This window comes from Aphelocoma coerulescens, chromosome 20 (genome assembly GCF_041296385.1).
Source record: "Aphelocoma coerulescens isolate FSJ_1873_10779 chromosome 20, UR_Acoe_1.0, whole genome shotgun sequence".
NCBI classification, from domain to species: Eukaryota; Metazoa; Chordata; class Aves; order Passeriformes; family Corvidae; genus Aphelocoma; species Aphelocoma coerulescens.
The window spans coordinates 15392254-15676191 of NC_091033.1; the positions used below are offsets into that span (position 1 = coordinate 15392254).

Below are 283938 nucleotides of genomic sequence, written 5' to 3' on the forward strand. Positions count from 1 at the left end.
ATGATTTTTCACATAGACGGAGTGTGCATGACCAGGCCAGTCCAGCCATGCCAGTGTCCTCCCAGGTGCCAGACATGGACATGGGATGTAGGTTTGGGTTTAGGTTTGATTCTTCTTGTGAACACAGGAATCAGGGCTGGGATGCAGAATGCAAGGGTGTCCTTGTTATGTACCTGTGGCAGCAGCTGCTTGGAAAACTTCATCTCATTTTGAAGTCTGATTAAATTGAGGGGAAAGGAGCTTTCACAGTCTGTCTCTTCTCAGAACAGCGTCTGAGCAATGGAGCTTAAATCAAATTCAGCAGCTCTGTGTGCCCAGAGAGTACGTGGCCGAGCAGTCTGATGTTGAAGGGCTGCGCTGTGCTGGCTGTACCCCTGAGGACAGTCTGGGCTGAATCCCTCCCAGAGGAGTCACAGATTTAGTCTTGATTGAGCACAGTCATGTGTTTGGAATGTTTCTGAGCTGGAAGAAACTCTTGTCGCTGTTTCTGTCAGAAATGATTGTGGATGTGTTTGGTACCTGCACTAATATTTCTGCAGTCTGTGACTCTCCACTAAGAGTGACAGCAAAGAGGAGGCCTGTGCAGGCGTCCCCCATCCCACGCTCACCTAAGGGAGCACCTTGATGGGAGTGTACAGGATCCAATTTGTGACTTACTTTTGGACACCGAAGGGATAGCTCTCCACATTTCTATAAAACTGATTTATTGTCTGTGTGTCAGTGACATCAGCACACTGATAAGTGCAAGAGATGCATTTTTATCAGTTCTGTATTAGAATGAGAGATGTGTACTTTACAGGCAGCTCAAGCACAATCATACAAATGGGATTTATCCTAAGCAATATGTGAGAAATAGAAATTCCTCTCCTGTGATTATTGTTCCTTTTTGCCAGCTTGATCTCACAGGACACTTGCAGCTCACCTGATGTATTCCAGGATGGAGATCTGCCAGGGATCTGAAGAAAATCAAATCCTACAAGCTTTACCAGTTCTCTCCTTTGCTGCATGTGTGCTGAGGAGCAGGAGCAATTCCTTCCAGGCTGTTTATGCTGGGCCGTGCCCCATCTCATCACCAGTGCAGCTGTGTGGCCACAGTCTCTCATTTTTCCCTGGCTCTGTGTTCTTAATACACAGATGCTTTGCTGAAGTCTCTTGGAGAGGTGATGTGCACGTGCTGTGTTCAGCTTGGCTGCTTCCAAGGGCTCTTGAGGAAGATCAAATATGGCCTAGGGGTGAACTGTGCATTATGAGAATTTCAGGAGTGACTTCAGCTCTAAATGAAGGTTGTTTCCAATTAGGTTAATGAAGAATGTCATTCTCATGTCCAGAGTCACTTGGTCTGTACAGGGAGATATAAATCACCCATCCCTGTACACAGACACTCTGAAAACACAGGAGAACAAAGAAGATAATTTCCACTGGGCTGTGAAGCATTGAGCATCCAGGGTGTCTGTGGAGGAAGTGAACCCAGAGCCCCCTTCCACCACTGGCACTATGTCCTCCTGCCACCCATCACCCCCGGGGGCTGCCAGCTGAGGGGGTGTCCTGGGCTGCTCCGAGCAGCCAGTCCCCGTGTCCGAACACACAGCGCCTGCTGCCATCGCACACGGCCAGGACTTGCCAAGAGAATCAAGGTGCGAAAGCTGCTGCTCATCAGTGAAATCCGTGGTTGAAGGAATGGTAATCAAGTGGGATTACCAGCCTGATCCCATCCCAGGCCAGTCAGTGCCGCAGACAGTGCTGGCCAGAGGCTCCTGCTGGCCAGGAATGTGTCCCCCTGTCCCCCCAGGAACTGAAGGAGCTGGGCACTCCTCGTTAGCCAGAATTCACTCTCACTCTCATGTATCTTGCTTTGCAGATGGGGAATGTGTCCGACACCTCAGTGTTCACCTCCACCTTATCGGAGAGAGAAGACCTGATTTTTGGCACAGTCTATTTAGTCTTTGGTAAGGAAAGATGACCTGTTGATCCCCACGTCCCTGCCCAGCTGCCTGCCAGAGACAGTCAGGCCTCTTCAGTCACTGATGCTTCCAGAAGCGTCCAGTCATTAGCAGAATAATTAAACTGTCCCTTCCCATGTTACTCAAAAGTATGATCTGGGGACTGCATTCCCCTCTCAGGGGAATTGCAATGCCTGTTATGGTTTAAATATTTGAAACATTGAATAACTTTGAGAAATATGCTGTAACTCCTACCACAGCCACCCGAGGTGAGACGGGCAAGGGCTCTGTTGGCACTACCAGCTTCAGATCTGTTGAAGGGGATTTGGAGCTCAAGCTGGCTCTTGATTTCAGCAGGAGTTGGTAAAGCTAATAAAGTGTACTTAGCACAGATGTGAGACTCACTGTGTGGGAAAAATGCCTTGTGAGGCTGGGAAGAAGGATAAATATCTCAGTACTCTGCTCTCCAGTGACTCCAAAGCCTCCAAAGCTCTGGATTTGGCCAGGTCCCACGTGGGAGTCCTGTTCCTGAGGGGAACTTTAGTGTTGGCCATTCAGTGGCTTTGGAAGCTGGTTCGTACCGTGGGATTTAATTTGCAGCCTAATCCATTCGGGAGGAACTCTTATGCTGCCCAACCTGCTCCAAGAGCAGCAAAGATTCCCCTTCCGAGGACACTGAAACATTTTTTCCATGAAATCACAATTATGTAATGAAAAAGAGAAAGCACTCGTTATAAAACTTTAATCACCACTGTTGATTTAAATACACTAATAGCAAACAAAGAGCCTTCTTTTGTTTAGTCTGGATTTTCCTTGATCTTCATAATGCCTTTCTTCTTGTTTATTTTGTTACCATGATATGGGACAGTGCAGACTCACAGGAGTGACACTGCCAGGAAGAAATTACAAAGGCCAAGGGGCCCAGCTCTCTGGCCTCACATCAGAGGAGCAGTTGCACAAAGCTCCCGTTATTTTTCTAGCTGGAAGGAAGTGCCCCCTTGCTCCTTCCAGCTGGAACAAGTGACTTCGGCCAGATCCTGCACCCGGAGCCCATTGCAGTCTTATCCCATCACTGCCCTCCTACCAAGCCTCTGTAGGATCTCAGGAAGGGGAAGGCATCTGATCCAATGTAAAGTAGCTCCAGTTGTGCTCACAGAGCTCTGTGGGTCCTGTGGGCTCCCCTGCTCAGCCCACCCCAGAGAGGGAAGCCTGGAGCCCTCTCTACCCTCTGTAGACTTCTGCAGTGTTTCCTTCTGAACATCTCAAGATGCTCGTGGTTCCTCTCCTGGCTCTATTACACACAGCACCATTCTCTGCCTCCTCCACAGGCATCATGTCCCTGTCTGGGAACTCGCTGCTGCTGCTGGTGGCCCATCAGAAGAGGTCCCTGCTGAAACCTGCTGAGTTCTTCATCGTCAACCTGGCCATCAGTGACCTGAGCATGACAGTGACGCTCTTCCCCTTGGCCACCTCCTCCTTCTTTGCACACAGGTACCTCATGGAAGTGGCTCTGCACTGGCCAGTGGCCCAGCTTGCAAACTGTCTGGGAACCAGGAGATCTCTGTCAGGTGCAGAGGGACTCGGGAGTGAGCCTGGTGGCACAGGGCACATGTGAGCTCCCAGACCGCCATCCCACAGCGGGTGCTTTGCTGCTCCCTGTCCCTCCAGTTCCTCACACAGACCCGCTGCAAAAGGGGTTTGGTGGGAGCTGCTGTGGTCAGAGAATCTCCTGCACCCCTGGCTCCATCGCTGGGATGCTCAAGGAACAAATCTGGGGCAAGGTCATGCCCATATTTACTTGGTCAGGTGCTGGTACTGTGCAGCCTGTTGGAACCACCCCACCTGTGCCCAGCTTTGCTGCTGGAGTGGGACCAGCTGCTGGGAAATTCCCGACCTTCCTTCCCGCAAAGGAGAAGCCTCCTGTCCAGCCGAGTGCAGGGCTGTCAGCCCCCGCCCCGGGGGGAAGGACGGGCTCACCTGCAGGCTCTCCTTGCAGGTGGCTCTTCGACCAGGCCGTGTGCACCCTCTACGCCTTCTGCGGGGTCCTGTTCGGGCTGTGCAGCCTGGCCAGCCTGACGGTGCTCAGCACGGTTTGCTGCCTGAAGGTCTGTTACCCGGCATACGGTAGGTGCTGGGATGGGTTATCTGTTCCTCACTTACACCCCTCTCTGTTAACAGAGCCCTCTTTGTTCTAATGAGCCGGATCCACCTCTTCAGGGAAAGCTTTGCCCCAGGGCAACCTATTCCCAGTAAATATTTAGTCATAGAATCACAGAAGTAAGTTTACGTTGGAAAATATCTTCAGGATCATTGAGTCCAGCTGTTACTACAGCACTTCCAAGTCCAGCACAAAACCATGTCCCCAAGTGCCACATCTGTGTGGCTGTATCACAACAGGTTGCAGGTTTTTGAATGTCCATACACACACTTGAGCTTAGACCAGAGCAGACTGCAGCTGGGAAGCCACAAGCTCTGGCAGAGCAAGAAGAGCTGCTTTCCCTGGTCCCTGGTGGGAGAGCCATAGGCTAAATGTATTTAATTCACTGAAATAATTAATACAGGAGAACTGGGTGTGCAGTATTACAGCTCATGTCTGTAGCCCCGTTTTCACCTGGATGTCCTCCACAGAGCTAAGGTGAATGTTTGCACTGCAGGGAGCACCTGAGGAAGTGAGGGAGCCCAGGGATGTTCCCTACACAGCTCCTTCTCCAATTCTTAATTTCCTCAGCTCAGCTGCCAATCCTCCCTCTAGCATTTATCTTCAGAACAGACTTTGCATTAAAGACCAAAAATAGAAATAAAACGGGAAATCAGAGATAGCAGTTTAATTTGCAGACCAGCGCCCCAGGGCTCCTCCTGTCGCCCTCTCCCGTGACTAGCTGCCTGTGTGCCCTGAGCTGGTGGCTGCTGCCAGCCACCAGTGTGTCCCCAGCAGCTCTCAAGGACAATGCTGGAGCACAGTCACCTTGGTTATGTGCCAGCACAACAGCTCAGGAGGTGGCTAAAAAGGTGGGAGGAAAGATAAAGATGAAAGTTGGCTGCGGAAAGGCAGCCCAGGTGACAGTGGCTTTTCCCTGCACAGCCTCTGCTCTTGATCAGCCAGTGCTTGGCAGCCTGGCACTTGGGGCTTATCTACAGCCCAGCCCATCTTCTGGGAGGAAATGCAGAATCAAATTGTGCTTTTAGTTGCTTAGTTTCAAAGCAAAATGTTACTTGTATGTATGTCTGAAGATTTAGCACTTTATAGTGAGTCTTAGAACATCAGAGAGTTTGAGATTTGATGGGGGTTGGGACAAAAATGAAAACAAAACGTCTCCCCCAAAGCTTTGCTCAGCAGGGAGGGAAAGGTCCTTCAAGTGTCAGGATCTGGGGTGGTGGCCTTGAGCAGCCCTGCCCCGTGCCCAGGCACTGCAGCCGGTGCCGTGTCCACACGACCTCCCAGCAATTCCCGGGAGGCCGAAGGGGCTGTGCGGCCGATCCTGCGGCCGGGCCGGACCCCGGCGTTTCTCCTGGCTCCTGGTGCCGGGGCCTGGAGCTGTGGGTGGCTCGGGGTGCAGTCCCCTCTCTCCCCTGCCCTGGCCCACGGGGAGCCCTCCTGAGCCCCGTCCCCACGCCGCAGGGAACAGGTTCTCGCGGAGCCACGCCGCGGTGCTGCTGCTGGCCGTGTGGGCCTATGCCCTGGCCTTCGCCGCGGCACCCCTGGCCCAGTGGGGCGGCTACGGCCCCGAGCCCTACGGGACAGCCTGCTGCATCACCTGGGAGGCCTCCAGCAGGGAGGCCACGCTCTACATCCTCGCCCTCCTCATCTTCTGCTACGTCCTCCCGTGCCTCCTCATCCTCGTGTCCTACGCGCTGATCCTGTGGACGGTGCGGGTGTCGCGGAGAGCCGTGCGGCAGCACACGTCCCCCCGGCGCAGAGCCCGCGGCGTGCACAGCCTGCTCCTCAAGGTACTGGGGGTCGGGGGCCTGTGGGGGGGTCTCGGGGTGCCCTGCCCAGCCCACTGCCCACGGGCGGGCAGAGGCAGCAGGGTCCCTCCCGCTGGGCATCTGCTGCTCCTGATGAATTCTCCAGGTCTTTGTGTCAGTGTGGGTAACAACACATTGCTCCTCGTTTGAAGCCATCAGGTGGAGGAGTTTTCATTTTAAATTATATTGGAAAATATCATAAAGGAGCTTGCATGAGTCATTGTTCCCCAGACTACAAGCTAATACTATAATTTACCAAGTATATGTAAAACCCCCTGAATACCCTTTAAAAAACCACAGCACGAAAGAAAACAGCTTGCAAGCCTGGCTTTGAAGGAAACATCCACATCCAGTCAGGGGAGGGGGACTGAGCATAGCCCATTTCCAGGCCTCCCAAGCCACACAGGTTGCTGGAGGAATTTCCAGTGCTGCCAAAAACTGTTGGGGTCCGATGCTGAGCTGGTCTCAGCCAGGTCACTTGGTCCTTTGTACCCATCTGCCACAGCAGGCTGAGGCCGTGCCTGACTTTCCCAGGTGGGACAGGGTGTGAGTGGCCTGAAGCAAGATCAGGTCTATGCATGAGATGTGTTGAATTGCTGCCCTGCTCTCTGACGTTCCAGTACGGGTCCAGAAGGCTGAGCACCTTTTCCTGGGGATGTGAGGAGTGTTCAGGGTCCTGCTGCACATGGCTGAGGTTGGGGGGTGTGTCAGCATCCTCCAAGTGCTGCAGGAGTCTCATGGCACCACCATCTCCATCTCCTCCTTTTCCAGCTGAGCATTGCCGTGTGCCTGGGGTTCCTGGCTGCCTGGACTCCCTACGCCGTGGTTGCGCTGTGGGCACTGCTCGGGGACGCCAGCCAGGTGCCAGCGCTGGCCTTTGTGCTCTCGGCCGTCTTTGCCAAGTCCTCGACACTCTACAACCCGCTGGTGTACCTGCTCTTCAAGCCCAGCTTCCACAAGTCCCTGTCCAAGGACAGGGTGCTCCTGCAGGCCCTGCGTGCCCTCCTCTGCTGCGGCTGCTGGGGCGCTGCGCTCCAGCCCTTCCCGTCCCCGGCCTTTGGCGGCCGCCCCGGCACTTGCAGAAGCTGCAGTGATGCTTTGGAGTGTTCCAGTAACTACCCCAGGTGCTACACACCCCACCGGGCGCCCGGCAGCTCGGCCCAGAGTGGCCCCCTGGCCGTGCTGGCCGGTGGAGCTGCCGGGCAGCCGGGGCTGAGGAGGACGGTGCAGGCGATGGTGCTGCTCACGCGGAGGCGGTCGGGCCTGGGCACTGCCCACGTGGCAGGGGAGCCCTTGCCCTCGGCCATCACCAAGGACCTGCTCTGAGCCCAGCCCTGCCCAGCTCTGTCCTACCAGAGCACTGGAACACAAACCCAAACACAGCATTCTCTTACCCCTGTACCCAGCGGGTCCCAGATGTTCCACAGATGAAGTGACATGAAGATGTAAGACCAGCCCCTCTGGTTTTGCTCTTGCAGCTCTGAGCCTGGTGTTTGCACTTGCAAAAAACAAGAACAAAAATAGATCCCAGTCCCTGAGATGTGCCCAGGGTGCAGCCCGGGGTACAGTCTCTCCTGCAGTTTGCTCTCTGGGCCCTTGGCCTTTGTTTTTCCAACCTGGTGCTCTGATGACCAAGTAGGAACTTGGTTGTCTTAAAAATTGTGCCTGGCAGGGCAGGCTGGGGGCCAGGAGGCCCTGAGGGGCATCTACCTCCAGTGCCAGCTCCTACAGCCCCCACAGACACTGCCTCTCCCACAGGGGAATGGGACTGTCCACACTGCTACCTCCCCTGGGATTACGAAGCACCTCCCTACAGGTCTCAGGGACTGCTCTCTGTGGCGGCTGTGCTACTCCACTCCCTCCACTTGAGTGAAAGCCACCACTGCCTACAGACAGGAATGGGAGCTTGTCTTTAGAGCAAGGATTTGGGGTTACAATAATCCTGGAGTGAGTAATGGCAGTCCCAGGGAATGATCTGCAGGCAGGGAATGGCAAATCTGTGGGTGAGCACCACCCTGGAGATGGGGCTGTGGCCACAGGGTACCCCCGGTGCTGGGACAATGGGGCAGCTGGTGTCACCTGCACTGCTGCACAGGGCAGCAGCTGCCTGGGCTGCAGCATCCCACAGGATTGCAGTTGGCCTTTGGAGGTCAGTGAGGGCAGTGCACCCATGGGTAGAGCCTGGGACAAAAAGGAACAAGAAGCTGTGCCAGGGCCTGATGCAAAGCCATCCACAGGAAAACCCCACCTGGCAAGTTCCCTGTGCCCTGTCCCCGGCCCTCCGGCACGTGAGGGGATCACGCAGTGTCTCTGCTGACCATTCATTGTGTTCCAGAAGTTGTCATTTCTAAAGTAAATTCACTCATGCAAAACCGGCGTCAGCTCGGTTCAGATCCGTGTTGGTGTCTGCACTGCAGGATAACAGGAACACGGATGGGGATAGTGCGGAGCGCGGCCGGGACCAGAGCGTGGCCAGGCTGGGTGCCACGGGCGAGCCACACAGAGAGGGGCACAGCCCATCTGCTGGGCATGGGCACGTGGCTGCAGCAAACCTCCTCTGCCCCAGCAGCCAGGCCTCCCTCGTGCCGAGCGCCACAGCCACGGTGTGTCCGGCAGCAACGGGACCCTGCTGCACCCTGCGTGTCCCCCTGGCCATCCTGGGCCATCCTGCTGCTGCCCATCGAGAAAAGCCTCCAGAAAGGGCCCAGGGGCTGACTTCCCTTTGGAGGACGCAAACATGAAGGGCTGCTGCCATCTCCTGGGGCCTCTCAGGGCATGGCCACCCCAGGGTGGACAGGGACCAAGGACTGACCAGCCAGGCTGGGGACTGGGCTGTGCCGGGCTCAGGGACATTGACACGGCGCTGGGTTCCTGCTCCACCTGCCAGCCCCCGGCCGACTGCTTTGGCCCCTGCTGGCTAAAAATACGGAGCTCCAGAGATCACCTAAAGACAGGGAGAAAGATACTGATCTGCCAGTCCCTCAGGTCCTTTATTACACCAGGAAACCTCCAGATGACCGTTTTCATCTTCAGGTCGGTGTGAGAATGCCCAACACTGAGAGCCCTAATGGTGGGAGTGTTTAATCTCCACTCCCACACACTCCTGCTGCCGATGGCAGAGGAGCTGCAGCAACCCAGCAAACCCCAACCAGTTCAATGAACTCCACGTGCTGTGGCAGGACCAAACAACAAGTCCAGGGTCCAGCATCACCCGGGGACTCCTCCCTGCCAGGCTGGCTCCAGGTAGCCGTGTCCCCAGCTGGAATGGTGCCAACAGCTGCCACCAGTTACCTGAGGATTAGAGACAACCCCCTCCCTCCAGGGCAGCTTCCCTGGTGCTGCTGATGGGCTGAGCCTGCGAGGAGGCGGGTGGCTTCACCCTCGGCGCTCAGGTAGGGTCTCTGCGGGACCCAGCAGGGTTTGGGAGGGGGATTCCTGATTGTGAGAACCAATTTCTTTGAATTTGGTGATGCTGCAGTGGGTGGGGAGGGAGTTGGGGTCTGCAGTGCTGCTCAGTGAGAGCCTGGGCCTGGTGCAAGAAAGGAGCCAGGGCTCCCTTGGGGTGGGTTTAGTGCCCAGGGGCTGCACTCCAGGGACTGCATTCCCACTCTGTGCTGGCTCACTCAGGAGTCTGAGGGCACAGCTACACACTCCAAGGTGGCAGGGACACAGTCTGTCCCAGGAAAGGAAAAATGGGGAATAAGGTGACTGTCAAGGAAAGTTAGCAAATGTGAAAACCAAACATAGCAGAAATTTCTTCCAGTGATTCTGAGCCATGGAGGTTAATGTGTAGTTTGAGGGAAAGTGAAGTTTTAACTCTGAGTTGTGCCAAGTGTGGTGATATTTTGGTGCAGTTGCTTTTTAAATAGCTCCCCCACCCCCCCATTCCTCCAGCTTCATTGCTTCAAATGATTTAATTCCTTCTGCCTGTGGTGGTTAATTGAAGGTATAAAATACTTCCAGCTGGGGCTCTCGTCCCTGAGAGGGCTGGGAGCAGGACCAGCCTCCCCAGCAGCTCTGTGCTCCAGCAGGGCCCACAAAGCTCATCCATCTCCTGTTCAAATCTGAAGTGTGAATCCCTTATGAAGATCCCATCAGCTCAAACCAGAGCTGCCCTCAGTAATGCCCAGGGAGGCTTTGCAACCAGGCCCTTTTGTACCTCCAAAATCACCATGGCACAAAGCAGATGGCGCAGGTGCCCCGTTCCTGTGCCGTGCCACCTCCTGTGGCTCTGCTGTTCTCGCGGGCTGGGCAGCCTCGGCCTGTGCCACTGACCCTTAACTGCAGCCCCACAGGTGGAAACCTCCCCTCAGGTGGGTGAGCTCACCTGGGGGGGCGCAGGCGTGGGGAAAAGGCCAAAGGTGTTTCGTCAGCACAGGTCGGAGCTCTGCTCTGGCTTCCCAAAGGCTGAGCTCCTGAAGGGCAGGGAAGGACTCTTGGTTGTGGCAGCTTTGGAATTAGGCTGTGGAAACAGCCCGCCGGTGCTTTCGTGTTTAAAGTAAAGCAGCATCTCCTCAGCCTGGAGGATCAGCCAGAGCCCACTGAGCAGCAGCTCCTGGGGCTCTGCAGGCAGCAACCTCTGCTTCAGCTTCTGGGGCATTGAGTGCATTAGGAATCTGGGGCACTCTTCATTGAGTGCATTAGGAAATCAAGTTCACTCGTGCACAGATTTGCAGATGACACCAAGTTAGGATGGGGAGCTAGTGCTTGTGGAAAGAGGGTTAGGGTTTAATAGTGGCCCGACAAAATAGGAAATTACCTAAAGTAACTGCCAGGCAAGTCAATAAATTTTTCTTTTCTAAGCATATTAAGTGAAGAACTCCAAACTGTGAAGTGACTAACAGGAAAGCCATTGTATTGATAAATGAATATGAGAATTGGGCACTATGGTAAAGACTTCTTTTGGCCCAAAACATGGGAGTTAGCTTTACTCTCTCAGAATACACACTTCATTCCAAGTTTTGACAAATGTAATATTATGTTAAGTTTTAGAATAGTTGGGTTTAAACCCAACCATCCCACGTGTCTTCACCGGAATCGCTCCAGAGCGATTCCCTCCGCTCCAGCCGTCACTTGCCGCTTTCCCGGGAAGCCGCCGTGTCCCGGCGCGGCGCCGCCGCCAGAGGGCGGGAGCGAGCAGCGCACCTGACGGCAGGTGCGGCCCGGGAGGCACCGGGAGGCACCGGGAACCGCGGGGAACCGCGGGGAACCGCGGGGAACCGCGTACGGCAGCGGGACTGAGGCATCGTGCTACCCCCGGTGTAACAGCAGCTCCATCACTGAACACCTGAGGAGAAGCTCTCAGGGACCTTCCAGCAGCTCCTGGGCTTAAAGGCTCAAGGTGAGAAACGCAGCAGGAGCGATGGGTAACTGAAGTTTAATTGAGCCTGCTGGGGTCTACAAGGGTGACAAAAAGCCCGATTTTCACACAGATCTTCTGACGGATCAAGCAAGCACCGATGGCTTCCACGGCCCGCTCAGCCCCAGCTGTGCAGGTCTCAGCTCTGGGACGAGCAGTGAGTCCCTTTCCACAGGCAGGGAAGGGGCAGCAGGGGACCAAGATGCGGTATTCCGAAAAATTGCTCAGACAACAGGTTCAGGATGTCTAAATACATTCTTGAACTTTTATTCTCCCGCTAGGTAAGCAGTGGATTAAAAATCTCAGTAGCAAAACCAGACCCAAACTAAGTCTCACACCTTCAGAAACAAACATGCATTTGCATGTCAGATTTGGGTGCTGAACTGTAATTCACATCCTGACAGTGGATATGCAAATGACCAAGGAGGAATTTGAAGTGGGAGCAAAGTGCTGCATGTGTCACCATGGCAAATGTGCAACAAACACAAGTTCAGGTGTTGGCAACGCTGAGCGAACACTGGGCCATGGAGAACAAATGCAGCGATACCACGGATTCTGAAACGGTGTAAGCAGAAGAGAAAAATGGGACAGCTTAATGGAAGCTGTTTGGCACTTCCCAGCAGAGGCTGCTTCAGCCACGTGCAATATTAATCTTTCTGTACCTGGATTAGATTTTGTAGGCTCTTTTTCCTCATGTACACGTCGTTTTTGCTTCCACTGAAGCTTAAAACTTCCACTGGTGAATTCTGGAGTGTTAGGGACACTTCATAAATTAGCCAAAACAGAAGCTGCTCTTTTCTAAGATTTGAAGCCAGCAAAGAGCAACTGCCAATTATAGAAACCCAAATGCAACTGGCTTTAGCCAAAGAAAAGAAATTACAATTTCAAATGCAGTTCTGTGCTGTCACAGGCCCCCACTCCCCCAAAACCATGCTATAATCAGTACTATGGATTAGATCCCTTAGTATAAAAACCAAAAAATCCCATAAAACAGAAATCAATCAAGAATTTCTTAAGTGACAAAATTTATGTTTTCAGAGGTGATTTTCAGATGTGCAACATCTGCTCTTGTCAAGGTATGGATCTTTTCTGGGTTCAAAATGTGCAAATCCCATAAATTATAGGTTTCTTCCAGTCAGATTCCCTCACTAGTGCTGAAACAAATTCACAGTATAAACTGTCAAGACTCTTCATGCTGTGAAGGAATATACTTTTATATACATATATAAAAGGTAAAGTGCAATTTGTTCTGTTTTGCAGAGCCACACAAAGGCCCTGCACTGCAGCGTGTGGTCACAGCAGGTTTTGGGATGAGAAGAAGCCCCCCCCATTAACAATGTCATCAGTTCATGGCAGATGGTTCTGCTTTTTAACAGACTGCATGGAATTGCTATGCAGTGAAGTCCGAACAGAAGGTTCTTCCTTCAGGCCATCCAGCGTCTGACCCTTGTGGGTTTCCCTTCCTGGACAGTAACAGCAGAGCTGTGGGTTTTACCTACACAAGGAGCACATGACACGTCTGAAATGTGAACCCTTGGTTTGCAGCTCCCGTGCAGTCGGGCCCTGGGCCCCCGGTGAGGCCCCGGTGGGAGCTCAGCGCGCTCCTGCCCCGCTCTGCTGCAGCAGCTCCTGCTCGTCGTCCTCGGAGCCTGAGGGGCCCTGGCGCACCTCCTCGTACCACTTGTTGGTCAGGGTCTTCATCTGGATGCGCCCGTCGTGCAAGTCCTGGGGCAAAGGCAAACCAGGGCACTCTGTCACTTGCTGCAACACCCCTTCAGTGTCAGGGCAAAGCAGGACCAAAGCTGGGCATATTCCTTAGGAAATAATCTGCTCCTGGTCTCTGAGCACACAAAGCCATTCTGTTTCCCACCAGAAAATATTTATCAAGTGCTCAGTCAGTAATTATTGCTACAGATGCCAGTTTTGATGATGGGTATTTTTACCTGTGTTCTCTAGACAGTCCTGCTCTGTGTGTTTCAACAATCCTAATGCTGTCTGGAGGCCCTGGCTTTGATTCTCCTCCTCATGTTCCCAGGGACACTGGGAAGCTTGTGGCCTGCTGCGGTGATTCACATGCTTATTCTTCCAGCCTTTGGCTGCAATCTGGATAGCAGCCTGTGCTTTTGGCTACCAACTACAAATCAAATGCTTACTTTGGTTTCTTGATTCCTTTCTGGTTTTGCAATAAATTACTTTAGTTTTTGTAGGAAAGTGCTGAAAGGGTACTTTTGAAAAGTACAAAACAAGAGGAAAACCAGTACTTTTGAGCAGGCTAGGAGGATGGAATGTGCACTTACACAAAATTATCAGCTCCACAGCCAAAATGCTTCCATGGGAAATTGGAAAAACAGTGAATTCTGTGACTAAGGAGCCTCACATTTCTGAAGCATGAGAGTGAAAAAAGGCACAGTATTTATACGTCGGAGCCACTCGTTGGTACATGTTCAGTCAGGTGTTGTTTTGCATTTACAGCCTCAGAGCTTTGGTACCCAGCCTGCAAAGGGAAGGGTGCAATGCTGGTGCCTATTTCCAAGATACAAACTGCACTCTGCAGCAACATCACAGCTCCAGAAGTCACAGGACCACTGACAGTAAGAGGCAGGAACTATATGTGACAGCACTTTAAAACCTCTGCCCGAGTGGCAGCAGCTTTTTCTAGCAGCAGCAGCAGCCAGTGACTCCTGATGCCATTCACAGTTCTCCGCACGATTAAAGGCGAGTTCAGCAAATCCATACACCAAGTTTATCTGGGGTAGCTCAGAGATGCTCACTTAGTTCAACCTGCACTTTTACAGAGCAGCTGTTCATTACAGCTGCTCTCTCTATGCATGAGCAATACACAGATGTCCCACTGTCCCCACACAAGTTGTGTGGCTGCACGAGGAGCCCTGTGTGGTACTGAGGGCAACAACCAATTCGACCAGTTTCTCTTCTTCAAGAAAATGAGAAAGACTTACTTCTTGTGTGAGCCTTCTGGTGAAGAAAGGATTCAAATACTCGACATCCAGCCGCATAAACCCTTTGAGGTTCTGGCGTTTTATGTACTGGGCTTCATATTCCTCCTCTGTGAGCTCTGATAAATGCTCAGATTCTATAGTGTTTCCCTAGAAAAATCACAAATATTGGAATAACCCAAGAGAAGTGGCAGTCATCCCACCACCCTGCTTCAGCCCCTGCTCTGTGGTCCCCCTTATCACAACCAGTTGCCATGCTGGAACAATATGGAAATGATCCCCACCCCAGCCTTGCAGGGCTGGGGGCTGTATGAGTCTGTTCAGCCATCGAATCCCAGAGCCACCTCAAATGTTCCATGTTTTGTATTGTCACTACTGCTGAGAGAAGGTTTCTACTGTGCAGGTTTTCTCTTGTGAGCTAGACAATGCTTTCATCCAGCAAGCACCATTGCTGTCATTGTGCCACTGAAAACGAGCTGTGTGGAACATGCCCTGTCCCTGCACTCTTCCTGCATTTCCTTGTACGGACAGTTCAAGGTAATTCTAAAGACTACAGTCAACCTCATGCAAAGAGAAGATGATCTTAAGATCCTACAGAACAATACTCTGTATATACTCTTCATGGCTTAGGCAAAAACAGGCAAAAAGTATCCTGTGATACTTCATATTCTCCAGTCTTTTGCACAAGAGGTTCCAGAGTGGCTGTTGGCTTTGTCAGATCTCTTGCTTTGCCAGAAATTGCTTCAAAATAAAGTCCAGTCAGAGGGGGCTGTTGTTACCACCTTCTCATAGCCTTTGACTTTTTCAAAATTATTTCCATCTGCCTTTTATGATTAACTTCTGTCTCACACTATACCAACTACTTTCTCTCTGTATATGACTCCATCCTCTATCATCTTTATGCTTTTGCAGGGGTTACTTTAATTCACATAGATCAATTTATAATTGGATCGAATGAAGAGACTATTTCTCCTCCCCTTGTCCAAACACATATTTTGAGTAAACACTACCAAACTCTTGTCTTTGGGATATTTTAAAATTATATTGCTTGGCTTTTTCCTACTACATTGTTTTTTTCTACTGCCTTCATCTAACCTTTTAGTAAAAAATTATGTACTAGTCCTGAAAAATGTTTAACCTGAAAAAAACTCCCCACCAAACCCCAGTGATCCTACGAATGAAAACCCCAAACAAACCATCTTCTCTGTCTTGCTAAGATTAACGTCCTTCTTGTTCCTCTTGCGTGGTTTGGAGTCCTCGATGTCCACGAGCCTGATGAGGGGCATGGTTCCCCCTCCCAGCAGCAGGATGGTGAACAGCACAATGATGATGGTCGTGGTGCCGATGAGCTGCCGCTTCTCGATGGGCTCCAGGCCCAGGTGGAGGCTGAGGGCATAGGGAATGGCACCACGTAATCCTCAGGGAGAGAACAGGGCAGCAAGGGAGAGTCAATCAACAGCGACACCGGTCCTGAGCACCCGGAGAACTCTACAGCAATTCACCACCTTCAAAAGGTTTTTTACAGACCTATGGCATACCCATTATCTATCACTTGGCTACCACCCTAAAACAAGTCTGAGCACTTCAGACACTGTTGTTCAAGCCGTGAAGCTGTTAGGCCTAGAGAGACAAGCAGCCTCTATGTAGAAAAGCTTTCATGGGGCTCACCAGAGCAAAGTCCTCCAGTGCAAAGGGGAAAGATAACAGTTCTGTTGCACTTGGGTTTCAGAATAGTGCAAATGTTCAGTTGAGTTTGCTCAACCAATGAAAAACCAGTTCCTCCTAGAGTGGGCCATACAATGAAAAAGATAAAACATTTTTTCTGGTTCTCAGTATTTTGAGCTTTAACTTACCACTAAACCACATGATAAACATCATTTTGGGAGTGATTTTATGATCACGGAAAAAGTTGAGTAAGTAAGAAAGCGGAAAAATATTCACGGCTCTACCAAACAGAACCAGCACCTGAAAAACAGAAATAAAAGCAAAAGACCATGTGATGTGTTACATCCATGAGGCCCCAGTTGCAGCTGGTTTTACATGGGAAGGTGAATATGCTCTTTTTGCTCACAGGAAGGTGTGCTGCTCCATAAACAGAGAGAAACCCCTCAGCACAGGGCATTGTGGAATTTTACTCTTGAAACATTTTGTCTGCTTAACTGGAACTAAATCAGACTTTTCACTGATGGAGACCAGGCTGCTTTATTTATAATAAATAAATGGAACCCAGGAGGCATTCCAGGGAGACGAAGAATTACTTTAGGTAAAAGTACTCCTCAGTTCAGCCAGTTCAGCTCCTTTAATCATTCCCTTGGCACAGCAGCCAAGAGGCAGTAAGGTATTTCTATTGTCTCCCTACGGCCCAGTTGCTCAGGCCAGAAGCCAAACAAACAGCACATCAGGCTGTTTCTCAACATTTCCCTGGGTATGGCAATAAAACATACCCCAAACTGAAGCAACACTTTGAGGGAGGAAAATAAAAAAAAAGGACTATTGATTTAATGGTAAACAATTAACAAACACAGTGAAAACTTTAACTCAGAAAAAGACAAGGTTTTCCCAGAGCATTCTTTTTAAGCTCCACTACAAACAGACCTTGATAAGGTAAATATCCTACAATTAGTCAGCAGGATCCTTGAAGGGCTGTGCTGTTTTCCTTTATGAATCACTCCAAAATTACACAATTTGCATTACACTTGAGAGGGCATTGCTACACAGATGGAAGTGTCACACCTTAGATACATATTAGATAGGGAAGTTGGGTGTAATGCAGGCAGAGCAGTTCCCTCTCCTGATATCCCTATCAGGAAGTTGTAGATAACAACTCTTCCCTCTAACCATGCATTAAATGGGTCAGTGTACATTGCTGTACACAACTGGAAATGGATCCACATTGCCCTCACTGGACTCTGCAAAAGGGAACATACTTTTCATGCTGATATTAAGCCATTACAATGGCAACAGATGGAGGCAAGGTCCACGCGAAACGTAACTCACAGTGTCACTGCACTAAGCCACGCTGAAATGGGTTTAAAGACAAAGAATTAGGAAAGGAGTCAGAGAATGAACACATGTTGAAGAAGGCCTGAGTAAGGACTTCCTCTGAAGAACTCAGAGAGAAGAAGTCATGCATGGACTAAATTGGTTAATATAAACAAACTGCAACAATACATGAGAAAGAAAGACTCAAAAGCTGCAGTGCTGGGAGATGAAGGAGCAGAGTTTGATACTGGTTTGCACTGGAGTTGCTATGAACTACCCATTCAAACAGATCATTTGTGGGAACCCAAAGACAGGTTTAAAAACTCATGATTGTTTTCTGGTAAAATAACCAGAATGGTTATGGATAATAATCTCAACATCTTTTGAGATTTCTAATAGTGTCAAAACAAGCAAGATTCTTTTCATTGTTTTTACTTATCTTATACAGAAGGCCTTCAAAATACCAGCTGATGGGAATTTCAAAAGACTGATGTATTTGTACACCAAAGTGCTGAGACCAAGAAGAATAATTTCATGCTATTAGGGAGCATTAAATTTGTGCAATATACAAAAATACGGAAGTATTTTTATAAAAACCTATAAATTGTAACAATTATTCTAAAATCTTTTAACTGTAAGGTGTTTCCCCCTTCCCCAATACTAAAAATGTATCTAAAAAGGCATGGAAGAAAGTAAATACCTACTATGCACCAGATGACAAAGGACATTTCAAACTTGTGAGGAAAACTAAAAATTGACAGGCCAAGAAATGCAAAAACACACGTTTCTGAAAAAGAGAAATCACATCGTAAATAAAGAATTCTAGAAAACCTTTTCTACTCCTATTATTAATTACTACGTACAGTACATGAAAAGGCATTTCCTGACCAAACCCTGCAGAGCTGCTGGTGCTCAGGTAAGGAGTGGTTCAGTTTGCAGCAAAGCCACTCCCTGATCACGCTGCACCCTCCTGCAAACAATGCAGAATTCATTCATGGCAGCCCCCGGAAATCTGGGACATATTTGTAATACAGGAACATGTCATTTCTTCAAAGGTTTGGTTTGGAAAAGGAACTGGAAAGGCTCTAGGACTCTGAGCTGCTTGTACCACTACTTCCAAAAACTTCTCCATATGTGAAGTTACTGTTTTTGCAAGTAGATTTTAATATTAAAAAAAAAAAAAAAAAAAAAAGAAAAAGAAAAAACCGAAACACTCAACCCCCATCTACTAGAACTAAAAACAGACCAGAGGAATACACAAGTCACAGATTGTGTCTATTTGGTCATCAATCTTATGGCAAATCTTAGCAGGAGCCTGCAGGATGGGAGAGAGATTTACTGTATGTTTTATCCAGTGTGGCAGGAAAGGTGACTTTTGAGTGCCTTCCAGCCTCCACTCTCTTCTCTTAAAGACAAGCACCATTGACACACAAATGCCTGGATGCAAATTCACATCTCTGCTGCTCTCAACAGAATGACCGTTCCATGCAAACTAAATTTTAAACTATTAACACCAGATTTAATAGCAGGCAGCACCTACCACACATGAAAGCAACAGTTCTGAGTGTCTGCTGCATCAGGATCTGTGTCACCGGGGACAGGTTGTGGTGTGTGTAGTGAGACATCACGATGCCAGAGAACAGGATTGCCATGATACCTGTGGGCAAGAATGTGGCAGTCAGCAGAAGACTCTGCAAGGATTTACTGCTGAGACCCTCCAGAGTCATCTTCTCACAAGGCAAAACTTGTTTCTACAGCAATACATAAATATTTTAACATATCAAACAGTGTGGTCAGAACTCATTTTGCTACTCACCCGAGAGTGAGATACCTTCTGCAAGTCCATAAGGAAGGTAAGCAAAGATAATCATCATCCCAAATTCTAGGGAAGGTGTCTTCCTTAAATCAATGTGCTTTAGTACGTACACATGGAAACGTTATGGAAAAAGTAAATTAAAAAATAAATCAAAGAAATATTTTGATGTGTTCATTCCATTACAAAACAATGATTATACTTAATGTACTTCTCCTCTGAATAGCCAATAAAATCTACACATTGGCCTTGAGTTCAACTCAAGTATGGAAAGATTAGTAACCTCTTGTATGAGGAATGTTTCTTATAGAAGCTACTGCTGGTAGAAGTCTGTCAGAAGACAGAGCTAGAGACAAAAAATGATCTGTTACTGATGTGCCTCTACAGTACTGATAACAACAGATAAATCAAATACTTCTGAGGCACAAATAACTGTACAGGGCAATTAAGCTGCTTTTCTCTTTGACTTAGTATCATTTAGATACGAGTCAAAGAAGTGTTGAACATCTATCTCCCTCTTTGGTTGTGATATATGGAATAATTTAAAAGTTTCTTGAATTAGGCTGATGAACCAAGAGGGGAAATACGTCTGTATTTAATCAAACATTCTATTCTTGTTGTTTACAAACAAAGTGTTTGGCAGCTGACATAAGCAACTGTTGAACAGCTCAGACCTCATACACTGAAGTCAGAGCTAGCATTAAACAAGCCCAAAAAGTAACAAAGGTGTCTGGGCTACAGCAAACAGCCTTCCTGATCTCAGCAGAGGAGCTCCTGGGTTGTTTCACAACCAACTCAAGGAAGAGGCAAAATATAACCCAGGGTAAATCCAAACAGAACAGTGTCTGCATTCAGCTGCCTGCACATGATCCATAGGGACAAATGAGCTGGGCTGACTCAAAGGCCCTCAGGGAAAGCAGCTTTTTTTTCTTTTTAATTAACTGTTTTATGTATGTAAAAAAGCAGCCATATGCTTGCTAAAATGGATTGGTATTGAAATGGAATTAATATATTTTGAATTTACAAAACAATTACCATATCTTCTAACACTCCAATGCACATAAGCTATTATACAACATGTCAGACCTTAATTATGTTCATAAAAATTTGATGCCACTTTTAATACACATCCATGCACACTAACATAAAAACAAAATAATGTCTAACAAGAAATACCCTCTAAGAAATGCTGGAGAAGACGAGAAAAAGAAATACTATTAGAATGTTGCAGTTGTATACCAATGTATACATATATATCACCAAGATTAAAAAAGGATATTAATGCAGAAATAAGACCAGTAAGCGTGCCAAGTGCTGCAGAGCCAAAGAACATCTTGAGAAAGTATCCCAGTGCCTGTAGAAAGGTTTGCCATCCACTTACATCTGACATATTTTCTCTTGTCAAACCTTCTGCTGTGCTAGATACAATTAAAAGAGAAATAAGAAGAAATGCTTATACATTCCAAGCCTGGATCCAAAAATATCAAACATCTTTTGAGCATAACAACAAAAAAGACTCCCATTTCTTTGTTGCTACCACTCTTAAAAGGCTTTTACTGTGATATATATAACAAGAGGAATGTCAAAAGATGTTAAATCAAGCCTTAGTGTAATCCCCAAAGGGAAACCTAATTCTGCTAAAAATCCAGTATTGCTCCTCTGAAGAATCCCAGAATGGCGTAAATAGGCTATGGTGATGCCCAGTATTTCAAAACAATGTTCAAACTTCGAAAAGGAAAAGGAAACACATTTTACAGTGGTAAAAACTCATGTGATACTCTGAGAAGAACAAATGAACAGGAAGAACTCTCATCAAATATTTAGGTGTGGATGAGAGACAAGAAGGTCACTGAAAGAAAACACAGCAGCTCTTAGGAGGAAACAGGAGAAACCTCTTTGAATTTCAGGAATGTATTTCATGGCAATTCTGCGCAAAGAAAACCAGTGTTCCTTTTGGCTGCTTTTAGCCTTCAGGGTCTTCCCTAAAAGCACCACAACTGTAGTAAAAGCAATTAGTTCATTAGAAAATTACTCTGACTCCGCTGCCTGCTTGGTACAGCTGCTCCTTCTATACATTCAGTCACATCTATCAGCTTCAGCAATAACATGAAGATACATATATCAATTTTTTACTCTTTCAGCCCCAAAGAACTATCATGGGCAAAAGATAAGGATATTGGATGTTCCTCTTTCCCGTGGTAGCCCCAACATAAACATAACCCTATTGCATGGATGCTGGTGTATCCCCCCAGCCACAGTGGGACATTGGCATAAGCCAATGGCACAGAGACTGAGCTGCTCTCTACAAGGTGAATGTTTCTGTGCCAAGCCTGACAGGTGACATGTGGGGCTCCTGTCGTCAGGACCCTCAGCTGGAAGGAGAGCTGATAATGAATGGAATTAGAAAGCAATCAATTATCTGGGGCCAATGAGATAAGACACTGAGGTAGCGGTAATGAGGCAAGCATTTACTGTCTTCTGCCTATGCAGTTCATGTTATGGACTGCTTTTTACACAGAAGCACCATACAAGACTCAGCTTTACACCAGAAATACATGATTTGTTCCAAATGGAGATGGAAGAATTACTGTATATCCAAAAAACTAACAGAAAACAAGGTAGTTACTGCTTCCATAAACATGTCTGGCTCCAATGCACTTACTTAGTCAGGACAATTGAGACTGCATCGTTGAGAATACTTTCTCCAAAAACCAACATGTTAAGCACAGGATCCACATTAAGGGCATTGAAAATGGCAATAGTAGCCACAGGGTCAACTGCAGATATTAAAGAGCCGAATGCAAAACTGGGAGAACACAAAAGAGGAAAGTAGATGAAAGAAAAATACCTACCTAGTAACTTACATGAACAACAGTAACAAAGCCCCATTTAGGTTACAGTTTCCACACAGTGATAAGCTGTGCTCCCTTTCCAGTCATAAGAACGTGGCCATTTGCCAATTTCTTGAAAAAATCTACATTACTGACACTGAAAAATTTATTCTGTCTTTTAAGAGAAGATTTGGACAGGGAAGTTATACCCTTATTACCTATAATAATAATACCAACTAATCCAAGTTTACAAATCTTAACGTTTGGTTAAAAATACCCAGTATCTGTCTAGAGAAATCACTGAGCACAGAACAGAATAGACTAGAACACAATAGAATGGAGTATAATCCAACACTATTTGGAAATAAGGGCGTAAAAAATAGGATACAGAAGTGTTCCATCTATTTCTTAGTTTCATACACAATGTTGAATCTCAGCAATCTAAACACTAACCAAAAGAGGTGGCCAACTGCAGTGCATTTTCCACCTACAGCTATCCTGAAAGCAAGCTTCATTTAATATACTATACCATTTCCCCAAGAGCTTACCTGTCTGTCATGTTGAGTTTATAAATTACATCAGCCTGAAAGAATAGGTAGAACATAATCACAATCAACTGTGGTGTTCCGCTGTTCTTAAAAACCAAACTATTCATCAAATCCTGAGTTCATTATTAAGAAAAATCCACAGTAGCGATGTTATCCAGTTTAACACTGCCCACCAACTGATCTGCTGCTACAATTCTGGTCACCCAAGATCAGGGAACTAGGGCAGAGTCAGGTGAGTAGAGTAACTAAGACATTCAGAGGAAAAGAAATCTGAGTGGCAAAGAGGAAAGTATAGAATGTTTAGCCTACCAGAATGAAGTCTGAGAGAAAAGACAAATACTGTGTCTATATGTAAAAAATGGGAAACACCAAATCACAGAAGCAAAAAAAATATTGAGAGAAGAACAAATAAATTTAATATTGTAGAGTATAAGATGGCTCTAGAGAACAAAGGTTTTGGAACAGCCTTCCAACAGGAAGATTGTGGAAGTTACAAAAAAGTAAAACTCAATTCTTAATTGCTTTTCCCATGAAGCATGCTGTGTCACAGAGTCACAGAGTGGCTCAGGTTGGAGGGGACCACTGAGGTCACCTGCTCCACCCTCCCTGCTCTGCAGGGTCCCTGGAACACAGTACCCAGGACCATGTCCAGAGAGCTTCTGAGCATTTCCAGGGAAGGAGACCCCATGGCCTCTCCAGCAGTATCATGGAAGGGGTTGTGTAACACTGCCCTTGTGAGAGCAGAGAACTGGACTTTGTGACCCAGGAATTCACTTTCACTATACCTGTCAGCTCTTGAAAAATGGACTTTCAAATAACAAGCCAGATAAACTTAAGTGCTTCAAAGCAGTAGGTCTTACCCGGCCCAGGAAATAGATTCCTCCACCTACAATGAAAGCTGATATTGCAGTGCCAAATACTGAGAACAGAATGATGGAACCAATGTTCTGAAAAAAATTACCCTGGAACACAGTAATAAAATAAGTAAATTAGTAAAAATGACCTGAGGGAAAGCTCATGTTTGGGTTTGCATTTAATTAGATTCTAATTCACAACTGGGTTTCCGATTATAAAGGCTCATTAGTTTGGTTCCAGGTACCCCAGGACAGACATCCACACCATCTGCCTAAAGAGACTGCTGCTCTCTCGAGGACAATGGCCATTCCCTCTGATTCCCAGGACTGATTCCCAGTCTGGGACCATAAAAACAACCCAATCCTCAGGCAAACAGCTGGATATTTACCAGCACTTTGACATATTCCCCACCTAGCAAAACTGTAAGTTAGTCCCTCTGTTGGAGATAGGGCATGTGAAAAAGGCTTGTACACTTCCCAGTTGCTGGTCCATTCCTTGTGATTTTGTATGAAAAGATCTCCAGTGTTGGTGCCAGCTCCTGGTATCACCATGGCCCCTGCTCCCTCCCTCTCCTGCAGCACAGCTGGAGCACAAAGGCTGCACACAGGAGCACCAAACCCCCTCGGCCAGGATGAGTGCAGTGAGAAATGCCCATGGAAACATGGGCCCCCAGGCAAGGGGTCAGAACCCCTGCACACATTTTCTCCTTCGTTAGCTGTGGAGTGATCCCACCTTTCCCATTTCTGATCCTACTCCTTCCCACTTCTCCTCCTTCACACCAGCACTTGTACAGCTCTGGTGAGGTAAGAAACCTCTCCAGCCAAGGAAAACCTTGACTGTGCTGTACCCGACACCTTGCCAGCACTGTTATCAGCAACAAGCTACACTCCCTGCACTCTGGGTTGAAGAGGCTTAAATTTTGCACTCTCAATTCCCTAATGATTAATATAATGGAATTTAATGCAATTATCCTAAGCTTCATGAACACAACTAAAAGCAGAATCTGTTCCAAACAAAACCTCAACATCCAAAATGAGTGTCTGGCAGGGACTGACCTTATGCAGTGAATATCCAGATTCAAATATAATAGGTGGAAGCAAAAGCAGAAAAAACATATTTGGACGAAACATTTCTTCTTCCTGAAAGAAAAAAAATCAATTTTAATTTCAGGGATATCATCATTATTGAAATAACACCAAGTCTTCCAAAAGAAAAGCTATTAAAAAAAATAGTGTTGGAAAATGAAAAATCTTTCTCCTTTCTTATCACGAAATAGAAGACTGAAGAGCAGTAAACTATTCCAGGGTTGCTACTTCTATCGTTCTTTTGCAACCCAGTGATAGAAATCTAGGAGTTACTTATTTTAAATTACCGTCTCCAAAAAAGCTGCATAGAAAACAAGTTATTTATGGTAAAGAAAAATCTTCCTGTTTCCACAAAGAGTACTGCCACTTTATCTGAGTGTCTGGAAATCTGTAAGGACTGCCAAGAAACGGTGACCTCTTGGCCACTGTTTGAACAGAACAGGTTAGCTGGGACCAGGCAGGTTCACTGGAAAACTCATCACCTGACAAGAGGAAATCACATCATTAGCCCCGTGCCCCTGCAGGTGACCAGGCTCAGGTGACACACCACCTGAGGGGTCTGAGGCTGAATTCTTCTTAGCAAATGTAATTTCTGCCTGAATTGAATGGTACTATTCTGATGGTTCCTTTTTGCCATCACAGTGATATAAATGGAACCCACCATGAGGTAAGAGGCTATTTTTTTGTGTCCTCAGTCCTTGACACTTATCCCCTGGCTAACACTGCTCATGCTGTACCCCCAGCCTGGCACCCTGGCTTTTCTGCTGGCAGACTAAACACAGAAGGCAAATGAATCCCAGCTGAGGGGGCCAGTCTCTTTACCCACCTGTTTACTCCCTCCTGGTCCCCCCAGCACTGAACACGGTAGAGCTTGTCACCTCCGCGAGCACCGATTAACTTGTTTAAATCCAGGTTAAACAGCTGATGGACTGTTCTGTTCAAACACCAGCTTTCAAAACAGAGGTACTCATCTCTTTAAAGTCTCATTCCTGCCTGTACCAGTGATAATCATCTTAAAGGATTTGGGGGGCTTAGAAAACAAAACTCATCCTTTAGACTGAAATGCTCCAGTCCATGATTGTGCACGCACAATCCTGTGAATCGATGGCTGACACTGCCTGCTTCTGTCAGCACAGTAACTGCACCAGAACAAAACCCACAGATCTGAGTCACTACACTTGTTAAAAGCCCCTGAAACCAGAGCTGGACAAGGAAGTGAGAACAATGGACAGGAAGGACTGTGTTTGTGCTGCATGGAAGCAGAGGAAAATAAAACACGAGGACTATGATTATCAGCTGTGCTAGCTAAGAACCACCAGCAAGCACAAGGTCTTAGTGGTGAACTTGAATGAACACTCAGCAAGGCGTGATCCCTAGAAATTACATTACAAAATTTTTAGGGCACAGATATGATCCAAGATTTGCTTTGTACAGGAATATAGTCTGCAGTTAAATATTTTATTTTTTATCTTATCAGGTAAAGAAAAAGTATCTAGTATATTTAGAACCATTTATAACCATGTAATAAAATCCATAATTATTACTGATTAGAAAATCTCATATCTAAAATTACAACAGCCTATGTTAAAACCTAAGCTTTATTACAGTGAAAGTAACTCAAATAAGCAAATAACTATGTGGTATCTGTAGCCTTTCACCTTGGCTGACAACACAAGCAAGCACAGCTCCCGAGTGCCTCCCAAGATGTGACCAACTCTTCCCAAAAAACCCCCACGTAATTCACCAGCTGTGATCAGTATTTCCTGTGTTTGGAGAACGAGTGCTCAAATCAGAGCACAAAGCTTTCTTTTTCCTTCTTTCATACATGATCTTACTCAGATTATTTTATTTAATCAATAAGAAACTATTTTAATGCTGATGTTGTGACCATTTAACTGACTTTCAGTTTTAAGTCAAATCCTGTTGACACAAATCAGGAATGAAAAAGCACTAACTACTGCAGCCCCCACTGTTTCTAATGACTTCATATGTAAAAATGAAATATTATAACATGACTGTTGAGCTATGTGTTTAAACAAGTGTACACAGAACCAGTGTAGTTAGTTGACAAAAAAAGGAGTATAATATGTAGTTCAAAAGCTACATCAGGTTGAAAATCTATGCATTTTAATGTATTTCAACTAAGGAGAAAAAAATCTTCCTTTAGGGCAATAACTGCCAAGAAATATAAAGCTCCAAGCTAGGATTAAAATTCACTACTCAGACCAAGATTTTCAGCTGGCTGATATAAATCCTGTTTAGAACTGGCAATTCAAATCACTCTGATTTCAATCAGTTCAGTGATCTCATAAACTGTTCGGTGCTATGAAACAAAATCACAGTTTAAATGCAGCAAAATCTCAAATTAAAGCAGGAATAGTGAAGAGTTCATTGCTTTGATAATGTGGATAAACGGTAGGAGACAAAATCCTTGCTTCACTGTAGACTTCAGCTCTTGCAGAAACTTATGCCAGGACTTGCCCTCTAAAACATCGAGTATTACAAAGCCTTTTTTATAAGATTTAGGGATTTTTCTACAATTAAAAATTAATTGTTACAACTATACCTTCCAGTTGGCCAGCTTTTGAGCCTCTATGATTTTTATAAAGGCTCCCATAAGGATACCTAGGAGAGAATAAGAAAACATTCTGAAATAGCCACAAAACACATCACTGTTTATCAGCTCTCCAAGTTTTAAAAGTGAAAACAAGGCAAAACATAGTGCAGCAAGTCTTTAATTCCTAAACCATGAAAACACGGAGTAGTTTTGGGTTTAATACCCAAATATCCAGTTTCCAACATGTTACATAATTCCAGAGTTTCCCTGCACAACAGATTGTCTCTTGGGATATCCCAATTCCAAACAGACCTACTGAGAGTGTGATGCTCACTGGTTCAGAAAGATAACAGGCTTAACTACTCAAACCGCTTCTCATCTAAGCTGCACTCAAATAAAATTCCACCTTTCTTGCTGAAGAATCAGGAAGTTATAGTTAGGCATCTGTGCTTCATGTCATTTCAGTATTATTTGCAGTTGAAGCAGCTTAAATGAATCAGTCTTCTCCACAGAAGTGAATTTTGTTTGAATGAAATCATAGCACTTTCTGGCAATGAAGAAGGCAACAAACTCTGATCAGGGTGGAGACCCTGTCAGAACTATTTTCCAAATGAATTACACATTGTTTAAGTCATGTAGAAATAATCTGAATATAAAAGAATTTTATCAAGGCTACTGCAAACTCAATGGTTAAAGGCTATCGTACTCTTTCCTCATATACATCTTCAAACATAAAGACATAAAACTGTAACAGTATTTCTTCTGGAAATCATGAAGATAACTCATGAACTGTCATTAATTGTTTTCAAGTAGTTATAAGGAACTTGTCTTTAGTCAGATTTCAGATCTGTCTCTGCATAGTTGTGTTTTATTATTTACAGAATGGAGACTTCACAGTCAAACACTGGGACACAGAAGTCAAATACTCCAAATGAAAGGTACAAAGTGTCTCAGAAGCTTTAAGTATGCTTTCCTGTAACTCATGTTAAGCATGCTTTCCTTTAACTCATGAGACCTCCTCTCATGCTGTAGCTAACAAAAGCGTCTCACAAACAGAATCACATGGATTACTCCTGATGGATGTGTCACACACACAAAGCCATGAGGCCTAAGCTTTCTTTTATACAAAAATCTGTGAAGGCATCAGTCCCAGAGGGTAGAAATAATTGTTCCATGAAATAGTTTCTATGGAAAGGAAGGGGAAAACATTAATGAAGGAACATCAAAGGTCTGCTGTTCCTTGAAGGACAGAATGCAGATACAGCCACTCACATGCCACATACATTTACAAACTACTCTTCCTTTATTACTAAATGAACGAACGCAGTTTTTGATCAGCTGGTTCTATTAAATCAGGCAGGTCCATTCTGTCAAGGGGCTAATTAGAAGGGTAAGTCTGTAAGACTTACTAATCTATATCTCATTTTTTGGAAAATTTTATAGGCATTTTCTTATTGCAACCAACCTTCATTTTTCCTGAGAACATGTTAAAACTCAGTAACAAATCAAAGAGAAAAAACATTTCTGGCAATTATTGTTACCAACGAAATTCCAGCAACTTATAAGGATGAGGATCAAAATCCAGCCTCAGAGAACGCACTCGCCCAGTCCAGCAGCAGAGACACACCCCCTAGAAACCATAAATCTGAAGCTTCCGAGCAGCTTAGACAATGGGAGGAAAAACATTTGTGAAAATCATACCCCTCTTCTCTGCTGCCACTTTTATTAGCCTTCAATGACTTCCTGAGAACATTTGCTTAATTTACAAGTCAAAACAGGACACACCTCACTTCTGGCACTGCTGGCAAAACTGGATACTTGAAACTCAAGCTGTGCTCTTGCAGCTGTGCAGAGCATTACCAGGACCAGAGGGTCACTGAGCAGCACTGAGCTGGCAACTCCAGTGATTATACAGGTGCTGAGTCCTGTCACCAGGGCTGAGAGTACTTTAAGTATGACTGAGTCTATAAACTAAATAAATAAGGCTGAAATGACACAGGACATCTGTTACCTGGGCTGCTCCTGGGTACAACACCCTGTTGACTCACAGGAATTGTATCTGCTGGTATCATGTCACCTCACTGGGGGGACAGACTGCTGTGGTTCACCCCAAAACCCAACTGAGCAAGTTCCTGCATGGCCTCTAAACAGAACACAAGGGACACAGCCCTGCTTCTTCTGACCCACCCTGAGTAGCAGCGACAGCCCTGGCAAGAAGCTGTTTCTTGAACAGGATTTTGTTGGGGCTTACAGGAACACAGCACACACCAATACTAAATCCAACAGCTACAACCCTTCTCCTGCAGCTGAGATGCCAATAACAAGAAACAGAAAGAGGAGAATGACTGTGCCTCTGCTGCTCTCCACAGCTCAGCAGGAAGAGGGACACAAGCTGGCTCAACACCTCTACTCCACACTGCCCAGGATACACAGAATGATAGCAAAGAAAATCCAAAGCTATGCCAGCAAGAGCAATCACTATACTGCTGTATTTTATATTGGGGATTATGCTTAAATTTAGCAGCCATTTAACAGCCATGGTAACTAACCTGATTTGAAGCCAAATAAACACCCTGTACTTGGGCTTTTGTGCACAAAGGGGAAGGATACTGAAGGGATAGCAATGTCCTTTTGGCACCTTTCGGGACATTGGGAAATACGGTCACTAGACATCTCACCAGTCCATGGCAATAATGCAAGGAGGGATGGAAAGAGAAGTGTGTCAACAGTGAATCAAGCACTGTGTGGTTCCTGTGAGGATGACAAAGTGAGTCTGGATGAGCTGCAGCACCTCTGACCCGTGTCATGTACAGAACCATAAAGGCACAAAAAAAAAGCCTGAAGGATGTTGCTGCTATAAAGATGAAGGGTGTGTGCAACACCCAGCACTAGGACAGGATCCTTACCCACCTGTTTGTTTCTCAGTTAAACAGAAACACTGAAACTCACATAGGGCTTTGCAAGTGAATGCTGCTTGAAGCTCCAAAACCTACTGTGTGAGAAACATGATGTGGTCTCCACCACACCCAGTTATCTACAAATCCAGGGAGTCACACTGTTGGAAAATATGCTTCTCTTTCTGCCAAGTAACAGCTCTAAGATTTTCTCAATCTAGCACCCAGGATGCAAGAAGATCCCTGTTTTCCAGAAAGCTTAAGTTACTGACAAGCACCAGAAAGGTCACTTGCTCCCACTGAGAAACTGTGTAAAAATACAGTTAAGAAATATGAGAGAAGGTACCAGCCTAGCCCAGGAGAGTCAAAAATCTACCTGCTCAACCAGTAATACAGTCCTTTGAGCTGCATTAGGATTATAACTGAGCATCTTTGTCTTCTTGTAATTTTAGAACAACCGCCAGTGAAAGCATCACTAGCAAGACAAGCAAAAATATCACAGAATCTTGCAGACAAGTCACAACTGAAAAAATGTGCTGGGAACACTCAGACCAGGTTCTTTAAACATTAGACAGCATGTAGAGAAAATAATGAATGTATTTGGCCTGATTTGCTCCTCATTTACACATTTATTAATCAGGAGCAACAGCATACAAATAAATTAAATTACCCTTACATAAAACTACAGGCTCAGGAATACTCCAGATTTAATCCAAATTAAGTAAGCACTTGATCTCCATGAAGGCTGACACTTTTATGGCTCAAGCCATAGGAAGAGCTCTTGTCTTGGTACTACTGGGATAGTTAAGGCGAGTTTTCAGGACAGTTGCAGTCCCCAGCTACATTAAAATCCCACACACAGACACAATTCTACCAACACCAATATAAACACAAGTACCACTTCAAAGGGAAGGCTGGAGCCTCATGACCAGGGACTGCTGCACATCTTGTCCCACCCTGAGGATGCAAACTAGAGGAAGATGCCAAACTACTCAGGTAGTGACATCCCTACAGGTGTCATTTTCCTGGGCCAGTCTCTGCATGTATGCTCATTTCTTTATTCCTTCAATCAATTTAACTCTGTTAATTAGTTGTTTTCTTCACTGCATCTGGTTTGCTGCATCTTTCTAGTGATGGCTAACACACAACAGAGCATTATCTCCAGTGCATACTACCGACAGTCCCTGGATTAACACAAATCCAACAAAAATGTCATGGCTACTCACCTAAAGAAACAACAGCCACGCTCTCTGGTAAAAAATGAAGGCGGTATTCTATCAGTAAATGCACCAATATGATGCAAATAGCTGTGAAGGGAAAAAAATGGAGATTCAAAAGTGTTAAAAAATAACAAAATATACTTTTAAGTAATATTTTTAGAATACACAAGCAAACTTCTCCTAATGATTTAGTAGACTTTGCTTTGGCAATAAACCAAGAAGCACTAGTCAAAGCAGTAGCTCCCACCACCATAAATGTTCTAAATCCCTGTGCAAAATCCCACTTCACAGAGAGAACCAGAGGAGAAATAAACTGCTATGATTTTGAGCTGGCCTATGTCCTCAGACACAGAGTACAATTAACAAAGATTAACAGACTTTCAGTTCATCATTCACCTATAACAAGAAGACTAAAAAAAATCGTCATGCCACTAGACTGTTCCTCTTGCTGTGCCAGGACTCCAGTCTGAACTGGAAGGATGGGTTTGGGAGGTGTAGGTGCCACCAACTTGGTAGTAGCAGCCAGCATAGTGTGGAGGGTGGCATTGATGACTTCATGGGTGGCATTTGCAGACCTGTCAGGATAATATAATATGTGATTATACTGGATGGGAGCAGCATGATAAAACCTACTACAGATATGCACACATCAACCAACCACCAGATCATCCTGAACTCGTACTGGTGACCAACTCGTTACGGTCGTTTTTTAAAAGCAGTCTCTGATTAGACAAATACTGGAAGTTCACGTTCATGGAGCGGATTACTGCTGAGTGGCTTCACGCACTGCAGACACCCAACACGCTGCAGCGCAGCCTGGGACGCACCGAAAGTCTGGCGCCGAGGGCACGACCGGCCCCGCAGCGTGTGCGCAGCAACAAACCCGCCGTCAGCCCCCCGCCGCGCCTCAGCGCCCGGAGCCCGCAGCGCCCGGAGCCCGCAGCGCCCGGAGCCCGCAGCGCCCGGAGCCTCGGCGCCGCGCGGGGCCGCTCGGGGCCGGCCGCACCGCGAGCCGCACCGCCGCGAGCCGCTGCTGCGGGGAGAGGCACCCCTGGCAGGCACGGCACGGCACAGCACGGCACGGCCGTGCCCCGCAGCAGGACCGATACCGGCACGGCACGGCCCGGCCCGGCACGGCCGTGCCCCGCAGCCCCGGGCCGCCCCCTCCGCCGCGCACTCACTCCGCCATCTTGCCGGGCTCAGCGTCCCGCGGCGCCCCGCGCGCCGCCGCTTCCGGCGCTCCGGCGGGCACGTCCGGCCGCGCGCGACCGGGGCGTCACGGGACAGAGGGGCGGCGGCGCGCGCGGGGCACGTCACGGTTCCCGCTCTGCGCGCGGGGGCGGTGGCGCGTGGGGCGCCCCCTGTCGGCAGGGGCGGCGACTGCACCGCCGCCATCGCTCCCTGTGCCCAGAGCCGCCATCGCTCCCTGTCCTTAGAGCCGCCATCGCTCCCTGTGCCCAGAGCCGCCATCGCTCCCTGTGCCCAGAGCCGCCATCGCTCCCTGTCCTTAGAGCCGCCCTCGCTCCCTGTGCCCAGAGCCGCCATCGCTCCCTGTCCTTAGAGCCGCCATCGCTCCCTGTGCCCAGAGCCGCCATCGCTCCCCGTGCCCAGAGCCGCCATCGCTCCCTGTGCCCAGAGCCGCCATCGCTCCCTGTGCCCAGAGCCGCCATCGCTCCCTGTCCTTAGAGCCGCCATCGCTCCCTGTCCTTAGAGCCGCCATCGCTCCCTGTGCCCAGAGCCGCCATCGCTCCCTGTCCTTAGAGCCGGCATCGCTCCCCGTGCCCAGAGCCGCCATCGCTCCCTGTCCTTAGAGCCGCCATCGCTCCCTGTCCTTAGAGCCGCCCTCGCTCCCTGTCCTTAGAGCCGGCATCGCTCCCCGTGCCCAGAGCCGCCCTCGCTCCCTGTCCTTAGAGCCGCCATCGCTCCCCGTGCCCAGAGCCGCCCTCGCTCCCTGTCCTTAGAGCCGCCATCGCTCCCTGTCCTTAGAGCCGGCATCGCTCCCCGTGCCCAGAGCCGCCATCGCTCCCTGTCCTTAGAGCCGCCATCGCTCCCTGTGCCCAGAGCCGCCATCGCTCCCCGTGCCCAGAGCCGCCATCGCTCCCTGTCCTTAGAGCCGCCCTCGCTCCCTGTCCTTAGAGCCGCCATCGCTCCCCGTGCCCAGAGCCACCATCGCTCCCCGTGCCCAGAGCCGCCATCGCTCCCCGTGCCCAGAGCCGCCCTCGCTCCCTGTCCTTAGAGCCGCCCTCGCTCCCTGTCCTTAGAGCCGGCATCGCTCCCCGTGCCCAGAGCCGCCATCGCTCCCCGTGCCCAGAGCCGCCATCGCTCCCTGTCCTTAGAGCCACCATCGCTCCCTGTGCCCAGAGCCGCCATCGCTCCCCGTGCCCAGAGCCGCCATCGCTCCCTGTGCCCAGAGCCGCCCTCGCTCCCTGTCCTTAGAGCCGCCCTCGCTCCCTGTCCTTAGAGCCGGCATCGCTCCCTGTGCCCAGAGCCGCCATCGCTCCCTGTCCTTAGAGCCGCCATCGCTCCCCGTGCCCAGAGCCGCCATCGCTCCCTGTCCTTAGAGCCACCATCGCTCCCTGTCCTTAGAGCCGCCATCGCTCCCTGTGCCCAGAGCCACCATCGCTCCCCGTGCCCAGAGCCGCCATCGCTCCCTGTGCCCAGAGCCGCCATCGCTCCCTGTCCTTAGAGCCGCCATCGCTCCCCGTGCCCAGAGCCGCCATCGCTCCCTGTCCTTAGAGCCACCATCGCTCCCTGTCCTTAGAGCCGCCATCGCTCCCTGTGCCCAGAGCCGCCATCGCTCCCCGTGCCCAGAGCCGCCATCGCTCCCTGTCCTTAGAGCCGCCCTCGCTCCCTGTCCTTAGAGCCGCCATCGCTCCCCGTGCCCAGAGCCGCCATCGCTCCCTGTCCTTAGAGCCGCCCTCGCTCCCTGTCCTTAGAGCCACCATCGCTCCCTGTCCTTAGAGCCGCCATCGCTCCCTGTCCTTAGAGCCACCATCGCTCCCTGTCCTTAGAGCCGCCATCGCTCCTTGTCTCTCAGAGCTGCCATTGAGGTCATGGTGGCACAGGGCTGTTTCCAAGGCTGCTCTGGACACCTGGGTATAAAGCCTGCAAAAGTGTGCTGAAGCATCACATCAGGCCTACTCTGTGGTGCCTCAACACAGGAAGTGGATCCTGGCTTTCCAAATTAGACATGTTCACCTGCAGCTCCTGTATCCCTACTCACTGGCTGAGCAGACCTGTGCAAGGGCACAGCTGGTCCATGGCTCTCACCGCCCAGCCACAGCCTGGCCTTACAGCAAGAACAAAGCATCAGATGAGTCCCATTGAGCTGAATCAGAAGGCCACTGCCTCAAAACCAGTGTAAAAAATGCACTTGAATTAAAATATAAGTAAGTAATTAGCAATTTTAATCAGCAAATTAAAATAAAGTTTAGATCAGCTTTATCTGGTCTAAGTTCAAATGCCCTCCTGGCCCAGGCAGCTGCTGGGGTTGGGTCTCTGAAGCCTCCTGTGCATCCTGGAAAATGAGGCTAATTAGCACCTTTCAGTTTACAAAGCCAGTTGAGGACATCCATCCATCCAGTCTGTGCAAGTTTGAGATGCTGAGATGACAGGGACATAGGACAGTGTATAACAGCATCACATGCATTTCTGTTCATTTCTGGTTTAACTAATTCCGGAAATAAAAGGGGAGTTGTACAAACACACATATTGATTTGAATGCCTCAGATTGTTTTAAAGGTCCTCTGAAATATCGGCTGTGAACTTAATCAAATGAAATGTCAGATTTATGACAGAGACACTGACATTCATTTACATAAAAGTGAAAGCCACTTGAATAGGTATGAACATGCCTGAATTTTAAAACCAGTGACCTGGGCAGCAGCTGTTTTTCTCCGTGTTCTGGCAGGGCAGAGCTGAAGAACGTCTGGTTTCATGTTGACAGACTGAAGCTACACCTCCTTTGCTCATCTGATGTGGTTTTGTGGTGACCTACTTAGATAGTCTTGCCACAGTTATGACCAAGGTTTTTTTCCACACTGGCTAATTTCAGACAATCTGCAGTTGGCTAATCCCCATCTGCTTTAACTCATTCTCTGCATCCCAGTAGCATTTGGGACAGAGTGCATGGCTTCAGCCGAGGCACAGCTCATGGAGTGACTCAGAGCTCACAGGTGCCAGTGAAAAATGAGACTTGCACTTTGCAAAGTGGTGCAAGCTGATTTCCAGAGTGATGTGCACATCTTCCTCCACTTGGAAACGGCAGGACTGCAGGCCTCCAACACATGAGAAACTCAGGCACTTCTGCTTTTTGATCTCAGTTTTCCTGATGTACTGGAGTAGAGATTTTGAACATCACTTCATCCATAAATACTGAAGCTTGGTCCAGAATGAGATGTACTTAAGCTGATGAAACACAGGAAATTTCCTTGTGAATACTGTCTTCCTTTTTTCTGTGAAAACTAAAGTTCAGAGTTTTCCAAGGATGACTGGAAGTAGCTGGTCACTAAAAGGTGAATCATTAGTGTTTCCCTTGAGAATGCCTCTAAGAAGAAATTAATCTTCTGCAAATTAGCATGTTTTTAGTTCATAATAACTTTTGGAGTTTTTCTTTGCTTTTCTGGGAAGCACAGTGAAAAAGCAAGAAGTTATATTGAAAGGGATTGAGGGAGAGCCGGTGGGATTATGGCAGAGAAGGACAGTGGGGGCCATGTGCCTCTCTCCTCCGTGCAGGATGGCTCGTGCTCTGGGTCACAGGACAGGAAGAAGCTCCCCAGCTGTGCAGCCCAGTCCTCTTTGGCAGGTCCTTATTCTGTCCTCCTAGAAATCAGAGAAAAATATCATTGAAAGCACCTCTGCAGAGCTCCAGTCCATCCTTTGCTTGCAGCAGGTCCAGCTTCAAGGTCAGAGGAGGCTGCTCAGGGTCTTGTCCAGAGAAATTTTGAGAATCTCTAAGGACGGAATGTCCCCACTCCATGGATGGAGCACGGATGGAGCTGCTCTGGGAGACCTATCCTCGTGCTGCACTGCTCTCAGGGTGAAGAACTCTTTCTGTTGTGCAGCTGAAAGTCCCCTTGTTGCACTTCATAGCTGGTGCCTCTTCTGTTGCACAGCCATGGCAGACGTCTGCTCCTCCTCCCTTATAGCTGTGCCCACACTGATCTGAGGTAGGAGTAGCTGCATCCACTCTTGGTGTTTTAAAATCCAATCAGCCAATGGTGGAAGAGCCGTGGCAGCTGTGTTGGTCAGGGAAAAGGGCATGGCTGGAGTCCTGTGTGATCTTCCCCAATGGTGACGGGCTCGTCACCAGAGCAATGTTCAGTTCTGTACCAGGCTGGTGCAGAAGAAGGAAAATCTTAAAACTCTCTTTCCTAGTCACTCGAGTTGTGTTTGGCATAATGAGTAGGTCATTTGGCCTAAGAAAGAAGGCCGGAAATTGTATTGGTTTGCTTTTTCTTTGCTATTTCTCTGCTTTTGTTTTGTTTGGGGTTTTTTTTGGTTTTGGCCTCAGCCTCAGCCTCAGCCTCATTTTTTGGGTTGCTTTTGTCCCTTAAATCTTTCAACTGGTGTGATCAGAAAGCTCCAGACTTGTTTTGTTTTACTGGATTTTTAGCTGTCATGTGCTTTTAATCATGAGGGACTGGTGCAGAAAAGGGATGAGTACAGATGTAACTCTTCAGGATGTGACTGACCTTCTCCTCACGGTGCCTGCTGGCCCTGGCCAAAGGGAAACCACAGATGGGGTTTGGGAGCCATGGGAAGGATTCAGGAAGGGATGTGGAAGGGAGGAAAATTTAGCCAGGAAAGTAGAGGCTTGGCAACATAAACACAAACCCAGGACTGAACCTCACAAAGGCCAGGATCTGAAAGGGGAAAAAAAAAATAGGAAAAGGGAAAAAGGTAGATTGAGAACAAGGGTCCAAGGGAGCCCTGTTGGAGGGGGGAGCATCAGAGCAGCTGGAGGCATCAAGGGCTGCTGCATCTCCTGTGTGAGAACAGGAAACTGCAGCAACCAGCACATAGCAGTTGGTCAGCTACCCTGAACTGTCACTTTCCCACTGAGTTGTAGTGCTGCACACACATGCTCAGCACAGCACACTCTGGGTGAAGTAACCACAGGTGATACCAAATTATAATGTTTCAAATGTTCTGTGTGAAGAGATGGTGATTTTCATGTCTCGTCTCTGACTCATCAGCAGGAAATACCTGTTGTTGCCATTGAGAAGGGGCCAGTCCATCTTACTGTCACTGAGGTAACCAAGCCAAACACCGCTCCAGCATCGCGGTGCACTTGGTGTTTTAAGGACTTGGTCACAAGGAAAGTAATAATTTTGGCAGGAGGCTGTTCAGGCTGCTTCTCACTTGTGGTTTTCTGATGCACAGCTACTGAGCATCTGTTGATTAATGCATGTACTGAATGTTGCTTTTAATAGATCACAGGAATTTCACAGTTGTTTTAGCTCATCTAAGATGATGTGGCTGTAGGTAACATAGTGTTTAGTTTTAATTCTTAAATTATGCAGAGCAGCCTAAATAGATAGCTATGTAGAACATCGAGGGCAGGCACAGATGAGTTAGTGACTGTAACCTTGCGCTGGAAACGTAGGGGAAGGTGCTAATTTACAGCCCAGGACTTTGTTCTCTCTTAGGAGTGGAGTCTGTCCACTCTAAAGACCAAGGGCATGTCAGATTTACTCTGGGGAATTGGTTTAGCTCTTATGACACTCTTTGGCCTTGAAGACATCTGGGTTTGCCTTTTAGATTATCTACAAAAATGGTGATCTCAGGCATGTTGAAGTCACCCTTGAGTCAGTTCTCTCTGAAACAGAGTGCTGAACTTCCTTCTGCAGTGGGGTGCAGCGACAGTGGGAGGAGATTGCTAGTAGGGAAGGTGGAAGTGCTTCAACTAGATTTACTGTAGAACTATCCTACAAGTGTTTAAAAACATCAGTTCCCTTCCAAGCTTGGATTCATAGTAAAGATAAAATATTTCCTGGGTTATGGAGAGGGATTCAACTCTAAACTCACCTGAAGCCAGATCCTGGTTCTGGCATGGAATATGATATAGGCCAAAACCCCAAATGAGCCAGTGTTTTCAAGGACAAAATCAGCAATATTAAGAACACCAAGATCAGCTGTGGCCTTAAAATGGCTGTATCTGTGGGCTGCATGTGAGGAGGGAATGCCTATGGCCATGGCACCACAGTGCCTACAGGGCAGTTATTGCTTGCAAAAGACCTGCCTTTTGGGGGCTTCAGCATCACCCAGGATTGGCCCCATTACAGCTGCTGAAGATCTTGGCAGGCTGGGATGTGAGTGCTGGAGAGCTGCCTTGGCCTGAGAACAACCTCTGTGCAAATGGATCTCTTCCCACTCCCCTCTCTCAGTCTGAGACTGAAAAAGAGACAACTGGTGGTACTTTAATGGGACAGATGAATGATCTTTGTTATTAAACTTAGGACATTTCTTTATTACACAGGTGAAGGTTCAGCTGCCACAAAGGAGGCAGGAAAAGCGTCAGCATGTAATTTGCTTTATTGCTTTGGGATAGATGGGAAAGAGTCTCTTAGGCTGACTGATGAAATGCTGAAAATTCTTTTAGACCCTTCACCATATAGAGTTGTTTTTCCATTTCTTAATGTGCCTTAGCATATATAGCATTTTTTCCTCTTGTTCTCTAGCTATGTGCAGTAGGCATATGCTTGGATGCATATATATACACAGACTTGCATGTATAAACATAAATAAATACATAGGCAAATGCGAGGCACTAGTTCTCAACAGATAATGTCTCTCCTGTTGCTTTGTTATCTATTGTTTGAAACTATTGGATGCTTGGTTTGTTTGCTTTTCATTCCATGTTTAGTCTGGTTTTGACATGCTCAATCTGGAGGTTATCCAGGAGGAAGCAGTGACAGCGGGAATCACATTGCATGCCTGTAGCCAGTGCCCAGCAAGATGTGCTGCTGTAGCCAGGCACCAAAGGTTGTGATTCACCTGTAATGCAAAGGGGATCAGCCCTTGGAAACAGGGACCCAAAGGGCATTCGAGGGAGTGTCCCCAAGGACACTGTCACGTCACCTGCTGGCACTGCTGAGTGGCTGAACACAAAGGCTGGGGAGACAACTTCTCCCTTGCCTGGGATGGGGTAGGGGTGAAGAGCACCTTGCTGAGAAGCGATCCCAATTTCTCCAGCCTTGTTTGGTTTTCAGGGAAATGCAGCTCTCCTGACCCCAACCTCATGTCTTCATTTTTGGCAGGAGATGTTTGTTCATGCTGCCTTGTGCGCTGCCACACATCAACAGGTGCTCTGCCAGGTAGGCAGACAGGTAGACACAGGACTGTCCCCATGCACAGAGCTCGCTGGTTTACCTACAGACAGGCTCTGCTGGGTGCGTGGTTCAGACACTGACAGCTACGGCCAGGAGGTGCTACCCCAGAGATAGGACACAGAGGAATTTTCCTCTCTTGTTTTTTGTTTTAAACGTTGAATTTTTTTGACTGTGAACTCAGGCATTTCATGAATTTCAGAGCTGGTGCTGTGCCGTGACTCATCGAGTCCCCTCTCTCAGCAGTGTGTGATGGGCCTTCTGTCTCACGACGTGACTCTCCCAGCACAAATGGGCTATGTTTAGTGACAGGCTTCGGCAGGAGGCAGTTGCTGTTTTACAAATGCCTAAACTGAGGCACAGAGAGGCTGGAGAAACGGGCCCAGAACAGACAGCAAGTCCACGGGTGAGCTGGGAAGCATCTCACAGAGTCCTCTCCACCTGCTTTCTGACCAACGCTTTATCTTGAGACCCAAACAGACTGGGGAAACCTCTCCCACTTTTTTACCCCAGTCCCCAGTGAAGAGGTTTTGGTTTGTTTACAGGCTCTCACTAACACCACTTACTTATCTGCCCATTCTGCACCCTGCAGGCAACCAGCCAGATGGGCTGGAACCCAGCATGGTGCAGCTCCATGCTCGCATCTCCTGCCAGTCCGCGGGACACAGCCACGCTGCACCAGGCCAGGGGGTCCTGCAGGCCCCACGTCTTCTTCCCAGCAGTGGCCAAGGACTTCTGCATGCTCATGAAATGAGGTGTGAGAAGGCAGTGATGACTAAGTAACATCCTCTTCCTTTTCTTACTGAATGGCTTCCTCAAGTCAATCTACTTTCTTTTTTAAAGGGCTGTTCAATGCTTCATTTCAAACCAGCATTGCAAATTTGAGCCTCCCACACCCTGACCAGGTGTGGTTTCTGGAGTGTATTTATGTATTTGGTGCATGTGTATCCATCCCTGAATTTGATGGCACATTGCATGTGTGTGTGTGTAGGGGAACGACAGGGAAAGAAGACAACAGCAGTAGAAAGCATCATTTGTAAATTAAGAAAAAAAAAAAAAAAGAGGAATGGAAAAATCAATTATGCCAACTGCCCCCCTTTCCAATACCCAAAGCCAGTAGAGACTGAAAGGAGGCATCTCGGGAGACAAAGAACAGGGTAAGCAGATGCAGCCTGGCTCCCGAAAGCCTCTCCAGCTACTCCTCAGTATATAAAAATCATGGAAACTTCTAATATCTGCAGCTTCCTCTGGCAACCAGTCCCCACTGGACTGTGAGCAGAGCCACCTCCTTTTCTCTTCTGGACCTGGTTGCCACTAGATTCCTTGGACACAGGCCCATGTGCTGCAGGGAACTGTGAGTGTTGTGTCCATGTTTGCCCTCGGTGGGCAGGCGGCAGCTGCTCCCCAGGCAGGAGCCATTCGTCACCCGGGAGGTGAAACTGCAATAACAGCTGCAGAAAGCTTGGCCTTGCCTGAGCCCTGCCTTCCTCCCTGCACAGCTCACCACCTCACTGCCTGCCCTCTGCCCAGGGTTCGTTTAAATGCTGAATACCTGTTTGTTAAGGGCAGGGTTCAGTATTCTCTGGGTTACATTCTTGTTGGTCTATAAATTAAAAGTTCTTCCTCTTTCCTTATTACAGACTGTCCTGAAAGCCCTTCTGTCAATGGGAATTAACAAATCTTTGTGACAACTCTGATAAACAGAGTGTTTGGTTAGCTGGATTACATTTACTGGTGCCAGCTGCCAATGAGTCCAAGTATCTGTTGCACTAGTGAGGTGCATCTGCTGTGACATGTCTACAAACAAATGGCAATGGGAAAAGAGAGCAACTGTACAAACAACTGCATTTCTAGATCACAGCAGTAGCCTGGAGCTGCTGGGCACTCCCAGGACTTGTCACCTCATGCTCACATGAGCATCTTGCTCTCAAGCTGCCTCCAGAACTGCCAGCCGTTGCAGGAGGAAATGCAGGACCTTTCCAAGAAGGATGCCTGTCTTCTCTGCCCTTTGCCAGTAAAGGGATGGCCTGGCAAAGGCAGCTGGGACACAGGGAGGCACATGGGGTGGCACTCCAAAGTGTGTGCCAGTGTGCACACATATTTCCCAGCTGGTCTGCCAGGCCTCCAGCCTGCTCTGCTCAGGAGCCCTGCTGCAGCCAGCCAGACACCTCTGCCCAGTGCTGTTTAGCAGATTGTTGGGAATACAAGCAGTAGGACCTCGATTTTTTTGGGAGGCTCCGTTACCTTGTCCATGGTGTGTCTGCTGGGAAGCTTCACAGCTGAAATAAGTATTCTGTTCAGTACCCAGCAAAGTCAGAGCAGAGAGAAAAATAATCACCTGAATGTTCTGCTCTGTCTGGTACACCACACTCTCTCATGTCTCCTTCCTGTCAGAGGCTGCTGCTGGTGGTTTTTATGGGCATTCTCTGAAGTGTAAGAAGTAAAAGAATGTTCTCCTGCTTCTGTTATCTCTGCAATCCCTCATCAGGACAGCAATTACTTTGTTGATAAAACACAGCTCCTGTTCACACCTACTTCACAAATCACTTTTGACACACAACATGCAGGACCTGTAGGACACAGAGTGACATCCCTTCCCAGGGCTCTGTGGCCTGTCTTGCCCTGGATAGAGAACATGGCTCCTGCGTCCTGAGGCGTAGACAAGGGGACAAATGCAGATTTTAGAGAGGTAAAGTGGAAAAGCAACAAAAACAAAGATTTAATGCCGCATGAGCAATAACTAACTGATAGGAAAGAGGGGATATGTTAAGAAAGAAAGAGAAAAGACAGTGGAAGGAAAGCTATCAAGCTGTGGTGGGCTGATAAACACCCAGCCAGGTGCTCGCTCCCCTCCAGTCAGATGGGGGAGAAGATCAGAAGGACAAAAGTGAGAAAAAAAGGAGTGGGTTGTGACAAAGGCAGTTTAGTAAGTGAAGCAAAGCTGTACAAGCAAGGAAAGTGAGATAAGGAATTCAGTCATGACTTTGTATCAGCAGGCATGTGTTGGGCCATTCCTAGGGATGCTCATAGAGATTACTTGGGAAGACAAATACCATAACCTTGAACATCTCTTTCCTCATCCTGTCCCTGAGATTTTATTGCTGAGCACGATGTTCTGTGGTGTGGAATAACCTTTTGGTCACTCTGGGTCAGCTGTGCATTCCCCCCAGTCTCTCACCTCCCCAGCCTCCTTGCTGTGGGGGCGGAATGTGGAAAAGAAAAGGCCTTGGATGCTGTGCCAGCCCTGCTGGACAGTGGGTGAAGCACTGGGGTGTTACCAGTGTTGATTTAGTCAGACCTACAAACCACAGCACCTGACCAGAGCCACTGAAGAAACTCCTCTCTGCCCCAGCCAGACTCAGTCTGGCAGTGCTGGACGAGGAGAGCCTGGTGAGAAAAGAGCAAAAGCCAAGGGCAAGGGAATGATTTCTTTCCTTGGCAAGGCCATTTTCCTTGGATACTCCTCTCTTTCCAAGAAGAGATCAGCTCTACCAGCCTCCTTTCACCCCTGCAATAATTCTTTTGATAGACCCAGCTGCTCCTTCTCTCTGCCACATCCATCCAGCCATGGCATGCAGACTGAAGTGGGTGTGTTGCCCATTGCTGTAGTGCTGCTGCCCATGGCTGTCCCTGGCTGTGGGGTAAGAAGAAGCTGTAACCAGCAGCTCCCCCCGCTCTCCAAGGGCCAGCTCTTTGGCTGATCCTCCAATTAACTTCAGCTCTGAAAAAGGGTTAAGGCGTAGTCTCAGAGTTTCGACTGGGACGTATAACAACACATCCCTCTGTCCCAGCAAAGCAGTGATGGCTCAAAATGATCCATGCTATTTTAAACCCAGAAATCTGGAGCACCACGAAAAAAACATTAACAAAATGCTGTTTGCTTATTTTAAAATACCCTTACAAACTAAACTGCTTAAATCCAGGTTGTGTACAATGAATTGCACGCTGTAAAAAGATATTTTTCTTGGTTTATCTGAGAAAAATATGCTGATGGCAAGGCCAAGCCTGGTTTTTTGTTGTAACTAGGCACCATTCTTAGCAAACTCACCTGCAAGTCTCGTTCGGCCATTGTGAATAAATAATAGAAGTTGCATAAGATGAGAAACTCTGCGAACCTGGCTGAAACCAGCTGGTCACGGAGGGAGCACCTCTCACCCTGGTGAATCATGGGGTGGTGATCATCTGGGGACACAGCAGTTAGGGCCAGCAGACCCATTAGGTGACCTTTGCTGGCCACCTCTGTATCACAGGCCAGTAGTATCATCTGTGGAACCCTGTAATGAGCCCCATAGGTTGTATTTCAGGATGTGTGGCTGACATTTAAATTCCATGGAATTACACTGCTTTAACTGGGTGACAGCAGGACATAAAAAACCTATCACTTCCACTTTTGTTCTTACAAAGTTCAGCCTGACTTTCAACTGGAATGTTTCTGGCTGCAGTTACGTTATGTGGTCACTCAGGTTGTTCATAAGAAACAAGTATGAGCCCCGGTGCCCTGGTCAAATTCCAGTTTAGATGATCATATTCTGCTCTGCCACAGCTTCTGCCATTCCTGTACTTTCCTGTACTAGCTGGGGATGCTCTGCCTTTTCTGCCCTGCCCCACATCTCAGAGTTATTCTGCACTGTCAGCTGCAGACCCTGGTGTGGGCTTGGGTGGAGATTCTGAGGTTCCCAGAGGAAATACCAGAGCAAGGTCAGCCTGATTGTGGATTGCAGCCCCTGTTCCTGTTCTGATGGCACAAACAGCCCTGTCACACTGGGTCCATGGTGTCCCTTGGGAAATGTTTTGCCTCTTTCAGAGCCCACCTTGACACTGTGGGGGAACGGAACTGCTGCTGTCCTGTGTGGGGACCAGCGCTGGTGCCTTTCTTTATGGCTTTCCTGGGTAGATGGTTTGTACAAGCTCAGCAAATCCACCATGCTCGAAAGGTGCTGACCCATCACACGCACGCAGCTGCACAGCACCTCCACAATAAACCTGATGCTTCCAGAAGGTGTTGATCTTGCAGCACATGGACTGTGTGAAGACAGAAAAACACTGTTCTTCCTGATTTTGCTGTGTGGCAACACAGCTGGGGCTGCTGTACAGCATTGCTGGCCAGGCAGCACCTCCCTGGCTGCTGTAAATCCCTCTTCTCTCCAAGTACAACATCTTGGCTGAAAAAGAGCAAGTATCTGGGGAAAGGCAGGCAGGCAGCAAACTCGTCTTCAGGGATAGCTGCAGTTGTGAAATAAGTTGTTTCCAGATGCCTTATGATCCCTTGCAATGAGGGCATTTAATCAATATCTATTTCACTCCTATAGGCAGGGTCCTGCTTATGTCAACAGCTGATACTTGACAGCATTAAGTAATTACAAAAATGAACTGCCCTGCAGAGTGAGATATTCCATTGAGTAAAGATGTTTAAACCAGATTGTTGTGACTGAAGCTGGATAACCTTCGAGGCCACTCAAGAGACACTTTGCCCTTGAATTCTGGAGAAAGGAGGACAAGAGGTTTGTGCATGGCCCTGCATGAAGATCACTGGAGCGATTTTTCTGGTGAGCATTTTCCGGAATCCGGGATGAGAAGACAGGGTGTGAGCGGTGCTGTGGGTGCAGTGTGGCGCAGGTGCGTGCCCTGCCCTTGGTGGCATCTCACTGGCCTTGTATTGTTGAAATCACAAATTTACTTTCTTTTGGTTAGCAAGTCAAGCCAATGACTGGGAGCAGGCAGTGCCCAGCGTTGTCAGCATCGAGCCCCGAGGGCTGAGGGCAGTCTGTGTGTAGGTTTTGCAGCCCTGGATTCAGAGTCCTGCTGGTTTGGCTGTTACAGATAATCCCACATTCAAACCCTGAGTTTCCTGTTCTGCTCCATGCTGGGGAATTTCTGGTTGTTAATTTTGCAGTGGCACACAGCAACGCTGAGTAATGCAGGGAAGCAGCCTCAGAATGCCTGAGCGTGGAGGAAGTTACACATTTGGCATTTGAGAAAATGTATGCAAATAGCTTTTCCAAGGCGGTCTCATCACCATCCATGTTTAAAGCAATTAAACCTCCCTCAGAGCAACACTTCCATGCAATAAATATTATACAGCACCTCACCAAACTCCAGCACAGCCAAATAAATAATTGAAGACAACTATTCTGAGCTCTGAACTGTTGTTCTCCAGATGAGGAATAAATCAGCTGCAGCAGCAAGAGCAGCAGCTGTTTTTAGAGCTGGTGAAGGTCTCTTTAGCTTGACTTCACCTTCCCTGCTCAGAATCACGCTCGCTTCTGCAAAGATTTGAGAGTCAGATATTTATAGAGGGCAGCAGGAGTCCCACAGCAAACAGGATCAGAATCAAGCACCACAGGAAATCATTAGGATTTTCTCAGAATAAAATAAATCTAGTAAAGGTGCAAATGCTCCTTCGGGGAAAAGTAAGAGCACATGGCACAAACGGTGCTAGTGCCAAAAGCAGGCAGTAATTAAGCCCAGAGGAGAGGGAATCCGAAAGGGCGGCGGTGCTGCTTCCAGCAGATCTCTCTCATAGGCTGAGCGGCTTCCCGAGCCTTGATTCAGCACACGCCTAACCCCTGCAGAGGTCGGTGACTTTTAAGCAGGTATCTGGGTGCTCTGTCAGATTGCAGGGGAGGGGAGGGCAAAGCGATGCTTGGCTGCAGCCCAGCACGCCGTGTGTCGATGCTACCCCACTCGTGTCAGCTCCACATCATTGCTCCAACGGGAGGAAAACGTCCAGAGCCGTGCCCAGGAGCCCCTCAGGGGCTGCACCGCAGCTCCTCACGGCAGCCTGCCCAGGGAGGGCTGCAGGAGCCGGCAGCTCTAAGGCAAGCAGGGACAGCACGGAGAGCTTTTCAGCCCCGTGCTTTTCGTGGGGACACGTGTGACATGGGGACCTGGGAAACAAATGCCCAAGCTCCTTTTGGCTGCGGGGGGCAAGGCAAGCCTCCCCTCCCTCATCTGACCAAGATGAGCAGAAGTCACTCTGTGCCATGTTCACTGCACGGCTTCTGCGTGACAAATCCAAGAACAGGGCCCGACCTTGCTACGATTTTAAGAAAAATGAAAGGCTGCACATGTTTTAAGAAAGTCCTACAAGCCCTTTCCTTGTACATCAAAAGGCAATGACTACAGAGGCAGCGCCTGTGTGGTCAAGAGGTTCATCTCTGGGCCTTTCCAATTAAATATTTATTCCAGTTAATCAAAATCCAAGTTGGGAAGAAGATTAAGGTGGCTAGAAGGCTTCATACTTTATTCCAGCAACATATCCAAATATATTCACAGGATTAATTATGATTTTGTGTGTGGCTGAAAGTGCAAGGAGGGATCCAGAAGGGAGCCATTTCGTATGGTCACCTGAGCAACTTGCCGCTGGTTAGAGATTGAGTGGAAATGGTTAAAACTCCCTCTGTAGTAGCTGTTGAAGGAAATGGGCTTTTTTTTTTTCTTCACAGCAGAAGAATTTATATTCTGCATTTGAACCATCATACTTAATGTGACCATGGAAGGTTCTTATTCACCATACAACTGTCTTCCCCTCTTGAGAATCCAATTAAGGTATTGGCCTTTGTGAGTTAATATTGCAGTATGTAATTATGAGTTAATAGAAAGCAATTTCCTCTGAAATGTTCTTTTGTTCCGGTTGTCCTTGTCACTGGATTTCTGGAAGGCAGTTGCATTTCTACACAGTGCGAAGTCGTGAAGTCAGGTGGCTTCAAGAGAGGCAGAATTTCATCCCACTTTCTTGCCTCCACTGCTAGTTTTGAAATCCAGCTGTGTGCTTGAATAGTGCAGATGTTTTTCCATCCCTGTCACCTGGCAGGAGTTAGGCAGGGTTTCACCTCTGCCTGCTTTGCCTTTTCATCTGGTTTTGCCTGATATCCTTGCAATCCTTCACAGACCAGGGAAGAGCAGCATTCTTCTATTCCATCCACAAACAAGGCTGGCCCCACTGGAGAGCTTTCTGGCATTCTCCTCTTGACCTCGGGGTATACTGGAAATAGCCTGTTTATTTTCTGACTCTTAGATAGTTTGGGCTGTTTGGAAGTAGTTTACCCCAGCCATTGTCATAGCTTTTTGAGAGAGACTATGTTAAATGGTATTTTAAAACCTGGATAAATTATTTGCACTGAATTACTCAATAATTGTATCTCTTGTCAGCTGAAATTTCCTTCCTTGGGAAGTTTTGGAAAGTACAGCCTGCTGTATTCCCTTGACTGAATATTTAGATCTCAAAAGCATTTTATGAATCCTTGCACAAGTCCACTTTGACTGGGTCAGATGATCAGCCTTCAGAGGTGGGCTGATGCAACAAAATCATTTGAATCTTTGCAATGTGCCATGAGAAGATAAACATTTTAGCCTATTTCTCTGATGAGAGTTACCTTCCAAGTGAATGTGGAGCTTTGCAAAATCATTTCTGTGGGTATTGACTCCTTTTGGGAGCTATGACACATCTGTTGACTGTGGTAGAATGAGTCATCCCTATGGTTAGGCACGTGTACAGGTGCTATTAGGATCAGAGCCCTAATAGCCTTGTTAGAAAGTGTAGTGGGTGGCATAATCTGAGAACTGGTCTACAGCAGTCCTGTGTGCAAGGAGCACCTTGCAGCGCTCAGTAGAGTTTTTCTATCTTAACAAATACCTGCTTTTGGTTTCCTGTTACTTCCAACACATCAATGTGAGATTAAATAGCTTCATCTGTGGGTGGCAGTGGTCTGATACCCAGCCGAAAATGCCAGGGCCACTTAGGTGTGCTCTCATTGCCAAATTAAGCACACACCCTGTTGTGTCTTTCTGAAAACCTGCTGCATCAATAATTATGTCTCTGATCTGGCACATAGCATATGCTGAGTATGCTGGGGCTATGCTGGGGCTATGCTGGGACTGTGGGTGTACATGTAAAAAATATTTACATTCCTACTGTGCATGCATACTCTGCATCCTGCTCCTGCTCAGAGCCCAGGATGACACTGTGTTGTCTTTATATGGAGCTGGAGCAAGCCCCATGCTCCAAAGAGACATTTAGTAAAACACAGAGGAAGCACACTGCTTCTGCAAGGCCGAGAGCTGGTCAGCATCCAGTCCACCCCAAGTTTCTGTCTGTCTCTGAGAGACACAGCTCAGGTTCCCACTTCCCTCACAAGCCATCTGGCAGCAGAAACTCCAGGGAAGAGCTAAAGCAAGCAGCATTGCTGAGCAGCTGGAGGGCTGACACGGTGCAGTGCTGACTGTCCTCGCCTTTATAAATGGAGGCATTTTCCTAATCCTAGCATGAAGTCTATTCTGGAAAGTCTCTGCCATTGGGGCTGAAGGTGGCAGAAGCCCCAGGGTCCATGAAAAAGACTGCAAAAGGCTGGCCAGGGCGGTGATATCCTTGCTATGACCTGTCCATCCCTGAAGTGGCAGAACAAAGATTATCCTCCCAGATTAACTAGTCCACGTCGAGTATCTGTGGAAAGCGACAGTAAGAAAAGTGCAGCTAAAGTGGAGCATTCCTTTAATGACCGTTTCAAACTCCAAGCCTGAGTGTTACGTGCCCCACAGTCCTTTTACCACCCCTGGGGTCAGCTCCAGTAAGGCTTTGCTGCTGACCCTTGCAGACAGTGCTCCCCAGCTCAGTCTCCCTGAGGCCCTTGGCATAATTTGGCACTGCCCACCTGAGGGTCAAGCCCTCGGGGCACTTCCTGGGCGGGTGGGTTTGCTCCGTGCAGGGTGCCAGGCAGCCCCCGGTCTCCCTGCCCCGCGGCTGTTCCGTGGCTGAGTGCAGGATCTGACCTGCCGGACCTCTGCCCAGCCCGGCCGTGGCCAGCGTTCACTGGAGTGAGCGGTGAGAGCTGCCACGCTGGGCTCCCGCACGCAGCGCTGCAGCCGCTGCATTGGTGCCGCTGTGAATGTGCAGCTCCAGCCGCCCCAGACCGCGTGTGGTGCAAATAGGGTCCGTACCCTCCCGCTGAGCACCGCTCGCACTGGGGCACCCCCGAGCCATCCCAACTGCTCTCCCTCCAGTGATACAAAATGTCTCTTGTGTGGAGACGTGCTCTAAGGGTGCAGCTACATCTTCTCGGGAGTGTAGGTGCACCGGCAGGACCTGTCCCTCCATTCTTGCTCATGGCCGTGCACTAACAGACCTTGCCTTCCCCTCGAGGCTCTCGGCAAAGCTGCTCACACAAACCCTTCTTAAAGTGTCTCAGGCACCATCGGTTCGTTTAACTCTGCAGAAAGTGGGACCTTGCTGCTCCCCCAGCTGGGAGAGCTGGAGCGGCTGGTGCAGGCTGGAGGTGGGGCAGAGCCAGGGCTCCCCGGGCACCAGCCACCCGCGCACTCCCTGCGACAGCCCCACTTGGCAGTGCTCCCGCCCCCAGCGCTAACCCGGCCTGTGGAATGATCCAAGACTTTGAAACCTCCCGTCCTGTTTAATGTCATTTTATTTTATTGGAAAAGGGTGATGAGTGGGAGGATGGCTTTGACTGATGTTCCTAATCCCTTAGCTGGGATGCAGTGGAGAGGCAGGGAGGGACAAGAGGGGAAGAGACTAAGCAAAATAAAAGGGTCAAAGTGAAGTGGGTTGAATGGAGCCCTGGGGAGAGAGGGAGATGGGAGGTGACTCAGAGCGGGGCAGGCATGTCCCAGCGTGGCTCCAAGGCTTCCGACTTCACTTGTCTGTGACAGTCCCCATTGCGGCAGCCCGGGCCTGGGAGCAAGTTTCTGGGTGGCTCCTCGAGCAATGTCATTGCTAATTAAATATGTTCTAAAGGTTAGATTATTGGTTGCGACGATGTCTCACCTTTGACCATGTCAGCATCAAACAAATCATAAACCAAGCAGGAAATCTTCTTGCATTTCCTTGCCCAAGGTATCCTTTTAGGAGTTGGCTAAATGCTATTTTGTGAACAGCAAATCCAGTCGCCACTTGGCCATGCAGTTCTGCTGCAGTACTGTGGACTATCAGAAGTTAATAGGGCTCAGGATTTAATTTATTTCAATGGAGGTGGTGATGGAGTGGCAATCCTGGAAAACAAGAACAAGTACCAGTTTCCTCGTTCTTGAAGTTAATGCAGCTCATGCAGCCTCTCCAGGGAAATCCCTGTTTTCCTCCTCAGCATCCTTCCATGCCTTGGCACATGAAGAAAATGAATGCCTTACCTTTTAATGAGAGATTTCTACTTTTCTGCTAAACTCCTCTCTTTTTAAATGTTATCTTCATTTTTATCTCTTCGCTCCACTGAGAATCTGTGTATCTAATAGAAGCTTGCTTGCGTCCCATTTGTTGAACGTGGGAACTGTTTTCTTTATTTGCCCTTACTGCATCCAGGCTAGAAGGGGGGCTAGTCCTTTCAGGGCTTACTGTGACACGCAGCCATACCTGGAGAATCCTTTATCCCAGTGTCTGGCGCTGTGCTGACATGGGGCTAGTGCAGGGCACCCCCCAGTCCTGCAGTCACCGTGCTGTGGGGTCAGAAGTTTGGGTTGAGCAATGCCTCGCTCCCCAGCTGGGAGAGACTCATCCCCGGGACACATGTCTGGAGGCACATACTGGGCACATCCTGGCAGATGGCCTGTCCCCATCTCCTACCCCACAGCCCATCATTCCTGGGAGTGCTGCTGCCTTTGCTGCCCACCCTGGGCGGTGGCAGCTGGCCATGTCTGGCCCACAGCCTTGCTTCCTGCCTGGAGCCTGGGCTTGGTTTTCTCAGCACTATCTGTTGGTGAAATAAGAATTATCTCTCCTTCTAGCCTCCCCCGAGCAAAGTCTGCAGTCATAAATGAGGCAAAAACCAGTCCTCTCTGGGCTGGGCTGGGCTGGGCTCCATCTGCTCTGCAGCTACTTCTGGCTCCCTCAGTAAGGATGGTGTTTCTGGTCTCTCATATTTTCATTTTCAGGCATCTCCGTATCTCCTTCCAACTCCTCCTACACACATCAGGGGAACTGCCCACAAATGTGTGCAAAACTACTTAATTACTCTGTAAGTGACTAGGCCGCTGGTTGCTGGTCGTGCTGATTATTGCACTGACTGTGATGACTTCGCCCCCTCTTGCCTTCCACCCATCTGCGTCCATCACCTCCCCTCTGGCTGCGTCTTCCCCCACACAATGTCCGGGGGCACCCAGCACTCGCTCGCTGATGGGTGGCCTGGGGCAGGGGGGTCAGCCCTTGCTCTCCTGGCGCTATGTGTCCCCGGACCACGGCTGGGTGCCCTGAGCCATTGATGAATGTCCCAGGGCCATGGCTGGGTGTCCTGGGGTCATGGACGGCTTCCCTGAGGCCATGGCCGGCTGCGCTCAGCCACTTCTGAGTGTCTTGGGGCCGTTGTTGGGTATCCCTTGACCGGTGCTGGGTGCCCTGGGCCACTGCAGTCTGTCTCAGGGCCATTGTCGGGAGCCCAGAGTAATTGCTGAACGTCCTGGGGCTAATGCTGGATATCCCAGGAGCATCAGTGGCACAGCAGGACCACGGCCGGGTGTCCTGAGGTCACTGACCGGTACGCCGGGACCACCGGCGGTGCGCGGGGCGGCGTCTGCCGAGCAGCCGTCGGTGCGGCGGGGGCTCGCAGCCGGGCCCGCCCCGCTCGCCCGCCCCGCCCCGGCCCGCCCCGCCGCGGCACATTCATGCGGCGGCGCTGGGCGCGGGCGGCGGCTCGGAGCGGCCCCGGCGCGGCGCCTCCCGCCGGGCCTCGGCGCATGTGAGCGGCGGCGGAGCGGCAGCGGCAGCAGGGCGGCGGCGGCGCCGCATCGGCCATGCGGTGGCCCCGCGGCCCCCGCGGCGCCTGGCGGCTGCTGCCCCGGCGCTCGCTGCTGGCCGCGCTCTTCCTCTTCTCGCTCTCCTCCTCCTTCCTCTACTTCGTGTATGTGGCGCCGGGCATCGGTAAGCGCCGGGCCGGGGCCCGGGGTGGGGGGGGGGGGGCAGGGGCACGGGCACGGACGCGCCGTCTGCCTCTGGAAACGCTGAGTAATCCGCGCCCGGCCGGCCCAGGGGCCGCGGCATCCCCGGCGGCCGCGGCATCCCCGGCGAGGGGCGGCCCGGGCCCGGCGCCCCCGGCTGCGGCTCCGCGGTGCCCGGGGCTGGGCAGCGCGTCCTCGTCTCCCGCCGCGGCCGGAGGAGGAGGCGCTTCCCCGGGGTGCCCGGCGCCCCTCGGGGCGGGCGCGCGGGGTGCGGGTCCCCGGGGCGGCGGGAGGTGCCGGCCGCGCTCCCCGCGGCTTCCCCGCGCCGGCGGGGCCGAGCGGCGCCTGTGCCAGCGCCGAACGGGGGGCAGCGAGCCCCCTCCTGCCTGCTGCCCGCCCCGGAGTTTGTTTTGAAGTAGTGGAGTGTTGTCCAAGTGCTTGTGATCCGAACGTGCTCCCTGGCAGAAGTCCTACTCTGATTGTCAAGTGGGAAGATGAGAAGTGTGTGTTTTAAAAGGAGAGTGTACTCGTTCCTATGTTCCTTGTCATAGCTTCATGGAGAACTGGAGAAGCCGTGTGTCAATATGGCCAGCACCCGGTGCTGTTGGGGCTGTCTGTCCATCTCCCTTGGGATATGGGAAGACTTGGTGTCTGGAAAGCATCTGTTCTCTTCATACCGTGTATCTCGTTTCTGCAGGGAGCCCAGGCTCATGGTTTGGCCTTCAACCAAACTTTGGCAACAATTTATTTCTGTAGAAACTGCCCTTTCCAAAGAAATAGGGAGTTTCTCCTTGAACTGTCATTGGTATTGCTCATGCCATTCCTATCTTGGACATCCCAAGGAGATCTCTGTGTGCTTTCAAGGTGACTTCTGTGGGTTTTTATTTACAAATGATGTCCCGTGGCTGCCTCTGGGCTTTGGGAGCCTTTCCCAGGGCTGAGTAGGTGTTGGCTGGTGTATGAAGCTCTACTCGCATCCTGAGCACATCCCAAGTGAGGTTGTCCATGCTGAGCCTGGCCATGGTGGCCCAGGGCTCTGCTGTCCCAATGGGCAGGTCCCCAAGCTCCTGGCCACTGTCCCACAGGCTGGCCAGGGCTGCCGAACACCATCTTGTCTCTGTTGGAGGACGGTTTCACACGAGTGGTAACAGGAGGCGCAGCTGCCGCCTGATCCCTCTGTAAGCATAGCCTGGCTCATCCCGTTTGCATGCTGCTGTGGGGTCAGTGGCTCTTTTATCCAGTGTCTCCTGCAGCCCTATGTGGGGCAGGTGCAGGGAATGGCGTGGCTGTGGATGAGCTTCCCGGGGCCCAGGTGGAAGTGCAATTTAATAAGCAAATTTCTCCTGTAAGGATGGCTTTGTTCCTTTTTTTAGAGTATTCTGATTAATTTCATGTTAGTTCTGTATGGTCACTAGTCTTAGAGATGCTGTAGGGTATAAGTATGTTTAAGACTAGTTCTGTGCCAAGAGGCCTTTCCCTGTATGGACCTCAGATAACATGGTCACTTCTCACCCAATGTTCTTGCTATCGGTGATGCCCAAAGAGGAGGCCAGGAAGTGTTAGCGGTCCCTGTCCCCACCCGCCCATGGATGTCGGTGATGTTCTGAGTCATCTTCTCATCAGATGCTAGAAGATCTGCTTCTTTTTTATTTTTTTTTTCCCCCCTTCCTCTTTCAGCCAAAAATGTTTCATCATGAAAATCCAGCCCATCATGAAAACCCAGGACAGCTAGGCTAATCCTCTTGGCACTTGGAGGGAGTTTGTTTTCAGGCTGGAGTGGTGAGCAGAAGCTTGGGAGAAGAGTGAGTGAGATAGGACATGAGCAGAGCTGGGGATTTGAATGAATCGATCATGTGCGAGTGATGGAGAGATGCTGTCAGCAGAGAGTTCTGGGGCATTTGTCCTGCCTGCTGCTGCCTCAGTGTGTGCAGTGAGGCTGAGCTGCTCACCTGTGGCCACCAAAGGGCCTGGGGAAGCCTTTGCCCTGAGACCATCCCTTGTAGGGTGTGCTGGGGAAGTGGCTGAAGAAGGACTTGCAGTTCATTGGCTAAACCATAGGCAGGGCAGTGATTAATCCATTCCTTGATTGTACCTCAATTGAAAAGAAAAAAACTCCAAATAAATGGGACCCAAAGCTGCAAGTGAGCTTGAACCAGCTGGAGCCTGGAAGGGCTTTTGTCTGCCTGGTGCCACAGGCTGCTGGGAAGGGTCTGCTACAGCCAGCTCTGCTCGTGAGGGTCAGCAGCTGGTGGCAGCAGGGTTGGAGCCAGCCTGCCCTGCCTGGGCAGCATCAGCCCCTCTGGGCTGGGAATGGCCCTGTGGCAGGATGGCATCCCTATGGCAGGGTGTGCTATCACCATGGGTGGGAGCCTGTCCCCAGGCCCCATGTTTGTGGGGGAAAATTTCATCGGCATCGCTGAGGCGTGTTGTGTTTGAGCAGTTGTGCGCCAGTGCCAGGAGAAAACTGGGACAGTTGCACTTCTGGGTGCTGTCTCAGCGCATTGGTGTGGAGCTGGCATGCTTGTCAGCTGGAAAAGCAGGATAACTGCTCCTGGTACCCTTTGGAGATGGGGAACGGGACCCCAACCTGGGTTCTGAGTTGCCTGCCAAGTGCTGGCCTGCCACCTAATTGACCATGGTGTTTAGCTCCTCACAGCCCAGGTAACCCAGCAGTCTGCTCCAGACGGAAATGCAGGAAGAAATTCATGCTTACTGTCAACAAATAGCCATGCTTGGCTCCTGCAGGGAGTCTAGGGCTTTTGGGCCTTAAATTTGTGTCATGCCTGGACTTGTGTGATGCCCAAGGTAGCTTCTCATTTCTGTCCTTCACCAAGGTTTCCTCATATGGAACTGAAATGTTCTTGTGGCCTCGCGTTTGTGCAGAGCGATCCAACATAAACAGCCAGTGCCGCCTCCTTCCCAGTGCTCGCATCCAATACCTGTCTGTCTCCCCACATACCACCCTGACAATTACATCCCTGGGCTCCCACAGCCACCTTGGAAGGTGAACTGCCAGGGACCCAGCCGATGGCTCAGACACAGCAGGCTCTCCTTGTATTCCACGCTGCTGCCGGCGCTCGCTGGCTCCCGGCGCTGCCGTGGCCGGGTGATTATGTGGGTCTGTCTCATCGTGGCCATTGTGTGCGGGATGAGGCGGCCGATTGTTCTGCGAGCTGGGGCCGAGGCACGGCAGGGCTGCCGGGGACACGGTGGCTGGAGGCTCCAGGAGCTGGCCTGACGTCCAAACGGGCCCCACTGCCAGGGAGGCCCTGCAGGCAGCAGGTACAGGGGGATGCTCGTGCAGGTGGGGAGGCCGCTTGTGCTCGCTGCTGTGCTTGGAGGTCGTGGGACCAGCAGGGCACAGGGCTGCAGGGCAGGCTGGGCTTTCACTGCAGGAAGTCACACTGGCCTTATCTTGGAAAAAGCAGAGCTTGGCACTGGGCAAACAGTTTCGTCCTGTTATGGAGGTCAGGGGCCACCTCGACAGGTTTTTTTTTGCAGGGCTTGGTCTTGGCACTGAGGCTCTTGCCCTCCTGGGACAGCTGCCCTTTGTGCCTCTTGCCTCCTCCAGATAGGATGTGCAGAAATGGGCTTGCCAGAGTCACTCTGTCCATGCCCAGACCCCAGTGTTGGAGCAAGGATGATGCGGGCACAGAGTGTGCTGGCTTGGAGGTGGAGCAGCTCAAGAAGCTGTTTCTGTTTCATCCTATCCTCTGCTTCTTGGTTCATCCATGGGGCTGTGTGGTCGTCCCTGCAACCCTGTTTTCACGTGGTGGCAGCTCATACAGCCTTCCTACAAGTGTCTGGTTTTATTCTCTTTGAACAGGGCCTAGGAAATTAAGGGAATTTCCTCCTGCAGCTGAAAGTAGTAATGCTTTTTCAATTTGCTTGCACTGCAAGTTGTTTCATCTTGATACCTCTAACTGCAACAGTGGGAATTTCTCAGACCTTGGACTTGGTCCTGGTGTAGAGGGTGGCTGCTGCATGGCTGGGAGGGTTGGCAGGGGCCTTCCCTGGTGCTCAGGTAGCAGCTCTTGGCTTTTCCTTTGTCACAATGGATGTTAGAGCATCTTTATTTAATTTTATTTTTTTAAATTTAGATTTCCATAGGAGTCATACTTGGTTGGATCTGATGCAGGAAAATAATGTAGAGAATTTAAATTATTGGGTGAAAGATTGTTACCTTTGAGAAAGAGCTGTAATTCAGTCTGGCTTTACTTCCTCCAAGCTTATCAGGAGTTGCTCCCAACAGGTCATATGGGGCATGAGGTAGCACCACTAGCCCTGAATTATATTTATGGCGCAAGAACTTGATTTTGATAGGCAGGAGTGCTTTGAAACACTGTCCTGTCAGGCTGCATGTTGATGACCAGCCTAGCAGTGCTGTGGGTACCAACAGCTGCCTCAGTACAGCTCATTTGTCGCTTTTGGAACAATATTATATCGCCAAAGGTGGCTGATCCAGTTTGGTCATTTAATGCATCAGCCTGGCAGATCTTAGCACAGAGGAATTCTTGGGGGAGGGGGGGGAATGGCAGAAGATTTTGCTACTGCCAGCTTGTCCCAGCTGGAGGGACTATGGGAAGTGGTTGAGTTGCCTGTGATGGTGAGGAACAGATGAAGAGTGTTGGCCATGGCCCTGGGCAGGGGGATGGCGCTGTGGGGACATGGAGCGGGGCTGGTGAGGCTGGCTGAGGGCAGTGGAGCAGTTGTGTGAGGAAGTGAGTTGCTGCTGCTTTGCCTTCTGAGAACTGCTGGGGGAATGTGGGCAGAAGGAGCCTGGGTAGAGTCAGCTGGTGAGAGGAAGGCAGAAGGAGGATGGCAGGGCAGAGTCCTGAGCAAGGGGCAGCACACGCTGGCCATGGTGGGGTGCTGGTGCCCAGCCTGTCCAAGCAGGACACTGGTGAGCCAAGGTGGCCTTGGCTTGGCTGGGCAGGGGCTGGGTGCAGGTGTCTTTTCGAGTTTGCTGGGTGCCTGGATGCTGTCTGAGTAGGGACAGAAGGTGAAGATGCAGCTTGGAATAATGAAATGAGATTTGTGCTGTCATAGCCCTGGCTTTTATCTCCAGGTCTTCCCTGGGCAGCATGAGGGAGTGTGGTATCTTACTGTGGAACATGGCAGCACTGCCCTCCTTCACTCTCCTCTGCCCAAAAGATCTGCCAACCAGCATTTCACAATCTAAGGCAGGAACAGCCCAGTCCCACAGTGTATCCCACAGACCATATAGGAGTCATTGGATCTGACAGTGATTGGGGGTAGTAAGAAATCCTCAAGTCCCCCTTGATACAAGAACTTGAGCTCAGGATCACCCGCACTACAAGCGGAAGGAGACTGGTGGCAGCTGTGGGAAATTGTTCCTTTGGCAGCACCATGCTCTTCCAGCAAAGAGGCTCCTACAAGGCAGGTCTGGGCTGGGGAACAGCCCTATTCCACCCAGCTGCTCCTGTGCCAGTGCATCCAAGATGCTGGTGGTGCAGAGCATTGGTTGGAGACCACCTCTTGCTCAAGGCTAACAAATTACAAGGTTTCTTTGAGGGCAGATGAATTACTGGGTTTTCTTTGCCTGTAAGCACCTGTGCTGTTTGTCAGGCACGTCTGGTTTGCTTTATTTTGCTGGTGGCTCACTGGGTGTTGCAACTGCAGAGTACGTGAAGAGTTCACGTTTCATCCATGTGTCTCTGGAAGCCTGGCTTGTGGAAGCTGACTGGCAGACACAATAACTTCCAGGTACTGGTTCATTCCTGCAAATCGAGTGCTTCAAAACTTCAATAATCTGTGGCAGAGTAGACCTTAAAGCACCCATGCTGTCAGCCCAGGAGACATGGTCTTCGTGGGTTTGGGAGGCCATGGAAGGCCAGGGCTTCAGCAGGCGCTTGGCTGCTTCAGGTGGCTGCTGACTCTGTTGGAGATAAGGGCTCTGACACTGCTGCTTTATTTCCTGAGCTGATCCTCTGCCTCCCTTCCAGGTGGACGCATTAATTGCATTAGCTCAGGCAGCATCTGCTCTGCAGGGTACGATGAACCCCCCTGGGGACCACTGCAGGGAATGGAGATGAGCAGTGTGGGGAGCTGTATGTTTGCACTTGATCCCATTTGAATGCTGTTACAATTGGTGAATTTTAATATCCAAGCACATGGAGTCTTTAAATACTTAACTGAAATTCCTGGGGAAGCTCACAAGGGTGGCAGCAGGGGTGGTGGCATGGCTGATGTGCCGTTGGCTCTGTGGAGCCCTCTGCTCTCCCTGTGGCAGCACTGAGGGGTGAGGGGTCTGGGAGAGAAGCCGATATGCAGCTGTACAGAGCAAGAAAAGCCTTCCCTGAACAGCTTTATTTTTAAATCATTGTCACAATACAAAGTGTGTATTTACTTTGACAAAACCTTTGCTGGGTTATTTTAGTAAAGTTTATTTCCATACAGGGTTTTTCTTCTCCATTGCATTCAGGCTGTTCTGGCTGTGGTTTTGGCTGGCAGCATTTTGAACACGGATGCTTTAGGGTGGTTAATGTGTGTTTGAAGCTTTTCTAGCACTAGTCTAAATACCATGGGGATTAGTCCTGTTTGGAGAGATGGAGGAGAAAATGTATAGTGGACTGTGCTGTTGAAATGCAAGATAACCCCAAATCAGAAATTTTTGAGAGATATTGGTGGGTGTGGTTTTTGGGGGAATGCGAAATAGATAACACTAAAACCACCCAGGCTTTCAGCATTACCCTGGAGCTGCTCTTATTTTGAAAGGAAAGGTGGATTGGAAAGCTGAGGGTGATGTCAGTGCCCAGCAGGAGAAAAGCCCTCGGCCGTCCTTATCTGCTGCTTGGAAGGGTCCCGGGGGGACAGCGGACTGCAGGGCTCATCCCAGTAGGAAGTGTCCTCGATGGTGCAGCTGTGGTGTGGCATATGATGGGCAGGGCCATGGGGTCCTTTTTTCATTATAAAAGGAATTTTCTGGGTCTTGCTGGTCTTGCTAAAGTGAAGGAAGGATCTGGGGGGAGGTGGATTTGGGGGATCCACTGCGCTCTGTAGTGACTGTGGGTGTTTTTGATAAAGCCACAAGCTTCACTGCACCTTATTTGATACTTTGCTTTCTCAAAGCGTGTAAATGTTACCGCAGGGGTGCGAGAAGCTCAGTTTGAGCTCCTGCCTCCTTCCTGGCTATGCTGGGGAGGTGACGGGTCAGCGCTTGCTTGCTGGGCCTTTGGCATGTGGTGACATGGTGTGTGACTTCCTAAAGGTCATTTTCCTAGGTTTTTGTTTAAGGTGCAAAACCAAGGGGTTCTGCCCTTTGTAAGCCTGCAGTTGTATGTGGCATCCCTGGGCTGGCACAAACCTCTCCAGTGCCCTTGCCCTGAGTGGGGCTTTTATCCTGGGGCCCCTCTGAAGATGCTGTTAGGGTGCTGGCCAGCCCCCCTTGCAGCACAGAGGACCCAAGCTGGGGTGTCCATATCTGTCCCTCAGCTCTTGTGGCAGGGAAGAGGCTGCTTCCAGAGGATGTGGGTTCAAATAGGACCATGTTCTTTTTCCTGTGGGTTGTGCCTCAGTCTCCCTGCTCGGTGGGAGCTTGTGCTGTTTCCTGCTCTGATGAGCAGGTGTGTGCCCATGTGATGGTTGGGCTGCGTGTGAGACAGCTCCTGTGAAGCTGTTCCCTCCCTGTGCCTTTCTAATCTGAAAGGTAAAGGTTGAGAACTATTTCTGTATGGAGGATGCCACTGCACACGTGATGGAAGAAAGCAAATACAGGCAAAACACCCACTGCACTGCTGTGGGTTGGGCTGTGGTATAAGCAGTTCAACCAGTGTTTGTGTGTGTCTAGAGAATTTTATGGCAAAATAATTGATTGTTTTTGTTGAATGCTATTGCCATACAAATAATCAAAGGAGCCTCTTGAAACCTGGTGCTGTGTTAGCCGCCTCCCTTGCTTTGGAGAGACTGGGGACCAAGGTGTGCTGAGACTTTACCTGTGCTCATACGCTGCCTAGAGGCTCCTGAGTGGGGCTCGGGGGGTTCCTGCACTGACAGAACGGGCTGGTGAGGGCCATGGGATGCCTGTGACACAAGAGTGTGCACTCTTGATTGATGGTGTCTCCCCACAGCAGCAGGTTGGGAGCAAGGATTTTGGGTGGAAAGTGGAGAAGATGGCTACGTGAATGCTAATGTTTATAAATTGCCTCTAAAAAAACCTGTACAAAGCAGTTGGAGTAGAAGAGGAAAGCAAACACTGCAGTGCACCAGGTAGTCAAGTGCAAACAGATATTTTTTCCCTCGCTACCTGGCAGGAAAAGGAAGGCATTTCAGTGCCTGCCTCTGTGCCCTCTGCGTCAGCGGGGCTGGCAGAGGCTGCGGGCTGTGGCTCGGAGCCGTGGGCGCCTTCTGACACGGCTGCTCCGGCTGAACCGCCCGGCAGCGGGGCCGGGCAGGGCTGGGATGCACGGGGGGAGCTGCAGGGAGCCAGCAGGTGATGCACAGAGCACAGGTAAATAAAAATAAAAATAATCCTGCTGGAACGGCCACGGCAGGAAAGCCCAGAGCTGCTGTAGCTGGAAACGAGTGCGGGCCGAGCCCAGGGCTCGTGGTGGTTTCTGCACAGGGCTGCAGCAGCCTGAGCTGAGGGAGAACACCGTGGATATTGTGCTCCTGTCAGCAAATGCAGGGTTCCCTTGGAGCTGGGGACCCTGGAGGGGCACAGGGTGGCCCCCACTCCCGCAGGAGTGTGAAATGCTTCCACACATGCAGCTCGCTTTTATTCTGCAGTCATTTTTTTTCCCCCCCTCAGTGTTTTTCCAACTCATGTCTTGCTGCCAGAGTCCATATTAATAATGCATGACTTTTTTTTATGGTGCTTCCTTCCCGGCGTCCCTTTCAGCTGCTGAGTCAGAGAAGATTGTTATAGCAGCAACCTCTGAAGCGGTGAAATGCCCCTGCAGTGCTCAACTGCTGTCATTTATCATCCCAGCTCCTCTGCGGGCAGCCTGTTCCTTGCCCGTCTTGGGGGGAGGATCCCCATGCCAAAAACCTGATTCCTGTTACACCAGCTGGTGACTGGCGAGCTGAGCTCTGCTCAGCCTTCCTGGCTAGTGTTTGGTGAAAGCAGATATTGCCTCTGTTGGCTGGTTTCTTTTGTTTTTTTTTTTTTTTGTTTGAAATCCTGTGAAGGTTTTTCTGATCTGCCTGTATTTTAGGATTGTGCCCAAGACTTCCCCCCCCCTTACTAATTTTTAAATAATTTTTTTCCCTCCTCCCTGCACTCCCCTCGAGTTCTTTACCTCGGCTTTTTAGGGTGATTGGGATGATAGAAGCCATATAATGTGTTAATGGGGTTAAATTAACTTCAGATCCTTCCAGTAGCTGTTGAAATGTGCCTGGCTGCTGCAGGAAGTGTTGGAGTTGCTAATGCAGCATGGAACAGAGATCTGCAGGGCTCCTGCCTGCAGGTTGGGATCAGTCCCCAGTGGGTCACCTCCATGCAGAGCCAGTCCCCACCTGCTGGGTCAAAAACCTGGAGGGAAATAGGGAGCAGTAGCACTTTTCAGGGAATTTGTCTTCTCATGACTTAAATAATACCTCCACTGTAATCTCAGGAGCAGATCCTCTCCTGTCTTCTATCCCAGCTGACTTTAGGTGGGAGTGGCTGCTGGGGCACTCTCTGGTGGGGTGTGGGGACACACAGCCTCAGTGCTGGGAAACAGCATCCTCATAGTCTTCCCCTGCTCGATGCCTTGCCTCGGTGGGCTTTGAAAGACTCACCTGTAATTATCCCAGAGCCAAGCAGGAGAGGAACGGGGCTCACCTGGGGAATGAGAGTTTCCTTTTTCAGACTTCCCAAGCTGCCTTGTTCCCCGTGTTCCGCTGTTGGGGATGGCACAAGCATGTGTGCCCCCACACTGGTGTTTGCTCTGGGGAGTGCAGAGGAGCGGAGAGGGGCCTGAGAGCAGGAGGGAGGTGGTACTGCTCTTCCCTGCTTCCTCAGCTGCAGGAGCTGGCCAGAGCAGCCAGATGTGTGTGTGTGGGGCTGATGTCCTGGCTGCATCTCACCCTGGCTGCACACCTGCATCTCAGCCGGGCCAGGCTCCTGTCTGGCAGGGGAATAGTTGCCCTTGTGGCATGCTTCCCCCTCAGCACCATCCTGTTCTGCTGAGGCTCTACAGTGCTGGGCTACCAATTCATTCCTCCCGAGGAAGGGAAAACTGCTGTGGTGTGAAATTCCCCCAAAGCTGCAGCGCATCCTCCTTCCATGCTGCAGCCTGGCTCCCTTGCTCAGAGTCAGTGATTTCTCTTTTCTTGGATTTTTTTTTTAAGGGTTTTGCTGGCTGTTGGGAGCCCAGTGCCCTGCGGGCACCCTCCCTGTACCTGCCAGGTAGGAGGGGGAAAGCACCTTCTGTGGGTGCTTTTTGCATCCTACAGGGGAAGCTTTGCAGAAGGATCCCGTGAACTTCTGCATCTTGAGTCCACAGGGCCTTGCTGGAGTGGCCTTGCTGTGGTCACCGGCTGCCCCAGTGCTGCTGCCTGTCCAGGACATGCCCCAAGGGACACCTTCACACTGCCACAGCCCTGCTTGCCCCGCGGTGACACACAATGCCACCCACAACTGGTGAGACGAGCAACTTGCTTCTCGGCTAACAAGATTTAGGTGGATTATGCTATGTATTTAATCAAGGGCTAAGCTGATTGCCTTATTTGGAATGGATCAAAGCCCTTGGAAATGCCAGCCTGGAGACCAGCTATTGAGTGGGAATATTCCTCAGCTGTGTGCCTGTGTGGCAAGCCTTGCTTTCGAAGAAGCCGGAGGTTCAGCAGACAGGTTTGACAGCAGCAGTGACCAAATGGGAAACCAGACTGGAGAAGTCTGAGGCAATGGGGAGGTAGGAGTGTGAGAATGTTGCTAGTCATTGACCATTGTGGAGGATTTTGGGGAAAAGGCTTCCTCTTCTAGCTTTCAGCTTGAAACCATGTCTCCAGATACATAAAGCTTCATGCTGACAGCTAAATGAGATGCTCTGGGATTTGGCAGTCAGGCTTCCACCTTCTAGAAAAGGAGCTATGACTCTTGTGAGCTTGTGTGGCTCTGCAGCAGAGACCAGACTCTCTATTGCTCACACAGGGAGCCCCACGTCTCTGCAGTGGCTGTCAGCAGCGTCAGAGCTCACAAGGGTCTCTTCTGCCCTTGTCCTGGTCCCCACTGCAGCGTTGCTCTGGGGCCTGCGGGACTTTGGCAGCAGAGGAGGTGGTGCTGGTTGCAGAGGAGCAAAGCATAGGGTGCTCCTTGCTGCTGCCAGCCCAGAGGCGCTCGCTCCTTGCTGTGGCTGTGGCTGTGCAGAGGGAGCCAACAGTTCAGAACTGTCTCTATAGGCAGGTATTGAGGCAAGTTTAAAATTAGTTTCCAGTTAAGAGCTGTTGTGCTTGTCAGGGTCTGCCTAGAGTGGCAGGGCAAGCGCATTGTCCAAGGTGTGTGGTGTCTCTCTCTTGTAGGGTTGGGGTTTTTGCCACAAGAGGTGTGTTGGTGCTCTGGGGTGCCTTGTCTCCATGTCTGTGAGCCTGCTCTGCACCTCTTCACCTGTGTGCGGTGACATGGTCCAGTTGAGCAAGCTGTTGAAAATACACTGGTTATTCAAATCACCTTTTCTTTTTCTTAAAGGGAGAAGTTTATTTCAGGAACCAATTTCTGTCTTGCTGCCGTTTGATGCAAGGAGGGTAAACATAGGCCACAGCTCTCCCGCTCTGTGCATGTGACTGTGGGCACTGCCTGTAGAACTGAAAATACCCCAACCAGAAGGCTTGGCTGGAGATGGGTATGGGCAGCTTCTGCTTTGAGGTGAATCAGACTGTTCTCAGGCAGCAGCAGGTGCTCCCCACAGCCTCACTGCTGCTTCCCTTTGCATAAAGCAGACCTGGGACTTTGCAAACATCTCTTCCCTCTGCCTCTCAGACCTCCTTGTTGTTGCCTCATTGCCTGCTGCAGCAGGAATAACCCTGGAGCAAACGCAGGGCCATGCTCTGTCACATCCTGCCTGTGCTGTGGGCCCCTTCTGGCTGCCCCATCTGTCCTGGATGTGGCCTGAGTCCAGTGTGGGGCTGGCAGAGCATCTTGTGTGACAGCCAGGTGTAAAATGTTCCATGTTTAATTTATTGCTAATCAAACCTGCAAATAAGGTGCTGCCTCAGTTCTCCTCCTGCCCAGACCCATTATGCATCTTCCTGCTCTACCTCGTATGTGGAGTTATAGGCAAGGATTGGTCAAGTGTCCCTTTGTGTTTTGGAGGCCTGGGCAGGTTTGTCAGTGTGCAATCACCCCATCAGCCTGACTTTCTGGTGTCTTGGGCTGTACCAAATGGTCTGACAGTTTTTAGGCTGCAGCAGCAGGGTGTCTGCTGGTACCTGGCCCTGTGAGGCAGCTCCAGGGTTGGTTGTTCTGTGCATCAGGTTGGGAAGGGCCGTAGGGCAAGAGCAGATGGAGGGAGCTGTGGCAGGAAGGGGGGCGGGGGCTGCCCAGCTTCAGGGTGTTCTAGGTTAACCCTGCTTTCACCTAATCAAAAAAGAAAAAACTGTCAACAGGGTAATTGTCTGGTTTGCTGCTGCGCTGCAGAGCCAGCGGCAGAGTAGGGCTCACACCGGTGCTGACACTGACCCTTTTCCCCACACTGCCCTCCCCCAGCTGCCTCCCCTTTGCACGTGGGGTGTCCACCCCTGGCAGGGGAGGGGTCACAAATCTCCAAACATCACGGGATGCTGCCAGAGAGGGACACGGCATTTATGGGGCTGCCAAGGGCTCGGCCACATGGGGGAAGGGGGGAGTGAGGGAGGATGGCCTTTGGCTGTAATACCTTGGGGAAGCAAACACAACCTGCACAAATTGGGTAACTTGAGTACATAAATTGGTGTAATCTAAAATCTCGTTTATCTGGTGTGGAGGGAATGGCTGGTGCCTTGGCAGGGAGGAGGAGGAGGGTGGAGTCATGCCATGCCCAGTGAGTTGGAGGTGCTGATGTGGGCAGGATCTGTGGGACACCAGCCCCAAGCAGCTCCTTCCTGAGGTCTGTCGGGGCTGCCCTGGCCCAGAGGAGTCCTGCCCTCACTGCCTGCTCAGCTCTTCTGGCTGTTCCACCTGGGAGCATGGGCCTCCCGTTCCCAATGAGTTTAGCTTTTCCAAGGTAGCCGTATGTCTGACTCATGTTTGCAGAGCTCGACATCTGGCTGCAGACAGGCTGGAATTGATTAGTTAATTATTTTTTTCCCCCTCTGTCCTGTTGCACATACCGATGAGCAAGTGGTCAGATCCCTCGGCAGACACTCGACTCTCTTAAGGAAACTTCAGGTGCTGCTGTGTGTCAGGAACTTAAAGGTGTTGCAGTGGGGGAGAGGGAAGGAGGAGAAGGGTGTTTGCTGTTCCCTGGTGTGCCCCTGTGTGTGCTCATCCCTCCCCAAGCAATTGCAGAGCCCGATGAGTGCTGGTGGCCCGGGGCAGGAGGAGGCAGCGATGGCTGCTCCTGCCCACAGAGGGACAGGCAGGATACTTTGTGCCCAGAATCCCATCTCCACAGCCTGATCACAGACAGCGTCTGCTGAACTTGCCTCAGGTTCTTCCCTGTTTGTATAAACCCAACAGAGCCTGGTGGGGTGGGAGTCAGGGGCCATGAGCTTCCCGTCCCTCTCAGGCGGTGATGTCCTGTGAACCCTGGTCGCAGCTTGGGGCTGTGGAAGTGCTGATCCCTTGCTGAGCTCGCTGGCTCAATAGCCTTGTGGCTGCTTATCTGGGATTAATGTGTAACTTAATGGCAGTGCTTAGGCACAGCTCTGAGTGTGGTGCTGTGGTACAGGGTGGTGCGAATCTGCTCTCTGAAGCCAGGGCATTTTGTTCCCCCTTCCCATGATAAGATTTAGGGTTTTCCTGTGCCTGGCGCCAGCGTGGTGACACTGTTGGTAAATGTTGGCCATGTCTGGGAAGGAGGGCCAAGTCAACAGAGGCAGGACAGAAGGGCAGTGCTGGGGGCAAGCCACGAGCACAGCCCTGTCTCTGCACAGAGTCTGCATGTGCTAAGCTCCGGGGTCTGGTCCTGAAGGGCACGGACTGCACAGGTCTGTGGGGTGATGGAAGGAAGGGTTTTTCTTTTTCCCTGTTCATGGCATCCCAAACAGATTCATGCCATTGCTTTTCTGCTGGTACGTAGGTAGGCGTCACACAGGCTGGGATTTGATGGACAGTCTCTTAGGTGTTAAACAAGTTCATAGATAGGGATGATTTTTTTTCTAGTGAAGTCATTCCTTATACTGATAACACTGATAATCAGTTAATTTATTTACAGCAGCTGTATTACCAGTTTGCTTGTCAGGCAGAAGAAAATAATAAAAATATTATGTGTTCCAAGGTTGCATAGCTCACAACAAAGCTAATAAATGTCTTAGGATGTCATAGTTCTTACAAAATCCCTTAGGTAATGGTCTGGGTGTTGGAAGTTCAAAGTTGCACCCTCTCTCTGATAGCTTTTTTGCTTCTAATAAAACACAGCAGCTGGAGAGGCCATTCAGAGTGTTGCCTTTAATTATTGCGGACAAGAACAACTCTGTAATCTGACTGTGGAGGCCAAGCTGCTGTGGGTCTTAAATGCCACTGCATGGTGAGAGTACCCTTGGCAGGGAGCTCTGAGCTGCTGCCTTTGAAAATCTCGGACAACAATCATCCCACGTGATCGAGAATTCCAGCTTCGAGAATTTTTTAGGAGTTGACAGGGCTGGCAAGCCAGGCAGATGCGTAGTGTGGAGGTGGGGCTGGGGCTGTGCTCCTTCTCTGGCTGCTGGGATGGCCGCTTTCCCAGGACCTGGCAATGTACAGAAAAGAAACCACAACAGGGATGGTCTTGGGGCATTGCTGCAGAGGGCTCTCTCCTTGGTCTCCATGGTGCAAATCGTGCTTGCAGCAAAGTAGCCTTTGTACTGTCAGGGCTGAGGCAGCTCAGGATGCTTTATTCCCACTAGCAGGTACTGGTCATGATATTGCAGTGAGGCCTCTTTTAGCCCCAGCGAGAGTGGAAGCAGCAGGTTCAGGTCAGGCGAGAGGCTGCGGCTCGGGGAGGTGGCCGTGTCCTGCCGAGCAGGGCAGTCCTGGCAGTGCCTGGGTGTGCCCAGGGCGAGCCCGGGCGGAGCATTGCACTCTGCCCCTGCCGTGCCCCTCCCTGGTGGCTGCTGGGGTGTCCCCACCGCTGGTTCCTGCCCTGCTGAGGTCGGAGGCAGGGACAGACACGGCACAGGCCAGCCCTCCCCGGGGGTGAGAATCCCTGCCTCGGGTTCTGCCGTTCATCCTGTGGCAAGGAGCGGGTCCCGTGGGACACGTGCATCGTGGGCGAGCTAGGCTGGGAGCAGGGCATTCCCTGTGCTATTTTTTTGTTGGAGACAAGATGTAAATAGGACATGCTGGACCATGCTTTAGCCATAAATGGCAGTGGAAGATGTGCTGCGGGTCTCGCTGGATGGAGCGAGGAGCGGTGCTGTCCTGGATGCTGCAAGCACAGCTCCTGCCCTGCGTGCCAGCTGGCCGGGGGGGCTCCTCACGCCTCAGCACCGGGATGGTCCAGCCTGGTGTGAGAGGCAAACCACTGACCTGGAACAGCCTCTCGGACCCCCCCTTGGAGCAGCTCCCTTGCAGCAGACATGAGGCTGTACATGTGATAACCCTTTTTGTTCAGCCATGCTGAACTTGTAAAACATGCTTGAAAAATCAGGTCTTGGGTTTTTTTGGGGGGAATAGCCTAAACAACAGAACTTTTTCTCTTTTTCGCCGTCAAAGTCAGGGTGTTACAGACAGTGCAGTTTGCAATGTGTGAACTGAGCCAATAAATCCATTACTCTTAAGTTGTTTTTTGACAATTTCATACTCTCCAATGGGTATAATCTCCTAATTTGGAAGACTAACAAATCAATGATTTCAATATCTCTTTAACTGGTGTGTCATGTATATGGAAATTTTAAAATCAAATCCCACCTGTCTCCTGTTCTCTGCTGTGGTCTGACTGTATTCTAGATTGCTTCACCTGGTGAAGGACAGCACTGCTGAAACTCCCTATTGACTGCATTTCCTAGGCAGCGCCACTCCATGTGTCCCCATTTTCCTGCATGTCCTATGACTGCCTGTTGGAGCAGGAGGCCCAGGTTGGTGGCAGGGCCTGCCTGCAATGGAGGATTTCCGTTGTCTCCTGCAGCTGTGCCAGTTCCCATTGCCCGGGGGATGAGGAGTTGTCCCAAGCAGCCCGTGTCCTAACCTGCCCTCCCGCTTCAAGGACAGCGCTGGGGACGATCTGCCTGTTTTTCATCTCCCTTGCTTTCCCAAGCGTTCACTTAATTCTTATTTATTATTTTTCTTAACAAAAGCTCTACCTCTGTTTGTTCATCCTGGTCCTACATGAGCATTGGACTCGGGCACTGGGATTCCTGACGCTTTAAGAGGGTGTCTAGGATGCAGGAATTCCCACCCCTTTGTCTCCTAATGAACCGGAGGAACAAACGCCGCCGAGCTGTAAGTGTTTGGAAGTGTAAATGTTTGCTGTGGTAGCAGCAGCCGGTGCTGCCAGCCCGGAGGTCGGGTCAGTGTCCATGTCAGCGCCTGCTGAAGAGCCTTTGATTGCTCGTTTCGTGTGCGGGTGAAAGCTGTGTGTTTGTGCTCTGCCTGCATGGGAATCTGCTGCCAGCGGATGCTCTGCTCCTCCTGGGGAGCGTTTGCACTGACCCTGCTGAAGGGAGCAGGATGGAGAGAGCAGACTGGCTGGAGATGGGGATGGAGGGATGGAAGATAAACAGGACATGCAGTCACGTGCAATCGCATCTCCTGAATGGCAATTAAAGTAGAAGAGTCTGAATCTCTCGAGGAAGGGTAATATTTAACTTGGGCAAGTGCTTGTTATGCTCTGTGCTCCAGCCTGCATGTCACCGTGCCCTTCCTCACAGAGAGGAACTGCAGCAGAGCCCTGGATTGCTTCTGGGATTTCCAAAGCCCAGTGTGATTTTTACAGCCATCCTTGGCATTACTGCCCCAGTGCACAGGTAAACTGTGTCCTCCTGGTTTTCCCACCTGCGTGGAGCTGGGTGCTGCACGTACTGGTGCTGCGCCTGGGTGACTGACCTGGGGCTCAATCCCACCACCAGCCTTGCCTGCTGTTGGGGTGCAGAGCTCCTTCCATGGGTGCTTTGGTGCTGAAGGTGTTTCATGAGTTCCCTTGGCCTTCTGAGCTTTCCCATGCGTGCAGAGCACGTTGTGCTCCTCTTGCTGGGTATCCTAAAACCAGTGCAGTTTTCAGAGCGAGTGACACAAACACCTTAGTGCAGGCAGCTGTGGGATTGCAAATGGAAGTTGCCACCTTAAATATGTACATGAAAAATTTAGGGTCTCTTAGAATAATATGGATTTTCCTCCCCTTGCTGAGGCTTCCCCAGGGTCATTTTTCTGTAAGACAGTTCAGATACAAATTTCCCATATTCAGGCTTTGACTGAGTGTCACTTTAGCCTCCCATCTTCCTGCTTGCTGTATGCACGTGCAAGCTGCCAACTTGCCAATTTTGGGGACAAGTGGTTTGTAATTACCAGCTCAGTGCTGCTGCTGCACTGTTAATTCTTAGACCATTTAATGTATCAAATTATTCCTTCCTGTGCTATTTAGAGGCAAAGGGCTAAGTAACAGTGATGGCATTAATATTAAATTCTCTAAAACTAATAGGAACCTCTTATTTAATTGTTCTGGCACTTAGCATGTCTGGGGAATACAGTGCCACTGGAAAGCTAATAGAGACAGAGGTTTCATGGTGTATGAACGCTGGGATGCTGCTACTTTTCCTAGTTGGGTTATTTATGAGTTAAGACTATCGTAACTGTCTATCAGTGCCTTAGAGGCTTAGTTTGATTAAACCCCTTTGTATTGCTAATGCTAATGGAGCTGGATTGATGCTGGGGATCTGCTGGGAGAGCTTAGCAAAAGGCTTAACGTAGACATGACTCTGCTGGTTCCGCTGTCTCTGGGCCCCACGGGAGGTGTCTGCAGCAGGCAGGACCTCCCAGCCCTGGCAGAGTGACCTGAGCACCCACCCTGCTGCCTGCAGGACACTCACCCCTTCCAAGTTGCTGCTGCATCTCCCACGTGAGGTGTCCCACAAGCTCTGCTGGGCACCTTGTGCCCACTCCAAGCATCTGGTGGAGTGTTCAGCAGCAGTTTCTCTGGTGGTGCATTGGTTTGTGACTGTGCTGGTTGAAACGGGAGCTCCGAGGGCTGACAGGGATTGCCCTTGCTGGTATGGGACTCCAGGTGCTGGCAGGAGAAGGCTGCACACAGCAGTGAGACCGTGATGATCTCAAACAGCCCCTCTGTGCTTCTGCAGCACGTGTGGACTAATGAATGGGAAAAATGCTGAATGTGACAGAAAGCCCTAAATCTCAAAGCAGAGGAAGACCGGCTCCTTCCTCAGGAAAGCCTGGCTGCTGTGCTGGGCGCTGATACTGCTGCAGGTGTGCAGGGCTGCTGTGAGCCACTTGGCCCCTCTTCCTGACCCCAGTTCAAGTGACTGTCTCTCCCAGCTCGGGGTACCCCGCTGTCCCCCGTGCAGCGGGATGCTGCAGGAAGGTCCTTTCCTCAGGCGGTGGAAATGTGTCAGGGTCAGGAGCGAGACATGTCAGGTCTGTTCCCTCTCCTGTGTCGGTGGATGGCATAGATCACAGTCAGTCTTCTTCCAAATCAGCTCCCAAGCTGCAAATTACCCTGTTGCCTCTTCTAGTATGTATCATCACGATGAAACTAATTTTCCATGAGAGAGTCAGCTGTTTCTTGATTAGAAGTGCTCCGAAAATACTAACAGAGAAATGATTACAGGAAGACTTCAGTGCTCATTTATTTAATTAGACTTTACTTCCCTGGCTGCAGTTGTTGCATCCACTCCTGGCTTGAGTGAGCACTTGCTCTCCCAGTTTGCTTGTGAGCAGAGAGGTTAGGGTGCAATATCCCAAGGGGTGCCATGCCCTGGGGTGCAGCCTTGTGGCTCTGTTCCAGCTGGTGACAAGCTGTTATGTTTTCTGTGTGTTTAAATCACGGCAGGGTTGATTTGTCCTTTAATGAACCAACAAGAATAATCTTCAGGCAGTTATTTGGGCAAACGGATTCTTAAATTTTGCTTCTTTTCAGGGCGGGGAGTGAGGGTTTGCTGGAAATAAAAGGAAGAAGGGCCAACTCCCCCCTCCCATCACTGTCCTGTCCTTGTCCAGCTGCGCAGTGGCAGTAGCTGGGCTGTTACCGCTCCATGCGTGTGCTCTGAAGTGCTGCATGCTCAAAGGGAAGAAAGGCAGAAGGCCAATGTAATTTTCGAGATCATCCTGTGTGATGAGATTAGCAATATATCACAACAGGGAGAATTGCTTTCTGGCTGAACCACGGTTCAGGCCAAGCCCACCACGAGCCTGTGTCTGCAGCAGTAAATGCTCAGGGGTGATCGGCATCTCCAGCACCCTGGCTCTGGGAAAGGCCTCTTGGGTAGAGGGGCCCTGGGCTCTGTAGGATCAGCCAGGTCAGGCTTAACAAATTTAAAACATGGCTAATTTGCTCATCAAAAGGGCAGTAAATGGAGGAGGAGTGAGGTTTGAGCTCGGTACAGCGATTCCCAAATGTTGGTGCAGCCCCAGCCACAGCAGCCCCTGGAGCTGATCTAAGCAACGTGCACACACAGGGAGTGAAATGTTTGCAATAATGTGTTTTAAATCTGATTTTCTGACCTGAACGAATTGTGTGTTCTGGATGAACACGGTGTTTGTGAAGCTTATCTCATGCAGGCTGTTTGTTTTGGGGATAGGAGAAGGGGCTCTGGTCCCTGGTCATGGGAGGCTCTTGATCTTGGGTGTTTGGCATGTTGATGGAACAGCTCATCCGTGGCCAGGTATCTCCTTAATCATCTGCTTAAAGGGGTTAATACGTGAAAAGGCAGCTGCTGCCTGACACAAAGCTGGTGTTGTTCCTGCCCGCGCTCCCCTGGGATGGTGGCTGCTGTGACAGTCTGCTCAGGATTCCTGCTGCAGCTCCGAGCAGCCTGGCCCAGCGAGCCGTGTCATGTGGCTGTGGCGAGGCCCTGCTCCGTCTGCCGCCGTGGAGGGGAACAAACAGCGCTTTCACTGTGCCCAACAAACCTCCCTCTTCCTCAAATTAACCAGGGATTGGATGCTGATTTGTCTCTCCTGTTCTTTCATGCTTCACCAAACCTGGATCTGCTTTACCCAGCAAGTCAAAGCATAATGAAGTAGAAAGTGAAATTACTTGATCAGCATCAGCGAGTTGTTTTTCACCGCTGACCCAGCTCCATGTGGGCTGGAAGGTGCAGGCTCGCTGCCCCTTCCTTAGCAGCAGCCTGGGCCCGATAACCAGCTCAGCTGAGGGGCTTCAGCCCCCATTGCTCTGTGCAGGAGAGAAGCTGTGCCTGGCTCTTGAGTAGCCTTCGTGTTTTTGGGCAGGGCACTGGGCAGCCCCACAGCTAGTGGCTGTGGTGTGGCTGTGGTGTGGCTGTGGTGCTGCTCTCCTGCACAATCCATGCCCTGCCGTGCTGGCTTGGCTCTGGAGGATGCTGTTCCCCTGGCTGGATGTGCTGCTTGGTGCTGCCTCCTGGTAGAGCCCTGTGCCAGCAGCAGGGTGGATGCTGTCACTGGGGCAGAACATGGCCTTGGGAGCCGCATGCCCCAAGCACCAACCCGTAATGTGTCACCTTTGCACCCAAGGCAAGGCTGGCACTGGGCTGGAAAGCTGAAGGAAAAGCTTGGGGAAGACCTGCACGGGCAGGTGGGGCTGGGGCTGCCCTGTGCATCCTGCCCTACACCCCAAGGCTCTGCCAGCCCGCTTGCATCGCTCACTGTGCACTGCTAACCCCGAATCGCCCATTTCTAACAACTCCTGCAGGAGCTCCCATTTTCATAAATCCTGGTGGGCAGCTGCCTGGCAAAGCCGGTGCTGTGCTGGGGAGGGATGCTGGGGCTGGACTGCTGGTGCTGGGAGGTGATGCCATTTCATGCTGAACTCTGAGCTGACGATTGTGAACTTGTGAAGGTTTTGGGGCTTGGGGGTAAGGCTTTGCATGGGGAATTTTGCATGCTACTTTTGTTTCTGGCCTTTGGTGCTGTATCAAAATGCCAGCTTTTCCTTGAGCCCTATCCCTGGGCATATGTTAGAGCAAATTCCCTGTCTTTCTGAGGAGGAGCAGCACTTGATACCTCTCATGGTCATTGCAACAGGGGTGCCTTGCCGAGAAGCTGCACCAAAGCTCATGTTTAGGCTGTAGCTGTCACCAGCTGATCTGGCAGTCACTCTGGTTCTAGAGCTGGCCCCGGAACAGGCGGGTGATCCAAGAGGGTTTGGGTGCAGCTTTGGCTGAGCCAGCTCCTGCTCATTGCTGCTGTAACCACTGGCTTAAGGTGCCATCACTGGCCCCACCGCAAAGGGTATGAGTATGGGAAGGGAGAGGCTGGAAATGGACATTTAAAATTGCGTTTCAAGACATTTAGTTGCCAAGCACTTAATGCAGTTGACTCCCTTCTTGCTGAAAATCCAGTGATTCCCCATGGCTCAGAGACAGGCTGGGCATGGGCAGCAGCCGGGCATGGCGTTGGGCTCCGGGCATGACATGGGGCTCCATCCCCCTTTCAAACATTTACTGTGTGAAGACAAAATACAGTTGGGATTGGGAAATGTATCTGGGCAGCCTTTCTGGAGCTGCCTCAGTGTGTGGGTGCAGAAGGGGGCAGGCGGGCAGCCCAGGGAGGTGCAGGGTGTGTGTACCCCGGGCCGGGGACCCCCGCTCTCTGGTACCGCTGCCGTACCCAGCCTGTGCTCCCAGTGACTCCAGCTGTGTCTGCCTTCCTGGCACTGGTAGCTGCTGGTTTCAGGCTGCAATATGCCTGCTGTAGAAATGGCCTGTCTGGTATAGATGTTTCCTGGTGACATTGCATCAGCTACTGCCCTCCTCTGTTGTTTCCTTGGCCTGGTGCCTTCTTCATCCCTCCTGGAGTGTCTTTTGACCTGTTTTTTTTAATTACTAGTGCAAAATAGGCCTTCTAGGTTGCCCCTTCTTGGTATCTTTGAGTTAAGATTTTATTTTCCACTTCATTCTTAAGCCTAAAACTATACTGAGAGGGCGGTGGCTGGCACAGCGATGCTGGTGAGGGGTGCAGTGCTGTGCCCAGTGGCTGTCCTGCTGCCCCTGTGCATGGCTGTCCTGCTGTCCCATGGGAGCTGCTGGTGACACAGGGCTGTGCTTGCTGCTGTTTACTTTGGGGCCTGGTCCTGCCAGCTGGGTGTCAGCTTAAACTGAAATCTAATCAGGCTCAGCCTGAGCTGTGCCAGGGCATGGGGTCAGCAGGAGAGGAGAGGGGTAAGAAACATGGCTGGGGGGCTGCCCCAGGGACCCAGGGCTTGTGCTGCTGCCCGCCCTGGGGTGTGACATGCTGGGGGCTCAGAGTCTGGTGTGGGGATGCTTTTTGTGGTGCCTGTTGGGGTGCCTCTGCCAGGCAAGTGTCAGCCCTCGGTGCTGCAGTCTGGAACGACTACCCTTCTCCAGGCACACAGTTTGGTTTCCTGTTATAATGATATTTCCTAATTAAACCTCCCTAATTAAGCAGCAAGAGGTGCTGTTGTTTAAGCTGCAGTGCTGTCTTACAGCCTGATAGTCAGGTTTGGCTGGGTACATGCCCCTTGTCAACCAGTGGGGTTTCCAAACGTGCCTTACGCCTCCACTGCCCAACTCCCTGCCCTTCCCAGCTCTGCCGGGCAGCCACGGCTTGTGCAACCCGGGGATCCGCCTGGCGGGAGGGAGCTGAAATCAAGCAGGAGGCTGGGAATGCTTCCAAAAGACCCTGATTTCTTTTTCCCTGCAAAAGCTGATGCTCATGAAAATATTCCTCTTTCTTCCTCCCTTGCAGTGAACACCTACCTCTTCATGATGCAAGCCCAAGGCATCATGATCCGTGAGAACATGCGAACGATAGGAGCTCAGGTGTACGAGCAGGTGGTCCGCAGTGCCTATGCCAAGAGGAACAGCAGTGTGAATGACTCAGGTATTTCTTGAATAATTGCAATTTTGATTAAAGATTCCATTTCCATTCAAAAGTAAGTTGAAGGAATTAATTTATACTAGTAAATGCAGGGTGGAAGCTTTGATTAATTGTCTGCCTCTTTTATTTTTATATATAAAAATACATGTGTAACATAAAAATACCCTATATATATAAATACTGTCAATATATAAAAACTATATTTATTTATATATGTAAAAAGTTCAAATGCTTCTAACTTGTATAAGGGGTGAAAATCTTGAAAGGTCTGAAATGATGGGATTTGAGCTGAAAACCTCTTTGCTTTCCAGGAATTCAACTTGTAGCTTCAACCAGTCTGAGGGTAAACACTTTCAAATTCAGTGCAAGGATCAGGTTTCATATTTAAAAAAATACCTTCCCAGGCACGCACCTGCGCAGAGCCCTGGCTCTGTGCACGTGGAGGAGCCTGTGCTCATAAGCTTCACTCTTCAAGTGTGAAGTATGAACCGAGATGACTTGGCTGGAGATTTGCCACAAATAATATATTGAACTTTGGGCAGCATGCAGGGAGTGGAGCGCAGGCTTCCCCCGTCCCAGCCTCTTCACCATCCACATGTCCACGAACATGTGGGGTTACGAGTCGTGGTGTAAATATGGTACAGTGAAGCTGAGCTGCCCATGGCTGTGTGTGAGCTGGGCTGAGGCGTTGCTGCTGGGCTGGTGACACCCAGCCTGACCCTTCCCTGCTGGCACCTCCCCTCAGCCTCACGCTGGTGCTGGTGGCATCAGGCTGGCGTGGGGTGTGAGGAGCTCAGCGCGGCTCCTCGCCCGCCAAAGTTCAGCAGCAGGGGCTGACAGAGTTTTACAAGGCAAGATTATTTCGTCATTAGCAGAAGTATGAGCCGTGTCCTTGCTGCCCAGCCTGCTGAGGTGCAGCCACCAATTCAGCTGTGCCCTGATTGGGGACGGGCACAGGAGGGGAATTATCAACTTATGCAGGAGAGCACCAAGTCAGCCAGGGCAGCCACCTGGGCTATTTTTAAGACTGGAAACATCAAGTAAAGCAGAGGCAGGGTGAGGAAGTGGCTGATCCCCTGAGGGGAGGAGGGTTAGACATTCCATTGCTGCTGCTTGCAGTGGTGAGAGCCTTCATCCCCGCTGAGGCTCTGCCCTGGGGGGCTTCAAGTGATCCAAGAACGTGTGTACTCCTGCAGCAGGCAGGGAACTGGTGACCACACTAGCGCCAGCGATACCAATGCTGCTGCTGCAATCTTGGGCTTTGTTTGAACCTCCTACCAATCCCAGCTGGTACAGGCATGTGAGAACATCCATCCCTCCCCAAGAGCTCCAGCCATGAGGACAGTTTTAGCACACACAAGCACTGGGCACCATCCTTGGGCGACCTTCCCTGGCAGGCAGGTCAGAGCAGATTGCAGGATGGATGGTGGTGACATCTGGAAGGCACTTGGTGCTGTGGCCACAAGGACTGCATTAACACTGGGATCAGAACCTTCCCTCCCTGACTGACTTTGGGTGCCTGGGTGGGTGTCACTGCCTCGTGAGTGCATTGTCCCCACACCGCTGTGGCAGTGAGGCTGTGTGACAGCTGGGAGAGGAAGCCTGCCTGGTACAGCTGCAAGGTGGGACCCAGCAAAAAAGGCAGTCCTTGGTGCAAAACAGGGCAGCTGAGCTTCACTGTGGGCTATCACCTGGGCTGAGTACTGCGGTGTGCTCTGGTAATGGGAGTTTACAGGGAAAACTGCTTATGAAAATTTGGAACAGTATCAAGCATCCAAAATAACATCTAACTGACTTGAAAAGCCCTTAGGTTCTGTTTGCAGCCCATCTTGATTTTTGAGATAGTTTGGATACTGTTTACTTGAGTGAATAAACAATGTTACTGACGTGATGTTACCTACTAGCATGACACAGCAAATGGCTTTCCCCAGTGGAAAACCTCAAAACATCTCCAGGTGTAACAGGCTGGAGGGTGCTGCCTGGGAGGTTAAAGGATGCGGGGAACGGGGAGGCTGGAGGGAGGTGCTGGGCACTGCTGGGACTGCTGGGGCATGGGAGCTCCTCTGCTCCTGTACGATGCGAGGCACGGGGAAGTCTGCGTGTAATGTGATAGTTTTTATTGATCCTTTGAGGAGGTTTCCAGGCAGGATTGCCCTGTGTAGCATACTGCACTAACACTCCTAGCTGGCATTGAGACCGGCCTGGGGACTTCCCTCTCCCCTGTTGGGAAAGGACCTGCTGGAGGAGCACATCCCCTCTTGCTGTGCCAGGGTCTTTCAGGGACAAGGCAGTGGTAGCTTTTCCTTTCAAGAGCCATGTGCTCCTTTGTGATATCTAAAGGTGATGCTCAAAATTCCTCCTTTGGCCAGAAAATGCAAAGGTTTCTTTGATGTGGTGTTAAGGCAGCTGGGGCTTCTGCAGCCACCTGTCCCAGGATGGGGATGAGCACCCAGCTGCGTTGCAAGGCTAGAGCACATTCCAGCTGTGCTGTTGGGGACATCCTCAGCTGTGGTTGACTTTGGAGTCTGCTCACAGTGGCATGGGGAGGTGGCTGGAAATAACAGACCTACAGCTCAGAGGAAAACTCCTTGTCTTTTTTTTTTTTTGACCCCAGATTATCCTCTTGATCTGAGCCACAATGACACCTTTCTGCAAGCCACAACGTTTCTTCCTGAAGACTTTACCTACTTCCCCAACAATACCTGTCCTGAGAGGCTCCCTTCTATGAGTGAGTAGCATCCAGACAGCCCTGTGCCCCTCTCCTGCTCGCCATGGCTTTGGAAGGCACACAGTGGCATTCCCAGTCTCACCACCATTGCACCTTTCCCTGCCAGGCACCTAGGGATGAATGGGAGCGCTGTTTAGAGCCCAGCTCCCTCCTGAGAAATCATTGTTTACCCACCTCAGGAATTAATCCCTGCTGTGTCGGAGGCATGTCTCCGTACTGGGGCAGGAGCCCATCGCTTGGCAAACACAAACAAAAGAGGGATTGTGCGCTGGGAGCCGGTGAAAAGACTCTGCCAACCCTTTTCCAGGGGCAGTGGTGGCGGAGTGGCTCCCTTGTGCCTCGGCAGTGCTGCCAGTCCCAGCTCCGAGCTGTGCCGGTTACAGCTGTGTTGGGGCTGCTGTGGGAGATGGGCTGGACCCCACCAGGGGAGCTGCAGCTGGGAGAAATGCTTCTACCAAAGCTATCCTGAGGTGGAAAATCAGGTTTTTGAGGGCACATGTTTCCAGAGTGTGGGGGGGTGCTCTCTGCTGAGCTTAGGGGTTTCGTCTGCTGGAAACATGCAGGGAGGAGTAGAGAGGTACCCCAGCTGCATCCGGGCTCTCATGTACATGGGGCTCTCACGGAGAGCTGCATCCAGTAGCAGCCACAAAGGCTGAGGAGATGGAGGTGTTACATCAGCAGCATTTCCTAATTGTTTTTGCTGGTGCTGGGGATAGAGGACAGGGATGCAGCAAAGTGCTGCCCCAGGACCACAGCAGTTCCTCACCCCCCACTGCTTCTCCCACTCTGCAGAGGGCCCCATTGATGTAAATATGAGTGAGATCACCATGGAGGATATCCACCAGTTCTTCTCTAAAGACCCTTCCATCAAGCTGGGAGGGCACTGGAAGCCGAGTGACTGCCTGCCTCGCTGGAAGGTAACTGGGAGCTGGGCAGCCCCATGTCCTGCTCCATGCAGGGGGACAGGGAGTCCTGGGTGGGCAGTGGGAAGATGTTAATGGAGCATCTCTGGTGTACTGCATTTTCAGAGCAATGATGGGAGGAGCTCTGAAATGTGGCAATGCAGCACCCAGGGAAGAAATAGTGAGCTCAAGGGCTGCTTTAGTGTCCCCAGTGCTGGGCAGAGGTGAGGAGGGGGCACTGCAAGTCTCCCTTCTGCTCAAGGTGACATTGCATTTTTCCAAAGCAACAATTCCTCAAAAAGTGAATAGGAAATCTGTGTTTTGGGAGTTGGAAGGGTTTCAGGCTGCTCAGCCCTACATGGAAGAGCTAAGACACCTTTTTTAGTGCTGCTCCTGTAACCCCACACCAGCCAGTCCTGCTCCCCAGCCTGGGGTCGGCAGCAGGCGCGGTGCAGTAAGAGCCGTGTCCTCTCTTCATCAGGTGGCGATCCTGATCCCATTCCGCAATCGATATGAGCATCTCCCCGTCCTCTTCAGACACCTCATTCCCATGCTGCAGCGGCAACGTTTACAGTTCGCCTTCTACGTTGTGGAGCAGGTGAGTGAGCACGGGGCGGGCGGCGCTGCCCTAAAAACGTGTCTGCCAGTGCTGCAAGTACAGCTCTGCCCTGTCCCAAGGGGTGTCCCTGCCAGATCACATCTCGTTGGTGTGGGAGGTGTAGGGGTCATGTTGCAATGTGTAAATTGTCCTGTTCTGTCTAAAAGTGGCGCAGCTAAGAGATGTGCCAGAAATGACTGGCTTCATCTGAAAAATGGAGATTCAGGGATTTGTGTTGTTGTTTTCTTTTTTTTTTAGTTCTGTTTTGTAGGACTTAGCTTTTTAAAAAAAGCTTTGGACCAGATATTTGCAGTTTAGACAATGCTGCAGTTTTTTTGTATATCCCTGCAGTAGTTCCAGGCAGCATCCCCTAGGCACAGGAATGGCCTGACCAGAGTTAGGCATTTCATGTAGAACATGACTGTCATTTGATGTGTGCATGGACCTCTCACTTAGACTGTTTTGTCTTCATCCACCCAGTAAATGTGCCTCCATATTTAGCTCTAGCTTAAAAAGATTGATCAAAATTGGGATTTTTTTCAAGTATCTGAGTAATAAGGCTTCAGCATCTTTATTTTTGCTCCTGTACTGTAAATTGAATATTTCAGTGTTGGTTGATTTCACTAGTCTGCTCCAATACATTGCTTCTTTCATGGTGCCATATGGGACCTGGTTGCCCTCTGCAGTGTTCTAGACAGGGCTGAGAACCCACACAGAGCATGAACTGTAGGGACTCCTCTTGAGAAGGAACTTTCTCCCTGCTAGGCTGGAAACCAACCCTTCAACCGTGCCATGCTCTTCAACGTTGGCTTTCGGGAAGCAATGAAGGACTTGGACTGGGACTGCCTCATCTTCCACGACGTGGACCACATACCAGAGAATGACCGTAACTATTATGGGTGTGGACAGATGCCAAGGCACTTTGCAGCCAAGCTGGATAAGTACATGTACCTGTAAGCACTGTTCTTCCTCCCTGCTACCGTAACTGCTAAGGAGCCACTGTTAGATTTAATTTATTTATTTTTAAGGCAGAAAATGAATCTGAGTTTTTTCTCAGGCTTTGTGCTAAGGCAGCATGAGAGGGACTAGCAGAGAGCATCCTCAGGGCTTGGGCTTTCCCATGGCAGGGGGGAGAGCTGGTGGGCTCTGTGCTGACCCTTCTCTCCCGCTCAGGCTCCCATACAACGAGTTCTTCGGGGGGGTGAGTGGCCTGACTGTTGAGCAGTTCCAGAAGATCAACGGATTCCCTAATGCCTTCTGGGGCTGGGGTGGCGAGGACGACGACCTCTGGAACAGGTACAGGCTCCCTGGGCCCTGGTGGTGGCTCTGCAAGCTGAGCCTGGCACATGCTCTGAGGGGACAATTGTCACCTTCGACGCCAGCGCTGGGCTCGCTGTGCCCGCCTGCCCTGAGCTGGGGACAAGCCAGCCCGGCTGTGGGGGCTTGGTGGGAACAGGGGCTGCTCCAGCCTGCACAGGCAGTGGATGAGAAGCAGAGAAGTGCTGGCTGGGAAATCATTGGCTCTCTGCACAGTATCCCACACGGCTGAGCGGGGCTCCAAGGTGCTGAGCCCTGTGTGACGTGCCCCGAGCCCAGGCTGCAGTGGGAGGTTTGTGTGGCTTCTCTGTGGGTGGGAAGGCCAAGCCATGGCCAGAGCCCCGGGAGCTCTGACTGCAGCCCTGGAAGCACTGCCAGCACAGCAAACACAACGGGTGATTACTTTTTGTTTATTTTACTTTATTTCTCCCCTTTCTAATGCAGAGTACAGTATGCAGGCTACTCGGTGACTCGACCAGAAGGAGACACAGGGAAGTACAAATCAATTCCCCACCATCATCGGGGAGAAGTGCAGTTCCTAGGAAGGCAAGTAAATTTTTTTAAGAATCCTAAAGCCTTTCACAAAGAGTCCGTACCATGTAAGAGGTTCCCTGCGGCTATTTGAAGGCAGTTAACAGCCTGAACTCTCAAAGGAAACTAACTGCAGGGAGATGGGAGGCAGAGCATTACCAGGATTCCTCCATCCCTGCATTTTGTACCCCACATCCCTGCAATGAGGGGTCCTTGCTTTGTGGTTGCTTGGATGCCATCCAAAAGAGGGGATTGCCAGCATGGCAGGCTGAGGGCCTCACCTTTGTCTCCAGAGGAATGTACAGGGGTGGCTATTGCCGGGTGTCAGAGAAGCTTCAGTGTTTCTAGAAGAGCCTGACCTAAGTGCTGAAGGAGGCATTGCTCAGCTTGCAGAAAGCACAGAGCAGGGGCTGTCCTGCAGTGTGGCTGCTGTAGCATCAGGTGACCCTGGCAACACTCACAAAGTCCAACAGCAACACCCTCTCCATTCTTCTGTTTCTGCTTCTTGGCCCCAAGCCTGGGGCTTGGGTGGGTGTACAGAGCTCCTGAACTTAGTGTTTGCTGTCTTGTGAGGCTTCAGACACCCATCAGGAGTGGTAAGTGTCTGCTGGACCAAAGGGGGACAAGTACTGTGCAAACATTTTTCTCAGGGAGATAAATTCTCCCTGGAGCTCTCCAGGAGGGTTCCAACCCCTTTGTCCCAGAGCCAGGGTTGTTTCAGAGAGTACAAGGGTTGACTGATTGCTTTTGCCTGAAGACCACAGTGGAATTTGAGTCTTCTGAAAACTGTGCAACAGAAAACCAGAGAAACACATCTTTCACAGACAACTTCAGGAGCTAACACTTGTAGCTGAGAAGCTGCTGGATGAGCAGTGCAAGCTCTGTTCTGCAGAGGGGCTCTAGACTGCTGCTGCAGAGATTTGAGCTATCTGCTGGTCTTTTTTTGCAGAAGACTCATTTTTGGGGGTGTTTCCATTTGAGTTTCTATTTTTATCCCTACTTTTCATTTCTCTGTTGGACAGAATGCAGCCAGTCAGAGATGGTTCTTTTACTTCACTCTTGAAAAAGAGAAGCTGCTTTTGGTTTAGAAAACCATATTTAGTCAAACCCTTGAAGCATGGCAGGCTGATAGTGCCATGGGACTGAGCTCTGGTTCCTGACACTTCCCTGGCCTCCTGGCCCCAGCCAGGAGCCTGAGCTCCATGTCAGCAGGAGCTGTGGGTCTGTGCAGCGGGATGGGGAGATGGGTAGGGCAGATCTGGCCCCAGTGAGCTGCTGCCTCTGGAGCCTGGTGCCCAGCCTAGCCTGGGGTTAGTAGGAGGTGTCCTCTGTCCCGCCTCTGAAAGCCACTCTGTGTGTACCCACAGCAAGTCCTGACACAGCACACTGACACTAACACTACCCACAGCAAGTCCTAACTGCTGCCATCCAAAGCCCTGCTGCTCCTCCCAGCCGAGCAGGGAGCAGGGGCACCTGACTCTTCTCTCCGTGGCAAGGACACAGTCCTTCCTCAAGACACTTAAGTGTCCTGCCCATGTCTTGATGGCTGTGGGATCTTTGAAAACGGCTTTGGTGCTTCCCTCTTTGTTCTCACCCAGCACCTTCCCCTGCCTTGTGGCATGACCCTTCTCTGGTGCCTTCTCTGTCCCCAGGTCTTAGCCCAGCTCCCACTTGCCCTGGTGCCTCCAGGCCCCCCAGCACTGTGCCGAAGGGAGTCACTGTCCTGCTGAGATGTCTCTGCCTATTTTCCCCTCCCGATCCTCCTCCTTCTATCTTACCATGCTACCTCTAAATGTGCTTGAGGCTGTTTTTGTGCACCAGCTGCAGTTTCATTCCCCATGCCACCATTCTGCTAGTTTTACTTCCTCACCCCCATCCCTCAGACTAAAGCCATTTAGTTCTGTTCTTATTCATGCCTGGCTTCATAGAAGTAGCAAGGAGCACATAACCCCTCAGTTGCATTTCTCCAGGATGGTGTGGATGATGGGCTTGGCAGGACCCCCAAGCTCATCCCTGTCCTGGGAATGGGACCCACAGGCCTCGGGCAGGTGTGACAGGTTGTTTTGGCAGCTGAATGCTTGCTGGTGGCAAGCAAGCATTTTGCCTGTTATCAGGTGATGGACTTTTCTGAAGTTTTCTGATATTTACTAACACAGAGTATTTAAATGTGAATGGGTGCCTTTATTAAGGGCTCTGAGGTTCATCGTTTTGTAGCTGCTCGTGGGTCTGGCTCTTTGAAAGGTGTTCTAGTAGTATTGGGAGGAGTTTGCATGTGCTGTGAGATACATGGCAGTGACTCTGGCCTCTGGTTCTCATTGCACAGGTACGCCTTGCTGAGGAAGTCAAAAGAAAGGCAAGCCCTGGACGGCCTCAATAACTTGAACTACTTTCCAAACGTCACATATGACGCCTTGTATAAGAACATCACTGTTAACCTGACACCGGAGCTGGCTCTGGTGACCGAATATTAAGAGGAGAAAATAACTTTGCTCTGCCCTTCACCAAGAAAGCACCACGCTAGACTTTCTTTTCCAAGGGTTATCGAGGACAAGCAACACTTTATCTAATGAAGGATCACAGTATTTTGGAGAATGAGGCTGAAAGTGCACGCACAAATTGCCCTAGCTGTACCAATCCAGCCCGATACCCGGGCAGCGAGCTCAGCAGTCTCTTTATTTTTTCTGCCACTTGCTTTCTGGGTTTCAGGACAACAGTTCAACCTGCTGCTCTCGTCTCCACATTCTTCCTCCAGCAATCTCTGGCACTGGGACTCTCCTCAGAAGCACTTTCTCCTCCGGGAAGCGGCTCAGCTGAGGGACTCTGGCTTCTTGATGGCAAACGTTGGGAGCCATTTGGTTGGCAACTGCTCTGGTGGGAGATCAAACAACTTCTGATGCCGTTCTTCTATGTTTGTGCGGTTTTTTAAATGACCTGCTTGAAGTATATACAACAGAATCGCTTCTTAAAGAAGTGTAAGTGTAAATATGCTGTGTAAATTGCCCCTTTTTATTTTTTTCCTGTGGCTCAAGTCCAAGTGAGAGGTTTACATACGGTCACTCATTTTAGTCCTGAGTTCTGTAAACACTTGTGTGAGCATCACTGTACTTGTGCAAGGTGTTCCCTTTTAAGCCAGTGAGACTGCTCGCATGATTGCAGCTGGGCATATGCAGAAATGTTTGTGGGCCAGGGCCCAGAACCTTCCAGTGTGGTGGGTGAGAAATACAGCCAGGTTATCACTCATTCCAGAAACTGCAGGGGTGGCTTGTTCCAGGGAGGGTGAGAAAATGGAAATATTTATTAAAAACCCTCCCTTTTCTGTCACTTTTGCAACATGATGTGCAAATGAATCCAAAAGCCATATGGAATACAGTCCCATGGCTGTTGCTCTGTATCCCATTGACAGCAGGGGTGAGCCTGGCAGGCTATCGGCGGGGCTGGGGGAGCGCAGCGCCCGGGCTGTTCCCACATGAGCCCTCCCCAGACAGCAGCGCTTGCCCTCACTCTGGAACTTGCTGGAACAGTTTGGGAGGTTGGTTTAGTTTGTATTTATCGTGTAAATCCAGCAGCACACTGAGGTGCTGTCAGAGCCAGGCAGCGCCCTGCACTGTCCCCTTGGTGCCTGGCAGCACTGGCATGGGCACAGCTGGTGGGACAGGGGGTCACAGCTCAGTGAGAGACATGAAGGACACATGAAAATATGAGGACCGGGAGCCAGAGCTAGGTCAGACAGCCCATCCAGCCATCCAATGCCATCCCTCTTTTCTTCACAGCCTCTGTGGGCAGGCTGGACTTCGGGCCCTGTCCCCACGGACACAGTCCAGCCCTTACACAGCACTGACACCACCACTTTCACTGGACCTCTCTGACTTAAAAGTAAATACATTGGGTGTTGGTTTTAGTTTGTATTTCCACACAACAAGGGCGGGTACTTGACCTCAGAAGGACTTTAACTCTTTTCATTGCATTGTTTGCCTTCAGTTTCCTTAACTTCTCATGGTTTACATTGTTTTCTCAGTTCCGTGGACGTATGATCCCCATACGCATCTGTGGTGGGTGTGACTGCCCAGGGCATTCCTAACCTGTATCCAGAAAACGTTAGTTTAGAAAACACAAGTTTTGTGTAGATCTTATCGGCCAGCATGAGAGGACAGCGAGCCTGCCCTTGAAAAGCGCTGATGAGTTTGTAACTTAGGTTTTAAAGTCTCTGAACTTACATGTGCTTTAAACTTGCTTCCCGAGGGGATTCAGCCTGGTTATTTATAGGCAGAGGTGAAGATTTGCTTTTTCTGGCGCATACAGCAATAAAGACTTTTGCTTCAGAATCTTGATCTGTAATTCACGTGGACCCTTTCTGGGTGCTGAACCCGCATTGCCCTGCCCCTCTTTTCTTTCATCTTGAGACCTTGCTAGAAACCTGTCTTTGTTTAATGGTGCTTCAAACAAGGAATGTATTTCAACTAGTCCAAGTTCACTACTGCAGAATCATGCATGTGTGTGTGAGTAGGTGTCGAACTGCCTTAGTTGGGATCCTCAGCCTTCCATGTCCCCGACACCCGTCGCACCTGGTGTGGAACAAAAGCCGTTACTCTGCTCAGAACTGCACTCTGAGGTTGGCACAGAAGGGTCCATCCCCAGCAGCATCCCATCCTTCATTCTAACCATGCTGAATTTATTTTCCCTTTTTAAAATGTGGATTATCTGAAACTGTGCACTGTTAATCTTATCAGCTATGTCAAATACTGCATAGTAAATGTAACTGTTAAAAACATACTGTCAAGCGCATGTGCTGTTATGGTGTAAAAATTCTTGTATTAAGGAGAACTTGTACATATTCTGGCAGCTGAAGTTCGACAAGGCCACTCGTTTGCCCCTTCCATGTCAGCGCCGTCAGTCAGCCCTGCTGGAGGGCAGGTCCTGTGCGATGCTGATTTTTTTTTTTTTTTAATGAGCCATGTGGGTTTTATTTGCAAACTATTTATTGACAGTTAATTCTCCGTAAAGCTCTGCTTCTCTAGGGGAGGTACTGTCTGAGCAACGGCTGCACACTTCAGGCCCCTCACCATCAGAAGTGGCTTTAAACTCTCAAGTAGCTTTCCATCATCATGGCTTTTGAGCTTACTGTTATGTTTTTAAGAGGTGCCAGGGGGACGTTTTTGCACTGAAGATTAGTGTTTTACAACACACACACTTCTCAGCAAAGCAATCCTTTGTGTCATTACATTTATTTACCCATGTGTTTGTACATTTTTGTATTTGTTAATTTATGAATGATTTTTTCAGTAAAAAATGCATATCCAAGAACAGAGACTGCAGTGATTGCTTTTTTTTTTTTTTTTTTCCAGGAGGCTGGGGTGTACTTTTTTAGTAGGAGGGTTGGCTGCCTTGGTGTGTTAGGAAGACACTTGGCTGAAGGTGGTGCAGGGCTCAGGACTGGTGATGGGGACTGTTGGCAATTGGATTTTTGAACAACAAACTCCGGCAGACAGACAAGCTTCCTTGCAGCAGCTTTGAAATATCTTTTTCCTGCTCTGCAGCATACAGGCATGCTAGAATAAATAGCTGGCAGCCCTGGGTTGCTCCAAGCCTTGCCTTTTTTTAGCTCTCTGTCTTCTGGGAAGCTTCCTCCCACCCGCGGCGCTGGGCTGCAGCCTGCGGGGTGACAGGCTCCCTCCAGCCCCTGCTGCCGCCTGCCAAGGCGGCCTCACTCCCCCAGCGCTCGCCGGAGTGAGGGTGGAAGCCCGTGGGACTCCTGGTCCTGCAGTGCTGGGAGTTCCTGACCTGTTTGGGGAATCCTTGTGGTCCTCCACGGGTACCGTGCTGCGGGGGCTTCATTGCCTGTGTGACCCCCACAGCGGCTGGGCAGGGGCTGGAGGAGATGGATGCTCATGGAGAAGGCTGGGATTGCTCCTCTACAGGAAGAACGAGAAGGCAGGGAAGCCCCAGCCTGTGACCCAGGTTGGGGCATGAGACCCCCTTGCTGGGGCCAGCAACAAATGCAAGAGCTGGGAGCTAACTCCCATTTGGGCAGGTTGTGCCAAGGAGAGGAGCCCTGCGAGGGCCCGGCTTGGCAGCACGGCCACGGCACGGCCACCGCTGCCACTCAGCAGCGCCGAGCCACGGCTTCCCTCGGGAGCAGCCCCCGCTGCGGGGGAGAGCATTCCCTGTGTGGGCTGTGAACGGCTCAGCCTTCTGTGCTGCAACATCCCCCAGCTCTGCAGTGTGTAAACAAACCCCCAACCTAACAAAAAAACAACCACCAAAGCGGGGGGTTTCTCCCTCTTCCCTGCTGTTCTCCCATGATCAGTACCGACAGCAGCAAAAAGGGGGAAACCGGTAACTCATCTGGTATCACCTGGGTGAAGCAAGAGCCAACACTCTGTGGGCAGCAGGGACTCAGCTGGTCCCTTAGCCCTCTGACAGGGATGCCACCCCCTGGTGCTGGCAGGGATGCGGACGAATGGCTGAGCCAAACTGGCCGAGCTGGTCAGCCGGGGAGAGCCACAGGATGCCTGGACACACGGTTGAGAATCTCCATCAGCGCAGCCTTGAGCCACAGGGACAGTCTGAAGGCCACGGATGCGGTGGCACGTTTGGGACTATTGCACAACCACCCACATGGCTGGGGCCACCTCCTCACCTGCACAGCAGGTTCCTGGCAACCATAGACCCAGGAGTCACCTTGTGACAGGTGCCTTGCTCCGGGGCCAGCCTGAACTGCGGCAGTGCCACGCTTCCCGGAGACCAGGCAAATCCTCCCTCCCCTGCTCTGCCTTGGCAGGTGTCGGGATGGGCAGTGCCTCCCCAGCAGCGTCAGTAGAGCCGATGGCCTCAGTGCAGTCCATGCAGCTGCACCTCGGCCTTGCTGCAGTTTGCATTTTCCACAGGACAGGCCAGAGATCCGGGATGGGCGTGATGCGGACAGCCTCGTGTTGCCCAGGGAATCCCTCCCAGGCATCCAGGCTTCCGCCTCCCCACCCTCATCCCAGCACTGCTTCCCTCCGATTGCATTAGAGCAGCTAATCGCATTATTGGGGTGATGGCCCCGGATCCATCCAGGGTATATGTGTGGCAGGGGCTTAGTTATCAATAGCTGCCTCCAGCACAGGGCTGAGAGCTGATCCCTGAGCCTGAGCGCAGCCCCGCGCTTGACAAAGCACATTCATTCATAATTCAGAGCCCCTGCTGCAGCTGGAAACGTTTCACAGGTGACTGAGCTGAAAAGCCTGGAGATGCCCGGGCCCAGCAGCCCGTCCTAGGGCACAGAGCGGCGATAAGGATGCCGTGCTTAACAGAGCGCATTCCTGTTGGGATTTAGACCCTGTGAGCCACGGTCGGGGGTTATGGCAGCACAACCGCCAGGGATTGTCCGGCACTGGGCATGGAGAGAGCTCGGGGCTGTGCCCGGGGAGAGCGGGGCAGTACGTGAGCGCAGGCCAGGCCTTCGCTGAGGGAGCCCCTGCCAAGCTCTGTGCCGGAGGCGTTCGGTGCCGCGCTCTGCAGGAGGGGCTGCACCGCGGCCTGCCCGGCCACACCTGGTGAGCCATCGGGGACCCTGGGGCGAGGCATAAAGAGCTCAGCCCCGAACCGGCCGAGGGGAGCTGGAGGAGGGTGATTCCCGGGCCCCTCACAGCCGCAGCCCCCTTATCTCAACAAGCTGCAGAGGTTCGGTGCCACCCGAACCGGGCACTCAGCAGCGCGGCCGGGCAGAGCAATTTGTGCTTCCACTGTGGTGAGGAGCGGTGCCCACGGCTCCCGTCTCGCCCAGAGGGCAGATGGGCGATGGGGCAGGGCCCCACACGAGCCTGATTTGCCCCCCGGCCCCGGGCCGGCCGCTCGGAGCAGGGCGAGGGTGGGGCCGGGCTGAGGGCGCCGAGCGCGCTCCCGCAGCGCCCTCTGGCGGCGCCGGGAGGAGCGGCCCCGGCCCTCAGCCCGCCCGCGGGGCTGCCACGCGTGTCCCGTGTCCCGTGTCCCGTGTCCCCACCCGCGGGGCTGCCACGCGTGTCCCGTGTCCCCGTGTCCCCGTGTCCCCACCCGCGGGGCTGCCACGCGTGTCCCGTGTCCCCGTGTCCCCGTGTCCCCACCCGCGGGGCTGCCACGCGTGTCCCGTGTCCCGTGTCCCCGTGTCCCCGCCCGCGGGGCTGCCACGCGTGTCCCGTGTCCCCGTGTTCCCGTGTCCCCGTGTTCCCGTGTCCCCACCCGCAGGGCTGCCACGCGTGTCCCCGTGTTCCCCCCCCGCGGGGCTGCCACGCTGTGTCCCCACCGACACTCGGCACCACCGGCCCTTTCCTGGAGAACACGGGATTTCTCCTTGCTTGGAGAACAACGGGGTCCAGTTCTAGCCAGAGGTGGACAATTCCCAGTTTTTCAGACATATCAAGTGCAGGGGGAAAGAGAAGTCCCCACGCGCCCAGGGCGTGGGGCAGCCGGTGGGGAAGCAGCTGGTGGCTTTTCCTTCTTGGCGTGAGATGAAGCCTGGCCTTGAAGGTGCTCGCAGACATCCTTGTGGCACGCTCCCGGTGTCCCTGGGTGAGTTATCCCTGCTCTTGCAGCTGTCACCTTCTACCAAGAACAAACCATGGTAACTGGTTTTCAGCTGTTTAATTCGCCTGCCCAGTAAAGATCCCCCTTCTCACTGCCCCTTCACAAAGCAGGTCTCAGTCTGCTGGGGATTTTCTTGTCCCCTGACCAAAACCAGGGAAAGTTCTGAGCTGAAGAGAAATACCTGTCCTGAAACTCAAAAATTATGTTTCATGTTGGTGCTATTTTACCTTTCTGTTTAGTAATTTTCTCTATTAATTTTATCAACATAGCTTTTTTTCTTTAAATAATGCCAAAGCTTTATTTTAAAGAAGAAAAACGGTAGATTTCTTTTTTTTAAGTTTGAACATTTTTGAGCTTCCCCTATTTTCCTTCCCTGCCTGTTTTGGCCCAAAAGCCAGGTATTGGACTGCACAGGAGGAGGTTGGGATGTAAGCTGGGACAATCTGGGAAGGCATTTGGAAAAGGAGACAGGTGTTTCTGCACATCCCACGAGTCTATCTTTAGAGGTTTTTTTCCCCAGTGGGAAGTTTGCAGGGAACAATGTGTCTCTTGGAAAATCAAGGTGTCTTGAAGGCTTAACTCACTCATCCCTGCTCTCAAATCCTGTGCAAGCCAGTGGCAGCAGCTGATCCCCTGGAAGCATCTCCTGTGTCCCACCAGGTGAAATTTAGGATGTGGTGAATTTTTAAACTTGATCCTGCAGTCCTTTCAAGTTCTCTGTCCTCTTGAGACATTGCAGTCCGTGTTTTTCTTCCATATCCGTGAGCATTGCAATGTCTGCCTGTGGTTTATGTTGTTGGATTCCCGCTGCCCTCGTGTATCTGCCGTGTGTGAGTCGGATGATGTGAATCAGTTCTTTGGGTTTTTCATGTTCTTACTTGGTAAACTTGGGTTCGTGTTCTGGGAAACTCATCCCAGTGCTCCGCATTGTCTGTGGGTATAACTCTACTCCGAACTGATGCTTATTGGCAACATTTTTCAAAGCAGATATTAAACAAGAGAGGGTTTCAGTTAATAAAAACCAGAGTCAATTTATGATGACAAAGTATTGCAAGATGTGTGAGGGAAGAGACAAGCTGCTGCAATGTTTGGCTAAAGTGAAATAAAGAAGTGTAATGTTGTTCTTTGTTCGGTGGGGTGCCCCAGCCCCGCTCGGGCTGGGTGTGGAGGCTGCACAACCCTAGCTGCCTCTGCCAGCTCCTGGTGGTGCTTTGGGAGGAGGATGGAGACTGACACTTCCCAACAGCCTTTGGCAGTGAGTGCTGGGTAGGGCTTCTGAAACTCAACTGCTGTTTTGTTGCTGGGTTTTGGGGGTTTTGTGTTCTTTTTCTTTAAGATATCTGGAGAATGGATGTTTCGCTTGAGGCGTATCTAAAACTGCAGAGCCCTCAGTGTGAGGCTGCACCAGCCCTTCCCACCCTTTCACGATGCAAAGGCTGACGGCCACAGCTCGGATAGGCTGTGAAGATTCACTAAACCCTGTTTTCCTGGTTGCTTTCCACTGGCTCAAGCACAGTGGTTTCTCCTCCTGGGACTTGAGGGAGCTGGACTTGGAGATGATCCTTATGGATTCCAGGCTCTGATGGGGAACTCGGCTCTCAGGCATCACAGGGTTTGAGATTAGTGCGGTCTAACACACACAGGTATTTTAAACATTCTCAGCTTTTCTAAGGCGGAGCAATGTGGCGGTGAACTGGGAAGTTCCCCTTATTCCCGGCGGGGATTACCCTTTTCCCTCTACTCCTTTCCTGCCCCGAGCTGGCTCCCTTCGGTAGAGCCGAGAGTGGCAATAGATGGCACTGCTGGGACGGGCAGGAGCCGCTGCCTCGGTGCCACGGCCCGGGGGCATCGCTCTGCCCGCATCCGTCTGGGCTTCATGTCCGAGCTGTGGATCTATAGCTTGGGCAACCCTGGTGCAAAGTGGCTGCAGCAAGGCGTTATGTCAGCACCTGAGTTTCGCCTTCTGTTTCCATGCAGGGAAGAAGGAAGCATCTCTGGAAAGTTCCATCTGAAAAGCCAGAGCAGCAAAGAAGCTGGGAGACACCTGGGATATCTACTGCTCTGGGCTGAGGTTCCCGGTGCACTGCCCTTGCCTGGGCGAGGTCCAGACCCCTCAAACCAGCTGGGACTCTCCCACTGAGCCAGAGATCTGGGGAAAGAGGGAGAGGGCAGCTGCCGGCAGTGTTATTAGCAAGAAAGCAACTAGACCCTTTGAAATCATCTGCACTCTGGCTGTCCACCTTCATAACATCCCTAATTGCTGGGGACAACCTGCTTTGTGTGCTGGGGCAGGTTGATTCTGCATCACATTGGCTCTCCAGCACTTCACTCTTTTCTCAGTTTGACCTCAGCAAATGCATCTTCCCAGACGACTTTGTGCTGCACAGGAGATGAAATCCAGCCCTGCAGCCCCTCCAAGCTCTCATCACAAGGCAGACTTCTCTGCTTCTTCGCAGCCCTGAGGTTTGCTGGGTGTAATCTAGAGAGAGATAACAGCTGCTTTATTCTTTCTGATGCATGACCAAGTCAGCTTGCTTCCAACATGAATGATTAAAGACCCACGTGCATTTGTAATGACTATATTCTAATTAAAAAGCAACTCCCTCTTTGAAAATTTAGGCAACTATAGTGGTATTGTGCTTACAAAAAATAATTAATTATTTATATAAAATGCTCTGGTCTTTAAATTACTTGGGTTTAATGTACTGCAAAGGCACTTGTATCGATAACAGTGCTATTTTGCTTCCACTTAATCATCACAATTTTATTTATTTATTTATTACCAAGAACAAAAATACCCAAGCTGGTCCATCTGATACTTCACTGCACCACTGATGGGCTGCTTTTCCTCGCAGTCTTACATTGCAATAGTTGTGGGTTTGCTGTTAAGAGGCTGTTTCACAGCCCACTGAAGGACTTGGTGCCATGTGTGAACCAGGATGCGGCTTCTATCACCACCATGCATTTGTCACCATGGTGGTGTTGTCACTGACCCATGTGCTCCTTTATGGGGACTCTGCTCACTCCAGCTACTCACCTTTGAATAGCTCTGAGTCCTCTTGGGTGTTTATTTTTAGGGTAATGTAGGGCCTGTGTTTTTCTGGCTTCTCCTATTTCTCCTAAAGTTTCCTTCAGCCATCGCAGCAGTTCAAGGTGAATTAGAAGAAGTGACTGGAAGCAGAGGACACGCTGCAAAGCTGATGTGTGGGTGTAGCTGGATGATGCAGTGGTTCTGGGCGGGTGCTCCTCTTCTGCCTGTTTCGGTTACCAGAAACTTTTCATTTTCTCTTTTTTTCAACATAATTTTTTAAAAAATATTTCCCATTCAAATCAGTTGGGATTCAAGCTGCCCTGTTGCTCAGCAGCCACCCCATTGGGATTGACATGTTGGTGTTAATATGCTGTTAATTCCAGACAGGCAAGATTGTCTCGCAAAAGCAGCTTTGGAAACTAGGAACTGACGGGCTGCAGGAAGGTGTTGTTGCATTACAGCCATTTCTACGAGGGGGCTCGATAGATCCACAACAGGATTTGCTGGTTTAAGGTAAAGGAGAACCACTAAGAGGAAGTGGAGCAGACACCCCTTGAGTGCTGTTGCTGGGACACAGAGCTCCCAGGCTGGTGTGGCCATGGAAAGGCAGGCTGAGAACTGCTGAGTGTGCAACATGAGGTGAGTCCAGGGGACACTGAAAACCTTGGGTGCCTTCTGAAATACCAGCCCTAATTCTGGTCACTTCAACCAAAATGACTCCTACTGCTCTAGGTGGCTGCTGGGGTGTGTAATTGTAATGCACGCGTGAGGTTCTCACAGAACAATCACAGTGTGGCAGAATCACCCTAATCCATCCTCCTGTACCAAGCCAAGATCAATGTCTAGACCATCCTGACAGGTGCTTAAGGATCTTTTTCTTGAAAGCCTTAATGATGTCTCCACTCCCTATTCTCCTTGGGGTAACTACCCCAGGGCTTTACACTTTTTCCCCCAACAGTCATCCTAATTCTCCCATCCTACTCTATTTTGTCCAATTCCCAGCAGACAAGGAACACAAACCATTGCTATCTTCTACAGAAACCTTTTATGAATGGAAAACTGTTACCCCATCTCTGCTCTGCTTTCTGTTTCTATGAGTTTACCCATTTTCCTCCACCTCTCCTCAGAGGCTGTTTTCTATGTCTCTTTCTTCTGGTCACTTCTTTTGCTGCCCTCTGGGCTCTTGCCAGTTGGGGCCTGACCTTCTTGATGAGCAGTGCCCAAACTTGGATGCAGGACTCCAGCCGAGGCTGTAGTAGCAGGGCATGTGTCTCACATACAGCTTTTCTGTTTATGAATTCCAGCATGATAGCTGCAAAAAAAAAGCAAACAATGTCCTGGTAACCCTTGAGATTTGAACATGGTAGAGATGAGGACCATATAAGTACATAGATGGATGTGTGGATGAAATGCAGACTTTCACCAGTCAGACAAAAGAAACCGAGCTTGGGAAAGTGGCGGCGTGGTGGCTGCTGGTGTTTGTGAGCCCCGTCTCTGTCCTGCTGAGGTGTGGGAGCAGGGCCATTCCCATCCCACCGGGACACACCCCAGGACACATCAGGAGCCCTGTGGTTGCCCTCCTGGGGACACACCAGCTGGGTTTGCCCTGCTGGGGCCTCCCAGTCCCTGTGGGCCCCACGAGCTGAGAGGGTCTGAACCTTTCTACTGCTGGAGTTGGTTTCTGGTGCCTGTATCCACAGGCAGTTATTAAAGCCGTTCTCATTTGCTTTCCACTCCTGAAGGAAAAAGCTCTCTGTGGGAAGATGAGTTGCACATTTTTTCCCCTCCCCTTCAGCCCAAGCGTTAGGCAGGAGGCTGCTGCATGATGCAAAGTTGGGCTCTGCAGAGGATGGCAGGGAGGCGTCGGAGGAGCCCGTGGTGGTGGCTGGAATTCCTGTTGCCATAACAACCCAATGCAGCCCTTAAATATAGAACCGGTTTTACCCCATAGCCCTGCTCTGTCCTTCCTTCTGTAACACAGAGCAAGCGGGCCTTGCTCCCTCCTTGCTGCCACCTGTAGAATCCCAAAGGTCAGAAATGGGGACGCCTCTACAGCAGTGTGTGGTGTGTGGGGTCAGGAGACCCACTGATCATGACTTTGGGGGTTCTGTTCCATTCACAGCTCTGGTGTGTGGGCCCCAAATTCTGGTTTGGCCCAGTGAAAATCCTCGGGGGGGCTGGACTGAAAGAAGAGATCCCCTGGAGGAGTGGAAAACATTTAACTGCTGGAGCAGCTGTGGCTGCGGGGTGGGAGGGTACCGAACCCAGCCAGGCACAGTGCAGCTCTCCTGGCAGGGAGGGTACCGAATCCAGCTGAAGTTCCTTAGCCTGAGAGAGAGGTCATCACATGGAAAATTTACTGTGTGCCTTTGGTATCTCCAGTGCATGATTACACTGCAAAACCATCTGTTACATTTATGTTTATTCCTCAGCAAATTGTGTAGATGCTTTTAGAAGTTCTTGTTTATCTATTTAGTTAAATATTGGGTTTTATACCATAGATCAGGAAGAGCCCTAAACAGCAGGAATTATTTACTGGTGCAATACAGTGGGAGATCTCACAGAATCCTGGCTCTGCAGCGTTGGTTTCATTGTGGTGGTGTAGCTGAAGTAATTTCATTCTGTTAGTTTGTTAGAAGGATACTTGGGTTGCAAAATAAAGCTGCTGATTGGTATGAAATGATAAAATTAAGGTTTTCTCATAAAATCCTAATTCCTCTCCCTTGTTAATCTACAGGGGAGTGCAACCTGCAAACGTCAGATGAATCCCTTATTCTTTACCATCTCCAGTAACAGTCTTATCCCTCTTAATATTGTGTGATTTTCCCCTGATTGAGTCATTGACAGTAGCTAACTTTCCTGAAATGGCCTTTCATTCCAACTAGAGACAAACAAATGGTGGAAAATTCCAACCTGAGCGTTTTTAACTTTGGCAAAGTTACAAGTAACTGAATACAGAACAACTTGGGCAGGTCAGGCAGGTACCTCCCAAACGCAGCAATAGGAGGCAGTTCTTCCGCACTGACTCCTTTATCCTTTCAGATGCATTTTCCTTCTGTTGACCTCTTCTGAACTAGTCTTGAAAGACATTAGGTCATAAATCTTGGGGTTTAACAAGGAAAAATACTGCTTTGGGATATCACAGCCAGAGAAAGGACACCAGGGCTCAATATCAATTGAACATTGAGTAGAACAGCAAGGACTTGCTTTCCATCACCTGGCTGTCATCTTCCACGCCTCTGTTTCTTGAGAATTCTTACTTTTTAACCCAACCAATGAAGTGACCAGTGCTTTGGGATGACGAATTGGTAGAAAAAATTTCACTCAAGCGTAGCCTTGTTTATATCAGTTTTGTACCTGGGGGACTGCAGCTTTGAGGTGTGTCTGAGGGTGCTTAGGGGCTGTGTGTGCTCTGCAGTCATTCCCAGCAGCTAAACACTGGAGAGCTCATCCTGGAGATGTGTTTCAAGGGAAAACAATTGTCAGAATCTATAGGTTGCAACTTGCAATTAACTTTGCACATTCATCCATTTCAGTGCCACAGAGACACTGAAGGACTAAGGCTTGCTTGGGCTGTGATTATGGATGTTTACAGGTGTCCTCCTGCAAGGCACTGCTGGAAGGTCCATCTCCTCTTAGGCAGCAGCTTTCCAGCTGCTCAGTGCTGAGACAGCCTCTTGCTCTCTTTGAGGGGTGCTCCTTCAGGATCGGAGAACACCGAATTTAAACCTGGAAACTGTGAGTAGGCTAAAGAATTTGTTGTATCTACAAAGTCACCCCCCTAAAAGGTGCTTTAGTCCATATTAGGGCTGGAGCATCACATTTCTCCTGATTAAGCAAACGATTGGAAGGTTTGGTTTCAAATTGCACTGCAAAGACTTGTAAAGCAAACCGCTGAAGTTCCTGGGTGGTTCCCCAGACAATGCTGCTTGTTTGTGCTTTTTCCTATTCTAATTAAACTTTTTCCACAGGAAAAGTCTTGTTTTAGTCTTTTTTTTTTTTTTTTTTTTTTTTTCAAAATTGAACTGTCCTTTCTTAGTTTACTATATTGAAATCCACAAATACAGATGCTTTAAGAACTCTGAGACCTGTTGTTCACATTGTTGATTCTGACTTTTTACAATGCATCTTCATTGAATTCCCTTGTCTGCAGGGATTCTGGGGGCTATTAGCTGCTTTAAATGGAAAAGCAGCTGCCGGGACCATGGGCATTCATTCCCAGAGGTGACACATTCCCTAAAGCTGCATCCCGTGAGATTCACTCAGCCCACATCAGCCTCCAGACTGCTGCATCCATCTCCCTTCCTCCTTTCCTTCGGAAGCAGGAAGGGTTTGTGCAGCCACTGTAGCACCCCAAAAGTCAATTCACATTTTATCAGGACTTTTACTGCAGAAAGTTGAAAAACACCCCTGCAGGACCAATAGCTTTAGGCTAGGAATAAACTGCAGCTGCTTTATGGAGCCTAACATCTCCTGGAATTAAACTTGTGTTGTCCCTGCTAATCAGAGGAGCGGGATTGCTGCTTGGCTTCCTCAGCCCCCCTGCACAGCCCTTCCCGAATCAAAGGGATTGGTCTGGGCAAGGCAGGCAAAGACCACCCGCACACACGCTGGGGCCGAAGAGGAGGTTTTGATATGTTGCTGGGTAGAGATATTTAATTAACCTCTCTATTGATTTTGATGAAGAACCACCTTCATTCTTTATGTGCAAGGGAAAAAGAGACTGAAGAGCAGCCATGTGGAGGATGGCCAAGTGAGTGCTGGGATGGGCTTGGTTCTTCACCTCTGGTTTTTTTGGTGCAAGACTGTGGTTGACCTTTGTGAATGTGCCAAAAAATAGAGGTGGGGGAGGGAGTTGAAGAAAACTGGAGAGAACATCTCCATATGTGCCTCCCACAGGTGGGGTGAGGATGTGTGAGGGTGGGCAAACACCTCCCTCCTTCCAGCCGGTGAGCTGTGGCCTCTGGGCAGAGACAGCACATGCAGGGGGGGATCAGAGGGAAGAGGGAGCTGATACCCCCAGCACCAGCTGCCAGGGCAGAGGACGTCGGTGCTTCGGGCTGCGGTGATGCCCGGGGCAGAGCTGGGATCGGGGCACCCCTCAGCAGCGTTACACAGCCCCCAGGGCCAGGGGCTGCCCGGGCCGTGGCTGGGGCCCTGCCTAGTTCTGCAGGCCAACAGGAGCAGGGAGGTCGGTTAAAAATGCAGGCTACGATTGAACTTGAAAGGCCATCAAAGTATTTTGAAGAACAACTGTGAAATACTGAAATGGCTGCTTGCTTTTCAAACACGATGGTTATTGACAAGTTTGGGAGTTTGCTGGGATTTCCTGATTTAATGGGGCTTAACATCTTGAATTGAGGGCCTTTTAAATTCTGCATTATGTTGGCTGTTGTTAATTATATTGTTAATATTTAATGAATGGAAAAAGACAAAGGTAGGTAGCTGATAACTCTTTTAAAATAAAAATCTCCATTATGACAATCCTGAGGAATCTTTGTATTGGTGTTACTTTGGTTACTGGAATGACAGAACATAAAGGCTGGGAGAGGAGAGAGAAACCTCGCTGTGCCAGGCACCATGGGGATGGGGGATGGTCAGAAGCTTGCAGTCTGAAAGACAGGGAGGACATGGGGACAGGAGGTCCCCAGTTAGTGAAGGCTGTGCCCATGTCTCACCCCTGCACTTGAACCATCCACTGTGCTGTAGCCTGCTGGGCTGAGGATTCAGAGCCCTGGCTGTGCTGGGTGCCCCTGTCCTGTGGGTGCCACATCCCTGTGACCACTGCATGGGCCAGGGAGGCTTCCTGAGCTTGGGCTCACAGTGCTGCTGCTTAACCTGGGCTCTTTTCTCCCCTTCCCTTGGGACCCTTCTCCTCCCCAGCCAGCAGAGATTTGAAGAGCAGGTGGGTGGGAGCTGCTCCCCGAGGCCCTCACCCCTGCAGAGCCATGGGAGCTTGGCCAGACCCCATCTTTTCATCTGCTTAAGGCTAGGCAACAGGAATTTCTGTCCTCCACAGTGGATCTGGGTTCTGCTGAACCCCTCCAGAGCTGGCAGGAGCACAGGCCAGGATTTCAAGGGCTGCCCTGCCACATCCTTTCCCCTCTGTACAGAAGGAGCCTCATGTGCTTTACTGAACAGCTGCATTGCAACTGCTTTTTGCAGAAAACAACATGTTCACCATAATTCTGTGTCGTAATGAGGAGCTTGGACAGAAAAATGCTTTTTAGAGGACTCCAGTGCTGGAATTCAGAGAGGATGGAGGTTTCTTAGCTTTTTAGATGTTTAGTCATGCTAGAAAATGAGTCCCAGCAGGGCAGGTGATGACTGGGTCAGATGTTGGGGTAAAAGTTTTGCTGCAAGGCTGTTGAGAATTTTGGTGCCTAAATCTAAAGCAGCTGAGGATGGGGGGAGGGCATTGAGCTGAAGGACTTAAGCAGGGGTCTCTGCTCTCTGGACAAGTGCTCTAAACACCAAAAAAATCTGCTGTGTTCCCACCTTGGATGTTGCGGTGAACCATTTTTCCAGTTGTACCTTTGAAAAACAAAGTGATGACTAAGAAATGCCATGGAAGAAGCAGCACACAGAACTGCCTTTAGGAGGGGTCTCAGGCTGCAAATCCCAAGGGGAAAGAAAAATGTCACTGGCACCCTAAAGAAGGGCCAGACAAGCATCCAAAACATGTGGTCTTCAGATGTCTCCATTCCCCAGCTTTCCTCCTGGTCAGCTTCAGGCAGCTCTTTGCTCTGTTGCTGGTCCTTCCCCCGTCCGAGCTGGGGCTGCGGCTCCGCCCTCAGCATCCCCCACTCCTGCCCGGACCAAGGAAGCGGAGCTGTGTTTTCGGTAGGTTGTTGCAAGGTTCTCAGTTTGTGTCACTATATCTCATTTGTCCTTTCTGGTTTGCTGGTGCTGGATCCTGTTCCCCTGCAGAACTCAGTGTACAGCGAAAAGGGCATTTCGGAACAGCTCATTAAAATTCATGGCGAGTTGTGCTGTCCCATGTGAAGAAGTTTAATCCGAGACAGCCTTCAAGAAAGGCTTATTGCAGCCTTCTGCATCACCCACAAGCACTTTGGGGAAAAACAGGGAAGGAGAACAGAGTGTTAGATAAGCTGCTTTGAAATGATCTCCATAATCCTCCAAATTAAAATGTAGTTTATTAAAGACAAGTTACAGATGCAAAACAACCAAAAAAAGGCTGGAAGTGACCCTTCCCAGAGACAATTTATGCTATTCCTGCGCTGTGACTGGATGTCACTGAGATCAAAGCTGTCCCCCGCAAGGAGCCAGCCCCACTGGTGGCACGAGATGCCCAGCCTTTCCCTCGTGCCTCGTCCCCAGGGAAGCTGGCCTTCCTCAGCACTGGAAGTAACATTAAGAAGTCACTTGAAATTCAATTTGACCCTCTCCTCGCCATGTCCTTTCACAGTCATTGGTATGAGGCTTCCTGACCCCAAAGCAGCTCCAGCTTTTACTGTTGGAATGGCACAAAGGAGAGAAAGAGAGTGTTTATTCAAGGCTTAGGGCAATTGAGATCAGGAAGTGGCCAAGAAGGGCTGCTCTTGTGGAACTTTTTCAATGCCTGCCTATTTTCTGCTAGTTTCTCAAAAAAGGTGAGCCATAAAAAGCTTAACCTGTTGGATACTCCCATCAGCTTGATTCTCACCTCGATGTGCAGTTCTCATGAAAGCTTCTGCCACTGATGGCAACAGCCTCTGTCAGTGGTAAGAGGGACAAGGCAAACAATCTTGGTAGGAATTACTAATGGACATCTCTTCAGATTTAAAGTACATTTAGCTGCTCATTCATCCCCCATCCCATGGAGCCTTTGGCAGCTTGCTTCAATCCTTCTCAGTCTCAGTTTCCCTCAGTCTGAAAGGCAGTATTATGGTACTTTTTTCCCAGGAACCATGTGAGATTGCTCTCTGACTGCATATCCACTTTTAGGATCCACATATGCAAGAGCAGAGGAATTCTTGTTCTCATTATCCTCAGGAAACTCTCTGCGCTTCGGGACATTCAATTGATGGCATTTTTCCAGCATTAAACCATGAAGCAGATTTTGTCTGTGGCTGAGTTCAGTGTTTGCTTTGCCTCTAAGGATGAGCCCTCAGCCTGTGTTTGTTAAAAGGAGCTGGGCAGAAGATAGGCCAGGGGTGGAAATCAGGGGTGTGTGGGGCAGGAATCAATCCCAGCAGGAACATGTTCAGGTCACAGCTACCTTATTGCCACCTCCCACCTCAGGGAGCTCTGTTCCCAAGCTCAGGTGGAAACTGTTTAGCGAGGGGACCTGACTTCTCTTGCCCTGCTGTGAAGACTGAGCAACCGCATCCTGGAGCTCCTGTTGCAAAGGAGTGATGACACATCACATCACTCCTTTGCAACATCACTCGTGTTTGCTTCAACTGCACAAGGAAGATGCTGCCTGGGAGCTCTTTAGGAGACCTGGCTGCTAAGCTCTACTGCTTGGAGTCTTCTTGCCAAAGCCTTACCTGGAGCAGCGTATTCTCTGATAGGGGAAGGTGAAGTTGTTGTTCCCTTGCTGCTCTTTCTCAGCACTCCTGCCCTCTTGAGCAGGCCTCACCACCTGTGGAGATGGGCTCTAAGCAGGCTGGTTCTCCAAATGCTGCTTAAAGCAGTCAGGCTTCCTCCAACCAGGGAGAGAAACAGCACCCACGGTCTCTGAATCTGGCTTGTGTGCAACACACAGGGCTGCCGGCAAGCAGGGCAGGCTCACGAGGCTTACCCAGTTCCCTCTCTGCATTCTGTTCAGAGCTTCACTTCACTGCCACACCTGGCTGGGCAAGGGATTTTCCCTACATGCAACTGCCCCCACGGCTGCATCCCTCTGGCAGCTGGGGGAGGGGCTGCAGAGGGATGCTGACCATGTGGGGAGCTTAGTGAGAGCAGGCAGGGCCCCTTCCTGTGGACTCCTGGGAATGCTACTGCCCCTAGGTCCTGGACCCTGGCTCTCTCCAAAGACTGCTCAGTCTGCCTGCAGCCAAGTGGGGATGATGGGCCACAGCCCTAAAGGGTTTGGACGACTGCAGGGCCATTTGCAATCCCCAGCAGCTGGAAAGGGGCTGGAGGGATGAGGCCACACGTCCATAGCTGCAAAGACTGGCTGACCCCTCTAGCTCTGCTGGCCTCCCTCCTGAGTGATGATGAATGCAGGCCCTCAGCCTTTCAGGGGCTAATAAATCCGCAGTTGCTCAATAACATGGCAAGCTCAATTGCTTCCCAGGGCTCGGTGCTTACAGCTAAATGTTAGATAACAGATCATAGGCCCTGCTTCTCCCTCGGAGCCAGCCCTGCCCAAACACTGAAAGCCGAGAGGAGGAAACATCCCCCAGCCCTTCCATGGGTACAGGGGCTGGGGGAGTCCTGCTGCCATTGGTCCGTCCAGGGACCTGGGGCCCCAAGTATTTGGTCTACAGTGTTGATAGGTAGGAGAATATTTCTCAGATCCTTTTGCAAGTTCCCGAGCAGATGGGCGGCAGGGACAAATCGGGCCACCAGGGGCTTTTCACTCCTCAACCAGCAGAAAGGTCTGTGTATTTTCCCTTCCTGAAGCAACTGTATTTGGTCTCAAACCTGATGTGAACAAGACAGACACAGCTAGGAGGTGATGTTTTACACACCTTAGGGAATAGGCTGGTGCTTCCATAGCTTCCAGCACCCCCCAGAATCATCCTCATCAAGAAAAGAGGAAAGGTGGGTCTGATGGAGCCATCCTTGGCAAGAGGAGCCATGGGGCCAGTGCTTGTGGTCAGTGAGCACAGACAGAGACTGAATAGATGCATGGGAGGAAATGCACATGCTGAGAAAGGCAGAGAGCTGAAGCCATGGGGGATGGCTCTGAATGTTCTTTGTGGGAACCTAAACCAGAAGCTTCTCTGGTAACCAATATGCAGTGGCATGTTTCCTGCCCTCTTCCCCAAGGCCAGAGGAACCCAAGAGTGAGGAGGCAGCAGGAGCTGTTGGCAGGGTGGTGCCAGGCGAGCAGGGGTGCAGCTCTGCCAGCCCCACCTCGAGGCAGCAGCAGGGAGGGAAGCCAGCCTGGAATGAGGGCGTTTTGGGCACTCCTGGGACCTCAAAATGCATCCAAAAAGTTTAGGCAAGCTGAAAACTTCAACCCTTTATTTTTCTTTAAGGTTCATTTTTGGATCGTATTTTGCTGTCTGCTTCCAGTATTTCCCCCTGGTATTCCAGTATTTCCATGCTCCTGGGCTCTCAGTAGCAGAAGCACTACCTCAGTTCTTTTTGTACTTTTCAACACTTGTTATGGATCTCTGCCAAGAAACCTGATAATTTTTTTCCCCATTTAAGGGAAAGAATTTTGGTCTATAAAAGAAAATCTCCATTGTACCTAAAGTGTTTCCAGTCTGGAAAGAAAACCTCTGGAAATTGAGGGAAGTCTTAAAGGGACATAATAGGAAACACTCGGCAACAGAGGCAGCTTATTGTGCATGATTGCCTTTCCCACTCCCAAGGACAAGTACAAGGCCCTTGGGCTGCAAGAACAATACGGGTTATTGTTACATCTTAGAGCTCATTTCGGAATGTGAAATTCAGCAATGAGGAATCAGCCAAAACTCAGGGGCCACCAAAGCTGCTGCTCCCCTCTCTGTGGGAGACCCTCTGTTCCACATGCCATCACTGTGACAGGGCTGAGCGCTGGTTTGCAGGCGGGCCGGGAGCCTTCCTTTTCTCACAGCCCTTTGTTTTCCTGTGAGCAGTAAAATGGTGTAAACCAGCCTCCCCTCTTGCTTCACAGGATGGACAGGAAGATGCCAGACTGTCATACAGGGCAGGTGTTTGGGAAGATGTGATACTTTTCCTTATGCAGGCAGAGGAGTCACTGCAGATCAGCAGAGGGATATTTATTTCCACATTTAGGCTCAGCCTATTTCCCTCTCGTGTCGTAGCTCAACAAACACTGCCTTACAGACCTGTTCTGCCTGGCAGTGAAATCCAGATATGTCTATGCCACTGAATGCAAGCCCGGCAGAACATATCTTTGCTGTGCTCTGCATATTTCCTCTGATGTACTTGAGGTTTAAGGTGTTTCCTTGTCAATAATTGCTGTAATACCTGGAGAGAAACAGGGTTTGCACAAACTGCATCCAAACATTTGACTGGCTCCATAGGCTGGGGAAATAACAAACCATAAATTAAATTTGCAAAGCTCAGAGTACAAAAATATCAACTGAAATGTGTATCCAAACCAAGAGTGGGTGAAATAACCTTGGAGAAGAGTGAGCAGGATGCACATTTCTGCATCTTCAGGCCTGCACTGCCCCTTGCTGACAAACTCTTCGTGTGGGACAGAAATGCTGCAGGGAACAGATGTCCTGGGGGTGGAAACATCCTTTCCTCTCCCCAGACTCATGGATCACCCCAGGCAGAGCCAGCTGGAGGGACTGCCCTGGGCAGGCCTCCCTCTCCCAGCTTCTTCAGTAGCATTTTCAGCACTGGCCAGAAGAGCCGTGGGGAAGGGGGAGCTCGCAGCACTGGAGGAGCCCGTGCTGCCCTGCTGCCCCTCCTCGTGCCCCCCTCCAGGGCTGCTTCTCCAGCCTCTTGGCAGAACACGTGGCAGTGGCAGGGGAGCCTGAGTGATGCAGGAAGATACAAATGCCCTGCTAATAAAGCCAAGGTGCCTCTCTCACAGTGATTTAACTGGTGAATCTGATGCATCTCCCTGCATTAGGCTGCTTGTCATTTTCCCTCCCTGCATCACGAGGGGAGATAATGAGCCTGGGAGGTCAGTGCTGACAAACCCTTGCTCTCCTACGGCACCTGCCAGCTGGAAATTTCAAAGCATTTTGTAATCATTAACAGATTTAGCTTCCTAGCCCTGATCAGGGGTTTTGTCTCTGTTATAAGAGGAGTAAAGTACAGTCTGGAGGTGAAATGATGAGAAAGCAACAGGAGAATTGAAGTGCTCTGAACATTGCCCTAATGTCTATCCTGAATTAGAAGTATTCATGGGGTAGGAGGAGCACTGGGCTGGGAGTAGGTTGGTCAACAGGTTTCATCCCCAGTTCTTCCTTCCACCCCTTTCTGGGCGATCTTGCTTTTCTGTATCTTCATTTCCTCATCTCCAAAAGGAAGGTAGTGACCAGCTTCTTGTAAGAAGTTCCTAAATGTACAGCTGACACACAGTTGTGTCAAGTACTGGACAAAAACTGCTGTTTGGGATTTCAGAAGGTGACCGCTAAGGAAGATGTCAACATTCAAACACCAAATATAATAGTCTAGCACTGACATTGAGAATGCTGGGCATCAGGAGCCAGGCATGGGCAAGAGAAGCATAGAAAATGGGGAAAAGCAGCACGGAGAGTCTTTTTTCCTAGTTAATCACAAAAAATCAGACACCAGGTTCCTGTTTCAGAAACGTTGTAGTAGGAACTGACACTAGAGTCCAAGAGCCATGAGCAATCAAGGCAAGAGAAGGGCACAGCTGTGTACCCCTGATACATCAGCCTGAACAGGTGAACTGCATTAAGTGATACTAATTGGTGCTAATGGAGCTCCAGGCTTCTGGGGAGGGCCATTTCCCCTGGTGGAAGTAAGGGAAAGAGACCAGAGGGACAGTTTGGCAGAGCAATACTTTGATTGCTGTGCTCTTGCCTGGAAAGTCACAGTTTTCTCCATTTCTGGTGTGTTTTCAGGTTAGTAAATGCTAGTTTACATTATATTCATAGTCCTAATCGGTAGCAGAGATCCACTACTGTTCCTCCTATCTGTTTCTGCAAATATCTGCAATCGTCGCTGCGGGCTCGTTCCTTCGAAGAGGGGCAGTCGGGGTGGGGGCGAGGGCCTGGATCGCCCTCACACGCGGGGTGATGAGCAACCTCCCTGAGCTCCGCTGCTCCCGGCTGGGCGAGGAATCGCCTGGGCGGCGGCGGGGGCCCTGCCGAGCTGCCTGGCGCTCTCCGCTCCTCGCTTTTCGGTGGCACACACCGCCGCTCCTGTTGTCACGGCTGATGGCCCCGGGAGCTGCCAGAGCAGCCCCGCCGCCTTAGGGAGGGGGCTGGCGGGCCGGGGCGGCGGGCGCGGCGCGGGGCGGCCCCGGGCGCTGCAATGCTGCGCTCCCGCTCACGGTGGAGCTGCCCGGCCCCAGCCCCGACCCTTCCGCCCCCCCGCCCCGCGCCGGGACAGCCGCGCACGGCCGCGCCGGAGCCACGGGCTGCACTTGTTGATCCCCGTGCCGAGGCAGCGGGAGGAAGCCCCGGAGCTTCCCTTTGTGTCTGCCCGGAGAGAGGGCTGGGGGGCGGGCGCAGACGCGGCTCCGGCGCTGGCTGTAGGTAGGAGTGAGGAGCCGCAGCCGAGGGAAGGCCTTGGAAAGCTTCCTGCCGAAGGATCCGATTTACCTCGTTTCCCTTCCCCTCCCCCTGGGCTCCGTGGACAGCCGGGAGCGCCGCCGCCATCCCTCCGCCTTGAGGCTGCCCGCGGGGGGATGCGAGCGGGGCCGCCCCTGCCGCCCGCCCCGCCGCAGGATGTAGCCGCCCTCGGCCCCGCACGCCCCGCGCCGCCTCGCCGGGAGCCCGCAGGAGGAGGTAGGTGAGGGCTGGGCTCGGGCCGAGCCACGGGAGCCTCTCCCCGTGTGCGGCGGCGGCTGCCGGGAGGCAGCGGCGGGGTCCGATTTTTGGGTCTGGGGGGAACCCGGGTCGGTGGGGACGGGGCCGAACCCCGAGCTGTGCCAGCTGTGCACGGGGAAGCCGCTCCTGCCTGCGCCGCGGTTTCTCTTCGTGCCATTTTGTGTAAGCAACAGTGCTCGGGGCTGTCAGGAGCCACCCGGCGCCCTAAGGCGGGCTCGGTGTTTTTTCTTATTCCTGTTTTCGTTGCTTTCCCGGTTATGCAGAGGCCGGCTTGGGGGGCGTCCCTGGGCAGCCCAGAGAGGCAGAGCGCGTCCTTAGAGTGGCTTTAAATCCTCCCTTTTCCCTGCCCCAGCTCTTTCCTCGGGAAATCTCTACGGCTGGAGTTACTAAAAGCCTCGGGATCTCCCCGCAGCCTACACGGCCGGGCAGGGCGGGGGGCACCGCCGGGGGCCACTCCGGCTGGGTCGTGGGGACACGCGGGGTCCGGCGGGGCCGTGCGCTCCGGGATGGGAGCCCGGTGCCAGCGCAACCCCGGCCGGCGGCCCAGCGCCTCTCGGGGCGCAGCCCCGAGCGCTTCCCGGGGCAGCCCCGCGCCCGACCCCGCGCCCGACCCGGCCTCCGCAGCCCTCCCGGACGGGGCGTGCGGGGACCCTCCCGGGCGGAGGCGGGGGCCCGCCGGGGCGGAGGAGACCCCCGGCCGCCGCCCGGGGGAGCTCGGCGGCAGCGCCCGCCGCACGTGGAGCGGGGCTGGACGCGGGGCTGGGCCGGGCTCGGGCCGGCGGCGCCGGGCGCGGTTCAGCACCGGCGGGCGGACAGCGCCGCCGCCCCCCCGCACATCGGCGGGGGCGGCGGGCGGGGACCCACGCGCGGCCTCTCTTGCAGCTCTGGGGCATGGAGGGGAAGGAGAGGTGAGGAGAGCCGGCCCCCGCGCCCTGCCCCGCGCCGCACCTTGCAGCGTCCAGCCTGAGGGGGACCAGCGATGCCTCTGGGGATGAATAAGCATGGATCTCGCTCTACTACCTCTTTGCCTCCAGACCCCACCGAGATCGTCCGGAGCAAGGCCTGCTCCCGAAGGGTCAAGCTCAACGTGGGGGGGCTGGCCCACGAGGTTCTCTGGCGGACCTTGGACAGGTTGCCACGGACCAGGCTGGGTAAGCTCAGAGACTGCAACACGCACGACTCCCTCATGGAGATCTGTGATGACTACAACCTGGAGGAGAACGAGTACTTCTTTGACAGGCATCCCGGGGCATTCACCTCTATCTTGAACTTCTATCGTACTGGTAAGCTGCACATGATGGAGGAGATGTGCGCCTTGTCCTTCAGCCAGGAGCTGGACTACTGGGGGGTGGATGAGATCTACCTGGAGTCTTGCTGCCAGGCCCGCTACCACCAGAAGAAAGAGCAGATGAATGAGGAGCTGAAGAGAGAAGCAGAGACCCTGAGGGAAAGGGAAGGGGAGGAATTCGATAACACTTGCTGTGCTGAGAAAAGGAAAAAACTCTGGGACCTCCTGGAGAAGCCCAACTCCTCCGTAGCAGCCAAGGTAAGTGTTCCATGTCTCTGTTGTCTACTGGCTCCTGACTGGTGATGCTTACCTGAGGTGTTGTCCTGCTGTCCTTGCTTAAGTGTCTGGGCACTTGTGGCTGGATGGATGGATGCTGTGAGTGAAGAAGAGAAAGGCCTCTCATATGCAAATGAACTTTAATGTTTTCTGGGGGTTTTTGGTAGTTTGGACGGGATCTGGTTTGAGCGTCCCTGGGGCAGCCCAGGCTGCTCAGTGTGGAAGAAGCTTGTCTGAGCAGTGGGTCAGCGCACAAAGACTGCTGTGGCTGGACATTTTAGACTTGTTACCCAGTGGCCTGTGTTGGTGCAGTTTGTAATAGAGATTTCTTTGGGCCTAAAACATGCGTGTCTTCTGCTGTTTAACCAAACTGGCTTTCAAGCAGCCAGTTCTGCTTGAACTCTTAGACCCAGGTGCAGTGAGGAAATAATGCCTTCAATTCCAGGGCTTAATTTAATTTTGTTTTTTGTAGTGAAATGCATCTCCTACTTATTTGTATCATGCACTCCTAGGCTGCATGTCTGCTAAAGCTGGTGTTTGAATTCCATCATTTTTCAAGTCTTCCCTGGGCAAGTGATGCAGCTCTGTCAATAGCTGAAGTGCTGCTTACTCTGAAGTTGGTTCCAGTGAACAGGTCTCCTTGAAGGTGTTTGGAAGATAAAATCCATGTTGGGAGAAACCAATGTCAGAGTTGGCTCTGATAATTTAGCTGCCTCATGTTAGTCACATTTTTTTTAGTGAGGAAAATCTCTGCGAACACAGTGATTCAGTAACCATGGGGACAAAAGTGAAGGGGGAGAGGTTGAAAACTGTGGGATGAATAACTGAAAAGCATGAGAGACTGAGCAGTAGGGACCAAAACTTGAATTTTCTATATACCCACATCCTCACTGTATGGCAGAGAAGCTGCAAGAAGCCCTGGCTTTCCTCTGTAATGCACCTCTCTCCGTACAAACATCTGCAAACGCAGACCTTGGCTCCATCCATCCCTTAGGGAGTCTGGCTTGGGTGGGCTACTTGGGAAAACAGACTTCTTTTTTTTCTCTTCCCAAAATGCTGCACATCATGAACCGAGAGCATGTATGAAACTTGAGGAAGAGATTTTATGAGGTGTGGGGACTGGCTTATCCCGGCAGGGGAAGGGGAGGCATGGTCTGCCTGCTGAACCCATTATCACTTTTTTAATAACAAACAGAGCCCCATAGTGTCTCTATCTCTCCAGTGGCACAGATGACACTGTGATGAACGCATTAATAATTTATAAGGCTCCTTTGGCACAGTCTTGGAATCCTGAAACACAGGCCCCAGGCTTTGCTGTCTGTGGCACTGACTCAAAATCCATTAGAGACTGTTGATGTTCATGATTTATTGTATATGAGCAAGGGTCATTCTTGCCAAATAAGTGTCTTTTGTGATTTATAAATTAAATCCTCTAGCTTCATTTTCTGAGAAAATTCTCAGAGTAAGTGCACTCGGCATTGCAGGCTCTGGATTAATTGAGAGGGGATGGTAATGCATCATTACCCTTAGCATTTAAAGCTGCCATTCTGTGCCTTCATTACTGCAATGAAAGTGATGCTGTGTGTTCCCAAACCTCAAATATTCCAGTAGCTCCCAAACACCAATTCCCACTCCTTTCACGTGTAGCAGGGCAAACAGGCCTGATGAACAATTAGCTTAGCAGGTGGGGACAGAAGTGCTGCTAGGCCTATTCTTTATCCAATTTGCTCCCTGCTGGTGGATAGCTTTTCCCTCGTGCCAGAGTGTGCCCTTTGCTTTGATCACCTTCCTGAGAATTCAATCCACATATTGGATAGGTTGAACTCACTCTTCAACTTCAGATGGAAGGACACGGGGAGAGGGACTTGGCAGCCTGACCCGTTATCTGACCTATCCAGCTGTGCCCAGGCTTCCTTTTAGGCTGTGTGTGCTGAATCTGAGCCTCTGCCTGACGGTTCCTGGCCAGCTTTCCTCAGCTGGCTGCTCAGTGGAGCACTTCTGCGGAGGCCATGGGCCTCCGGGAACTTCTGTCACCTCTCCTAAAGCCAGACTCCCTCTGCTTTGCCAGGTCTGGGAGCTCAAACTGTTCCTATGGAAAGGGAACAAAGTGAACTGTTGTGAGGTTTAACGTCACGCAAGGTCCTAAAACCACTGCTGGGGAAATCTGAATTGCTCTTGTTTATTTTTTCTCTTCAGACTTGTGCCACTCAGTGCAAAGGGTTTTCCATGCAACAAATACAAGATACCTTTATGTTCTCTTTAAGAAGTCAGGAAAATGGCTACAAGTGCCAGTTCTCCCCCCAAGCCAACCCAGGGACTGTGGCTGCCAGCATTGGCTGTATTTTAGCATTTTCTGCACAGCACCTCACCTGATCCCTCCATACCAGCTTACTCCTGGTTATACTGGGACCAGTTAAACAGAGTTGGTTTTTATTTGTTTGGTTTTCAGGGGTTTGGGTTTGCCTTTTTTTTTTTTTATTCTTAGGTGGGTTTTGTTGGTTTTGTTTTCTATGGATTTTATTTTTATTATTTATTTAAAGGGGACAATATGTGGTGTACCCCAGGGTGGAAAATAGCATTCATGTAAGAGAAGAAGAATCCCCCAGACCTTAGTTTTTGTTTCTTTCTTATCCACTGGAGATTTACCCATATCTTCTGATTACTCTGTCTGGCTTTTAAACCAACTGCCTCATGGCAAGCAGGCTGTTACTTATTTGTGAGGCTTCACCCTGTATGTGACTGGAGAGAACACTCTTGGATTTTATAATTCCCCCTCCTTGAGAGGCTCCAGGTTTGCAGAGGAGGAGCTGGGCGGGTGCTGGGGTGAGTGCTGCTCTCCCTCGGGCTGTGCCCACAGCACTGTCCCTCTGGGAGGTGTCAGACCCACGGCACCACTCCAGCTCGGCCCCAGGGGCAGCCAGGACATCCAGTGCCCGAACTGGTTTCAGTTCACCCCCCAGTTTGTCGGGCTGCCCTGCACTCCCCTCACCCAGAGGGAAAACCCCCGTGTGCAGAATGAAGCACTTGAGGGACCTGCCCTCTATCAAATGAAAAAATATTTATCAGGCAGTTATTAAATAAAACTGTTCATCTCCCTCTAACCTTAGAATATATTTTAAAGGATCCGATTCTCCCATTTCCTGGGGTTATTTGCCTGCATATCCCTGAGAAATACTCACTGCAGGCTTTGTGGATGCTTTCTCCTCTTCCTGCAATCACTGTTTTTGCATGTTCATGCTTATTTTTATCATTCTCCCAGTCTGTCTTAATAGTTTGGTGGTTTTTTCTTGGTTTTGGTTTTTTTTTTTTTTAAATAGTATTCTTCGTGTACTTTGGTGTACTCACAACATCCATTTTTAACCACAGAGGACTCTGGTGCTCGCTTCTGTCATGGTTTACTCTGGAAACTGACGAGGTGCAGATATTCTCTGGAGAAGCTCTTACATTTTGTTGCATGGTAGTTTTCCTTTTGTCAGGAAAGAAGAGCAGCTCTCCAGAAGCCAAGCAGAACTGCTGCTTGTCCTCGGGGCTTAGTGTCCATGCCAGGGCAGTAGTGGTTAGCACTGCTCCAGCATTCTGGTTTGGGCTTTTAATCCTAATTGCTCCTTCCCTTGCCAAGGCTAAGCCTGGGCAGCTGGTTCCTGTCACCCTCAGCCCAGCTACCAGTCCTGGCTTGCCAAAGTCCCTTTGGAAGCTGTTGCTTTCCACTAACCAAGGCTAGTTAGGATCCATGGGTCTCTCACCTGCCTGGCCCTTGGGAGAACCAGCCTAGCTGTAATTCCAACAGTTCGTGTGGTGTCCTGAAAAATAAAAAACTGCGGTTGTTCATGCTCTCCAGTATAAACAAATAACAAATCAGACCAACTCAACATCTGAGATTAACTTCCATGCTTCTGGAAATTCTCTGATCACCAGGACCCTTCCAGCAACCCTGCAAGAACATTGCCCTTTTTGCTTCTTGAGAGGAAAGTGTTTCTTTTCTTCCTTTAGTCCTTACAAATTATTTCCCCGATCAATATTTGAGCAATTAGTGTTGCATGGGGTGGGGAGGGGGAAGTCTGCTCGTCTTACAGACTCCTCTTCATGTGCTGGTTTCATCTATTTTTCTCTTACTGTCCTGAAGGCTGAGAAAAACACGATGACATCACCCACTTTGCAAAAAGCTTCTCTGCATGTCAAGTAGGATGTGCACTTCCTTTCCTCCTCGCTGCCTCCACTTCCCACTTGTCCCTGTCCTGTTGGGAGCTCAGCTGCAGTGATCCCTCCCTTCTGACAGGCTATTTCTCATCTTTTCCCCTGCTCCTGCTATGCTTTTGCCAGTGCAATAATATCACATTTATCCTTGAAAACATGCAACTCCAGTTCGGTAATCTCATTATGCATGCCTCTACATTCCTTGAACAGCTTTTCTCTGCTGCCCACTGCTCTCTGCTGCTAATCTCTAGATGCATTGCTTAGGGACTGGGGAGGATGCTCTGTAAGCTCTTTTCATATTATTGTTGATAGTAGTGACAAAATAAGAATGATAAAAGCCTCTTGGAGATGCATTTGCTACATCTAGAGCGTTCTTCCCCCACATGGGCTTTCTATTCCTGGTCCTCCCTTATGGTGTGCAGTTTTCATTCATCTCTAAACCTGCCTGAATTTAGCATTTGGCAGAGGAAACCCCTCTCCCGAATTGCAGGGGTCACATCTTAGCCATGCCTTGTCTGTCTCCAAGGGTCCCATCACAGGGCAGATGTTGACTTTGACTATTAAAGCCAGATTGCCCATATTTTGCCTCCATCTGTAACTTTTTTTCAGTGTGATGCAGCTACTGCCTTAGCTTTCTTGCTATATATAGGAGACTTTTTCCCTTCATCCAAAGTGAACTCCTATCTTCAGAGATCCTCAAAAGCAGAGCCTCATTCCAAAGCCTCTCCCCTGGGTTCAGGGTTTTGCCAGTTTGGTCTGTAGCTTATCCCTGGGCTTCTAGCACAGCACTGTCCTGTGGACACACAAATAACTGCTGTTCTGGATCTATCTCTTTTCATTCTGCAGCTGCTTTCTGGGTCTTGTTCTTCCAATGGACTTAAATATTTTGTCTGGGGAGCCCTAATTCCTGTGTTTAGTTCCCTGCAATGTCCTCTGTGTCTGTCTCACCAGTGGACCTGCCCACAATGTATTGCTGTGCGGCCAGTTCCCAGAACTCCTCTCCATTATAGCCTCCACAGATTCCCAGCTGGGGGAGAAAACCTGCACCCTAGTGAAACTGCCAGCTTGGTAGTTGTGTCCTGTGATTCTTTCCTGGCTCTAAAGGAGTCCTTGTAACATGGCCTGGCCGATGGCATCACAGCCTGCATGGGATGCATTTGCCAACAATGAGCTTGTTCTAAGCTCTCCAGGTGGGATCCTCCTTCAAAGGTGAGCCTTTCCCCAGAGCTGCTATTTCAGCCCTTGGATCCAGCAGGCAGTTGCCTGGTGCTCCTGCCTGAAGATGGTTTGGGTTCAGCTGTTTCCAATCCAAGCCTGCAGCTCTGCAGTCTATAGAGAATGTAGAAAAGGAAAGTTAATTGTTAGGCCTTGTATTTCTTTTGATGTGCTTGCCATCCAGTCCATGAAACACCAGTATGCACGAACACGTGTGTGTTGGCACGCTCCTGGATTTTTAACTTCTCCGTAACTTCCCGCTTGGAGAGCCTGAGCATCCACATCCATGAGAGCCTGCCTGCCTCTGGAGGGAAGTGACAAGCTTACATGCTTGTGCTGAATTCCTTGGAGGACGTGTGCTATAGAAGTACAGTCAATGCTATTTTTAAAGCACCAGCTCTCATTTGTACCTTTGAAAAAAATCTCTGAGAAATTAATTCCCTTCACTGCTCGGTGTCCTCCCATCCTGTTCAGCCTGAGAGCAGACAGGGTTTGAGGTGCCAACATCACCAGTCAAAAAGTAGAAAATCTGCAACCATGGAAAATTCCTGTTTTGTTCAGCTGTAACTGCAGAGGTTTAGTAATAATGGGATTCAGAAGAAAAGTTCTGGGCCCAATGCCCCCAGGATATGCTGGTGTGGTGTAATGTGCACAATGTGCAGGTGTAGCTTTGGCAGGTACCTGTGTGAAGCACCTGCACGTATGGCCAGGCTCTGCCCTGTGCTGACCATGACAGTGTCCAGAGCTGGCTCTGCATAGACACTCCAGAGCTCTGTGGAAAAATCCATTCTTCTCTTAACTCTTCTTACACAGTGGGATAAATATCCTTGCCATCACATTCTTCTTTTACCCATTTTTCCAATCACAATGTCCTTCTGATTTCTCCTGATGTGAATGCCCTCATGGAGAGGAATAATCCAATGTTACTTTTACAACATGAGCATTGCTATTTGTCATTGCTAATGGCAAAATATTTATGTCAAAGAAAGTTCACAGCTGATCACTTAGTTCTTACAATAAACACAGTCACTGTGATTTACTCTATGGAGAGACCCAGCAGAAGCAGGATGGGGCCGCTGCACTCGAGCAAGGCATTAATATGAGCCTTCTCTCAAGAAGCTCTACACCTATGTTGTCATGTTAAGGCAGACAAGGATCAGACCCTGACTGTGATGAGAAGAGTTGGGTCAATTCCTAGATCATGGGGAGGCTCAGCTCCCTCCTGGGCTGGGTTGGTTTCCCAGGGGCTGCCCCAGGGCTGGGTGGTCGCTGCCCTAACGGGGCAGAGCTCTGGAGCTGGGGGTGAATGGGCTGCACGCTGCTCTGTGCCAAGCACTGAGGACCTGCTGACAGCACAGGGCTCCCTGCCCCACACCCCACTACCTAACTGGCCTGCCCAAGCTGCTTTAGCCTCAGTGCTCTTTATCCTTAGGCTGACCTTGCCCTAAATTCAGTCGTTGGGGCAACAGCCTCGAGTTCACCTCCCGGTGTTCCTGGTTACTCAGTACAGCAACACTAAACCTTCTGGTAAGCTTCCCCCAAGCTGGCCTGGTCTCTGCTTTCTCCCCCCTGTCCTAGCTTCTCTTCTGGCCTCTCCTGTCCCCTATACAGCCTGGCACCAGCTGAATGTGTACACCAGCAGGCCTTGGTGAGGTCTCGTTCTGATTTCTAATGAGAAATTCTACCCTTTATTGTAGGGATAGCCTGGAAGAGGGCTGAGGTAAGCACTGTGCCTTTGTGCCTGGCTATGGCTCTTCCCAAGCAGATTTATTTTCTAGGACCCCAGTAATGCCAGCAGCCCCAGTCCTGCTTCTGTGGAGGGTAAAACTCCCATTGAACGTATTTGGAACAGATGAGTATTATAATGTCTGCGCTCATCAAGCAAAGCTCTCAAAGTGCTTTGAAAAGATGGATTAGTTGAGGCCAGGACAAACCTGTGATATATGTATTATCCCCATCTTAAAGTGAGGAGGTGACCATTGCCCAAGGTCAGTGAGGAAGACTGGGGGGAGGACGACCCTGGCTTCCCACCCTCCCATGTCACCAGGGCATTTTCATGGGATGGATGAGCTTCCCGTGATCCCTGGGCACTGCCCATGGTGAGATGTTACAGAGGGAAAGGTGCTGGCAGCCCTCTGGCAGTTTATCCAAGGGGATGGAGAGAGAAAACAACCACTCCTTGTTTAGGCACAGGTGTTCCTACTGAAATGAGCCCAGCCTGCATGGGAAAGTGCTGGCAACCTTTGTCAGGTTTGAGGGATGAGTGGTTACAGAAAAATAGCAGGTTTTCCTCTGGTAGATATAAAAGCAGAAGGTCTGTACTGGGGTGTTTTCAGCATGCTTTGATGCAGCTCTGGCTCCAGGGAGGGGATGCTGCTAACGTGTTTTGAGCAAGAGAGTGCAGATGTCAGAGTAACATATAGAAAAACCTGTGTTGTGAAATGATTCAATAACTCACAATATATATCTGCTAGTATATATTGATATGTATGAACACATATTAAACCTGTCTGACCATGTGGGGATTCCTTTTTACCAAAGTTAACCTGTGTAAGGAAGGTATTTATTTTCAATTAAGAGCTAATCTGTGCAACCAGCTCCACTTTGAGCACAACAAATGTAATGAATGACTCCAGTGTTACTCAACAGGAGCAGTGTCTCCTCAGACACCCCAACTGCCACCTTTGGTAGAAACAGTACTGGGGTGAAGGAGAGGGTCAGAGCATGGGCTGTGGGTAGCTTGGGAGCTCCCTTCAGCCTGGCCTCAAAGATGGATCCACGTTTTTTGGCGCGTTCCCCCTTTCTCTGTTCACAAGTCTCTCCCAGTTCCCCCTGTGATTCCTGTGAGGTTTTGCTGAGGTTTATTATTTAATAACTGACCAGTTATTCTGGTCCAGTGTTTTGGACCATTGGTCCAAGGGCTGTGGATGATTTGTGACCCTTCTCTGAGCTGCTGGCACTGCAGTGGGGGGAAGGTGGCCTTAGCTCAGCACTGGGCTCTTGGTTGTGTGTTTGGGCAAGAAAAATGAAAAGCAAAGCCAAAACCAAAGCACTTGTTGGTACTCAACTAGTATTGATAACATCCATCAGGTATCTGTCTAATCTGATAAAAAACCTACATCACTAACAAAAGCTGGTGAACAGTCAAAGCAAATTGAAGGAACAACTTATTTGAAAGTTCTTTTTTTTCTGCTGTACATAATCAGTTCCTGTTATTATGAGCTGAACTTACTCAATGCTGTTTGGACTAGGATTTGTGCAGAGTCTCTAGCCAAAAGCACAGATTAGTTTTGTTTTATTTTATTTAAGTCCATTTGCTCTTGCTCATTTTTGAACAAAATGGAGCTGTAAATCTCATTTGCAGTACATAAACAGCATAAACACCAGAAATGCTCTCTCATTGGTACTGACAGGCAAAATGTTTCCAAAGCATGATTATGCTTACTAAATGTTCAGAGTCAAGATTCCTTGTGTGTATCTCTTAAAAAAACCCCTCATTTTGCTAAAAGAATAAATTGAAGGTGTGAGCAAAGAGGTCTGTTGCAGTGTCACCACTTAAAATCTTTTGTAGGGGCAGGAACTGTAGTCAGCACCCTTCCCATGGCAAGGAATCTCCTGTGTGTCAGCTGTGCTTTGCTTGGGTGGTTCAGTACTACCCAGTGGCAATGTAAACAGGGAATGGAAACGCATAATGGCACGAGGAACCACGGGCAGCAGCTGAGGTCTATCACTGGTAGATTTGTATCACTGTGTCCACTCTTTTCCTGTCCTTCTCTGCAGTGCTTTGGTGTCTGTCTGTCCCTGGCTTTCTCTGTCCTGCCATCTGAGTGCATCATGTTTGTCCTCCCAGTTGCCTTGTCAAGTAGAGCAGTGTGATTGTCCTGGTTTATTTGGAGAGGGTGCAGAGGCATCTCAGGGTCTGTGATGGAGAAGGAGGCAGAGTTGTAATTCACCCCTAACCTCTGGGCCCCTTTTTCTCTGGTGCAGCTGGATCTCAGCTGTAGGTGTTCAAGTGGCAGCTGCAGTACATGAGAGCTGGCCACTTCTGTGGAACTGCCTAGGAATCCATGAGATTGGGTTTCTTCTTATTTCTGGGAATCGGGTTTGTGTCTGGCACGTTCTCAGCTCTAAAAAACTTGGTTCACACAGCTGTGATTTTTCTGTTTGTTTGAAAATGTCCATCTCTTGCTCTGCACACTTCATTGCTTCTGCAGTGCATGCTTTTGTCAACCATAGTGACCATGCATTAAACAAACTCTCTACTCCCTGTAATTGGTGCATTTGACCACTTCCACTATTAGCAATGTCTGTAACATCCCTGTTCTTCTCCATATCTGGCCACTCTCAAAAACTATGGATTGCTCAAGTGTCTGGATAGACAAGGAGTGGAACTCACTTCCTCAGGCAGTGCTTGCTGTCTGCCTTCCTGGTGGAATGAGGAGCTTTCACTCCTTGTTTACTTACTCAGGAATTTTTGGTAAGTCTGTCCTTCATAGCATAAAAGTTTAATCTTTTTAGAAAATAAAAAGATAAAAAAAAAAGCGTTGTCTTCCCTCCTGTCAATGTGCCAGAAGTTTATTAATAATACATAATAATTATACGTTGTGTTTCTTAGCTGCTTTCATGTGAAGATCTAAAAGCGCTTCACAAACATTAATTAAGTAATCCTCACGCCTGCCTGGTGCAGTAACTATTGCTATCAATCTGCACTGAAACATGACAGTGCAGAAGAAACAGTAAATAAGAAAATCTCCCAGATACAGGCAAGAGCAAAGCTGGTCTAGAAAGGCAGAGCAGGCTGGAGCAGCTGCCATCGTTCCGTGGCTGGACTTTGTGTGAATCCAGCGGTTTCCCTGCCAGTGCATCGGCGCCGTTCCCTCTGGGGCTCAGGGGTGTTGGACACAGGCTGGACACAGCAGATAGGAGATTTTCTTGACCAGTGCAGTATTTTCTCTGCTGGCAAGAAAAAAGTTGTGATTGGCAGCAGACCCTGCGTCCTGGGTGAGCGCAGCAGAGCTGGTGGCAGCAGCTCTCTCTGAAGCAGCCTCAGCAATGGGATTTAGTGATCCTTGCTCCAAGAGAGCCTCTGTTTGTTACCCTGGGCAGGAGGGGTCCTCAAGGGGCATCCCAGCAAGTCCCTTGCATGCAGTGTCCCACAAAGAGTCTCTTTAACCCTCAGCTGAACACCCAGGGGACCTTCACAGTTTTTGTGGTGTCCCCACAAAATGTTGCTCCCTCTCTTCTGCTCACAAAGCTTTAGGGAGTCCTGCACAGGTGGGTTGCAAAGCTCACCTTAGTTCTTTCCTCTCAGTCCTTGGACTGAACTTCTTGAGCATCTATGTCTCATCACCTTGGCTGGCATTCCTTAGGGCTAGCTTTAGTTAGGGTAGAATGGAGATGAAAAGTAAAGAAACACCAATGTTCTATCAGCAAATGCCCCCTCAGTTTGCAGCTGTAGCTCACACCTATTGCCAGGGTGCTGAATTAAACTCAGGGCAGTCACCACACAGTTATTTTTCACCTCTAATCGTCCCCAGGTAAGAGCCTGATTGATCTCAGCAGGTTTTGCAGTGCTCAGCTGAGAGAAGCCGTGTCTTTGGGAGGTGTTGCCTGTTACTGTGAGGCAGGCGGGCTCACACAGCAGCAGGGCTCACACAGCAGCAGGCTGGGATTGCACTGGGAAGGACCTGCCAGGTTTTGTGGTGCTCTTGGAGAGCTGATGTCAGTGTTGGGAGGGACTCCCAGGCAGTGGCTGGGCCCAGTTTCCCAGGAGTGCTGAAGACTCTGTGGTACCACGAGAGCTCTCAAACATCTCAGCCTCTAATTTCTGTTTGTGAAGGAGATGTCAAATGATGTGACTGGCATTTACTTTTGGTTTATTTTGATAAAGTGGTGGGTTTGGTAACTCCAGGTACATTGGATCCTACTTACTGTTATTTTGATCCTTTAAAGTAAATTTGAAGCAGATGAAGTGTAGTCTATGAATTATGATTAATTCCTACTGGTCAGGGCCCTACTAGCCCTGCCTTGGCCAAAGCAGATGTCATCAAAGGGAGTTTTTCAGGAGCAAGAACCCCATGCATTCTTCATGCCACCCAAGGTGCTGACAGACCCAACACTCCTTGTATATATCTGACAGTTCCTGCATGTGGCTCAGCAGGACAGGACCCTTCTGGGCTGTCCTGATTAAGAGATATTTCCACCAAACATAAGATGTGCTGCATTCTAGAGCACATCGGGTATCAGAGTGCATTTTGCTAATTGACATGTTTGTGCTCTCTCTGTCTGTGCTTACACACAATGTTATTCTATAGGTGTAACTTTAGACTTCCTGCAATCCCAGGGAATGGTCTCATTTAACAGCTGCAGCCCTGGCCAAAGCTCCAGCACATGCCTGCTGAAATAACAGACTTTCATCATGCTAGGCAAATACACCAGGTCTCAACCAGAGGGGTCTTTGGCCTCTCTTTCCTCTCTGCTGGTCACTGGGGCAGGTGCAATTCCATTATTTTTGCATGTTTATTAAGCTAAAGAACACATCTGCTGAAGTTTCTGGCTACGAATGAATGGCCATGAACGAAACCCACTTGACTTAATAGTTATTTTTAAAGATGCTCTTAAGAGCTTCTGTAAAGTGGCTCTGAAATACTTCTTAGTTTGCACTGTCTTCTGGAAAATTTGCTTCATGGTCCAGATAACTTGGGCATGGCAATGCCACTTCCAGGAGTTATAGATGTAATTAATTTAATTTATAAACTCTTTATAGGAAGTTCTGTCTTTTTGTTCTGTGTTTATATAGCACTAAGTGCAACAGGGTCTTGACTCACTGCTCACGTATGCTACCCCAAAACGAGTAATAAATATGTTTTACAGAGAAAGCAAAAACTGCTGTAGAAAGGTATGGGATTAGTCTCCCTAATTGCTGATCCCATTAGCAGACTGGCCTGCTTCCCCGGCAAGAGTGGCAGGAGGAGGACGTGCCTGTGCCTGCTCAGCCCCTGGGCTGGGATCCCGGTGTCCAGCAGGGCTCGGAGCTGTGGGGAGCAGCGATGGACTGAGGGACCACTGGGGCGGTGATCTCCAGAACAGGGAGTGCGGCAAATACAGGAACTTACTGCTCTGGCTGTCCCTGCTTCCCTCACCCACGCCGCTTGTGTCCCAGGTTTGGCTGCTATGAACGAATCCCAGAGCAGCCGTGGGGCGCTCCCGGGTGCTCCGTGCCAGGGGCAGCCCAGGCACTGCTGGTGCTTTCCTGGCCTCGTTTGAGGGGAGGTGTGCAAGGGAAGGAGGGTTGTACCTGCAGTTGCTGTGATTTCACATGCAAATCAGGCAGCTGGAATACGCCAAGGTGTCTTGAAGTTTATACAAGCAATTACTTAATCTGTGTGTGTAAAAACAGGATAATTGTGTGAGTTGCATGAGGTGCAGTTGTGTGTTGAAATGGTCAGCAAAACAGAACCTTTCTATTTGTAATTCATCATCCTGAGAGAAACTATGTCTCTTCCCAAATTCATTCTTTTTTCTTTTTCTACCAGGTCCTTAAGCAGTTCATATTTTTGCTATCTTATCATCACTTGTTCCCTCTATTATCACCTACCTGTTGGAATAGCTCTTTTCCTTAGCATTTTCCAGGGGAATAAGCCATAACACTGGCAGAAGGCTCCTTCTTCCTGCTCACAAAAATGATCTTTTTCATTAAAAGTGCATTGAAGCCCCCTCTTAAAAAGGCTGTTTCTTTCAGTTGAAGTCCTTCACCATTGACCTCCTTGCTTCTGTCTTTCCCAGGGTGTTTCTGGTGAGTCCAGTAGCTCTGTGCCCTTGGAACTCAGCTCCATGGTTTGTCTTCCCTCCACACCCTCCCCAAAGTGAGGGAGGGGGCAGCCTGCTGGGCAGTGCCACGGATGCTGTCGGCACATCTGGGTCATGGCTTTGCTCTGAGTTTCCTGCACAAACTCCAAAAGGGGATTTTTACTCTCTTGTGCCTCTGACCAACATCTGGAGAAATCTCTCTTTGCTTCTGAGAGACTGAAAATCTCTCTTTGCTTTTCCCATGCTTGTCTGGTTCAACGTGAATCCTTTGGGCACCACTCCTTTGCCCTGTTCTTGTACATCGGAGCTCTAATTCAAGGGGCAAACCAAACACAGTCTGTGTTTTCACTGCCCTGCTGGTGCAGCACCATTTCTGCTTGTGTTCTTCAGAATGAATACAAATAAAGCTGAGTTTGGCCAGCTGTCTCCTTTCTGATTTAGTATCTTAGGTGGTCAACAGCTAATGATCAGTCTTAAATGTCACCTCTTTTTCTTTCAGACTGAGTCCTTAAACTGTTGGGATGTGTGAATACATTTTAAGTGAAGCCCCAATCCCTGTGCCAAGGAACAGAGCAAGTGTGGCAGCGCTCCAGCCTTTGCACCTGTTCTGGTTTGCTCTTTGTGTGAAGTGCTGCATAATTGTCTTCTTCATTAGCTGCCTGCTGAATTCTGGTTTGTGAGGGATTAAAAACTCCAATGAATATGGATTATTTCAAATGTTTTCCTTTGGGACACAGTACAGAATGAAGATTTTTGGAGCTATATGTTCATGTAATAACAAGGGATGGAAGATGCCTTCCCCCCTTTTTTCAAAGTTACCTCTTCAGAGCAAGTGTCAGACAGAGGTGATCCTCCCTCTGCCTCTGGGCACACACAGGGCTCTGATCCAGCTGATCCCTCCAGCTGGGCCTGCCTGGAGGTGAAGTGAAACCCTTGCTAAGAGTGGGAAACTTCAGCACACACATAACTCAGTACTTGAGTGATCTCCTGGAAGCCAACAAGTGTCAAGCATCTTCTTAACATTAAGCATGGAGCAAAGAGGGAGCATGTTAGGGTGCAATTGAAGGACCCATTTCACTGAGGAGGCCAGGAGCGTGTGCTGATGAATTTTCTATAAAAATAGGGACATTTTCCTCCTCTAGTTAAAATTCTTAAGTGCTTCAGGTTAATGTGACATCTGCAACATCCAAGAAGCCTACAGAGATTTGTTTCTGTGGAACAGATGTTTAACAATCCAGATTTTATTTTATGTTTTTGTCTGTCTGGACACTTGCTTTTTGTGCCTGTAACTGTGACAGTGCTGGGCCCAGGAGCTGTGAGAAATGGCCAATGCAGGGAAGGAAACCTGTTTTTTTCTCTAATTCAGCAATCAATCTGCCACATTCAGCTCAAGTCCTTTCCTCTCCCTGGTGAAAGCAACACTTGAGTCTCTCTCCTACTGGCATTGCAGAGCCAGTCTCATTGCAAGAGAGTGGGGAGAACTTTTTTTGACCCCATTGGGAAATATCCTCCCACACTGCATAGCAAGGCCCCTCTGAAAGCAAAAATCCACGTGGCAGCAGGTCCCTGGGCCAGGCTTCTCCCAGGACGGAGGGTGGGATGCTCTTGCAGGAGCTGGGTTAGCTCAGTAGCTGGGTAGGGGGCCTTGAAGCTTTCTGCCATTCTGAAGCTTTTTTGCTGGGGAAAACAAAGGGATAAAACTTCTTCCAGACTTGCAGCCAGGCGCTGGGCAGGGTCCAGGGGGAACCCCAGGAGCGCTGCGGCCGCGGGCACTGCCCAGCCCGGGGCACAGCCAGGCCTTTCTCACCAGGTAATAAATCCCAGCTCTTCACTAGCTGTGCAAGGATACTCTTCCTCTCCAGGTGAAAAACCACATGGCCATAAAATTTTTTAATGTAAACAAGGCAGACGTGGTGAGAATCCTATTTGGACAGATTTATAGCCTGACCATGGAGCAGCAACCTTGCCTGGGCTTTGTGCCACCAGTAATTAATATGCATCCTGGGCTCTGTTTTCCTTCTGGACAGTGTCCTTCTGCATGCTTGTGTGTTAGACTGTAAGCATGAGAGTCTGCTGTCTACTGAGAGAGACTTTCCTGGGGAGGCCATGCTGGAAAGTTATTGCCCTGCAGATTGTGTGGAATTAGGGAGAGTGAAAAGCCAAATTTGGGAGAGCAGCACTTCCCCAGCACATGTAAAGCCTCCAGGTAGCTGGCACTGAGTCTTTGTGCAGTGATTATCATAAAGACAACGTTTGCCATAGTTCCTGCCTACATTGAGATGAAGAGGTTGTTGGAGAAAGCACATCTGCTGACACTGAGCAGTGATCTCCAGCTCTCTGCCCGGTCTGTGCCATGTTTATGGGAGGCAGTGGCCGTGTTTAGCTGCAAATACCTACACCAAAGCTTTGAACACAATTTCCCTGCTGCTTATTTATTGCAGTCTAATTCAGGCAAGCATATCCACGTAGGCTTCACTCAGTGTGTGCTTTCATGAGGTCTGTACATCCCCCCCAAAGCTGATTAAAGGTGTGCTTGGGCTCTGCTGAAGGGAATCTGTAACATGGAAGAGCTGGGTGTCTACTGAGACTGCCTGGAGCTCTGCTATGACAGAGAGACACAAAGGTGTCAGAGACATGGATCACCAATAAACCCTCCTAGTAGCAGTGGTGGCAGTCGGGTCCCATTTGGCCCTGCCCCAAAGTGGCAGGAGACCAGATGAGGATGGATCATGCTGCCTCAGTATTTACCTCCTGTCCTGAAATGCTGGGTGAAGCCACCATTTTATTTTCTTCTCCTGATGGCTTTTCTTGGAGCAGCATTGGTGTCCTTTGGTTTCTTCCTCTTCCAGGTGTTCAACATCCAGAGGTGACCGCAAGAGTTATCACCCCTCCAAGCTGCCCAGACTTGTCATTTTTCAGACTTTACTCTCAGGTCATCTCTTGGGCATTCATTTTCACTCTGCGCTTCCAAAACAGGGAAAAGTAAAAAGAATTAAAGGAAAATGCAGAGAGGGGAGAGAAACAGACCCATTTCATTCCAGGGGCTATGATCCCAGCACTGGATTTGGGCACAGATTTTCCACTTGGGCAGTCACTCACATATGAAATCCATTCTCATGATCACCCTTGGAGTAAATCCCTCCCTTTTCTCACAGTGCTTATGTATGGGGGAGTTTAGGCATTGTGAGCCCTGACCCTCTGTTGGTAGGGTCACAATATAAAATTTCTCTAATTAATGACCAGTGACCTCGGGCCATTCAAAACTATCTGGCAAGTGAGGAGCACAAGATGCCAGCACACTGAAATCTGTCTCTGTCAGGATCCGAGTTTGAAGCAAGCCCTGTTGCATTGCTGGGTTGTTTGTCCTGTCATTAATGAGATTTCTCTGCCCTTTTCTGTCTCTGTTTGGAAAACACAGTGCTGGTAGGCCAGCAATCCTAGAAACATAGGCCTTAACAACAAAATCGACGTGGCTTCATTAGGCTCACTGCTCGGTGTGCAATTATGTTATTTTCTCAACAGCAAGTGGCTGTACCGGCTCGGGTGAGGAGAAGGGCTCAGTGGGCACTTGCTGAGGCTTCCTGGGTGGATGTGGGGCTGGGGGGAGCCAGGGCTTGGCTTCACCTTCCAGCAGCTCTCACAGACTCCCTGGAGTGATGTTTCTCTGTGTGGTGTGGGACAGTTTAATCCTCGATTGTGTCTTGGAAGCCATGGAGACTGGACTGCAAAGGCTGTCTCATGTCTGACTGAGGCACTCACTAGGGCTGGATGAAAGTTTTATGCAGCAAAAGATTCTGTGCTCTGTGACCCCACTGCATATTATCCCAAAATAACTCAGTCATGGGGCAGTTTTACAGCATCTGTACAGGCCAAATTACTTCTTTGTAAAGAAACAGATTAGGTGAAAGACCTGGTTTTCTGATTGATGACTTAAGCTGTATTGACCAGATGACAGCCACTCTGAAAGGCTGGTTGCCATGGGATTGTCTGATACCTTCAGGGGAAAAAAAAGGAAATAAAAATAGTTTCTTTGGGTTCAGCAGTCAGTGGTGTAGCAGCATCAATGGTAGGGCTTGTGGTTTGGTCTGGTTTGTATTCCCCCGCCACTTACAGAGCTCTCTGGTGGTTTGTGAGATTTCAGGTGAGGTGGTAAGAGGAGAGCGGGCACTGGCGTGCTCCGGAGTGCCGTGCCAATGAATGGCATTCCACGTGCTGGTAAAGGCCTGGAGGAAGCTCTGCACTGATGGTGCCTTTATGTCTTCATCCCCACAGAGCCTCCCGGCAGTTCCAGCCTTTCTGCAGTGCTTGAACTGAGTCTTCAGCCTGAGCTCTGCAGGAAAAGCACCCAGTTCTCTCCTTTCCCTGTGGCAGCTGCTCCGAGCGGCTGCTGTCCAAGCAGAGCCCACAGTGAAGGCTCCTCACCAGATTCCCAGAGCAGTTCAGGGTCATTGCATGGCACCACACAGGCAGCAAGGCTTCTAAGCCTTTGGAAAGGTGCACAGAGTGTGGGTAGCATGGCAGGTTATTTGCTATTTGAGGTGAGCAACAGACACTACATTCAAAATGACCAAACTGGTCTAATTATAGAGATAACAGCAGGGTTATAGTTGAGATTTCTGAGCAAATGCTTCCCCCACTGCTGGGGGAAGGCTATAAACGTGCTGAAACTGTCAAATGTGCTCTTTTTAGATTTGTTGAATGATACAAGGAGGTTTGTGTGGAGTAAGGTGTTTATATTAGCAGCACTAACAATCGTGAAGGTCATAGGTAACCTGGAGATGTTACCTATGGGATCCATCTTTAATGTAGACCAGCAGACTTCTAAATCTCTTCCCACTGCCCTCTTGCCTCCTTCCCATTATTAACACTCAGGGAAGTTCCACAGAAAGGAGTACTCTTAAAACTTCACACTCTCATATAGGTGCAAACCATTCCTGGGGCTTGCAACCTTAAAGAGAGATTTGCAGTCATCAAGATGATGGATGCTAAAGGTTCCCGAGCTTTTCAGAGGAGAGCTGCTCATTGACTGCAGGACAACAGTGTGCAGAAGGATTAGTACTCAATAAATCCATCACAAGAGTACCAAGATGTTATTACTTGGGTTTGGAATATCCTGAAATAGCTCACCACTTCAGCAATTTTGCATCATTGATGTACTCTCAGCTGGGTAATATGACTTTCTAGAAATTGATCGGATAAACTGAGCTGTTTTAAGAGTGTCTGTCTCTATTATTCATATATTTCTCCAATTTGTATTCCAGGAGAAATAATAATATTCTCTAGGGGCACCATTCATTCATACGTTCAAAACAGAGCCCCAAATGCAAACACCAATAAAACACAACATGTTCTTAATTAACAGCCTCAGAGAGCATGACATCAGGCAGGTACTACCAGCACCTTAGAACAAAGTACACTTGGAACCAGGTGCAGCTATTTACCAAAAGCTTCCAGAAAGCCAGCAGTAAAACTGTTTGTTTTTCCAGCATATGTTGTGCACTTGCTGTTATTTCTCTAGATGGGAAGAAGCAATCTGAGACACTAAAAATACACACCTTAGACCAACAGAGCTGTAAAATGATGCTAAATAAATAGTAACTCAAAGAAATCTTCCCCATTACAGTTTTATCTTCTGGGTGAGGCAGAAAAAGTTATAGGGGAGGATTTTATTTGAGGGGGGACACTGGGCAGTGCTCTGGGGATGTCCCTTGGCGGTGAGGACGCAGCCAGGGGGGACATACCAGGACAGCTGCCCTTGGGAGCTCTTTGGTGCAGGATGTGAACAATGAAATCTGTCCTTTGAGATGAACTCCACTTTCAGAGGAGCCAGAGAGGAGGTGCAGTTGGTATTTTCCCCTCTGCAGTAAGGCAGGGCAGAGAGCTGGGAACGGAGCACGGGAGCCCAGGACCGGCTCTGTGCCTTGGGGAGCTGTGGAGGCCGGCGCCAGGGAGAGGCAACCACGGGAGCCTGTGGCTGGAAGTGGGGCTGGCTGGGGATCAGGTGCATGGGTTGTGTTGAGGACAGGCTGCAGAGAGGCTGTGAGGCATGAACCACAGGGATGGTGGACCTAGGGGTCCTCTGGGCACGGTCCTGTGTCACCTGCTGGCTGTGAGTTGCAGTGGTGACATAGTCTGGCATTGTGTATAAAGCTGCAGCTGCAGAGTGGCTTTGAAGCAGTGGTGTTCCCTGTTTCAGACACAGGACAATGGAAAAAAGTCACTTTTCCTAAAATAGCAGGCATGTCAAAACCTAGATTTTATTTATTGACCTTTCCAAAACCCATAAAAAAGAAGTCCTTTTACAGAAGTAGCCACTGCCTTGTGCCTGGCTCTGGAGGTTCGGGAAGCATGTGGGACCCAGCATGACTGCTGCTGCTATCACTGGAAGCCAGACATGGGATCTGGGCCCTTGAGCACGGCTTTGTACATAATTCATTGGTGTGTTTTTTCAAAAAGACATTTGCTCTGTCTTGTGTCAGCCACACACTTCTGACTCAGTGGAACTGCTTATTCTTTCACTTAAGCGCTGCCCTTGTTCTGACAAAGGATTTCTAGTAGTTTAGGGTTTTTTACTAACAGCCTGTAGAAAGCTGTAGACACAGACGTTATTTTCCTGGTAGTGCAGAATTTCACTGTGCTGGGGCATTTTTTCAGCCTGTCCGTCAGACAGATAAAACAGGCTCCTTTTTTCTCCACTGTCAGATTTTTCAAAGGCTCTTCCAAATCAGGTGCATAAATTAAAACAAAATAGAAGTCAGAGGAAAAACTCTTAAGTCTGTACCCTACTGAGAGGGATTATGGGGAGTGGAAAGTATGAGTCATGGCATGGCCACTTCTTTTAGCCAGAGTTAATGCGGCTCCCGCGGAGCAGGGGAGAGTCCTCGGGAGGGGCAGCCTGTTCTCGCCTCTTTAAAACCCATTTCTACTCCTGCAAATTTGATCACAGTTACAAAATAAATAAAAGGAAGCATGTTGGTGAGATGTACTTAGCCTTTGATCTATCCCTAAAGTCTGGTTTCTTGGCCGGATTTCCAGGTATTTCAGTACAGAGAACGTGGCAGTATTTTAACTCTATTTTGGCAGTTCAGCCGCTGTGCTCCGGGATTTATCCTGGCTGCCCTCTATCTCTGCAGCCACACTTGCACTTGAACCTGAATTAAATGCCCGGGGCTAAAACTCTGCCTCTGATGATTCTCTCCATCTCTGTGGTACAGAGGTGCCCCATGGCAGGGAGGTGGCCAGTGCCTGGCCCGCAGTAAGAGCTGCTTTCCTGGATGCCCCACAGACATTCTGGTTAATATTCCTCTCCTTGCACAACGCTGTACAAATATTGAGCTTTATAAATATTAACTGAGAAGATGAAGGTGCAGTGAAGCTGGAAGTCAGCTCCCATAGAGCTCCTGTAATACTGAAATGCTGTGTCTGGGGGTGCATTTATCTCCCTCAGTACAGGGAAGTGCAAGGGACATCCATCTGGCACATCCCATACAGGCACACCCCACGCACACCCATCCACACCCCCCAAACTCTGTGACCACAACCTGAAATCAGAAATATTCCCCATGAAATTGGCCTTTTTTTGTTCTGCTCCCCTGCAGTCCTTTTTTCAGCCTTTTCCCATCATTGTGCTGTTTTCCCATTAGGAACCTGTGGGATCCCAGCATACAAAGCCTTGGGTTTCATAGCTCCTCATGAGTGGGAGAGGGAGAACATGGCAATGTTCACTCCAAACTGAGGGTGGGTGGGTTTGCTTTCCTACCAGCTCAGGTTGAATTTAAACCTGGCTCCTCAGTGGATTTGGTTCCCTGTGTGCACTGACCAGGGGAGGCCAAGTCCCAGATGAATTTGTGTTAGAAACAGCTTAAGCAGACATTTTGGGTAAATGGTTCACCTCAGTCGCTATAGTTTTTGGAAGGTTTGGTTAGAAAGGAGCATAATTGTGGATAGGACAGCCTTGCTGAGCAGTGTCCTTGCCAGTCTGGAGTTTTGGTTTCAAAACAGGTGTCTGTAAGTTTCCACAGCATCTCAAACTTCCTCATGTGCGATTTGGATTTCAGCAGGCTTTTCCTGTAAGGCACAGCTGCTGCCTTCAGTTGACACAGGTATGTGCAGCATCAGAAAGGTGTCAGCAGACTTGCTGAGCCCCAGATATCCCCTCAGAGCTGGACAGAGGAGGACCTTAGTGCTCCATCCTTCAGCAACACTAACAGATATGGGGTCCACCTTGTAACATCCTCACTGAAAAATTCAGGATCTGCAAACCAAGTGCACGGCTCACTGCTTGGCAAGTGAGCTGCAGATGAGGGGGTAATAGGGGCGCTATCAGCTTGCTGGCATCAGTCTGGGCCTTTCATCCTTCCCAACAGAACAATCTGAAAAGGCAGAGAACCAAAAACCCACTGACAGTCTGTACTTCTAAAAATTTCTAAGGTTAACAAGGACTGTCTCAGTCTCAACTTTCTCAAAGACAGGTTTAATGGAAATGAAAAAACAAGGCTTGTTTGTAGGGTTTGTATTTTTACTCCAGGCAAACCCAGGAGATGGATTAAACTGAGGAATTCTTTAGTTTATTCTCAAAATATAACACACATCCAGAGGGATATAATTTTTCTGTTAAGTTTACCACACTATCTTTGTTAGATTCATTCCTGGTGATTCACTTGTCACAATAAGAACCTCAGCTGAGAAACAAAGCACGGCAGCTCCTGCGCTGGCGGGTCCGGGACGGCGTCCAGCACAGCCGGGAGCGTGCCAGGGTGTCCTGGCTCCCGGCACCTCTGCGACTCCTCACCACAAAGCTCATCCACTTGGGACAGCTCTTGGAGCACACCTGAATTCCAGCTCCATAGTGGGGAGTGACACTGCTCAGCCTGCCGCTGTTTGCTGTCCCCAGCGCTGTTTTCTGTCCCCTCCAACATCTGAGTGACTGTGCTGCTGCCCAGGGCAGCGAGGGGTAATTGCCCTTAGCAGAGAAACGCTCTCTGTGCAGCAGCAGCTCCACTGGTCCGACACAAGTGGAAGATTTAAGTGCCAGTTACCCAGGGGGGTTCGAGGCATTAAATTATGTGATAGCTTATGGTGACAGCTCTGGTGCCTCCCTTGTGGTTGCACTGACAGCGCTTCGGGCTGTGCTCTCACATTTATTTCCCCCTTTTTGTCTCCATTCTCCCCCACCTGCATCTCCTTTATTTCTGCCTGCCCAGCCCAGGCCAGTGTTCCCCCCCTGCAGCAGAGGGGCTCGTGCCAGACAGGGCTGCTCGCTCCATGTTTGAACCTTCTCACTTCACCAACTCAGCCCCTGTCTGGTCCCACCTCCTTTCGGTACCACCCTCACAGGGCTGTTTGAAATGGCATCACTGGATTGTGCTGTTTCCCCAATCTGTGCTCCTAGAACTCCATTTTCCTTTCCTATTAATATATAAAGTTCCCGTTATTTTATATTTCTTTACTTTCTTTATTGCTGTATAAAATGCAGGCATTGCAAATGCACATAGAGGTTCCCTCCCCTCTTTCAGCTGCAAGTCCTGGTAAGGGGGAGTCCTATTGTGTTGAGCAGCTTTTGGGGGCTTTGGGGATATTCTTTTTGGGATATAAATATAGCTGGATTGTGTTCAAGGTTGAGGTGGATCAGTCTAATCAGATGTGAGAAACATCTGAACAAAATCCTTCGCACTGTCCAGGCTGCAAGGCAAGAGTTGTTTCTTCTTCTTGCTGTGAGTTGAGCTTTCTGTCCTGGTTTTCACTTCTCCCCATTTTTTGCTCTTCTCCCCTCAAAGTCTGAGCTGCCCCATCACCAGCAGTGCTGACCCTGATGCTGCCCATCCCCGGGGTGCTGCAGGGGCATCTTTACATGGTTCTGTTCTAGCTATCAACAGCCACAGGCAACATGCTATCCATGATTTTATTCCAAAACTGTAGGCTGCCATGAAAGAAAGGCCCCTTTAGCATTTCCTCTAATTCTGGCCTGGGAGGTGTTAGGGCCATTACCATGCAAACCCTCTTTCCTTTTCCTTGCTCACCTGTTGTGCAGTGTCCCAGCTGTGAGCGCTTCCAGCCCCGCTGTGTGCACCGTTTGTGCTGATTGATGCCAGCTCAGGGTCTGGCACCGCAGTGCCAGTGCTTGGGTAGCTGGAAAAAAAATACATTCTCTGGTATCATTTTCAGTGAGACAGTCCAGCAGTTCAAGGTTATGATGCAAATACTTTTCTGCCAACGCTTACATCAGCTGTGCTGAGTTCACACGTCAGAGTGGTTGCAATGATTTCCTTCGTGCTGACTAACACGATCATGAACGCTGTGGCTGGTTCCACCTCTTCAGAGCTTGACTCACCAGCTTTGTTCAGAGGATCAGTTGCCAAATTCAAAGTTAGACTTTATGAATCATATTTATTTATATTAGGGTAGTGCTTGGGAGGTCTAGTCCTGGGCCAGGAGCCTGCTGTGTTAGTTAGGTGCTGCACAGCATCCTGGCCCAAAGGCTTGGCTGTTGCTTCTAAGAGGAAAGAGAAGGGCAGGGAAAGGCGGGAGTCACCCATGAAGACTGGGGAATACCATTTGTCTTCTTGCCATATCTTCATAGGAGTTTCTGGGACAGAGAGAAGGCTTTTACTTTTCTGATAGGGGAGGGGACTACACCACTGCACTGCAGAGAAAATATTCCCTTTCCTTACTGGTGCTAAAACCAGTTACCAGTGTAAGATGGATACAGAGGCTTAGGTTTTATTGACTTACAGTGACTCTTTCATAGCAAAAAATTCTTTCTGAGGAAAAGATAAATGCTCCCAGCATTGGCAAATTAGTGCATTATCCCCTAGATTAATTACTGTAAAGTAGAATCAGGTGCTCATTATTTATTCAGAGCTTTGCTAGAAATCCTTGGTGGACACCAGGCTAGGAGGTGGGACGTGGTGCAGAGGGAAGGACGTGGTGGCAGCAGGGGCTGGATACCCATGCTGAGGTCTGCCTTAGGCAGGAGCTGAGGGAAGGGAGGGAGCACCTGCCCTGCACAGAGAGCAGAGCGGGTTGGCCGCGGGACGGATCCACACCCGCAGCGTGGGAAGAGCAGCAGGGAACCACCACACCTTGCTCCCACTGCTGACACTTGTTCACACATATCATTTCAGTGGCATCTCCACAGCATTCTCCGTGCTTTCAGGCAACTCCAACTCCTTTTTTTCCCCTTACTAGTAGTGAAAACTCCTTCCTTTTTAACCAGTTAACTGGCTGGATCCCCCTGACCTGGTGGCTGTGCTACACCAATGTGCTCCGAGGCTGCCCCGCAGTGTGATGCTGATAAGCAGCCTTTTCGCGTGGAAAAGTGCATAGAAAAGTCAAATCTTGTCTACACGTGTAGAGCCACTGAGTTCAGCAGCGCCAGGGCAGGGATGAGCCTGGCCCCAGGCAGTTATTTATGCAGTTCTCCCAGCCTTGTGCAAAAAAATCAGTGGGATAATTGACAGATCTGGGTGTCTGCTGCTGCCTTGTTTGCTTTTGCCTTCCATGCCTTACCGTGGCTTTGAAATGCAAATTGCAAACTTTATGTGGTCCGTCAAAGGGAGTTTGAGTTATTTTGATGTATTTTTGATGTGCTCTGGAGCATCACAAACTTTGAGGTTTACTTAGGAAGGTAAGAACTGCTTCTCATCAAAGATGACAGCGCAGGAAGGGGCTGACAGAATTTGCAGTGAGGGCTGAAAGCTGAAGCATCATCATGTGGAGCTTCAGTGCTCACTGAAGGTTCAGGCATCAGTGTGTGGAGGTTGAGGAGATGTCACCTTCTCAGCCCTTTTCTCTGCTGGTGTTTGCCAGAGGATACCTGGAGTTGGGGTCCTGTGGGACAGGTGTAACTGGCTTTTATTCCATCCCCCGCTGCTGCTCCACTAGGACAGCCCCTCCTTTGGCTCTGTGTGTGTGTGTGTCCCTCTACATATTGGGCTATTTAAACATTGTGGTGTGGCGGGCAGAGCTGGCCCCATGCATGGTGGGGCGCACAGAGCCAGCCCTCAGGCTCTGGGGAATATTTTAGGCACTGGTGTAAGACAAATGAGAAGCGCTGTTCCTTCAGTGGGCTACAGAAACTGGGTTGTATTGAAAGAAATGTTATATAAGGGGCTAAAATTAGCAGGATGGAAAAAGAAGTCTGCTAAATACTCCCGTCTCTCTGTTGACACAAGCAGACTTCCACCAGAAGGGGAGGACTCCTTAATTATAGTTTTCTGACGTATTCCGGAAATTAGGGATTGAAAGAGACCATGAGCTTGGGTTGCCCACCCCAGTGAGTTACTGGTGGGGGAATGATCCAGGCAGCCCTGACCTGTAGCTCCCTCTCCATATAGGATCTGACTTGCCATGCCACAGCACAGTGGGGTGAGAACAGTCCTGTCCCATCTCCATGGGATGGAAACCCTGTCACCGGCACGGCTGGCCTTGAGCAGGCAAATGGAGGTGGTGTTGGTGGATTTTTGGAGGGAGCAGTGTGGGAGCCATTAACTGCCCCTCCTGAGACAGGTTATCCATGGATGAGCATCCCTGCAGCAGGAAACAGTGGCCTGTTTGCCTCTGCTAGGTACCTAAGCAAATGGATTGATTTTTTTGGGAACCTGCTGTTGAATCTGAGCCTGTTGTGCAGCATGGCTGAGGTTTGTTCTCCCAGCTTTTGGCTCTGCCAACAGACTGGCTTGGTTGTTTTTCATGATTTATCCCATAAGCTGCAACCTCAGAGTCCTTCCTCGCCCTGTAAATACCAGTTGTCTTTTGCTCTTTATCCAGAGAAGCGGTCCGGGGGTGCCGGGTGGATGTTGTTCTTTACCGGCGCTCGGACACGGCCCTGCCCTGCCAAGGGCAGAGCGAGGTTTGGCCATTTCCTCGCGCTGGGGACACACTCGGGGGGAAGGAGGGGATCGGAGCAGGGAGAGGCAGAGGAGAGCAAATCGTCTCCCGAGGGATACTCCTCTCCACACGCAGGCAGCGGCTGCATCCCGGCTCGTGCCTGCCTTCCCGGCGCTGCCTGGCTGCGGGAAGCACACGCTCACCCCAGTACTGTCATCCCTGACAGAAAACATCCATTTCGCTCGCACCCACACGCCCGGCATCACAGGAAATGAGACTTTATATAGAGGTGGGAACCACACTCCCCAGCCGCCCCGGCGCCGGGGGGTTGCCTCGCACATGGCTCCCAGCACCTTCCAGGAGGAGGAAGCCCGGGCTGTGGCTCCTGGAGTGCCCGGCCAGGTGGCCCTCGGCAGGTGCTGCCCAGCGCGAAGCGGGACCTGCCCCGCACAGCAAAGGGGCCCCTCCTGCTGGCCCAGAGCAGCTCATCGCCCTCCCAGCCCTACCCAGGCCCCTGGAAGCACGGTTGTTACAGCTACAGATGCTGGAAAAATAGCCAACAACGCTGTTTTCTAACTGAAAACTGTATTTCAGCAAAACAACAGGATTGGGTTTTTTTTCCTCTATAGATAATTTGGATTATTTTTTTTTCCATTCAAAAAACCTGAAATTACTTGGAAGTACTTTTGAAGGGATTCAGGGGCATTGTGGTCCAGGGCCTTATATGCTTGTTCCTCCCTCTGCTCTGAGATCCCAGGATAGATCATTTCCTTGGTGTACCATATAGGTTCATGAAGGGAGGGAGCCATGTAGTAAGTGAAGTTCAGGAGTTGTTGTCCAGAGCTGAAGATTAAATTGAGGTATTCATACATTAGATGCCACAGCTGAGAGAATAAGAATCCAAGAACTAAAGCTGTGAGTTATTATAACCTGAACAAAAAACTGTTCATGTTTCCTGGGGAAAGTGCTGGAGCCTTGCTCAGTGCATGGAGGTCCCACCGCGTTTGCAGGGCCTGGTCAGAGCAGCGCTGGGTGCAGGGTCACGGCTCTGTGCTCACAGGTCTGAGAGTTTGCCAGCAGCCATGGACTTCCATTCCTCTTTCCCCATCGCTTTTCTGGGATACTGCTAAGAGCAAAATGGGAGATTCAGTGATGAGAATGGGCTGAGCTATTTTTAGCAGAGGCTCATAAATCACCTAATATCTCAAGTTTTTGTTTTGAAGTTTAAATTCAGACAATGGAAAATAGTGCTCCCAGATCAAATAAACATTCTATTGACAGAAAAATAAACATGAGCTGCTTAAATATCTGTAGAGCATAATTTATTAATCACATGAGAATGAAAAACATAAGCTCGCTGTGATCCTGAGAAAAGTATGAGTCTCAGGAGTGTATGAAAGGCTGGGAGAGGTCAGGACTGTTAGAGCTGGAAAATTAAACAGTTGTGGTTTCCAGGCTGGGATGTGGCACGTAGAAGGCTTTGGTGTCTCCAGACTGCACTGGATAGGGGATTGTTTTGAGGTGGTTCATTATGTAGGACCCAAAGACTGCATATATATATATTTACTGAGCAGGTATGTATACAATATCTGTATTTATAGACATCAAAAACCTGCTGACTGTCTCCTACCTATGGGCTGTGTTCACCCACTACGTGGTAGTTACAGACTGCTCCTGCAGTGCAGGTCACAGAGCTGTTTGGGGCTGCAAGTGCAGATTTACGTGGATATGGATATTTGACCAGTCAGGATAAAAGGTGGGTTCAAAATTGCACACATTTTCTGGCAAGAGAAAACAGCACAGTTTCCAGTTTGGAGCCATTCAGCTTCACCCTTAAAGCATATGCAGTATCTCTGGCATTGTATTGCTCCATAATTTTTAATTATCACTCTCAATCACCATCCGATGGCTGGGAATCTGTCATTGGATCTTTTCTGCCTTTGACTGGTGTGCTTGGAGCAATAGCCTGGTGCTAGGAGGATTGATCACCTCTTTCCCAATGAAAATCAACAGAGCTTGTGAGATGGGAACTGCAGACTCAACAAGGCAGAGGCAGAAGGTCTCCAAGGCAGTTCTGTGCTCACAGAGCACCACGGGCAGCACACACTGTGCCTGGACAGAGGTGTCCAGGGGGTCTGGGGCTCCCATCTGGTCACTGCCTCAGGCTGCTTGGTTTATGACAGTTTTCAAGACTTTTTCATTCTGCGTCAAGGAAGGGCCAAATTGAAAAGTTATTTTATCTGCAAAGACTCTAAGAAGTAACTAAGTCATGGGTCTGTTCAGCACATGGTCCTAAGCATGTAACTCCATGAAGGAAAGTTTAGGGAAACGGTGAGTTAACTCTTATAAACCATTTTCCATTTCCCATGCTACTGACATCAGTCAATTTCTGTTGTACTGGAAAAAAAATCACCCCATCCCTGAGAAAACAAATCAAATTTAAATCCCAAGAACTGTGCTTTTCTTCTTGTGCAAAATCTCTGCAGAGACAGGGCTTTAGACCTTTCTTTTGATTTTGGAGAGAACCAATTTAGAAAATAGTTGGAAGGTGGTTTCCAGTAGCCGTAAATCCAAAGAGCTTTGACAGTTTTGTCTTTTCAATTACAAAATGAGACTTCACTTTGGTTATGCTTACAATCAAGATCTGAATTTCCAAGCTCTCTCCAGGCACCTTCTCATTCCAACACTTCAGGCAGTCTCTTCCCAAAAAAAGGCTCAAACCTCTTTTCTGCCACATGACTCCTCCAAACTTCCTCCCTTTGGCCATGGAGATACCAGATTTGAAGATGTGGTAAAGGTTTGCATCTTCCAAAAGAGCATCAAGTGGTGAAAGGTTAGTGGAGCTGCACGAGGAAGCCACCTTGGCAGTCACATCCCAGATGCAAATGGCCACCACCAGTTTGTTTCAGTCGTGGTTTTAGTGAACTAGGACGAGGTTGGGCTGGTTGTTTTTCCTTTTACCCAGCACTCAGAGGTCAGTAACATGCCCATGACCCAGCTGGTGAAGTCCAGTGACGTGGCTCCTCAGAGAGCCCTGGTTATGTGCAGGGGCTGCAGAAGGATGCACCCTGCAGGGACACGGTGCCCTTCTCCAGCTCTGGGCTCACAAGAATGATGTGTCCAGAGCTGCTCAGAGGCTCTGCCAAGGACTGTTCTGTGTTCCCATTTCGCCCTGGCCATGCCCAGCCACCTGCCACTGGAAGGAAATACACTGTGGTATTTAGGAAAACCCAGCATTTAAATCCTCACTACTCAAAGGGTAGAAATTGAAATTTTTTTCCAAAACTAGAAATGAGATCATGAAATCCTCCAGCTGCCTCTGAGCTTTGCTCTTGCTGGGAGGGAGGGCTGACCTTTCTGTGCTGCCCAATCTGTACTCTTTCACAGAAAGCTTCTGCTTTTCTTCAGGCTCCAGCATCTTTCCCAGCCTTCCTTTGCCTTCCCACTATCAGCGGGAGCCACATGCACATACCGTCCTGCTTCATCTTTTGAGCAACTTCAGATGCAGAATTTCAAAGGGAAAAAAATGGCTTCTCTCAAACTGGACATCTCTGTGACCTTGAGTTAGTTTAAATAAACAATTGTCTTTTAAGGTCTTACCGCCAGTGAAGACTTGTCTTTCTGTCTGACAGTGCAATTCTTAATGCTGCTAGTTTCACTTCCAAAAGCTGACAAGCAGAAAAACAAGTTCCCTTCTCCCTTCCCTCTTTCCCCTCTGTAAGTCCAGGCAGTTGCAGGATGGCTGAATTCCCTCTGCTGTTGCTTCCGGGGGGTTAAGGCAACCTGAGATGTTATTTGGAGATCCTGCTTTTAGAGAAAGATGCCAGGAGCCTCAGAGGATCCGGGAATGGTCATGTGTGTGCAGGGCAGGGACAGTATCTGCTCTGGCACAGCTGGCTGCACACACTGAGATAGTTGTTTCTTTACAAAATCTGTAGTTTCTGTCCAAACCAGAGCAAAATTTTCTTGAAAGCTTTGTCATGTCCTCATTTTTGAAACGGGAGAATGTAATTCAAAGGGAAGAAGTGACTCACCCCAGCCTGCACTGGTGGGAGCTGCAGGGTCAGTAGGAGCTGACCCCTTGCTTTTCTGCCTCTAAAATATGTCCCTTTCCTTCTGTCTGCTCACTGGTACAGCTTGAGGAAAAGACCTCCAGGCAGCTGTTTGATGAATTTTCATCAGTCTAGGCAAGAGGAGAATGAAGACTGGAGAAACAGAGACAGGGAGGGGAATAAATCAGGAGGGGCATCCTGGAGGGTTATCTCAGAAAAGTTTAAAAGGAGCAGTTAGGGAGACTGAGTCTTGTTTGATGCATGCCTGGAGCCGTGAGAAAGGAAACTTCACTCCTGCTTCTTTTCAGGGAACCAGGGCTGTTCAATCTGCACAAATAAGTAGGATTTCATCAGAGAAATGCCTAAGTGTTTTGTCAGTTTTTCCTATTATTTGGGTCATCTTGGTGGGGCCCCAAACTTTGATCCAGATCAAACAGGGATAAGTCCGGCTATCAGAAGCAGGAGCTGCTTTCAAAGGAACAAGTTGTGAGCTGGAATTGCTGCTGAATCTGATGGAGCAAACCCGAGCCGTGCACAGAGCCCAGGACCTTAGGCCAAAAGACTTTAAATGGAAACATAAAACAAGAGGTGGAGATCTTGCAAAAGGAATTAAAGTAGATGTAAGTCAGCAAGAGACTTTGCAGAACGAATTAAAATAAGATTAGAGCAAATTCTAATAAAGAGCTGTAGGCTTCAAAAAAAAAAAAAAAAAAGAAGTTAAAGGAGCATCTGGAAGATTCCCAGAGAGACTGTAAGAAGTCTTGCAGGCAGAGCTGAGTTTGTGCTGGGGAGGGGAGCTGAACACGGGTGCAGTCGTGCAGCCCTCCCTGGGAACTGGAGAGTCACAGGACCTTTCGCCATGGCAGAGCTTGCTAACCAAGGGGAGCTGCAGCAGGAAGGGAAGGGGCTGAAAAGGCACCTACAAAAGAAAAGGAAAACAGGCAAAGAGCAATCAGATCCTGGCTGAAACGAGCCCTGAAGAGCTCTAACTCCAGGCCAGGAATTTGTTGCAATTTTCTTTACTGCCTGTCTATAGAGGCCTTGAGGAGAGGTCAGACTATCTATCTCCATGCAAGCAGTCTTTGAGGGAAAAAAATTCCTGAGGGGACTTACTTGCTCAGCTCAAGAGCACAGAGCACCAAGACCACTCCCAGCTGCCAACAACGGTGCTCTGGCTCTGCTGGTGCTGCAGAGCTGGAGAGACATCCATGGAACCACAGCTGGGGTTGAAAAAGCAAGCCCACCTCAATTCCTGATATTTCCAGGTGCCCACAAGGGCTTCCCAAGTGACCTGGCCTTTGATCAGCCTGGAGCACATTTGTTGGGTTTGACCTCTAAGTCAGGAGGCCAAAGCAACCCAGGAACATGGGAGTGGTGCAGGGACATCCCTCTCCTGGTGGTGGGGACCTCAGCCCTGAGCCAGCCTTCACTGCTTCAGGAGGTGGGGAGGGAGGGCAGGCACTGCCCCTCTGCTCCACCCTCTGCTTTGCTGCAGTCCTGCATGGGAAGGGACAGAAAGCTGGGATACGTGTGGCCCTGCTCTGCTCTGAGAGCCCATCAGGAGCCTTTGGTTTGAGTGCTGGCTGCAGGTGGTGGGAAGGAAGATGCTGCTCATTGCTTTCCTCAGGTCTTGGAGATGGGGAACAAATCCTTGTAGCTGCACACTCAATTAAATGCAAGGAGTGCTGGGACAAACCTGGGCCCTAAGCCTTGGTTATTCTCTATGTCCAACATATACTATATTTTGATAAAGATATTAGCAACTTCTAGATTTTTCCTGGTAATTAGATGCCAATCTTGTACAAGGTCTCTCTTTCTGTGTAGTGAAATTTCCTGTTGTTATCTTGCAACAAGGGACCATCTCTGACTGACAGCACAAGAGCTTTGCAGCAACAAGAACTGGTAGGAGCTTGGCAATTAGAGCCTATAAATGGCACCTCATTTGAGTGCTGGATAATTTAAAGTGATTAAAGACAGATTAGCCAGGCACAACAAATGAACAAAGGAATGGATGGCAGGGGCGTGCCCCAACATGAGGCATTGCTGCTGCAGGACCCTTCCTTTTGATGGTCAGGAGTGAAGTGGTGTTTGAAGAGCAGACTGGAGCCCTCTTGGCATGCTGGGTTGTAGGGGAATGGAGAAGGCTGAGGGTGCCAGTGGCCACATAGTTAAATGCTGAAATCCAGAATGATATCCTGTGCTCAGATGAATAGTGGCCCTCTCCTCTCCCTTCCACCCTTCTCAGCTTTGCCTGCAATGTGCTCTGGCAACACTCATGCATTGTTTGGTTAAAATAATTTCTAGCTTGCTTGTGAAATCCTCCCTCCTCTCATCAAGGCATGTCAAATGACCCAAATACTAAGCAGAAGAAACCCAAAGCCAAACTGTGTGATTAATGTCTTGTACAGTACTTTTGTAGCCAGTACTTCCAGCCCACCTCTGTCCCTGTTTTTGCTGTCTGGGCATGTCTTGGATGTGGCACGCTGTCTTCTGGAAGAGTCCGACAGCTCTGGAGGCCTTGTTCACAGGGGCTGCTACTATTCATTAATCTTTAAACTGTCTGATAACTCTTGTTGCAAGAATTACATTTGGTTGCTTATCAGTCTGTCAAAATTTCCCTTGATGGCTGCTTCAGTAAACCCACTGTTCTTGCTTCAGGCCCCCACAAAACTTATGAAAACAACAAATATGCTGGGAAATTCAGTGTAAAGGTTGGGGTGGTTGGTATGAGAGCATGGCTCTCACAGCAGAGACTCTTGTCGGGAGGCTCTTCCAGGACTCACAGGAAAGTTTGGGTGTTTGCCTTTCTGGATCCCTTTCCCGCATCTCCAGGGAGCTGCTGTGGGTCCAGATCAGGAGTTGAAGAGCCAGGAGGGCACCTCTGCTGTCAGCAGCCTCCTGCCGACGCGAGTCCCTAACCCTGGGCCAGACTCTGAAAGGCTTCTGGGTACCAAGAGATGCACACTGATGGTGGTTCTGCACAGGGCCTCAGGTAGTTTAATTATCTGCTAATTTTTCTTAAATAACATCTCTGGGCCAGTGGATTTTGAGCTGCATCCATAACAGCTGAACTTTTGGCGAGTCTGGGCAGCATGTGGGGTTTCTGTTGCACTCATGTTTCGGGATGCTCACCAGACTCTTTCAGGCCCGCACTGTCAGCAGCACCAGAGAAGCTTTAGGCTCTGAGTGCTCCTGCTTCCCACTGCTGTGCTGCAGGTCAGCACTTTCTCAGCACACTCTCATGCCCCATCAGCCTCATTCAGCTGAAGACTCATGGCTTATTGACAGTGCTCTGCGATGTCCTGATCAAAGAGAGATATGGGTGAGAGATGATTTGAATCATGGTCTACCTGCAAGAAATGGAAATACTTCTTTTTTTCCCTTGGAAGTCTCATAGCACCAGGAAATGCCTTTGTGGCAGCAAATGTCATTGAAGGAAACTCGTTAGCCCAGGACAAGACTGAAATACAGTGGTGAATATCTGGATTTCTTTGCATTTCTGGCTTATGATGCTTTTGTGCCCAACGTCATTTGCAGTGAATTTGCTCTACAGGTTTCCAAACCATTTATCTTAACATTGCAGGCACACAGAAGATCCCACAAGCAATAGCAAGGGTAATTTCCTAGTTGTGTATCTTGGGGAGGGAATGCTCTTCAGCTGTGTGTTAGGCAGCTGCTGTCAGAAAAGGGCATTTGGAGGTTTCCATGGCAGCTCATTCCCACTGCTGGAGCCACAGGCTGCGACTGGGGACACTTTAAAAGCACAAGAAGGGAAATCCATACACCCCACTCATTTGGAGCCTGCAAAGCCTGCAGGGCCATTATTGGACCTTATTTTGTTGGTGGTGATCTGCCAGGCTCAGCTTTTCCAGCCTTTTTCCAGCTCAGAAGCTTGGAAGGGCTGGGGATGCGTCTCCCTTCGGAGAAAGGCTGGGCTGGAGCCACGGAGGAGAGCCCCAGTGTGTGTGGAGGTGGAGGGGGGCTGTGACCATCCCTCCCCTGCGGTGCCTCCGAGCTGTCCCCGATGGCTGCGCGGCAGCGCTGGTGTCACCCGGAGCCGCTGTCAGTGCCACGGACACCCAGCGCCAGCAGAGCACAATGGAAAAAGGAAGCACTGGGCATGAAATAGATTTGCTGGGGCTGCTGCAGCCCTTTTATCCCCTCATTTTTCCTTAAACTGGGCCCTTCAGCAAATATTTTTTCATCCACAGTGAATAAGCATGAGATTTTTCCCTCTTTGCAGCTTGAAGGGCTGTGGGTGATGGGTTCAGGGGAGCTCAGTGCCTCGGCAGGCAGAGGAGCAGCTCTCCAGGGGCTGCAGGGTGGGACGTGGAAAACCCTCCCAAGTCCTCTCCTAGAGAAAAGTCATGTTTTCATGCCTGGTGCAACCTTTCAGGATTCCCATCTGTCAACACCCCCAGTGCCAAGGGACCAAACGAAACGAGCGCTGTTTCCCCAGCACATCCCGGTTCCCCTGGAGCAGCTGCAGCCCCCGGTGCTCCACAGGCCCGGGCTGTGCGGGGCTGGAGCGGGCTGGATTTATGAGCTGGTGGAGTAGCAGCAAGGGAATGTACTTAGTGGCATTGCATAAGCAGGGTATTTGCAGATGCAGGCGAGTTGTTGTGCTGATGTCAAAGAGCAGAGCTCAGCTGGAGTCAATGCAAATCTCCACCTACTAAGGATCAGCATGTGGTGCCAAAACTCTGGAGTGTTTTGTTTTCAGGGCACCAGGAAAATATTTCAGGGTTGGTTTTTTTCTTCTTGCATTTGGAGAGCTGAAGTAAATAGCGGCATGAAGCAGCTGTCTCGGTGCTAAGGACTCTGCTGGCCAGGCCCTTCAGCAACTAATGAAGTCACGGGGTGTTTCAAGGGGGTAGGTTATTTCTGCACATGAGACTTGGTCACAGGCCAGATTCAGAGACCCTGTTCAGATATTCAGGTTGAGACTTTCCCTCTGTTAGCCCAGGTCTGATGCCACTGCAGGCTCCTGTAATGGTGATCACAGACTTTCTGGGCTGAGGGACCCCAGCAGTGGGGAGGGGAGCCAAAGCTTCCAGGTCCCTGTCCTCCCAGCTGGGAAGGCAGAGTGCCTCGTGTCGTTAACAGTTTCCTCATCCCTGCCTGTAGATCAGCAGGTCTCCTCAGCCTGCGGTTTTCCTCACTATTACTGGATTCCCCTCTGCTTGATTTTGCTATGCAGGCAGGGGGAAGTAGATGTGGGGCATGAAGACACCTTGTTTGTCACAGAGATCTGTTTAATTTGGAAGGGAATTGCAATGGGCTTTGAGTACTTCCATCCTTTTCCTCTGCCACAGGAGGTGCTTGTTTGCATGGACAGTCTGGTCACAGTCTGGACAGGAGCAGTGCTGGTGGATCTGAAATGGGGTGGGGAGGAACTGCAGAGCTGGTGAGGCGACCCCATTTGCAGGAGTCTAGAGGAGTGAGTGAACAGTGAGCAGAGAGGGAAGACCTGATCAAATTTAAGCATGGTCCTTAACGGACCAAGGACCAGCACTGGTCTGTTTTCTTATCCACACCACCTGCTTCCTCCCGCTGGTGCCCTGGTGTGCCAAGTGGGGCTGTGACTGCTGACGATGAGAGCAGCCATCCTGTTCTGAAAGCACCCCTCCTGCCTTTCTTCCTATTTTTGTGATTCCTCTGTGCAGCCTGGATGCAACAGGTCGTAAGTTAAGAATCAGATCTGTGTCAGTCAGTGTTGCCTTCTGTCTGCATGAGCAGCTGCTCTCACACCAAGCTGGTCTAGATGGCAAGAGCAGAGATGTCACCATGGATTTTGATACCAGACAGACAACAGGAACTTTTCAGAGCTTGAATTGGTTTGGAATTCCCACTGTTGGACAAGGGTGTGTAGGTCATGGTCAGAGCGAAGTCAGTGCAGGTGAGACATGCTGAGGGAAGGCAGAGTAGTCAGATGCTGGGCAATAAGCTGTCACCTGAGCACTGTTATGAGTTATAAAATGCAGTGCCAGCACCTCGTTACCACCAGGTGTTGGTGCTGTGCTGCTGAGTCAGGATGCTCTGGACGAGAGCTCGAGGGGACGGGATCTTCTTCCTGCCTTGGCATTTTCTGATAGGCATGGGGAGGTGTAAGGAAGGGGCCAGGAAGATTGAGCTCACAGGTTTAGGAGCTGTTCTGGGGAGAGTGTCAGCAGCCTTAGACAGGGAGAATGCACCTTGCAGAGGCTCAGAGGCCGACGACACTTTCTCATGTCACAGTGAGACTCAGCCGTGCTGTAACATGTAGGAGGAGTGGTGGCTTCCCTAACAAGTGAGTCTCCCTCTGCCTGTGATCCTCAGCCTCCTGGCAGACAGCAGAAGCCAAGCCCCAGGTGGATGGCAGCATCCAGGTACATGATACATGTTGGATCAAGGCAAGAGGAATTGACTCTCCAAGGGCACTTTTCCAGCACAGAACCCCTTGAGCAGCTGTGGTGAGATGTGGCAGCCTGGGCAGAGTGTGGGAGATGGGCAAGATGCCAGCAACTCCTGTCTCCACCAAAAACCTCTCCTGCCTGAGCTACAGTGAGGTCCTGCCTCACAGGGCAACCCAAAGAGCACTGCTACCCCAAATCCTGGGCTGGGAGCACTTCAGGGCAGACCATCTGCAGTTTGGTGCCTTTGGATCAGCCTCTGCTGGCCTGCCCCAGCGCTCCTGCAATAATTTCTGTTAAAAACACGTTCTGTCTCAGGGCTGCTGTCAGATCTCTGGGTTCCTCTCCTCTCCTTCATCCGAGGAAGGGTGGGCAGTTGAGGGCTCAGGGACCTCTGCTGTGTTTGGTGTGCCAGTGGTGCCCTGCCCACCCAGCCCCGCTGCTGCCAGAGCCAGCGCTCCGTCCTCTTGACCGAATGCGAAAAAGGAATTATTTATGTCTCCGCATATTTCTGGGCCTGACTGCCAAAAATGGCAAGCAGCACTGGGGCACACTGGTGGTGCAGTGGCTGGAGCAGCCCCAGAAGGGGACAGGCAGCCAGAAACCCCTGGCCCTTCCCATCCTGTCCCTGCTAAGAGTGGGAGGTGGCAGCCAGGGGGAAGGGTCTGGGGGTACTGAGTGTGTGTGGGGGATGAGTTGCTCAGAAATTACGGAAGGTTTCAGTGCAGTCTCTTTTTCCCTGAAGTACTTCTTACCAAAAAAATCTTTTTTTTTAGCTCTCTGTAATGGATAAAAATAGCTAATATGTTATAAGCGAGGCAGAGGCGTGCCTGCCCCAAGGATGGCTGTCCTGGTTCGTGTCCCGCGATGTCTGATTGCAGCAGCCCTGGCAGATGGCTGCTGAGGGAGGAGCTGGCTTTTAGAAGGAGGGATTCAAAACACCAAAGTGATTAGAGGTGCCTGTCCCTTGAGAAGAGAGCAGAAATGATTCTGAACAGAAATTTGGATAACATCTGCTTAAATATGGTGTTTTGCTCTGTGTTTTCAAGTAAGCAGGAGGCTGTAGGAGAGCAAAATGGGAGCAGGGACTGTGGTCCCACCAACTGGGAACAATCCTGGGTTTTGGAGAGGCTCAGACCTTGTCCAGGGTTTTGTTAGGGTAGGACTGTGCCCCAGGAAAAAGGGTTTTACTGGTGAAGCCATGTAACTTAGCTAAAAACTTTGGTTTTGTTCAGAAATCTGCCAACGGAACCACAACATTTCAGTCACCTCTTCAAATTAAGATGCTTTGTGGGCTGTGTTACTTTAGTCTGAATTCCCCACTGGAATAGCCCAAATGAACTGATGGTCTTGTTTTGTTTAATTTTCTGTTAAATACGGATATTGTATTTAACTGTAATTTCCGTATTATAGTTAATATTCATATCATGCATACCAATCTGGTTAAAGCACAGCGTTTCAGTGAGTCAGCTTTTCCTTGAACTTCATTCTGTAGGAAATTTCAAGAACTGGAGCTTTTTCTCTCCAAGGCAGAAGGATTTTATTATCTAAACCTGTAAGAACCTGGATTTCCTGAGGCTGGCAATTGTGGTTCCTGCCCACACAGCTCCATCAGGCTCGACTGCAGCCACGCTCCTGCTGCTGTGCCAGGGCTGCGCCAGGCGGAGCAGGGTGGGAGCCGGACACGGCTGGACACGGCCGGACACAGCCAGGCACAGCTGGACACAACCGGGCACAGCGGGACACAGCCAGACAGAGCCAGGCACAGAGGGACACAGCTGGGCACATCTGGACACGGCCGGACACAGCCGGGCACAGCCGGGCACAGCTGGGCACATCTGGACACGGCCGGGCACAGCCGGGCACAGCCGGATACAGCCGGGCACAGCTGGATACAGCAGGACACAGCTGGGCACAGCTGGACACAGGCCTGTGTGGCCAGTGGAGGTGGGGGGCTCGCTGGGCTCACACCTGGTCACAGCAGGAGTGCCCAGCGTGCGCTGTCAGTGCTGTCCGTGCAGCAGGGGTGTGGTGGGTTCGGTCCCTCACCCCAATCCAGGGACATTCCTGTTGATGATGTCCTGCCACCTGATGGCTATGAAACCTTGATTCAAGGACCACGTGAACAAGGCAGGGATGAACACTTCCCTGCCCGGACATTCATGATGGTGAACTTTATTGCTTCCCTTTCCCTCTAAATGAGAGCGGAAAATGCCATCCCCTGAAGTACTGCCGAGCGTCGGGATGCAGCGCAGCACTGCAAGTGCAATCACTAATAACCTTCTAATGAGGGAAAATGACATTAGGCAGTCTTTGGCTGGTGCTTCCTTTGGATAATATAATCCAAGCATGCAGGCTGTCAGCCTGCAGTCTAACCCTGCTGCCATAAACAGGGAGATTAATCGGATATATTGTGATTTATCTCATAATAAAATTTGTCAACGTGCAGAGTTTCTAAGGGCTTGTGCTGCAGAGCCTCCATACTGAATCCTGCCATGGCTGGAGCACTAACCCCACAGCAGGAGCCAAGGCACAGCTCCTGGATCCTGCACCTGGACAGGGAGCAGTCCCACTGGGAACACTCTGCCTCTGGTCACAAATTAACATCCCATTAATTTCCACAGTCCAGAGTGGGCACAAAAGTGAGTGAGTGCTTCTGAGGTGGTTTCTTTGCTGGGCTAATAATAATAACTGTCCCCCTCAACGTAATGTGGGAGGTTATTAAGCAAGTGCAGGCATGGAAGAGCTGGGCTGGCTCCTGTCCCTGGTCCCTGCCATTGGCATGGTGACTGCCTGCAGTGTGTGGTGGGCCCAGTTCACCTGCAGAAATGCCATTATCCTGTCTCAGGAAGCAGGATCAGGCACCCAGTGATGATAGCCTTGCCAAGGCCACCAGAGGAGCCTGGCAATGCATGGAAGGGCCAGGAGTGCCCCAGGTGCTGGGTCCTCCCCTGGACTTCCTCAGGGATTGTAAAGGAGTACTTTTTAAATAAAGAAAAGTATTCCATCTGAAAGCACAGCTTTGTTGAATTTGTTTTAGAGAGACACTGGTAAAGTATATTTTTTGTCCTTCTCTTTCTTCCTCAGATCAGATGAACCCTTTCCACTGTGTTTCCAGAGCAAGCAGAGTGAAGGTTCAGTGTGTTTATTCCCTTGGCTGCTCCAGCACTGGGAAACAAACTGATGTGGCATTGCTTTAACAAAACCTTTATCCAATGCTGTTCTGGGTAAACCTCAAAAACATGGTTTCTTCCTTTCAGTTTGAATCAGAAGTTCTGTTTTTCCTCATCTTCCCCGTTGCTCTAATGGCTGACTGCACATCTGATTCCAGGGAGCCCGTCCTTGGAGCATGTGAATGTGCTCATATGTGCCCACATAGACAGACCCCATCCTTTGCTTAGCATCTCTTCTGATAGTTTTGCAAGACAATTTCTGTGTTTATTTTTAAGTCCTGTGTTGGTAATAGCAGTTTATCTGATGATCAGTTTTAGCTCGCAGTCTGCTGCTTTGTATCGTGGATTTCTGCCACTTCCATTTATTGGGATTCTGTCTCCTGTTACAAGGTTATTGTGGACTATCTTTCACTGTCAGGAGTCCGTCTTGGAGCTCTTACTGTTTGAAAATTGTGCAGATTTATCCTTCCTCACTGTAGTGACTCAAAACAGCCCCAGCTCTGGAAGTGACAGGGGTGTGGTAGAATTTATTTGGAAAGGGGATTTGTTTGTTTAATTCTGGGGAGCATGTATTTAACCATTACTTGAACTGTGCAACCTGGAACCTCTCCATCTGAGGCTCCTTTTGCTCTGTTCCCAGCATTCAGTGGAATGTGCTTGAATTCTTTCTTTCCCCCATAAGCTGTGCAGAACTGTTCCGCTTGAAAAATTAGATATTGGTGTACCAGTATTGGCTCCTCCCTCATGTGGAGAGTTGCAGGATGGCCTTGATGGGATCCTGCTCCTGCAGCTGGGTCAGGAGCAAGTGCCACATGCTCAGGATAGGATCTTTGTTCCCAGAGACCTGAGCCCTTCCCAAAACACAGGCTCAGGAACTCCGCAAATGCTGCCCAGAGCAGTGGTGGAGTCCCCATACCTCGAGGGATTTGAAAGCTGTGTAGATGTGACTGGGAACATGAGTTAGTGGTGGCCTTGACAGTGCTGGGTTAGTAATTGGACTTGATGATCTTAGAGGTCTTTTCCACCCTAAAAGGTTCTAAGATTCTAAGAAGCAGATGTAAATAGAAAAGGCAGACAGAAATACCATCAAAACATAACCATGACAGACAAGCTAGGAGCAGCAATGAGGCTTTATTTACATGCTAATCAAATCAATCCTGCTTTGTCAGCCACGTTATCTGGATTGAAAGAGGCTATAAATACACAGGAGCAGAAAGAAGCTCCAGAGAAGAATATGTCTAATTCTGGTGCGTTTTTGCCATTAATAGAAGGATATGTGCTCTGTACAAGACCTGAGGAAAAGTTTCTGCCCCTGCAATGCTCAAACGGCTGCGCCTGCAAACCTCAGTCCGGACAGCTGTGAAGTGTCTCTTGCTATTTCCTTTCCCTGTCTGATACAGCACTTTTGTGACACCCTGTGTCATCTCATGTCAGATACAACAGCTTGCATCGTGTCCGTGCTTTTGTTGTGCAAGTTCACTGCTTGCTCTGCCACGGCGTGACCCCCCAGCAGCCCCAGTGCACGGGAGCACAGGGCAGTGTGGAAATGGAAATGCCTTTCCCTACTCTCCCTCCTTCCCCCTTTATGCATTTCCATTGTCACTCAGAAAAAAATTCAACACTACTCTGCTTTAATGGGAAAAGGGTTTTCTAAAAAGCATTCAGAAATAGAATTGAGGGCATGGGAGGAACCAGCTGCAACCATATAACAGAGGGTTTTTTTCAAAGGACAGTGTTTGGATAAAATTTAACTTGGAGAATTTCAGTATCTGAAAAAGGGCATTTCCCATCAGAATTTATTTCTTCTGCTCCTCTCCTATCGTATCTGTTCCTATCACATTGGCAGACTAAGTACAAAGGATGTAACACCAGTCTTTGAACTGGGTATTTTGCCTCAGCTTTAATGGAATTAAGACTACAGCTTTGATTTTTGAGAATGTGATTCACTGTGAGAATGCTTTCTTTGAGAATGTGATTCACTGTGTCAATGTCCTTTAGGCACAGAGCAGTATGTGTTGGTTAAGATCATAAAACTTAGAAACGTGCATGGATGTCACCAGCAGACAACACCAGAACCTGTTTCAGCTCACTTCCCTCTGCATAATTTCAGTGGCAGATTAGGTGGGTACTTTATGACTAAGAAATAATCTATCAGACTATAGGATAATAAACACATTGCTCTGCAGTAGCTGTGTACAAATGGACTGAGGAATTCAGTGCAAGCTGTCTGCTCTCTTGGTCATGCTTTCTTCAAAGCTGACACCTCTATAAATTCCCGGTTTTGGTACAGGAGGCAGCTCCCAGGCCAGAGAGAGCAGCTCCGAGGGTGGCTGCCCCAGGCACTCTCCAGCTCTTCCCTGGGCAGCCTGGAGACTGACACAAGGCACTGAGCTGCACTGGTGTCACCAACAGCTCCCTGCCTTCTTCATCCTGCTTCCTGCCAAGGGGCCAGGCCCTTTCGGGAGTTCTTTGTGCATGGTCTTGCAGCCCCATGAAATTGCCTTTTCCCTTACAGCTCCATGGACCAGGAGCTGGAAGCCATCCACTGAAATTTTACCAAATCAAAGCTGTGGGGAAGACAGCCATGCAAATTTGACTCAGTTAGGTACTTTTCATGCACATGCTGTGCAACTGGATCCTTGGGTACCCATCCTCTTTCTCCTGAGAGTGAAAGCTGTTTCCATCCCAGAGACACAGACTGACTTTTCCTCGTATCTCTTCTTCAATGGGCTTAGCTCCCTGTAGCTCCTGTAGACACTCTCTGAGCCCCTCCTCCTCCTCCAGCTCATTTGCAGATATTTTTTCTCTGCTTGCTCTAAATAAAAATAGGTCAGTTGTAAGTAATTTATTATGTGATGATTTTACTATATTTTGCCAGGCATAAAATCATACAGTTGTAGCAAATTTTAGTTTTGAACAAGTAATGGTTCCACTCCAGCTGTTACAGCTCTTCATATAAGTTGCTCTTGAACATTTTTCAGAGCTCTCAAATATTGTTCTTCCTGAAATGAATGAGCAAGTAAATGAAGTCTCTCTTTCTTTAGAAGAGACAAAAAGTTGGAGTGTGACAAAATATTAAGCAGTAGTAGAGATTTGTTTTTACATCATAAAACTGTCTTCCAACTAAAACCCAATCAAACTTCCAGTTTCTATGTGGGTGAATATTAGGGCTTGGATCTTAAGTTTTAAGAGCAGCAGGTTTGAGATATGGGTGCCTTAAACACCCGATTTTCTGAGCATGTGGGGTTCAGCTGAGCTGTGTACTGGGGGCCTGCATTTGGGCTCTCCATGCTCACCCTCTTCGTGCACACAGACATCCCAGCCCCTGGCTCTCCACACCCAATGCCCCCAGCCAGACTGGGGGGAAGGATTGTGCTGACCCAGACTGCAGAAAGTCTGACTAAGCCTGGTTTTGTGTGTGTGTAACCTAAGCAATGCCTTTCTCTGCCTTTTTCGTATGTGCAGAATAGGAGTGGAAAGGAAAAAGCACTTCTGTCAAATCTTTTTCTATTTCACCCTACAAGTCCCTAGATTTTTTTTTCCCCCGAGTCAACGCAACTTGGAAAATCCTGCAGACTCCATTAGAAATTGGAACCTGAGCACCAGTGCCTACTCTTTTACGTGATGGTGTGACACGGTAGGACACACGAGGTGGTGTTTCTGCTGTATCCTTTTGTAGGAAAGTGAAGCACTGTCACTCCCAGTGGCGCTGTCTGCTCCGAGTACGAGTCGTGCACTCTGTGAATAGGATCAGTGTTTCCTTTCTGGACTGATTAATGAGCACAGACAGATGAGACAGACTCAAATCCAGCCCCAGGAACCAAAACGTGTCCATCTTTTCTCTCCTCGTCTTTTGCTTCACTTGCATGAACCACCTCCGCACCCTGAAACATATTTGCAAAATCTATTTTCAGCCTCACAAGGCAACGTGATCCATATCAGCTCACATTTGTCAACTGAAAATATGTTGATTGGTTAAAAATTACAGAGCAAACCTTACTGGAAGTAAACTGTGAGAACTTTATAGCCATTCATTTATACCATCTACAGAGCTGATACTATTTTTACCACTAAATATTAAGATGTTCTTTAATGCATAGACTATGCTAATGACCATGTGCAATTACTGAGAACATACAGGCAAAGGCTATTTTATTCTGCAACTGCAGTAATTAAATGTGCATAAATTGGGTACATTTTTGGGAAACAGGGATGTTAGAAATGAACGTTTTTCACCTCTTTATTAGTTAGAGCTCAGATGGCTTATTAGTGTTGGATAGCTGATGTGCAACAAATCCATTTTTGCTGGGGAGCAAAAAAGGTTGGGTTTGGTTCTGCAAAATTCATTTTTCTTTCAGTGCTGCTGATCAGTGTTATCACTTAGAACCATGGTGACGATCCCCTTAGGGCTGTTCTGTCACCCCACCCCATGACATGCATGAGAGATTCGCCTCCACCATGTCCCCCAAGACTCTTGCAGGAAATAGTGTGGAGAGCAAGCTCTCTGTGGGCTGAAGGATGTCCTGGGGGAAAGGGGGAGGAAGAGGAAGGGAGCAGCACTGCTGCTGTGCCAGGGGCTTTTTCAGCTGGGTAAGGACAGTGAATGTGACTGCCCACAGGGCTGCTGCCCTGCAGGGCAGCTCAGAGCTGGTGTCTTGCAGAGAACACATCCCTTTTTACAGGAAAAGTGAGTTTGCTGTCCCCTCAGACACTGCACAGTCAAGCAGCAGATTGCCAGATTGCTGTGTCTCATTGTCAGGCAGGAATCTCTCGTTTATGTTGTTCAGGGAAGGTCACTGGCAAAAGAGGTTATATATAGTCTCTGTTGGTCCAGCAGTAAATTCTTTATTCTGCCTTAAACATTTTGTTGCTTTTGCCTCTCTCTGGAGGACTTGGGTGCCTTCTGGAGAGCTGTTTGCTCACTGGAAAACAGAATTGTTCTTTTCATACAAAGACAACAGTGCTTCAGGCTATAAATTATCGTCAGTAAAGGCATGTCTGTAAAACATGCATCATCCTCATCCAGAGTCCAAGGATCACTGGTGTTACAGACAAGGCTGCTAAAATTACAGCTGGCTTTTAATCTCATGCTTTTACTCTGTAATATGCTCTTGTAATATCATTTGATTTTAATGTAACATTTTATGGTCAGTAGTAGGAGGCAGTCCCACCAAATTAAAATCTCTGGAGTAATAAAAATCAGCTTTGTTTTATTTTGTTTTGAATTTTATTTCTTGCTTTGTATAACAAACCGTGTCCTGGGGACAATACAGCCAACACATCCACTGTCACCGGATAGGTCATGCAGTGCAAGTCCATCTGCTGCTGTGGGCAGCTGGCTGGGGACATAGGCAGCACATCTCCAGCAGAGAGAGGTATCAGACTCCATTTGGGTTTACTGGGACGGTGATGGAGCAGGGGACTTGAGGGCTGCAGTGTCAAAGAGCCTTTACTTGGATGTGCTTCCTGTGTTGGTTTGAGATCAGGAGATCAGGTCCTTCCCATCACTGGCAGCTCGTGGCTCTCCTGGGCCTTGCTGCTTTCAGCTGTTGGCAGCTCTCAGCTCCCTTGTGCTCTTCTGGCTGTCAGCAGCGATGGAAACCACTCCTGTCTGCCCTGGTTGGGAATATACAGAGCCTTCCCAGTGCATCTCTTTTGGCTGAATTAGTCTTTCACTTTGCCCAAAGTTGAGTAAGCAAAGCTCGTGGAGGAACAAGACAAATCAGGGAAGGAGATGCCATCAGCCAGGGCATTGATCTAAGAGACTCAAGATCAAGGCTTGATTAAAAAAAAAAAAAAAAGTTTCTCTGTGCATCAATTCCCTCAGGTGTGAAACTCAGATCCTGGCCCTGGTTTTTCCTAACCTGAAAGATTCCCACTTGCTCAAAGGGAGATTGGACCACATCCATAATTACGCACAGCAAAAAGACGAGCAGAGAACTGGCCTGTTCCTCTGTGCCTTTCATTCCTGCCAGGCTGGACCAGACTGTTTTAAGAGAAACAACCATAGAATATGCATGTTTTTGAAGAGAAAAGTAGAGCAGTAAAGCTGTTCAGACACAACAGAGAGTGCTCAGTACACGTTGTATTTTGGGAAGGACAACTGAGCTGTGCTCAGGAAGGCTGCTCAGCTAGAAGTCAAGTTTGCTGCTATGAAACATTTTGGTTCTGATTCCCATTTAAAATCCTGATAGTTGTATAAGATTGAAAAGAACCACCACACTTTGCCAATGTGCCCTGGCAAGAGCCTGTGGGCCTGTGCCTGCTCAGAAAGGAAGTTGTTTGCAGAAATTCCTATTTTTTTTTTTCCTTGAGGAAACACAGGCAAATGATAAGGATAAATTTTTGGAGAGGCTCTTGTGCAGCAGTTACTGTTAGAGAACTCTAAAGAAGCAACAGTTCTGGAGGAGCTAAAAGTGACATTCACCTCCAAGACATTTTGCACTGCTAGTCAGGTTCTCCCTGCCAGTCTCTGAATCATTATGATAATAATATAGTAATAATAGTAATAAACTGTGACCATCTGCAGGGGAACATTAACCACATTTATCCACTGTCTTTATTAGTTCTACAAATTCATCATTATGGCAAGAAAAGTAGAAATATTATCAAGTCATTAATTTTATGTTGAGATCATCATTCATCACTGTATTTTCTGTAAGTCCAGGGATTTTTGCCCAAAGCAGTCTCATGTGTGTGTTTTCCCATGAATTTTCAAAGTTGTTAATGCCCAAGGGATAAGGCAGTGATGTGGAAAATAGCCAGCCCCTGTGTGATTTGTTCTCATGATGATGCCTGAGGCTTTCTGGTTCAGTAAGGATAAAACAAATTTTAAGTCCAGTTTTGAGAGGGTCTAATGGCCCTAATTCCTATGCAAATGCCTATTAGCCCATATTTATTAGTCCAACTAGGAAATAAGTATCTAAATATTTTGTTGTTTCTTGGCATATGAACTTAACTGTGGCTCCCTCCAGGGCAGAGCAAAGGATGGCGAGGAGGGACCAGGACACCTTAACTCTAGGCAAGGACAGCAGCTCAAACATAACCTTTTCTTTCTATGAAAAACTTCATAATCCTCTGAAAGACTCAAACATACCCGGCAGGATCTGGCTGTCTGACCTCGAGTTATTTTAGCTGCTGCCTCTGAGGATTAGCTCCTGTGTTTTGCTTTGTGGTGAAGCTGCTGTGAAAAGCTGGAGCCTGGCTGAATTCAGGACTCATTTGGAAGGAGGGTAACAGGGTATCCTGAATGCTCCCCAGTCACTGTGGGTTCCATCTCCTCTCCCACCCTTTCTTCTTCTGCAAAAAGGAAAGAGGTCAGAAGGACCCTGGATATTTTCATTTTTTAGCTGGCCAGGAGGTCACTGCCTTTCCATGCAAAGAAGGTTGTGGGACTTGCTGGCACAGAGTTATTTTGTAAAGCTTTTGACTAGAAATAGAAAACTCAGATAGACCTGTTCTGACCCTGATTTTGTGCTCACAAAACCACTCAGGTTTCCATCTGTGGCACAGAAGATGATGGGCCTTTTCTTTTCTTTGTAAAAATGCCTCTAACTCAGACTTTACCTGGAAACTGTGCAAAACAGAGTCACTTGTCAGAGGGCAAGCAATTCCTGTTTGAGTTTGCCTGGAGGATAGATACAGGATCTGTGTGTGTCTTCTGAGCAGCCACTTCTGAACTCGAGTGAGGGAACGTGTAACTCCTTAAAATTGGCTGATTTTCATTTTCATTTGTCGTGGTTTTATTTTCAGTGTCATTGCTTGAAGAATGTGTAATGACTCAGTGAAGACAGTCTTGTCTCTGGGAAGACTTGAGAGAATTTTTTTTGGATCAAGTTCCAATCCCGTTGTTTGTGCAGCTCCCCAGTGCTGGCTCACAGGCCCTGTGACACCGTGGTCACATCACTCAGTGCCGCGGCCTGGCTGTGGGTGGAGGGATGCAGCTCTCTCCAGTGCAGCCTGGAGATCCTGAATCTTCCAACACAGATGGAAAGAAAAAAGGCTTTTGTTTAATGCAAGACAGAAAAGGAAACTTCCAGTTCATAATTGCTGCTCTATTTGTATTGTTTGCTTTAGACATTTAAAGCTTGTGAAACTCCTGGGAGAGGAACATGATCAGTGACTTTGTCATCTTGCACCATTTTGGCTCATGATGAGGAGCCAAGAGCTGCAAAGGAGCTGGGCTGAGCTAACACTGAGATCCCACTGAGTTTCCAGGCAATTCAGTGCCCTGATCTGCTGCCACAGCAGGGAACATGCAGAGCCTTGGGAAGAACACTCGGTGCCTCAGTGCTGCCTGGCTGATCCCTGCTCCTCTGGCCCTTGTCCTGTGCTGAGCTGAGCACTAAACCTTCCCTGTCCATCACTCCTGCACTCATAACCACATACCGTACTGCTCTAGTGGCCTATTTCTGTGGCAGCTTGTGGATATGGTGTGTGGCATCTCACGAGCAAAGCTGATTGTAGCTTGTCATGAAAGAGGCAGAGGGAAGAAGGAATTTATCTTTTCGTTCCTCAGGCCACCCTTTACGTTAAGGGAGAAAGAACAGGGGGCAATGGAGAAGGCAAATCTACCACTTTCATTTTTTGAAGAGCAGTTTAGAGGGATCCCATAGGTCCCTGGCTCACAGCATGGAACACACAAAGAGTGCTCTGCTCCTGGAATCAGGGTTCCCAGGCACAGACAATGCCTGGAGAGGAAGCTCAGCCCTGCCAAGACACCAGTTTTAAGTGGGTGGAAATGGTCAAGGGCTTCCAGTTCTGCCTCTACTGGTGTTGGGCCCTGCCACTGCCACTTCCCATCCTGGAGAACCTCCTGTAGGCAGGAGCAGGCACGAAGTGGCCATCAGGACCAGCTGGGAAGCCGAGCCTGCTGGTGAAGGTGGAGGCTTCCCAAGAGCACAGCATTTGTCTGGGGACTCTGGAAGTGGCCGCCCACTGTGCTGGAGAGGCCGGCAGTGCTGGGCTCCTGCTGTGACCCTGGGCAGGAACAGCAAGGCTGTGGCGTGGTGTGTCCAGCTGTGACCTGAGGCTGGCAGGGACCATCTGGCTGGGCTGGGTTGGGCTGGGCTGGGCTGCAGCAGGTGGATCCTGGAAGGAAATGTTCCTCCAGACCCTTTACTCTATTCCCATGAAACGAAGCCCAATGCTAAAACTCCCAGAAGGGGAGAAGGATTTCCACTGCTGACCATGGTCTCAGGGCTGCGTCAACACAGGAGGAAGAGCTAATGACTCTGCTTTCCCTTCAAGAAAAAAAGTGTTTATGACTGAGAAAGGGATTGATAACCCTAAATCTCCTATTTTAAGATCTGGGAACAATGTGATGCTGTAGAAATGTTGTTTGGGAACTTTCTGGCTAAATATTTTTGTTAGAAGATGGCTGTTGAAGCTGAAGCTGATACAGGAAAGTCACAGTTTGCAGGGCTCCCTTCTTTGAAACAAATTTAAAACAGGAGTTTAAGAGAAGCTTTGAAATGATTTTCTGATGTGTGATTCAAAACCGCTTTTACAATAAAACTTCAGCTAATTTATGCTAAAAATTAATATTAAAAATTAACCTTTTTGTATTACAAAAATATTTTTAAATTATAGAAATCAGTAATTTATATTACTCTGCTTATATGATTTTTTTTTTCTTATTTTCTGATATGGACATAAATTTTCCATCACTCTCCAGTGTAAATTTAGTCTAGGAACCAAGCAGGGGTGCAGAAGGGGGCACGTGTTTCCTGCCAACACAGTTCCTTAGTGACTGTCATCTGCTCCAAAGGAAAAGGGGTCTGAGCTTTCTAAAGGCCCTTCTTGACTGTGCTGCTTGGATGTCTCACCCCAGAACTCCTGACTCGTGGCAGTTTGGCGCTGAGGCTTGTGTTTGTTCTGGACTGGGAGCATCAGCACCGGTGCAGCTGAGCAGGGACCACACTGTGTGTGACTGATGTGTCTGACAGGTGGACTTCTGAGATGCTAAAAGACTGTCAGGGCCAAAGGCAGAACATTTTCTTCTCCTGAAAAAAAGTGTGATGGTGTCCTTAGGGAAATGATTCAGCCCTGCTTGCAAACACTTTGTCATCCTAAATACCATCCCCGAAAATGCCACCACTGGGCTTCAAGCACCGAGACCAAGGACACAAAGTGTGACTTCATGGCTCTAAACAGTTTCATTGTGGTATATTGTGGGATAGAAAGGGTGGAAACTTGCTAAAGATTCGAACAGGTTTCCTCCTTTCCATTCTCTTACAGGTAAAGCAGGTGAAATCCCATGCCAGCCCCAGCTACACTGTCCCAGGTATGTGTCCTCCTGCATGTCCGTGTGCTCCTGGGGCTTCTAACAGGAGACATTTCCTCAGGACCTTAGGAAGAGAAAGGGCATTTATATACCTTGATTAATAGTCAACCAGAGCTCTTTGGACCTGTTTCCATGGGGACTGCAGCATGGCTTAGTCTTGTCTTCACTGTGGTTAATGTGGATAATAAAAGCACTGAAGATGCTGCAGAGCAGACTCCCAACCTGTGCCCTGGGGGAAGCACCAGGCCAGGGCTGTTTCCCTCCCTGCTGCTGTTGCTGATGTGAAGGACAGATCTGGAGCTGGAAAGGGATCCTTGGCAGTACATTCTGAGGCTGTGTGTCCAAACCCCAGGAGGGCTGGCACAGCCACCAGCTAGTGGAAGGAACATCATCTGAAGGATGCAATGAATAGACAGCAGTGGCAGAAGGTCAGCGGGGAGTGAGGTGACTCCAGTGCTGATGCTGCGCTGGCCTTCACAGGTGATCTGACCCCTGAGGCTCCAGGCTCTGTCTCAGCACTGCTGCTGCTTCTGACGTGCATCAGCCGAGGTGGTTCCTCACCAGAGAGAAAACAAAACAGGCTTGTTTTGAGTCCAAGTGCTGCAAGGATTACATGTTGTACAGCTCCCAGTACAACTGGAGCACATATTTGGTTGAGGGGCTGGGGGAGTTATAGCAACAGAGACAACACAACAGCAATAAATGCCTTCTCACATGCCCCAAGCTCACATCCCTACAGCTCCACTGGCTTCAGAAGAACTATCCTGCTTCCACCAGTGTGTGAGATGAGACCCAAGGCTGGGAGAAATAGTGTGTTTCCTTTGAAAGGGGATGCTAGGCAGCAAGAGCAGCTGGCTTTGGCAGTCCAGATAATAGTAAGTTCGAGTGGTAGATTATTTTCAGCATTTTGGCTCTGAAACAGTGATGAATATGAGCTGAACACTGGGGCTGGGCTCTGCTGAAGGACTGGCAATGGCTGCTGCTTGTTGGAAGAGGAGCATACAATGTGCAACAAGTAAACAAGGAAAATCACTACACTGCATAGGATAAAATGTTCTCATCCCACTCCAGGGATCCAGGAAGAACAAGTGTCTTTTTCTGCTTAGGATTAATGGTGTTATTTGGGCTAATTATTCTGGATATTTCCCTCTTCTTTTTTTTAACCTTTTTAAAGAAAGGAAAAGAATATTTATCTGATAAAATGTTTTCATTTGAGTCTTTGCTTTTTCAGATATTAATTTTCTACTCCCACACCTCCATAGTTCATGTGTCATTAAATGAAATAATGAAATAATGAAGCCAGCATGGTTTGCTATTTAACAATTTAAAGGCTGGCTCTGACCTCACTCTTACATCTAGTTGCTGTACCCTGTTTCTGTTGACTGCAGCACAGTCAGTCCCTCTTGGTCTCATGAAAATGGTAAGAGAATCTCTTCAGACCTTATCCCAAGTTGTGGAAGGAATTTGCTTTCAGCTCCTGTGAATAGTTTGGAGCCATCATCTAACAGTTCCTGTTAGAAAGCTGTCCCATAGATAACCACATTTTTTAGTAAATTGGTCCAAAACTATCTCTTCAAATTAGGAATATGATTTGGAGAAATCAAAACAAAACCACGGTTCAGTCAACTTCCCTGGCAGGAGGGCAGGTCTGATGGGAGAAGCCAATGAGCCGAGAAGGCCCCAGAGACACCAAATGCTGTCAGTCTCACACACCTGTGCAGGGTAAGGTCACAAAGGGGATGAGTTTTCCTGAGCTGTTCAGTGTGTGCCAGCCCCCAAGGGTAACTGGAGCAAGGGGGACACAAAGACAGACATGGGGAAGGATGGGACCCTCTTCAGGTCCTTCAAAGGTCTGTCTCAAAGACCAAGATCACACCCTAAGGGAAGGGATTAGCTCCAGAGGTATTTTATGTTTGTAGTCTCTTTCTGTGAGTGTGTTTCCAGTTGTCTAACTCAACCCTTTGCTGTGAGTTTATCCTGAAAAGTGTTTGAAGTAAAAGCTCCAATGAATCTGTCAGGCACAAAGTGCTCTGCTTTCCTCCAAGCAGCACATTTAGATAAAACTGAGCTGCAACCCCTTGAAGTACTTGCAAACCAAAGCAAACCTGAAAGTCTCACAGGCTGAGATGCACCTCTTGTTACAAGAGATGACAGGAAACTGCTAATATATAGGATTTGGTTTTGGTGGCAGTAAAGAGAAGTAAATATGGTTTGCTAAATAGTGAGATTTGGGCCTGACTGGCAAAAATTTGGCAGTGAGGAAACAGTTTGAACAAATGTGCTAGAAATGAGTGCACAGGAGGTACTGAGCAGAAGGTTGTTCAATTGAGTCTGAATGCTGAATAGATGTGTCATAAATATTCGGTACTCTTGGGTCAGGCCTCCTTCCCACAGTTTGTCTAATGGTGTCATATGGTGACTGTTATGAAAACAAACTTTGTTCTCATAAAGGTTTCTATTTTATTTTAAGGCATTGTTTTGTCATATGTTTTCAGGGCTTCAGGTTAGCGACTATTACAAGCCAGTGAGCTCCAGAGATCACATTGTCTCACGTGCATCATCAGACAAACAGGGTTGTAAAATTGATGTGTCATTGCCATGTCAACACGGTACTCTGAAAACTCATTTTTTAGTGAACAGTGGGACAGGTGCTTATTTAACCTTACCCCAGCTGCTTCCAAGTTGTCCAAGATTTCATTAGACCTCTTTGAAACTGCTGGAAGAAGAGGGAAACTGGGAGCCTCCTCCTTACCTCTTCTCCACATCTGCCCCATGAAGCCCATGACACAAGAGCACAGGTCAGACCTATTTGCCTGTTCTCGTCAGGAACTCATTTCTGTATGCAACTTTTCAAAATTTATTCTTCTATGAGTGCAAAACCCCACCTCAGCATTGAGGGTGCTTCAGGCAGGAAGAGGCTCCTCCAGGCACCTGGTGTGAGACACCAGCACCTCTGGACTCAGGGCCTCAGATCCACCTTCCTTTGCCTTTGCCTTTGCCTTTGCCTTTGCCTTTGCCTTTGCCTTTGCCTTTGCCTTTGCCTTTGCCTTTGCCCTTCCCCGCTGTCCCCAGCTGTGCACACCACCCCGGGGTCTCGCAGCCCTCACGCTGTGCTTTGAGCCTCTGTAGCTGCTGAGCTCAGGGAGAAGGAAGCTCTGATAACGCCGGGAGCTGCCGGCCAAGCCCGCGACAGTTCTGCGTCTCTCTGCTGCTGTGTATGGGACCAGGTCCATCTGTAATGCGGCATGCTGTCCGGGAGGGCCCGGGAGCTGCTGTCAGGCGAGGAGCGGAGCTGGCCGGGCGGGAAGGGCGCTCGGGGCTGCTCCCGGGGGACGCGGGGGCCGTGCCCGGCTGGCACCGCCGTGCCCGGCAGCGCTGCTGTCCCCGGGGCGGGCTCCGGACAGGCGCCTCTGGGGAAGAATCGTGTGTAAATGAGTCTTCCTCTCCCCTCGGCGAGGGAATTGGCTGGAACGGGCACAGTGCAGTATTTTTGACCAGGCTGTTTCTTTAGCAGACAGATAGAGAAAAGCCCCAGAGCAAGAGGGAGACTCTCGGATTGCAAAGGTAGAGAAACAGCTTAACTGAGTCACAACTGATGTCTCTGTTGTGATAGTTAAATAATCGGCTGACTCAGACACTGCTCTGTAAATAGGAGTTCCCTGAAGTCAAAATACAAAAATCAGGGTTTAAGATTTCTCCTCCCTAGAATATTGAAGGGCGGACCTAGATATATTGACCGTTTTGGAAGCAAATCACATACTAATGATTTTTACAACTAATTCCTCTTTTTATTCCACCTGTACTGCCTGTGCTGGGGAGGCCTGGACTGAAAGGCTTTTAGTATTTTTGGACTACATTATCTTGTTTTCTGACTTTATTAAGATACTTCTTGGATACTGAATGTATCAGGTGGAATATGCAGTTCTTGTTTCCTTTCTTAAGTCTCTCACAAAAATTTCTATAGGATTTTACAAAGGATAACATTCTTTCTTAAACAAGAGTTTGTAAGTTCTTTCTTAAACAAGTATAAGATGATACAGATTAAGTATAATTCTCAGTTGAATCACATAAGCTGCTGCATAAATTTCTCCAATTTCTTTTTATTAATGCCTGCAGTTCTTAAGGTAATGCTTGTAGCAATGGAGCTAATTTCTGACCACTTTGTCCCTACAAGAATCTAAGAGACTTTTGTAGAGGAGATGATGGGGCAGAGGATGGAAGGAACTGGCTCCCATGGAATGGGACGCAGGAGACTGTTACTCCTCAGGAGGGGCTGCTCAGAATGCCGGGGTGCACGATGACATCCTGGTCCCCAGAAGCACTGCCGCCCACCCTGCTCCTCTGCAGGGCACAGGGGAGGCTGCGGGAGCTAAAGCACGTGTGGGGGAAGGACAGACAGCCCTTCACGGCCTCCAGAGGCAGCCCTGGCTGGAAAAGCGGAGCCGTTTTGCACGGGCACCGAGCCAGACCAGGGGCAGGGAGCAGGAGGTGGGAGCCAGGGCAAGAGGGACAGGGAGGCTTCGGCTGCGAGGGCACGGGGCCTCCTGAATCCTCACATTAGAAACGTTTCACAGAAGTCTGTCAGTACTAAGTTTTGATGGGAAATGTCAAATCATTTTGACTTTCTGGTTTAGTTTCAATAACATCAAAGGTGTTTCATTTTGCTGAGGTAAAAATGTTTCCCTTTGATTTGATCATTTCAATTTGTGTCATTTTGGCTTCTGAGGCAGATGAAAATATAAACTCTAAAAATGGGAATGTATAAGAGTATAAGGTACATAAGAGGTTTCGTTTTTATAGTGGATTATGACTTTGTAGTTTTAGCACAAAACATCATAGTTCATCAAACTGAAACAATTCAACATTATCAAAGCCCATTATCTCATGCTCTCTGTTCCTCCAAAGAAAACACAAAAATGACAGCTCTCCAAACTATCACAAGTTTCCAAAAACCAGATTTTTATGATTAACATAGCTAAATTAAAGATAAAAACAGTCATACCTGTTAAGTTTGGAGAGTTAAAAGCTGCTTGTTGTGCATAAAATCAGGGAATAACAGAGTGAGAAATGTTCAGACTCTCCATTGCAGTTTGTCCATCTTCCCTCCATCAGAAGTGCCTTTGGGAGGAGCACTTTGCGGCTTATTAGAATCTACCTGTGGTTTTTTCCTTTACTGTGCATAGAAAAACTGAATTACCTTGGAGAGGTATTTCCAGTGCTGCCACTGGCTGGCTCATGGTTCAAGCTGAACCCATCTGTGCTATTATTTCCACTTCCCATGCTCCACATTTCTCCAGTAAACTTCCCCAGCCGCTGCCTCCTCTGTAGAGCCCCGTGGGATGTGCAGGTTCCCAGCTCCCAGCTGGGCTGTTCGGGGACAGCCTCTGCTCCATCCCACTGTATCCCTGCAGTGAAAAGAGGGGAGAACTGCCCCCTGGCACTGCCTCCAAGCAGTTCCTGTCAGTCATTAAAGGGAGAGTGTGACCTTATAACCATGCTGGCCGTTAGAGAAAGGAATCAGCTGGAAAGCACTGCAGTTTGGGAAGGAAAAGCAGTATTTGATTCCATGTCTGTTTTACTGCAGCTGGGAATAGCACAGACTTGCTCTGGTGGCGTTTTCCACCACCCACCATCCCCACAGCCCCCAGCACAAGTTTCCCGGAGAGGGAATAGGGTTTTCTCCATCATGCAAGTACCATGTTGGGAAGCAGCAGCTGCTCCAGGCTGTCCTGGTGCTCTTGTTTCTGTAGGAGCTCGGAAACAAAAACCACTGTAAGTGACAAAACCAGGGGCCAGTTTTTGTCTTACACTACCAGAGTGGGACTCTTGACTGCAGTGTTTCCCCAGCTTGTGCCTCTCTGCGAGGGACAGGAGACCTCCAGGGCTTCACCCACAAAAATGGGGATTCTGGAGGTTCCTGGCGTACACACTCAAAGCTGAACCTTGGGGGAACTTTTAAGGTTGAGTGTAAATGGTTTGGAAGGGCTGTAGATCTTTATCTCTCAAACACGCTGAACTTTGTTAGGAAAGGCAGAGGAAATGTTCATACAATTAACAATTAATAACTAACCATCCCTCCCAGCTGCAGCTCTGATGTAACCTAGAGGTTTGTTCACCGCTTGGCTTCAGCTCATTGAGAACTGATGAGTCTCAGGTTAATTCTCCTGTGTGCCAACCTTATCTTCTCTCTGAAGGAAATTATTAATAAATTCTTGTCTATCTTGGGGAAGCCATTCCAGATTTGCAATTTTTTTGAGTGTACATATTCTTTAATTCTTCCCTCAAGGCCTTTCAGTCTTATCTAAACAAAACATCCCTGTTGTCATACCAACTATGTAAATTTGTGTTCGCATATCTTTCCTGCTTACTTTGTAGCTCAACTTGTTTCAGAACATGAATTCCCGCAAAATAGGACAATGTTATCCTGGCACCTATCAAAATTATTCATTTCATAGGTTAGTTTTTGAGGAAATTGATGGTTCTTTAGCTGCCAGACCTTCAGCAGTAGAAGGGGTTAGAGACATTGTGAGAGCTTTGACTTTTGGGGACAGTGAGGACCAGGGAGAGGATGCCCAGGCTGTTTTCCTCCAGGGCATCCTCAGGCTCTGGTCAGCCATTCTCAGCTGGTCTATAGGAGACACTGGTTGCAAAGAATGATTGCAAAACCCATCTTTAAAACCCCACAAGTACATGCTGCTGCCTACACAGTCCAGGAAACAAACAAAATCAGAGGGATAAAAAAAGTGAGCATTTGGAATTAAGCCATGACTGTCTTTTGCAGCCCTATGGCAACACAGTAAAAGCACATTGTTGAGCTCTCCTGTAAAATTACATTGCATCTTCTTTGATGGGAGGCTGGGGGTCCTCAGGGCTTGAGCAGGCAGCTGAGAGTGGAGAACATGAGGACTCTGCTCTCAGCCAAGGTGGAAATCCAGATTTCAGGGTACCTAGAAGGAAGCAGGCAATCAAGAGTAATAGAGTCTTTATTAATTGAAATTGATAAAGTCATTTGCCCTCTGGATGACATGGTGTCATCAATGGTCAATTTATCTCCACTAGAGATGCCACTTGGTGATGCAAAATACAGGCGATGAAAGGTAAGACCTCAACATAAGATATTAATAGGGTGGCAACTTCCAGAGGAAAACTCACCTTTTGGAAATAGTGTTATCAGAATGGCACATTAAATTTGCTTATCTCAATAGGCTGAAACTCAGTCTCCACTGTTTAGGGCTATGTGTTCAGAGAAAGTATTTTTAACCTCCCCTCTGTGGCTTGCCTGCTTGCCTGCTGCAGATCCACCAATGGTATGAATATGAGGAGAACACAGCCCTGAAAATAGCATTGCGGGTCCCAATCCTGCACCGCAGTGTGCTTTGCTGGCTCCCTAAAACCAGTTAGATCCTATTTTGTTGCTGATATCAATTGTGCTGGCCAACCTCATGGCAGACTGAGGCTCAGAAAGCATACATCCGTCTTTCCCTCTAAAAGAAGTCTCTGTTCATTCTGCCGTGGTAAAAATGTGTAGATCTTATTCCTGTTATGCACATCTCTACTGCCAGCAGAAGGACAGTGCCTCTGCAGAAGAGGACAGGGAAGTTTTATTGCTCCATATGAGTTTGTGTCCAGGCCTGCCTTATCCACCAGGGTTTATTTTTACTTCAGAGAAGTCTGTGAAATGGTTCCTGGCACATGTGGATAAGGAAAATGCATCCTTTTGGACATGACTGGCACTGCACGTTTGCAGGGTGCTAGAGGCCTGCAGTGCTTTGCAGAGCCTGGTAATTTGAAGGGTTTCAGTGTTTCTGGTGGTCATTAGCACAACCCAGCCCAGCTGGCAGGCACAGTCCAGCCCTGGCTGCAGCGGGCCTGCCTAGAGCAGACATGGACAGAAACCAAGCAGAAATGACATAGAGAAGGGTGAGACCCTTCTTTGTAAGTCAGACTTCTTGAGTCAGCTACCAAAGGAAGTGATGAAGTTTTATCAGTAAAACGTGGGCAGCAGCAGGGGGACAGACAGGTCAGCTCGGTCCCTTATCACTGTTCTTGCACAGCCAGGTGTGGCTGGGTCCAGCATGGGGTCTGGAGGAAGGCACAGGCTGAGGTGGGCAGACACCATGGTTTCCTAGGTACAGAAAGCACAAGGCGTTCCATACATGGACTGTGGGTCCTGGCCACTCCGCTCTATCACCACTTGCTTCAGGAAGAGGAGATGTCTTGCACGGACAATTTCAACCAGAATGGTCTTGTCTGAAGGCACAGTGTTGACAGACAGCATATCTGGGCTCTGGCCCTGGCATTGCCATTGCAATTTAGTTACAGTTAGACTAAGTCATATGTCCTGGTTCTGCCATTGTCCAAACTGAGAGTGTGGACAGAGCAGCTGTAACTCCCTTGTGCCCTGGGTGGTTGGGTTTGCATTGTTCCGAAAGCAGAATATACCTGCACATGTGTATTTAAATAGCTCTCACCCTTCCTCAAAGGTGGGCTTTTGCAACTCCTTGTATAATACAGGAACATGAAATATTGCAGTCATCTGGTGTTACATATTACCAACCATCACCCAGGTTACTCTGAGGATCTGAATATTTATATTCTCTCCCTTCTCCAGACACACACCACTAGTCTGGGCACTGCTGGAAGCTGAGCAGGAGCCATTCAGCAGCTGAGCTTCTGTGGGCAGGCAGGAGGCCCTGGGGATCGATGCATCTGCACCTCCCAGTACTTCTCAGAATACCGGTTTCTGTTATTTCACGTACTTGAGTCGCAGCCAGCCTCTCTGTGGTGCTGTGAGGTCATTAATCATGTCTGTGCTTGTGATGCAGCAGGAGTGTTAGGAACTGCCCATGGAGGAGTTTCCTAACTCTGAGTACCTGTGCCCATCCCTCCTCCCTAACCCAGCAGGTCCTGCCACCTGTGACAGGTTCAGAACCAGGACTTGTACAGAACTTGTGTCCTAGTCAGTGCCAACACACCCTACAAAACAATCAGAAACTCAACTATTGATTTACAATTCAGGTTGATCCAGCAGAAAATTAGATTTTGCTCACGTTTGTTCCCTGAGGCTGTACTGTCTAGTCCTGGCTGAGGCCAAGGTAGCGCTGCTGACAGCATGGATGGGCTCAGGACCTCTGGGCTGTGCCAAGACACAGTTCTGCTGTCTGGGAGTTAGTCAGGGGATTAATATGATAATGGATTCATCCATAAATTTATTTCCCTGAGCTAGGTTTGCTGTTTTTTGGGATATAGCCCACCATCCTGGAAATTCTCCCCATGGCAGAAGGACTCTTGAGCAGTGCTTGCAGACAACTGGTCTGTGTCCACTGTGTGGGAGAGGAGATGGTCCCCAGGACAGGGGATGGGGCGTGGCAGCCGGGATGACCTGGTGGCACATAGGATGGTGAAGTTTTGGAGCGGTGGAACATGGAGAAATGGATAAATATTTGGTTCTAACTTTTTAGAACACCAAAAAATCTTAGGTTGGCAGAAGCCAAACTGTTTCTCTTCCTAACCCTCCTTTATCTGGTTTTCTCTCTCTTTTCTTCTCCCTACTATTTCTCACCTTTTCCCTGTTTGTTTTTTCCGTATTTTTAATAGGGAAATACAAGGGATGTGTTCAGTGAAATTAGAAAACCTATCAAGAACTGCGTGTGCTTTATGGATGTTATCATTAAGAGACGACTGTTGCGACAGAATGCTTGAGAGATGAAAACAAGAGTGCCATTTCAGCATCTTCTGTAGCATGAGTCAGAGAGATTGATAGTTACCCTCTTGAAATTAGAATTTTTATTAGCACGCCAGTGGCCTTGGCATGCTGTGAATGGGTGCCATTTTCTTGGAGTGTTTAGTCTTTCATAATGTTTCAGAGAAAATAAAGATTGGTTGGAGTCACTCACCTCCTAACACTGAAGAGAGAATCATGTTTTATGCTGCCTCAGGCTGGGCTTTCAAGCTCCACACTCCAGGCATAAAACCCGTTAGGTATCTAAGCAGAGCTCAGCAGAGCTTACATGTTCCCAGGACTCCAGAGCACCAGGAGTGGACTGAGGCTCAGGAGGGATGAGCACTCCAGAGGGATGGTCCAGCTCTGCTCGTCTCCCCATTCCTGAGCATTCCTGATCTGAGTTTGCAGGGAGGAACACCAGGGGCAGCCTGTTAATGCCCAGTGATCTGCACCAAACCAGCCATTTCATTCCCTAGAGGAACTTGCCCTTCTCTGCTTTTTCTTTCCTCGGGGCAGACACAGACCCCAAACTGACCCAGCAAGTGTCAAACAAGCCAAGGCACTGTTCCAGGACACAGGGTTCTGAGCACATCACAAGCATTTCAGCTGCTTTGAAACTCCCAACAGGCAGGAATGCTGCACCGGTGGCTGGACCTGACCCCTTCCTCAGTGCCCTCGGGGTGGCTTAGGCTCTGTCTGGCTCTGCCTGTAGCCTTGTCATGCTCAGGGGAGCAGGGCAGAGGGCTGAGTCCAGCCCCACGCCCGGCTCGGCACCAGGCCATGCCCCATGCCCAGGCTGGGGCCCGGGTGGGCCGTGGGTGGGACAGGGGGTACGGCAGGGACAGGAGCCACGGGGCTACACAGAGGGGGTGGGTCACCCCCAGAAGGGACCACCAGAGGTCCCACAATTTGCCAAACAAACCGGCCTAAGCTGAGCATACAGACAAGCCACTTGTAATTCAAAACAAGCCTGATTTTTCCTTTAAAAACCCATAATATGCGGGTTTATTTTCTGCAACTCTTCCAGGCCGGTTACCCCAACTGTTGGCAAACTGCAAGGATGAGGTTGCCATGGATACGCTCCGCACTGATTCACACAAAATACATCATTGCATTATTCCCAGAGTGGTGAAAGCCTTTCACAGCTGATAATTTTTAAGAGAATGATTCATCGTTAAATATATCATGGCAGCTCTGCATTGTTTGTTCTTCCTTGGAAGCATAATGTGGAGATGGGCAGCTCTTGGGATGCTCCTGGAGCTGAGGGTGAGGTGGTGAGCAGGGTGCAGTGGCAGGGTGCCCGTGCTGGGAGCAGGAGAGGGTCCTGCAGCCACACCTGGCTTCTCACTCGGGGCCAGTTCTAAGGGAGAAATGCCCCACTCTGTGCCACATCCCACCAAAACCCACGGGAATGGCCAAGCTGGTGCCTGGAACTAGTGGGTGAGGGAACACAGTCCAGCCATGTGGCTGTGAAGGCCCTGGATTGTAACAACTGTTATGATTTTTCACATTCGCCCCTGGAGAGACTGTTCTGTACAGTTGGGGGAAAAGCAAAACCTATGCGGAGCCTGGTGTCTGAGAGGGCCCTGTGTATCCCCTGTGTGGCGTTCAGTCCCCCTTACCACTTGGTGCCAGCCAGGAAACCAGGGTGCCACCCCTCAGAAACAGAGCCAGGATGTCTGGCTGTGCACACCGTGGGGAGCTTCCCCTTCCTGCACTGCCCCTCCCAGCTCCATATCCCCCATCCTAAATGGGATCACTTATGTGATTTGCAATCCTTTTTCAGGCTCCTTAGCCCACTGCTTATAAACTACTTAGTAGCTGCCTAAGAGTGTTGGAGGATTCCCAGTTTCAGATGGGAAGGGGTGGAATACAACCCAGAACAGAGTTATGTGTCCTCTGGAGTCACCTGAGATCAGTGCCAGCCCTGGAGCCAGGGAAACAAGCAAGGCACTGCCTGCTCAGAATTTGAAATTGTGCATTGAAAGAATGTGCAGAAAACACAGTAACTTTTTTTTCTATAGGAAACAGGCCCTTTTCAAATAGCTGCCTACACTTAGAAAGGAACCCGAAACCAACTGAAATGAACAAAAACTGGGCTGTGTGTTCTTGACTCCAGGCCAAAATAATTCCCAAGACAAAACTGTTTCCTCTGTCCCTAAAAGCGAAAGACGTACATTTCATGCATAATTAATGTGAGATTTTAGTATACATCAGAGCCTAGAGTTGTGTGAGGCACAAATGGGGCTTCCCAAACAAGGCTTTTGATTACCAGTCATTTTAAATGCAGAAAATAATGGCACTTCTGAGTTCTCCAAGCCCTCAGAGAGGAACTTCTGTCACAACTGATGTTTCCTGCTGTATTTGGCCTCCAGTCAGTATAGCAGCTCTCTCAGGACGGATGGAAAGACAGGGCGGGCTGGAATCACTGTCAGACCCTGAGCACAGGGCATGGAGACCCACTCTGAGCTCTGCCACTGCCCCTCACCAGCCCATGGCAAACCAGCACACCCCAGCACACACCAACACACCCCAACATGCACCAGCACACACCTACACACACCAGCACACACCTACACACACCTGCACACACCTGCACACACCTGCACACACCAACACACACCAACACACACCTGCACACACCAACACACACCTGCACACACCTGCACACACCTGCACACACCAACACACACCTGCACACACCAACACACACCTGCACACACGTGCAAACCACCGGCACACACCAGCACGCCTCAGCACACACCAACACACACCTACACACACCTGCACACACCTGCACACACCAACACACACCTACACACACCTGCACACACCTACACACACCTACACACATCAGCACACACCTGCACACCCCAACACGCACCAGCACACACCACAGGTATTTTTGTAGCTCTAATACCCAATGAGTTTTCAATCCTTTAATCCCCATTTTCATTCTTTTTCGAGAGCAGCCACAAATGAACAAGGGACAGTTCCCACTTGTGCCCCACTAACACTGCTGCTGAACCTCTCTTCCATGAGTCAGACATGGCGTGGCTTTTCCTGGGATGCTTGTAAAGAGCTGGCTCTGCCTTTGCTGAGGTCAGGAATAACTCAGGATGGTGCTGGGCACAAAACCCATCCCAGAGTGTCCCCCTGACACCCCTGGTACCAGAGCTCAGGGTTATGTTTGCAGGCTGGTACTCTGCAGGGTAGCCTGCAAATTTCCCATATCCCCACTCATCCATGCTGGGTTTGTAAGGAAAGCACTTTGTTGAGGGAGGTGTTTTCCAGGCCTCTTGTATTTCTTGGCCTCTCTTTATAGTCCATCAAGTACTACAACGCCTGTAGACTTCTGGCTTTACTTTCTTTAGAGAAGGGAGAGAGAACTTCTTTTCATCAAAAAAGACTGAATTTTCACCTTTTGCCCCAAAACCTTAAGAGCCACAAGAACTCAAACACTGGAGGACCAGCAGTGGTGAGAACTGGGGGTCCTGGTGAGGAGAGAAGGAAGGTGCCAGACGAGTGCTACTACACCATGTCCTTGTCTTTAGGATTCGGGTTCATTTGGACCCCTTACTCCTCTTGCCCAAGGCAATATTTGTCATTATTAGCCAAGTGAGCATTCCAACCCTTTCTGCAAGGCTGAGAGGCAGTGCCCAGTGCTGTCAGTCCAGGCAGTGCTGGCTGGCAGTGGCAGCCTGGCATGGCAGCGTGCCCTTGTGCTCCTCTGGCCTGGGGGACGATATCTGTCAGCACCTCCCCAGGACAGCTGAGCCCCACACTCAGCCCCCACTTGCTACCAGCTTTTCACCATATCACAGGTAACCCTCCCTTCTATCCAGGCTCATCCCAATCCTTATTAAGGGTTTGCTTCAGATAAGAGCATTGAGAAAACATGATCTCCTTTCCCCTTTCTTGCTCCCTCTCAAAGACACCGTCCCCTTCCCGGGGGAATGTGCTGTCTGTAAATCCAAACCCACCACCTGCACTGGGCTCTCTCCCTCCCAACCCAGGCACGTTCTGACCCCACGCCACCTCCCCCTTCCATCCTGCCCAGCCCTCTCTGCCCTCCAGCTGAGGCACAGGCTGCTCACTCCCTCCATCCCTCCAGCGCCTCAGCATAAGGGGATGCAGCGAGGTCTGGGGGTCACTCGCGGAGCCAGACACGGGGCTGGGGCTTTCACCGGGGCCATGTGGAGGGGGAGAGGGGAGCTACTCCCTAAATACAGGGTTCTCTGCCATGCCAGAGGAAGCCAAGTGTCCCTGATGTCACGCAGGGCTGGAGGCTGTGCAGATACCACAGGAGCCAGACCAGCGGGAGCTGGAGGTGAACCTGTCCTGTTTCTCAGCCCATGGAGGCCCAATGATCAGTAGAAACAGGATGGAAGAATTTGAGGCAAACAATGGCATTTTAAGTGTCAAGATGTCCTGATACAATTAAAACACCCCAGATTCTCCTTTTGCAACCCATAACTTGACATTTGCAAGTGTTCAGAGTCAGACCATGGGTCAGTTGGCTTTGCCTGGATGTGGAGCCATGTTATCTATTGAATTCCTTAATGATGCACTGCTTTTTCCCTTGACAAATTCAGTCAATGGCATTTTGACCTGTTTCCTAATGCACTGTACTGCAGCCTCAAAATGTTACTGGATGGTACAGCATAGCTCTGAAGTGCTGCTAAATCTGCAGGATAACAACACACGAGGAGTGCAGATGAAATGTGGCTCCAGCAGTTCTGAGTGAAGGAATTATATAACACTGGAAACTAGGGAGGAGCAGAGTGCTTTCTGCCTGGACCTGGCTGGCTCCTGTGAACAGTTCCAGCCCCCCATGGAGTTCATGCTAAAAGCAGGTTTGGCTGTTTTTCTGCACTGTGGTTCCAAGTTTGGGCTGATGTAGCTCACAAAGGAGCAGATCTCGGGTCTGTGCTGAGGCTGAGGCCAAGGAAACGTGGTTTGCATCGGGTGCTGGGGCAGCAGCTCCGTGGGATCCCCTGAGCTGGGGTTCTGGGGGGCAGGGTGGGTTTAGTCAGCACTGCTGCCCACCAGGAAAGGTGCAGCTCCCTGAGGAGCTGTTCCCTGCCTGAGCACTGGTTACCTACAGGGCAAGCAAGGTGTGTTACCTGCCTATCCTGGAGAGGGGATATCAGCAGAGGTGTGTGTTGTGGCAGAAAACAGCAAGGGGGATACTGTGTTCAAGGAAATTTGAGATGGTCCAACTTTGCTTTGGTTTTGGAATGACTTTTCTTTCCAAGGTTTATCCTATTTTCTGTCACACAGGTAACGCAGTGTTTCTTAAGGTCACGATTGGAACAAACTTTTTCAGTATTCTCAAAATGTTCTTATTTTTCTGAAACGTATTTTCAGAAATGTTATCATGCAGTAAATGTCAAAATGTCCTTATTTCCTGTGGGAAACAAAAAAATCAGCCTCTTGACAAGCTCTAGTCATAGCATGGAGCTGCTTGGTTAATGGCAAAGCCCTGAGGCTGCATGCTGGAAACCTTCAGCTCACTTCATTGCCCACCAGAAAATTATATGTAATTCCATAGACCTATTGTGTGGAGTGACCCTTAGTCATATTGTCTAAGCTGCTTATCACCACAGAAATAAGATGTATATAGTAATCTTCTTATACTTGCTGAGAAACCTAAACAAGGCCAGCACTGGTCACTTGTCTGGCTGTAATAAGGTTACTGTACAAGGAGATATTAATGTTGGAAAAAGCATGCTGGATATTTCCCATTTAAGTCGGTGTACTTATTTCTGTCTTAAGTAGGTGAATGTAGATGGTTTCCTTAGTAGTTCATGAGTCTGTATCCATCCTCCAGAAAGGAGAAGGAATGTGTAGGACATCCCACGGGCTGTGTGAGTCTGCGTGCCTTGTACAGCCGGGGTGAATGTTCACTCTGTCCTCCCCAGACAATCCTGCAGCACCCACCAGTTGCTGTAGCATTACCAGCTCGTGCTGACTGACAAAGAGCTGTGCATGGAGTATGTGGTAAGTGCCGATTTTCAGTAAAATTAAATGAGAAGATACAAGCTGTGAATCACAGATAGACATTACATCTGGATTCCCCTTCCTTTCAAAAAAGGGGCCAAAAAGGCCATCAGGGCCTCATACCAACAGGTTCGTTTCTGTTCTCTCTGCAAGCTCCTTACAGAGGCTTCCTCTTGCACACCTTCCCTCCTCCAGCAGCTGCATGTCTTTAAGAGACAGTTGAAAAAATAAGAAGAGCCAAGGAAGAATTTATTATCTAAAAGAAAGATTTACACCTCATGTTTGAAACTCCAGTAGTGAAGCTTTTTCCTGCAAGGAGAAAAAATGTTTCAGAAAAAAACCTCTGTTTTTCCCCAAGGGAAAATATAGACTAGTTACACTAGTAATTCCCAGAGTGGGATATACAGAGAACACTCTTGGCGTGGTTCCTCAGAGAGCAGAAGCAGTCAGTGAGGGAAATTTTCTCTTGGAGTACTCTGCATGGAAAATTTGGAGTCATTAGTTCACATAAGAGGGGTCACTTTCAGGACTCAGTTTATGGGTACAGCACCCCCTGGCAAAGGCTTTTCTGGGCCCCAGCAGGTAGTGCAGGAAGGGACTGGGGTACATCTGCAGCAGGAATGACGGTTGGCCTCTCTTCTCCATCTGGGACCAGCAGAGATTTGCATTGGCACCAGTAATCATGCAGGGCAAAACAGTTTTTAAAAATAAATTTGGAAGCAGGCACTGGCCCAGTTCACCATCGTGCTGGACACAATGGCTATGGAAACAGTCGTGGGAGTGGAGAGCAGGAGCACGGGGGAGGCATGGCACAGCGATCCCCCTAATACAGATATCATCTCCCAGAAGCACAAACCTAAGACCTAAACTAAGAGCAATACATTTTTGGGATAAAACCAACCCCCTCAGTTGTGCTGAATATGTGCAGATCATTTTCAAAAAATGTTCTGGGGAAAAAGTCCTTGAAACAGTGCTTAAAGGTGAGGGGGGCCGCTGGTCTGCTTTGTCCTTGCTGCCTTGCATTTTATCTATCAGAAGGATTTCTCCCAGGTTTTGGTTGATACCAGGCCTGTTGCTGCCGATGTGGAATAGCAGATCAGCTCTCCTGAAGTAATTACCTGGGACATTAAGCTTATTAGGCATGTGTTTGCAGACAGGGAATGCAGGGGAAACCTGACCCCGGAGGTGTTTGGGTGCTGATTGGTCACCTGAGCCGGCAAAGGACCTCTGCTGGCTGGAAATGCCTCATTCAAGATTGTTACTCCTTAGACTTTAAAAAGGCAGGATCACCAAGGCAAAGGGGCCACCCAGAGCTCGGGATTTAGCCAGGCTCTGCAGCAGGGAGAGCACTACTTCTGTGTTCTCCTGGTCTGGCTTGATTTCTGGAGGTTTAGAGTTTGATAAAGCACACACAAAGCTGAGCCACAGCACCCGCCTTGCATTTCCCTTATCTCTGAAAGATGAATATTCTGCAAAAGGCCAGTCTCCTGTCACAAAATGTTAGTGACTCCATCTTCTCCTTGCACTTCCTTTCTCTTTTCCACGGGGTCTTGAAAAGCAAGAGGCAGCTCACTGCAAACAAAAGAGGGAAATTGAGAGGCCTCATCTGGTTTTGATTGCACTGAGAGATGATGAATTAGAGCACTGGGATGATCCACTGTGCCTCTCTCTGTTGGCAGGGGCCAAACCTGCCCCCGCTGTGTCCATGCTTGCAGTTCGGCTCTCCCTCCAGTGAGTGTGTCACTGTTCATTGTTCATTTATGAAAGCCAAAAAGGGCACTTGGGAAGTGTCAAATCTTCCAGAGATAGCAGCTCCTCGATGAGTGCCTGGTGTCACAGCAGCCATGGGGCAGGATGGACACACAGCAGTGAGCCCAGGCCATCAGGGCCACAAGGGGTGACATGATGGTCATGATGTCACTGCCGTGACATCCTGCCTGTGCCACAGCCCAGCCTGCAACTCACACGCAGGTTTCCTTACAAAGGCGTGGTGATGGAATATCTATTGTGCTCAGAAATCTCTTTGAAAACCAAACCACTTCTATCCAGCCCTTTGCCCTTTGGCAAATGACTTGACTTCTTTTTCACCTGCTTAACCCAGGAGTTTCATTTTGTGAGCAGGGTGTCAGGTCTCATTTACCTAAAAGCTCTCAACACTGATAGTGCTTGCAGATACTGCTGCTGTCATGGCAACGAGGTTATTTATGCATCATAGATACCTGCTTTGCTTTTTTTCCCCCTTCTCCCCGATGCTGCTAAGTGAAGATAGGGTCAGAGGGGCCATAAAATGGAGCAGGAAACTCCCAGCCCCATACACGTTAATAAGCCCTCCAGACCTCCTTCCTCTCCACCTGGCTGGCATGGTTCAAGTCCCTGTAACTGTCCTCTGTCCATCCCTTTCTCTGGCAGGAACAAGAGGCAGCAGAAGGGTGTGTGGAGATACAAGCAGACATGCCAACTTCCCTTTCCATGCTGGCTGAGACGTGCTGGTCTGCATGCAGAGCGGACCCTGTCAGGGACCAAAGTGCTCTTTGACAGGCTGCATTTACTTTCCTGCCCTCCCTTAGCTCGATTTGTAACATGCGCTTAATAAGTGCTGCTGCTCAATTATTTAACAGCTGGGCCACCACAGAAACAGGCTGACAAACAAGGCTCCAGGGCTACAATTTCAAATTAGTTAAGTTCTCCTTTAAATTCTTTCTGGGTTTCATCTGTCCATTTTCCGTGACAGCCAGCAAGGATCAGGGGTCAAAGAGAGAAAGAGAGGGAGTTATTTCATTTAAATTAGATGAAGCTCTGTCAGCCTCGAGCACTTCTCCAGTGAAGGGTTTTCTACAGAAGAAACCCCTTGCTGGAGGAGAGACATCACATGTTCCCTTGCATACCTCCCTCTGCAGACCTTGGTCGTTTTCCTTGGCTGAGGAGCTTCTTCTCCAGACATAAATCAATTCTATTTACATGTAATATTAAGTCCAAAGAGTGGAAAAACCCTCCCCATAAAGAGTGGAGTAAGAGGCTGCCCAGAATTCACTGTCAGATCGGGATCCGATCTCCTGACAAATCAGGAGCTTCTCTTCACAGCCTCTGGCACTGCCTCAGTGGGCTCACAGCTGCTGCCCACAAAGGCCTCGGCTTTGTCGGGTCAGCCCCCAGGTGTTGTAAGGGCCGGTGACACCCGGCAGGAGCGGTGGCAGTCGCAGAGATGTCCCAGAGCCCAGCGTGCACATGTTTGCTGGGAACTGGTGCCAGGGAGGTCTCTGGGGGACCCCAGCGGGTGCTGGCACAGCCCTGGGTGCTGTTTGCAGCCCACCCACAGCACCGGGTGCTCAGCACGCACTGAGCACCAGAGCCCTGGGCTGGCACCGTTCCCAGGGCACAGCCCTGTCCCTCGGGTCACACAACACCACGAGCTCCATCCATTGCTGTTTAAAACCTGCACTCAGTGGCTCAGCGTCTGTCGCGTCAGGGTGTTGGAGTAGGGAACTACAGGGAATTTCCCTGGTCTGGGCATCCTGGTGGGATAGGGAGAAGCAGCACTCTGAGATCCAGTGAATCCCTTCCCCATCCGGAGGCTGTTCCCACAGCCCTGCTCCCCAAGCCCCTGCAGCAGCACTTGGAGCTGCCCACGCCGGAGCGAGGAGCACCGTCCTGGGAAAAGGAGGGCACGTGAAGGAATAACAATACTTTCCTCTTATGTAACTCCTGCCTAAAATACTTCAAAGTGGGCCTATAGATAAATAATTGAAGATAATACAGAATTAGCTGTAATTTTGTATGTCAGAAAGTTACATTCCCCATTGCTGCTGTGCTGGTTAGGTATGGAAACCATCCTGGCTGTGGGACGAAATGAGGCCACGTGGCTTCGGAAGCTGCCTGAGAGTGCAAAGTGTGCTCACATGCATTGCAGCTACTCAATGTTTAGGGCAAAAATTATTTACTGAGGAAAAACTCGCAAGAATTCTGAATAATGAATAATTGATACATTTCTAATTTGCCCACAGGCAATTTGCAAGGGTGGGGAGGGGGAGAGGGGAAGCAAGATTTGTCAGATAAATTATTTGTGAATTAATCACTCGACTCTCTGAAGTCAATGGGGAGCTTGCATAAATAAAACTATTCATGGAGAAGACCAAGTCTTTCCTTAATAGTGCTCTGAGAATGGTAAATTCATTAGCTGAAAGCACTGATTATGATTCAAAAGGATGGGGGGGAGGAGAAAATAAAGTCATAATTAGTCATTGAAATTGTATCAAGTAGCAAGCTACTGATTTTAAACTAGTCCAAACAAAAGGGAAATGATTCGTTCTGATTAAGTCAGTCTCTCTTGCCCTTTATAAATCTTTAAAAGTAATGTCAATAAATTATGGTTCTTGAGAGTCAACCTATAAAACAGCATAGAAATATAATACAATACAGTGTCAGACAAGTGGGTTTGACACAGTAGATCAGAAATTAAATGTGTATTTATTAAGGAGGTATATAATAAGTCTCATGTCACCCCAATATTGATCAACTGTCACTTGTCTAAACTCTCCTCTTTGTGCCCATTGTTCCCAGTTGTTCCTCTGGCTGCTCCTTTAATGCTGAAGTTGAACCCAGTTTGCTCACTCATAAGCTTAATTACTCTGCAGAAGCACTTCTTGTAAAACTACGTGATCTGGATTAATTATGGTGCTGGTGAATTATGCAGCATACACATAAAGACCCATTTGGAGTTTCCCCTCTGTCCCAGTGCAACATGTGATCTTGATTTCCTGGAGTACAGTTTCCAGTTGTTTTCCAAGTTAAGCAGAGACAGGGTTGATCTGTGGTTTAGGGGTCTCTTTCTCCAGGCGATGAGTGGAAATGATGGTATGGGAGAAGCAAATGGTAAAAAACCATTCTGTTTGCTGCAGAATGGTAAATTCAGTCACACCGGCTCTGGTGCTGGCGGGGTGGGGGTGGTGTTACTACATTATTATAGTTATTGCAGTTAGGAAAGCACCAGCAAAGAACTCTGGGTTCTCTCACACCTTCACCCAAATTCTATCATGGTGGGCTCTGAGCTGGGACAGAAATAAGACATGGGGGTATGCCATGGGGAGGACTGACTGTATTTAAACTATAAAGTACTGAACCTCTTCTGGGTTTGATCCAGAGCTAGCAAAGATAATAGTGTCTCACTGTAAGACCAACTTTTATTCAGGATTTCCCAGCATTTTGCGTTAAGGAAGAAATGTTCTTGTGTATGTCTGGGTGCTGGGAGTGGCTAAGCTCAATTCAGCAAAGTGATGGAACAGATGCTTCAGCTTGGGTCCACACAAGTCCCACTGAAATCTGTGAGACTTAAACACATGGTCAGGCTGTTTGTCAGACCCTGCTGGGAGTGCTCAACACACCCTGTGTGCGCAGGGTTCCCCTGCCTGGCAGCGCTGTCCTGGGGCTGAGGAAGGTCTGGGAGCAGCCAGTGGTGTCCTGGGGCTGGGGAAGGTCAGGGAGCAGCCCTGCTGCACAGACCAGGCCATGACTGTGTCTCTGAGGGACCGGGTGAGAGCTCTTTTTTCCTCCACCCTTGAGACACCACTGGCTGCCACCAGTACCTGCCTTCCAGGTGCAGAAGACTCTACTTCACCAAACTTCTCCAGTCACCCAGTCCTGCCCTGCTCTATTTTCAGTACCAATAAATCTCCTGTAGACATCCCCTTTGTCACAGCCTGTTCCCCAGCTCCTAGCTCCATAGGCTCTTCTCTGTTCCAAATGTAATTGCTCTTCATCCTTTTTTCCTGCTGTCTGGAACCATAGCTCATCATCCTACACTTCTCATTATCTTAATTAAACCAGGGCAAGTCAAGGGCCTGTTTTATAACCTGACATTACCCTGTACATTTTTTTAACTCAAAAGATGTGAATTAGTGCTGAGATATCTTCTTGGAGGAAATTGGCACCTCAGCTCCCTCAGTTTGCAGTACTCTGGTTGTCTGAGGGGGGCTGAGGGAAAACCTGAGCTGAGCAGTCTGATGTGCCCCATTCCACCAGGTAAAACAAGTCTTCTCCACAACAGTTCAGTTCCTGCCTACTGCCTGTGGTGCTCCTGGGTGACTGCTTTGGGAAATTGTATATTGCAAACCACTAGATCCACCTCCTTATTTGATTCAATTTGATTTAAGTCTGTTCAGCTCTCCGCTCGCTATTCTGGCTGATGGTTGATTTGTTGGTTTTATCTGCATTTCTAACATACCAGGTGCTGTCTGCCTAGGCAGCTGCAGTGCCCAGAAATTGAGTGAGAGAGCTGGGAGCCATCCCCAGCAAGAGAGAGGAGGGAGAGAGAAGGGAGGCAGTACCCTTAGCACATCTGTTTGTCAGAAAGATCTTTGGATTTACCCAGCCCACAGAACTCCCACGGGCTACCGCAGGAGGGTGGCTTGTGTCTCCTGCCCCTTCAACCCCAGTCACTTCTCAGTGCAATGAACTGTGGCATTTTATGGTGTCAAGATGGACAAGGGCCTTGAGAACAAAGAGACCCCAGAACAGATCAGTCAGAGAGTTTATAGCTTTGCTCTCCTCATGTTATGGGGTGTTATACTGGAGGTGTCTGGCTGACCTGCCAGTGCAGCTCTGGCCCTGGGCAGTGCAGGATCTGTAGATCAAAAGCGAGGTCTCCAGCTTGGGAAAAGCTTTGGGAATTGTCCTCTGGGGCTTGGAGAAACATTTACATGGTATTAGACATGAGTCACCGAACACCTTTCTCTAATGAGCTTTGGAAGTAGAGCACCATCTGGCCCAGCCTCCAGTGCCTCTGGCACATGAGCAGCCCGAGTGTGCTGGGGCACAGTGGGACCTGCCCTGGGTGACAGCCCGAGGCCCCTCTGGTGGGGGCTACGCTGCCGGGGCTGGAGCTTGGCTGGGAGCACCTGCAACAGCAGGAGCATCCATAGCTGCTGGGGGAAACCTGTGGGCTCAGTGGCAGCAAGGAATGGCTTAGACACAGGCTGTGGTTTAAATGCTTGTGCCCCTGGAACAGCACGTGAGAAGCAGGAGGGCAACAAGTGCTGAATACAGAGATTTTCTTGCATTGAAATTCACCTTTAAAATCTCACGTTAAAGAGATGTTAGTTCCAGAAGCAAAGAACTGACTACTCTGATTTTACAGGGAAGCAAGAGATTCAGATGATATTAGGCAGTATTTCATTACAAAACACTGGCAGATTTTTTTTTTATTCTGAAGTGAAAATATATTTTTAAAACTTGCCTTCACCCCTGCTGTCTGACCACTGTAAGACATTCGGCAATATTAGCAAAGCTGATGGCTGCTAAATGGCCTTATTTCCAACAGTAATGAGCTGCATTTAATAATGAATTAAACATCATTAACCAGGGAAGTTTTTGGTGAATGCTTCTTTAATATCATTGTGCAGCAATTATCACGGGAGTGAATAACTCATCTCTGTCCAGCTGCACCATTTGTCATTATTTGGAAGAGCAGTAAAATCCCTCTGGTCCAAGAGGGCTAATAACATTAAATGACACTGAGTAAAGTTTAACAAGTGTTTTCTGTTCCTCATGCAGACCAGAATAACTAAGGTGCTTGATCCTGCTCCACATTGTTTCTCTGGCTGCATGACCCAGCTAGCCTGGCTGTGTTCCTGCAGTCAATGAAAGTCTCTCTCAGTAAGATCTAACTCATAGGCACATGGAGTTTCTTTATTAAAAATTGATACATACAATTAAATAAAGATAGAATATGATAATGGGAGTAATGAAGCTGTTTGGTGTTTGTAGTTTTTATTATACTTTGCCATTCCTTAGTAATGAGACCTTGCAGACTTCTTCATCATGTGTAGTTGTAGGGTCACATTCTCAAAAACACAGTTGATAGTCTTCCAAAAAGTCTTCCCCTTAAAATACTGACTTCTGAAAAAAATCCCCAACTATTTGCCAGTATTTCTTTGGTGTTTCCTTACTGAGTGCCATAGCTGAGTGATATATTTTTTGGCAAATCATGCAGTTGCCAAAATATTCCTTTTTGTGAGGAAAGGAGGCATTGCACAGCTTGCTGCCATGGAACAGTTCAGTCTGCAGCACTGAGAGGTGTGACTCAGGGTGGCTTTGTATGGGTGAAATACAAGCAAAAAGCTCTACTGTGGAGGTCCCTCACAAGGGCCTTTCTTCTTCTCAGTTCCTCAGTGTCGTTGCTGTGGGTCAGGTGTAATCACAGTGGTAACATATTTCAGACAGCAGCTCCTCAGGTTTGTACCTTTGTGTACTGTTTAGCAGGGATCCCATTGCCTCCAGCAGCTCCAGTCACAGAGCAGCTGCAGCAAAATCCAGCACAGTGCACGGGTAGGTGCTCCATGGATATGGATGTAAATGGATGTGTGTGATTTAACTGGTGTGTAAACACCCCAGACAACTGCAGCTCCAGGTTGGCCACAGCCACCAGAAAACTGTTTGTAAAACATCACCAGAGGGTCATTCATTGTACAAATCACTTGCCAGACTTCAGCTGGTGTCCAGGAGGGAAGGTGAGACATTGCTGATCCTATTTGAGGGACGTGTTGGAAACTGGCTGCTGTGGTGGGCCAGGGATTGTCCCCCAGGGCACCGGGGCTCCTCTGTTCCCAGGCTGTGCTGAGTGCACTAACTGTGGTTAGTGCAGGCATTTGCAGGGCTGGTGGAGCTGTTCTGCAGCGTGCTCCCACAGGTAACACCCGGGAGCATCTCCATCCTCCCCACGTGCCCGTCACACACTCAGCAGCAGCACAGGGACCAGCCTGGGCACAGGGTTACTCACGGCCTTGGCTCCCCCAGCTGAGGAGGCTCTGCCAAGGCTGCCAGCGCCGAGCCACTCGGGGCTCTGTGAGAACACCCGTTAGCTCCCGCTGGTGTCGGCCGTGAGCGAGGGCTGAGCCGCTCCTTCTTCTGCCTGCTCTGTGATCAAAATATTTACGGCTCAGTGAGTGGGGCTGGCAGCAGCCCCAAAACTTTGCTCTTGATAGTAAATGTCACATTTAATATTGATGATGTGGGCTACTCAAGTCACACTTGGATGAGTTAACCATTGGGAATGACATCTATAATAGGAAACTCCTAAAATGTGAGCTCCCTTATATGCGCACATGGCTTCTTTTTTATAAAAGGTATAGACATCTAAGCAATTGAGTAAAATTATATGGATGCTGTTCACTGTTACATCACCATAGAAATCATCTGCAGTGCAGGCTGGTTTACTATTCACCTTAGCAGTGCATGGCCTGTGCCCTGGTGGGGCACAGAGTGGTTGTTTTACACCCCTCAGGAAGCAGAGCAGCGCTGGCTGTGACACCGCAGAGGAGCTCTGCCCTGCCAGACCCCCCAGCTCTGCTCCCTGTGCTCCCTGTGCCCAGTTCCCACATGTCCCTTTGGTGAGACAGAGGCTGCCAGAGGCTGATGCCACAACAGCATTACTGCTCTTGGATTTTCTCTTTGCTGTGCACTGAGATGAAAGTAAGCAACTTCACAGGGATTCAGGCCAGCACTGATACACTGAGAACGAGTTGGACTCTGCATTTTCACACCACTGAGAAACAGCAGGGTAATACAGCGAATTCATAGTTTGGGCACTTATCATGAGGGAGACTCTGTACATTATCAATATTACTGGAAACAAGAAGTAAATATAAAGTTATGTGGACCATCAGCATTATAGCTTGACTTAACAGGGTTTGTAATTACTGGGAGATAAATTCTCTACATGTATTGGTGCAAATGCTGGCTATCACAGAAATTCAGTACTTTGGTCAGACCATGCTATCAGCTGCTGCGCTTATCAAGTCACTGAATATGATGCGATTATTTCACATCCCACTGCATGATGCTCACAGTTACTCTGGAGTGCAGTAAAATGGTTGGTTATGGACCCCAAAAATCCATTTTAGGTACCAAAAGCAGACAGGAAGGCTCTGTACGGAGGAGTGTTGTGCACTAGGAATGACAACCTATGTAGAAAGGGATTGAAAACATCCAAACTGCAGTATAGGGGGGGGTTTTGTATCACCCTCAGCCAGCTCACAAGAATCCAAGTGAGTACATCTACTGTGCATTAGTTAGGTTGGAAAAAACCTAGAGAAAATACAATATTCCATTATTCTTCTTGGCCTGGCAGCTCATCCTGCTCCCATGGCAGGCAACTCCTCTGGTCAGCGCTGCACCATTGAAACATCTGTGATTAACACTACCTCAGGTAAAAGAAATAGTAATTATTTGCACTTTTTACCTCTATGGTGTCTCTTAGCACATCTGCCAAAGTCTGCCCTCACTCACACCTTCACCTAAGCCAGGAAAAGCCAACCTTTCTGAGCAGTAGCTATTAACTTTCTTTTACAGATGAGGAAACTGTGCACAAAGAGAATAAATTATTTACCCAAGGTCATAGAACAAATCCAAAATGCAATAATTGGGAAAAGGACCCAGACTACCTAATTCCAGTTTGTGTGCTTTAACAGCAAGTGCTATTCCTCCTCTCTGTGACTGACTCTCCCCCCGGCATTCCATCATTCCTACCCTGTCATGCCCAGGCCCCTTGTAATTTGGTTCCTACACCACATCTTCATTCTTGGCTCAGCAGTGTCACTGTGCACACCGATGTTCTCGGTCTCAGTGTAGGTTTGTGTTCAACTCTTTAGCAGTCTAAATGCAAATTACACAGTTGTCTTGAGGCACTGATTTATACTAATTTGTGCTCTGTTTCGCGTTGGGAAGAGATGAGAGACTGGAGCTGTTTTTAACCTTTAATAATGACAGGGTTTTAAAAGCTTGTTCTGTGAAGTAGTGGGACTGATTGTTTCATCAGCCTAAGTTGTGGCTGAGATAAGCTTGGTCTGTGAACACAGTAAAGCCCTCCAATGTCTGTTTATCCTGATGGCCCTGCAAAGGGCCCCTTTGCCTGTAATCAAGTTTGAAAATGTCAAGAGCAGGTACTGCATCAACATGGGCATCAGCAGTACCTGAGCTGATTCCTTGCATTAAGTGGGTGAGCCTTGTCCCAGGACAAAGTGTGCTCTATATTGCTGGAGCTCACAGGTAAGTGTATCACAGTCATTTGAAGCATTATCAGTGAAGAAAGAACATATGTTAACAAGCCACAAAAAAAACTTCAAAGCAGGAGCGAATCAAAAATTAATTCGATGTGCATGAAAGGGAACACCCAAATTACGGCCTGTATATCTTGAAGGTCTTGTGAGAACCCTCACCAGCAGCAACCACCAAGCACAGCAGTTAATTTCCTGCAGAGGAAAACAGATGTGGATCAGAAAGAGTAACTGTAAAGGACAATCACATGAACCAGGTGCGCTGTGAGATCTTCTGGAAAGTCCCTGTCCAGGTTCAGCCTGAGAGCAAGGGGCTCTGTTTTCAGCATCACAGTTAATACCTTTTCGTTTCTCTCAGTAATTCAAAAGCTTCTAGTGAGAAGCTCTGAAAGGACTAAAATAATACTTTAAAAGAGTTCTTCCTTTCTATCTTTTTGCCCTGCATTCAGTGAGAGGAGCTTCTTAACCCGCAGACCTCTCACGCTTCAAGGCACAGCAGCATGGGGGGATTTTCCTTTCACAAAGACAGCAGAGCGTGCAGGGCACAATGAACCTCTGGGAGGGTGCCCAACTGCCTGGCTGCCGTTCCCTGGGCTTCTGAGAGCCATCTCGTGATATGTTGGGAATGACAATGACATCCTGAGAGCTGCCAAAAACTCACAAGGAACAGCTGGTAAAAATGCTCAAACCTCCCAGTGCCCTTAATATGCCGTAAACAAATCTGCTTCACTGAAACCACACACAAGGTGCTTGGGAGCCTCGATTTATGGGCTTTCATCATTGTCATTGCCGTCCCAAGTGTCACAAACGTGGAGCATGTTAGGAGCTAAAACTGCTGCAAAGGAAATACTCCATCTTCTCAGGTTCTTGCTGATGTTTCAAAAAGACCAAGAGCTTTTCTGGAATCCTGTAAAGAAATATGTGTAATAAAGGCTTTTTTTCCTTGTTTTGGCCAGCCAGAGATGCAAGACAGCAAGCCATCAGCATCGTCACATCCTGTAGCTGCTGCTCTTGCAGAGGAATGGAATATTCACACCTTTTGGCTGGGGTTTTTATTGAGGTTTCATGTACCTACCTTCTGCCATCCATTCCATTTAAGTAATGATGACCAAAGCCCAGCTCACTTCTCAAAGATTTAACAGCTTGCTGGAAGTATTTGATTGTCTGAAAACAGAACTGAAGGATGCTGCAGCATGTTCCTCGCTCCCAGAGAAGCCCCTGAAGCCAGGATTGATGCTATCAATTACAGGATTAAAATCCCAGTGTGTCCCAGTGCAGAGGTGGCTGAATTCCAGTGGGGAGAAAGCAGTTCAAAGCCAAGGACACATGGCTTTGACAGCAGGATGGAAACTGGCTTAAAGCTGCTGTGAAATCATCATGACTTATTATTATGGGATCCTGACATCTTGCAGAGAAGCAGCACTGAATTATTTTGCACTGCTGGTTTTTGGAAGTCCACAAGCACCTGTCACAGGAGCCGCAGGAACAGAGGGCTCAGGGAAGGTTCTGCCTGTGGCTTGGCCTGGGGATTGCAGCTCAGGGTACAGGTCTGTGTGTGCAGGTGTGTTTGGGGAGTGTGTGACTGCACACAGGGTGATGTTTTCTTCTTACACCCATCCTCCTCATCTTCATGCAAATTTGATCTTTCATTCAGGGCGTTAAGGTCACCAGCAGAAACCTCTTGAAGTTGCATCCTTGTCCCTCTCACATTTCCATTCTCTAAATCCTTAATCACACATGGTGGGATTCTTGGGGCTGTCCTGTGCAGGGCCAGGAGCTGCACTTCAATGATCCTTGTGGGTGCCTTCCAACTCAGGATATTCTATGATTGCACCAGCTTTTTCTGCTCCTCACAGCCTCCCATGCCCCAGCACTAAAGCTCAGCAGCACTCAGATCATTTCCCTCACTGCAAGGTTTGTTCCAGCCTGTGAGAGCAGGGATTAGAGTTTGGACTGGCTCATCTAGTCACAAATATGTGCTCCAGCCCTCAGGGCATGGCTACAACCTCTATTCCTCCCTTTTTTCCTATGGGAAAGGACTGCCCTGGTGTAGGTGTCCATCTCCTGGAAGTTCCAGTGTCTGCCTTTTACGGTGATGTTTAGCTCTGCCCCAGCCCGGGATTTCTTTTGCTGCTTTAGGCTGATCTCAGGTCTGTGATCCCATTTCTCAGGCATTTAACTCTTTGCCTGTTAACACAGGAGGTACAGCCTGGTGCTGAGGTTTGTGCAAGGGCACTGAGGTGGGACAGGGCTGGGCTCAGGGCCCTGGGGGGAAGCTGAGTTGGATTTGGATTGAACTTCAACACCAGGTAGGTGCCAGGGGAGTCAGAGCCCAACTACCTTTGCAGAGCTGGCCCTCCACCGCCTCACTGCACCTCCTTAATTCAAGTGGTGACTCACAGCCTGGAACAATTAGGTAGATGTCATATGCAGCTAGTGAGTGGTATTTTTCAGTGTTCATTTTACTTATTGTATTATATTTTGATTTATAATTATATATACAGTGCATTCCTTTCCTGGGCTCCAGGCGTCCTTGCCAAAATTAAAAAGTACAGTTAGCAAAACTAAAGCCAGCAGAAGCTCAGAGCTCTCTGTCAGAAATAACCAGCCAGAGCAACTCTGTTTTTCCACCACTTCTTCATATATTGTCTGTTCTCCCTGCATTTCCTTCCCATGAACCTCTGGATGAGGAGAGCAGCCCTTTGACCAATCTCTTGGCCCCACAACAGTGATGCAGAGGGCAACAAAACAGCTCCAATTCATTTCTCAGATCCAGGAGCAGCATTTGTTAGTATTTTCAAGTATTCCAAATACTTCTAACTTTGTACTCCTGGAGCTTTTACTGCTAGGAGGAATTGTGTGTAATTATTAGGTGGGATTTGCAAGTGCTTGTGGGAGGGGATACAGTGAAGCATCACCTTGGTCTCTGGAAGCCCTTCTTGTTCAAGGAAATTCAGTTTGCCATGAGCAGGATTGGGGGGGGGGGCTAGGGTGGGATTTCTGGAAAGCTGAGGAGTAATGTATGCTCAAGGTTAATCACACTTGATTGTATGCAAAGAGCTGTTGCCTGCTACCATACGTGATCAGAACCTCTAGGGACAAATTTCTGCCACTGGATGTGCACAATGGGATCTTTAGGATCTAGGTTTGCGGAATGAGCAGGGATGAGATGGTGGAACAGGCGGGATGTGGCTGGGACTGGGTGTTTGCCAAAGCGCAGAGCGTGCTGTGCTGTCCTTGTAGTGCTCCTGAAGACAAAATCATGTGCTGGGGGAAGGTCCTATTGCTCCCACCTCTTCTCTGCTCATCCTCAACCTAAGTAGACCAGTAGAATTCCAAGGACTGGCATTACCTTGCCATGTAAAATACACTCTGAGAAAGTCGCTGGGTTTGGTTGTAGTTTGGGAATATTTGTACTCAGGCTGGCGGCTTCGGTGAGTCCGTGCGTGGGCCAGACAGCACCTGGCAAAGCTGAGAGCAGAGGGCTCGTCCCTCTTACTCTGAAGTTCATACTTCAGGCAGTTTCTCTTCTCGCCACTTACTGCTGGTTGTGGGAGGTCAGACTTGCCATGAGTTCATGTGCTCGGTCCTAGGGAGAGTTTTGCTTTCTCTGGGACAGATTTAGACTCCTATTTAATAAGCAAAATTATAGCTGCTGTTTTGGTGTGTTGATGAAGCTTCCAGATGGCTAATTGTGTGTCCTGAAGGAAAAAAGAAACTCAGCAGCTGATGTATCCAAATCCAACCGAGAACAATACCTCTGGCTCTGGGACCACCAGATTCCTCATTTTAAAAAATAGATGTTGCCTCTGTTGTGATATAATGGCTTAAGAATTTATCCATGTAAAAACTGAGACAGGAATATAAGAGGAATGTAAGAATTTCTGTGGCCCATGTGGGAGGGTGTTGTTTCTGCTTTGGTTAGTTCAGTGATCCCTGGACTCTCCAGAGGGCAGGCAGCTGCATTCCTGGTGCAGGTTGCTGGTCAGGTCGTGATCTACCTGCCCCACATGGTGAAAGGACAAGCAATCCAGTTATGATGGTTCAGGGAAACCAGGGAGACGTTCGTTGCAATGTTGCACTGCCCTTGCAGTTCCCAAGCTCTTCCCATCCCTTGCCTGCACACAAGGCAAAGGCAGCTCCACTGGGCACCAGCAGGGCCCAGCCCAAGCTCCTTTCCTGCCTGGAATGGTTGTGTCTCAAAGTCTGCTCTGCTGTTTTATACTGGTTTAACATGACTTTTAGGTACCCAGAGAATTAACAGTGTTGTCCAGTAAAGTTAACTTGTGAAACTGTTTTCTAGTTTTCTTTGTTCAAGGTTTTTCTGAGCAGACTGGACAATAAACTGACACAATTTTTACTAATAAGATAAAACATTTCTAATAACTCGATAAAAAGCCCCTTGCCAATAGTTATTTAAGGACCTCCTTGCTGAGACTTCAGTTACTCAGAAATTTGCATTATCTCAGTTCATATAAAGTTGAAACCCAGCATTGGCTTTGTTTACAGGATGGTTGGCTCTTGGTCACGGGTGATTTTGGAAAGGAGACAGAACATGGTGGGGAGGTTGCAGCTGCTTGAGAAGGTAGTGGCCACCTCATAGGAGTGAAGCAGCAAGGGATGCACTGGCTGGGAGCCCCACTTTCTCACAGCAGTAGGCTCCAGGGTGGAGGCAAAGGCCTGGCTCTGCAGTGCATTCACAGATGTGACTGAGCACCTGCACATTGGAGAGCTCCTGGCTGCAGCATCATGGAGAGAGGTGTCATGGACCCCACCCTTCACTGCATCTTCTGGTCTTTGGCTGAAAACAGTAATAATGGTGTTCTTCTCAGGCTCTGTGTGCTCAGGTTCTTGCCAGTCTGACTGCACTCACACCCCTCTGAGCACTGCCCTCTGCCCTAAATGGGATCCACGGGCTATTCCCACATACTGACCGCTGTCAGACCCACAGGGACCTACATGATGTGGCGCTACTTCATGGGGCTGAGGCTTCCATAATTACTGAGCTGGGAAGTTAATTAATTCCTTAATTATATTGAAACAGTGAGCAGACTTTTTATAACTTAACCATAACCTAAGGGTCCTTCCATCCTGTGTTCTTTCAGAAACTCTTACCCTGGTTCGGGCCAGTACAGAAAACCAGTGGATATTGTTAGGCTGTGTTGCCAGCCAATGCTTTTGCTGGCCCATGTGAACTGGGACAAGCTGTGCCCCTCACCCCACACTGTCCAGACTGTTCCCAGAGCATTTGCCCAACTTGGGTCTGTGCTTGCCACAGGCCCAGCCTGGCCCTGAGTAGCCAGCCAGCCTTCATCCAGCTATTCCACTGCTAGTGTCAGCATGAATAAACCATGTTTTTTTTAAGCTACCACAACTTTTGACAGCTACAGTGCTGTAAATAAAGCAGCTAACGCAGATCCTAATATTAATTCCCATGACCCAGTTGTGGTTCACTAGTAGTATCTGGGTTACCAGCCAGGCAAGACAAGAGCACAAATATTTAGCCTGTCTCAGTCTGTTACACCAAAAAAGCAAGTGTTTGAAGATATTAATTTCTAGAGCTAAATGTCAGAGGTGCCTTCCATTAGGAAAAGGCACAAGGAATCTCTGAAAAAGTCACAGAAGTCTGTGTTTAGTGGTGGTTAGCAGTTAAGCCATGCTGGCCATGCACAGGGTGATGCCAGCACCTCTTGCTGTGCTGCAAGTGTGCTGTGACATCCTCAGGTCGGGTCTGGTCCTGTCCAGGCCTGGGCATGCATCACACAGAGTGCCATAGCAGGGGAGACATGTGCTGTGTGCAGGATTGAGAGTTGTGTTGGAGTTTTCAAAGCAATGACATTAGTTAGCAATGTTAAGATTTTGGGATAATCACGCATTTAGCCTTTTCCAGCTGCAGCTTTTCTCCCCTTGGTCATCCCTTTGGTTGCTGCCCAGGAAAGCTCCTTGATATTCAGCTTTTTCTGGAGAAATTCAAAGACTGTCATGTGCGAAAAGGTGTTTGGGAGAAACATGGATGTTATGATCCAACCTCATGCAGCTGGAATGAAGCAGCTAGGCCATTCAAATCTGCCTTGACACCCGTGGCACAGCCTGAGGCAGCTGTTCAGGCACCAGGGCTACTGCACCCCAGCTGTCTTTCACTGGCTGTAGATGTAATATTGCTTCTTTACACACCCTCTCCAGAAAGGCTAGGCTAAGGGCCTCACTGAGCAGTACCAGGCTTCTTTATCCTCACAGCTGTGCAATAAAAATACAGAAGTGTGTGAGCAGTCTTCAGCCTTAGTGCAGCTATTTGCGAGCACAGAGTTCTTGTCATAGGTATGTGGGCATGGATTTGGGCTCTCAGTGATGAAGAATTAGTAGGACAGCTCTTCCTACAAAGAACTTGATTGCATTTACTTGAACCAGCTGATTGAAGACAGGGACCAGCCTTTGGGGAGGTGTGTGGCACAGGTGTTTGTGTTTTCTACGATAACGTGACCCTGTGGCTGCACAGAGGCAGAATTGAGCCGCTCGCAGCAGGCTTGGAGGCTTAATTAGGCTTCTAGTGTTCTGTAAAGTTCATTTCACTGCTCGGTGGAGGACAGTTTAGGATAAGCATAATAGGATTACTGCTGCTATATACAGCTGCCTAAGCCAGGAAGCCCTCGTAATGGGCCTTTACCCAGTAGGAAAATCTTTTCAGAGGATGCTTTTTATAACCCGCAGTTACGCACTCAGTGAATGCTGGGAAAAGGAATCCTGCCTTCTGCAGGTTTTCAGGAGCCAGCCCAGGTGAGCCTTTGGAACAGCACATGTTCCATCATGCCAGGGGGCTGGGGTGTGCCACTGACAGCGACAGTCAGTATTTGCTGTCCTGTGGAACATCTTTCCTTGCAAGCGCTTCCCCTGACATAATCCTGGGACTAAAGTCCGGGTGCGTTGGGCCAGGTGAACCCGAGGTCAGCAGGCAGCAGCGATGCTGGTTTATCCCCCCGGCCTTCTTGCAGGAATTCCAGGATGCAGCAGGTCCCAAGGCGAGAGCAGGGCTGTGTCCCGTGAACGGGCAGTTCATCAGCGCGTCTTGTGAGCAGCAGACAGGAGTCTTGGGCGCTGCCTACGAGAGCCAGAGCCCTGCCGGGTCCCTCGGAGCCGGGCTGAGCCTTGGTCACTAACGGGGAACAGCCACAAACCCTGGTGGCTGTCGGGGCACAGGGAGGAGCGAGCTGCACCACAAACAAGAGGGAGTTTGAAAAGCACCCAGTCCTGAGCTCTCTCTCAGGCTGTCCCAAGTGCTCCGTAAGGAATTTCTGCCTGGCAAGGCCACGCTGGGATCCGCTCCCGCTCTGAGCAAGGAGCTTCTTCCCACTGGCTCCAGTCACTACGGCATTTTCATGCTGTATTTAATCAATGCTGTATTTTTTTTAACACAGAGGTGATCTGTGCTTTTTTTTAGAGGAGGAGGCAGTTGGCAGAGCTGTCGGGAGCACCTTGGATAGCCGGGGACATCATGTGGCTGGGCTGGGAGCAGAGCCCCGGCACAGCCCCGAGCGCACGGGCCGGTGCCCACTGCTCTGCAGCCGCACCGATCTCTCAGGCTCCCCTGGCTCTGGAGGGCAGCACCCCTCTGGGATTCTTTTACATCCCCCGAGGAGCAGAGGCAGAGCTCAGCTCTCAGCAAATACTCCCACTGATGCTGCTCCCAACAAGGCTGCTTTTCTTATCTTTGCCTTTTCTCCAGCGGCAGTTAATTCACAGATAAAACAATCGGTGCTTATACACACACAGACGCATAGGAGCTAGTCTTAATCTTTCCAGATCCCTTAATATACCTTATGTATACAGTTTGGAACTTGTAGATTTAGCAAGATAGATTGATTTCATGCACTATCTCAATGGAAAATGACATTAGTAACTACGTTCTTATATTATTTTTTCCCGTGTCTGAGCTGCTTCAGAGCACTGACCTGTGGTCTGTCTGCCCAGGGCACAGCAGCACTGAGGGCAGACCAAGTCCCCTGACTGTGTCTGGTGCTATTGTCTGGATTATATAAAGCCTAAGATGTGGTACAGCCTTAGGAGAATTCAGCCAAATTACTGCAGATTGAGCATATGTTATAAGCAATCAGTTGGAATCAGTTGTAGTTATTTTTCACAACTCCCCCAAAATGGAGAAAATGGATGAGAATTGAGTGGGTCATGTGGATTGACAGGGGAAGCTGCTATGACAGTTTGAGACAGATGACTCAGGGTTTTTGCTTTACGGTTTTCTGCATTTCACCACCAGGAATTTCCAAGGGGTTCTCCTGTAGGAGCAGGCAGGCAAAAATACAGACTTGCCTCATTAGCCATCCCATAGTAAACCTTGCTCCTGTCCCTGAGTCCTCTCCTCCTCAGCATTCCTGCCCTCACCTTGAGGAGCTGGTGTTTTTTGGGAGCGCACAGTGCTCCCATCATGTTTGGGGGCCCGAGGAGCTGTCACTTGGCTCTCTTGCTGAGCAGTGCCCAGCCTGGTGGGGAGCAGATGTCTCATCCCAGCCTCAGTACCACCGTGCCCGTCGGCATCGCCGATGGTGTGACCTAGGAGCTTGTCTGCACACAGATGTCACAGCCAGAGGTGGGAGTTGGGGTTACCCTCTGCACGGAGGGATTTCACTTTGCAGAGCAGCTGAGTTTGCTTTCGGAGCTGCCTTGCAGGGAGTGGCCAGCACGAGCCCTGCGCTCCGGCAAACCAGGGCTGCTGCTCCCAGTGCCACACCGAGGTGCCACACCGAGATGTCTCAGGGTGTCCGGTTCCCCTTTCCTTGTGGGGTTCAGCGATGCTGGTTTATCTTGCAGAGCCCTGGCAAGGTTGTTGCATGAGACAGCCTCACCCCAGAGCTGCAGAGCCAGCTGTGTTTGGATACAGGCATTTACATCTCCAGTCACGATGCTGTGACTTTACTACCAAGCATAGCCTTCTATGTTTGTTGCCTTTGCCTTCAGAGGAAAAAATGTTTCCACTGCATAAATCAAGCTATGATCAACCCGGGCTATTGTTTTGTCTATGTTTTTATGTCCCTTTTAATATACATGTCAACTCTGCCATGTCCCATCTGTTAGAAAATGCCTGGATTTACACATTACCCCATTAGTCTTACTGCCTATCCAGCACTTTTTCCATTTTACAGTCTCATCACTCCTTTTACATCACTGATTAAATCATTTGCTTAGGTCATTAGCAATGAGGCTTAGTGTTTTTATACTCCTGGCTCCATAGGAGAGAGGGCTGAGAAAGGGGGAATAAGTCAACTTTTAAGCCTCAAGCTGGGAATGTCAGAATAGAGAACACAAGGAGCATATATTTTATGGTGGCACTGGCGCAAGCAACACAGCAGAGCAGTGGCTTTGTCTCAAGAAACATTGTGCAGAGCAGTTTCTGTGTTTATTTTTTGGAGCATCCTGAACTGGGAAAAGAAGAAGCCCAGAAAGCTCCCCCAGCAAGCAGACATACTTGGCTCTTCTGAAGCCGTTTCCTGTGAAAATGTGGTTCGGGCTCGTGCCCCGTGTGGGGGCACAGCTCCGGAGCAGGGGGTGCACAGGGAACCCGGGGCAGCCCCGCCGCTCAGAGCGCAGGCTTCCCGAGGTTTGATTGCACTGCTGCGGTGTCACCCGCCGGGGCTGCCGTAACCACAGCTCCAGCAGCTGCCTGTGCACGCTGGGATTTTTGTGGGGGTATAATTTAACCCAAAGCTTTTGCTTGCCATCACAGTATTTTACAGGATTACTTAAAAATATGTTTAAACTGTTTCAAATTACTGTTTCAGATTGTCCCTCCAAAATGCTTCCCTAACAACTAGGATCACCCTTTTAAATATAGGCATTGAAGCCTTGGCTGGTATGTTACCTGGGTACCTATTGGATAGGGGGTTTTCAGGGGACAGTTAAGGACCGCTCAGAGGCAAGAGACTGTAACAGCACCAACCTTTACTGGAACAGCAGGCAGCTAATAACCCCTTGAAGGCAATGGGAGGAGATCAGCTTGGCTCCCTGCCAGGCTGTTACCAGGTGAGTTCAGCACAGTTTGTTGAAGCCAGGTTGGTTCCTGGCCTGTGCTCAGGACAGCCACAGGTGCTGCTGGGTCTGCTGGCACCCAGTGCCCTGTGCAGGCAGCGCAGCAGGACCCCACGTGTGCAGAGCCAGGGACAGGGCAGAGTGACCCAGTGCACGCAGTGACCCCGATGGAGGAGTTCAACTTTCGCTGTATAACAAGGACTGGGGTCTTTCTGTGAAGCCCAGGTCTTGTGCCACAGACCCTTGTGAAGGCGGGAACAGGGCGGACCGTGGCCAGCTGGGATGTGCACGCTCGTGTGCAACCCTTTCACCTGGCCCCAGCATCGCACCCACGCAGGGCAGCCTTTGGCAGTATTTGGCCATAGGACTGCAGCTCAGCTCAGGAGCTCCATGAGGGAGCACAAGAGGTATAAAACCCCTGTGCCACAGGAGGGAAATCCCAGGGACACTGCACCTGCCTGTAGCAGGAGGAAGGGACTCACGCATTGAGCCACCACCACCTGGAGTCCATCCACTTGGTGCTGGTGCAGCCCTTCCTTGCCAGAAAAAGAACACTAACAGAGTTATTTTCTTCAGAATAATAAAACAGAGAAACAGTAACAAAGCCAAGAACATTGAGATGGCGACAGCAAGAGCCTGGCTTAAATACCCCAAAATAACATCTGCCAGAGCCTGATTTCAAAGCAGCAGCTGTTGCCTGGAATAAAACCACAAAACTTTGCAAATGGTATTAAGAGCGCTAATAGAAAAAGTAACTCTTTAATGAAAGCTTTCGGGTGCACAAATATGGCTCTGTGCATGTGTGATAAAGGATTTCTACAATTTTTATAAGGTTAATTAATTAGTATATCTAGCAGGTAAATCCAGTAGGAGACCAGTTGCCCCAGTAACCCACCCTTGGGTCAGCCCTTTGCAGTTGGTCCAGGGGTTTCTTTGCCTTATTTCTTGTTATGTCTCTTAAGTTCTGGTGGAAAACAAGATGTCCTTGTCAAAAATTCTCTTCTTAAGAATAAGACTAAACGGATCTTCAAGAAAGTGTTAATAAGGGTTATCTTATTGTGAGAAAAGGCAGGAAAAGTACTAGAAACCATACAATGGTAGATTAAAAATCTACAAGGCTACAAGTGTATAAAAAATCTTTAGGTATCACAGCCACTGCACTGCAAACAGAGAGACTTGGTGATAGTTTTTTCTTCAGAAGAATTTTTAACAATAACACATTTTTCCTTGAGAAACTGTCCAATTCCCTCCAAATTTCCCATTTCTTCTACTTCTTCCACCATCTTCACTTAAAAAGAAATTGGCTGCAATTTTTTTCTGCAAACAGCAGGTTTAGAAGAGGATACAAGATCCAAGTGGGATTCTGCTGAGCATCTAAACGTGGAGGGAAAAGTCTTGGAAGAGAAAGGTGAGGCCTGTAAGATGCTCTCCAGACCCCTTCTTCCAGGCTGCCTTTCACAGGGACTGAGCATGGTCCCACACTAGTTTCAAGCTCATTTCTTAGGGAATTATTTTTTGGTGCAGAGAGAGGAGGTTTTGCAGAAGGTGGCACTAAGAGGAGACCCCTTACATCCCAAATTCCAATCTTTGAAAATCCTCTGTTTAAGCTAGTTTGGCTCAGGCTGCAGCAGGAGCATGCCCAGTGCAAGGAGCAAGACTGACGGTCTCCCACTTGTGGGGGTGCAGTGGCACAGGGAGGGGGTCCCACATCCTGCACCCTCGTGCACATGGAGCCAAACCCGCCCGGCGTGGCCATCAGTCGCTGCTCTTGGCAGCTGGGGAGAGCAGCCTTTGCTGTCACTTTGACACAGCCACCCTGCTGTTTGTTGCTGTTTGTGTTAATAATATTTTGGCAATTTTCAAGAGTTGTTTTATTGGAGAGATTTGAAAGGTAAATTGTCAGGAACTCAGTGCTCTCCCATGGAGTACTGAAACAATCCAGGAGCATGGCTTTGCCACTAATTTTCTTCCTTTGTATCTTCATTATCTCTCCCTTTGGTAATTGGGATCTTTAGTAGCTTCATGGCTTAACTGGATTTTGGAGCAAAACCTAGAGGTGTAGAAGGGGATGGATTTGATTAAGACATCTTTAAACAGGACCCATCCCTCCCCCTCCTGCCCTGCTGACAGAGCATTTGTGGGTTTTTTATTTGTTTTCCAACAGTGTCACATCTAACACGTGGCAGCTTTAATACAGCCAAGTACCTCTTCACATCTCCAAGAGCACGGTGTCAGCCAGAATGGCCCAGTTTGTCTGATTTGACATCCAACTTGTCCAAAGCCAGTCAAGTTTAGCTGCTGGAGCAGCAGCTCCACGTCTGGCTTATTCACCCCAGGAAAGGACGGCCTGTGCCCAGCCTGCCGCCTGCCCAGGAAACAGTGTCTGCTCCTGGTAATGCCGATCTAAGGAACCCCTTCCTAAACAAATTCACCGACTGCTCAATAGTCTGATAGAGATGGTTTTGCCCAGAGGATAGCAGAAACCTCATGTCAAAGATTTGAATCTCATGAGACCCTGTAAAACAAGCTAATTCTCTAGAGTACTGCAGGGAACAGTACATAAGCAGCTTTTAGTTCAGACAAATGTCTTCTGTAAGGCATTTTTACCACTGCATTTTTGCCACCATCTTTTCTGTGGTTCCCCAGCCAGGCCAGATGAGGTTGGACAGCATGGCACAGAAGTTCAGGGTTCACTGCTCCCATCTTTTTTTTGTCTTGTGCTTTCAGTGGTGACTGCTGAAAGTTACAGTTTAGGAATTTCCATTCCAGGTGGAAATACTTCATGAACAGGCTGTAATTTTTATGTAAATTACACAACTGCATCTTGGAACCCTTGAATTTAAGCACAGGAAACGTTGGGGCCAGAGCACAATTGCTGCTCAGTTACAGAACTGAAGCAAGTTTTTGGTGTGTGCCACAGTCCCCAGCACCACACTGAGCAGGGGTGCCCCCAGGCACTGGTATTCTTTAAACCTGGCTGGGAAAGTTTGGGTTCCAGCTTATTTCCACTCACCACTGATATGATTAAATAATCTCTGCCCTCTGGATTTATTTTTTTTTTAAGTATATGCCTACAATGATCAAAGGATTGTTTCATGTGATGGGGTGAGCAAAAGAAGCTCTCAAGGTCAAATCTGAAACAGCCTAATGACTCTGGGACTTGGATCTGACCTCCACTAACAGCAATGAGCCAGGAGAAGATGAGCAGCTCAGGAGCTAGAAAATGAAGCTTTGAAGCCAATAATACCCTCCAGCAGTGAGCAATCAATTGCCAGAGAAATGAGAAAGAGAGAGAGTAAAAAAAAATCAGAGCCTTCAGCCCGGCTGCAGGAAAGGCAGGGCAATCATAAATAGAGAGCAGCACATTTTTTCCTTCCTCTTGCTTTCCCAGGGGAGAGTGGCCATGGGAACAGACACGCTTTGTGCCCCATGAAGGGGATGCAGGAGAGAGCAGATTGACACAACCTGCAGCAGGTTAGTTGGGACACATGACTCCAGTGTCACTGCCCTTAGGACTCTTTTTTCTTTCCAAGAAATAAAGAAAAACAATTAGCCAATATTAGCTGCTCTGATGAGTCTGGTTGTTGGGACCGCCTTGGGGATTGCCAGCTCATTCCATGTAACACATGGAGAGAGAGCCCTCAGCTGCCAGGGATGCTCATTCACATCTGTGCCAGATTGCAACCATTGAAAGGTTATTCCTAGATCTCTTGGTAATTCTTATAAACTTATTTCCCTGGCATGCTGAGTGGTTTTTCCCTTATCATTTTGCCTTCTTTAAGCAACTCCCAGTTTAGACTGGACTCGTTTTCCCCACTCAGCAGTAGGTTTCTCCCTGTGCTGGGCTCACCCTGTGTCTCATTTCCAAACCTGCTGAGCAGCTTCCCATCAGGCCAGGTCCAGCAAGTGGCACCAGGTGACTGTCACAAGTACTATCAGTGAGAGGTGCTGGATACTGCATGCATTGAAAAGCCATGTTTTAATGCCTGCAATGGAGCTGGGATCTTTTGCAAATCCTGCTCTGTTGGGGATTTTGCCATTTTATGCTGCACTCAGGATGAGGCCAAATGGCAGCGGAGAAATAGGTGCCTGTTTCTGCAAACATGTGGAACATCAGGAGCCCCTGGGAGCGCTGCTTCCAGCAGGGGGGCTGTGAGGTGACTCCCCCAGCTCAGCAATCAGCACTTCGCAGTAGCGAGAGCCATTCCCCTGCCATGTTCCAGACCCAGTTCATGTCTGGGCCCCCCTGTGGGCAAGCAGGCATCCGTGGGAAGGGCTCAGCTGCCCTCGGGAAGGTGGGTCTCACCAATTTGCCTTGATGCCAGAGCAGAGAGCTGAAGCATCTGCCAGAGCTCATTTGGGATAATGCAGCCTGATGGGAGACAGAGCTTTACGCAGCAGCTGAAGGAACGCGGGGAGGCTGAGCCAGACCTTGGGCTGCAGGGCAGGGTCTCTCCCGGGTCACGGCCTCTGCGCCCACAGCTCCTGCAGGTGGATGGGACAGCTCTGCAGTGACTGGGACTTGGACACGTCCCAGCCTGGGGGTGTTCAAGGGAACGAGGTATTTTCTGCTGGCCAAGCAGAGCCTGAATTGAAACGTCCAGACCATGCTTGAGCTGCTTCCCTGCAGTGACCTGGAACCACAGCAGGATGAGTCAGGCAGAGCCCTGCTCTGAGAGGAAAATGAGTCCAGGTGAGGAGTGTCCAGCTGAACTGCAATGACATTTCAGGCCAGAAACACAAACCAGAAGTGACCTGGCCCCAGGCCACACGCTGTGTGTATTTTGCAAACCCCAAAGCTGTTGCACTCACAGTGTGCTCGATGTGTGAGGTAACAGGACCATGTGCCTGACAGAAGATCCCGAGTTTCCCAGGACATCAAAACTGCACGTTTCACTGGAATGACAGCTTCTGTCTTTGCCAAACAAAACTCAGGCTCTTTAATGTGCTTTTCCCCCAGCATGCCATGTTAGTGTGTGTTTGTTTGGCCAACAGTTACTAGGACAGTTGGTAGGATTTTTAAAAAGGGGGTACTGGGTACTATTATTCATGGATGGAGGTGGGGGTGAGAAAGAAAAACAGTGCTAATGTAGCCAACAAGTTCAAGTAAGGTTCAACTTTGCTATTCCAAAATCTGCTGCTATGATAATGAGACAGTCCAATCAGCTCAAATTAAGGACTCAGGAAGGCTCAGCCCTTCAGAGAAGTACGTTCATGACAAGATTAATTTCTGCCACCCAGTGTATAGTGTGGCACCATCCTATATTAACACAGAAACCCCAAATTAAAAAAAAAAGGTAAGTGAAAAATGCACTAAAACACAGTGAGGTGTATCATTTCCCTTAATCTTCAGTGCTGCTCTTCACTATTCTCCACTTGGATTAAAATAGGATGTACCACCTGGCACTGTTCAGCTGCCATTTACAGGAAACCTTTCTCTTCCCCTCGCCTCTCTTCAATAAACCTTCACTGGAAGGCAGCACACCTTCATTTTCCAAACAATTTCAGGTGACTTTTATTAGGGGTAAGTGCAAAATATCACTAAAAATCAAACAGCAGACCCCCTCCAAGAAACAAAACAAACCCCAGCTCTGCTCCCTATCGAAATGGCCAGTGGGGCTTTGTGTTTCTTTTTCTTCTGTAAATGCACTTTTCAGGGGAATGAGAGCAGGAAGGGGCTGCTCTGCATGAGGCAGGTGCCGCTGCTGCCCAGGCTGTGCGGTGCCTGTTGGGAGCACGCTGGGATGCAGGGATATAGGAAAGGCTGTGGTGAGGGCTGGAAAGGCTATGGGAAAGCCAAGGGCTGTCCAAGCAGGTGTTTATCCCTTCTGCTTTGGAAAGGTTTGTTTTCTGGCCATGTCCAGAAGTTAGCAAGCATGGAGTGAATATTCGCAGACTGCCAGCAATCACTTCAAATTCGAGCATTTTCTGAGCTCAAATTGAGTTTAAAAAAACCTCAAAACCAACACAACAATAAACAAACAAACAGAAAAAGAGAAAAAAAGAATGAAAAAGAAAAGGCACCCAACAAAGAACCAAGTACACATCGTCACAGTTCTGTTTCATCCTCTGTATTTATAGCTGGAATACATCAAAACTTTCATAGTGAGGCAAGATCAAACTCTCTTATTGAACTGCTGATGTAGAGCTGCCTTTTCTTTTATGTTCACACAGATTTGCTGTCCACTGGCTCTACTTACTGCTTGCTATGGCCCCATGCTAATATGAATGATTAGAGGCCAAGGATTAGCTTTTAGCTGCTTTTCTAAACAGTTTGTATACAGTTATTGCTATTTATTAAATATGTGACATCTAATCCAGTGTTTAGTGCTTATAAAGGGAAGAACCATCTGTGCTTGAGATTAAAACCCTTCATTCACTTTGTGCCAAAGCTGTCAGCAAGGGTTCCATGCTCTGTAGAGGAAAGCCTTGGGAACCCTGGCTTGGGAAGGTGGATTCATGTGTGGATGTGTCCCTGCATCAAAGTCCTCTGTCTGACACAGGGTCTGCCTGCCAGACAGGAGGACGGGTGTGGGCATGATGGAGAGCAGAGAAGCTGACAGGGAAGCAAAAGATTTTAGCAGAATAAAGAACTAAGAACTGAGTGCTTGGAGTGATCCTGCAAGTCTGTTTCCTACCACCTGCAGGAGCTTCATAAGTATCTTTTGAAAAAAAGAAGAATGTTAGTATTCAATTTCTTTGCAGGGTACTTGAAATGAATAAACAATTAACAGCTGTAATCCCTTGTGAGCCCGAGGTTTTCCCATCAGTGCAAGAGATGCCACCAAAGCTCCTCTTACATCAGGCTGTGAGTGTCCAGGCAAACCCTGGTCAGAGGCTGCACCCCAAGGAGAGCTTATGAGGCAGCAGAAATGTCTCAGCCTAAATTTTATGCCCTTATTCCAGGCATCAGTTAAAAAAAAAAATGCCCTCTGAAACCCAATGGAGAAGCCCCCACGAGCTGCAGCAGGAGCCCAAGGGCAGCAGCAGCCCCAGGGAGGTGAAGTCAGCCCTCGGGAACAGCCTGGGGACAGCTGGACACCCAGCTAACAGGACCATGCTGGTATCAGGCACATTAAACGGGCAGAGGGTATTGCCCCTGCCTTTCTGTCTGTAGGGATTTACTGTTCTTGCAGGCTTCCCTGCCTCTTCAAAACGTCATTAGTGTGGCTGATGCTGGTAGATGGATTTGCTACTTTTCCTAACGCATTTCTGGAAGAAATGTTAAACAGGTCATTGTTTTTTTGCAGACAAAACATCACTTGAGCTCTGTTCTAATTTCCTCTCTATGTGGCAACTCAGGATGGTATCAATGACTTGGTAAATCTCCCTGCAGCAAGACTAATTATGCCTTTTGGTGAGAAAGCAGCAGTAGAACTGGTTTAGTCTTCCAAAAAATTCTACACTATAATACGCAGGACTAATGTGCCTCAGATTTGAAAAGAATTAATATCAATTATTCTCATGCATATTCATGAGAAGAAGACTGGTTTAGCAATCAAGCTAATAGTTTTTGCTTAATTACATTTAGTTGATTTCATGCTATCTTGGCACATTCCTGATTGAATTTAACCATTAAAAAAAAAACCTCCCACAACTACTCCTGCAAACACCAACACTTTGAGCTCAGCATCCCCTATAAATAGTGTCTGAGGCTGAGCAGACTGCTTTGCATGGTGGGAGTCGATCACGAGCATCGTCTCTCCCTCGTGCAGGGTAAAATCCCGTAGGCATCTTGAAGAGCTGTTCCCAAGCACTCACCAGTGCTGAGGTGGAAGGCAGTCTTTTTTTTGCTTTATTTTTTTTGCTTTTTCTGAGTCCAAACCTCTGTCTGCTTGAATGCAAGACAGACAGTGGGAATGGGAGATGCAGCCGAGAGGGGAGCCGCACTCTAGGGGGGAGGGTTTTGGCCAGGCAGGGGTCTGGAGCCTGGCCCCAGTAACAGCTGCTGCCTCGCTGCCGTGCGGAGACCCAGAGCAGGTGGGATGTTCTGTGCCTGGGAGAGTCACCGTCCGGGTCTGTGTCTTTAGTTGTCTTACATGGAAGGGCCAGGCTGAGCAGTACCACACTGCCATCCCAACCTCGGTGCTTAAGAGCAGAATTTTGCATGGCACAAAGTGTGGGAATGTGTAAGCAAGATGAAGACAGGAGAGTCAGCAAGAGGATGGGAAAGAGGGTTGATGGTAGCGGCACTCTCTGGGGAGATCCCAGCTCAGGCTCGAGGATGGAAGCAAGGTTTGTCTGTGTGGATGTGCAGGGAGGACACACAGGTGGTTTGGGTCTGTCCAGGGCTGTCAGAGCTGGGTGTCTCCCAGTAGTGCTGCTTGCTGGGATTGCATCATCCCGGGCACAAGGCAAGGCCAGGAGAAAAACGGGAAACTTCAGCTTCCATGTGCCATTCATTTGTTTTCTTTTTTGATTTCCTCCATGCTAGCAGCAGCAGAAATAGGACAGATGCTTCCCTCTCATCCTCTCCTGAGAACTGTCACTGCACTGATGTCTAAAGGCAGTGTATGTCTTTCAAGTTTGCCTTTTCAGTATTTTCATTCATCTATCATTTTCTTCTCCAGCGCACCATTTGCATCTGGGCTTTGCTCTGAAAGAAGACTGACACCATTTATCATTTAATGGGGTTTGATAGCTCTCTGACAACTAAACATGTTCTTAAGAGTATTAAAGAGTTTACAGCCAGCTATGCCCGAAGGCGACTTTCTGCCCACTATAGCTTAGTCAGCAGCAGTTGTAGCTGCAGCTCTCTGGGTGCCTGTAGGCAAACGAAGCATTGACATAGAATCAGCAGAAGTATTGTATCCTCTTTTAAACTAAATAGACTTTCTTAACAGATAAACTTACTACAGCTATAATTGAAATCAAATAATTAACCATTATTCAAACTTGGCTTTTCCAGGCAAATGTCAAAATTAAGATCTCTCATGTTTCCAAAGCAAAATATAAGTGGCTTTATCTTGATTTTGTTTCTATTAAAGTTATCCTGTGCAACAGTGCTTGCAGAGGAGTGTAGGAGTTTGCCTTCTTACAGACTGTGCGGGCACCACAGGGAGGTGAGCTGGTGCGTGCAGGGGCCTCTCCAGAGCACAGAGTTCCTGGAGCAGAGGGTTCCCAAGGACCCTGTTGGGGCAGCACCCAGAAGTGACATATAAAGTGCCAGGTCAGGGAGAAGCAGAGGTTTATGCTCCACAGGAATCAGTGGGACTTAAGGGTTTTGGAGATTCAAGGACTTACGTTGCATCTTAACATCCTTCCACGTAAAAAAAAAGCGGATTAAAGGTTCTCTGTACTTCCCTTGCAGCCATATCCCCCACTTTGGCCTCAACTTGCCATGATGCAAGAAGTGTTACCTTTCATTATGGCCTCACCATATTCTACAAAAAACATCCTGCAAGCCCAGTGGTCATAATCTTGACATCAGAAGTGACTGTGTTCTGCAAACTCTTTCAGTTTATGAATAAATAGGCATTTTTTAGTGAAGAGATGTTTCCTAAAACAAGCCCCTGTCAATAAATACCACAGACATGTATAGCTGCTGTGAGCAGGAGATGTTATTCCTGTGCAGAATCAAGTGGGGAGGAGATTAAGGAACTCTCCATCTGTTTCTGCACTGTGCAGCACGTGGGGTATCGCTCAAAATACACTGTGCTCTCTGTTTCTCAGAGCCTGGGGAGACAGAGGCTGGCATAGGCGTGGCAGGATGGAGCTGGACAGTCTGACTCAAAGTGTATTGTAGCTTGGGAAAGCAGAGGGGCTGCAGGAAAAAACCCTTAGTAAATGGAGCATATGAATGAAACCTGGTCCTGATGCCAGATTTATTCTGCAGGCCTTGATGAAGCTAAAAAAGCACATTAGACAAAACCATTATTGAACTTCTTGATTACATAACAATTTCCTCATCGTATTTCCAAGAATATCAAATCTATATTCAAACACCCTCCTACTCTCTCCCACACACCACCCCTTCTCCTTGCTATATCAGCTTCATTACTGAGTATGAAGACAGAAAAAGTATAGGGCACGTTGCCACGAGCAGAGAGATCTCGGATGCTTACCCTGAGATTTTAGAGCCATCTATGGGATTGGGACAGCCAGTTCTCATAAATTTTAATGGCCTTGAAAGTCTCCTGTCTTATGCCTTTATCTCAGTTAGGGTCTTTAGCAGTGTAAAGAAAATAACCAAGCAATAAGTATCACCAAACCGCAATGCTGGGTTAGTCCTTGCTACATAAAATTCACCCCTCTCTGTGCCACTGTGGGGTGAACTCACAAACTGCTGCTGCCGAAGAGAGAGATGAGAAACTTCTGAGTAGGCAGGAGCCCTCTTCCCCCAGGGATGAGCACAGACCTTGCCATCACAAAGGATGAATCTCTGGGGCCAGTCTCACCCAGCAAGCAGGATCAGGCCCTGGGCAGGTGGTTATTTCCTGAAAGGTGCCAGGTAGAGGTGGCCTGCCTAGTTTTGGGGGGGATTTTGGAGGAGGTACTGATTAAAGGCTGGCAAGCATGGCACATCCATCTTGCCTCAGGAAACAGCAGTTGCACAAACTGGCTACACTTGCTCCCAAAATCAGCTTGCTTGTCTCATTTGCATGTGTAATAACCAGCATGTATGTACAATCATTCTAATCACTTTGAGGCAACTGCTTTAAATTCATCCAAAACCCTGCCCTGCCTATCCTTGGGTTATTTAGCTTCCACAAAGGAACCATAGCAGCAATCCAGAGATTCACTCCACAAAAATCTTTGTGAAACAGCTGATTTAGTGGAAAAGTTTTTTCCTGAAATCCTGCCCATACATACTGACACTTGCGCCACAAGCCAGGGCCATCATTTGGAGCCCTTCCAGTACATTCTGCAAGTAACCTCGTAAAGCATCTGAGGGGATTTTCACACTTTGTGATGTATTGCTACAGGTGAAATGCAGGAGTAAATACAGAAGGAAGGAGGAAGGGGGCTGCAGAGCTTCTCTCGTGCAAGCTGTCTGAAAGTTGGTCTGAAAGTTGTGCAGGGAAAAACCAGTCTTAAACACTGTCAGCTTTATGAGCAGCTCAAGGAGTGTCTGCATTGCTCTGCTGAGGATGCCTGCCCAGTACAACCTGGTCTGTCAGGGCTCCTGTCTTCAGCTCCCATGGAGCCAACGTGAGAACAGTGGAGAACAGTTGTCATAGCTATGGCTCCACAATACAAGGACTCCTGCGCCTGCCTGTGTCACAAATGTGTCCTCACGTCACTCATTTTAGCTATTTATGACTCCAGATGTTTTCCTGTGCTTCCGAATTTTAGGCTGCAAGCTTCTCCAGTTTTATTTAGGCATTTTATAGGACCTACGCAAACATGGGCATCCAAGTCAGAAGCTCTGAATGCTCCTGCAGGGATGCTGGAGGTGCCTTCCCCGATCCCAATAACCAGCCCACATATGCCAGATAGGCCAGCAGCCAGACCTGCAGCTTGCTCTACAAGCGGGAACATGGACATTTCAGGAGCACTCACAAAATCTAATAGGCCCCTGATGCTGAACTTTCCCTTCCCTGTTCCTTCTGCCAGTCCAAGTCTGAGCTCTAGGGGCATTTCTGTCCCTGAGCCTGTTCAACCTCAGCTCTTTGATTGCCCATCCAAAGTTCTCAAGAGCACAAGGCCATGTTTCATGCCTTTTAAGGAATCATAGAGATTAGTGCCACAGGAGGAGGCTCTCTCCCATGCTTCCTTCCATTTCATGCAGCTGTGAGAAGCTGGAGAAGCAGCGAGATTTGGGGTCGGTGCTCTGGAACAGGGACTGCAGGTGCTTTTTTCCAGTGACTGGAAAAAGGATTTCCAGTTTTGTAAGAGCTGGAACCTCACGCACTGCAGAGGGATTGTTTCTGCTCAAGTCCAAATTGGTCCCATTGGCTTTTTTTTTAAAGAGAAGTGAACCTGGAAGAGTAAAGGGAGGAGGAAAGGAATGGAATGAAAAGGCTGTCTGTGATGCAGAGCATCCCTAGAGGCCTCCCTGGGAGTGTAAACGTCTTCCCTTCAGCTTTCTGTCTCTCTACTGACAGTGGAAAATACAAGAGCTGCCAAGCGAGAGGTTCAGTACAGCCAAGATGGGAAACCTTATTAGAGAGACAGATGGTGATTTCTATAATCTGAAATCCCAGACTGTAAATACTTTGGGACAGAGCCCTGTGCAACTGAACAGTGCTAATGCCTGACAGCAGCAGCTGGATCCAGTTTTCTGTGCACAAACTGCTCTTTGGGTGGCTTTTAGTGGATGGTGGATGCTACCAGGACAAGGTATCTCTTACAGAAGGAGAAGGATCTTCTAAACCCAGCTGGAGACATTCCATCTCAGTTTTATGTACTTTCCAGTTAAAAAGTGCCTTGAATACCTGAGGACAACTCACATTTAGAAGTTTTTCTTAGCCTGAGAAGATTCCCAAAGATATGGTTGCAGTAGATGAGTAAGGGGGGAAATCTGTATCTTGGGAGCACAAGTGACATCTTGCTGCAACTTGTGGGAGAAATGATAAATGTCTGTCTCTGTTTATTGCTTAGCTTCATGGCTAAGTCTCCTAAACCAAAATCAAATCTTACCCTTAGAGCTCCCAGTTTATTTATTTATATTCATCTGGCATTGCCTTGATCTTCAAAGCAGGAAGGTATATCAAAGGAAACAGAAGGTTTGACACCAATTACTGCTGCTAGGTGCCATTCACTGAATAAAGATGGAGTGTTAATATTCACTCTGAAAGTGAAGGAGATAAAACCCAACAGGTACATACATCTAAGCCTACAAATAAGCCCTTCTGTGTATAGTGGGCAGAGATAAAGCCAAGCAAAACTAATTGAAATTACCATTGCAAACATCACAAACACCTTCAGAAATGGTGGGTTGCAAGCAAAGAAATGACAGCAAAACCACCAGAAGAGCCTTCTAGGAAAGCAGATCAGGCTCTCTGCTTCTCAGGGGTAGTGTCTGGTCTCCCAGAGATGGTCTTTTGAAACAAGCTGCCACGCAGAAGTAATTAACGTCTAAATTTCCCCACACTTCACCATGAGGCACTTGACTTATATTTTATTCTCTTGAGTTTGAAGATTCAAGCCTTTTCCCTGTGTCCCTCTCTGCTCCTCTTCATCCCATGGTTCTTCCTACATTTTTGCATCACTCAGGTCTTTCCCAGAGCTTCTTTGGCTCATTGACCTGAGAAGCCTCTCAATGCGGCAAACCCCCATTGCACAAGTTCTTACGGGATTGTTTGTATTTCAGCAGCAAACTCAGGGAAGAAGAAGATAGCAAGGAGGCAGAAGGTTCATGGGAGGGCGCACGGCAGAGCAAATAACAAACCTTTTACTCAGCCTGTTTAAAAAGGAAAAGGAGTCTTCACAGCATTTTTCCTTAGAACAACAATTTAGTAACTGCAAGTGAGGCTATTCTAAAATTCCTGTGCTAGAGCATTGCATAGGAGGCTATTTACACCAAGCACCACTTCCACTAATCCAATTTACACAATGAAAACAGCGTTTGGTGGAGTTCATTTCTGTTTCTAGTAAAATCTCATTCTTCAGATTAAATTACTAGTTCTGCAGTGTCATGTGCAAATCACACACAGTGCATTTTAGTGAGTTAAAAGGTAAACATATATATATGTAAATGTTATAAAATTGATTTGGAAGGGATTTTCTTAACAGCAAGTGGATTTTAAAACACGTGTTGAAATCAGAGTTTGAAAAATTGAAACTCTTGCCTTACATTTGGGGAGGTTTAAGGTATATGGGCTTTTCTCCTAAAACCATAGTCTAAGTTTACTATATGAACTTAATTCAAGTGAAGCTTCCAGCCTTGCCTTTCAGCTATGGAGCAGAGGTGAGGTCCTTCTTGAGAAGACCACAGTGTTGGACTTGCATGTTTCTCCTACAAGAGTTGTTCCACTGCATCAACTGTCTGTTTGGGGATAAATGTTCAGAAGTCTGGTATTTCCTGACTGTTGGGATGTCAGTGCTGCGTTTGGCTGAAAATAGATCCATCAAGAATTTCTTTCTCCAGTGCCTCAGGTGGTAACTGGATATTCTGGTGGTGTAAAGCTGGCTGAGAAAGGTCACTGTGAGGAAACCTAAATTCTAATTATATTGTCAAGGAAGGAGTGCATCAGATTTGCAATTTGGGATGCAGAACTTTTGTCATACATTTTATAATTCATTGCACAATGTTGTGTATCTAGTCGTCAGGCACATACATTGCAATCGCTTTCAGGCTGCTTTTCTATCAAGCAGGAGAAAAGTGAATGTGAGAGACTGGCTTACACTGAAGTGAAGACTAAATGTTAGCCACATGTGTATGTGTGTTTTGAAATTATTATTGTATTTTGGCAGTTACCTAAGAAACTAGATATAATCCCACCAATTAATAAACTAGAAAAATAATTCACTGGTAGAAAAAAATAGTCTTCAAATTGTTGGTCAGCTCCAAAACCTCCCTACAATGGCTTTAAAAAGAGATGTAATTAGGGAAAACTGGAACATATAGCATTAATGTCTATATAAAACAGGCACAAAAGGACAGCTTGTCTATGCCATTGTAAAGCTCCAAACACTAATGCAGCACTGCACACTGCAGAGTTGGTTGCCCAGACTCTGATCAGATTTACATGGGGTTTAGAGAGGCTGCTCACTGCAGAGCACTGTTTCCTCCTCTCATTGCACTCTTCAGCTGGTTTCTGACAATGTGTGAGGTCTCCAGTGGCTGGGCCTGCCCTACCTTGGCTGTCTCAGTGTTGTCCAATTTGGTTTGCTCAGACACTTGCTCTCTCCTCCAGAAAACTCAAAATGGCTTAGAAAGCTTGGTGAAGTTTTCATGTTTTTCACAACCATCAAGTTTCAAATTAGAGTTGAGTCACTGAACAAGAGTGAATTATTTGTATGCTTATGTAGTAGAATTGTACACACATCTCTGTAATTAGCCATCAGCACCCCAAACTACAGCAGTAACCATTCATTAAATGGAGAACATCGCTGTGATGGAATCATGTATTCACAATTGCATTCCTTCGTGCTTAAATTTCAGAGCCTGTTGTCCAGATGGGCCTTGTTGGGCACCTAATTAGTAGTTAATCAAAAGCTCCTGCTGTGAACTGCTTCACAGCCCTCCTGGCATCCTAGCTGTTCTTCTATGTTCCTGGACTACACAGAGATGAAAGCACAGGAGTTGAAGTAGATGCTTTATCTCCTTTAGGCATCTCCCATAACTAAAGCAGCTTCCAAAATTAACTCAGCTCAGGATGCATTGATTATCCAACTTCTGTGTACTGAGCAAAATGGGTCTTGCAACATGTGAGTGAAAATACAGCCATGTGTTAACAGCAGCGAAAGACAGTGTAGTGTATTCCGAGATTAACTCACTGTTTTCTCTTTCCTTTCCAGATTTTGGCAATCATTTCCATCATGTTTATTGTACTATCTACAATTGCCTTGTCCCTTAATACACTTCCTGAACTACAAGGCGTGGATGAATTTGGGCAGACCACAGATAACCCCCAGCTCGCCCATGTGGAAGCGGTGTGCATTGCGTGGTTTACAATGGAATACCTCCTGCGGTTCCTCTCCTCGCCTAAGAAATGGAAGTTTTTCAAAGGCCCACTGAATGCTATAGATTTGCTGGCTATCTTACCCTACTATGTTACTATCTTCCTCACAGAATCCAATAAAAGTGTACTTCAGTTCCAAAATGTACGAAGAGTGGTCCAGATATTTCGGATTATGAGGATACTCCGGATTCTAAAGCTCGCCCGGCACTCAACGGGTTTACAGTCCTTGGGATTTACATTGAGGAGGAGTTACAATGAACTTGGATTACTCATCTTGTTTTTGGCTATGGGCATTATGATCTTCTCCAGTTTAGTGTTTTTTGCAGAAAAAGATGAGGATGATACAAAATTCAAGAGCATCCCAGCTTCTTTCTGGTGGGCAACAATCACCATGACAACAGTAGGCTATGGAGACATTTACCCCAAAACTCTTTTGGGTAAAATAGTAGGAGGACTGTGCTGCATTGCTGGTGTGCTGGTGATAGCTCTTCCCATCCCAATTATTGTCAATAACTTCTCCGAGTTTTACAAAGAGCAGAAGAGGCAGGAGAAAGCCATTAAGCGCAGGGAAGCTCTTGAAAGAGCAAAAAGGAATGGCAGTATTGTTTCCATGAACATGAAGGATGCGTTTGCCCGTAGCATAGAACTGATGGACATTGTGGTTGAAAAGAATGGAGAAAGCATAGCCAAAAAGGATAAAGTTCAGGACAATCATTTATCTCCAAGCAAATGGAAATGGACCAAGAGAACACTCTCTGAAACTAGTTCTAGCAAATCTTTTGAAACTAAGGAACAAGGGTCCCCAGAAAAAGCCAGGTCGTCTTCAAGTCCCCAGCACCTGAATGTCCAACAGCTTGAGGACATGTACAACAAAATGGCAAAGACTCAGTCCCAGCCAAACCTTAACACTAAAGAGTCGAGTCAATCCGGAAAGCAAAAGGAAGAGCTAGAAATGGAAACCCTTCCTGGCCCTATGGTGCCCCTGCTGGCAACTCGCACTGATGGGATCATTGACATGAGGAGCATGTCCAGCATCGACAGCTTCATAAGCTGTGCAGCCGAGTTCCCTGACTCCGGGCGGTTCTCGCACAGCCCGCTCACTGCCCTGCCCTGCAAGGGCGGCATTAACGTCATTCAGGAGCAGAGCAGGCCAGAGGGGAGCAGTGCCAGGTATGTGGAAATGAACCCAAGCTCCGAAAGCAGCCACCATTCTGCTTTTTTCATTGAAAGTCCCAAAAGCTCCATAAAGGCCAGTAACCCTTTAAAACTAAGATCTCTGAAAGTTAACTTCATGGAAGAGGACACCAGCACATTAGTACCAGCATCAAATGTACTGAGAACATATCCAGACCCTCTCAAGAGCCGGGGAGCTGCTGCTGCTGCCACAGATACTTCCTTACTCTCTGACAGGTCTCTCATGAGCCCAGAAACCTCGATCTACACAACTGCGAGTGCGAGAACCCCCCCAAAGTCACCGGAGCCACAGGCAGCCATAGCTTTCAACTTCCATGATGCTGGTATACACAAATATATAGATGCTGACACTGATGATGAAGGTCAGCTGATGTATGATTCAAGTCCGCCTGGAAATGTGAGTCCCAAGTACAATGTTGCAAACAGTGGCTATCTAAAGCAAAAGGACCATGTTTATAGAACAGAGAAGAACCATCTAGAAGCTGCTGCTTTACCCACCTCCCCTAAGCTGATAGGACAGAACTGCATTTACTCTATGGAAGGTATCACTGGAAGAACCCAGGGCAATCAGGAGACTGTCAGACTAGAAAATCACATTTCCCCAGAAGTCCATGTATTACCAGGCAGTGGAGGACATGCTAACACACATGATCAAAGCATCTGAAGTGGGGTCTGAAAGAATTTACTGAGAGTTTAAAGGAATATCTTCACAGTCAACACAAACAAAAGAGCTTCTGCATGGCATGAACTTGGCTGAAATAAGCCACCTGTTTCTAAAAGTCTGGGGGAGGTCCAGTGTGGGTTTGTGAAAATGTCCTTCTCTGAAACAACTCTAAAGACATTGCCCACATCAGTCAAAAAAATGATTGCAAATCATGATCACACATTGATCTCCTTTCATGTTGTCCAGTGAAGCCAATGTGACCAAATACCCATCCATTCCCCTTGAACGCTAGAGCTCCTTTTGGAAATATTAACATCTGATCTGCATTAGTTCCATAAAGGATGCCAAGGCAGCCAGATTTGAACTCTGGAATAAATTGCTGGGGTTGGTATAAAGCTTTCAAAAACACAATGCTCACTGCTTCAGGGCAGCTGTTCCCCATCTACAGCTTTTTCTGATGGATATTATGTCTAAAGGTAACAGGGAACACTTGCATTATTGGAAAATCCAAGTGAAAAGCATTTGAAACAAATAATGGTCTAGAGAAACCAATTTTTAAAATGCTCTTTGTGTGTTTAACAATCTGATATCCTGTAGGACCTGACGTTTTCTTTTGAAATATCAGCAGGGTGAGTTGCACCACTTGTATCTAATTCCAAACATGCCCTAAGACCATAGTGAGACTTGCACTTACCCTCTGCTAAAAGCCAGTACCTGCCTCAGGGCCAGCGCGTGGCCCTTGGTGGCCCACGGCCCACGCTGGGAAGGTGTGGAGGAGCCGTGCAGAAGCAGGACTCTCCGAGGCATCGCAGCCAGAGCCCCTCCCGGTGCCGGGGAGCACAGGGCTGGAAGGGAGCCGCGGCTGCCCTGCCCGTGCCGGGGCTCCGGCGCTGCCCTGGGCTCCCCTCCCGCCCGGCTCCAGGCGCAGCCGAGGCTCGCCCGTGGCGCACGAGAGGAGCAGGCTGGTGCGAAGCTTTTTGCGCCCAAGCAGCGCAGTGAAAGATATGCAAGTGTTACATAAATATGCAAAAAGAGGGATTCGTTAGTGACCCGTCCCAGGCCTGGCTGTGCTCCCTCTCGCCAGGAGGTCGGGCAGGAGAGGCTCCTGCAGGGCCGTGGCACGAAGCAGCTGCGAGAGGCAGGAGAATCAGGCCTGACATTTTAATAGCATCCAGTCATTTTTAAATGAAACAAAAAAAAAAAAAAAAAAGAGGAGAAAAAAAAAATCTGACCATTTTAAGTGAACAGAACTAGCAGCCACCAGCCTAGGTTTTTAAAATATTATTGTTTCAATAAAGTTATGTCAAATTGTGTAGGAAATAATTTGTCTTTGGTTTTTAATCTCGGGGGGGAAAAGCACTTTACGTTGACTTTTTGTTGTCGTTGTTGCAATGCTGGAGTAGGATAGCAGAGTGTAACAATCAAGCACTTTAACCAAGCACTACTTTAATTTGTGCCTCTTGTTGTGACTGTGATTTGTTACACGCCTGTAGCAAGTCACAACTTGTCCTGTGATAACTGTGATGGTAACCTTTTATGTTGTTCTCTGTTTCTACTGTAAAACTCAGTTGTAAATAACTCTGTCAATGAGCGTTTCCTGACCTGTCCCTGAGTTCCTGCCGGGGTGTGTAGCAATCTGCAGGCAGCGGGTCCGGGGATAAGCTGAGACACGGGACGTGGGAGCAGAGGGGCACACGTGGGAGGAAGACCCCCCCGAAGCCACTCGAGTCCACTGCATTTTGTTCCTTCCTATTGTAAACAACAAGTGTTGGTTAGTCCTGAATGTAGCCGTGTGTCCGTCCCGGCCGTGCAGCACTGTCTGTAACCCGTAATAGTGAATGCAGCATGTACGGACAAAAGCAATAAGCACATATCTGTTTTAGGAGCTGACATGGGTTATGAGGATGGCTTTGTCAGGTGTCTCCTTGGCACAGAGCTGTGCCCACGGTGCAGTGACTCTGCTCTGCTCAGCCGGCCCCGTCCCGGGCGCTGGGACACGGCCGAGGGACCCGCTCGGAGCCGCCCCGGTGGCCCAGTAGGGCGAGGCCCGGGGGGCACCTGAGCCAGCAGCTCAGGAAGGAGCCGAAGGGCAGCGAGAGCCCTGGTGCCAAGCGAAGAGAGACGCGGAAGGTGCCCAGAGCACCGCGTGTGCAGGCGAAACTCCCCAGGGTATTTACGCAGGGCCAGTTCCTGAGGTTTGTTCGCTTTTACTCCGCCTTCCCTCAGCCGAAACCGCCGCTCCTCCGAGCGGGCTCTTTGCCTGGTGAAGGACTTTAGGATTTGGCCATAGTAAATACAAGTGTACTTAGAGGAACCGACGTATTGCTGAGATACTAGTTAAGATTGAGTCGTCACGAAAAAGTAAAGTAACTTTCCAGCAGATAAGCTTTAAAAACTGATTTATTCTGTGGCTTTCTGAGGCCACAGAGCAGCAACGAGAAATCTTAAAGAGAACAGTTTTAATATAATCTCTATGTTTCAGTGATCAGTCATGTCTGCCATCAGCACAAATGTAAAAAGAAGAAAAATCAGGGAATTTTTTAAAATAAAGTAATAGTGATTTCCAAGTTAAATATTTTTAGAGCTGATGCTTTCATGTGGAAAAAAAAGTCATATTTTACATGTCACGAAAGTGAACGTATTTAAATATAGCCATATAGTGTAGTATTTACCACACTCTCATCCAAATTGATGTATTTGGTTTATAGATGGCACTGACAAAAATGTATAAATCAACAGTTCTATCATTTTTTATCTGATAGTCAACTGGTGCAACTCTCCTTGTAACCAAAGGCCCTCTGTCTGCCTTGCGTGATCGCTCATGACACACACCTTATGTCATCTATTTAGTCCTACCTTTAAAGTAGCATTTTACTGAGTCACTTTTGAAAGCCAAATTCAAAAGTATCATTAAAAAATCTACCTTTTAAGCCTGAATAGCCAAAGTCCTATAGATTTCTTATAGAAAGCAAATAATTTAAAATTAAGCATATAATATGCTTGAAGAGCATTTCTTTCTTATTTGTGTACAAAGATGTAGCTCTCATTTTGTGCCCAATTAAAAAGGAAGTATGTTGAATTTATTTTAATGAAATAAAGTCTGAATACAAAGTATGTATCTATATATGTGTGTTGTGTGCATAATACACATATATATAATGTAAGCACTGGGAAATCTACTCTAACCTAAAGCTATGGTAGACTAAGTCTGTAGTCACTGCAAAGGAAAAGCAGTGCTTTGAAAACATAATGCTCACCAAATCCTATAGATCCGAGAAGGACAATTTAATTTTTGTTTGTTTGATACATGTTTCGCAAAGTTCATAGCAGTTGGGGAAAACAGGCAATATCTCTTGCATCGAGCTGAAGCATGTGGTTTAATCACTGATATTGGGCATTCAGGTCTGCAAATTTACTGAGCACCAAGTATCAAGCAAGCTGACAGAGCCTCACCTGCTGCTGCAGAAGGCATCATACCTGAAAGAACTCTCTCTGGACGTGTGATGTCTGCACTTGCTTGTATCTTACGCCATCAACATCATTTTTAATACATACCTATAAATATATGTGTAGAACATATATATATATATATGTGAAAGGAGAGGGTGCAGTTTTCTTAACCAGGAGGCAAAGATTCTTTGAGTTTTAGCCTTGAACAGAGGAACAAAGCAGTGACCTTGCAGTAGATTTCTCAGTGCCTTTTCTTAAAAACGTCACCTAAGCACACTTATGGAAAAAAACCCAACCCAAAACAAAAGAGCCTCCTGTGAAATCCACATTTTTCGGAGATGTTTGAGAGTCAAAAAAAGGTAGAAGAAAGGAAAAAAAAAAATCAAGAGAGAGGAAAATAAATCCATGGAACGCACATTCCCTTCCTGAACATGCCGTGTGTCAAATGCTGGGGAGTATCTGCCTGTGCGAGTCATGAGAAACACATCTGAGGCGGTCAGGTTGTTTGGCAACTGTGGCTGTGATAAACTGTAGCCTTTTCTTCCCTTGCAGCTAATAAGATACACATTTCTAAGGAAAACAGTATTCTTCTTCTGTAAAATTGTAATGTATTGTTAATATTTGTACCTATTGTATATTTATGTCTTGACAGAATTATGACCAGTACAGTTTATAGTAAATAACAAGGTTATGTAAAATTCATTGCAAAGACAAGGTTTCTAAAGCCACGTTCTCTCTGTTGGTAAGCTCCACAGAACACCTCATTCTAAAGCAAATCCTACAATTCCTGAGTGAAGTAGTCGAGTGAAGGAGGCCATGTGGCGCCGGTGCCCTCCTGCACAGCCGGAGCAAGATGGGCTTCCCTGGGGCTCCACATTAGCCCCAACTCCTTCATGTTTGGTCAGTCACTTCTGCTTATGGTAATCAGACAGAACAAGTGCTACCTTGGGTTCATTTGGGGAGAATATGGCTTTAAATAGTTCCTGAATAAAGTACAGATGTTCTAGTTACCTCTGTACCTCCTGCTTGCCATTGTGTTGGCTTTATAAGTATCTGATGTATGGAAAAGTCATGTGACTTTCATGCATTCCAGAGTAGTCTATTTTTCTGTTCAGATTAAAAAAAAAAATTATATATATATAAAAATATAAATATATATCTGTATTTTTAGCAAATTTATAATAGGGCAATCAAGTCAGATTTCTTCTTTTTGTATTACAGAATAATATATTAGATGCTCTCTCAGTGTTCATTTACACAGCCCCAACCTTTTTGTTGTTGTTATTTCCTTTTTTTCCGATAAACACCTGCAACATTCCTCCTGGAAGGGCATCTGTGAAAGGTCATGGGGTTTGTCTGATGTTGTCATGTTTTCGTATTTTCCTGTTTGTGGTATTTAACCAGGGACTGGCTATGGAAACTGAGATGTTCCTGCTGAGAAACATGGAGCAGGCCAGACCCTGCCTTCAGTGATGGCAGGGGAAAGGTCACCCAACACCACTGGCTGCAGTTTCTCCAGATTTACATCGATTAAGCTGAGAACAGAAAGAAGAGACAGGTTTTGAATCTAATTGTCCTAAGAGTGACATGATGGAGTTGGGATAAGCATCAAAATTTAGGCTCTTATTCAAGGCAATGACCTGACAATGCTCAGGCACCTTCAGAGAAGTTTTTCCTTGATTAAAACAGAAGTGTCCAGACTTTCATTTCCCCCTGGTTTTGGAATTTTTATTTTTGGTCCCAGAGAAAATCAGGAAATGAGGAAAAATTATGGAGGAGTGAGAAACATAAACATTCAGAAAGAGGCCAGATTTTGATTTAGTTATGGTGAAATCTGTCCATGTACCTGCTTACTTTATGATCTTCCTTGCTCCTTTATAGCTGTACCACAGCTATATTCACAGAAATTTAATAATAAGTCAGTGAGATAAATGTTCATCCTGAAGCTATCTCATGGCCTCTTGAAGTTTAGCATGATGAAGAGCCTCAGACCCACTCTAGCTCTGCACAGACATTTCCTTTCAATTCTGCCTAGCAGTTTGGTAAGTGACCATGCTTTTGCCAAAGATGGAGTTTTGGTTCCACTTGCTTTCATTTGTGAGATTTTCTTACATGTCCACCATAATAGCCAATAAACCTGAAAGAGGTTTCGTTTGGAAAGGTGTGTGTTTCAGAAGGTCCAGGTATCCCTCACATGGAAGGAATAACCAGTAGACCTAGTTTTGCATGTGATTATCAACAAGACCAGTTCACAAATGAAGGTATTAAAGTTGGGTGGGATTTTTCTTTTCTAGGAAGCAATTAATGCAATAGGCTGCCGTATCTGTCATCAGTGATCACATAAATCCCTTCAAAAGGCACCTTCCATGTCAGCAGGTTTATTAGAGCGTAGTCAACAAAACCATAGAAAGCTTCTAGTCAGACCACTCTTAACTTTGTCCTCTCACACCAGGACAGGAATGGCCCAAATACCACCCAGCCCTTAGAAGAAGAAAGGTTTATTTTCCAGCATACATCTCACACCCCATGCTGATCACAGGCTCTTGCACTGAAACTTTGTCTCGGCCAGGCAAAGGAAACCTTAGGAAAACTGAAAGTCTTCATCCAGAATGTGTATCCCATTTGTTGCTGGTGTTACCTAAGCCACAATAAGTGTCCTTTGACACCAATGGTTGGGTGCCACAAGTGTTCATATCTGTAAATACTACTCCGAATTTTGCTTTGCTTGATTCTGGCTTCATTGCACAAGAAGTTTTCAGTCTTAGGGGCTTAGAAGAGAAAGCAAAACCTTCCTTTTTTCTTCTAACCAGAAATAATACTGTTGATGCTGTGTAGGACTGAACAAGGATTAACCTCTATTTTTAAAGGGGTCTTTCCAAGACTGCAGTGACACTACCTTCAAAAATTAATAATAAGGCTGAACTCTGTACAAAGACCCCTCAAAACTAGAGCCTCATGAAAGCCAGGGAGCAAATTTATATGAAATACCAAATTCTTTGCTGCTGTAAGTTAAAGCCCATTGAGGCCAATGGAGCTGTGCCCCATTTAGACCAGTAAAGAATTTGGACCCATATCTCTAAAAGCTAATGGAAAACTAATAGCATTGTATGGCCTCAAGGCTGGAGGTGTCTGCCCACAGCACATACTTGGAAAACGGTGGGGTGAGGGAATGGGAAACAGAGGCAGGTCAGTGAAAGCCTGGGAAAGGGGCAAACCTTCAGGCAAGAGGGTGACAGTCATTCCAGACATGACTGAGCATCCCTCCATGTCAGCTCACTCTTAGTGGACTCGATGCCACAAACAGCATCCCAAACTCACAGGTGACTGTCCCTACAGCAGGGTCCCAACCTCAGCCCCACAGTTCAGTGCTCTCAGCCCTCGGTCCAGGGACTTACTGAAGCTGGGAGGACACTACCGGCAGATGGGCTACTGGTCACTTTGAATTGTGGCACAACCTCTGGTCCTGTTGGTAGTCTACATTTAAGACCATTCATCTGTTCTTCTCTGTCTTTTTCATTTAGGAGCTCTGCCATTTGTGACTCTTCTTCCTGTTATGCTTTACTGCCTCCACATACCATTAGCCACACGTTGGCTCCTGCAACCCCTGGAATTTGTTTTATTTATGTCAGTTTTGTTGGCTTGTGATGAACATTTTTCCCCCCATTCTCTGGCTTTTTGGTGGTCAATGCAGAAAATTACTTTTGCATTGAACCATTCCCCACTGGTGTGTTTGGAGGGAGGGTGGGGGAGCAGCACCTCCATTTTACTTTGAATTTTGAAGCCATGATACTGTACTCAGAAAGGCCAGCCACAGCTACCAACCAAACTCACTTTCCAACTAGATTAGCATTAAAAAAATACACCCCCACTTCCTGCAGCAGAATCCTGCTCTCTCATCAGGCCAGTGAAGCAGTTTCGGAAAAGGGAGAAAACCTTAGCGAGGCCATGCTGTGAGTGCTGCTCAGTGATGCCCCCGTGCCCGGGGCTGCGCTGCCACCGCGGCTGCCCCGCGTTTCACAGGCGGGGACCAGCCCGGGCCCTCCTCCAGAAGCCCAGGACCTGCAGGGCCCCTGAGCCCAGGCAAAGGCTTCCCAGTGACATCTCCAAAGGGCAGCCATAAGCATCCATAGTCACTGAAGGATAGGAAAGCTGTGGGGGTCCTTTTAAAAAAGAAAGTGATACTTAACAAATAAAAACTGGAAAATGTGTTTCCTGTGGCTCTGCTGGTACATGTAGATCAAATTGCTTTTATAGCTGGAAGTTGAAACTGACTGTGACCCAGAAAGGGCAGACTAGGACCGGTTTCTCCATTGCCTTGCACTGGGTTATTTTTTAACCTGCGCAATGGGGAATCAATGGAGAACCCAGTTCGGCATGTCTGTAAGAAAGGGCAGTGCTTGTGCCCGATAGCCCAGCAGATCCTGCATGTCTTGCACAATCTCTTCATTCGGTTATATTGGAATTCACTGTCCAGTGCACCAGCAGATGTTTTCTTCCCTTTTAAGAAATGTTTCAATGCCCTGGCACTTTGGGGTGATTACAGCAACATTAGCCATATACTAATGTACTTAGAGTCTTACATTTTTTGTAACTTTGATTTAGTCATTCTTTGTTGAAGTTTATTGACCTCTCCAGTTGTTTCTGTAAAACAAATTATTAAAAAAAAACCCGTCTTTATATGCATGTAGTAGTATGAAACTGTGATCAATGTGTGACATTCTGAAACTGTACTGTCTTGTAAAATATGTCCAAATGTCTAAGGGTTTTAAAGCAATGGTCCCTTACTACAGCCTACAGAAATAAATAAAAAGGAATGGAAAAACCTAAAGCCTTTATTGCTCTGTTTCATGGTCACATATACTGGCCAGAATACAACTCCCATTGGCTGGCACTGAGCTTCTGCTTCAGCTCATTGCAGTTGACAGCAGGTTTAGACATACGTTATTTGTTCATGGCTGAGGCCATGATTCAGGAAAGCAGTGCCGAGCCTGACACCTTCTGTTTTAAGTCTGACAGATTCAGTGCATAAACCTTCAGTCCTCACCCTACATGGACAAAACCCATCCACATCTCGGGGCACCACAGCTGGGCCCAGGGACCGGAGCATCCCCAGCTCCTCTGTGCACAGCCCAGGGAGGGGCAGCACCAATGGGGCCCCTGGCACACACACAATCCCTGCGCACACACCATGATCCCTGGCACACACACCACGATCCCTGCACACACACCACGATCCCTGCACACACACCACGATCCCTGCACACACCATGGTCCCTGGCACACACACCATGGTCCCTGCACACACACAATCCCTGCACACACACCATGATCCCTGCACACACACCATGATCCCTGCAAACACACCATGGTCCCTGCACACACACCATGATCCCTGCACATATACCATGATCCCTGGCACACACACCATGATCCCTGCAAACACACCATGGTCCCTGCACACACACCATGATCCCTGCACATATACCATGATCCCTGGCACACACACCATGGTCCCTGCACACACACCATGATCCCTGCACATATACCATGATCCCTGGCACACACACCATGATCCCTGCACACACACCATGGTCCCTGCACACACACAATCCCTGCACACACACCATGATCCCTGGCACACACACCACGGTCCCTGCACACACACCATGATCCCTGGCACACACACCATGATCCCTGGCACACACACCATGGTCCCTGCACACACACAATCCCTGCACACACACCATGATCCCTGCACACACACCATGGTCCCTGCACACACACCATGATCCCTGGCACACACACGATCCCTGCACACACACCATGATCCCTGCACATATACCATGATCCCTGGCACACACACCATGATCCCTGCACACACACCATGGTCCCTGCACACACACAATCCCTGCACACACACCATGATCCCTGGCACACACACAATCCCTGCACACACACCATGATCCCTGGCACACACACCATGGTCCCTGCACACACACCATGATCCCTGCACATATACCATGATCCCTGGCACACACACCATGATCCCTGCACACACACCATGATCCCTGCACACACACCATGATCCCTGGCACACACACAATCCCTGCACACACACCATGATCCCTGGCACACACACCATAGTCCCTGCACACACACCATGATCCCTGCACACACACCATGATCCCTGGCACACACACGATCCCTGCACACACACCATGGTCCCTGCACACACACCATGATCCCTGCACATATACCATGATCCCTGGCACACACACCATGATCCCTGCACACACACCATGATCCCTGGCACACACACGATCCCTGCACACACACCATGGTCCCTGCACACACACCATGATCCCTGGCACACACACGATCCCTGCACACACACCATGGTCCCTGCACACACACCATGATCCCTGGCACACACACGATCCCTGCACACACACCATGATCCCTGCACATATACCATGATCCCTGGCACACACACCATGATCCCTGCACACACACCATGATCCCTGCACACACACCATGATCCCTGCACATATACCATGATCCCTGGCACACACACCATGGTCCCTGCACACACACAATCCCTGCACACACACCATGGTCCCTGCACACACACCATGATCCCTGGCACACACACCATGATCCCTGCACACACACCATGATCCCTGGCACACACACGATCCCTGCACACACGTGTTCCCTGGCACTCATGCCATACCAGGAGATCAGCATCTCAATCACACAATTGTGCAGATGCAAAACCAGATGCAGATGGGAGAACAGCTGATGTTTGGAGACAAGGAGCTCTGGGTGTGAAAATTAGATGAGCAGGCTGCTTTGGCTGCTACTTGAGACAGAAATGGCCTTTCTTGGAGAGTCACTGTGGTTTTCTGCTCCATTAGACTGGGTTGGCTAAATTATACAAGTCATCAGAGCAAGGGTAATTCAAACTGCTCAAGAATGTTTTATAAGTTTATTACATCAAATGTTGTTTTATATTGGAATGCTATTTCTATAAGAGTCATCAAAGCTCTAATGTGAATGCCCTGATTTATGGAGACTTTGATTTATGGCCATTAAAAAATAAGAAGAACAAAATCCAAGTAAGCACATGTTCTATCCAGACCATCCACCTGTTTGTGCAGTTCTGCACTCCATGTACCCTTACAGGTTCCTGCACATAAAAATCCAAGGAAAAAGACTAAGTGCACAGTGCAGTTCTACATCTCACTTTATACAGTTGCAAAAGAAAACCATAAAGTTAAATGCACAAGTGGACAAATATCACAGAAGTCCATGCATTTAATGGCATGGGTTCTGCATTTGCTTGTGTTCATTTTCAGTTTAGGTCTTTATAAGAAAAATCTAAATGATCATCATCATGCTTGTTTCATCACAAGCAAAGACAGTGACATCTAAGAAGACTAAGGCATTGAACTTGAAGGGAAGTTTACAAATGAAGAATTAGAAAGTGGAGAAATTCCTATAACATATGTCCTCCTCTTTCACTTTCTGCTAATGACTTCTCTTGTTATTCACCTGCCAGCCTGAGCATGCAAGCTCATGAGTTATAATCCAGTATCTGTAATTATACTGTCCAAGGAGGTTTTCTCTATGAGTTGATTTACTTTATCAAGTCAATTAAAATAATGCCTATCTCCTGAGGCATCATGGTTCATTATTGTGTCCCAAATCTATAGACAGGAAATATTTTTGCCCATATGTTAGCATATGCTACAGAAATTTGCCTTGCCTTGCCTGGGCCCCTTATCCCACATTCCCCTCAGCCTCATAACTCGTGTGTGCTTTATGCCAAGCCAAGGCACTGACTGGAGCAGGTTAAAGTGATCCCCTGTGGAAAGCAGGGGCCCCCAGGCCAGTCTCCAGTTGCAGCTCAGCTCTGCAGCATGGTCTCTGCCTGCTCAGCACCAGCTGCCAGAAGTTACTGGGGCCATCACCTTTGTATTTCATTTTCTACTGACACCAGAGCATTTCCAGGCTTTGTACAGATCAGTGAAATGCAGGAGCTTTTTCACTCCTCCTTCTCCAGCCCACATCCTCAGGTATCTATCCTCTCTGGCTCTGTTAGAAATAAGCTCACCAGCTCTTTCCCACCTGAATGGATTTTCCTTTGATTGTTCTTATTTAGGTTGAAATATGAAGCTTTTTTTCCCTTTGTTGCACACCATCCTCTAAACCACCTACAAACCCAAAATATCTGGGTTTTGAGCACTCAGAACAAGGTCTGCCTCACACCAACCCAGGAGACAGCCAACAATCCCAAGGGTTAATCAAACAAAACCATCTGGCGAGGGACTGCACACCCAAGTCAGGGTACTGAATCCCAGCGACTCCCCCAAGCATGGCTGGGGCTCATCCCATCCCCCCACAGGGCAGAGGGATCCCAGAAAAGCAGCCATGGGCACTGAACTATGCTACTTTTAATTCTTTCTTTAAAAAAGCCAGTGAAGTTTTTCGGAGTTTAACTTGGCATTCAGTGCTTGAAGTTGGGCTGAAAGTACAGCACAGCCCTCACTCAGAGGGATGTCACTGCCCTCTCCAGGGACATTTCTACTCCCATCTAACATCATATTGTGTCACCAAACCCAAAGAGAATGTTTAGGCATTTCAGCACAGATAAACGTGAGGAAAGGGTCAGCTTTTCAATATATTTTAATCATTTCAGAAGAGACAGTAATAATATAAATAATTTAAAGAATTTATAAAATATGGATTAGATTCTTCCATACTGCCTCTTTCTACTTCCTTACCTTCCTTCCTACTTTCTGTAAGGAAATTGGGCTACTAAGAGATGCAACGTCATTATTATTCAGCAAGCAAGAGCATTTAGAGGTAACTGCCCCAGAGTATCATTTTCAACCATCCAGGCAGAAGCTGAGACTAATGTATCACAGCAATAAAAGTTTGTGGTTTCTGGTTGGAAACATGAGTACTGAGCATTAACCTGAGTTTTGAAAAATAAAAGCAAATATGTGCAACATTTCATCATTGAGTTTAATCCTTATATAATTAAAGAATTAACCCACATTGCTAATCTAATTTTTAAGATTTTTATCTTTTTATCTATATCTATAGATCTATATACATTTGGGTTTATATCTATTTGTTTTATAGATATATATCTATAGATATATAAAAGGTATACATCTAAATCTATAGAAAATAGATTTCGATTTTTAAAAAACCATAATAGTTTACACTTTGCTATACCCAGTAGCATTTTTCTAATGTCAGCAGACATGGTTAGTAATAATTGAAGCTAAAATGAATTGGTCTATGTGCAAACACAAAAATTACATAATGTAAAATGCTGTTTTCATGCCTTAATGATAATTAGTCTTAAAATGAACCACACAGTGATGCAGCTTTTAGCACTGTCCTGAACAGTGAAGAGGCAAATGCTTGGGGACACTGAGATGAAGATTGATCCAGGCATGAGAAAGTGTAAATTAAGAGCCATGGGGCTTGAATACAGCTATCAAATAATATACAAAATATTTGACCACTTTTCAAAGGTCTAATTGACCAGAACAATCCATAGTTTTCTCTATTTGTTTTTCACATCCATGATTTTGGTTTCCAGTAATATTTTCAGGCAAACAAATATTTCTGAGGCATTTCAGTACGGAGGAGAATGGCTGCATGGAAAAAGCAGACCACCAGCTGCTCCCCTGGGAATCCAGCAAAAAGGAACAGTTGATTTCTTATTAATGTAAATGAGCTCGTTATCTGGGTTGCGTTCAGACTGAGTTCAGCAGTTCAGAGCCTCTATTCCAGGAAATACAGAATTTATGTAACAGAATTGAAGAGAAAGTGAAGGAAGGAGCTAAGCAAGTGCCTGTTTCCCAACTAAATGCTTTTGCTGTTCTGGTGTCAGGATGGATGGGTGGAAGCTGAGATGGGATATGCTGGCCCATACCCTGAGCTGCAGGAAGATTTTATAGACACTGAGGTACTTAGAATTTCCAGGACACCAAGCACCCCATACATCAGGAAAAGTTTGTGAAACTGATACTCTCATAAGTTCCAGAATAAACTCAGCAAACAGCATTTCTTGGACTTTTTTATAGAGAACAAAAAGCTTTAAGGATGGGCAGTCCTTTCCACCGTGAATTTCTAGACTGACTTGATGGTCATAACATAACAGTGAGGCCTGGGAATGCCTGAGCTGGTCCTGTATTTAGCTCTGGCCCTTTATTCCTGAGCACCCCTCAGAAAACACGAATCTGTTTCATAAGAATGATTTATCAACATTACCCAGTGATCTGAGACCTATATGATGTATTCAGCAAGGTAATTAAGAGTGTAGCACCAGGTAGGAATATAATTTAATGGAATAAAAATGCTGAGTGAGAAAGAATGAGCAAAAATACATTAATTTTCCCATATCTCATTTTGTTCAGGATTGATTTTTTTTTTAATTTCATTCCATAGCCCATTTTGTTAGAGAATAAAACCAGAAATCTCTCACTCAGTCCCTCATCCTGCTTCCAGAACATGTACCCTGTTCCTTGCTCTCCTACAAACAGTTCGTCTCAGCACCCCTGAGCAGTTCACCTGCAAAGCATCACCTGCACCTGCGGCAGAGCTGCGGGAAGGGAGATGCCTCTGGCAGCAGCCGGGGAAGGTAAAACCTCCTCCCACTGTGCCAGGGCTGGGCAGGGCTGCGGCACCACACGTGAGCACAGCGGGGGCAGTGCAACAACAGCACCGCAAAACACACATCGGGGCTTTCTGGACTTCAGGGCTTGTATTTGCAAGCGAAACGACACCCAGCTGCCCAGGTGAGCAGGGGTGGGGCATTGTTTTCTCCCCCTTCTGACACAGAGAGCTGCCCATGAACCCTGTTCAGAACAGTTCCCCTCCCACAGCCACTGTCCCAGCTGAATTTGAGTCCAGCATCCCCTAAGCTCTTGCTGAGAGCATGAAATGTGCTGTCTTTGGCCTTTTCACAGTCCCTGGACTCCAAGAGCCAGTGCTTGGACCCCTCCCAGGGAGGAGTGTTTCCCAGGCAGTCCCATCCCTGTGCATGGCAAAAAGTTGCAAACTCTGTCTTGGAGATGAGGGATTTTACAGCAGCTGAAGCTGAGAGGTGCCACTGCCTGAGTCCAGCTCATGTAATGCTCTCTGCTTCTGAAAATTAACTTCTGAATAGCCAAAATAGGGTGCGAGTGATCCCCCCCAAGAATGATGCCAAGGTGCTTATGCCAGGAGGGGCTGGGGATATTCCCAGGGATGGGATTACAGACTTCCAACTCTCAGGCTGCTGTTTTAACTATTAAACATTCTTCCAGGAGGGGGAAGCTAAAAAACCTCTATTGGAATACTAAGCCCACACACTGGACATACCAAGTCCGTCTCTGCTATTATATATCTCCCTCATTCCCTCTCCCTTCAGAGAAGAGTCTCCCAGAAGCTTTACCAAAGTTTTTTTCATACCATTCTTTGCCTGAAACAAGAATTTTCTCCACCATGGGTGACAAAGCCTGGTATATCTCTTTTCCTGGCTGTTACTTAAGGTATAAGATCCATATCCCCAACACAAACCATGCTGGGACTTCTAATTGGGTTTTCCTCCCACTGTAACGCCCTCTACCATCTGTTCCTCTTTTTCTCTCAGATGACACATCCTTCAGTCACTGAGCAGTGCCATGGCAAGCCAACCCAACCCTGGAGACTCCGCCAGAGCAGCACCTTCCCTCTTCCCTGTGCCCCAGCCTCAGCTCTGGGTGGAAGGTGGGACTTCAAACCACCACCTGCCCACCTGGGACAGGGAGGGGATTATGTGCTGGTGGATCACTACATTCCAGTCCACATTCCTGGCTGGGTTTTGCCTCCCGATATGCTATAGGGTTTTTTTTCAAAAGGAGGCAGAAACCCCAGTGCCTCTGAAGTCCAGAGCGAAGTTGTTTTTAAGCAGCAGCAGAGCTATTTAACCTCTGACAAAACCAATTTTTCTGCTTAGTTGAAGTTGCCCATCCCCAGCGCTAATGAAGGACTCCAGAGCCTCTCTGCTGAGATAATTGGTAGCCCCAGGCTTCAATAGGATCCAGGAACTGCTTTCCACTGCTTCATCTGAGGAGACAGTAATCTGTTGGAAACATGGCTACTTCTTCTGGCCTCTTTCCAGACCCCCAGTCATGTTAGAGTTGAGCTACAGCAAATGAAAATACATTAGAATTTTAAAACGGTACATAAGTGATTCTTGCTCCTTGGGAAAGTTGAAGCTAATGCTGCCTGCAGCTATTACTAGTGTTTTCAGAAATAATTCATTAGCTGCAAAAATCTTCTCTTATTTCTCAGGAAATGAAACAAAAAATTAGCTGTTTTACTTTCCCTATTAATTCCTTCCTTTCCATCTCCTTCAGCACTCTCCAAGCTGCAGAGTGGAGACGTGAGGTCTTAGAGACCACGGAGACGCAAGTGAACTCTTGGCCAGGTACCATAAGATGGTGTTTTTCACCAGCTCTAATACTTTACTCATGGTTTTCTGGGAAGGGTTTCTTGACCTGCCTGACCCCACCTCACAGAGGAGCAGTAGGACATGTCAGTGGTGACCTCTGGCTGCCAGAGAGTGATCACCAGAGCTCCATGGTGAGGTACAAAAGGACTGTTTGGATCAGCCAGTCTCTCCCAGCAGAGACACAGCCAGCACTAAGCCAGGGGGGACCAAGGGAGAGGGACTGCTTTTACCCCCAGTAACTCTAACAGCTCCATTTTTCATGGGGTGAGGAAGACCCAGGAAGACTTTTTTCCCTGCACTTCAGTGCTTTTGGTTTTGGTCCCAGAAGAAAAGCAACACATGCAACTGAATGAGAGAGCAAGAGAAGAGAGTTTTGTAGATTTTCTTTTAAAGAAAATACACCAGGGGTTGAAGTCAACTTCATGTGCCAAATATTTTGGTCAAACTCACAATGTCTGAGAAATGCAAAACTAAATTTCTTGTAATTTCTGTAAAGTTCTGAAGAATTGAAGGCCTTTCTGAAAGTCTTGAAGAGCACCAAAAGCTCTGAACTAACTGCACCTACTCTGGCTGCTCACTGCAACCCTGGATGAACCTCCCTTGTTCTGCACAGAAGGGGCCCAGCTGTCCAAGCCACCCCTGTGGCTTGGAGAGAGGGAGAGAGGGAAGAGTCACGCTGACGGTGCGAGAGTGGGAGCTTCCACCCAGCTCACTCACTCATACACATCTCAACTTTGCTGACAAATTTAAGGTACACTCTTTTTCCCTGGACATGGAATTAAAACTTCAACAACTAAGCAAAACATGAAAAATATGTGAGTGATTTGCTTGTTGTCCTGGAGAGCACTCGGCTGAACTGCTCACCCACAGCAAAGTCAGTGCTCTCGATGCCATCTACAGACGGCACTGCCGGGTGCTGCTCTTGGCGCTCTGTGTTCCACCAGCCCCGCAGGGCCAGGGGAGAACCTCTGGCAGAGACAGTGGCCTCTGCTCCTCCTTGGTGGGTGCCGACCCTCAGGGGCTCCTGCGCTTGGGCTGCCTGTGCCCCCCAACCCACGCTCCCATTCCCTCCACACATGGATGTGCCTGGAAGCATCTGGAAAGGAATTCATTTTTCCTCCTTAGTGGTTTGACACAGCAATTAGATTGGGTTCAAGTGTTGGGACTTTACCACCTGTGCTAATAGCCAAAATTTCTTTTGAAGACAGACTGCAATGTTTTGAATTTGGAGAGAGATTGCTATCCCTTTTAATTACATTTTCTGTCTCTAATGAGACAATTACAAGCATTTCAATAGCTCCCAGTCACCAGCTTTCCACTGTATGAGAGCACAGGAGAAAAAGGCATCCTTACCTCCCCTTTCTCTTTCCCACCCACTAATTTCTTTGAGCAATTCACAAGTGTGTCATGTATACTCATCTCCATCCTAGCAGAGATCCTAGCAGCACTTAGACTGCCCAAAGCCACTCCTGGAGCCACTGCACTATCCCAGCTGTTGCACCTGAGGACCAAACTCCCAGTTCAGTGACCTTCATAGGGCAGCATGTGTGCAAAGAACAGCTGCACACCCCCACTCACTCCTCTTTTTCAGCTCAGGTCACAAGTGCTGAAATCAAAGATATTATTCATAGTGTAGAGAGGATATTGTCTCAGAAGCAGGAGGAGCACAGGAGGTGCCCGCTGGACCAGTGCCAGTCCGTCACTCCAGTGATCTTCTCACAAAGGTCAGTGACTTCAGCATTAGAAACTTTCCTGGAAAATGAACAACTGGAAGCTTAGGTTCCTACTATGTGGTACCTGAGCACTGAAGGGCTGGTTCCTTCCAGCTAGAAATCCTTTCTGCTGTTGAAACCGGAGCCCTTTAATCTTAAGCAGCATCAAATGTTGTTATTGTAAGATTGCATAGCTCTGTGGATAAATGCTGCATTTAACATTCCTATGTAATGAAGTAAAACGCTCTGGTCAAGAATGGAAGTTTATTTAAGGCAATATAAAAATATTGCCATTAATCCAGGATTCTTGTACACTACAGACCAGGATACTGGAGAGCAGCCATTGTAAGCAGGACAGATTTAAAAGCCTCCCCATGTGCAGGCAGTCATTATGTCTCTTGGTGGAGTCACAAGGTATCTTACACAAACAGTAATGACACATAGATACATATACCTATACCGTGGTATCTACAGCCCCATGGACTGATGCCAGCCGAGCATGGAGCAGAAAAAGCAGGAGGAATGGTGAGAACTTGACCAAGATTAAGCTTGGGAGTGGGAGCAAGCAGTGAGTCAGAAGCTCTCAGGATGCTTGCCCAGCCCTGTGCCCCTCTTGCCCCACACACCACAGGGGAGATGCACATTCCTGTAGCTGCAAACATCACCCACACTTGGGATTTCTCCACTGAGATTCCTTCAGGATTGGCATACCTGCTTTGTGATGTCAGGGAACAAAGAGCTGGGACTCCTGGAAACAATGAATTTCCAGCCAAGCTGGAAATATCAACTAATTTTCAAACCAAAATAATTTCCTTTATGTTTCTCTTTTTTTTTTTTTCCTTACAGCTTCTAGAAAATCAGTCTGAAAAGTTTTGCTAAGGTTCAGAGTGGTCCAGCTGCAGCCCTGACACAGACACAAAACATGTGCTAAACAGTTTACGTCATAAACCCCAAACAGTGGGGCCCAGTCATGTGAGCTCCTACCAACACCCTATCCTTGGGAAAGCTTCCCCAGGAGCCAGCAGGATCAACGGTTTACCTTTACTAAGTTAAACATGAATCACTGTTGTCTGATTAGAGATTATCTTCCCAGTACTTTTCTGACTAAATCATGCTGTTTTGACACACTAGTTCAAGAGCTGTCACTTTAATTATAAGAATGAGTGGTGATGCAGAAAACCAGCAGTAGCAGCAACAACAACAAAAAAATTACAAATCCCCAACTGTTAAAACCAGAGCTTTAATGAGAACAGTGGAGAGGCTGGAGGAGCTTCTTGCTGTACATACATGCAGGACAGGATGAGCATCCAGAGCATCTTGCTGAGGGACCCTGAGCCCTTCACAGAAATGGAGAAGTTTACACTCCCCCTTTGACAGCTAAGAAGATGAAAGAGAAGAGCTGCAGTCTTGGGGGTTTGTAAGAGGCCAGGAGCTGAACACAGCAGCAGGGTCCCAGCCTTGCCACCCCACTGCAGCTGGCACCACTTGTGAGACATCAAAGTGCTGAGCCTGATATCAAATTATTGACATTTTCAGATAAGGCCAGGTAGCAACACTGAACATTTGATACTCAAACCTTTTGGGGAATGAGCTGTTCTTTTCAGAAGAAATGGCTTCTTACTAGAAATAAACTTTCAACCTGTTTATCCTTCAAATTTCCTTCAAGTTGTTCACATTTTTATCTAAGAAAGTCTTTGCAGACACCAAAACTGCCCAGTTTGTGTAACATCTTCCAAGTCAACCCAAGACTGTGCATTCATGTTCAGAAAAAAAAACAAAAAAACAAACAGAACAAAAAAGCTTTGGTTTTGAGACTTGCATTTAGCAGGAAACAAAAGACATTCATTGTCACCAACCTTCCTCACTTAGAAAAATCTCCTCCATGACTTCAATCCTGCTTCCTAAAGAAAAAGGTGAGAAAAGAAGTGCTCTGTTTCCCGCAGCAAAGCTCTGGGTTTCCCAGCTCTCCTCTCAGCAGCCCCTACAACCCACCACTTGTTTTCCCATCACACGATTCCTGTGACTCCAGGCACAGCCCCCAACCAGAGCAGTGACCCCAGTCCTCTCCAGTTAAACCTGTTACCTACATGAATGAGCTGAGGAAAACCAACAGGAGCCCTCCCAGCAACGAGTTTGTGACTCCAGAGCTCAGGGACAGGGGTTTGAATTCCTCTTTGGAATAAATTCCAAGACAATATACAATCCAGAGCTCATATTCTCCAATCCTATTTACTGAAACAGTCAGAACTTGCATTTCCCATGGCACCCTGGGCATATTATTATACTATGCAATTTCCTTCTGCAAAAAGCCAATTAACTGCACATGTCTGCACCCATTCTGCCAACTATATCATTTTATAATTTCAGAACAGCAGCGGAAACTGTCAGGGAATTATCAGCAAGAACTGTTCTGCAGTAATTAATAGATGCAAAAATTAAGAAAACGAGCAAACTAGGCACACAAATTAACAGTCAATTATAACACAGTAATCTACAGGGCTAGGATCTTGGGTAAAACAAATTTCTACATTTAGATTTACCATCTCCCTGCTATGACAGAAGCCAAAGAGCAGACTGAACATGAGCTGATTGGAAAACTGGTTTTGATTTCCCTCTGTATGTGCTCCAAGACAGAGATCTGAGAGCAAGCACGTCTGATTGTAGTTTGGGATCTTAAATCATTTCTGATGCCCCTTCCCTCTCTCCTTTGATCAACAGGTGATGGAGTCATGCTGACGAAAACCTTCCATAGTTGAAGTTTCTCTTTATCCTGGGAGCCCTTTGTTGATCTGGCCATTTACACCCTTCCAGACACTTGTGAGTCCAGGATGGACACTACTGGCCCCACCCCGTAGCCATCTGGGCCCCCCGGAAATCACTGCCTTCCACTGGGTTCCTGCCTGCACAATGCTGGTTGCTCAAAGCATGGACAGCACTCAAACCTTCAACCTCACCCAACTTGCCGCAGAACCTCTGAAAAGTTCACTCCCACCCTGTTTTGTGGAAAGCCTCTGGTCCAAGCAATTGAGATTCTCCTGAGAATGGTGGGGTTGAGTGTAAGGTGGAACATGAAGCACAATACAGATTAATATTAAAGAAGAAATTCTCCACTCTACAAAATTGCAACTAATAAGAACTTTGAACATCCACTTGTCACACCAATTCTACATAAGATTTTCCCCCAATTTCAAGTACAGGGTTGCTTCTCCTAATCATCACAAGCTCTGCAAGACCCTACTGAAGTGGTAGGGTTTTAAATCAAGCCCTGCATACAGCAATTGAGAAGATAACCCAAGATACAGATGAAGGAGGGAGCCCTTCCCGTGCATTGTCTTGCAGTTCAGCCCAAGGCTGTGCATTTGTGGAGAGGGTTAAAGGATTTGACTGATTTTAAAGAAACCTCAACCTGCCATGCACTATTCCATGAAAGTGAGGTTACTTTCCAGACTGAAGATAGATAAAACTGCTTTTGCACATCCATGAGCTGGAAATAAAACTGCATATTTATGCTACATCTACTTACTTCTTAGTAAAGGTGCACAGGACTGAATAAATCAACTGCAGGCACACAGGATCAATAATAAACTGGATGACCACAATCCTGGAAAATGCATTTGCTTAATTACATGGCTTCTACATTTCCCAATAAACTACACTTCGGTCACTAAACTACACTTCGGCCATTTTTACTGAAATGCTTTACCATAAAACAAACATATTTACAAATACATTTGCACAAGGAATTAAGAGCAGCCCTAAGGAGAAGGACTTGGAAGGGCTGGTGGACAAGACGCTCAACATGCCCTTCTGGCAGCCCAGAAACCCTCCTGGGTTCATCCCCCCAGCATGGGCAGCAGGTGAGGGGAGGATCCTTTCTCACCTGTACTCCTCTTGCAGTATCAGAACCATCATCAAGGAACTAATGTTATAACTGAAAAGAACTTATAAACTTCACCAAAAAAAAAAAAGGCAGAAAAAAAGAGAGTTAGTGATCTTAATATTTAAAGACTCAAAATTAAGAAAAAAGGAAAAAAACGTTTAGAAAGCTAGAGATTATAGAATAGTCTCAGTTATGGAGAAGTATTGCTAACTCCTACCATTCCAGGAGAACATGCTCAACTCGCAAAAGGAACCGTTTGTTCTTAGAGCAACACAGCTATTTAAGAAAATTACATTTTTGTTGTTCTTTTTCTTTACCTTTGGCTCCATTTCTGGGCATATTTTACCTCTTGTTTCTAAATGCACAAGGGCTCTTTCCTTATGGAAGGAAGTAGATTCTCATATATTCAGATGAATGCAATCCCACATACCAGGACACTCAGGGAGCTCATAGGCCTATGAAGAGAACATGTAAAAAATGGTCTTTTAACACCTTCTGTTTCAAATGCAGAAGAAAACTGCTTAACCCCAGGCTGGACATTACAGGGTTAGGGTGAGGAGAAGCACAATTCCCCCAGGGCCTCTCTTTTTCCCCATCCCATGTCAATGAAAGATTTCTCTACAAAAGAAAATCACAGGGGCTCTTCAGCAGGTTGTAAAAGAACCTGGATTTTTTGCTTGACTTTTCATCATTAAAAATTGAGATCCTCAGCTGGAGAGCAGGGGGAAGTGTAGGACCATCAGTTGAGCTTAATTTTGCTCTGACATAAATCCGACTCACTGGTGCTTTGGCTTTATTTGCTCTTCCTTTCATGTGGAGCCAGTCAGGTGTGTGGAAGGTGGAGCTGCCTGTGCACAACTGGCAGCGCCGCATTATCAGAGCCCAGCGGGATGATCTATGGAAGATGAGGACTGAGCTCCTGGCTTTGCTTATTTGCTTGTGGGAGATGTTCTCCTGTTGATAACCAGTGGTGAAAGGTTTTTAGCGTTGTCATGGGAACGGCTGTCATCTTCGGAGAACAGCCTCTCCTCCATGCGAGGCTGCCTTGCTTGTTTACACTACAGAGCCATTTTTCAGGAGTATTTTGCCTTGGATTTCCAATAGTTTCACTTTTCCCAAAACCCAGGTAGTAGAAATTACAGAGATCATAATGATGAATGGCGATACAACTCCTAAAGGGAAACAGGCAGGACCCAGTGTGTGTCAAAACCATGAGCTAATTTTGACTTGTAGGGAAAGTGATCTGACAACTTCATTACCTTCTTCTACTCAAAAGGCTCACTCTTGCTCTCTCTCACACACATGCTTCCCCCAAGAATTTACCAACAGGATTTGTTTGTACAGTCTCACATGGTGTGGAGGTGAAGCCAGCACACTGTACAACCCTTTTTAGGATGTGCTGATGCAGAGACATTTGCAATGTCTTGTGTCATCAAGTGACAGCCTGTGCAGAAACACAGCTGCTATGAGGGTCCCTCGGGGGCTAAATCTTTTATACTGCTGCATCTCCAGGTTACAGAGACAGAAGGAAAGGCCTGGCAGTCCTACCATGCCACCACCAGTAGCTCTTGTTAAGACCTAATGTTATCAGCTCTCAGGGATGAGGCAGCAGCAAGAAAAAACCCTTGTGGAAGACTTTAGTTTTTTAAAAACTACTACAAAAAAACTGCACCCTTTATAGCTTCAGTACTCAATTCTGAAAGAATGTGGTAAAAGCAGGGTTTCCCATGATCAACAGTTTGGGTAGATTTTGAAAATGAAAAACTCTTCCAGTATCTGGCTCCATTCTGCTCCTGAAATGACCACCTGCCTCTAGGATCCGGTGGCTCAATAAGGGTCTTCTGCAGGACAAAGAAAACCTTCCAGTGACAAAATGCTACTCTGATTAAAGACCACCAAGAAATGAAACTGGCTTTCAGCTTGACAGAGATCCTCACTGCAAAAACCAAAATTACATGCTCCAGTGATTTATTCCCAACCCATCTCTGGGGATCACACCCCTTCACTCACACACCAGCAAGTGTTCTTGAGCAGGCCACAAGTTACTGACAGGTTATGTTACACAATGAAGTAACATAACAGTGAAGACCTTTTGTTTTTTTCCTTAAAATCTTCCTACTCTGGGATGCTATCAACCCCTGTGAGTCTTTAATTCACAGACAGCTTGTAACACACCATGAGAAGCAGACCCTTGCTCTCAAATCCCTACTGCACTGGCCAAAGGCATCAGGCGCTTCCAGAGCTCTCATGGCCCACCACACATCTCAGCATTTGCAGCACAAACCCACAGTGCCCCTTGATGTCTCCATGCAAGACCTTCAGCATGGTTATTAGAGGAGTTTGTGATCCGATTCCAGACTAGAGTTGGAGCTGAGCATTAACACTCTCTGCTGGAGCCAGCCCCGGCCACTCACCTGGGCATGACAAATGCAATGACCTTGATCTCACCCTGCAGCAAGTTCCTGTCTGGAACAAATTAAACAGGTTAAGAAGCTAAAGAGATGGCACCACACAGATTAATCAAACAGACAGACATTGGGAGAAGGTCTCCAGTCTCCTTTATTTTCATTTATAGAAATGTATAAATACTAATCAGCAGAATATAAGGAAAATATTTCAAGTATTTCCCAGTCAAAAACACAAGGCAATAGTCAGCCCTCCTGGCACAGCTGAGCTGACTTCCTATTTAGAGCCCAAGGACTGTACTGCATTTTGGACCAACTCAGGGATGTTCCTTGAACCTGAATTCCAAGGGCCAGTTTGTCCCTGGTACCTCCTATCCTCAGATTTGACAAGCACATTTCCAAGTTCTGTCATTACCTCAGCAGCACAAGATCAACCCTCTGTAAGACTGAGGGTCAAATGAAATTATGAGACCAGGGAGGGTGAAAATAGAAGGAACAGATACACAAGCATGAGCAGGAAGTATCCACAAAGTGCTGTTGCCACAAAAAGAAGGCACTTGAGTTAATTTACTCTGCATTGTTGATTCCTCATTGAGACTTTAGAAAAAGAATTAAACTTGAGTTCTTATGGCCTTTTTTGTCTGATTTGTTATTTGGTAAATTCTCACTCCTTTCAAAAAAGGGGGAATTTGCAAGAAGTCATCAAGGTCAGACAAGATTCTCTCAGGGGAAAAAAGAGATCAGCACTTCCCAGCCAGCCTGATTGCTTTGGAAATTGAGGAGCACACACAGACAGAGAGGATTCCAGGTGCCCCTGTACAGCCTGCAACCTCTGAAAAGGCAGTGAAAGCAAAGCCTCCAACACGGAGAAGTCATTGCTTTGGCTCCTGCTGCTGCCGCACACTGGGGCTTGCTGGGACTGCCAGGAGAAGTCAGATGAACAAGAAGCTGTGAACAGAAGGACAGGAACAAGTGTCCAGCTGGCGAATTCTCCTCCAGGTTCCCTTGCATCGATGGTTCCCCACTGCCTGCCAGTGCAACAGCTGATTCCTGAAACACAGTCATTACAGGGAGAAGGTGAGAGAAAATGAGCTGCACCTCCACTGCAGGGCAGTCACCAGGAGGTACAATAGCGCTTAAATCACCCAGTAAATCCCATTTAGTCTGAGAACATCCATTTTCACTCCATGGGCCCGGTTCTGCCTCTCTACCACAGTAAAGCAGCAGCAGCAGCCACAGTGAGGCCCACAGGTTGTACCAATGTGAAGTAAAACCTAACAGTGACAGGAACAGACATTTTTCTGTAGCACTGTGCCCCTTCCCAGATTTTACCATTCAGTGGTTTAAGGGAATTCCTCACATCGGTATCTCCCAGCCCTGACCGTTGGAGAAGCACAGCTACCACAACTGGATCAACTCTTGTCCTATGCAGAGAGCTGCCCACAGATAGCGCAAAGACTCCTAACTTCTGCTTGGTTTATAGTTCTGCAGAAACTGGAATTATTGCTCTGCTCCAGATAAGCCTGCTCTTGGCTTAATGAGGTGCCATGCTTGAGAGCTGGGATTCATGCATCACACATGGTTGGAAAAGGCTCGCTATATTTTCCTCTTGGCTTGGGGTCATTTCAAAATACCAGAATCTGCACAGGGAGGATTAAGATAAAGCTGGCTGTGCACAGAGCAATTCCACACCCTCTAAAACTCTGGGTGGCAGCCTTACCTTTACTCCTTAAACATGTGAGCTCACAAGTAGCTGGCTTCCCTGCTGGCTCTCACAGGTCTATAACAACATGGACCCACCAGCTCATCTTACAGCAGGACTCTGGGAACAATTTCTAGGCTCTGCTCAGTTGGGATGGACTTAAGATATCTGCTGAGATGTGGGCTGAGTCCTGATTTCAGGGAACCACTCACCCCAACTCCATTATTGCTGCCTCTCTCCAGTCTTCAGCCTGCCAGCATCTGAGGATCATTCCCACAGGATACAGTGCCCTTTTTTTTGGAGCTTCCATTCCACATACAGTGCTCTTCAGCAGATCAGGTGGATGACATTGTCCCCTCTTTTTGCAGCCCAATGAGGAAATGAATTCCTGAATATATCTTTTATTTCACTGGCTCCTGGCTGGCTCCAGAGTTTTATTAAAATAACATTACTTTAAGCTTTTATAATAATTTACATGTTGAATGCAGGTAAGAGCTACTCTTGACCACAGCAGTTAAGATTTTCTCCTTCCTTATCCAAAAGCTTACATAACAAGCTGAGGAAGAAAGGAAATAACTCTATTGTGACTTCCTTTTCCTGAAAGACTGAGAAAAATCCTGCACACAAAGGCCATCACTGGCAGTCTTGGCAGTGCAACATTGTGTGCCTGAGGCTTGACAATCCCACTTTAGAATTTCTAGTTCAAACAAACATGCTTATTTCAACCTTTACATAAGTTTGAAACATATTCCTGCCCAACACTGATGGGCAATGATTTTCTCAGGCAGGGCTGCTAGTCAGTTTCAGAGGTGCCTTTAGTAAGCAAACAATGGGATTAGGAGGTACCAGGACTGGTGTACAGTACAGGTACAGTGCAGGACTGTGCCTCCAGCGACCACCACAGTTTGGGAGCCAGGACTTCTCTGTTGCTGGCTCTGCCCCAGATGTGTTTCCCAGCTTCAAGCCATCCTTCATCCCTGCCGGAGCTTACCTAACTTGTACAACCTGGGTGGTCCCCATCTATCACCCCAAAACTTCTTCAGTTCTCAAGGGTAAGGATACTGAATGTGCAGAGACTTAACAGTACCTCCATCTCACCTCAGATGCCAGCACATACCCCAAGTTCCTAAGCCAGCTACCACTCACCAGAAGTACTCATAGAGGGTCACCCATAGAAACAAAATCCCCAGTGCTAAAAAATCAGAAATAGAATTGGCTTTATTTGACATCTGACAGGACTGTTAACCTTAGAACTAAGGCTGGAGTGTCTTTACACTCCACAACTGTGCCACCCTAAAGTGAGTGAGATTTAGCAGACTAAGTGCAGGTATTCCCACATACACTCCTGCCTCTGCCCCTGGTTTATTACATGAGCTTCACCACATCATTTCAATTCTGCAAGAAACTCATGGTACGCAACAAGAAGCAGTTAGTATACATAGGGTGCTCCAGAGAGCTGCATGCAGTGCACTGCGACCCTGAAACAAGCGGAACAAGGGAGAAGAATGAAAAATTCAACACGGAAACAAGAGCTAAAACTCTTACTTTTGGCTGCCGGTGCCATCGCCATAGCAATGCTGACTCGGGGAGTGCAGAGCCGGGTGCTGACACTCCACGCAGACGGTGTGGCCCTCCCTGAGGTAATGCATCCAGCGAGTGTATGAGTGGTGGCTCTGCAGGCAGCCCAGCGTGATGGCCACGAGCTGGAACTCCACACAGTACCTGCCAACCGAACAATGGCGGGTCAGCTCAAAAACCAGGGGAGGCCCTGCACAGGGCTGCCAGAGCCACACTCACCTGCGACACCACAGATCACTAATTAAGAAAAACCAAACCAAACAATCCCCCCATCCAAGGTCATTAAAAGCAGAACATGTGGTGTATCTGCATTTTGACAAGGTTAAATAGGGAATAAAACTATTCTGCTGATGCTTTCAGCTAACATATAAAAAATATCAGGTATGACTGGCATCTGTTTTTACCAGTAGGGACACAGACTGGTCAAGCATTTGACTAATCTAATTCCAAGTCTGGTACCCACTTGCTGAGCCACACTTCCTCTATCATCTCCTCTCAGTTACTTAGAATAGGTTTCATAGAGCAGGTTGTGACAGGAGCTAAGATTTGGTCTGTAAAGGTTTTCCTTGTGATGATCTCCCCTCCTGCAACCAGAGTGACTCTGTGGGTGGCATATGGCTGAGTCCCTGAGCTGAGCCTCCAACTTACCCTGCCCTTTCACTGGCATCAGCTGCAGCTCTTTTCTTCCTCGCTTTTCCAAACCCTCCTGTAGTTATTAATGCCGGGACTGTGTATACCAAAGAGAAAGAGTACAGAGCATCAGTGGCAATGCTGCTCTAAGGCTCTTTATGTCTGCAAAACAGAAAAGATGAGCTTTTAATGTCATAGGGTTTTATCTTTAACAGGCAACAAAAACAATTCTAAGTTTGTATTTTCATATTATCCATCACTGTCAACCATTCCACTCAGAAGAGAATGGGTATAGCTGACAGATTTTTGCCTGAGCAGAGTAAGCCTACTTACAGGAACACGCAAAGACAGGTGGGGGAGGCAATATTCACTTAACGTCAGCTCTCAACAGGTTTGAAGAAGTCACTTGCAGGTGTAATCCAGACTGGACAGATTTTGACCCCAAAATACCAACCAAAATGACAAGCAACTCTTCTAAAAGAATCATAAAGGTGTTCCATGAAAACCTGATTTGAACAAACTAAACCCAGGCGTTTTCTCCAGAAACCATCTGGAGGTCTCCCTTGCCTGCACTCTGCTCCAGTGCAGAGAAAGCATATCTCGGCCTTGAGAGGTATCGCACTTTTGTGACTTTTTGCAGATAACTCATAAAATAAAAAAATACATATATAAAAATGAAAAAGTGTTCAACACCCACTTACAGAAGTTTTAAACAGACATAAATCTGCCAATCTTACCAAAATTTTCAGAGATTTACACTTGTATAAGTGAGAGCACAACAGACCTGTAACATCTCACTTTTGAGACAGAGTGGATCACAGTAAATGGCAGGCACCACTTCCAACACTGTCCTGGGAAAGATGTGTCTAAGCCCTTGTGTGAAGAGCTCAGTTCTCAATTAACCCAGGCAGGCCCATGGCAAACATCCCAGTGTCTAAAAACAATTCTTCAGAGTAAAAATCAGCCCTGCTGACCCAAACCAGAGTCCTCCCCACAACTACCCAGACACTTTTCAATGGACTTACTCAGGGACTGTTGGCACTCTGTTCCTTGCCGAGTCCAGTACTCTACACAGCCAGCCCTCTCCTCCAGAGCAGGACATGCTTCTCCCCCGTTCCTGGGCTCCTGAATGATGTGCCTCATCCGGACACGATAGGTTGTCTTACAAGGCTCTGCACAGCCACTCCAGGCACTCCACTGAGATACGACACAGGGGATAACTGGAAGAAGAGCAACAAATGGGGATGTGGAAGGTTAAAGGAATGATGCCAGTGGAATGCCTGCTCCAGGAATAACACTTTTTGACATAGCTCAGCACAACCTTCCTTATTTCAGACCTGTCCCATAGTTCTCTTGGGCAGTTCTGAGTAGTTCTCCTCCAGGCCCCTTCACCGACCCCACAAGACGCACTGAGCCCGGTGGTGCCCGGACACACAGCCAGAGCCCGAGGCGAGCAGGGGGCTGGTCCGCTCGGGGGCAGCGGGGCCGGGAGCGGCCGCGGCCCCGGCCGCAGTCCCTCACCTGTGCAGGCCTGGGCGTAGTCGTGGCAGCAGTCGAGGGTGCGAGCGCACGCCTGGTCGCAGTAGCAGGGCCCGGTGGAGCCGTCGGGCCGCCGGCCGGTGCTCAGGCAGGCGGCGTCGCGGCCGGGACAGCACAGCCCGCGGGCGGCGCAGCCAGAGGCGCGGCGGGGCAGGGCCGGTGGTGGCAGTGGCAGCAGCAGCAGCAGCGCCGGGAACCAGCAGGGACTGCCGGCCATGACCTCGCAGCTCCGCCACCTGCGCTGCCGCCGCCCGCTACCCGCCCCCGGCTGCGGAGGAGCGCCGGGGCGGAGGAGCCGGCCCGGCCCGGCCCCCAGAAGCGGCAGGAGGCGGCCACACCGGGCGGGGCTGGGGCGAGTCCTGTGGCGGCCGCTTCCCCGGGACCGCGGTGTCAGTGCATCCCCGGTCCGGGGCCCGGTGTGCCGGGCTGTACCGGGACTGTGCCTGCTGTACTGGGGTTGTACTGGGGTTGTACTAGGGCTGTACCGGACCGTGCCGGGGCTGTGGCCAGTGCCGAGCCGCAGCCCTGAGGCGGCAGGTGCTGCTCATACCAATACCCTCATCTCCTGCCACACTCTCTGTGGCACCTCGCGCTGGCCGCGCACCCGACAGTCCTTTTCTGTGGACTCATCAAACCAAAAACTCTTCAGCCCTGACTGCTGGCATTTACCCACCAGATTATCGAAAGATTACCATAAAAAATAGATTATAAAGGAGACCAATATTTTTGCTGGATTTGACTCCAGTATACCTCAGGAGCCATTAAAAAACAGAAAGTACTTCATTGCCAGTACAGCAGCTCCTAAGGAACACGATCCAGCTGGCTATGCTACCTCTCTACAGAATTACCCTGTAATTTCTTCTTAATTCGAAACGCAAGAAGTTTAGAGAGATTACAGCTACTCCTGTGAATTACCTAGCTATTCAGTACAAAGCAAAAGGCTTTACTGTAACTTTTTAATCAAAAGAGGCTTGCTCTAAAATATTGATCACAACAGATGTTTATACCTTGCTGAACACTGAACTGGGATTTATAAAACCCACCCACTGATTTTTTTTTTTTTTTTTTTTTTTTTTTGCAAGCGATTATGCTATTGTACTAAGACTGGGTATGGACAGAGCATTCCCATTTCATGGAAACTGCAGCAAAGATGTTTCCAGAAAAACAGAAAATAACATTAGAGGACAGGTTAACACCTTCAGCATGTACAATTCTGGAGGCATGCTGGCACTGCATCAGCTTGGGCATGACATGGTAAAATGTTCCAAAAAGATAAGAAATAAAAAAAAACTTTAGCTTTTTTGTGTATCACTAGATGTCTGCAGCAAAGAACAGGCATCTCATTTTCTTGGCAGTGGTCATATTGTCACCTTGGAAATCGCAGATGTAACAAATCCTTCAGTGAGCAAGAGGCATAAAGGCTGGGAGAGGAAAGAGCACTAGAAATCAGTAGCTGTGGCGTCTAGGAAGCAGGAATTTAAATATATCAGGTGTTAATTTCTGCCTCTGCCAATGAGTCACTTACTACGTGACCTCGGGTAAGTCGTTCAACCAATGCAGGTCTCGATCTAGAACAGGAAGGACATTCAAAAGGAGATTGCATCACTCAGCTAATAGTTCACACAAAGCAGAGGCGGGTGCGGCTCTTGCGCAATCCCCCGAGGGGCAGTAACAGAGCACGCTTCCCTAGTCCAGCACTCATGCTGCGATGCTCCACATCCGCCGCCAACTGAGGTAGGAGGAGCATCTTCACATTATTCTGAGATACACAGACTGAATGAAAATAAGCTTCAGAAAGCTATGGGTCTGCATAAAGACTGCAATTTTGACTGACCCTGTGCGGTTAGGAAAATTGGATCTGGGTCCAGGCATCTCAGTAGGGATTTTATTCAACCCCCCAGCAAGTTCTTGGGAGCAAACTTTGTTTCTTACATTCCCAGAGTGAAAGCAGTTCTCCCTTGTTCTGGTTTGACATAGCCCTGGCGATTTTTTAGGGTTTGGGGTTTTTTTTTTGCCTCTGACAGGCTCTGAAGATGCCAAGGAAACATGGCCCAAGCCATGCTGGACCACATCAGCCCAGCAACAGATTTCTTGCAAGACAATTGCCAAGTCTGGGTGGGTTTGCTGGCCCTGTGAGGAGTATTGGAGCCAAGCAAGTGTGATTTTACAGAAAGGAAATGTGGCTAGTCTGTCATACAGGGAGAAGTTCAGGAGCAGAACAGCTTGCAGGGATGTCCTCAGGAACACCAATGGGTGTTCCCTGTTGTATAAAAAGGGGCATTCTTTTGTTGATGAAAAGCATTGTTGGTCAAGATAGAAGTTTTAAGAGCAATACAAAGAGAGGATGGTAACCTTTGGAGAGAAAAGGTTTAACTGCACCTTCTCCTCCAGGTTTTTTGGAATTGTTTTTGCCCTGGGACCTCACAACAAGTTTACACAGGCCGACAACCAAGTCCAGCTCTCTGGTATTTCTGGTAGGATCACGCTTTCTTCCGCTGCCTGCAGAACTCAGCCCATGAGTCCCAACGCACGTTCTACAGTGTGATCACCAGCAATTTTTGACAAGTCAGATGATTTGTGCTGTGGATGATAAAGGAAGGCCTTTGGCTGAATGACCAGAGCTACCTACAGACCTCACAGCTATTGTTCCGTAGCTGTGGACCAGGACTGAACAGGATTGGGCCTGGATTTTATCCTAAGACATCATAGAGAAACAAGTTAAGAGCTTTCTTTGGTTGCTTTTTCCAAAACTGTATTTCCATAGACCTGTGTGACCCTGCATTAAAAATTAAGAATGCTGTATGTTCTTTTTCCACCTGCAGCACAGCACTGCTATGAGCAGTGTCTGACTCAGAGCCTTGAAGAAAACAGTCAGAAGCAGACATCTGAACAATGAAAGAGGTCACATCTAGACCACATTAGCAGAAAACCACAGGCACTGACCTGAGTAACATCTCTTACCAGCATTGCACAATCGAGATGTGCACAGTCCTTTGCAACATGGTCCAAAGGGAGCAAGACCAGTTTTTTCTTCTACAAGAAAAGTTAGGCTGCCAATTACTCTGCTTTCAGCAAGTCACAGCTAAATATGACAGCAAGTGGGATGAGTTACAGCTGCAGAAGCTGAGAGGCCAGGCAGCATGCATACAGCTCTCACAGGACAAGGGCACTGTTCCTACTCTTCCAGTTCCTGAGGTTTTTGCCCCCACTATGAGGAAAATAAAGATGAATGAACCCTGCAAAAAAACCTGCTACAACTCTCTCTACAGGGCTACCACCTCACCATCTCTCGGAAATCCTCTGTAGTTTTCATGATCAGGCAAACCTACAGGAAACCACAATTCACCTGTGGCTGAACCCAGTGCTGCATTCCTGAAGGCCTGAGAGATCCTGTCTTCTGTTAGCCTTGCAGACCTCCCAGGAAGCTTTATATCTTCCTGTTCCCAGCTCTCGAGCCACAGCTGGGGAAACAGCAATGCTGTGATTGATGGACAGACTCCTGTCATTAGACAGAGGGAACATCTGACAACACCCAGATAACGGTGAGCTTTCCTCTTCAGTGTGAGGGAAAATCATTAGACTCATCCATGGATAGATGCCTTTGTTAGATTCCCTGTCACAATTCAGACAGGGAAAAGGCAGCTCAGAGGAGACAAAGGTTTACGTTTTGGTTAAAAAAAAAAAAAGAAAGGAAAAACAGCAGTGGGAGAACCCACCAATGCCCCTTCCAGCAGCCTGCAACACAGGGTAACAGAGGCACCTACTTGTTACTTGAAAGGAAGACTTCATCACATCTCTCAGGCAGCTGGCTGGGCCATCCTCTGTGCCTGTCATATCCAGCCCACACAGCTTGGTGACCCTGCACCCAGACCTGATCTGTTTTCTGTCAGTCCTCTCCCTGCTCTGCACTATTCCTGCAAGTACTTTTCTACAGGGCAGGAAAAGAACAGTAAAGAGCAGATTTGCAACACTGCTTTATAAACTAACAAGATAACTCAGGAGTTGTCCCCTCCTCACCAAGCCTTCAACTTGCCAAAAGGATATGGAACAGCAGGTCTACCTGCTCAGCTCAGTCAGAACAAAAACCCAAGTCTGCATGCAAAAACATTCACCAAGTCACTGTAGCTCCTTTTGAGAGATGAGACCTCACCAGCATCCCTTTCACTCCTGCCGATGTTGCTACTTACCTTTACAGCCCACAACTTCACTCAGGAGAACTTCAACAGCACTCTGGCAGTCCCAGAGGCAAGACTGACTGGTGGGACTGTGGTCGTAGTTCAGAGGAGTGACAGAGAGGGTTTACAGAAGGAAATAATGACCAGCAGCACAAAGTATGTCACCCGTATGACACAGTAGCAGCTGCTGTGAAGCATGTGCCTGAGGTCCAGGTTTTTGTAAGCCAGGAACCACTAGAGGATGCACATTGCTTCTGGCACCTTTGGCAAACAGCCTTTTCCCCAGGCATTTTTCCTAAACCCTACTAAGGCATTTCCTCAGGAACATAAATTGCTGACTAAAAAAGTTCTCTGTAACTTCCAGTCCTCCTCTGTAGATTTCCAAGAAAATTGCATCTATAAATATCCTGCTGTAAAAAAGTGACGGTGAATACTCAGAGGAAAAGTCTGCTTTAAACTGGTGGTGTCCAGGGCCTGATCCACATCTGCTGAAAAGTGGATTCACTCTCAAGACAGATCTTCTCCCATAAGGGCTGTATCTCAGAGAAAATATGTTTTTATACCTTCTTATTAGCCTAAATTCTTGCAAACATGAATGGAGGCCAAGCCAGTGTAACAATTACAGCACTGCTCTTGTAAGGCTTCAAATGATCTGAAGCCATCTGCATGACATGGCAACTGTCTCTCTTCATCAGCAGGCCAGATTTGGAAACATTGGTGGGGGGTTAAGGCAATGTCCACCACTGCTGCAACTGTGCAGCACAAAGTGAGTACACATACTCCAAGCTGCTCAATAAGGGCAGAGGTAGAGCTCAGTATTTCTTCTCACTGGGAAATGGTACCCAGAAGGCAGCTGCTGCCCACAGGCCAGGCTCTTTCCCAGACCGAAGTCCAAGTACTCCAGTGTGTGTGGGAGGATCAAAAGTAAAAGCCTCACCTGTCAGTTAAAGAGCAGCCCTGAACCAGGAGGCTGTTGAAGACACTGCAGCCACCCACAGTGGGAGGAGCAAGTAGGTGTGGAGCTGCTCTGGGGCAGCCCCAGGGTACAGACACACCTCCAGGGAGCAGCTTTCATGAACAGGCTTCAGGGAATCTGTGTGGGCAAGCAGCTTCTCGTGAGGCTGCATTTACTGACTGACCCCTCTCGTGCAGCAGCTGAGCCTCCCCAGCCCACAGGAAGAACACCTGCTAGATCTGGAGGAACGTGCCTTGCTTCATGCAGTCAGCACTGAGACGGCACCTCCAAAGGTCTTGCCGGCCCTGGAGATCCTTGCTGAAGAGTGTTATGTGAACCTGAGGGAGCCTGCAAAGTAGAGAAATGAGGCCAGCCCCTGGATTTAGTATTTGCTTTAAGACGGAGGAAGTCAAGCTTATTCTGAGCACTAGAGGGAAGATTTTAAGCTGACCCAGTCACAGCATTCAAAACTGAGCAGAGCAAGCAACAGGCATAGACAAGTATAGACAGTCCAGTGGACATTTTCCCAAATGTAGCACTAAAAAAATCAGGCAGATTCTCAGGATTACACGGATAGAAAGGGTCCTGAACCTGTTTCCATTTCCAAGACATTTTGTTGCACTCCACCACTGCAAGGGATCTGCCGAAAAGCATGGAAGAGTCTATAGTCTAGAAGTTATAGCTGCAGAACATCTGTTTAAAACACTGGATCTGTAAGAGACAGAAATGCTCTGCTTCAAAACAAAGTCTTCCTCTTACTGCCTGGAACACTTTGAGGGTCCCAAAATCTGGACCTTCCTTGGGTGGTCACAAACTCAAGTTGTGCTTCGCTGGCTGTCCATGGTAATGTCCAGCCTATCAACACAGCTGATGTGTCAGATAATCTTATCACTGAGCAGAGATGGAAGCAGAGGAAATAACACAGCAAGTAGAAGCAGCCATAAGTAGTGGACTGTGCTTTGCTATAAGCTAATATGCAGCAGCTAACACATGGGTCTAGAAAGAATAATAATCACCATGCAGTCAAATATGCCTGGGTCTTTGGGAATACAAATGTTATAACTCTCCCTGTGTATGAAAATTTCTATTAAAAGCAACATCAATCAGACAGAGAAATAATATGTGCTATTTTCCTCTCAAATGCTCACGCCACCAAGAAACAGATCTGTTTGAGAAAAGTAAACATTTGCTTAAACATACCAGCCCAGTGAGTGACTACAGGTTTCAGTTTAGAAAGTTGCTCAAGTACCTACAGCAAGGTCTGTTTCTCCTACAACTGATAGAACTGAGAGCTCTGCCTGGCCACTGACCCACAGAGCCCCCCCACAGCACTGAACATGGACGTGCCATGGTTCTGCTTTGCAGGCTGCTGAGAGCTGCAAGGAAGTTCTCTTTGCAGAGGAAGAGCTGCAAGTCAGCCTTTGTCGAGAAAACACTTCCTGACCTCCATCTCATTCAAGTCAACCAATAAACAAACTCAGGAGCTGGCCAGGGCCAGCAAAAGTCAGGCTGCTTTAAAGTCAGAGTTAAACCTCCTCATCCCTACCTCTTATCAAAGCACGTAGGAAGAGATTTTCAAATGGGGTTGTCTGCCCCCATGCCTGCTACAGCCAAAGCAGTGTGTGTACTGGTTCCCTGTGCCCCGGGAGGCTCTGTCACAGCTGCTCTGGGGACACTGGAGTGGGTTTGGGGGGTTCTGGGTGCATCGGCTTTGGGGGGGCTCTGGGTGCATCGGCTTTGGGGGGGTTCTGGGTGCATCGGCTTTGGGGGGCTCTGGGTGCATCGGCTTTGGGGGGGTTCTGGGTGCATCGGCTTTGGGGGGCTCTGGGTGCATCGGCGTCTGGGCCGGGCCGGCAGCGGCTGCACAGCGCCCCCTGCAGGCTGGGCCTAACCCAGCGCCCCCAGGAACCCAGACCCTGCCCCCAGGAACCCAGACCCTGCCCCCAGGAACCCAGACCCTGCCCCCAGGAACCCAGACCCTATCGCCAGGAACCCAGACCCTGCCCCCAGGAACCCAGACCCTATCGCCAGGAACCCAGACCCTGCCCCCAGGAACCCAGACCCTATCGCCAGGAACCCAGACCCTGCCCCCAGGAACCCAGACCCTGCCCCCAGCAGTCAGGGGCTGCCTGGGATTAGTAACCTACCAACAGTTTGAAATTGAAATTTCATCCTGATGCGTGCGTGCAATAGCAACAGTCTGAAACCTGACCTGAGCAACTGTTCTTGCAGAGGTAGTAAAACATGCCGAGAACATGTTTAAGCTGCATCTGTGCCTCCAGCTCCCACTGGACAAGCAGCACTCTCTCCTCCCTACAGAATGTTTGCTGGTAGGTCTGCTCATTACATTAATGAAAGTAATGATACTAGCAGCAGTTCTGGTCCCTCATCAATATGTAGTTTCAAGAGATCACACTGCTTACATTAACTGAATGAGAAAAATCTCGACTCAATTAAATTGAAGACTCCTTTGAATGCTGAATAGTAGTCGACTTTCCATCATTGCTATTTCCTAACAAGCATACATGCCAAAGGCCACGGTCAGCTCAGACATCAAAAAGTCCCCTCCCAAAACCACTGGAACTGTTTAACTGAGGGACCACCCTTGTCCAGAGGCTGAGCACAGCCTGCCCTCGTGATACCTGCAGCCACAGCAGCAGCCAAGCACTTCTACTCCAGGGTGTGTGGAGCTCTGTTCCATGAGATCATGCCTCATCTCCTGGCTTGAGGCAGCAGGCAGCTCCATTATCACTCACAGCAGCACACTGTTGCTGTGCTCTTCAACTCCCCAAACAATTGGGAGATCCAGGAATGAGCTGTTAAACGTGGGTCAAGAGAATTTCAGTCACCAGCCAAATTCACCCAGTGCTCAGATTTTATTAAAAACAGGCTCTTAACAGTACAGAAACACACTGTGCTGCAGCATCCCAGACACCCCTTGCTCTCTTCACAGACTGCCAGGGACACCCCATTAAAGCTTTCTGGATGGCAGGGGAGAAACAAGCCCTGACTCCTTTCCTTACACGCAAGGCCATCCTCCCATACCTGACAAATGCTCCAAGGAGCATTTTCCTTGCCTTTAATGACTGTGGCAGGATAACATTCCAGGCAAGGAATGCAGCCCCTGCAGACAAAAGCATCCAGCTGTATTAAACATGCAGCAAGTTCCAGCATACATTCCAGTTACATGCCTTGTACCCAGGGAACAAAAAACGTAACACCCTCCATCTAAGTTGGCAGGACACAAATTCATCACACCTGACAGCTCTGAGGAAAGACCAGAGCTGTTGCAGGGTGATGTGAATGCTGTGGCTTGGATGAGGATCCCAGGCAGCAGCATGGGAGCAGCAGAACCATCCATCTTCTTTAGCAGAGCACTGAAACCCCAGGAGGGCCCAGGACAACTTCTTATAAGTCTCAACCTGTCAAGAGAACAACCAACATTGTGTCTATCCACTCTACCACAACAGCAAACATACAGCTTTCAAATCACCCCAGCCCCCATAAAAACCACCATTAGACAAGGGCTGCTCTGCAAAGAGCAGAAGCTTTCTCCCTGCCAAACAGGATGAACTCAAACTGCACTGTGGGAGCTTTTAGAGCAGGACATGCCATCAACCTGGGGGATCTAACAGAGCAGAGTGCCAGAGAAACGTTCAGTCAGCTCAACCAGCTCCACCATTTGAACTGAGCACTTGTGTCCTACTGCATCCAGGGGCACACACAGGGCACAATCCTGCTCTTCAGAGACTTCAGCCTCCCTGGAGAAAGAGCAGCTGCACCTGAACAGCAACAGGAGGCTGGAACTGGATGAGCCAGTGGCAACAGCAGTTTATCTGATGAAGTTATGTTAAGCACACTTTCTAAAGAATTAGTGAAATGCTAACCAGACAAGTTTTCAAATGTCACAGTTGATCTTCGAGTAACAAAAAGAAAACCAAAAGCAAATCCCTCTCTTGCAAACAGACACATTGCTGAAAGCATGACTTTCATCCACTTCTCAAGACATTGAGAACCTCCCATTCAGAGGTGAGAGGGAAACCCAAAAACTATGAAGAACAAAAGCTCCCAGACTCTGCAAGAAGTACCTTGTTTTAGCACTGCTTAAATGGGCCAAGACAAAAACATTACATTTATGCCCTTGAAGTTCAGTCAAAACCTTTCAGACCCCCCTGCCACTAATTTGAGATATTTTGGAAGAACTTCAGCTAACAGGAACTTCCCTGCAGGGAAACTGAAGTATTTCAACAGGGATACTCAGGTTTTAGCACTTACAAGGGCCCCTTCTGCAATACTAATCACTCTGCCAAATCTCCAGGGACATTACCTTGTCAAGGCACTGCAGAAACAACTTCCTTGAAGAAAGGTGTTTCTTTCCATTTTTATTTAAGCCAGTGAACATAGGTGAATTGAAGTCTTACCATTCTCCCCTGGCATAGGGGCACACATGGTGGAGCAAACCAGACAACTGCCCACATCACACACTTCTTCACTGTCAGCTGCAGCCTTAACTTCAACTTTAGTCTCCCCAAGGCTCAACCCCACTTCTGCCTTCACAGTGCCCTGGGGGTAAAGCCAAAGGGAACCATCAGCACCAGGCCCCTGATTCCAATGTTTTGGACAGTTGGCAACACCAGGGTGTGGGACACAGCAGCACTTCCCTGCTGGTGCATCAGACATGATCTGGCTTGAACAGCAAGAAATCAACACTGTCGCTCTGATGGGGAAAAAATTCAGTCATCACTTACACCAGCAAGTCCCTAGGAGCTGGAGCTGTGGCTGCACACCTATGGCAGCTGTGCCACACTCCCACCTTCCCTGGCAGAGCCACAAGCACATGATCTAATAGCAGAGGAAGTAGCAGAGCCATGCCCACATTTGCAATCCCTTCACACTCCCTTAACCTGGCCAGCAAGGGTCAGGGCAGAAAAGCCTTGCCAGCAGCATCTTCCACAGGGACACACTTCAGCCAGAACAGTTCCTGTTCCTTAATGGGGCAGCTGCTCAGGGCAGCCCATCACCCACACATCTCTGCACAGTGCCCTTAAAATGAGCCCTCTGAACACAGTGCAGCAGGGAAGCAAACAGGACAGAGCTGTAAGCCACCGTGCTATTCCACCTCAACACACACAGGGGCAGCTTGCAGCTTCCTTGGCCTGCTGGTTGCTATTCACTTTGGACATGATGGAACAGGAGGCCCTCCCTGTACTCTCATTTCTGCAATACATAGGCTAACATTCCTCAGTCTGGTCTCCAGGGTTAAACCAGAAGCAATTGCCTTGCAGAAAGATATTTCCTCCCCTCTTCTTTTTTTTCCCCTCCCTTCTACTTTTAAAATTTAATTTACACATGTGATTCACACCTACTTCAAAGACTTACCATTATGTGCTAGAGTTCAGGCATGATGGAGCAAACCAGACAACTGCCCACATCACACACTTCTTCACTGTCAGCTGCAGCCTTAACTTCAGGTCTCCCCAAGGCTCAACCCCACTCCTGCCTTCACAGTGCCCTGGGGGTAAAGCCAAAGGGAACCATCAGCACCAGGCCCCTGATTCCAATGTTTTGGAACAGTTGGCAACACCAGGGTGTGGGACACAGCAGCACTTCCCTGCTGGTGCATCAGACATGATCTGGCTTGAACAGCAAGAAATCAACACTGTCGCTCTGATGGGGAAAAAATTCAGTCATCACTTACACCAGCAAGTCCCTAGGAGCTGGAGCTGTGGCTGCACACCTATGGCAGCTGTGCCACACTCCCACCTTCCCTGGCAGAGCCACGGGCAATGATGGAGTTCATGTAAATCTTCCCCCAAAATAGGTGGCTGGTTGGCATGCTCTACAGGTACATAGGGCAGGGAAATATTCCTTAAAAATATGGAGAACATTGACACATGGAGGTTCCAGAGCAGAGCTCAAGACAGCAAAGATCTTTAACAGAAAAAGAGGCATCAGGCAGAGATTAACAGATTATTTTTGCCTTTTGCAGCCCCAGGTCTGGTGCCCATGTGAGGCTCTCGTTCTCCGCCGGCAGGCGCCGTGCTGCCCGTGCAGCCGCCCGAGCTCATGAGCACGGGGACCATACGGTGCCCGGGGCAGGGCAGGACCCCCGGACAGCCCCGGAGCCGCCACGCACCGCCCATCCCGGGCTGCAGTCTCTTCCCGCGGGGCTCCTGCGGGAGGGACCCACACCCGGCACCTCTCCAGTGACACCACGCTGGCAATGCGTGGCCCAAGTAAGTCAGTAACTCTTTTGAAAAAGCAAATATAAATACGTGTGGTTTCAGTTCAGTACGGAACAGTTATTTTGCACTTACCGCTTGGCCCTGGCAGTGGCTCGGGCCTGCCGGCGCACGCCGCTGAAGTGCCCTCATCGCCGGCCTGGCTTGGGGCACGGGGGTCCCGCCGGCGCCTTGGGTCCGCCGCGCCCTACGGGGAAACAAAGGACAGTGAGCACCGGGGGCAGCGGACAGACAGCACCGGCCCGCGGCCGCTCCGCTGGTGCATCAGACACGACCTGGCTTGGACAACGGTAGTCAACACTGTCGCTCTGACGGGGAAAGAGTCATCACCTCTACCAGCGAACGCCTGGACACGCCCAAGGAAGCTCCGAAGCGCCGTGTGACCTTCCTGGGAAGAGCGGCCGGAGCCCGGTGAGGGGCCCTTGGGGATAAGGCCCGAGGCCGAGAGGGAGCGAGGCGATCACACGGAACGGCGGATGCCTCAGCGGTCGGTCGGGCGGGCACGGAGACGCCCCCGGCCGCCCGCAGGAGCCCGGCCACCCACCCAGGAAGGGGCAAAAGGGAATCCCGGATCCGCCCAGCCCACCAGTACCTGCACGCACCTCGGCCGCTGCGGAGAAAGAGGCCGCGAGGGCCCGCGCGAGGCGCTTTATGGGCTCCGCAGGCCCCGCCCCGGGCCCGCCCTGCTCGCCCGCGCTGAGGGGCGGCCATCGTCACCATGTCGGGTGGTGCCGCGGGGGTCCTGCGGAGCCGCTCCTGCTCTATCCCCGCCCCGCCGCCCGCAGGGGGGCCGGATCATCTTCCCGCCGGTGCCGCGAGCTGGAAGCTGGGGAAGGCGGTGGGAGGCACGGCTGGAGTGGCGGTCCGCCATTTCGCGGTGCCGCGCGCTGCGCCGCATGGCGAGGCCCGGCTGCGCTGTGGGCGGGTGAAGGCGGCCGGGGGCAAGCGAAGAGGGGCGAGCAGCGGAACCCGGGATATCTGTACGTGTGGTATTCTTTACCGGGATGGGCGAGCGTGGCTTTGGACATTTAATTTTCTCTTACAAAATAAAAATAAAAACCAAAACAACAGTTCAGAGATGTTCAGTGACTTGTCCAAAGGCACGAGCAGCTGCAGCGCCAACATCCATCACGCCCGTGGTCCCGTCAGGCCAGAGCAGCAGCCCCAGCAGCCTGTTCGGTGCTTCCCGCGCAGCCCTAGGTCGGCCTCTGCTGCTACACCGGAGCTCGGCTTGGGTTTGTGTCGCGGGGGGACCCTGCCCTTGTCTGGGGTACGCAGCAGAGGCAGGTACTTGGCTTTTAGGTGCTTTAGACGGGTGAATGATGTTGCGTTAAATAGTTTGCCACTGAGTAACATGAGGAATGGAATAAAGAGCAAAGGATATGTATTGAATGAAAACAGCCCAGTTTGTAACTCAAGCACTGCCGTGAGTGGTGATTTTTATAGCTAAAAATTCACCTTGGAAACGGGGTCTGAATTCAGTCATCGGGCTCTAGTGGAGACATGCCCCATGACATCCCTGAATACACGTGGAAGGTATTCCCGGAGCCCTACACTCCAGATTCCCGGAGCCCTACACTCCAGCAGCCTGTGCAGCTCTTTGTGTTCAGCGAGGTCAGCCAGGCACGGCGGCTCGCTCTGCCCGGGGGTGGCCGTACTGCAGGACCTGCTACCACACGATCCCGAGCTGTTCCCTCCCTCCCTCCCTCTGTCCCAGCACCTGCCGGGGAGGGCAGGAACTTGTGGCTCTGGAATAACACCAGCTGAAGAGATGGGGTTGAAATGGAGTCACGCAGGGCACAGGCAGGGAGAGGGACAAAGCCAGAAGCCTTTACATCAGCTGAGACTAAACACAGGAGATAAACAGCTGCGTGCTGCAGGAAGAAGCTCTGGTCCAGACTAGCTCACAATCATGTCGTGGCTCCATGCTTTGTTTTTTTTCTGTTTGTAAAATACACACAGGTTCTGCCCAGACAGGAGGCACAGCCACTTGGTCACTCATTCCAAGCTGTGAGAAGGGTCGGCAGTGTGTGACTTGTCCTGTCAGCACTTCACAAACCAGACACTACCTTGGTACCAGGTCCTACCACCTCATCAGGTCACGAGGGGACCTGACCAAGCTGATAGGAGCCGAGTGCATTCTCTGGGACCAGTGGAAGGGGAAGGTCATGCTTGAAATGCGATGAGAGCAGGAAAAGCCACTTGTTGGCTGGTTTCCAAACAGAGCCAGGGCTCTGCAAATACCCTGGGGCAGCCACAGGAGCTGTTTTAGATGCTCTGAAAGATAAGCATGCCTTTTTTGATTCACCTTCTTGTCCACACATCCTGCAGGGAGATAAATGGGCCTTACAGGATGTCAGGCAGAAACTGGTTACTTCAGCTGTTAAAATGCTTTTTCCAAATTAAGTGTGTTTGTAGGCAACTAATTTTTGAAAGCAGCTTATCAAACAGGAGTTGTGGAATAAACCTCAATGCTGTTAATCTAAGTTCCAGAACACCAAAAGATGAAAAGACAATCAAAGGAAGGACATTTTCAGAGAATTACAGGGAAAACTAACTTTGTTACACTGCAAACCCCTGTCACACAACACAAAAGGAACTATAAACGTGACTTGTGTTGCCTAGCTTGGCAAGGAAGGGAAAGTGGGGAGGTCTGAAATAGTCAACAGCTGCAGCAGAATTTAATATTAAATTTATTCGGGTTTATGTTTGGGTTTTATTCTCCTTGGCAAAACCAAGTGGAAAATGTCTTTAGCTCAGTCAGTCTCGTTGGACTCAGGAAGTTCCTCAAGAGACAGCAAAAGTCTCTTCAGTCCCAGTTCTCCTCCTTGTCTCCATACAACAGGAGCTCTGGTGCCCCACAGCCCATCCCGGGGAATCGGGGGACACTCCCGTGCCCCTGCCCAGCCTCACAGGCATGCCCAGGGTTAGGGTAAATAGCTAAAAGTCACGTTTTGGTTTTTTTTAAAGTACCACAGCCCCGGGAGAATGTTTTTGTATTCTCTGCCAGCCCTCACAGAGACTCTGTCAGCATCTTCTGTGTGCCAGCACAGAATCATTGTTTTCTCCGGGCAGGGGAGACTTGGGAAAAGATGAAATGTTCCTGAATTGCTAAACAAGGCCTTGTTAGATTAAATGTTTCATGTGCCATCCTCTAACTGTTACATTGCTACATATGTTCAGGGTTCTTTTAAAAGCTGAACTGAACATGAAGAAATCCAAACTTTAGTTGGGATACAACCTCTGCTTTCCTGATATAACCTAAACTAGAAAATCAGCACCAGATGCCTACAGTATTCTTGACATTTCTAATACAGATTGTGATTTTCCAGCAAATACTTTATAAAAAAAAAAAAAAAAAAGGTAGGCATCAAGAAAGCCATGAAAAGACCTCCCTAAACTGTTGGGTCAGCAGCTTCACTGTGATAGTCAAAATAAAACAGTCACACTGATGGGGCTTGGAAAAAACATTTCATGAGCTTCTGCCAAATCACACACACTGTTCTTTTAGAATAGGAAAAATCCCAAACACAAAATTCACAGAATGGATTACTGCTGTGGCTCCGGGCTCCTTCCCATTCCCATTCGGCTCTCCTACAGAGCCTTTTACAAGAGCTAAAAGGTGCATTTTAGCTATCTTGCAGGTCAACATTCCCAAAAACTTCGGCACAAATTCTTTAAGATCTTCATCCTGAAACCAAGACTGATGGACCACAAAGTCATATTTCTTCCTTGGGGAGTCAGGCCTTCAGGCACTGAAACCAGAAGTGGAAGCTGGTGAGTCCAGCCCTCCCGGCTCTGCCCTGGGCAGCCCTGCATGCAGAATGACTGCAAGGTTAAAAGGCTGGGGAAATAAGGGGGTCAGTTTGAGGAGAAACAAGAACACTGTCTCAGCTGTGTCTCCTGCCTTTGCTGCATCACGCACAGAGGAGACAACAGGAAAAGCAAGGGACTGTAGTACTCAGGCAAAGCCCCACTTTTATCCAGAGCTCACGTCTGCTTACCCAGAATCCACATGGTGCCACGGAGTCTCCCACCAGGAGGCTGTGATTGCAGCGAGGTCTGGAAGAGGAGACACTTCTCTTACACAGCCCCAAGAGGGGATCAGGGTGTTTAACAGCATTGAACAGCTTCCTGTGGCAAAGTGGCTTAATCCAGGTTCTTATAAAACACAGCATTAGCCACAAGTGACTGCTGCAGAACAGTCCCAAGAGCAGGCTCTAGTCCCATCCAAGGAGAAAACTCAACAACAGCAGATGAAGGCAGGGAGAACCCGGGCCCACAGCTGTCAGTGTGCTCCCTGCTTTCCAAAAGGAATTGTTTAGTAAGGAGTTTCTGAATTGGAAAAATTTGCAATACAAAGCCTCAGCCTAGCAAGTTTCTTTTAATTTTTAAATGTACAGCATTTTAGTTCTACAAATGTAAAAAAATTTAAAAACAAAAAACCTTTACAATGTTTGGGGTTTTTTTGCTTATAATGATTACACCCAACATGATTCAATGCAATCTGGTCTGCAGTTCCTGTGGCCTGATTGCTCTGGATGATGCAAATAAAATGGCCAAGACATTTAGCTGAGATAGCACCTGCAGGAACTGCTCTCTGTGGCAGGAGCTCTTGCGGGCACTGCACACAGGTGTAGGAACTGCTCCTGCAGGTCACAGGTAAGGAAACACTGACTGTAGCTCACACTCGAACGAGACACTGACACATATCAGCCTGCGGGGCCAGTGCCGGGGCCAGTGCTGGGGCAGGAGCGAAGCTCTGGTTTGCAGCACTGCCCCCAACATCGCTGAGGCAAGGCAAGGTTGTGGCTCAAGTTACAATCAAACAAGGAAACAGTTTAAGTCTCTACTTTGAAGAAGTCCCATCCACCGGCTGTGCCAGGTTCCTCATTTAAGTTAACTTTAAAGTTTCACTTAGAAATCCAGCCTGAGCTCCCATTAACACAGCTGCATTAACGCTGTGACACAAATAACAAACTGTACCCACGTTATTTTGCATTCCCTTGCCCTGCCAGGTCTGCACACCCTGCACAGCACAGAACATAGAACATTCTCTATGCACTTGAGAACCACTGGAAGTTACTCCACAGCTTAACACACTGCCCGGACTAGAGCACAAGCATTACAAATCTATAAAAAGCAGCCCCTGTGGTGGTGTACAAGAATAAATTAACCAAAAAAATTTAGTATTACCATTTATTGGTGACAAACACTACGTTTTACTTACATTCCATGGGGAGAAAAAATTCCAGCGTAAACAATGAACGGAAGCAGTACTGAACTCGCGCGGCTATCGTGCTGTACCTGGACCAATGCAAACCTCATCGCGCACCGGCCGTGCGCAAGAACACAACATCAAAAGCAACACAGTTATATATAAACATAGGTAATTTTTTTCAGCCCTACATGGAGATGTAATTAAACAGTATAAAGCACTCAAGGAAAATCAATCTGCAGTTTTATATGCACTACATAGAGATCATATCCTGTACTGTAGTGAGCTGTAAGCCACCGACACACAGTCCCTAAAACACAGCTCAGAGATCACTGAAAGTCACGTTGCATTCAAGTTCCCCTACCCCACACTCAAGAAAACTAGAAATTAACCAAAAAAGATCAAACCAAGTTTAAAATTCCTGAAGTGTTTAAATTCATTCAACCACTGGATAATTAGGGTTGGTTTGTGAAAATATGGGGCTTTTTAAAATGGTGGGACACAGCCTGTTTCCAGTGAAATGCTGCTATTCCAACAAAACCAAAATAACCACATACAGGGATATGATCTTCCCAAGTTAGTTCACAGGTAACATGTCAGTCTCAGAAGACAAAGTTTCTAAACTGTGCTATGGTTCTAGATACAATTAAGAAACTTTTAAATGAAAAATTTATAGTGTCATTTCAATCAAAACAACATAATGAAACTAAAAATGTATCACTGTTTGAAGAAAAAGCAACAGTTATGATTTAGACACTACAGTAGGTTGTAGAGACTGTAGCACTCCAACAGTTAGGTTACATTAAGAGGAAGCATTTGATTTTCTCTGGTGCTTTCAGGTTTGGGTTCAGTCAAGAGCCTATTTCAGGCAGTGCTGTCCAGTGTTTGTCCCAAAGGGTTTGCGCTCGCCGGTTTGAGGAGAGGGTCACTTTCCATTTCTTGTTTCACACATCTAAAATGATAAAACACCTGTTACTTAGGAGACAAAACACTATTTCCACGAATAAGATGCTTTAAATTGGATACAAATAATTTGATGTGCATTTAATAATTTGTTACCATATAACTGCCCCAATTTTTAATCAATTAGCACTTTGTTAATCCCACCACAGTTAATTTAAGAGTTTATTATCTCAACGAGAGGCTCAACTTTCTCTCCTCCCAAACCCAGCCAAGGGAATAATTTGCACCCTCTCCAAGTTTCTGCTGAAAATGAGCTTTGACCCCTGCATATCCCTTTACCTGTGACACACAACAGTGCAAGAGAGAGAGAGAGAGGAGCAGCTGGAACCATGAGCCCACTGCAATGTCACACTCCTTACAGAGAAATGGGAAGGGGCAGCTGAGCTGAGGGAAGCCAGAACTGCTGGGGCCCAGAACTGTCACACTGGGCTGGGGTCACACTACAGCCCCCACACTTCACCCACTCGCTCCTGCTTAGTGCTTTGCCTTTGACACATGAAAGTGACAGGCTTGATCATCCAAACCCCCCTCTGGTCCTGCTGGAGGGCAAACAGCCCTTGGCATTCCAACCCTTCTGGCAAATAAAACCCCTCATGTTATTTGTCTAAAAACTCCCATAGGGTTAATTTACATCAGTGCAAGGGAAGTCGGTGGAAACCACTCACACAGACATTGGTCCATTTCCTGTCCTTGGCATCTCTGTGGTTTGTTGGTCCAACTCAGACAGCAACTTTAAAATATTCAGTGCAGCCTAAAGAGAAGAGAGAGCACTCAGCAATTCAGCCTCTGGCCAGTTCAGTAATTTAGTGAAAGCACTCACTTAACCCAACCAAATGTTCTTATTTTGGCAATATTTTTAAAGAATTTTTTTTAAGTTGCATAATTATGGTCAAAAAGACAAAAGTGTAGAATTTCATCTTGCTTCATTAAACAGTTCGATGGCGCTGTGACTGGGGATTCCCACTGCACTTGTTTCAGCACCGGGGGAAAACTAACACACCAGACTAGAAACAGCAAGAAAAAAGACACTAAATTAGTAACAGCTCAAACTGTGTGGAGCTTAAGACAAAGAATAGAAAAATACACCAAACCAGAGTCTTTTTCCAAAAAAGAAAACAAGTTACATAAGAATCAAAAATACAACACAGGTGGGGCCCACGTGATTGTTTAACAGGGTCAGTGTGACATGGCTCAGGCCAAGGTCAGTCACCTCCCTTGAGAACTGGTATCTTTTTTCCACTTCATTCAGACCAATTTCAGGTGCAGCTTCCCAGCACATCCCTGAGTCTGGCATAGGCCTTAGTGACAGCTGAACTTTGAACTGAGGAGGGGACTCACAGTGGCCCCAGTCACAGTGTTCAAGCTCTGAACCAGCTGCTCTTTCCCCTTCTCCCCCCTATCCTGACCCCTGTGCTCAGTCTGACAGGAGCTCTGCATAGCAGAATGTAGAGATGGGCATGAAAATGTCCATAGAAAGTGACAAAGACCAATAAAATCCGTATCAAATTATGTCCATTAGAAAAGTACTGCAACAGTTTTTTGTATAAAAATCAGCAAAATCAGGTTTCCCTAAGTGTATTCACATATTGCCAACTATTCCCTCAGGCTGCTGCACTCAGGTCACCTCTGGAGCCCAAAAGAACAAGAAAAATTCCTCTGAATGGGAGCAGACTGGGAACATCCTATCAGCTCCACATAGTTTTTTATAGCCAAAGTCCCCTGAAGGTTTCAGTACAGCAGCCTCATTGTTTCACAAAGAAATATTTCAGCCAGTGGTAATAAAAAATCTTTTTTTATTAAGGGAGATAACAGATCTAGAGTGTCTTTTACTATCCAGTGCTGAACTGCATTTCTTCCACAAGGGATTCCATTTCTGCAGCAAGTCTGGGAACATGAGCCCAACTATCACAGTTCCCAATGAAACATCAGCCCATTCTAACATGGTAAGAAAATAAGCTGAGATGCTCCTATGGTTTATAGCTTCCTTTTTGTGCATTTACTGTCATGGGCTCATGCAAATACTATCAAGATGCAGCAAATGTGCTTTTTGTAGACCAAAACTGTGAACACATATTCAGCATATTAAGCACTATTTAGATTAGATTCTGATATTAATAATTATTATTTCCACAACCTGTAAAATACTAGACAAAAATTAGCCAGGGAACTAACAGTGAACATCTAATTCCCTGCTCCCAGCAGTGATATAAAACCTCAGTCTCCCCTCAGGAGTAACATTTCAGCAATGTTCATCATACCATGTCGTGGCAAGACTCCACATCCTTTCCAATCCCATGACTGATCAGCGGTGGCTGAGAGGAACAGTTTATAAGAGATACAAACTCGTTCTTGTTATTTTTTGGAAAGTCTTTATATTCAACCTGAAGAAAAGAGAAGGATTTATTTCTTTTTGTTAACCAAGTACAGAAAGTATATCACAACTGCTACAGATTATTTGCCCATATATGAAGCTGAGCCTTTCTTCTCATCATTCTCTCAGCCAGTAGAACCACTCTATTTGAAGTTTAACCTCACTTACAATGTTTTTTAGTACTCACAAGAGCTTGGCAAGGCTCCTGAATGCAAGTGGCTACTCAATAATGATTGTTACTGGAACCTTTATTCTGATCACTGCTGTCTGCATTTCAAACTTCTCTATTATGCTTTTTGATCCACTGAGCTCATCTGTCATATGAATATAGGAACTTAATGCAATTCTCATTAAAGGGACCTAAAATGCAGAGCTTACAGCAAATGTTAATATATGATGGATTAGTGAAAGAACCTGATTTCAGATCAGCCAAACTCAAGTCCACACCGTCCTCCTACATAAGGACAATTTTCAGAAAATGCTTCTTTAATTTTGTTCTTCCAAGATCTCAGAGTAGCACTGAATTGGGGCTGAGAATGGGACAGAAATGTGCATTTGAAAATCAAATTTAAAAGGCTGCAAAATTTGGTACGTGTCATAGGTAAATTCAAACTATGATATGAATTTCAGCAGGCTCAGAACTCATCTCTCACCAGCAGAACTGAAAAGCTTTTGAACAAACAAAAGGTTGGACCAGCTTGGATAGCTCTGGAAGAAGTCTTGCAAAGCCGAACATTTACCTGGATTCCTTGAACATTGGAAAGATAGTCCAGCTGCTCGGAGGGCCTGGTCAGAGGTCCATGGGGGACGTGGCCTGAGGAGTTGTTGCTCTTCAAAATGGTCTCGGCAGTAGGAGAAGTGCCCCCATAGAGCAGCTCCCTGGCGATCATCGCCGTCACCGTCGCCTTGGCAGGGTTGGGAGCTGCCCGACTGAACTCTTTGGTGTGGTGTCCTTGGTTGGCTCCTACAGCCTGTGCAACCTCAGGGACCATGGGAAGAATTCCAGCAGGAAGCTGCTGATGGCTGAGATAAGGCATCCTAAACTCATCTTCTTTATTACCTGGGAGAAGAGAGGTGCACACTGAAGAGCTGCTGTTTGTGAGTCCTCCTGCAGGCACACACAGGCACCAAAAGTCACTTTGGAAAAAAATAATTAATTTCAAATTACTTTTGAAATACTAACAAACTTGGTAAGCTCAATCAGCCTTTGGAGGGTCAGAGCTTCAGCATCATTGAGACAGAGTTTGTTTATTGAATTACTGACTCAGTGCAACACCTGCTTCTGCCAAAAGGGAGCCCCTTTACCTCCAGGAGCAGCTTCTCCAGGTCAGTCAAGCTCACAGACACCTCAGCTGAAATCACATTCTAGATACATCTTTTGCTTTCAGATTTTTTTATTCCATCATTTAAACTGTAGGAGCAAATAATGAAATCACAGAATGCCCAGAGCCACCATTAAATGATGTAAAGAGAGTGACAGTCCACAAAGTTTAAACTGTATATTGTGAGAACAACAGGAAGGAAAGGTAAAATGGAATGTTAGCACAAAGAGGCAAGACTATTTACAGCAAATGTCCAGCCACAGTCAATTGATAGCAATTTGCTGACATTATGGTATAAGTTAGATTAAAAAGGGATAAGAACAGCTTTTTAAGGGGAACTCACACAGAGCTATGGATGAAACTTACACAGATGTGCTAAAGAAAAGTGGGGAAGACAATGACACCAAAATAAACCAAGGAATCACTATTATGGCAGAACAGATTAATAAAGTTCTGCAGGGCAGAGCTGTTTCAAGCCTAAGGATGAAAGCCAAAACTTGTAGATGGAAGAAAACAGGGACAGAAAAATCTGAATAGGAAGTCAGGAAGTTTATCTAAGACCTTATGGATGCAGGGAAATAGTACTAAAGTCCAAGTCAATCCCAACTTACTATAATTTAAACAGCAAAGTTATACTCAAATACATAAAGTACCTGAAACATGCTCTCTAGAACAGCAATCTGTGGTGACAGACAAACTCTCCATAATGATTCCTCCCACCAGATGACATTCTGGAGAGCAATGTCTGTGTACAGGGTGGCCAGGTTTGGGGTGTTTTGATTCCAGCCTGCCACCTTGGGTGTGAACACCACAACTACTGACTGCCTGAAACAAGTGCAGGCACAGCTCCTGCTCTCAGTCATCAGAGACCAGGCACAGACAAACATGGTTCTGGACAAGGCCACTTCTTCCCTTTCCAACTCTGCCTTAGGTTGACCAGTTAGTACTGACACCCTTTCTCATCTTCATCCCAGGGCCAGGGCCTTGGGAGGAATAAGTTCTTTGGGGTTTGAACCAAACCTTTCCAAGGGCTCCACTTAGTTTGCAAGGCAGCAGCTGCACAGCTCTGCTCATCCCAGAGTGCTACATGGCACTGCTGAAGGGACTGGGAACAGACCTGACACCCCCCAACAGGGCCCTGCTGCTTTCACCAGGTTACTCACTAGCTGAAGTCTCTTCAGAGCCCGGCTCAAAGAAGGTTACTTTTCTTCCATCACCTGGTTTTTTCACTGGGGTCTTAAAAATAAAAGGAAGAGAACTCAAATACACAATACCCCTTTAAAACTTTTTTCCCCCATGAATTTTAAAACAATTTTAAAGTTTTCAAGATGCAGGTGATCTGACCAGCCAAAATTTTACTGAAAAAGTTATTATTCAAAAACATCAATAATCACATTGCTAGCAAGAAAAGAGAAGTTCAGTGATTCTTATTCATTGAAGGCCTAAAACTACCACATCCCAGAGAAGTGGTATTAGGAACACAGCTACTCAGAACTAGATACCAGAATAAAGCCAGTTAAACTGCCATTAGTTACTGGTACTGCTGAGGGGAGCATACCAGACACAAATGAGCACATACACGAAAACGAGAGAACTAACCCTAGATTTGCTGTTTGAGCTCCCTGGTAGTATTTGCTGAATCACCAGCAGAACACAAGGCTTCTTCCCTGCTAAGGGACCCACCAGAGAAACCCATAACAAACTTTCCACTGCAACTGCTGACAAGGCTGTGTAAAACTATTGCTACCAGAGTACTGTAACCTATAGGTCTGCAAGTTTCTAAGACAAACACATTGATTATCACAGGTTCTGAGACATTTCACAAAGCAGAACACATTCATTTAGCCTTCTGATGAGACTTTGATTTACTTGAAAATCCAAACACTTAATGTATCCAAAATATTGGATATCAAATATTTTTTCAGAGAGCAGTCTCCTCAATACCATAGTTTCCTGGCTAGTGCAGAGGGAATGAACTTCCTACCCTGTTACTGCCTTGCAAAGCTGCTTCAGTTTCAGCTCAGCCTTTGCTGCAACATTAACCAGCTGCTGCTTCCTCAAGACTCACCTTCTCTTCTGTCTTTAATGCTGGTTTTGGAGGTTGAGGTTGAGGGACTTTAAAACCTAAAATTTCCAACATATTTTCAGCTGCATTGCGTTTAGCAACCTTTTTGTTCGTGCCCATTCCTTCAGCTGTGTGTACACCAACTTTCACCTGGACAGAAGAGGAAGAAAACACAATTCTTAAGCAGTAGTATGGGGATTCCCTTATTAGTGATCTGTGTCTCAAGCATGCCGTGAGTCACAAAACAGTTCAAGTGGTCACTGTTCTAAGCAAGTTGTCATTTATTATCAGTGATCATTGGCCTTCAAGCACAAAAAACCCAAAGAGAAGTCACCCAAAGAACTGTGTTTCATCATCTCACCTTGGGTACCCAGGTTAGTAGTAATAAATCCTTTGTTACAAAATATAAGCAGCTTAGTACCTCTTAGCAGAACATTAATACTCCTGTTAATTAAAACATTGGGCAGTTACAACATAGACTACTGGTGCCTTGTGCAATTTCTTTTTAAACATGACTCAGATCACTTTTCTTGAACTTTCATCTTCTGTGAATGTAGCCCATTAGATATTTTGTTAAATCATGTCATGGAAACCTGTTAACTCTGTATATCATCATGACAACCTGACTGCCATAAAAAAAAAAAAAAAAGAGATGCGAGCCACACCACCAAATCTGTGCAATGGTCACACCAACCTGCATCACAAACTCCCTGCGCCTGGGCAGCCCACGTTCTGTGATGAGCATGTACTCGGGTTCCTTCTCCTTCTTGGCCTGCTGTATCTGGGCAAGTCTGCTAATGGGATTCATTCCTTGACCGTATTCTGGACTTGTCTGCAGCTACACAGAATAGTGTTTAGGAAATAAGACAAACTTTGTGAATATTTGGTTTAATAGACAAAACGCAGCATGACACCGAATTCATTCATCTCAAGATTTTAAAAATACTGAAATAAAAATTGCTTAATGAAACACTGTCACAGCCAAAGAGAAATACTGAATTTATCTGGCTCCGCTGTCACACTTGACTACATGTAACCTACCCTGCTAATAGCTTTACAAATTCTAATCCTGCTATATTAGGAGGGACAGCCTTGCAGGACAATTTGCATGAGCAAAATCAAGCAAAACCTGAAGCTGTAAAGTCTGAGGCTTTAATGTCAGAGCTTGATTTTTATGCACTGCTCTTTCTTTTCTAAGGTTTCTCTTTCATCCAGAATTTACTGATAACTGCTATAAAAGTGGTGTTAGGACCCCATTAGAGTGGGAGCAAAATAGCAGCTCATTTGTTGCACCAGACAACTGGGAAAGGTTGAGCAGCTGAAGAGTGTTTATAACTGACTCAGAAAAGCCTCTCTGATGATTATTTGCACAGTCAAATTTCCAACCTTTTCTCTCTTACCTTCACTATTGATTTTGTTTTCTTTTTGATTCGTGGCTTCATTTTCTCAACCATAGGAAGGGGTGGCAATTTTTTCAGTTCTTCTAGGACTGCTATTGCAGCATTTTTCTTTGAGATCTTCTTGCTCTTTCCTTCACCTTCACCCATGAATTCTCCAACTGATACCTTGGTTACAAAACTCTTCATATGGGGAGGACCACTTTCCTTGGTCACCTGTTTCAGAGGGAAAAACTGAGTGAAAGCGTGATAAACACTTATTAAAAATGGCAGGGCACATTGTTTATAGCAAACTTCTCTCAAAACTAAGGATAAAGAGATTTTAGATCTTCATACCATCCAAAAAGTAAATCATATTCACTCTAATAACATATTCCCCCCCAACTAAGCATATACTTTTAAAAGATCAGATGCAGCAAGCAGTAAACAGTATTTACACAAGTCATTAACCTTTCTTATTTAATTGACTGATTTACTGTTTCAGTATAAAAATATGACTGTTCTATTTCATCAGTGTGTACTTCCCCACAGTTAACATCACCTCATTAAATATATTATGGTACAGTAATAGAACATTACAGAGAAAGCAACTCTTTAGGATCTAGCATTTTAGTCCAGAAATTCTGACTTCTGAACTCTGAAGTTCTGAAGAATTCTGGAGATATCTAGGAGATAGCTGCCTGCTACAGATTTAGTCTTTTAACTCCATTCATAACACATCATACTCCAAAATATCCATATAGTCAAAAAGTAAGAATGAATTAAGAGCTTCCACCCACAACTGGCTTTGTGTGACACTGTATTTTTACCAGTGATGCTCAGGCTGATCTGCAATAATTGAAAGTTTCATGTAAAATTTCATAGAACAGTTTCAGAAGCAATTTAGTTACACACAATTGCATTTTCTTACTATAATAATTCAGATAGTTGGCTTAAATGTTACTCTGCCAGCTCAGGAAAGCAGCATGATAAATTATTATTTTAGTGAAACAGAGATGCTCCTGTGGAAGCTCCTGATTTAAGATAACTGAAATGATCAAGGAGGGGCAAAGAGGCAGCAAGCAGCCAGGCCAAAGGGAAAGGAAAGTCAGATGCACATGAGGTCACCTCATGGCAAGAAAAGAAACCTACTTGTGAGATTCTACACCTCATGGGTAGTCCAGATCAGTGCTTAATTAAGCAAATACTTCCATATGTGTCTTTCAGAGTGAGCTCTACTCTTTTGCCTCAACTCTGCACTTCCATGTTCTAACCATTAATGCAGGGTTGTGTTTTGGTTCTTCACTGTAATACGTTTTTTTCAAAAAGCTTGGAAAAAAGATTGCACAGACAATCACAGCATAGCTGTTCACTCCATGTGATCATTTTAGGGCATGAACTTGTGAACAGGTGGACTTTTCTTTTTTCTTCCCTTTACCATATAATCTCCAAGACAATCATGGTGACTGTCAAAGGTGAAAGTATATTCACAACTAACAAGACATGTTAAAAGTCAGTTGTTTGGGTTATCTAGGAGAGACTCAGCTTAATGTGCACCCTTAATAGTCTAATAAAAACAAATCTAGAGCTTGTAAAATAAACATACCTCAAAATTCACAGGCAAGTTCCTTTTAAGTGCAATCTCAAAAACTTGGCTTATTTCAGATTTATTGAGATTTTCATCATCTGGTTCTTTTCCGTTAACCTAAAAGAAGCATACTCTATTTAAAATAAAGATCCTATTAAACTGAATTTTATCCATTCAACCACTTTACTGAACTCTGCAAATTTTAAGTACTCTAACCTTTACTGCCATGTTGCATGAATGTGGAGAAATGCAGCTCACACACTACAGAACTGAATCTTAAGAAGCTCATTAAGGTGTATGTATAAAAGGCTGCAAACCTTCATATTTTCATGTGCTCATTACAAGAAAGAACAAATTGAATAAATGCCAATAGGTTTAAAAATGTGTTTAAAGAAAGTGCTACGTGATTTCCAAATGGAAGTACCTTTATGAAATACAATTTTCATATACTGACTGGACATTTGCACCAAAAGCACTAAGACAGGATCAGGTAAGAGAAAGGGCAGGAAAAATAAAGATTCTAAGAGTGGGACCAGTGTGAATGAGGGATGGCTGACGAGCCCCCTGGCACAGTCCTGTCTTTTCACATGCTCCCTTGTAAGTGCTTCATCTGCAGCTTTGTTTTCTCATGTCAAGAACATCCTATCAGGAACTTCCCTAAATCAAACACTGACCATCTCTGAGAACTCAAACCTGCTAGGACAACAGTGCCAGGGAAGCCTTCCTACAGGCACATCTATGTATCTCCAGGTAAAACTCTGACTGGGATTCCAAAAATGTCTTCACTGATGCTGGCATCAACATGAGCTAAGGCATGTCAACAGCAACAGAGAAATTTTAGGACTAAGTGTCCAGCAGTGATATTGGAAAGATTATGATAAAGATGAACAGCAACAATATCACCAATTTTATCATGCCACAATACTAGTTATGCAGCCAGGTAATAAAAATTATTTAAGTATCTTATTGGAGGAGCAGCAGGGGAGCTGAGCTAGAAAGCTTTCGTAGATTAAAACTTGTTTGACAGCAGTAAGCATCCCCCAGGTCTGCTACTAACAGGTTAGTTTAAAACATGAAGGATTTTTTTATCCCATCAGTTAAGACAGCCTCTTCCCATCTCAGAAAAAAAAAAACTAGTAAAATTTTCACTCCTCCCACTGTCCCATCAGACTTCCCACTGTGCTCATGGGCTGACTTGTCCGTCAGGCTTGAGCTGCAGGGGAGCACGCTGGGCACAGCCCTGGCCCTGCTGGTGCCAGTGGCAGAGGCAGAGCAGGTCCACGTGGAGCCATGCCAGAGCACTGCTCTGCTCTGCAGCCGAGCCCGTGGCGGCCACACTGGGCACGGCCCCACGCGCGGGGCAAAACCGGGCAAAAAGGGGCACAACTGGGCAAAAGGGACAAAACCAAGATCGAGTACAGCAGTCTAAAGTCTCAATCATCATCTCCCAAATCCCATTGCCAATGCACTTGCTAAGTTCACAAGGAACAGCAGCATATTCCCAGGAGCAATATTTGAACTCCTAAGGCCATGTTCACTCTGGCACTGCCAGGAAGGGTCTGTCACTGTCCTTACTCACCAACATTGGCACAACAACTTCAATCACAAGTACTTTTCCTCTCCTTGTAATTTCAGATATATTCTAGTTTTTCAAATTCCAATATTTTTCTTTGTGAAGATGACCAGGACTTCTCTTTACTGGATTAAATTTTTGCCACTTAATATCCTCTCAGGAGAACACAATTAATAGAAGGGAATTGTTTGCTCTATTGCAGTGTATGTTCTTAACACATTCTAAGTCTGTGTGCACAGCGCAAAATGAAGGTTCTTTTCCTCAATACCTTTATCTAAAAAAATGAATTATTATTATTATTATGAAAATAACCATTAACAGACTATAGCTATTTTACTGATTATTTTGCCTCTACTTGAGTTCTGGATCAGTTTACTTTATAAAGCAAAAATAATCATACACACACACTCTTACCCTTTCCCTGCACACTTCAAGGCAGGTGATGCCTAAAGTTTATTTTTGAAGTATTTTGCATGTTTGCATTGACTAAACTCTCCAGGAATTATGTGCCTCTAAATCTGAATGAGACCCCGAAGCATTTACCACTCTTAGCTCTCATCACATTGTTCAAGCAAATTCCAGAAGTACTGTACTCCATTATGAGCGACTTTCCCTCTTCCAGGAACTCCTTCCACAGGCCGTTCCTCAAGGCTGCTTGTGAGCAAACACTGAACACCTGTGGAGGTGCTGCCCAGAACTGCACTGATTAATCAGTCATCAGTCTGAGCCTGTTCTTCCACATTAAGGGTATTAAGAGCAGCTGATATTTACCAAATGAGTTGGCAACAAACACAGAAGCAAATTTTGAGGCAAAAATAGAATCCCTGCCTAAGAATCATGCTAGGAAGCTCAGCTTTACATGTTTCCTAAGCTTTAAATCAATACTTTATCATCTGTCTTTGAATATGCTAACCCCATCCTGCACCTTCACCAGCACGTCCAACCCCAGCCACACTGAAGGTCCTTGTGAGGTCTCCCACCACAGCCCCCCTCAATGAAGAGCTCTAACATTCAACTGAGTTCTTCACGCAGGGCTTGGTCCAGCCGAGAGCCAATATTATTACTTTTTTTTTCCTGCCACTTGCTCCTAGATATGCAGCTTGAAAAGGTGTGAGAAATGGTCATTCTTTCCCTTAAAGTCTAATAATTTCATTCAATGATTTCTTCTTAGAATCACAGAACCATTTAGTTTGGAAAAGATCTTTAAGATCATTGAGCCCAACTGTTATTATGCACTGAATATTTTCTAATTTAAAAATACAAGAGCAAAATTCCATAAAAACAAAAATTTGTAAAAAAAACCCCAAATAATAAAAAAATTCAGAAAATTACTCCCCCTTAAAACACATTAGTTCAAACTTCAGAATATTCTGTTTACACAAGCATACACACAAACGGGATACACCAAAATAACTACATTTAAAAGGAAAATTACTGGCAACATCATATGACTGGGAGGAAGTATCAGGATTATGTCTGCTTGTGAAATCTTCATTTGCCTCCGTTGTATACAGGCATCTTTAACAGCATCTCTCGTGACCCCACACTCCTGTATCCTTTCAGGCCCCTGCCTCAGTGGATGCAGGAATGAACAGGGTTCATTTAGCACCACAACCTTCCTTATTCTACCTTCATCTTGGCTACAGTGAAATGCTGCTACAAAAACAATTCCCTCAGACCTTCCTAAAACTACAGCAGTTGAAAGCCACAAATATCAATTAATTCAAGTACCAAACTTTAAGTGAAAACTCGATTTATTCAAGTATTTGTTATAAACCAGCACCCCCTGTTCCAAGGCCCACTCTCCTTCTCCTAAGCTGCATTTCCTATTGTTCCTTTTACAGACAAGTCAAATATAAATTGAAAAATAAAATGACAAATGCAGTTTTCTCAGAGTCAAGACACCATTCAGGTCCTGTCTTCTTAATAAAATAATTCTCCCTTCTTGCAGTGTCTTACATAATTTACTTCCTCTACCTCTGGATTTATACCCCTCACACAGAATGAGATATCCTAAAACAACTGCAGTGTTTGTTCTGAAGACCTCACATTATCCAACTCCAAAACACAATTCTCTACATTTCCAGAAAGTCACCTGTATTGAAGCATCTCTAAAACACTTAACAAAGAATAATTCGGTGACATGTGAGCCCTGCAGAGCTGCTCTCCCTGGGTCTGTGCTCCCTGAGGGGGAAAAGGGCCCATGAGAGCAGCTTATCTGTTACGAGGATGGGTGCAAAAAGGGGCTGTTCTGCACCGATACAGAACAATATTCCAGAATTTGGGGTTCCCAGAACTGAAGGGGAACATCCTCCTCTGCTCTGGCCTCTCCTGCATGAAGACCAGCTGGCCCCTGCCCACAGTCTGCCAGTCACCAGTTCAGATTTCAGTGCAGGGCTCACCCCAAGTGCCAGCTCCTGTTCCCAGCATCACTCTCTTTTCCCAACAGCATCTGTAATCCCTAGGAGCCTCCATCTTTCAGTAATCTGCATTCCTCCAGGAGAGCTTTCGCTTACCTGAAGCGCCTCCATCAGTGCCTCCCAAGCCTCTTCCCTGAACTGTCAGATCCAGTGCTTTTGCCCAGTTACCTGGGCAATGCTCACTCCCACACACACACACACACACCCACCAAGTTTTAACTCAGTGTCCCTTGGCTTCCCAACACATTTCCTCAAGCCTCTTGCTCTGCCGTTCCTGGTAGTTCCCAGCTATTTTTTTCTCAGTCTGAGATCCCTTGTTGCGTTCTTGTCCAATTCTTCATTTTCCATCTTTCTCAGCACACAGCCAGACTCCATATCCAGCAAGTTCTCACACTCCCCAGATTGCAAAGCAGCCAACACGCACGGAGGGGTGCAGGCTCCAAGCCAGCCCAGCAGCAAAGCAACTCCTGTGCCCACAGTGAGACCTTCTGCCTAAAGCCACTCAACAAAAAAGCATGAAAAACACAGTAACGGTATTGGAACAAAAAGTGCTGGGCAGCCATAAATACATGAAAGGATAAAAACTGTCTTCTTATGTTCCTATCAAAATGTGTGTATGAGTTTACTACTTCCATGCATTTCTTGCTCTTCTAGAACTTCCAGGGTTCTTTCCAAAATCATGTAGGGATTTTGCCCAGGAAGTAAATCCATGCCTGAGTTTTATGTTGCCTATTTATGCACTTCTTCAGAAGTTTGTTTATGATCTGTACCTGGTAAGATATTAATTCCTATCTATGCTTCCAGTGCTCATATCTGACAGAGGTCTACAGCATTGCTGTGGAAAAATATGACAGTAAAAAAAATAACAATTTCATCTGGGAAAATTCTAGTTCCATAGAAATTTATGGTTTTAAATCAAAGTGTTTCTATTGACACAAACAAGTCACCACTGCTAAACAGAACTAAATTTCCCAACTGTCCCCTTCCTCTCAATAAGAAAAAAAATCTATAATAATATCCCAGTTTATTCTAGCAATTTATGCTTATGACACTAAGATTAATTCCCACCTCTGGTTTCTCAGGCAAGGGCTCGTTCTGCAGAACTTTCAGTGCTTTAGCAGCTGCATCATGCTTAGCAGCTTGTCTTGTTCTTCCCTTTCCATGAAACTGCTGCCCTCCAATTGAAAGCTCCACTTGGTAAAGTAAAGGCCCAACAGGAAATGGGTAAAAGTACCTGCAAAGAAAGAGGTAAATAAGCAAATGATTTGGCCTACAAAGTAAACAGACATCTAAGTTAGATGTGGGTCAATGTCTTGGATATCAATAACCACAATTCACCATGGAAGCCCTAATTTTAAAAAGTCAAATTTTGATTTAGATCCTTAAAGAATTTAGTGAGCAACCTTTGAAACAAATATTGACATTCCTTGTTTTACAATAGGAACGCATTTCTGACCAAGTGCTACACAAAGACAACATAACCATGCTTCTACGGACTTGGCAGGCCAGGAAGTTTTGAATTCTAAGTTCCTATGCCTATATAGAATTCTTTAAACTGCAACTTTAATTTAAATAGTTTCAGAAGAAGCATCAAACTGTTTTCTTCAGTTTTGCTTTTACACAGAAAGGAAATGCAGGAAATATGTACCTAATATTTAGCTATTTGCTCAATGAAGCTGGCTATACGTGAATGCTCTCAAAAAGACTTCAATTTTCGGTCCAGCTCCCTTGCCCCACCCCAAAGAAATAAAGCACTGGAGATAAGGCAAATTACAGATATTGGTGGGTGTACTTCTCCAAAGCTCCTGCCTCGCAAGCTGGCCATGTTTCAGCTGAGTGTCCCTGGAAGGGGGACACAGCCAGTTTTCAGAAGTCAGCATCGAGGCACAGGGTGGTGAGAACAGAGGTTCAAAGGTAGGAGCCTGCAATCCCCCGAGCCAACACCTACCGTGGGGGGTAGGTACCACCTCGCATGGTGTAGTTGTAGGTGGATCTCATCCCCGTGTAAGGGTCGATGGGTTTGTACATGGGCTTCTTCCCCAGCTTCATGCAAAGTGCATTCAACTCCACTGTGGGGGTTACACTGTCTAAATAAAAAGGAATAGAAAGGGTTGTCCAGCTGTCACAAGGAACTGAGACAATTTAAACTCTTTTTGCTGGCTCAAAGCAGGGAAAAATGAGCTCAACTTTTGCCACGTGCAGTATCTTAAATGACTGAATTCCAAACAGAACTGCTAATGAACAGAAAAAGAATAAGTCTGTATGATGCACATTAAATCAGCAGCCTAGTACAGTTGTGGCAAGTCCTGTTACAAAAAAGTAAATTTGCAGGGAGCTCTTTTTGGATTTTTTTTATTTTGCTTTTAATTTCTGAAGCTGCTAATTTACCTACGTTTACAGTGTATCTAACAAAGTGCAGAAAAAGAATTTTCTGCAGGAAAGAAATTTCTCCAGATATACATTCTACATCCTTTCTGTGTCTCTTGTTTATTGAGAATGATCAAACATTTCTCTGTCCTCAATGACCTAAGAACGATTTTTATGACTCTTCACTTTCAAATCTCAACTGGCCTTGTCAAAAGGCAGGTAAATGGCTACTGAGGGCTAAAACATTTCTCTCAGTGCCGGTATTGTGGGCATGAAGAAATGACTCCCAGTCCATTCTCACTGGAGAAAGAACAGTCAAGTGTCATTTTTTCTACCACAGGTATCACTGGCTCAGAAATCAGTTGTACTCTAGTACAAGAGGTCTGGTGTGAGGTAATTGCCAAAAGAAAGTGAAACTATGGAACAGATGCACAAAGTAAGTACTTGCTAGCTTTTAGTATTTTCACTGTTGACTGTACAAAGTGTTTCTAAGGAATGAATTTAGGTAGTATGAGAACAAAGGAGAAGTTTTAACCCTTGCTGAACGCACTAATGCTGTCCTAACAGCTTTGGGCTACATGCAAAGCACACATGTGTGCAGCTAAGATGTGAAGACAGTGCATACAAAATTGTACATTTTAAAAAGGGCTTAAAAGCAATCTAAGTAATGTAAGAACTTCACTAAACATAGCAAACTACAATTTCAATGCTTTTATACAAATCAATGTATATATTTATCTTTAAAGTACAAATTACACAAATTCCAAAGTTCTGGTCCCATCTCCCACAACATAAACTTCTTTGGGTTTTTTGAAATTAACATTTCTAAAGAAGTCTTTTTTGTCCAGCTTTTGAACTATCCTGTCAGAATTACGTAACTCATTCATCTGCCCATGAAAAAGATTATTCTTTGCTGTGACCAAATTCCTCACGTAGTTTTTTGTTCTTGTTGTTCTTTTTTTAATTTGTTTTTTTTTAGGATTAGGATAAACATCTTTTTCAGGATTTCCTAGAGTGTTACAATACAAGACAGTAAGTCAAGCAACAGGTTCTTCAAGCCAGAATGATTTGACAGAAAAAAAATATATTTTAAACTTATTAATATGATTATATTTATCATGTCACCTACAACAATCAAAGATTAAATCAAGATGAAGTTCTCACAAAACCTGACAATTTCCATTACTAAACAGGCAGAATCACAGTTTTTATTTGTCCTCATGCAACTTCAATACATACCAAAAGCAGAAAGGTGTATTTTCCATATGTATAACTATTTTAAATCAGTTTGTTGTGACATATACCTGGATTCTTGCCTTCACTACGAGATGGACGAGCTGTAGGCTTAGGGAATTTCGTCCCTTCCAAAGCTTTGGCAGCTGCTGCATGTTGCGCTTTTTTAATACTAGTTCCTTCAGCTTCCCAATGCTGGTCCCCAAGAGTCAGCTGCACTGTAAACACCTCAAAACCAGAAATAGGGTATTTTGTAAAAAGCTGCTTCAGAATTAATGTAGCTTATTAGACCCTATTACAGGAAACAATGAGTCTTTCAGGGATGCACAAGTTGGGAATATGGTAATCCAAGCTCTCCTTAACTCCCAGGTCATCTCCAGATTTTCAACACTTTGGACATCAACAGGATTTTCCCAATTACTCAACTAAGAATTTCACAACAATTGTAGCTGGCAAATATCCTGCATGAGATCTGACAGGCTAAAAACCCAGAGCAGTGTGGGGAGAGGTGACAGCCCCAGGGGAGCTGCTGTGCCCAGGTCACTGAACAGCAGACTGGAAACTCACCCTTCTTTGTGACACATAACTCCACTTTTGCTTTAATCCTCTGAAAGGTTTTTTAAAGATATTTTTCAGCAGTTTGAAGAAAGTTAAGTTCCCACTGTACCATAAAAGCTTCTACATGCCCACAGGTGAATGAAACACAATTGAGCAGATGTTCTCAATGTTATTCCAATACTTTCTGTAAATGCCAACTCCTTCACACCTTGACACCTTGTGACATTTTGAGAACCCAACTTTTTAGTTCCCAGGTACCAGTTTCACACTTCCCTACCATTGATGCTCGGGGGGGCTTCCCTTTCCTCTCCATTACTCTGGATTATTTTGCACCAAAATCACACACTTCACCTTTCCACTCCTGAAGGTGAAAGAGCATGAGCAGCAGCAGTAAGAGACTTGTATGAACATTTACCTTAGAATGAGCTGGACCTTGCTCACTCAGAAGCTTATACTCAGGCTGAATCTTGTTGAAACGGGCTAATTCATTCACAAGACACATGGGGGTTTTCTCTTTGGGGTTTGCCATGTTTGAAGGAGCTGAAAGGTTGCATAAGATCAGATAAATGAACTGATAACTGTGACCTGTACTACAAATTTTAATTAAAAAAAGAAATCTCAGTGGCTTAGCATGTAGTTGTGTGCAATGCTGGAATAGACAGCTTTGCTCACTGGTCAAACTGGTAACAATCTATTGAACTCTGGGATTTCCAAGCAATGCTCATGCCTAAAAAACATCATCATTAAATTCAAGGTTCTAATGCAAGCCAGAAGTAGGAAGTTAGAAGACTCCTGCATACAGCTCCCATCTTATCTAGTACATTTCAAGGTCCAAATCTTCCAAGTATTCATAATTATCACTTGCTTTGAATAATTTCAAAAACTCACATTTCCCTTTTCCTGTTTTCCCCTATTAGCTATGTTTTATTACTCTTTATTTGTTCTCCTGCATTTTGTTAGTGTAATATATTTATCGTTAAACTGGTCATAGAAGAACTAAAGATAATAGAACTAAAACTATTTCCAACAACACTTTTTCATACTTAAAACAAGCTACTGGTAGAAAAGATGGATAGTAATGGCTCAAAAATTTATGTCATACAATTAAAAATATTCTTTACTATTACAAACATATCACTTAATTGCTGGAACTTTAGGTAAAAGTATGCTTCTACCTGTCTCCAACAGATTTCATTCCATAGGGAGAAAGCATTGCAAGCTACTGCAGCTGGATAAATATTACTTTTAAATCACGTGTAGGCGCAAGGCACCAGGAATATATCAAGCCAAACTGTAAGGGTTAAAAATATATACAGTTATTGGCCCTCTATCTTACCTGCAGCTGCACTGGTGGATGTAACCGAAGCAGAGGGCAAAGCAGAGTTTTGGATAGGTCTGCCTGCATTTTCAGAGGGCAAAGAACTAGTAGTAGAAGGTATACTCAAAGGCTGTGAAAGAGATGGGGTTTTATTCAGTATTTGGCTCCCAGCAAGGGCAGCAGAAGGTGTCTGAATCTGAACTTGGGACATGTTTCACTTCCAACCAGAGCAGATTACTGTAGGCAAACAGCTTTGAACGCAGACAATTCCAATTTTGGAAGCCAAATTATTGACCTAAAATGTAAAGATGAAAAACAGATTATACTAAATATTTAGCATTCTCTAACTAACAATCTACTGAAATTATTCCTCCATCAGCGAAAGGGGAAACAGTGTTCAACCAAGCACCCATTGTTCCCATTTTGTCCAATTAGTCACTCACACATCCAGTTTGCACAGCACAGTTCCACCCATACACCCCACTGTGTTTCACACTTCTTTCCTTTACAGAAGAGTAGTACAGAATCGTTATTTATGCTTGTTCATTACTGTCTCTTTTCCCCACCACTGAATCCACTTAGAAAGCAAATCCTGTTACTCACACCCAGAGCCACTGGTTATACACTGAACAAAGAGCAACTTTCACAGACAAATTACATTTGATGCATTCTACCATTTGGAGTTAAACTTTTTCACTTGGAGGGCAAGAAATAAATGCAGTCTTTACAAAAAAACTGCTTAGAGCATACATCCTTTATTATTAACATAGAGTTTTCCCCCAGGATCACCAGGAATGCCAAGCCACTTAAGAGGAGAAAAAGCTGGAGTCCAGCAGGAAATGCTGAAGTAGCTCTGGCTGGGAAAAGCAAAGGTGTAAGAGTTCATAAACTGTATCAGCTACAAGTATTCTGAAGGTTACTTTTGTTGAAGTCAGGACATGTCTCAGTCACAGTTCAAGCATCAATTTAGAGTCATTTGGCCTTGCAGCACTATAAACAAGTGCTGGAAGTGCTCATGAGCACTACCTATGGCCATTTAGGAAAACCCCCTCAGAGCGCAGGACGCGCCCCAGTCTGTGTGCAGTGCTGTGACAGATCTTTCCTGTGCTGACAAATTAGTATTAGATTTCTCTTACACAGGGATGCAAAATTATCCTCATGTTCAGCCAGTGGAACCTAAATAGACATGAACAGGTCAGCTGTCCATATCCACTTACAAGCCACATATCAATTTATAAATACATTTTACAGCCAAGTAAATCCATTTCACACACAAAGGCACTCACACATGCACAGACACACACTGGTCACCTACAGATCTAATTAGGGCAGCACACAAAGGTTTATTCTTTCCTAATTTATAGGTGAAAAGGAGAAATCACTGCTCCAGCTACCACCAGGCAGGCCATTAGTAGCAACACAACTCCACTAGGGCTCTGTGAGCTTCAAATTCTGAACCTGTGAATGGATTTCCAAATGTGAGAGGAGAAGCAATGAGTCAGAGGGAAGTTTTTAGACAGTTACTGACAAAACAAGCCTAAGAGGAGAACCTAGATCAATACATTCATGCACAGAAAGATTTAATTATTTATTAAATAAGAGGTAAGAAGCTACTGGAAAACAACAGATACACCACCAAATCTACCATGTGGAGTATTTTTACTTTGGAAAAAAACATCATAAACATGTCAGACTTATCATACCACCACCTGTATAACTTTGTTTTTACTAGAGAGCAAAAATAGTTCAGTTCTCATTAGTCCAGAAGACACATATACAGATTATACTCAAAATAAATCCTATATTTGACTACTAAATTTGCAGCAGTTACACTGGCTGCATTGTAACTGTGAGAGTGGTATTAGTGAGTCTGTCTAAAGGACCTCTAAGAAATCATAAGACAAAGAAGAAATTTATTTAGAATAAGACTCCAGGGTAATAACTTCGCAATCGCTAAGTTTCATTCCCAAGAGCATCACTAGAATCACTGAAAATTTCCAGCTATAACACAATAATAATTGCCTGGCAAAGACTATACCAAAGCCTTGCAGATGAAGAAATGCAATGAAGTCTTGCAATGAAAAAAGCCAACTCTCCTTTTCTGCTGAGTGCAATGTCTTTTTAAGTAACTGAAGTTACAGTTTTTAGCCACCCATTTTGAGAAGACAACACCAAAAGCTGTTATTTTGATGTCAGGAACATCAGAATGTTTCAGATCATGCTGGAAAGGAGGTCTGACACTGTTTTCAGAAAACTTCTACAAGCAGTTTGCTTTTAAAGCAAGGCACTACCTTTCACATATTTGCTATTGCCTGGTTTTAGGGAACCAGGTTTCAGCTTCAAAACACAGGGGTGAAAGTGGCTTTGTAGTGGTACAGTGCAGGGAAGAGCAGTGCACAATCCCTGGGGTTTGTTTGCCCAAGAAGGGGAGCCCCTGACAAGGACAGTCCAGTTTGCTTTTGTTGTTTCCAGCTGAGTCCCCGAGAAGCTCAGAGCAAAGCTCAGACAGTGCCCAGCTCTCCCCAGGACAGCTCCTCTGTCACAGCTCCCTGCTCACAGGGGCACCCAGGACACAGTGCAGCCCCTACTCACAAAAATCTGTGGGGACTCAAAGGCACATCCTACTGCTTGAGACAAGCAACTTCAAAGAACAAAAGAACAAAGAACAAAATCTGGAATTTGTGTTTGCATTCACAGCTACCTGTGCAGGTGACGATCCTTTAGCTGATTTATGGGAAATATTTCACTCAGGTAAAAGAACTCACTGTCCATCATTGCACACTTAACTACAGGTTATTTGGGGATTCTGAAAGGCTTTACAGTGCATTTACAAAGAAATATGCTCTTTACCCTATAACAGGCTTATAAAATTCTAACTATCCAAGAAAAAAGCACCATAATTGAGAAAGCTGAAGCTAACAACTCACAAAGGCTGTTTCAGCGGACAGAGAAAGAAAGATGGCAGAATTTCAGGGGATTTTCCCATGTAATCAAGGGTTAGATCCTTCAAACTTTTCAAGATGACTACAGGTACAAGTAACTGATCCCTACACACAGCACCCGAGGTGTTGCTAGAATTGAAGGCCACTCAGATATCCAAGAGAGGTGAAAGAACAAAAATTTTACTCGCACAATCTGAGCCAGAAGCTAAGTACAGAACTGCTCCTTTCCCACCCTTCCACAGTTCCTTTTCGCTAACTCATACCAGAGTATTTGAAGTGTTACCAAAACAGTGTTGCAGTAGAAGGTTATCCTCACTGGGTGGAGGGGGAGAGGAGGGTGGCTGCCATCAAACAACTCAGTGACCTATGGACAATACTAAGCTTAAATGGATTTCCAGATGACAGAAGACTGCCCATCACTTGTTTTAGATTTTTATTTTCTTTTGGTGCATCAATGCCTGGAACATTCCCAGAAATTTTGAACACATTAAAATGCAGAGTTCAGGTGTCACTAAGGTAACCAAAGAAATGCACAAAGATGTGAGCATTGTCAGTCCACTCACCCAAAAAGAAATTAAAATCTTCATATATAAAAGAATGCAGCATTTTTAGATAAAAGTTTTCTTGGGGCTTTTTTTGTGTTGTAATTCACACAGGACTTGCAGATGCAAGCCAGAGGACCAAACAAAAATCAAACACTTCCTGTGGATAACTGGGTTTTATAACTTGTCACTTTTTTCAACACAATGCAAATAGAAAGGTAAGAAACTTTAATGTTTTAAGTAAATTTCCAGTACCTTTAGGAGATCCAGAGAGTGAAGATTTGTATTTAGTTCTCAATAGGATATTTATGATGGACAATGCCTAAAAGAAAAAACAGAGTTAGCATTTTCCTTCCTAAAGGCACAAAAAGATCTTCAGTAGAAAATCTCTCACCCTACACTGAGTTTGCTTCATCTATTTGATCACAAGGACTTGTATGACCCTTCCATTACCACTGACAAACTGCTCAACACAGCTGCTTTTCCAAGCAGTATTTCCAACCTGATCCAAGAATCCTCCTTACTCTTTTCCCAACCCCAAGTGATGTTTCTCACCCAAGCAGTGGAATCTCACAATAGTGCTCTTTGCAGAATTATGAGTCACTTGCCAATTTTCTTTCTGTAGTGAGGCTTCCAGTTCTTCTGTACTGAGGCTCTTCTTCCTAAGAGCCCTAGAGATCAGCTCCCAAAATTAGACCCAGACCTTAATTCACAAAGCCAAACCAAAAGCAAGCCACAAACTGAGAAACTCTCGTAGCTATTAACTGCAGAAATTGATATAGATTCCACCTTTTGGCTACATTTCCAATCCAGTGATTTCACTCACAAATAGGCTAAAACCATTTTAGAATAAAATTATCTCAATCCTGCATATGAAACCTGTCACTGCATGGACTGCTCTAAATGGAAATCAAAACCTATTTTATTCTGCTTACAAATATAGCACAAAGTGTTTAATCCTTCTTTTCCATGCCTAAGCCAACTGTGTGCAGCTGCCAGCAACATCACTACCAGCCACAAAATGGGGGAGATCTCAATCTTGATTAAGGTTAGAAGAGGACAGAGCTCTTGAATTTACTTCCAACAGGCATTTCAAACTCTTAGGATGACTCCTAGGACTGTGAGCAGTTCTCCTGCTGGAACAAAGCAGGATGCAGAGCCTCAAACAGGCTGGCATCACACCTGTTGTTTACCAACAGGAGAGTGAAGAAGGAAGACAAGATTACAGTCGGCTCAACTTCTCTTCTAGAGGGTTTTCTGGAGGCTAAGCTAAGCATCTGAAAAACAAGGAAATGGATAATATTTTCAGGCAGGGTCAAGACCAAGTTGCATAAAGACAATGGAATTTTCTCCCCCAGCCATCCCTGGTGGCCCTGCCAAGAATGAACCCCTCAACCTCAGCACAAGAAGCGCAAGGGGCTGGGCAGGCACTGCCCACTGGTAACCATGGTAAAGACACCACTGATGGGCACCAGCAGAGTCTCAGCACAAACCAACGCTGCCAAGCTGCTTTAGAAAAAGCCCTCACCATCCTGAGACACGGCAACAAAGAACCAGCCCCAGCAAGGTCTGCACTAGTCCTGCTCTGTACTCAGACACTGAGCCTTCAGCTGGAACCCTGCACCCACGTGGGGGACGAGGCTCCAGGCAGAATCAACGGAGGAAAAGCCCCAAACACTCAGCTTCAGAGAAATATAACCTATAGGAAAACTACTAAAGGATTTGAACTTGTATATTCTGAAGAGGGCTGGCTGGGGCCTGAGAACCAGAAGTTCATGTACTTAAAAGGATTTTGGAGTGGAAAATAACAATCTGTTCTTTATGGTTAAAGTGACAGAACAAGAGGCAACAGGCTTAAATAAAAGTGCATCAAGAAAACCTTTTCTGATAGTAATGGTCACGATGAAGTACCCTGCTTTGAGTGACAGAGGGGTTCCCCGCCGGTGGCAAGCTGTAAGTCATTGACAGACATCCACAAGGATGAGGTTGGCACATGAGACACTGTAGAGGAATGGATGGACCACTTCACTCTGAGTCCCTCTCAGGCTGGATTCCCAGCACTGAACACACTTCTGTGCACCTGGCTGGACTGGCACATTTCTGTCTCTTATCCGGGGGACACCGAGGCCTGGTTGTTGTTAGACAACAGGTTTGGCAGCACAGGATCTCATGTGGGTCCTGCCACAGGCTGGCTCTGAACCCTGAGAAACCATCTGCAAATACAAGAGACTAAATCCTCAAAGAAGCAGGTTTCATTCACTGCCAGGATCAGCATATGGAAAGGTGTCCTGTTCTTCAGGAGGTGCAGACTCAGAAGGCTGCAGGTTCTGATGCTCTTCTTGTGCCTCTTGTTAGGAACCAGCCATGTCCCCCATTCCCACCCTGTGTGCACACACTCACCGCTCCTGCTCCACCAGCACCAGGCAGAGCAGCCCGAGAAGCAGCACAAACGCCAGACACAACCATCAAGTTCCTATTACAAGGGCTTCCTGACATCATCAAATAAAATTCATGTGACAAACAATATCCAAGAAGCAGGTTTAGCCATAGGAAATGAGATGTTAAATGAGATTCCTCTCTGAAGAGAAGATGCTCCATGACACAGTGCACCAGAACAGTCACCAGCCCATGGCAGCCAGAGCAAGCCATGTTCCTTGTTCCTTATCAACAACAAACTGTTCTCAAGCAAGAAAGTTCATTTATCCTCATTTCACAGATGGGCACCCAGAACACGAACACCAAGCCCATCCCTGCCAAAGGGTGTGGGTACCCAGGAGGGTTCAGCTCACAAAGCTGAGGAGGGTGTGCAACACACAGCCCTGACCCCAAGCCCCTCCCCATGAGGCCAGGCACCGCAGTCTGGAGCTCTGGGAGAGGGAGCAGGCCCAGCCTGCGCCAGAATTCACCGTCACCCCACACACAGCCCCACTAGTGAACAACAGCATTTTCTCCCCTTTTTTGCAGACTGGGAATACATCAGTGTGTTCACTCCTAGATAAAACAGTGATTAGAACGACTCCCTCTCTCCTCCTGTTTTTAAGGAGTTTTAAATAACTCCAGTGTGGTGGC

At 48.0% G+C, this 283938-nt stretch overlaps 6 protein-coding genes, 2 long non-coding RNA genes and 3 other non-coding genes across 24 annotated transcripts in view; 5 read left to right on the plus strand and 6 right to left on the minus strand.

The window, feature by feature from the left end:
* The first annotated feature begins 1858 nt into the window (after window positions 1–1858).
* Window positions 1859–7232, plus strand: LOC138121251 (opsin-5-like). Its single transcript, XM_069034586.1, has 5 exons — window positions 1859–1946; window positions 3269–3431; window positions 3937–4064; window positions 5560–5888; window positions 6678–7232. The coding sequence occupies exons 1-5, from the start codon at window positions 1859–1861 to the stop codon at window positions 7230–7232; spliced, it is 1263 nt and encodes a 420-aa protein (XP_068890687.1).
* Window positions 7233–11501: 4269 nt separating this feature from the next.
* Window positions 11502–32278, minus strand: SLC9A8 (solute carrier family 9 member A8). Of its 3 annotated transcripts, none has more exons than XM_069034157.1 (16): window positions 32186–32278; window positions 31401–31579; window positions 31011–31091; window positions 26900–26958; window positions 24304–24387; window positions 23254–23355; window positions 22394–22428; window positions 21677–21820; window positions 20294–20432; window positions 19018–19123; window positions 18742–18858; window positions 17906–17988; window positions 16073–16184; window positions 15416–15636; window positions 14223–14369; window positions 11502–12990 (listed from the first exon to the last, which is right to left on the minus strand). In XM_069034157.1, the coding sequence occupies exons 1-16, from the start codon at window positions 32191–32193 to the stop codon at window positions 12859–12861; spliced, it is 1749 nt and encodes a 582-aa protein (XP_068890258.1). In that variant the 5' UTR covers window positions 32194–32278; the 3' UTR covers window positions 11502–12858. The 3 variants fall into 3 exon arrangements, with proteins under 3 accessions (XP_068890258.1, XP_068890259.1, XP_068890257.1); XM_069034158.1 differs by lacking the exon at window positions 32186–32278 and adding an exon at window positions 31832–31909; XM_069034156.1 differs by lacking the exon at window positions 32186–32278 and adding an exon at window positions 31663–31804.
* A 19729-nt stretch (window positions 32279–52007) lies between these two features.
* On the plus strand, window positions 52008–86620 carry B4GALT5 (beta-1,4-galactosyltransferase 5). Its single transcript, XM_069034207.1, has 9 exons — window positions 52008–52190; window positions 75120–75254; window positions 77866–77979; window positions 78772–78896; window positions 79363–79479; window positions 80245–80432; window positions 80653–80775; window positions 81241–81342; window positions 83651–86620. Exons 1-9 carry the CDS (start codon window positions 52064–52066, stop codon window positions 83796–83798), a joined length of 1179 nt encoding a protein of 392 aa, XP_068890308.1. The 5' UTR covers window positions 52008–52063; the 3' UTR covers window positions 83799–86620.
* An 18812-nt stretch (window positions 86621–105432) lies between these two features.
* Window positions 105433–220509, plus strand: KCNB1 (potassium voltage-gated channel subfamily B member 1). 3 transcript variants are annotated; one of them, XM_069034551.1, is made up of 4 exons: window positions 107586–107654; window positions 107743–107786; window positions 107885–108049; window positions 210225–220509. In XM_069034551.1, the coding sequence occupies exons 3-4, from the start codon at window positions 107912–107914 to the stop codon at window positions 212244–212246; spliced, it is 2160 nt and encodes a 719-aa protein (XP_068890652.1). In that variant the 5' UTR covers window positions 107586–107654; window positions 107743–107786; window positions 107885–107911; the 3' UTR covers window positions 212247–220509. The 3 variants fall into 3 exon arrangements, with proteins under 3 accessions (XP_068890650.1, XP_068890651.1, XP_068890652.1); XM_069034549.1 differs by adding an exon at window positions 105433–105573 and having other exon boundaries at window positions 107386–108049; XM_069034550.1 differs by adding an exon at window positions 106051–106461 and having other exon boundaries at window positions 107386–108049.
* On the plus strand, window positions 191380–197077 carry LOC138121237 (uncharacterized). Its single transcript, XR_011156142.1, has 3 exons — window positions 191380–191561; window positions 196147–196227; window positions 196984–197077. It is a non-coding gene; the product is annotated as an uncharacterized lncRNA (long non-coding RNA).
* A 5828-nt stretch (window positions 220510–226337) lies between the features above and the next one.
* LOC138120990 (uncharacterized) lies at window positions 226338–231643 on the plus strand. The gene is made up of 3 exons (XR_011156022.1): window positions 226338–226516; window positions 227353–227468; window positions 228101–231643. It is a non-coding gene; the product is annotated as an uncharacterized lncRNA (long non-coding RNA).
* A 4685-nt stretch (window positions 231644–236328) lies between these two features.
* LOC138120917 (somatomedin-B and thrombospondin type-1 domain-containing protein-like) lies at window positions 236329–241926 on the minus strand. Its single transcript, XM_069034027.1, has 5 exons — window positions 241624–241926; window positions 241128–241322; window positions 240121–240199; window positions 239440–239616; window positions 236329–237242 (listed from the first exon to the last, which is right to left on the minus strand). Exons 1-5 carry the CDS (start codon window positions 241856–241858, stop codon window positions 237125–237127), a joined length of 804 nt encoding a protein of 267 aa, XP_068890128.1. The 5' UTR covers window positions 241859–241926; the 3' UTR covers window positions 236329–237124.
* Window positions 241927–251434: 9508 nt separating this feature from the next.
* On the minus strand, window positions 251435–251525 carry LOC138121264 (small nucleolar SNORD12/SNORD106). The gene has a single exon (XR_011156145.1). It is a non-coding gene; the product is annotated as a small nucleolar SNORD12/SNORD106 (small nucleolar RNA).
* Window positions 251526–252384: 859 nt separating this feature from the next.
* On the minus strand, window positions 252385–252475 carry LOC138121265 (small nucleolar SNORD12/SNORD106). The gene has a single exon (XR_011156146.1). It is a non-coding gene; the product is annotated as a small nucleolar SNORD12/SNORD106 (small nucleolar RNA).
* A 793-nt stretch (window positions 252476–253268) lies between these two features.
* Window positions 253269–253353, minus strand: LOC138121266 (small nucleolar SNORD12/SNORD106). The gene has a single exon (XR_011156147.1). It is a non-coding gene; the product is annotated as a small nucleolar SNORD12/SNORD106 (small nucleolar RNA).
* Window positions 253354–258198: 4845 nt separating this feature from the next.
* STAU1 (staufen double-stranded RNA binding protein 1) overlaps window positions 258199–283938 on the minus strand; it is a 28483-nt gene continuing 2743 nt past the window's right edge. Inside the window, exons 2-16 of one of the 10 annotated variants that reach the window (XM_069033937.1) lie at window positions 281125–281191; window positions 277404–277680; window positions 276483–276607; window positions 275581–275737; window positions 273858–273996; window positions 272978–273143; window positions 267935–268033; window positions 266353–266583; window positions 265647–265790; window positions 264956–265102; window positions 264051–264123; window positions 262306–262673; window positions 261453–261575; window positions 259860–259945; window positions 258199–259169 (exon numbers count right to left, since the gene is read on the minus strand). In XM_069033937.1, the coding sequence (XP_068890038.1) occupies window positions 259157–259169; window positions 259860–259945; window positions 261453–261575; window positions 262306–262673; window positions 264051–264123; window positions 264956–265102; window positions 265647–265790; window positions 266353–266583; window positions 267935–268033; window positions 272978–273143; window positions 273858–273996; window positions 275581–275737; window positions 276483–276607; window positions 277404–277596 (2064 nt within the window). In that variant the 5' untranslated portion in view covers window positions 277597–277680; window positions 281125–281191 and the 3' untranslated portion in view covers window positions 258199–259156. Of the gene's footprint in view, window positions 259184–259859; window positions 259946–261452; window positions 261576–262305; window positions 262674–264050; window positions 264124–264955; window positions 265103–265646; window positions 265791–266352; window positions 266584–267934; window positions 268034–272977; window positions 273144–273857; window positions 273997–275580; window positions 275738–276482; window positions 276608–277403; window positions 277681–281124; window positions 281192–283938 lie in introns of all 10 variants that reach the window. The other 9 variants (XM_069033932.1, XM_069033934.1, XM_069033935.1 and 6 more) reach the window with 9 other exon arrangements.

Coding starts and splice junctions, on each gene's coding strand:
- LOC138120917 (XM_069034027.1), bottom strand. CDS start 241,858: ATGGCCGGCAGTCCCTGCTGGTTCCCGGCGCTGCTGCTGCTGCTGCCA. Junction 240,200..241,127: donor AGAGTGCCAACAGTCCCTGA/GTAAGTCCATTG, acceptor TGGTATACACAG/TCCCGGCATTAATAACTACA. Junction 237,243..239,439: donor GATGGCACCGGCAGCCAAAA/GTAAGAGTTTTA, acceptor ACTGTGTTTCAG/GAATCAGCTGTTGCACTGGC.
- LOC138121251 (XM_069034586.1), top strand. CDS start 1,859: ATGGGGAATGTGTCCGACACCTCAGTGTTCACCTCCACCTTATCGGAG. Junction 1,947..3,268: donor CACAGTCTATTTAGTCTTTG/GTAAGGAAAGAT, acceptor CCTCCTCCACAG/GCATCATGTCCCTGTCTGGG. Junction 3,432..3,936: donor TCCTCCTTCTTTGCACACAG/GTACCTCATGGA, acceptor CTCTCCTTGCAG/GTGGCTCTTCGACCAGGCCG.
- SLC9A8 (XM_069034156.1), bottom strand. Junction 21,821..22,393: donor AAACTCAACATGACAGACAG/GTAAGCTCTTGG, acceptor GTGTTCTCCCAG/TTTTGCATTCGGCTCTTTAA. Junction 12,991..14,222: donor CCAGAAGGCTCACACAAGAA/GTAAGTCTTTCT, acceptor CCTTTGCCCCAG/GACTTGCACGACGGGCGCAT.
- B4GALT5 (XM_069034207.1), top strand. CDS start 52,064: ATGCGGTGGCCCCGCGGCCCCCGCGGCGCCTGGCGGCTGCTGCCCCGG. Junction 78,897..79,362: donor ACTGCCTGCCTCGCTGGAAG/GTAACTGGGAGC, acceptor TCTCTTCATCAG/GTGGCGATCCTGATCCCATT. Junction 81,343..83,650: donor GAAGTGCAGTTCCTAGGAAG/GCAAGTAAATTT, acceptor CTCATTGCACAG/GTACGCCTTGCTGAGGAAGT.
- KCNB1 (XM_069034549.1), top strand. CDS start 107,483: ATGCCTCTGGGGATGAATAAGCATGGATCTCGCTCTACTACCTCTTTG. Junction 108,050..210,224: donor ACTCCTCCGTAGCAGCCAAG/GTAAGTGTTCCA, acceptor TTTCCTTTCCAG/ATTTTGGCAATCATTTCCAT.